Here is a 211,587-nt window from a genome sequence, read left to right as displayed (position 1 = left end):
TGGAGATGGGTCGGTGGTTTAACAAGGACGAAGGGGTCAAAGGGTTCATTTTTTTTGAGGAGAGGGGGTGATGGCAGATTTGAGGGAGGGAGGGGACAGTCTTCTTAGGCAGTCCCTCGGAACCGAGGATGACTTGCTGCCACATTAAAAATGAGTTCACCGGTGACTGATAGAGTCCAATGCGGGACCTACAGTCTCTGTCACAGGTGGGGCAGACGGTGGTTGAAGGGGCAGGTGGTGGGTGGGGTGCTTGGGTTGACGTGCGTTCCTTTGCGCTTGGCTTCTACTTGCTCCCGGCAAAGAGACTCGAGGTGTTCGGTGCCTCTTCTCGGATGCTTCTCCTCCACTTTGTGCAGTCTTGGGCCAGGGATTCCCAGGTGTCAGTGGGAATGTTGCACTTTTTCAAGGAGACTTTGAGGGGGTCCTTTGAAGCGGTTCCTCTGTCCCACCTGGGGGCTCTCTTGCCGTGCCGGAGCTCCGAGTATAGAGCGCTTGTTTTGGGAGTCTCGTATCAGGCATGCGGACGAATGTGACCCATCCATCGGAGCTGAATCGATGCGTGGTCAAAGCTTCGATGCTGGGGATGTTGGCCTTGAAGCGAAGAACACTGACGTTGGTGCGCTCTATCCTGCCAATGACATTTGCAGGATCTTGTGGAGGGCAGCGTTGGTGGTACCTCTCTCCAGTGATTTGAAGGTGCCAGCTGTACATGGTCCATGTCTCTGAGGCATACAGCAGGTGTAGGGCATCACTGCTTGCTCTGTAGACCATGAGCTTAGTGCCTGGGTTTGAGGTCCTGGTCTTCAAACACTCTCTTCCTCAGGCGACCGAAAGGCTGCACTGGCACACTCTGAGGGCGGGTGTTGGGCTTTGTCATCGACGTCCTGCCTTTTGTTAGAGAGTAGGCTCCTGAGGTATGGAAAGTGGTCCACGTTGTCCAAGGCCTTGTCATGGATTTTGATAATCGGATGGGGGGCAGTACTGTGTGGCAGGGGCAGGTTGGTGGAGGACCTTTGTCTTACGGATGTTTAGTGTAAGGTCCATGCACTCGTACGCTTCGGTGAAGGTTGTTGACGATGGTTTGGAGTTCGACCTCACAAGTGAGCGCAGACGCAAGCATCGTCTGCATACTGTAATTCGACGACAGAGGATGGGACAACCTTGGATCTGGACTGGAGGCAACGGAGGTTGAACAGTTTCCCGTTTGTTCTGTAAATTAGCTCCACTCCAGCAGGGAGCTTACTGAGGGTGAGATGGAGCATTGCAGCAAGGAAGATTGAGAAGAGCGTTGGTGCGATGACACAGCCTTGCTTGACCCCGGTTCATACGTGAATTGGGTCTGTGGTGGAACTGTTGGTCAGAATCACGACTTGCATGTCGTCGTGAAGCAGGCGGAGGATGGTGACAAACTTTTGAGGGCAGCCAACTTTTGAGTACCTGAGGAGCAAGAACCGTTAACAACGTCAGCTATCATGGGAGCCAGAAAAGGAAGTTAGGCACATTGAGCCACCAACACCTGTGGGTCACAGCGCCACCTACAGTCCGAGGGACATAACGCCACCTACACCTGTGGGTCACAGCGCCAACTACAGTCCGAGGGGCATAGTGCAACCCACACCTGTGGGTCACAGCACCACCTACAGTCCGAGGGACACAGCACCACCTACACCTGTGGGTCACAGCGCTACCTACAGTCCGAGGGACATAACGCCACCTACACCTGTGGGTCACAGCAACAACTACAGTCCGAGGGACATAACGCCACCTACACCTGTGGGTCACAGCGTCAACTACAGTCAGAGGGGCATAGCGCCACCTACACCTGTGGGTCACAGCGCCAACTACAGTCCGAGGGGCATAGCGCAACCCACACCTGTGGGTCACAGCACCACCTACAGTCCGAGGGACACAGCACCACCTACACCTGTGGGTCACAGCGCTACCTACAGTCCGAGACACAGCGCCACCTACACCTGTGGGTCACAGCACCACCTACAGTCCGAGGGACACAGCGCCACCTACACCTGTGGGTCACAGCGCTACCTACAGTCCGAGGGACACAGCGCCACCTACACCTGTGGGTCACAGCGCTACCTACAGTCCGAGGGACACAGCGCCACCTACACCTGTGGGTCACAGCGCTACCTACAGTCTGAGGGACACAGCGCCACCTACACCTGTAGGTCACAGCACCACCTACAGCCCGATGGCCACTGCACCACTTACAGTCTGAGGGACACAACTCCAATGATCCGGAGCTAGCAAGGCCCGATATTTTCTCAGAGACACATTGGAGCAGGGTGGGGAGGCGGTCCAATATCACGCAGGAAACCTGAAGTAAGTTCAGCACATCTGTTAGTGTCTTTCTAACTGAGCTTGCTCATTAGCATTTTACTTCCGGGTTTGGCATCCAATGCACGGCAGCAGGCTTGATGTGGACCCACATGACGGAATCTCAACTCCAGTATTTAAAGGACCAATCCGAAGATGCAATTTGGAGGGGTTGGGAAGAGAAGTTGTTGTTCAAGAATGGATTTGAGATGGGAAAGGGCTGTGCTACGTTTCAATGGTGTCCCCCCTTGATGCTGGGACTGTGAGGAGCTGGAGAGAGATACTCTTCCCCAGCAATGGGAGGAAAAAACCTGCTGGTGAAACCAAGGTTGGAGGTGGCCCAGGAGATGAGCCACAGGAGCATTGTGCTACGCTCCTGGATTCAGTACAGGAAGCGCTTTAATGACCTAACCAGGTCAGGATAAGTGACTACAGCGGCACATTCACTTACATCCTGCAGTGCAAATCACCTCACCCCCTCACTCTGCCTTTTCAAGCATACTCCATCACATCACTCCTCACATCCTCCTCTTTCTATGCACTTCCCCATCTATCTATCCACCACTGCCACTCACCCTCATCCTTATGCAATATCCTGCCTCTCCTTGATGGTCACCCTCACCAAATGCACTCCATCCATTAGTTGAACACATGCTATTACACTCACTCATATGTCTGTTCTTTCCCTCGTTGCAGGAGACCACAGAACACGAGGGAGAGGGAGAGAACTGGAGGTGAGCCTCCACACATTTCCCAACTCACAAGTGCAGAGGAGGAGATGCTGGAGAAAAGTAGAGTTTTGGCATCCCTGGCCATCAGAGATGGGGACCTCGCAGCTACCTGGTGACACAATTAAATATCAGCGACCCACATGCCATACAACACTCGGTCATGTTGACTTGATTTCAACAGCGAGTGAAATATGATCATCTTCATAATGATAAATTACAACATTCTTACCTTGCCAGGACTAATTCATGTATTTTACCTCCAACCGGGCCTTCATGCGTGCAGCAGAAATCGATGGAAGTCACGGACGATGATTTCTCAGAGGATCTGAATCCTTCTGAGGGCGCACAGTCACAGGACTCCTGCATACCATGCACCAGCTCAGATACTCGCACTTCGGTGGGACCACTTAAACAGATAGTTGGGTTTTCACCTGGTGACTCACACTTCACAAGGGAGCAAGAGCAGATGGTGGTGTCAGGAACAGCTGTGGAGAGTCCACGTTGGAGGGCACAACCCTCTTCAAGCTCTGCTTTCCAACAAACTGATGACTGCAGAGAGAATGGAGAAGTCCGCCTTAAACATGAGTGGGTTGATGTCGCAGGCCATTGCGATGATTTGTTCTTCCATGGATAGAGTGGCCAGCTCCGTGGAACATCAAACGCTCCTATCAAGTGAGTCCATGCGTGACTTGGCCATGGCCGTGCAGACTCTGGATTACAACGTCTGCCACCTTAAATAGGATGACTGATACCTTAGCCTTGGCCTTACAGTGCCCCATTGATCTGTACCAAAGTGCTCTCCAGCAGAATGGTAGCAGTGAAATGCAGCTAGGCCATGAGAAGGATGATGGTGAAAGGGGACATGAAAGTGTCTTCACTCAAAGCGCCTCCACTTCTTACCCATTGCCCCCCCCCCCACTCAGTCAGTACCCGACATGCTGCCTCGTCTCCCAATGGCTGAGTCTGCCCCTGCACGGGTACAGGTGAGGCAGTCTTTGGCAGGGCCCTCACAAGCTCCAAAGCCCAAAGGTAGTCAGCCAAGAGCATCATCAGCAGTCAGCGCGGGGATCTGAGCAGCCTGCCTCTACCTCTGCTGAAGCCACAGGGGTTGCACCACGTAGAAGCAGTCGGAAAAGGAAGAGTAAAGCATTATATTTTCTCATACACCCATATGCATACAAGGGTATACATATGGGTGTATGAGAAAATATAATGTTGTTAAGTTTCTGTTGTTTAGCTAAAGCACATAAATATTACTCTTTTGCACCACTTTCCCATCTTGCTCATTCTTGGTTGCTGGGTGGCAACTGGCAAGTCACCTTTTAGGTTGTTTGTTGATGAATGGAATTGACATGAATTGACAGGGACCAATGGGGGTGTGCTGGTTGTTTTCAGGATTGCTTTGTGTCAGTGGCATTGGTGGAGGGAGGGCGGCGGAAAGCGTGGCTGTTGCATGTGCTTGTAAATGGGTCCACTGGTGCAACCTAAGTGAACCTTGCATTAATAAGGGCATCCCAGACAGCAATGCGAGCAGCTGGTGGTGCCTCATCATCTTCTTCGTCTTCCTCTTCCTCGGAATTGTCTCAAGTGGATCTGAGTTCCGTGCCTTGTTTCTCCTGCAGGTCCAAACCTCGCAGCTGTGCAATGTTGTGCAGCGCGCAGTACACCACAACCAATCTGAAGACCCTGGCGGGTGCATACTAAAGGGCACCTCCATATTTATCCTGGCACTTGAAGCACATCTTCAGCATGCCGATGGCTTGTTCGATCACACATCAGGTAGTTATATAACATTCATTGTAGCGCTGTAAGAAATAGCTGGTAGATTCAAAGATGGGTTTTAATTCTTAGAACAGAGACTGACAACATGCAACCGGGAACAGATAACATAAATTCCAGCAAGGTCGAATATCAAGCATCAAAAGACAAATAGAAGTGATAAGGGAATCGTAAAATGCAAAACATCACACGGTGGTGGGATAATAGACAAAAATGGAGCTGAAAAGTCATAAAATGTCCTTAAAGAAACATAACAAAGCATTCCTCAGAAAGATAAGAGGGAGGCCTTGTCAGTCATGCAGAAAGGGACGGCGAGGGTTGCCTTCCCGCTTCACAATTGGACAATAGGATGGGGATCAAATGATTGACACCAGGTGATTACCAGCCCACCGAAATAACTATAAATATAGACGACCGAGAGAGGAAATCAGGCAGTCAGGATCGAAGGCTTCCCCGAGGTGGCTACGGCCTAACACCTTGGTCAAGTGTAGCCTCTGAGGTGGCTGATGGCCTCACACTTCCAACAGCTTGAGAGATGACCCAACGGAAGTGACCGCTGAAGCAGACTGCAAGAATCCACCCAATCCGAGACCACCGTACTGCCTCCTCGTCTGTCCGGTCGTGGCATTCCGATTCGGGAGTCGTAGATCACTCCGTCACGGGTTGTATGTCTATTATACTCGGCTTAAACCATATGTAATATCTGATTATGCTTTAAAACTGTAGCTCTTTAATAAAAGCCTTACAACTTCTAAAGCCCTGTTGGGTAATCTGTGTGAGCCTGTGATTCCTAATCTTACAGCGCTGTTGGACTTCATTGGTCGGGTTTCTGATGAGTGTCATGAGCCAAGTTTGAAGTGGGTATCCCTTGTCTGCAGGTCCGAAGACATCAGGGAGTTTGGACTGCCACAGGATGAAAGCATCAAGGCAGCTCCCTGGGAATCTTGCGCACATCTACACAAATACCTTTTTGTGGTTGCACACCAGCTGCACATTGATGGAGTGGCAGCCCTTGCGGTTGACGAATACTCCTGGGTGATCAGGGAGTGCCTGGATTGCCATGTGTGTGCAGTCAATACCCTGCACCTGTGGGAAGCCAGTCAGAGCCACAAATCTGAGGGTTCGTTCATTCTGATTGGTGTCATCGCAGGTGAAATTCACATAATTGCCAGCCCTGGCAAGCAAGTCTTCAGTCACCTGTCTTATGTATTTATGGGCCGCTGACTGGGTGATCTTGGATATATCTCCAGCAGAGCCCTGGAAGGATCCGGAGGCAAAAAAGTTGAGGTCTTTGACAGCCACTGGGTTAAAGCGTGGCCACCAGCAGGGAACAGGTCTTCTAGCAGGCTGCAGATGTCTGCCACCAACTGACACAACAACCTGAGCCTTTTGAAACACTGCTTTTTGGACATATTGAGGAAACTCAGCCTCTGCCTGTACGCTCTGTGTCACGGGTAGTTACTCCTACGAGCTGCACCCCTCTGCTGCTCCCCTCCTCTCTGCTACTGCCCTCTCTGCATTCCAGCTACAGGTCTCTCAACAGCAGGCTACTGCTGGTGCTGGTCATATTGGTTCTTGTCCAAGGTCCAATCTAAGGCAGCCAAAGCGCCACCCATCCCGATGTGATTGTGAAAACCTCCGAAGATTGATTCCGCTGCCTCATTTGCTGCTGCGTTCTCGCCTTGCTTTCACTGGCGAGTTTCAGGAAGCCCGGGAAACCCATGGCTGTGCCATTAAATTTAAAAGTCTAGTTGGAAACATTGCTCCATTTGAGCAATTAGCATATGGTAAAAGGCAACCCATCTCTCCCGAGGAGGATGCACGCAAGCAGCCTATCGCACTCCAGTTAAACGCGGAAGTCGGCGGGTTTGAGCCAGCTTCCCAATGTGCTGACATTTTTGTTGGTTTTAACCCCTCCACCCACACCCAAACCCATATCCACGTGCTCCTCCAGGTTAAAAGTCCCCTCTAGGAGTCACAAGCACATGGCTAAATTTCAGATGATACAAAACTAATGAAGGTGGTAGATTCCAAAGCTGAACAGGATAAGCTATAATAAAAACAAAAAATGCTGGGAAGAGTCAGCAGGTCAGGCAGCATCTGTGGAGAGAGAAACAGAATTAACAGTTCAGCTCGATGACCTTTCATTAGAACACAGGCAAACGAAAATCCTGTCTGAGAGAATCCTGCTGCAGTATTTCGCAGTCATTTTATAGGATATATTTATTTGAATCTATTTGGAAATTGGACAGACAGATGGCAGATCCAATTTAATATAGAGAATTGCAAAATGCTTCAAATGGAGATTAAAAAAATCCAGAATGGGACTATTTCTTAAATGCAAAGAACATAATGTGAATGGAAAATGAAAGAGATTTGAGGGTCATGGTTGACAATAAATTGAAGATATCACAACAAATAAGTCAAAGCTAAAGGCACTATATCTGAATGCGCGAAGCATTTGCAACAAAATAGATGAATTAATAGCGCAGATAGAAATTAATAGGTTTGATCTAATAGCCATAACGGAGACGTGGTTGCAAAGTGGCCAAGGTTGGGAACTAAATATTCCAGGATACTTAACTTTTAGAAGAGATAGGCAAAATGGAAAAGGTGGATAATAAAGGATGGGATAAAGACAGTAGAAAGGATCTTAGCTCTGAAAATCAAGAAGTAGAATCAGTTTGGGTGGAGCTAAGAAACAGCAAGGGTCAGAAGACATTGGTGGGAGTTGTTTATAGGCCCCCAAACAGTAGTTGTAATGTAGGGCAGAGTATAAATCAGGAAATTAGAGGCGTATATAACAAGGGTAATACAGTGATCATGGGGGACTTTAATCTACATATAGACTGGGCAAACCAAATTTGCAGTAATAGTGTGGAAGACGAATTCATAGAATGTATGCAAGATAGTTTTCTAGATCAGTATGTTGAGGAACCAATTAGGGAACAGGCTATTTTTGACCTAGTATTGTGCAATGAGAAAGGGTCAAATAATAACCTTGTAGTAAAGGAGCCTTTAGGGAAGAGTGACCATAATATGATAGAATTTTATATTCAGTTTGAAAGTGATTTAGTTAAATCCGAAACTAGTGTCTTAAATCTAAACAACGCAAACTACGTAGGTATGAGGGGTGAGTTGGCTATGGTAGATTGGGGAAACTACATTAAAAGGTATGATGGTAGACAAGCAATGGCTAGCATTTAAAGAATTAATACATAATTTACAACAAATATACATTCCTTTAAGGCACAAAAACCCCACAGGAAAAGTGGTCCAACCATGGCTAACAAGAGAAGTTAAAGATAGTATTAGATCAAAGGAAGAGACTTATAATTTTGCCAAAATGAGTAGTAAGCCGGAGGATGGGGAGGATTTTAGAATTCAGCAAAGGAGGACCAAAACATTGATAAAAAAAGGGAAAATAGAATATGAGAGTAAACTAGCGAGAGACATAAAAACAGAGGTAAAACTTCTATAGGTATGTAAAAAGGAAAAAATTAGCAAAAGTAAATGTGAGTCCCTTACAGGCTGAGACAGGAGAAGTTATAATGGGGAATAAGGAAATGGCAGAGAAATTAAACAAATACTTTGTGTCTGTCTTCATGGAAGAAGATGCAAAAAAAACTCCCGGAAATAGTGGAGAACCAAGGCTCTAGTGAGAATGAGGAACTGAAAGAAATTAATATTAGTAAAAAAATAGTACTGGAGAAATTTATGGGGCTGAAAGCCGATAAATCCCCTGGACCTGATGGCCTACATCCTACGGTTTTGAAAGAGGTGGCTATAGAGATTGTGGATGCATTGGTTGTCATTTTCCAAAATTCCATAGATTCTGGAACGGTTCCCGCAGATTGGAAGGTAGCAAATGTAACCCCACTATTTAAAAAAAGGAGGGAGAGAGAAAACGGGGAACTACAGACCAGTTAGCCTGACATCAGTAGTAGGGAAAATGCTAGAATATATTATTAAGGACGTGGTAACAGGGCACTTAGAAAATTATAATAGGATTGGGCAGAGTCAACACAGATTTATGAAAGGGAAATCGTGTTTGACAAATCTGTTAGAGTTTTTTGAGGTTATAACTAACAGAATAGATAAGGGGAACCAGTGGATGTGGTGTATTTAGATTTTCAGAAGGCATTCTATAAAGTGCCACACAAGAGGTTATTAAACAAAATTAGGGCTCATGGGATTGGGGGTAATATACTAGCATGGATTGAGGATTGGTTAATGGACAGAAAACAGAGAGTAGGAATAAACAGGTCATTTTCGGGTTGGCAGGCTGTAACTAGTGGGGTACCACAAGGATCAGTGCTTGGGCCTCAGCTATTCACAATATATATCAATGATTTGGATGAGATGACCAAATGTAATATATCCAAGTTTGCTGATGATACAAAGCTGGGTGGGATTGTAAGTTGTGAGGAGGATGCAAAGAGGCTTCAAGGGGATATAGACAGGCTAAGTGAGTGGGCAAGAACATGGCAAATGGAATATAATGTGGAGAAATGAGAAGTTATCCACTTTGGTAAGAAAAATAGAAAAGCAGAGTATTTTTTAAATGGGGAGAGATTGGGAAATGTTGGTGTTCAGAGGGACCTGGGTGTCCTTGTACACGAGTCACTGAAAGTTAATATGCAGGTACAGCAAGCAATTAGGAAAGCAAATGGTCTTTATTACAAGAGGATTTGAGTATAAGGGTAAAAACGTCTTACTGCAATTATATAGGGCCCTAGTGAGACCACACCTGGAGTATTGTGTACAGTTTTGGTCTCCTTATCCAAGGAAGGATGTACTTGCCATAGAGGGAGTGCAACGAAGGTTCACCAGACTGGTTCCTGGGATTGGGGGATTGTCCTATGAGGAGAGATTGAGTAACTAGGCCTATATTCTCTAGAGTTTAGAAGAATGAGAGGTGATCTCATTGAAACATACAAAGTTCTTACAGGGATTGACAGGGTAGATGCAGGGAGGATGTTTCCCCTGGCTGGGGAGTCTAGAACCAAAGGTCACAGTCTCAGAATAAGGGGTCGGCCGTTTAGGACTGAGATGAGGGGAAATTTCTTCACTCAGAGGGTGGTGAATCTTTGGAATTCTCTACCCCAGAGGGCTGTGGATGCTCAGTCATTGAGTATATTCAAGACAGGGAGCGATAGATTTTTGAATATTAAGGGATATGGGGACAGTGCAGGAAAGTGGAGATGAGAAAGAGGATCAGCCATGATCTTATTGAATGGCAGAGCAGGCTGGAAGGGCCAAATGGCCTACTCCTGCTCCTATTTCTTATGTTGTTATGTTGGGTGCAATGAGTAAAGAAAATAAGATGTTGGGATATATTAAAAGGTCAATATTGAGCCAAAACAGTGAGTTAATCCTGCCACTTTATAAATCATTGGTGCAAACACACTTAGAATACTGTGTACAATTCTGGTCGCCACAGTACAAAAAGGATACGCCACAGTCAAAAAGGATATCAAAGCTATTAAAAGGATACAGAAGAGAGCAACCAGAATGATTGAGGGATTGGATTATGAGGAACAATTATGTAAATTGGGTATGCTCTCACTGGAAAAGAGAAGGTTGAGAGGTGGTATGATTGCTGTACAACGCCACCTACAGCCCGAGGGACACTGCGGCACCTCGAGCCCGAGGGACACTGCGCCACCTACAGCCCGAGGGACCCTGCGCCACCTGCAGCCCGAGGAACACTGCGCCACTTACAGCCCGAGGGACCCTGCGCCACCTACAGCCCGAGGGACACTGCGCCACCTACAGCCCGAGGGACACTGCGCCACCTACAGCCCGAGGGACCGAGCGCCACCTACAGCCCGAGGGACCCTGTGGCACCTACAGCCTGAGGGACCCGGCGCCATCTACAGCCCGAGGGACCCGGCGCCACTTACAGCCTGAGGGACAGAGCGCCACCTACAGCCTGAGGAACCCATGCCACCTACAGCCCGAGGGACCCTGCGCCACCTACAGCCCAAGGGACAGAGCGCCACCTACAGCCCAAGGAACCCAGCGCCACCTGCAGCCTGAGGGACAGAGCGACACCTACAGCCCGAGTGACACTGCGCCACCTACAGCCCGAGGGACCCTGCGCCACCTACAGCCCGAGGGTCCCGGCGCCACCTACAGCCCGAGGGACCCGGCGCCACCTACAGCCCGAGGGACACAGCGGCACCTACAGCCCGAGTGACACTGCACCACCTACAGCCCGAGGGACCCTGCGGCACCTACAGCCCGAGGGTCCCGGCGCCACCTACAGCCCGAGGGTCCCGGCGCCACCTACAGCCCGAGGGACCCGGCGCCACCTACAGCCCGAGGGACACAGCGGCACCTACAGCCCGAGGGACACTGCACCACCTACAGCCCGAGGGACCCGGCGCCACCTACAGCCCGAGGGACCCGGCGCCACCTACAGCCCGAGGGACCCGGCGCCACCTACAGCCCGAGGGACCCGGCGCCACCTACAGCCGGAGGGACCCGGCGCCACCTACAGCCCGAGGGACCCGGCGCCACCTACAGCCCGAGGGACCCGGCGCCACCTACAGCCCGAGGGACCCGGCGCCACCTACAGCCCGAGGGACCCGGCGCCACCTACAGCCCGAGGGACCCGGCGCCACCTACAGCCCGAGGGACACTGCGCCACCTACAGCCCGAGGGACCCTGCGGCACCTACAGCCCGAGGGTCCCGGCGCCACCTACAGCCCGAGGGACCCGGCGCCACCTACAGCCCGAGGGACACAGCGGCACCTACAGCCCGAGGGACACTGTGCCACCTACAGCCCGAGGGACCCGACGCCACCTACAGCCCGAGGGACCCGGCGCCACCTACAGCCCGAGGGACCCGGCGCCACCTACAGCCGGAGGGACCCGGCGCCACCTACAGCCCGAGGGACCCGGCGCCACCTACAGCCCGAGGGACCCGGCGCCACCTACAGCCCGAGGGACACTGTGCCACCTACAGCCCGAGGGACCCTGCGCCACCTACAGCCCGAGGGACCCGGCGCCACCTACAGCCCGAGGGACCCGGCGCCACCTACAGCCGGAGGGACCCGGCGCCACCTACAGCCCGAGGGACCCGGCGCCACCTACAGCCCGAGGGACCCGGCGCCACCTACAGCCCGAGGGACCCGGCGCCACCTACAGCCCGAGGGACCCGGCGCCACCTACAGCCCGAGGGACAGAGCGCCACCTACAGCCCGAGGGACACGGCGCCACCTACAGCCCGAGGGACCCGGCGCCACCTACAGCCCGAGGGACACGGCGCCACCTACAGCCCGAGGGACCCTGCGCCACCTACAACCCGAGGGACACTGCGCCACCTACAGCCCGAGGGACACAGCGCCACCTACAGCCCGAGGGACACTGTGCCACCTACAGCCCGAGGGACCCAGTGCCACCTACAGCCCGAGGGACCCAGCGCCAACTACAGCCCGAGGGACCCAGCGCCAACTACAGCCCGAGGGGCAGAGCGGCACCTAGAGCCCGAGGGACACTGCACCACAGGGCGTCCTTGTGCACCAGTCACTGAAAGTAAGCATGCAGGTGCAGCAGGCGGTTCAGAAGGCAAATGGTATGTTGGCCTTTGTAGCGAGAGGGTTCGAGTACAGGAACAAGGATGTCTTGCTGCAGTTGTACAGGGCCTTGGTGAGACCACATCTTGAGTATTGTGTGCAGTTTTGGTCGCCTTATCTGAGGAAGGATAGAAACATAGAAGATAGGAGCAGGAGTAGGCCATTCGGCCCTTCGAGCCTGCTCCGCCATTCAATGAGATCATGGCTGATCATCCAAATTCAGTACCCTGTCCCTGCCTTCTCCCCATATCCCTTGATCCCTTTAGCCTTAAGAAATATATCCAACTCTTTCTTGAATATATTTAATGAACTGGCCTCCACCACCCTCTGTGGCAAAGAATTCCACAGGTTCACCACTCTCTGGGTGAAGAAATTCCTCCTCATTTCAGTCCTAAATGGCTTACCCCTTATCCTTAGACTGTAACCCCTGGTTCTGGACTCCCCGGCCATCAGGAACATCCTTCCTGCATCTAGTCTGTCCAGGCCTGACAGAATTTTATAGGTTTCGCTGAGATCCCCTCTCAATCTTCTAAACTCCAGTGAGTATAAGCCCAATCGACACAATCTCTCCTCATACGTCATTCCTGCCATCCCAGGTATCAGCCTGGTGAATCTTCGCTGCACTCCCTCCATGGCAAGTTGGAATAAACGGGTCGTTTTCCGAGTGGCAGGCAGTGACTAGTGGGGTACCGCCAAACACTTAAAATAAAATGTTAGTTTTTTGAAAACTAAATTTAAACACTTTAAAATGTGGCAAAATTCATCTAAACTAATTTTAAATGTATGTGTATGTTTAAATCATTTTTTTAAATGTTATTTTAACTTTTATTTCAACCCTTACACTGGTAAAAGTAGGCCTTACACCTGCTTTTATCAGGCGTAAGGGTTTCATGGGCATTCACTGAGAGTAGTTGAACAAATAGTCTAACTTGCGCCAGCAAAAGTGAATTTGTAGCGGATGCGGTGGATCTGCCCAAGCGAAACTTGCCAGATCGCAAGTTCCAGGTTTTTGCGCATTTGCAGCGCATGCGGAAGCCTGGAACTTACGGGGCCATTCTGAAGCACCATAATTTATGGGTCAGTGACAGCCTTAGAAATTCGTATTTATCAGATTTGATTGGCAGGAGGGGTGGGCACGGGCGAAATCTTCAGGCACCAGTATCATTCTGATTGGTTAAGTGAATATAGAGCGACCTCTTTAAAACTAAGATATAAAAATGGAGGGAGCTGCACCCCTCAGGTTGGTCAGTGTTAGACAATCGGTAGTCAGTAGTAGCAGTCATTCTGTTAGTGCACTTGGGTTCTCTTTGTTCTGTAACTATCAGATTCAGAATGGTGCCTTTACACATACCGCATATTAGGACAAGGAGTAAAACACCAAGTTAGCTTGAGAGGCTGTACCAGCCAATTGCAGGCAAAGAACTTAAGGGGGCGAAATTGGGTGCCTTTGCACCTCCTGTTAGTGCCACCAGGGGGCGCAAACAGGGCACAAATGGTTTTGCGACCAGGCGCAGCACTGACATCGACTCCCGCCATATTCGGTGGAAGTTTTGCGGTGGCGCTACGGCGATGCACTCCCATCCCCTTCACCCGGAGATTGTGACGTCATCGCCGTGCTCATCACCCCGGACCCAAAATTGACCTCCCCGCCGCCACCGCAGCAGCACTGGGTGAAAACACTGACAGCTGCAGGAGGCGTGCATCGAGCGGCTGGCCGCTTTGGGGGCGATGATTAAAGGCGAGCTGGCCGAGGTAAGTAAAAAAAAATTACCTTTTGTGTTCCGCTTTTTTTCGCGGGTTCCTGTCCGCGATTGATCACGACTGCCTTGGTGGTCCAGGTAGGTAATCTTTCTATTGCAGAGCCAGCAGTGATGGCCTTTCCCTTTAAGGGAGGGAAGGAGCCTTTGAACGCAGCAGCGCTGCAGAATTCCCCGCCTCATCTGCTGCCGATTGCGCTCCAAGAAGGAAGTGGCGCGCTTGATTTAGCACACCACTTCCTTCTTGGAGCGCAAAACCGAATTTTTTAAAAGTTTAGAAACTGGCGCTAATTTTCCAAACTTTTAAAATTTAGCGCCCTAAACGGGGCTATAATGAATTCCCACCCCCAATCATTCTTGCATAAAGTGTGTTCAGTCGGAGCCAATTTCCAAGTGGAAACGGATAGCCCCACTGCCGAAAGAGGGCTCATCATCTCAAACACTCCAGAAGCGAACGCCCCAGGGAAGGAAGGAGATTGACGCAACCACACCGCTTGTGAGAATGGGAATTGTGTAAACTCTGAACATCGTTAATCAGACACAGACTTGGTCTATTTAATAGACTGGCTATTCAAAGCTGTTAACTTGTTACCAACTGAAGAATTACACCAATTTATAATCTCAGATTCTGGTCACTGCTATAGTTAATGCTTAGCATTAGTGCTGATTTACAATGATACACTAAATTGCCTGTTGTAACCTTTGCTACTCATTTTGTTAGGTAACTCTGTCCATTAATGATTTGCTGCTCAACTGTTGGATAACTGATTATATTTATGCATGTCGATTAAGCATTTGTGTACCCAACTTTAACTTGAGATTTGTTACCAATAAAGTGTTTAATGCATGATTTCTTCCTTGATGATTTGACAATCACTCACTCAGCAGCTGGAGGGTAACGTAACCGAAGGTTAGTAAATTAAATTAATTTTGATCCCACTGCGTTAAATATAAGACAGGTCAGGTGCCAAGTCAGGTACCATTCATCCCTAGACCAAGCTGGCAGGTACAACCCCAGACAATTCCTTAGTCAGGAGTTAAAGGAGGGAATTAAGAAATTTGTCTGGTTCTTTGGCATCTATTTGTCAGGATATTGAAACCCAGCTTTCTTAGAGTGCACTGGAATGATCAACCTGATTGTTCCATGTTTGATTTACAGGATTCTAGACCAGTAGTAAGACCTCACTCCCCAGACTGCCCTGGGAGATTCAGAATTTGCAACATTATAACCCATGGCATTAGACCTTCAAACTTGGTGCCCAAATTAACATAGGAATCAATGTTAACTCCTCTGCGGGAGCTTGGCCTAGTGAACAGCCAACTCGTCCAAGATCGGCAGCCTGGGCCCATCCGATTCTGATGGCCAGGCCTCATTAATATGCCGGCTGGGAAGTCAACAGGAAACGACAGCTGGACCGTTAAAATCGGGCAGCAGGATGCCATCAGGAACCATAAGTAACAGTCCCTGTCACTGAGATGGGTGGTATGGGGAAGGTCCAGAGGCGATCACGGTCAGGGGAGGGAAGCCCATGAAAGGGGAAGCGCAAGGTTTCCTGGTGGGGTCTGAAGGAACACACCTGCTGCCGCTGGCCCACAAGGAAACTACAAAACAGTTGAGCAAACCTACCTTGAGGCCCCAGCTCCTGATGTAACCAGGACCCAACCTGCATTTTTTTTTAATGACTATGCTGACTTCACGTGGGTATCCTTGGCACCTGCAATTTAAAATTGCAGGCGGCAGGATCAGGACGAGAGACCAATGGATAAGTCTTCCACTGCATTTTTGTCAAAAATTAGGTCTTGCAAATTATATTTTTGATTCAAAATACCCACAACCACAATTTTCTTAAAATTACAAATGGAACAAGGCATATTTCCCAAAATGTAGTTGTGAGTTACTGCAGTTATTTCTTTATAATGCCCCTCACCCTGAGTTTTTTCATTTGCAGTATTATCAAATTACCAGAAAAGGAGCTGAATTTTCTACATGTTATCTAAACTGGTTACTAAGACAATATTTATGCAATTTATGAAAGCACAAATTGTAGTCAATATGACCCAATTATGTATCATCCTGATAGGCTGGAACAATTGAGTTTTTGAAATACTGTAGAGTTTTGTTTTCAACATAGTTTGAAGTCTATATATAAAGTTTCTTCAATCTCTACAGAATGATTTATAAAGATTTACAGTTTATTATTTTAGGACCTGGTGTAAATGCTTTTATGCATAAACCTTTGTTAAGTACAATAAAATAGTTGCATTTATATTTTGACATCAGTGGAGGAAGTTGGGCAGTAGTTGAATCTGCTGTGTCACAATAGGAAGTAGTTAGAAAGAATTGGCATTTTCTTTGAACAAAGCTACACAGAAGCGCTTTCTGGATTGGTAATTAGTGGAGTCTCAGATGAGCCGTGCTTCTGTATTATGCATCCTGTGATGTTTGGGGAAATTCTGCATTTTCCACTTTAGTCCTTTTTGCTTTTCTATCTCACTCTACAACCACCTGTCATTACTTCTTTTTGTGTATATAAAATACATTGTGTGTCCGGCCATTACAAATGTAACTGAGATAATAACCAAGATCCCGAAATGTTGAGGATTAGGTGCAACCATAACCATAATGAAATGAAGCAAATCCATCAAATAGTTCATTGAACTCTGTGCACCATTTACAATTCCTCGCTGGGATTCCAGAATATTCTCCTGTAGAAGTTGAGTTACCGTCAAGTCAAAAGCCCATAGACCTAAAAGAGAAACACAGGTTTGTAATCACGTTCTGGGTAAACTGATTGTTATGAACTAGTAGAACAGATTGGTTGCATGATCCAATATTGCACAACTTGCTGAGTACAATTAATCACATATTTAATCCCATGTTTAGTATACATCAGTTCAACCAAGAACGTGACCCTAATAATTTCACGTTTATTTTTGTCCATGCACTCTTTAGTAGGTAACTGTGAAGCACATAACAGCAGGAAGAATTGCCACTGGTAGCCATGCAGTTTCTCTATAATTCAAACATAATTGAAATACATCATTCAACTTTAACCCCTATCACTAACACAATGCATCTTCCTAAACATTTATCAGTATGGCTTCAACTTCTGGCTGATATAAATTTATGTTTGGTGTTTTATTTTTATTTATTACCGAGACAATCAGGTATTTTTCTTCTTATTTTGTACATGAGTCTGTATTTCAAATGTTCCTTATTCATAGATGTGGAGTTTGAAGAAATTGTACAAATTGAAAGGGGAAAAAACACAATATACATTCAAAATCTGTGTTTGTTCAAAGTCAAGTTAATGTGTACTGAATACATTTTGTTTAAACAAATACATCCATTTATGGCAAAAAATGGGTTAAGCATTCAAACATTAAGAAGCACAATATTTACAGACCACACTTACATTTTCAAAAAGACAAATATATGAAGCGTGATGATTGGCTGAGGGTAATTTTAACTTTTATTGCTGGGCAAAAAACAGTGATAGTGAATTGGCTGCCCATTTTACACTTCACCTGATATTCTTTTCCACTGACTTCATCACATGATCTCCTGTCTCCAACCGCCACCCCCACTACCTTTTTATAATTAATAAACAAGTGTTCAAAAAAAATGAAAAAAGTACCCCATTTATTTTAATGTCCCTACGATTTTTCTCCCGGCTTGTTTACAGCAGTGTCCAAGAGATTAATCTAGAGTTCCTGGAGGGTTGGAAACCTTAGCATTACTGACATGTCGAGCTTTCAGAATGCACAGCCCAGAGAGGCCGAGGGCCAGCAGAATCCCAGCAGGCTGTCAGTGAAATCCTTCAGCCAGAAAGCAGACTTACTCCTTCCAAGGGCAGCTCACTTCGAACGAGTGGTAAATGGGGTGTCACACATCTGAACCAAACCAAACCAACTCGAGCTGCAAACTCGCCAGTTAAATAATAGCAGAAATTAATGCCCTGCACTTGACTTTAATATACTGAGTAATCATTTGTCATTGGTTAAAATATAACAGGAACACAGCATAAGATGGCATCAAGAGGAATGTGTATGAAAATGTATGGCCAAGTGGGTTTCTCCATTTAAGAAATGGTGATTTAATTGATGCATTGCTGGTACTGCTGCCAACTTTGCATTGGTGTTTCCACTCTTATTTTGCCATTGCTTTACCTTCCTGGTCATCACTCCACATGCAGAGGCATCTTTTCAGGATGGAGTTATGCAACACAGAAGAGTTATTCTGGATCCCTGTGATGTTGTACTGCAAGGCTGCCACTGATCAGCCCAGACATGTAAAGCAATGCTTCATTATACTAATGGTGTGTTTGATAAATCTGGTTGTAGAATAAGCTTCAATGTACCTACACGCTACTCTGTTTTAGTGCATGGGTGTCATGAACCACAACTGCATAGGGTAGCCTTGGGCTATCTGGTGCCATCCTTCCACTCTTTGTTCCTCTTTAAATAAGGGTGCCTTAAAATAAAGCATCATATCAGGTGCAGAAAAGCAACCGTTATTCTGTGCTGTTGGTCACATTCCATGTAAAATCCCTTTTGGGTCATATAGGGCACAGTATTGTGCATAGAGGCCCAAAAGGCAGCATAGGTGTAGACAATGACCCTCTGGACTTTAGGAAAGCCAGCAGTTCTGCAGAATTATGTTGCCCTCTTACGTTGCTGCTGCTTTGGTCAGTAACAAAAGTGATGAAGACATTAGCCTCCACGCTAAACCTCAACTGTCTGAAGCACATCACTTTTGTCATTATCAGGTAGCTGTGGCTAGTATGAAAGACTTGTTGTGTAACAAAGTAATGAGACTTGATAGTAAACCCCACGAGCAACCTAGTATCACTGGCAGCCCCTTACTGCTCATGCTGTTTCTCCTTTGCTAAATTTCAGTGCAATGACTGCAGTCTGCATAGTGTACAAAAACCAAGCCTAGGAAAGAAAACAAACAAATTCACCTTTCAAATAATGACTGCAAGAGAGAAATTTTAACTTTTGACAAGTGTAAAACGAGCAATATTTGGATCGGCCACCCCTTTACACTTCACCCAATTTTCTTTCCATTGACTTCACGAGAAGGAAAATTGGGTGAGGTGTATAACAGGCGGCCGATCCAATATTGCCAATAGTTAAAATTATCCCCCAATTTTCTTACTTAAGCCTCTCCAGTAAAGTTTATTATGTGAGACAAAATGCATTCCACCAGAGGTTTCTTACTGCTGCAATATGGAGCACACCCCTCTTATGTACCCAATGTGCCATCAATTGCCTAGCGCACAAATAGAATGAATTAGCATTCACACTTCAATTTTATTAGTGTTGGGAAATCGATGATAAGCGCACTATGCGGCATTCCCGCCATTGCTGGCCTCTATTGCAGACTTGTTGCTGCCATAAAGCTTCATGCTTGAGGCTGTTAACTTATTTCCTCTGACATCCAATAAGTCATTACCAGCCAAAAAATCTTTTAAAACTGTTTTAATACTTACCAAGACCACTTTTCACATCATAGCACATCTCCAAAAAATAGCACTGAATGGAGTTTTCATAGTTAGTATTAATGAACATCATTGTTTTAATGTAGTTCCCTGGGCTGTGAATGTAGGATCACATGATATAGTACAGCATGTTGTACACAATTATATGCGTTTAGAAAATATTTTTAAAATGCCACATTAATCTAAAAATCAATTTGATCCAATTGAAAAGTATTTTTCCTTTTGTTAATCCAATATAATTTATTAAAATTGTTACTGTGAGGAATCTTCAGTATGGATGCATAGCTGCTATTCCCCACAATTCCTGATTTTAGTCAGGCCAAGTAGTGCCAAGATATTTTCCCACAGGGAGAGAAAATCAGACATGGTGTCAATCTCATGCACTTCCCACTGTCCAAAACTAGAGTGCTGTAGCCAGGTAGCAGTGATATGATGCATTAGTGCTATTTCAGTGTACTGTGTCATGGAGTGATAGATATAAATTTGTTCTCTTTCTCTCTCATATCCTCATCTCAGCTATGCTACACTGGAGAGGTATGTAGCAGAGGCAAGGCAACATCAAACAAGGAGGAAAGCAAACTGGAGAGTCATTTCTTATCTGCTCCTGCACACCTCCTTGTGGGAAATGTCTATAGGTCTCATGTAATAAAACAACAGAATTTGATTTTATGTAAATATACTGAATGTTTAGTTATTTGTGACTCTATAGCCTGAGTTGCAGGGCTACTAGGGGTAAAAAAGGCAAATTCTGACTCCTCTCTCTCTCTCTCTATGGTTAAATGTAGTAGATCACCCAGGGCATTGCTCACAGGTAGTCTAGGAGCTGAGCTGCAGTTGCTGATGCTTAATCCTGGTCCTGTGGCAACCTAAATGTAACAACAGTGGGTTTCCCATCTCTGTAATACAGCAAACCTACTGAAGCAATATATCACACACATGGAATGGGGGAAAAAAATACACACGGTACTGATACTGAAAGATCAGTATATCATAGCTATAATATTTGAAATACGATTAGAAAAGTTGCTTAAGATGCAAATAATTGTATTTATTATTTCCTCCTCAAACCTCTTCTTAGTCATTTAAATTATGCATTTTATTTAGGCCTGCCTCCTATGGTGGATTCAGCATTTACAAAATGCAGATACTTTATTTACTTTTGCTTCTCTGCTCCTTCCTCCACCATCTTCCCCCACCACCAGCGCAGCTGGAACCACTTTAAAAAAAAAATTAAGCAACGTCATTGATCCAAATTGCAGCATTTGAGTTGCTTGCTTTTCTGTGAGATCTTTCCTGATCTCTATTTCAGTAAGTCAGTATGGTTAAGTTTTTTACTTAAACAGAAAAGCACAATATGTAATTATTTTCTGTTGTGGACAGAATGTGCTACCCTACACATTTAATGTGTGACATGCCACATGCAAGACTTTTAATTATGTATGCAGTTGCATACAAACAAACATATATACATACACAGAATTATATATATTTAGGGAAAATAAGCATTTGCATAAAATTTTCTGTCTCTCGAAATCAATAACTGACCATGAAGAGGGATTGGCACCAACAAAGCGGTAGGCCAGCAAGGAATCAGCATGGTCAGGGGGTGGTGAAGGCATGCAAGGGGAGAAAATTGGCAAAAAAGATTGGCAGAGCAGCAGGGCATGGTTTTATGACTGCAATTTCCCACAAGGTCAACATTCTAATCTTTTCTAGGCTACCCTAAAAGGAGACAGTGAACACAGACCAGTTATTAATACATAGAGGGGAGGGGAAAATAGACAGACAGTCACACATGGTGGCTCTTGCACACCACACTGTAACCAGTTGTAAAGTGGCATCGGTAGAGGACTGGAAGATTACCAGCCCATTTTTCAGGCCAGAGCAAGGGAACAAAAAAGGAACAGAAAATAAAGTTTAAAAAAAGTGCCAAATGCTTAATTAACAATTGTTATTTCACAATAAACTCACCAATTCTTGCCGATATAACACCAGAAAAAAGTAAACTGATGGAGATGTAGGAATCTGGATAATTCCCAGCTGGTAGACTGTCATACAGCAAGGTGTTATTTGTCCAGTGAATAGAAGAACGATCCGACAGCAATGGCTGATTGAGATTTGTACTAGGGAGGTAGGAATGCAATTGATTCATCTGTGTGTGTGGAATGGTCCGGTTCACGAGTGAAACATTGGTATGTGGAGCTATCAGAATGGTGCTCATATCCAAGGGACTGCCAGGTGCAAAAACAGAAAAAACACAAAGTAACAAACAGCCTAAGTGCAGGCAACTGGATACGACTCCTGTGGAGACCAGGCCATAACATTTTCGTAACAAAATGAACAAAACAGTGCCCATTAGTCCAACGATGGTAGAAATGCCCATGAGGAGGCTAAGAAGTGAGCCACTTATGCCTTGTGTGTAGGCATACCCTGTGGTGATACAGTCAAATCCCAAAACTGTGGTGTACAGAAACGCTAAGCTCATTCCAGCTAGGAAAACCGACTGCTGGTAGTATGCTTTCCAACCGATTTTGCTGATGTACAGCATCCTCTGTATCCTTCGTAGAGCATTATAAAACCCCAGAAAGTTTGGCTGAGCAGGTAACCTGGCATTCTGGTCTGAATCCGATGAGGAGTTTGGGGTTATTTCTGATCTGCTGTTACATCCATGCTTGGAGAACTGCTGAACATCTATGAACAACATAATATTAAACAATTTAATGTACAGTTATGTAGCCAAACTTTCCATTGCTTTCAAGCTGTCTTTCTCTACACAATGTTTTAAAAATTACCAAGACAGAAATATTCTTAATACAATTAAACAGCTATTCTCACAAGATTTCTTTTGAACAATTTTATTCATAACAAAAGACCTATGGCAAACTGCTTGGCAAGTGAATTTAGAGTGGCCCAAAATGCAATGAATATTAATGTGTGCTTAACAGTTAATATTCCCCCAATGACTCAGTTCAGAAGTGTAGTGCCTAGTGTGGAAAAAAACCATACAGACCAACAAAGTTCCAGGTTCAATCCGCAGTAAATCTCCTCGGCGTCTGGGCTAAGGAGGAGAGGCAATTCAGCCAGTGCGGAACGTCCCACTGCAGAATTCTGTAGTGTATGTGCCTTTAAGAGCCCCAGGTGTACTGTAATGCCGGTAATGGCCACTCGGGCTATATAAGCCTGTATATTGTGTTATATCAGTTAGTTCCCCTCCAGACTTTGTTTAGTAAACACCTATGAAACCAACTCCTGTCTTCAGTGTCTCTATCAACACACAGACACAACAGTGGCGACGAATTGGAAACGGACTTACCTGCAATTCGGCAGCACCTCAAGGACATCGATTCCTCTGGCGTCCAAAGTTGAAGAAAAAATCAAGAAAAAGAAAAAGCTGTGGTTTCACCAGCTAGCCAAGCTGGTGGCAGGTACTGCAATAATCCTTCCTGGGCGTCGGGCTGGGGCTCCAGTGGCTGGCTCTACAGCTAGGCCAAGCAGCGAAAGCGGAGGCAAGCAGTAACAGACGGGGAGGGAGCACTCGGGAGACGGCCGGCGCTGCAAGCAGGTCGGCGTTCAGACCTAGAGAGAGAGAGTCCAGCGGGAACGAGTCTCCAAACTGTAAATAAATAAATAAAAAGAACGGAAACCACGGGAAACAGCGTTGTCAGTGGCGGGGAAGCGCGGGAAGCGCCATATCTTTTCTGCAGAAAAGAAAGAAAAGCGCGGGAAGCGCCATTTTATTTCTAGCATGCCTAAGTCTGGCAATATTGATGCTTTTGATAACGAGATAGAGGATTGGACCACATATGTGGAAAGAGTGGAGGTATATTGCACCGCAAATGGAATAGAAGATGAAAAAAAAGCTTCAGTACTGCTAAATCTAATGGGCGCAAAGACATACGGGCTGTTACGAAATGTAATCACTCCAGCCAAACCAAAGGACAAAAATTTTAAAGAAATTGTTGATACCCTACAGGAGCACTTAAACCCAACACCGCTGCTGATAGCGGAACGATTCAAATTCTTCAAGAGAAATCAACACAAGAATGAAAGTAACGCTGATTACCTCACCGAATTAAGAAAGCTATCAAATCACTGCCAATTCGGGGCAGGACTAGCAGATTATCTTCGAGACAAATTCGTCTGCGGTCTCTTAAGTGAAGGAACACAGAAAAGGCTGCTTTCTGAAAAAGATTTAACACTGGACAAGGCTTTCAGTATGGCTGTATCATACGAAGCAGCCGCAAGAGGAGCTGCAGAGATACAACAAAAGACACAGGACTTCGGCACCCATGAAATGACACAGGGTTTCGAGAGATGTTATTGCTGCGGCAGATCCACCCATGACCAGAGGGACTGCTGGTTCAAGGACAAAGCATGCGGGCAATGCGGAAAGATTGGACACATTGCACGGGTATGCCGATCTGGACAAAAAAAATCCACAGACTGGAAAAAAAAAATCAATAAAGAAAAGTACAGAAAGGTACAAATGATGACGGACAGTAGCTCCGAAGACCAGAAGAGCGATAGCGACTCCGAAAACAAGAGACTAAGCTGTCTCAAATTACATAATGTAATTGCCAAAGATGATTACCAGACCATTTGGGTTACCCTCACGATAGCAGGGTCCCCAGTTAAAATGGAGCTAGATACAGGATCAGCTCGGACCATCATAAATCGACGGGATTACGAGCGGCTATTTCCGCATATACCTTTAAAAGACACATCCATTATCTTGAAAACATATACGGGGCAGAAAGTATACCCCAAAGGAAAAATAAGGGTGCCTGTTGTATACAACGGCAAGGAAATACAAAAGTTGTATTTATACATTCTACAAGATGGTGGTCCACCGCTATTGGGACGTGAATGGATCAGGAAAATACATTTAGACTGGCACTCCATTCAGGCACTGACGGTGACCAGTAAGAAAAAAAACGATGATGACGTCATACGTGAACGATTAAAAGACATCTTGGCCAACGCCAAAGAAGTGTTTCAAGAGAAACTAGGAACCTTGAAAGGCATCACCGCCTCAATAAAAGTGGAAGATGCAGCAATTCCCAAGTTTTTTAAGGCAAGACCGGTGCCATACGCAATTCGTCCAGCAGTCGAGGCAGAGCTGGAGAATTTGGAAAAGGCAGGCGTATTATCCAAAATAGATTGGAGCGAGTGGGCAACACCCATCGTTCCAGTCATGAAGAAAGCATTGAATAATGATAAATCTGAAGAACAGAGAAAAATTCGCATCTGTGGAGACTTCAAGGTGACTGTAAACCCGGTCCTTCACACGGTACAGTATCCTCTTCCGAGGATAGAAGATATTTTCGCCTCACTATCCGGAGGGAAACGTTTCACCAAAATTGACTTGGCACAGGCTTATCTACAGATGGAGGTTGAAGAGGCCTCTTTAAAAAAAAAAAAGATCTCACGATAAATACACACAAAGGTCTGTACCAGTACAATCGACTGGTTTTCGGAGTAGCATCCGCTCCAGCTATCTGGCAAAGAGCTATGGAGCAAGTCCTCCAAGGGATTCCGGGGACTCAATGCTACCTAGACGACATCATTGTAACAGGAGAAAACGACAACGAGCACCTTGCCAATTTGGAGCAGGTGCTCACTAGGCTGAGAGAACGGGGCCTACGAGCAAATCGCCCCAAGTGCGAATTTTTCCAAAATCAGATATCATATTGTGGCCACATAATTAATAAGGAAGGGTTGCATAAGTCACCTGAAAAAATTGAAGCGGTCATAAAAGCCCCAGCAACTGAAAATGTTTCACAATTAAGGTCATTCCTGGGATTAATAAATTACTATCATAAATTTTTACCGAACTTATCAACTCTTCTACACCCTCTTAATGAACTGCTACAAACAGGAGTAATTTGGAAATGGAGAGAAGACTGTAAACGTGCCTTCCATAAATGCAAAGACTTAATCACATCCAAAGAAGTTTTGGCTCATTACAACCCATCACTGCCAATCAGACTGGCGTGCGATGCATCCCCTTACGGCGTAGGAGCAGTATTATCGCATAAATTCCCTGATTGCTCGGAACGGCCGATAGCTTTTGCGTCACGCTCATTGAACTCAGCTGAGCGTAACTATGCCCAAATCGACAGGGAAGCACTCAGCCTGGTATGGGGAGTGAAGAAATTCAACCATTACCTACACGGACAAAAATTTACCTTGTTGACTGACCATCAACCCCTCATCTCCATATTCAACCCTAAAAAGGGTGTTCCCATTATGACAGCGCAAAGGCTACAGAGGTGGTCCCTTTTTCTAGGGGCACACCAATACAACATAGAATACAAAGGATCAAAACAGCATGGGAATGCTGACGGGTTATCGCGCCTACCGTTGCCAACGGTAGAAGAAGCACCTACCGTAGACCCAGTGGAGATTTTCCACTCTACCATAGTCGAATGTCTACCCGTAACAAATTCTGCCATTGAAAGGGAAACTAGAAATGACCCGACTCTCTCACGAGTCTACGATTTAACAGTGAAGGGATGGCCAGCACATGGCGAACCACTGTTGCCAGCATTCTCGCAAAGAAGAGAACAGCTGTCAGTGTGCCGAGGAACCTTGATGTGTGGATCCAGAGTGGTGATTCCACCCAAACTCCAGGCTAAAGTTCTAAAGGAGCTTCACGAGGGGCAGCTGGGTGGAGTGAAAATGAAGAACCTAGCCAGGGCGTTTGTATGGTGGCCAGGTATCGATGGAGACATCGAAGAAATGACCAAGAGCTGCCTAGGATGCCAGAAGGTCCAAAACACTCCGCCCCAAGCCCCTCTACATCCATGGGAGTGGCCCTCATCTCCCTGGCAAAGGGTACACATCGACTTTGCTGGTCCATTTATGGACTCAATGTTCTTAATCGCGGTTGATGCACACTCCAAGTGGCCGGAGGTAATAAAGATGTCCTCCACCACCATGGGAAAAAACCATCACAGTATTAAGGACCATATTTGCCAGGAATGGGCTGCCGGAACAGATCTGTTCTGATAATGGACCGCAATTTGTGTCCGAAGAATTCAGGAAGTTCTTAAAAAACAATGGGGTTAAGCACTACACGTCCGCCCCATACCATCCTGCCACCAATGGATTGGCTGAAAGGTTTGTCCAGACCTTCAAGAAGGCCATAAAGGCCATGGGTAATGAAGACATAAAACTTCAGCACAAGGTGGATAACTTCTTGTTCGCATACAGGAATGCAACACATATGGTTACAAACCAAACTCCCGCCATGATGTTCTTCAATAGAAGCCTAAGATGCCGGCTGGATTTGATCAAGCCCAACATCAGAAGGGACGTGGAGAACCGGCAATTTCAAGGCATGAATGAAAGGCCAACTAGAACCTTCCAGATAGGTCAACAAGTTTTGGCCCGGGACTACCGTACCGAGAAATGGCAGCCTGGAACTATCTGCACATGACTAGGACCGCTGATGTATACCGTGGACATCAGAGAAAGCATAAGGCGCCATGCTGACCAAATCATAGAGTCATCCGAAAAGGGACAATCTACACCACAACTCTATACGCCTAACGATGAAGTAGAGATACCCATATCTACCTCCGATCCGGTGATACTGGAACCCGATGAACCCGACACTGGCATGCAAGCCGAATCAGCCTTGCCAAAAGAACCTACTACACCACCAGAAACTACTCCACCACTGAGGCGTTATCCGGACCGAGTCAGGAAGCCTCCAGAGAGACTGACTTATAATTAATTAACTGCAGCAATGTGTAGATTATTTTTCTTGTAACATGTAATTAATAATTACTTAAAATATTATGTACTGGTTGGCTAAAAGGGGAGGAATTGTAGTGTATGTGCCTTTAAGAGCCCCAGGTGTACTGTAATGCCGGTAATGGCCACTCGGGCTATATAAGCCTGTATATTGTGTTGTATCAGTTAGTTCCCCTCCAGACTTTGTTTAGCAAACACCTATGAAACCAACTCCTGTCTTCAGTGTCTCTATCAACACACAGACACAACAAATTCAACTTCGTGGCAACCATTCTGGACACCGAAAATGTGAGACACGCATTGCAATTTCTACCCCATAGTGTTTCTCACGTCTACAACAAGCCAGAACAGATCATTCAAAAAGAAAAGTGGTTCGGATTAATTAATTGATCAAAAAATAAAGAACTTACTTTTCTTTATTGAGCTTTTCACGTCTTCAAGATGTCCCAAAGCACAACAGTCATTGAATTACTTTTGAAGTGCAGTCACAATGGTTTTGTAGACAAACGTAGCAGCCAATTTGCACACAGCAAGGTCACAAACAGCAAATGAGATAAATGACCTTTTTACCTTTTGTGCTTGTAGTCTCTCTCGTTCTTTCGAAATAGTTAAGCTGTTCTTGATACCGTTCTGGTCCAGCCTTAAATGCAAGAGCAGGCACCATTCTGTAAACTCTTGACAGACAAATAAATTCAACCAGCAGTGAAACCAAGGTCCAGCCAAGAATGAAGACACAACCAACTACATTCGATGCTGAAGTCATGATCTGGCCCACAGTCACTGTAGCCAGGACGCTGACAACTTGGTCTATTCTTCTCATAGCAGCATTCACGTCTGTAATGAATATACTAAATTAAGGTAGGATAATAACACTAGCCTTATACTTAGGATACATCAGGTTGCCAAACTAAAATCAACACAATTTACACTCTATGCACTGTGATGGGAAAATCCTCACAGGTTCTAACTTCTACTGGTTCGCATCAGATTTGTCTGCATTCAAATCTTAATTTCAGTCTTTGATAAATCAATAATTTTAAGACGCTCAAGTTCTAATCCAAAAGACAAAGTAAAGCTTGGAATAAATACCCAGCAACATAATGGACTGGATTTTGCTTTCAGCAGCGAGGGAACAGCTTTCACCATTCACCTCGTGTACTGTTGCCTAGAGACTTTTGTCAGCGAGGATTTCCACTAATCTGGCATCAATTTCAGTGCGACACCTTCTACAGGGGATCTGTGAACAGGGCACACAACGGCGAGGCTCTTCAACCAATCAGATTAAAGTAACCATTCCTCAATGAGACACACAGACTGCAAACCAGGAAGTAAAAAACAGGAAATATAAATTACATTTAAAATCACATACAGGAAGCGAAATAAAGAATGTGAAATACAGATGGGATTAAAAGGGAGAGAGATAAAAGAGAAATAGAAAAAGTTAAAAAAAAAGTAACAAAATCTGCAATATTAATTTTCTTCTCAGGAAATGAGACCCCATGCTTGTAAAATTATTTTTTCAGGGCCAGAGAGTTTGTTCAGCAATAATTATCACATATTATGCCAGTAAAAACTCAATTATTCCTAAATGCGCTAACCCTAACTTTTTCAGCCATATTTAGTGTGGAACTAGTGGGCAAGTACCCTAAATTCATGCCATTACAGTGATTTCAGTGCCGAGACTATCGGCAAGGACTACAACACACCCTGTGGAGGAGCAGGGTATCTCTGACAGTAACTTCTGGATTTCTGCATTTAACTGTACATGAGCAGATGTCAGAAGTTGCGGTCAGATTTACCCTGTAATAACAATGAGCGCTAATAGCCTCGCCGTTATTATTACAGCAAAATTCATGCCAATACTTTAATAACTCGTCACAAGCAGTGTTTATTATACTGAGGAAAAACAAATTCAAGCGAAATAAATGATTTTGGGGAGAGTTTTTTCCAGGGACAGACGAAGAAGGAAGAGGGCTGGAAGTAGGTAGAGAGATATGGGTGGTGAGGGATACAATGAAGTGATCAGATATGGCCTTGTCTGTGATCGAGACAATGGGAGTGGTGAGGCCACGCAAGGTGACAAGGTTGACGGGGTGTTGGTGTATATGGGTAAGTGAGTTTAAATGGAGGCAGAGGTTAGGAGAGGACAGAAGGGCAGTGAAATCAGAGGAGAGGGGGAAAGTTGAGTTGAGATGGAGATTGAAATCATTGAGGAGGATCATCTGCTCAATGCAGAGGCTGGAAACAACTGAGGCGATCAGTGAATTGTAGAAAACAAGGATTTTGAAGGAGAAGCAAAATGGAATGGAACAAGATGAGGTGCTTGAAGGAGAAGGTGCCAAAGGAGTTGCGGGGAGGGACCAAGGTGTGATTTGCAGGGCAGGTTGTGAAAAGTATAACCAGACAGGGAGGTTTCTGCAAGAGGTGTATTGCTACCCGTGAGCAAAGTTTCTGACAAAGCCAGGATGTCAATGTAATTATCCACAATATGATTGTGGATGTCAAGATCCTTCTTCCCGAGTTAAGACATCCTGAGCGAGTCAGTGATTATTGATCTGCGGCACAGTCCAAGAGGGAAGCAGTGGGTGGGATGATTGGGAGGGGAAGGAGATTGGGAAGATTAGCTGGATGGGAAGGTCAGTGAGAGAGGAAGATGTGGCAATTGGAGTTGCTGCTCTTAAGAAAGTAGCACCAGGTGTCTCGTGGGGAATGCTGAGAGAGGCATAGGCCTGTCAGCCTGAATTCAAGGGGGATTCAACCCATTAAAATTGAGGTTTAATGTTATTCATTCACACAAAGATTAAAAGATCATGGGAACCTGGTTTTCCATGGACAAAATTCAGAGACATTATTGTCAATGTTGGAAATTTAGCTAAGATCAATTTGAAAGGAAACACTATTCATTTCCAGACAGTTTTATAAAACATACACACATTCTATAATACACAGGATATTTCAAGAACTACATGTTGTTAAGAAATGAATTCACTAATAGCAGCACCTTCATCACAAATGGTCTTTATTATGTACATAATATTAACATAATCATCAAACTAATTACCTGCTATGAATGTGGGAAAGGGGCATAATTATCAGCAGTTAGATATTTTGCATAACAAAATTTCAGATGAAGGAAACATAAGACTATTAGGACTCATCAGCAGATAAACCACAATTATCCACTCACAATAGTATCAGCTACAATTAGACACTTGGGCCGGAATTTTCCCTTTGAAATGAGTGCGGGTTTGCGAGCGAGTGGGCAGTTAAAAGCGCTGAAATTGACAGTGCATCGGGAAGCTGGCTTCATCTCGCTGACATCTGCCTTTAACTCCGGCACGTTTCGCAGTGCGCCAGAGACCCGCTCGGGAGAGACGGGCGACCTAATTCAAGTATTTAATAGCTTGATAACAGACTATTAACAGGCTTTTTAACGTGATGTTGTAGCTTTTACAAGGTGTGCACAGGATTCACAGGCTTCCTGAAACTCGCCTGTCAAAGCAAGGCGAGAGGCGAGTGGCCATTGTGTGAGTTGAACAATTGACAGTTGAAATAATCACATTCACACCGCACACCTGCTTCCTTACCCAAGGGAAAGGCTCTTGCTGACATTGGTGCAGAGATTTAGCTTTCAGGAGTTTGCAGGTGATTTCTGCAACTTCGGAAGCCACTCTTACTACATTGGAGGATTGTGCCTTTGATCTCCACTTTATCTGGCATCTATCAGATCAGCATAGGCGCCACTTATGATGTTTCACCTTAGACCTCAGATTCTGACCAAGATGAGTCCCAGCAGCAACAACACCAGCAGGAGCAGCAGCAGTCTTCTCCTCACTGACCTGCTGCTCCACAGGAGAGAGAGGATGAGCACAGGGGTGCACCTCGCAGGAGGAGATACCCCCAACACAGGGTATATAGGCAAAGGATCAGTTTCCTGAAGATGACTGAACAGCAGTGCCTCAGAAGGCTAAGGCTATCGCATCAGGTCATGGCAGACATTTGTAGCTTACTGGAAGACCTGCTGCCAAGTGGACCTGGTGGACTCGCCTTACCAGTGGCTGTCAATGTCACCACTGCCCTCAACACCTTCACCTCAGGCAACTTCCAGGGATCTGCAGCAGACATTTCCAGGATCTTGCAGTCGGCCGCACACTGATGCATCACTCAGGTGACCGATGCCATGTTTCACAAGCTAGGCACTTCTGTGAACTTTGCCACTGATAAAGCCAGTGTGACTGAGCTGGCGCACGGCTTGGCTTCACACAGGTGCAGGGCATCATCGACTGCGCACACGTGCCCACCATGCATCCCCAGGTCACCCAGGAGTGTTTGTGAACCATAAGGGCTACCACTCCCTCAATGTGCAGCTTGTCTGCAACCACAAAAAGATCATGCATGTGGGTGCCAGATTCCCAGAGAGCTGGCATGACGCTTTAGTGCTGCATCAGTCCACCCTCCATCAGCTCTTCGCACCTCCAAACAAGACTTACCGGCTGGATGCTTGGAGACAAGGGCTATCCACTGAAGACGTGGCTGATGACACCCTTGAGGAGACCAAGCAATGAGGCCGAGGAGTACTATAAACAAAGCCACATCACGACCAGGTGTGTAATAGAGCAAGCAATCGGGACGCTGAAGGTGCGTTTCATATGCCTGGACAGATCTGGAGGAACCTTTCAGTACGCATCAGCCAGAGTCTCCAGAATGATCGTCGTATGCTACGTGCTGCACAACATAGCGCAGCAGCGAGGATTGGAGCTGCAGGAGGAGCAAAGCACAGCGCCTCCTCGGAGGAGAATGAGGAGGAGGAGCAGGTGGAATACGAGGAGGAAGAGGGGGAGGAGGTGGAGGAACCGGAGGTCAAGATTGCACCAGCAGCAGCGCACATTGCTGCCTGGGAGGCTCGGAATGGCCTCATAATGGCCCGATTTAGTTAAGTTGCACCAGTGCACCTATGTGGCACCCAAATGCTCAAACTCCCCCACCCCGCAAAACCACAAAGCTGTCCTAAAATGAACAAACCATTCCTATCACACACACACACACACCCTCATTGCTCGAGGTTAAGTAATGTCTTACAATTCACTCCAAGTGACAAGGCCACTCCCCAGGTAGCAGGCAAAAATGGACAAGACAGGGAAGTGGTGCAAATACATGAAATTATGTGGCTCATAAGTACAACTGAAACTTAACTGTGTAACATTTTGTAACACACCCATGTGCATCTACAATTGTGGCATTTTTCTTCTCCGAGTACTTCTATGAGGTGCAACCCCTGTGGCTTCAGCAGAGGTAGAGGCAGGCTGCTCACTTCCCTGCTGCGACTGCTTCGACACTTTTGGTGGACGTCCTCTGGGTTTTAGGGCCTGTGAGGGCCCTGCCAAAGACCGCTCCTCCTACAACTGTGCAGCGGCAGACTTGGCCATCGGGACTGGAGGCAGCATGTGGGGCTCTGAATGAGTGGGAGAAGTGGGAGCGCTTTGAGCAGAGACCCCACCTTCCACGTCCCCTCTCATTTTCATCCCTCTCGTGAGCCACCCGCACTTCCCTGTTAGCAAGGAGCTGGAGAGCACCTTGCTGCACATCAGTGGGGTGATGAACACCCAAGTCTAGGTTTCTATCCCTCCTAGATATAACTGCAATAAGAGTCTGCAAGGTGTTGTTCACAGCAAGCACGTTCTCATTTGACTGGCACATTAGCTGCTCCACGCAGGTGGTCATCCTTTCCATGGAAGAGCACGTCGTCGCCATCGCCTGCGACATGGTGCTGCTCCTGTTGGAAATGGACTCCTCCATTCTCCCTACAATCACGCACATCACGGCTGGAAAAGTTGCCAAGGCCTCGCGCATTTGTTGCTGCTCCACCAAGATCATCCTCTTTGTCGACGCCCCATAGGTTCTGCATCTGCATCCAGCTGAGCAGAGCTTGGATTGTCCTGCGCCCTCCGGCGAGGATTCTCCGCTGCTGTCCCTGTCTCCACCATCCACTCTTGCTCACTTATGATCTGTGAGACCCCAGGTGACAACACTACTCTCTTTCTTGCTGGACCCACCGAGGTGTGTGTATCTGCGCTGGTGCTGGGTGTGCCTGGGTCTGCTGATGGTGCACTCTCAGAGACTGGAGCTTCCTCTGAGGAGTCATCTTCCTCCTGTGGCTGGACAGTGGCGGGGGCACTGGATGGACCTGTGGGAGAGTAAAGACATGAATTAGAACTATTATGATAAGAATGTTTCAAGTTATTATTATGCAACTGATCATATTTCACTGGCTGCTGACATCAAGTCACCATGAGTGACTGTTGTATGCCATGTGGCTGTATGATATTTAATTCTGTCACCAGGTTGCTGGGAGGTCCCCTTCTCTCCATCTCCCACCGCCAGCAGCTCTGCCACTCCACTTATTTCCAGGGCCTCCTCTTCTGCTATCATTAACGGAGTGGTAATTGGAGGGCCACCTCCGGTTCTCTGCATCTCCCTGGTGGTCTGCGCTCTCTTCTCCTGCAAGGAGGGAAACAAGAGAACTTTGAGTGAGAGTCATGGAATGAGTGTAGGGGATGTACAGGCTACATCTGTATAGGGTGACTGGAAGGGAGTGGCATGACATTGCCTAATGGCTGCCTTCTGTGGCCTTAATTTCTTTGATTCTTTGATTGCATTAGGATGAGGGGGAGTGTCAATGGTGGATAGTCAGATGGGGATCTGAGTGGGTGGATAGACAGTGAGGGATGGGTGCACCTGCAAGGTAGGTTGGTGTGAGCGATGTGCAGGAGTAGGCTTGGGAAGGCAAATGATGGGGTTGGGGAGACACTCACATCAGGATGTAGTTAATGTGACATTGTACTCCCCTTTCCTGACCTCGTGAGGTCATTAAATCTCTTCCTGCATTGAATCCAGGACTTGGTGACAACACTCCTGCTGCTCACTTTGTCGCCGATCTCCAGCCATGCCCTCTGTCTCTGCGGCTGGCCTCTTTCTCCTGTCACCAGGAAGAGGACCACCCTGCGGCCTCCCACTCCAGGGAGGCATCATTGAATTTTGGAGCAGCCTTTTGCCGCTGAGCCTGCATTTTTCTTTATAAATGTTTAAACCTTTAGAATCAAAGCACTTCCTTCCTCTGACACTAACTACTGTCTCCCCCACCAACCTTTCCAGCACCTCCACCAACCTTCAACTGTCATCCTTTAAATAGGGGAGATGAAGTTGAGTCATCCAAGAAGTCATCAGGCCTGCTCCACTTAATTGGCCGGGAAAGCCGCATGACTAATTCAATTGGAGTAGTTTAGTTAAAAACACACTGAAGAGCGCACTAAAAGAAAGTCCGGGATAGCAACCCGCTACACGGCCTCCCCGCATCCAACCCCACAGAAAGGTAAAGATTCCGGCCATGGCTGTAACAATTTTTTTCCCTTAGAGATTATAAAGAAAGTTCGAATCACAATCAAAACTTAAAGGCAGGAAATGATAGATTGTACCACCACTGCATAAGTATGTCCCAAGCACAGTGAATGTACAGTACTACATAGACCAAAATACTTTTGTTCTGCAAATTACAGTATAAAATCTAGTTAGTTGAGCACAGTATAAATGAATAGAAATTAGCACTGAATCTAAAATATGAATCTAAACAAGGCTGAATGGAGTCTCTTCAGAATAGTTTGCAAATATCCAAATATCTGTCCTTTCAAACAGTATGCACATTCTGCAAAGGAAATGTCATTTCAATATCCTACAGAAAGTATCTCTCTTCCATGCACCTACAGAAAGAAATGGACGAGGCCCAGATACATTTCTTCATTAGTACTGCTGTAGCTCAAGCCACAGCAGTAAAATTTTAATTCTAAATTTAAAGGCTAACCCCTGGCAATCTAATGTAGAGAGGATGGTGGCCTCATTGTGAGTATTGTACCATCCTATCCCTGGTAGTTTAATGGGGAAGGTGTCAAATAGTCTCAAATTTCCACACCATCTCCACCCCACCTCAGTCCATTTGCTACTGAAACCCTTACAGGAACATATGAACAGGAGTAGGCCACTCAGCCCCTTGTGCCTGTTTCACCAATCAATTAAATCATGGCTGATCTGTACCTGAACCCAATTTAACCACTTTTCTATATCTAAAAAAAATCAATCTCAGTCTTGAAAGCTTCAATTGACCTAGCATCCACAACTTTTTTGGGGAGACAGTTCAGAGTTATACTACTCTGTGTGAAGAAGTGCTTCCTGATTTCACTCCTGAATGGCCTGGCTCTAATTTTAAGAATTTGCCTTTGTCACTTCCAGACTCAGTTACTTCAATACTTTCTTTGCCAGTCTCCCATCCTCCACTGTCCATAAATTCAGCTTGTCCAAAACTCTTCTGCTTATATCCTATCCCATACTAAGTCCCACTTGCTCATCATCCCCTCCTTTGCTGACCTACACTGGCTCCCAGTCATTCAATGCCTCATAATTAAAATTCCTGTCCTTGTCTTTAAATCCCTCTATGGCCTTGTCCCTTCCTGATCTCTAAACTCCTCCAGCTCTACATCCTCCCCACAAATGCTGCATTCCTCTGATTCCCTCATCATGTGCACCTTCCTCCCCACCTCCTTTCACCCCACCACTGGATACTGTACCTTCAGCTGCTTCCACTCTCTGGACTATCCACCTTTCCATCTCCCTCTCCTCAAAGCTATAAACAGGAGCACTAGATGACAATATTACTCCCAAGTAATGGATGTAGAGCTGGAGGAGTTTAGAGATCAGGAAGGGACAAGGCCATAGAGCGATTTAAAGGGTCCTGAATTTAAATAAAAGGAAACTACGATGGTATAAGGTGCGAGTTGGGTAGGATTGATTGGGGAATGGCACTCAAAGGGTTGACGGTGGATAGGCAATGGCAAACATTCAAAGACCGCATGGATGAACTACAGAATTTGTTCATCCCAGTTTGGCATAAAAATAAACAGAAAATGGTGACTCAACCGTGGCTAACAAGGGGAATTAGGGATAGCATAAGATCCAAGGAGAGGACATATAAATTGGCCAGAAAAAGCAGTAAACCTGAGGATTGGGAGCAGTTTAGGATTCAAAGGAGGACAAAGGGATTAATTAAGAAGGGGAAAATAGAATGAGAGTAAGCTTGCAGGGAACATAAAAACTGACTGTAAAAGCTTTTATAGATATGTGAAGAGAAAAAGATTGGTGAAGTCAAGCGTAGGTCCCCTGCAGTCAGAATCAGGGGAATTTATAATGGGGAACAAAGAAATGGCAGACCAATTAAATACATACTTTGGTTCTGTCTTCACAAGGGAGGACACAAATAACCTCCCAGAGATGTCGGGGAACATAGGGTCTGATGAAAGGGAGGAACTGAAAGAAATCAGTATTTGTAGGGAAATGGTGTTAGGGAAATTGATGGGATTGAAGGCCGATAAATCTCCAGGGCCTGATAATCTACATCCTAGGGTACTTAAGGAAGTGGCCCTAGAAATAGTAGATGCATTGCTGATCATCTTCCAACATTCGATGGAATCAGGAACAGTACCCATGGATTGGAGGGTAGCTAATGTTACCCCACTATTCAAAAAGGTGGTAGAGAGAAAACGGGGAATTACAGACCGGTAAGCCTGACATCGGTAGTGGGGAAAATGGTAGAGTCCATCATAAAATATGTAATAGCACAGCACTGGAAAACAGTGACAGGATCGGAAAAAGTCAACATGGATTTACAAAAGGTAAATCGTGCTCGACTAATCTACTGGAATTTTTTGAGGATGTAACTGTTAAAATAGATAAGGGAGAACCAGTGGATGTGGTGTATTTGGACTTTCAAAAGGCTTTCGAAAAGGTCCCGCATGAGAGATTAGCGTGTAAAGTTAAGGCACATGGGATTGGGGGCAAGGTATTGATTTGGATAGAGAACTGGTTGGCAGACAGAAAGCAGAGAGTAGGAATTAACGGGTCTTTTTCCGAGTGGCAGGCAGTGACTAGTGGGGTACCGCAGGGATCGGTCCTTGGACCCCAGCTATTGACAATATATATTAATGATCTAGACAAGGGAACTAGATCTAATATCTCCAAGTTTGCAGACGACACAAAGCTGGGTGGGCATGTGTGCTGTGAGGAGGATGCCGAGAAACTCCAGGATGATTTGGACAGGTTGGGTGATTGGGCAGAAGCATGGCAGATGCAATATAACGTGGATAAATGCGAGGTTATCCACTTTGGTGTCAAAAACAGGAAGGCAGGTTATTATCTGAATGGCAATAGATTGGGAGATGGGGAAGTGCAACGAGACCTGGGTGTCCTTGTGCACCAGTCGCTGAAGGTAAGCATGCAGGTGCAGCAGGTGGTTAAGAAGGCAAATGGTATGTTGGCCTTCGTAGCGAGAGGGTTTGAGTACAGGAACAAGGATGTCTTGCTGCAGTTGTACAGGGCCTTGGTGAGACCACATCTGGAGTATTGTGTGCAGTTTTGGTCGCCTTATCTGAGGAAGGATGTTCTTGCCATGGAAGGAGTTCAGCGAAGATTCACCAGGCTAATACCTGGGATGGCAGGAATGACGTATGAGGAGAGATTGGGTCTATTGGGCTTATACTCGCTGGAGTTTAGAAGAATGAGAGGGGATCTCATTGAAACTTATAAAATTCTGACAGGACTGGACAGACTAGATGCAGGAAGGATGTTCTCGATGGTCGGGGAGTCCAGAACCAGGGGTCACAGTCTAAGGATAAGGGGTAAGCCATTTAGGACAGAAATGAGGAGGAATTTCTTCACCCAGAGAGAGTGGTGAACCTGTGGAATTCTCTACCACAGAAGGCAGTAGAGGCCAATTCATTAAATATATTCAAGGAGTTGGATATATTTCTTAAGACTAAAGTGATCAAGGGATATGGAGAGAAAGCAGGGACAGGGTACTGAATGTGGATGATCAGCCATGATCGCATTGAATGGCGGAGCAGGCTCGAGGGGCCGAATGGCCTACTCTTGCTCCTATCTTCTATGTTTCTGTGTAAGTGAATTGATCGCTACTTACTATTGCTTTTCACCATTTACTGGCACCGTTGTCTGAAGAACAAAATTTGCTCTCAAGTTATGTTTATCATTTATCAATACAAATTACTTCAAGGATCACATGTGGAGTTTATTTTTTACATAATAATCTACAAACACACATGGTTCTCTGCAGCTGTCTTACCAGCAAGTCCACTCCTGTTGCATCCTGTGATTACAATAATCCAGTCCCTCTGAATGGCAATTGTCAAAGCGGTGCTTGCAAGGTTTGCTGCATCTGCTAGACCGATGACCACCATGTAACAGACCACCTTGTGTGAGTTACATTAAACAAATGGACAATAGATAACAGAAATGCTACATACATTTACACATGCAATAACTAACATTTTTATGGGATTTAAACTTAGCTTTTATCCCTACTTAAAAAAATGATAACTTTTCTAATTGGAGTTCTTAAACATGAAAACATGTATACCAATTTAAAATAGACAGTATGAAAGCTAAACATTCATATTTATTTCTCATTTATTACTGAAGTTTTCTATCAACATCAAAGCAATGTGCTCAACCAGAATAGGTGTTCTGTTTTTTATTGTTTGGTTGCTAACTCTGGGAGTGAATTACTGTTAGCAGAATGTATTTTTCAGTCATCTGCTCATCCAGTGACAAGTCATTCTAGTTAAAGGGATGTGCTCCAAAATATTATTGCTGTTGGCTCCCAATGTATTAATATATAAATACTTTTCAGCTGGTCTGCCAACACGAATTTATAATCTGCTATTTAAAAAAAAATTACATCTGTGGAAAGAATCAGATTTTTTCTTGGGCTCCTTAATGCCACTCTACATAACCAGTTGGGAATCAGTCTCACTTTCTCTGGGCATAGTTTTAAAGTAACCCCATTAATAGCTGCCTTGAAAATGGAACAACTGCAGCACCAAGTTGTCAAATAGTGTAGTTTTATTGCCTATTTGACCCCTCTTCTTCCAACAATTTCCAGAATTTCTATTACTGTCAATGGGAAATGGCTAGAATGTTTTCCTCTGCTTTTGGGGGGAACGTGTTGGGGTCATGCCAGTCTGTTGCTGCTATTAACATTAGTGTAGATTTCAAATGAAACTGCTTTACCATTGTGGCCAAGCATGTAGTGTGTTCTGTGTTGTTTTGTTCATTTTGATGATTTAGCAGAACAAGGTCTGTAGCTCAAGGCCCACTTTCACAAAACAAGCAAGTATTAGTGTGTGACTTTTATTCTTTGATGGTATTTTGCAAAAACAAAACCTCAGGCAACATATTGAGTGAGAACTTCCTCCACTCACACCAAAAGCCTGTTAAAGGTCTTAGGGGAATGTACCTTTTTATAACAATGGCACAGGCATTCAGAACAGTTAGCAAATATTTATTTCTAACTTCAATTCTGGCAAAATTTATATTCTTTGGGTCTTTGTGGTGCTTCAATCCACCATTATCAGTCCTTCCATTTTAGTGGGGCATGTTTTTACTGCAATTAAAATAATAAAAAGGGGGACAATGCAACAGTCCTATTAAAAAAAAACACGTCAGCACTACATAACAAGCTCAATTACAGCAGATCAATTAGGTCATCAAAATACTATTTAATATTAATTACATTTTGAAGTACTAATTTGGTTACATGGGATTAAATGGAAACAATGGTCCTGAAAACCCACAATCGCACGCTGCTACCAAAACAATGGCGGAGCGTGACTTCCAACGCACCCAAGAAAGAAGTCCCCGACCTTGTTGGATTTCTGGGGTGCTTCAGTTTTGGCATTATTAGGGTGCATATTTGGTGGGGGGGTCCAGAAAATGTGGCGGTGGCCCAGCCGTCATGCCTCCATTTATAATGTCAGGTTGCAAGGGTGTATATGCAACAACTATCTGCTCCCAGGAAATTTCAGTTGAAGTTCCAATGGGGTGGAGACCTGGAATCACCAGCTGTCACCCCAATTTCTGCTGTTGAAGGTCTCTGTCCACCCTGAATCCACCAGTAAGTTCACAGATTTTCGTAGCCAATATGTTTTGTGTAGTTTGGTGTTTAAAAAAAAATCCTCAACAGATACTTACAGTTAGCCATCCATCCCAAGTTTGTTCAATCCATTTCTTGTACGAAAATACCAAAATCAGGATGATACTGCAGAGAATGACGGAACCATTCTGAATAAACAGGGATCCATGAGCAACTAAATGTGATTCATAAAGGATACATTAAGTTAACTAATTGTGCAAAAAGGTTTTATCTGAAATATATTAACACAGGTCTCTGATTTCTTGTACTTTTATCATTCCTCGTCCCCCAACAGTTAGCATGAACTTATTGGTGAATATAATGGTTTGCTACCAGAGTTTGGTTTCTACTGATAAAAGTAGAAATTTCAAAAAACAAAGCATTCATATAAATGTTAAACATTTTGACTATAACAATTTTGCAACCTCCAGTCTTCCATCCAATTATAGTTGAATTGTAAACTACAATAGACCAAAAAAGGATTAAAATGTCATCAACTTTTCTGAAATGGAGATTTTAAAAAATCTAATTTCCTTGGTCATTTGCTTCCTCCTCTCTTTTCCAGAAGGCAGTAACTCAGGCACAAGTCTAGTTCCATGGGCAGCAACAGCCCTTCGACCATTCACTCAAGTGACCATGTGTTGTGCGCGAATCCAGGCATTGTGGTGCTGGAGGGACTCTGGCATCTATGGAGTCATAACCCCAGCAGGAGTCAATACCTTCAGGAAAACAGGGGATAAAATTGCAAAAAGAATGCCATCAAGAGAACATATATGCTGGTATAAGCACCAGCAACTTATGTGATCCTGCTCCTGTCATTACATTGTTTAGATCCGATAGCCTGGTCACATCTCAAACATTGTGCAGCATGGATTCTGGGATACAGTAAAGAAATTTAATTCCATTTAATAGTCTTACTGACTTCAAATTTTACTACGCCCTGAAGAGGGTGTTTCTCTGCAACCTGCCAAACAGGTCTGCAACATTCCATCACTGGATGGGTACAGGCTTTGTGGAACACCGATGCTGCCAACTGTATATAACAAGTAGTGCAGACCAAACCAACAAGATGGAAAGTTTTAGTCAAAGGCTTGCATCCTAGACAGAGAGTCACATTTTCATTCACATTTCTCAAAAGAATTATTGATTCTATCAGCACTGAAGATACCACATTTGTAATGCATCTACTTCTACCTATATCTGCCTGTTATGGTTCAGGTGCTTTTCGTCTTTCAAATGGGAAATTAACCACTCTGTAGAGGGTGGTGTCATCACCAAAAGAACATCACTTCTGTTAGTATTCATTAGATTATCCATGAAAAGAGGTTGTGGGGGGGGGGGAAAGAGGACATAAGCACACTTCCCTTAGGAATCCCTCTGCAGGTATTATGTTACAACAATATATGTCCATTTATCATGACTAGGTGGTCCCTCTAAGGAAGTCGCATGATATTTTGTTAGTAGTTTTAATATGGTAGTCAAAGAGAGGCTTTCCCACATTTAACATAGAAGTAGTAGCTACAGCTTATGATTTTGGTAGCTACATCGTAGCAGTTTTTTCCCAGTACAATTTTGGATTCTATAATATGTATAACTATAGATACTGCCATGTTACCTTTAATTCTTGGATTCCTGTCAACCCAGTCTCCAACAAATGCACCAAAAACTAGCACAGATCCCGCTACTACCAAACCAACCACAGCAGTTAATAGCAAATTATGTCCATACAGTTCAATCAAAAAGACAGATATGGCAAAATGCCACATGCGATCTCCCTGAAAGATAAAACGAGAAGAAGTGAAATTATGAACAATTACAGCTGTGAAAGTACTAAACATTACAAAAAAAAACACAAGTGCATACAATACATATTTATTAAAGGAGAAGTATACCTTCATTGATCTTATTGGCAGTAGATTTTTGACTGTGTGATTCTAAAATCAGTCATATATAAAGTAGAGAAAAATCCTGCAATCTTGCCAGGGCTAGCTTTTCAATTGCAGGTGGGATAAGCAGACTGCAGATGCTCATTTTCACCTACTTACTTGTAAGATGATTTAAATTCCCAGATACTACTGGTGGAAACTGAGCGGGTGAGCATTTAAAATGCCCTGTCTGACTTGCCTGCCGATTTCCCGCCCGCTCCACGCCGAATCTGATTTAAACTTGCTCTTCTGAGCAGGTAACAAAGGCACCCACGTGAAGCCTTTAAATATGCAGATTGGGGTCCAATGACATAGAACAGCTCAAGAACCTAGTGGATCACTGGTTTCAGAAGGGTAGTTTGCTTCTGTGCATATGGATCTATTTTAGATTGCAATGAGGAAATATTGCACCAGTGGCGTAGGGATTAATGATACCATGTGCTATTTGTACAAGTGACTGTTGTGCCTTTGCATATAGGGATTTAAAAATAACAATGTAAAAAGCAGTACCATCTGGAGCAACCAAGGTACATTATACACTGATAAAACAAAAGATATACCATTGTTCTAAATTTTCTACAATCACACAAATTACAATTTTAAAAAATGTTCATAAGCTTGGGGCAAGTTTTATAACAGTAGAAATTTTAAAAACCTCAACACCAAAAAGTTACCATATGTCTGTTGTTGCGTTTTCAAATGTAAAACATAAACTCAGATTTAGTCATTTGAGAGATTTTTTTGCTTACCCACATTGACAGCGCACCACTGACATAAATCAGACACCTTGGCGTCTTAATGAAATTCAACACCAGACCTGAGGAAAAAAATATTGAGAGAAACCAGTCTTAAAACACAAGTAACAATTAAAGAAAGGCAATTAACTTCTGGAGATTTAAAATCCTCAATGTACGTTCATCAAACTAATAATCTTCATGTAGCTGTTCTTAAATTATTTGCAAGAAAACCACTCACCAAAAAGCCTCCTTTGTAAGTATTTTTTCTCTCTCCGTTTATCTTCTTGTTCAACGCGGACCCTTTTGCAGTCTGGCATTTTGCAATGTCGTGCAGATTGATCAGTCTCGAACTCCTTGCACTGTGATAACCAAGTGTGACAGCTGGGTGATCTGGGACGCGGATAAAACTGTCTGCTAACCGGAACAATATAACTGGATGTCGGATTTTTGGAAATATATTTGTGCTAAGTATAAAACACATTCCTCTAAGGCAATAAGTGTATAGCTATTTGCTCCTTTTCACCATACATTAAATAGGAAAATATTTTTCCTCTTCTAGCCGAGGAAAAATCCACACAGACATCACCTTACTTGTTTTTTGCACGTTTGCTTCTCCTCGTCTGCGCTTTGTTAACTCGCAACAGTTGCCATAAATTAAGTAACTTAGATGCGATAGACAGGTAGTCAAGTGGCGCAATGTTGCTAAAATTTGCTTTAAAAGCAGAAATGCTGAATTGTTGTCGATGACACGAGGCCAACACACGTGACAGCACCAGGACAATCAGCCGCGCGAGCCCGGGCGGGGGGACAGTGAGGGGGAGCAGCAGGCAGCCCGCGTCAGACGAATCATTATTTGCATTCACCGTTATTTGTTAATACAAAACAAAAGGACAAACCAGGCCATTACCGTGCATAAACAGTAAACGAAGCACGCTAAAAATGCATTCAATTTTATTCTGAGCAGCTATCAGCCTTGCCTGAGTGGCAGCACTCTGGCCTCGGAGTCAGAAGGTTGATGGTTTAAGCCCCACGCCATAGACTTCAACACCTGTCGATGACATAGCTTTCGTGTGGGGCGGAGACTGGGGAGTGCATAGACTGTATTGTGATACACAAGGTGATACTGTATTGTGATGCAGTTGTGTGGGACAGGCTGGACAGTAAGTCGTTTCCTGTCATTATCGCAGGTTTATATGTTATTTAAATTATTCTGCGAGTTTGGTGAAATATTAGCCCAACTTCCCCTTAGCTCCGACAGTTAGATTCCGCGTTTACACAGAACACACACAGAAACCCCACAGTGCAGATAGAGGCCATTTCGGCCCATCGAGCCTGCACCGACACATGTCCCACCCGATCCCCGTAACCCCACGTATTTAATCCCCCTAACACTAAGGGTCAATTTATCATAGCCAATCAACCTAACCCGCACATCTTTGGACTGTGGGAGGAAACCGGAGCACCCGGAGGAAACCCACGCAAACACTAATGCTGGGAAACGTGTTAACAGGATAGGCAAGCTAGAGAAAAAAAAGTTGACATAGTATGGGATAAATTTACAAAATCGGGACACCTGGTGCCTAGTCTTGCCGACCAGAACCATGCATCAGGAATTGGGGTGTGCACCTTTCACCTCCCTCCTCTACCACCACCATTGTCCTTTTATTAAAATTAATGGGTAGAAAATAAGAATATAAGAAATAGGAACAGGAGTAGGCTATTCGGCCCTTTGAGCCTGCGCCACCATTCAATAAGATAATGGCTGATCTACCTCAGTGATTCCCAACCTGTGGTCCGCGAGGGTACTGCAGGTGGTCTGTGAAAAAATGGTCCAATCCCCTAAAATAAACGGGTCTATTGTCTCCACAGATGTTGAATGACCCGCCGTGTGATTCCAGTGTTTTTATTGCTGTTTAAATCTGTGTTTTGGGGATGAGCTGATTGAAATGAAAACCTGTCGTGGATGGAGGGTGGGTTGGTTTTCTGGAAGAAGCAAATAAACTGGGCCGAAAAATCAGCTCCAGACAAATTCACCAAAATATTTTCCACCTCACTACCGCACAATGGCAAGTACTGCTCCGCTCTATCATATAAACCCAACTAGTGCCCCCTCAATTCAACAATCTTCACCAGCATCCCCACTATTATACAACCTCAGGTGTGCATGTACGGAGTGTGGGTCTTTGACAGTGGTTTTTATACAACAGCAGCCGCCAGTCCTCTTGTGTCACACTAAGTAAAACTAGATGTCATAAATATAAGATCCTCAATAATAAATCCAGCAGGGAATTCAGGAAAAAACTTGTTTATGCAAGGAGTATTTGGAATGTTGAACGCGATACCACAGGTACCAGATATCAGTGAGAGGAGCAGAGACATTTCAGCCGTGAGTTGGCTCCGTGGCTTAGCTGGTCAAAGTGCCTGCCTAGTTAGTATAGAAATATAGAAGATAGGGGCAGGAGTAGGCCATTCGGCCCTTCGAGCCTGCTCCGCCATTCAATGAGATCATGGCTGATCATCCAAATTCAGTACCCTGTCCCTGCCTTCTCCCCATATCCCTTGATCCCTTTAGCCTTAAAAAATATATCCAACTCTTGAATATATTTAATGAACTGGCCTCCACCGCCCTCTGTGGCAGAGAATTCCACAGGTTCACCACTCTCTGGGTGAAGAAATTCCTCCTCATTTCAGTCCTAAATGGCTTACCCCTTATCCTTAGACAATGACCCCTGGTTCTTGTAGTGTATGTACCTTTAAGAGAGAACTACTTTTACAGCTCCTGTATACTGTAGTACCGGCAGTGACCACACCTGTATATAAGCCTTGAGCAGGCATCTGTACTGTTAGTCTTTAGACTACCCTCCTCCGGTAAACATCTGTTGATTGTTAATGTACAGCCTCCGTCTAGTTATTGAAAAACACTATACTTTAAGATTCACGGATTCAACAGTGGCGATGAGGTCGATTCGAATCTACCTGCAACTCTGCATTTCCTTCCAAGGATTCGCTCCGGGAGGACGGTGGAAGAAAGTCGAGGCCAGAAGCACGGGTGTCGACCACGAGCAACCGCCCAGTCATCCGGCAGAGAGTGAACATCGCAGGGGAGGCTGTTGAGAGCTGGGCTTGGTTCTCCAGCCACGACGATCCAGCAACAGACTGGCAACAGGTACAGCGCAGACCCTTCCCGGACAGCGGCGGCTGGAGCCGACCGACGGCACAGAAAAGGCCGAGCAGCGTCGACGAGGTAAGAGAGAGGGAAAAGCGCACAGGGCGCAGCCGGGGGTTGAAGACCAAGTGGCGTCGACGGAAAACAGAAAGAGAGGGTAAAGCACAGCCGGGGTTCAGGACCGAGCGGCGGCAACGAGAGAGGTGCACAGGATAACGCGCAGAGCGCAGCCAGGGCTCAAGGGCTGAGCAGCGTCCGCGGGGAAAGAAAGGAAGCGTGGGAGACGCCATTTGAGCCGCGGAGAAGAAGGGAGCACGCGGGAGACGCCATTTTTGAAGCCGCAGCGGAGAAGAAGGGCGAGCGCGGGAAGAAAGGAAAGTGCGGGAGACGCCATTTTGAGCCAGCGGAGAAGAAGGGAGAGCGCGGGAGATGCCATTTTAGACAGTTTAACCACACCCAGGGATGCCGAAGAGTGGCAGTGTCACTGCTTTCAACAATGAAGTCGAAGATTGGGCGACATATGTGGAACGCATTGAGGTGTACTGCAAGGCGAATGAAGTGCCAGATGCTAGGAAAGCACTGGTTTTGTTGAATTCCATGGGTGCAAAAACTTATGGCTTACTGCGAAACCTAATAACCCCAGAGAAGCCAGTGGATAAGGATTTCGAAAGCATAGTGGAAATCCTACAGGACCACTTAAACCCCACACCGCTGCTGATAGCAGAAAGATTTAAGTTCCACAAAAGGAACCAGCATAAAGACGAAAGTGATGCTGAGTATTTAACGGAACTGCGCAAGCTATTGAAACACTGCCAGTCTGGAATGGGACTAGCAGATACGTTAAGGGACAAGTTTGTGTGTGGGCTTCAAAGTGAAGGAACCCAGAAACGGCTTCTATCAGAAAAGGATCTTACGCTGGACAAGGCTTTCAGCATAGCAGTATCACACGAAGCAGCCACACGGGGCGCTGCAGAGATACAACGGAGACCGCAAGAATATGGCACCAATGAAATGTCATATGGAGCAGGGAAGTGTTATCGCTGCGGCAGAACAACACACGACCAGAAGGATTGTTGGTTCAAGGACCAAGTGTGCAGACAGTGTGGAAAAGCAGGACACATAGCAAGAGTCTGCAGGTCAGGGAAGAAAACCAGCAGCAAGAAATCTCCACAGGAGAAGTACAAAAAGGTACATAAGGTGATGGACAGTAGTTCAGACGAACAGAAAAGTGATAGAGACTCCGGAAGCAAGGAGCTGGGTTGTCTGAAACTACATAAGGTAATCAAAATGGAGGATCACCAGACTATCTGGGTCACGCTCAAGATAGACGGAGTCCAAGTGAAAATGGAATTGGACACAGGATCAGCCCTAACAGTCATAAACCGAAGGGACTACAAGCGGCTATTCTCACATATACCCTTGAAAGCTACAGAGATTGTCTTGAAGACGTACACGGGGCAAAAAGTCTACCCCAAAGGAAAAATAAGGGTGAACGTGATATACAAAGGCCAGGAAATACCAAAAATGGACCTATATGTTTTGCCAGATGGAGGACCACCACTACTAGGACGTGAATGGATCCGGAAGATACAATTAAATTGGCATTCCATACAGGCACTGAAGGTTGAGGCCAAAAAGGATGACGACGTCACACCTGGACGACTGTCAAAAATGCTAACTGACGCACAAGAAGTGTTCCAGGAGGGACTTGGAACATTAAAAGGCATAACAGCGACGATTAAAATAGAGGAAAATGCAAGCCCAAAATTTTTTAAGGCCTTATGCGATCCGACCAGCCGTCGAAGCAGAGCTGGAAGGTTTGGAATGTTCAGGAGTACTGTCCAAAGTGGACTGGAGCGAGTGGGCTACACCCATCGTTCCTGTAATGAAGAGGTCGTTGAATAATATGCCTGGGGAACCAAAGAAGGTCCGCATCTGTGGGAATTTTAAGGTGACAGTGAACCCAGTCCTTCACACGGTACAATATCCGCTTCCACGGATTGAGGATATTTTCGCCTCACTATCTGGAGGTAAACACTTCACTAAGATTGATCTGGCCCAGGCGTACCTGCAAATGGAGGTAGAAGAAGCCTCGAAACAATACCTCACGATCAACACTCAAAGGTCTCTACCAATACAACCGGCTGGTGTTCGGGGTAGCATCGGCTCCGGCTATTTGGCAAAGGGCAATGGATCAAGTCCTGCAAGGGATTCCAGGGACCCAGTGTTATTTGGACGACATCCTGGTCACGGGCGAAAATGACAGTGATCACCTCGCCAACCTGGAGAAGGTGCTCACTAGATTAAAGGAATATGGGCTACGAGCTAATCGCCACAAGTGCGAGTTTTTCCAGAAGCAGATCTCGTATTGTGGCCACGTTATTGATGAAGAGGGGTTACATAAGTCCCCTGAAAAGATTGAGGCAGTAGTCAAGGCTCCAGCACCGGAAAATGTGTCACAACTGAGGTCGTTCCTCGGGCTGGTGAACTACTACCATAAGTTCTTACCAAATTTGTCTACAGTATTACACCCACTGAATACCCTACTGCAAACGGGGGGACCATGGAAGTGGAATGACAAATGTAAACGAGCTTTCCAGAAGTGCAAAGAATTGATCACATCAAAAGAGGTGTTGGCCCATTTCAACCCAGCACTACCAATTCGGTTGGCGTGTGATGCATCACCCTATGGTATTGGAGCGGTGCTATCGCACAAATTCCCAGACGGGTTGGAGAGGCCAGTAGCCTTTGCGTCTCGGTCACTAACCTCAGCTGAGCACAACTATGCCCAGATTGACAGGGAGGCCCTCAGCGTAGTATGCGGAGTAAAAAAATTCAACCACTATCTGCATGGGCAGAAGTTCACCTTGCTGACTGACCACCAACCACTTGTCTCCATCTTTAATCCAAAGAAGGGCGTTCCGGTGATGACTGCACAACGGCTACAAAGATGGTCCCTTTTTCTAGGGGCGAACCAATATGAAATAGAGTATAAGGGCACGAAACAGTATGGAAACGCTGATGGGCTATCACGCCTGCCACTGCCTACTGCGGAGGAAGCACCAGCAGTGGACCCTATCGAAATATTTTATTCGTCGATAATTGAACGATTGCCAGTAACTAACGCGGATATAGAGAAGGAGACCCGAAATGATCCGACACTGTCTCGGGTATATGATTTGACGGTGAAGGGATGGCCAACACATGGCGACTCACTGTTGCCAGCATTCTCATCCAGAAGAGAACAGCTGTCAGTATGCCAGGGGACAGTGATGTGTGGATCCCGAGTGGTAATTCCACCCAAGTTAAGGGAGAGAGTGCTCAATGAGCTTCACGAAGGCCATCTGGGAGGGGTGAAAATGAAAAGCCTTGCTAGGGCTTGTGTGGTGGCTGGGGATCGATCAACAAATCGAGGACCTAACAAAGAGCTGCTCAGGATGCCAGAAGGTCCAAAATGCACCACCACATGCCCCTCTACACCCATGGGAGTGGCCCTCCTCTCCATGGCAATGGGTGCATATTGATTTTGCTGGTCCATTCATGGACTCAATGTTCTTAATAGCAGTGAATGCGCACTCGAAATGGCCTGAGGTGATCAAAATGTCCTCCACCACTACGGAGAAAACGATTGCAGTCCTACGGACCATATTTGCCAGGAACGGCTTGCCAGAGCAGATTTGCTCTGATAACGGACCACAGTTTGTGTCCGAAGAGTTTCGGAAATTTATGAGAAGGAATGGGGTAAGGCATTACACATCCGCCCCGTATCATCCAGCCACAAATGGATTGGCTGAGAGGTTTGTACAAACCTTTAAAAAGGCAGTAAGGGCCATGTGCGATGAAGACATTCCACTACAGCATAAGGTGGACAATTTCCTGTTAGCCTACAGAAATGCGACACATGCAGTTACCAACCAGACCCCGGCCATGATGTTCTTTAACTGAAGGTTGAGATCTCGTCTGGATTTGCTCAGACCAAATGTGCGAAGAAATGTTGAGGATAAGCAATTCCAGCACATCAATGAGAAGCCGACAAGGAGCTTCAATGTAGGACAACCAGTCTTGGCCCGCGACTACCAAACAGAGAAATGGCAACCCGGAACGATATGCACGTGGCAGGGGCCACTAATGTACACAGTGGATGTCGGGGAGAACATTGTGAGACGCCATGTCGACCAGATCCTAGCGTCAAAGGAACGAGTCAACCCCATGTCTCGCGTACCTGGGGATGAACCCAACATACCGGTAGCATCTACCCCAGAAACAGTAGCAGCGGAAACTGATGAACTAACCGACGACAGGGGGCCAGAATCGCTGCCGCACCAAGGACAAGACACTCAGGAAAGGCGCTATCCAGAAAGGATCAGGAAGCCGCCCCAAAGACTGAATCTATAAATGGACTATTTCAGTTAAATGTGCATGTTAAAGTGTTAACTGTTATGTGAATGTTGTGGGTACTGTTAATCTAAAAGGGGAGGAATTGTAGTGTATGTACCTTTAAGAGAGAACTACTTTTACAGCTCCTGTATACTGTAGTACCGGCAGTGACCACACCTGTATATAAGCCTTGAGCAGGCATCTGTACTGTTAGTCTTTAGACTACCCTCCTCCACTAAACACCTGTTGATTTTTTAATGTACAGCCTCCGCCTAGTTATTGAAAAACACTATACTTTAAGATTCACAGATTCAACAGTTCTGGACTCCCCGGCCATCAGAAACATCCTTCCTGCATCTAGTCTGTCCAGACCTGACAGAATTTTATAGGTTTCGATGAGATCCCCTCTCAATCTTCTAAACTCCAGCGAGTATAAGCCCAATCGACACAATCTCTCCTCATACGTCATTCCTGCCATCCCAGGTATCAGCCTGGTGAATCTTCGCTGCACTCCTTCTATGGCAAGAACGTCCTTCCTCAGGTAAGGCGACCAAAACTGCACACAATATTAAAGGTGCAGTCTCACCAAGGCCCTGTACAACAGTAGCAAGACATCCTTGTTCCTGTACTCGAACCCTCTTGCTACGAAGGCCAACATACCATTTGCCTTCTTAACCACCTGCTGCACCTGCATGCTTACCTTCAGCGACTAGTGCACAAGAACACCCAGGTCTCTTTGCACTTCCCCTTCTCCCAATCTATTACCATTCAAATAATAATCTGCCTTCCTGTTTTTGCCACCAAAGTGGATAACCTCACATTTATCCACATTATAGTGCATTTGCCATGTTTCTGCCCAATCACGCAACCTGTCCAAATTGTACTGGAGTTTCACGACATCCTCCTCACAGCATACCCTCCCACCCAGCTTTGTGTCGTCTGCAAATTTGGAGATATTACATTCAATTCCCTCGTCCAGATCATTAATATATATTGTGAACAGCTGGGGTCCTAGGACCGATCCTTGCGGTACCCCACTAGTCACTGCCTGCCACTCGGAAAATGACCCGTTTATTCCAACTCTTTGCTTTCTGTCCGCCAACCAGTTCTCTATCCAAGTCAATACCTTGCCCCCAATCCCATGTGCCTTAATTTTGCACGCTAATCTCTTATGTGGGACCTTATCGAAAGTCCAAATACACCACATCCACTGGTTCTCCCTTATCTATTTTACCAGTTACATCCTCAAAAAATTCCAGTAGATTAGTCAAGCATGTTTACCTTTTGTAAATCCATGTTGACTTTGTCTGATCCTGTCACTGCTTTCCAAATGCTCTGCCATTACATCTTTTATAATGGACTCTAGCATTTTCCCCACTACCGATGTCAGGCTGACCGGTCTATAATTCCCCACTTTTTCTCTACCACCTTTTTTGAATAGTGGGGTAACGTTAGCTACCCTCCAATCTATGGATACTGTTCCAGAGTCTATCGAGTTCTGAAAGATGACCAGCAATGCATCTATTATTTCTAGGGCCACTTCCTTAAGTACCCTGGGATGTAGTTTGTCAGGCCCTGGGGATTTTTCAGCCTTCAGTCCCATCAATTTTCCTAACACCATTTCCCTACAAATACTGATTTCTTTCAGTTCCACCCTTTCATCAGACCCTATGTTCCCCGGCATCTCTGGGAGGTTATTTGTGTCCTCCTTTGTGAAGACAGAACCAAAATATGTATTTAGTTGGTCTGCCATTTCTTTGTTCCCCATTATAAATTCCCCTGATTCTGACTGCAAGGGACCTACGCTTGACTTCACCAATCTTTTTCTCTTCCCCTATCTATAAAAGCTTTTACAGTCCGTTTTTATGTTCCCTGAAAGCTTACTCTCATATTCTATTTTCCCTTTCTTAATTAATCCCTTTGTCCTCCTTTGTTGAATCCTAAACTGCTCCCAATCCTCATGTTTACTGCTTTTTCTGGCCAATTTATATGTCCTCTCCTTGGATCTTATGCTATCCCTAATTTCCCTCGTTAGCCACGGTTGAGTCACCTTTTTTGTTTTATTTTTATGCCAAACTGGGATGAACAAATTCTGTAGCTCATCCATTCGGTCTTTGAATGTTTGCCATTGCCTATCTACCGTCAACCCTTTGAGTGCCATTCCCCAATCCTTTATTTAAATTGAGGACCCTAGTCTCTGAGTCAATGACTTCATTCTCCATCTTAATGAAGAATTCGATCATATTATGATTGCTCCGACCCAAGGGGCCTCATACAACAAGATTGCTACTTAATCCTTTCTCGTCTAAGATGGCCTGATCTCTGGTTGGTTCCTCGACATATTGGTCCAGGAAACCATCCCGTAAACACTCCAGGAATTCCTCCTCCACAGTATTGTTACTAATTTGGTTGGCCCAATCTATATGTAGATTAAAGTCACCCATGATGACTGCTGTGCCCTTATTGCACGTTTCTTTAATTTCCCTTTTAATGCCATCCCCAACCTCCGCCTTAATGTTTGGAGGTCTATATACCACTCCCACTAATGTTTTTTTCCCCTTAGTATTTCTCAATTCTATCCATACAGATTCCACATCATCAGAGCTAATATCCTTCATTACAATTGTGTTAATCCCTTCTTTAACCAGTAATGCTACCCCACCTCCCTTTCCTTTTTGCCTATTTTTCCTGAATATCAAATACCCCTGGATGTTGAGTTCCCAGTCTTGGCCATCCTTGAGCCACATTTCCATAATCCCAACCAAATCGTATTCGTTTACCTCTATTTGTGCAGCCAATTCATCCACCTTATTACAAATGCTCCTCGCATTAAGACACAAAGCCTTCAGGCTTGTTTTTTTAACGCTCTTAGACTTATTAGAATTATTATTTACTGTGGCCATGTTTGATTTAAACCGTTGATTTCTCTGATTGCCACTTTTGTTTTTCTCCTTCCTATCTTTTGCTTTTATCCTTGTTTCCCTTTCCTCTGTCTCCCTGCTCAGGTTCCCAACCCCCTGCCATTTTAGTTTAAACCCTCCCCCACAGCACTAGCAAACACTCCCCCTAGGACATCGGTTCCAGCCCTGCCCAGGTGCAAACCGTCCAATTTGAACTGGTCCCACCTCCCCCAGAACCGGTTCCAATGCCCCAGGAACTTGAATCCCTCCCCCTGGCACCATTCCTCTAGCCACGTATTCATCTGAAGTATCCTTCTATTTCTGCTCTGACTAGCACGTGGCACTGGTAGCAATCCTGAGATTACTACCTTTGAGGTCCTGTTTTTAAATTTATCTCCTAACTCCCTATATTCCGCTTTTAGGACCTCATCCCGCTTTTTACCTATATCGTTGGTGCCTATATGCACCACGACAACTGGCTGTTCACCGTCCCCTTCCAAGATGTTCTGCAGCCGCTCGGAGATATCCTTGACCCTTGCACCAGGGAGGCAACACACCATCCTGGAGTCTCGTTTGCGGCCGCAGAAACGCCTATCTATTCCCCTTACAATCGTATCCCCTATTACTATAGCTCTACCCCTCTTTTTCCTCCCATTCTGTGCAGCAGAGCCACCCCTGGTGCCAGGAAGTTGGCTGCTGCTGCCTTCCTCTGATAAACCATCCCCCCAACAGTACCCAAAGTGGTGTATCTGTTGGAGAGGGGGATGGCCACAGGGGACCCCTGCACCACCTGTCTGCGCCTAGTACTCTGCCTGTTGGTCACCCGTTCCCTTTCTTCCTGTCCAACCTCTACCTGCGGTGTGTCCAACTCCGTAAATGTGCTATTCACGATGTCCTGAGCATCGTGAACGCTCCAGTATGCATCCAATCGCAGCTCCAGTGCCGCAATGCGGTCTGTCAGTAGCTGCAGCTGGATGCACTTCTTCCACATGTAGTTTTCAAGGACACAGGAAGTGTCCCTGATTTCCCACATATCGCAGGAGGAGCATATCACGCGGCCCAGCTATCCTGCCATGACTTACCCTTTAATTAATTGAATTTAAATTAAATCAATCAATCCCACTAATTACACTACAGTTAACTGGTTTACCAACAGTCCCCGCTACACCAGAGAGACCTTAGTAACTATAAACCACAGAGTTAAAGTTTAAAAAAGAGAGAAATACCCACCAACCAATCACTTACCTGCTTCCTATATAGGAGAGCCTGGGTTCGATTCCCAGTGCTGCATTTTTTAAAGAACAAAATATTCTCTTATGATCCCACAGAGGTTGGTTGCTTCTTATTTGAAATGCTGCAGTCCTTTGGGATGGGAACAGACAAAGGCACATCACAAATACATATTAAAGTCTGTCATTCAGCCAACATGCTAACATTTCCTCCAGTCTGCAACAGAAAGTTATCGGTTTATTAATGGCAATTAAAACAATTATTCATCGTGACACTGCCTTTAATTATATGTTCGTGTAATTGATTTAATAAACTGCACAACTGTTTTACAAAAATCACACCGGAAATCAACCCCGTGTTCTGGTTGCACTGAATTCCAACCCCTGGCCCACCAAGGAACGCTCCACCCAACAGTTGTGAGAGCTGTAAATAAACTGGGTGCATTCCCGCAAGATACAAATGTATTCCTGACTTGTGTTTGATGTAAACATTTATTATCTCTGCAAGTTACAAGTGTGTCTGTAGATCAATCTGAATTAATTATTCATTTATTGGGACGCATCTGTTTAATTGTGAATTGAGGCAGTGCATTCCAGATCCCAACAAATCGCAGTGTAAAAAAAAAAGGTTCCTAAAGTCGCCTCGGATTCTTCTGCCAATCACTTTCAATCTGTGTCCTCTGGTCACTGACTCTTTAACCACTGGAAAAATGTTTCTCCTCATTTATGATATCAAACCCGTTCATGAATTTAAACACCTCTGTCAAAACCTCTGCTCTAAGGAGAACAACCCCAGCTTCTCCAGTCCCCCACATTCTGAAGTCCCTCATACCTGCTACCATTCCAGTAAATCACTTCTGTTCATTTCTTCCTTCTAATAAATATAGTGAAACACTTATAAGAAAAAGCACAAACAGAATAAAAAGAGGGAGAAATAAATAATGAGCAAAATGGATGTGAATGTTTAAGAACATAAGAAATAGGAGGCGTAGTCCATTCGGCCCTTCGAGCCTGCTCCACCAATCAATGAGATCGTGGCTGATCTTAGAAGTTGAAATAACAGAAGATCTGGGTTTTATGATCGGTCAGTGAGAGGAATCCATCTTTTAATCGGGCTTTGGCCGTTCGATTTCCTGATAAAGACAGACAGAGAGAACTGTTGCCGACAGGACTGGCTAGCTCAGTTGGTAGAACAGGAGACTCTTAATCTCAGGGCCTTGGGTTCGAGCCCCACGTTGGGCGGTTGTTTTTACTGCTGATTTTACAGGCGATCCCCAGCTCTGAATTCCGCGTCAGAGAGTCCAAGGAGTGTTTGATGTAAATGAGATTCAATAACAATATCAGAACATGATTCCATGACTCTTATCTCTCTCTCGTTGAACTTCATATCATTTCACCATCAGTGTGGCTCAGTGGGACTTCCGGCCGGTCTCTCCCTTCACAACGCATTAGTGCCGGGCAAACAACGGGGAATTTTACACACATGTTGTGCTCTGCAACTTCTTATAAAAACTTCAGTATACTTCACTCCGTGTCCAACCCTGTGAGGTCTCCCCTGGTGTGTCAGCTTTAAATGTTTATAAACACGTCAGCAGAACATTAACATAACCATAACATAACCAAATTAGTAACAATACTGTGGAGGAGGAATTCCTGGAGTGTTTACGGGATGGTTTCCTGGACCAATATGTCGAGGAACCAACCAGAGATCAGGCCATCTTAGACTGGGTATTATGTAATGAGAAAGGATTAATTAGCAATCTTGTTGTACGAGGCCACTTGGGTCGGAGTGATCATAATATGATAGAATTCTTCATTAAGATGGCGAATGAAGTAGTTGACTCAGAGACTAGGGTCCTGAATTTAAATAAAGGAAACTACGATGGTATGAGGCGCGAGTTGAGTAGGATTGACTGGGGAATGTCACTCAAAGGGTTGACGGTGGATAGGCAATGGCAAACATTCAATGCATGGATGAACTACAGAATTTGTTCATTCCAGTTTGGCATAAAAATAAAACAAAACAGGTGACTCAACCGTGGCTAATAAGGGAAATTAGGGATAGCATAAGATCCAAGGAGAGGACATATAAATTGGCCAGAAAAAGCAGTAAACCTGAGGATTGGGAGCAGTTTAGGATTCAACAAAGGAGGACAAAGGGATTAATTAAGAGGGGGAAAATAGAGTATGAGAGTAAGCTTGAAGGGAACATAAAAACTGACTGTAAAAGCTTTTATAGATATGTGAAGAGAAAAAGATTGGTGAAGTCAAGCGTAGGTCCCTTGCAGTCAGAATCAGGGGAATTTATAATGGGGAACAAAGCAATGGCAGACCAATTAAATACATATTTTGGTTCTGTCTTCACAAGGGAGGACACAAATAACCTCCCAGAGATGTCGGGGAACATAGGGTCTGATGAAAGGGAGGAACTGAAAGAAATCAGTATTTGTAGGGAAATGGTGTTAGGGAAATTGACGGGATTGAAGGCCGATAAATCCCCAGGGCCTGATAATCCAAATCCTAGGGTACTTAAGGAAGTGGCCCTAGAAATAGTAGATGCATTGCTGATCATCTTCCAACATTCGATGGAATCTGGAACAGTACCCATGGATTGGAGGGTAGCTAATGTTACCCAACTATTCAAAAAGGGCGGTAGAGAGAAAACGGGTAAGCCTGACATCGGTAATGGGGAACATGCTAGAGTCCATTATAAAAGATGTAATAGCAGAGCACTTGGAAAACAGCGACAGGATCGGACAAAGTCAACATAGATTTACAAAAGGTAAATCGTGCTTGACTAATCTACTGGAATTTTTTGAGGATGTAACTGGTAAAATAGATAAGGGAGAACCAGTGGATGTGGTGTATTTGGACTTTCAGAAGGCTTTCGATAAGGTCCCGCATAAGAGATAAGCGTGTAAAGTTAAGGCACATGGGATTGGGGGCAAGGTATTGACTTGGATAGAAAACTGGTTGGCAGACAGAAAGCAAAGAGTTGGAATAAACGGGTCTTTTTCCGAGTGGCAGGCAGTGACTAGTGGGGTACCGCAGGGATCGGTCCTTGGACCCCAGCTATTCACAATATATATTAATGATCTAGACAAGGGAACTAGATCTAATATCTCCAAGTTTGCAGGCGACATAAAGCTCGGTGGGCGTGTGTGCTGTGAGGAGGATGCCGAGAAACTCCAGGATGATTTGGACAGGTTGGGTGATTGGGCAGAAGCATGACAGATGCAATATAATGTGGATAAATGCAAGGTTATCCACTTTGGTGTCAAAAACAGGAAGGCAGATTATTATCTGAATGGCAATAGATTGGGAGAAGGGGAAGTGCAACGAGACCTGGGTGTCCTTGTGCACCAGTCGTTGAAGGTAAGCATGCAGGTGCAGCAGGCGGTTAAGAAGGCAAATGGTATGTTGACCTTCGTAGCGAGAGGGTTTGAGTACAGGAACAAGGATGTCTTGCTGCAGTTGTACAGGGCCTTGGTGAGACCACATCTGGAGTATTGTGTGCAGTTTTGGTCGCCTTATCTGAGGAATGATGTTCTTGCCATGGAAGGAGTTCAGCGAAGATTCACCAGGCTGATACCTGGGATGGCAGGAATGACGTATGAGGAGAGATTGGGTCTATTGGGCTTATACTCGCTGGAGTTTAGAAGAATGAGAGGGGATCTCATTGAAACTTATAAAATTCTGACAGGACTGGACAGACTAGATGCAGGAAGGATGTTCCTGATGGTCGGGGAGTCCAGAACCAGGGGTCATAGTCTAAGGATAAGGGGTAAGCCATTTAGGAGTGAAATGAGGAGGAATTTCTTCACCCAGAGAGTGGTGAACCTGTGGAATTCCCTACCACAGAATGCAGTAGAGGCCAATTCATTAAATATATTCAAGAAGGAGTTGGATATATTTCTTAAGGCTAAAGGGATCAAGGGGTATGGGGAGAAAGCAGGGACAGGGTACTGAATTTGGATGATCAGCCATGATCGCATTGAATGGCGGAGCAGGCTTGAGGGGCCGAATGGCCTACTCCTGCTCCTATCTTCTATGTTTCTGAGCTCCGAGATCTGGCCAGGTCCCATTCGCCCGAAGTGATTAATGAGCAGGAGGGATTAGAGTTTCGTTAAAAGAATGACATGAAAATCACTTTGATGTGAGGCCGAACTAGCTCAGTTGGGATTCGGCGGCTTTTAGATATTTTGTGTCTCTTTCTTTGGGTCCTTTTCTTGAAATTACCAATTTAAACTGAAGTCTTTTAACTGCCACTGAAGGGTTGGGTTTGAATAGAGAGAGACATCAAGGATGGAAACTATTTCTACTGGCTGTATTTAGCTTTTATTTCTCTATGTCCTTCTACCCCTTTCTCTGGTTTTTGTCTCTCTCGGTGCTGGGTGAACATTTGATTTGATGCATTTGTCCTAAACTGATGCCTTTTACACATCTCAGGGCAGTCAGACACGCTCTGTTTGTTACTGCTTGTGACCATTAACGGGAACAGGCCGCGAGTTAAACGTTTATCAGCAAACCGAAGAAAGACAAATAAACAGAAAGATGTGTTGCTCTGCTCAGTGCAAAGGTGAAAATAACTTCCCCCTGACAGTTTGTGTAGATTTTTTGTAAAGTCTGGATTTTCAATGTCAGGAGAAATTGAAAAAGTAAGAAATAAACTGCTGATGACCTGTAGAGGGATTAAACCCGTGCCCTTAGCGATATTAGCACCACGCTCTAAACAACTGTGATAAAAGCTGTCCAGAGTGTTCGAGCCTCACGTTGGGCGGTTTGTGTTTTACTTCTCACACTGGGACACAGAGTTATTGTACAGACAATGAACACACCACGGTATAAAATAATCACTGTTCGATAAAAAACGAGTATGTAAATCGAAAGTAACAGAAAAACATCACTTCATTGTGAAAAAGAATGATTGCACCAACATTGAAGGGAAATCTGCCATTCTAATCCTGTGACTGTGGGAGTTTGGTTCGGGCAGAGGTTTGACTGTGACGACACGAACACCCCCCACCCCACCATCCATGTTAAACCTGAAAAGTGTCTGGCAAAAATTCGGAACAGGTGGGGAGGAAGTAACCCTTCGGAGAGGTTTGTATTTCTGAATCCCTAACTCTTCTGGCTCTTTTTGACATGTCCCCATTCAATATACAGACCCTCTCCTCAGTCTGCCCCTCGAGACCCGTCACCTCACATTTCTCTCCAGCTAATTTCAAAACATGCTTTACACACCCCTCCAGGATTGTCCTGGAGTCTCCAATAATGTGTCAATTGTAGCAGTTTTTGAAAAACTACCCACGTCATGTGTTAGTCAAGAGAGACAGAGGGGAATTAGGCCGACCAAGCGTCGCTGAGCCATTGCTGTAGTGAAACAGGGTTTCGTTTCATGAAACATTGCTACAGCTTTCGGAATAGAGGGAGCTTATAGAGATCTGATGGGTTCCACAGAAACAAAAGGGTTTGAGGTGTTGGCAGGCAGGACAGATAGAATGTGGGGAGTGTTTAAACTAGATGTGGAGGTTGTTGCTGTAGTTGTTCTATGGTGTTCCTTCTAGGAGGTGATTCTGAATGCAATGGATCAACGTGTACCCATGCAAAGCAAAGGTACTGAGCGTCATTACAGTCCAGCATGGTTCAATGGAACTAACAAACAATTCATCCAGAAAAGAAAAAGGGATTTAAGGCCATGACGGTAAATGGCACAGAATTCAGGCAGCTTCAAAACCAGAAGGCAAGACAAGAGTGCAAAAACTGCAACAAAATGATGAAGAACAATTTCACATTGAACATGGCAAGTGAAGAGAAGGGTAATAATAGTGCCAGAGGTAAGTTGTGACATTATTCACAAAATGTTTTAAATGGCTTGCTTACGTTGTGGCACTATTAATGTTTTTAATGATGATGTAGTGGTCCACATAAAGGAAAAGGTTGGGAACCACTGTTCTACCTCAACTCCACCTTCCTGCACTATACCCACATACCTTGATTCCCTTAGTATCCAAAAATCTATCTGTCTTGAATATACTCAACGACTGAGCATCCACAGCCCTCTGGGGTTAAGAATTCCAAAGATTCACAACCCTTTGAATGAGGAAATTTCTCCTCATCTCAGCCCTAAATGGCCGGCCCCTTATCCTGAGACTGTGATCCCTGGTTCTATATGCCCCAGCCAGGGGAAACATCCTCCCAGTTTCTGCCCTGTGAAGCCCTTTAAGAATGTTATATCTTTCATTGAGAACACCTCTCATTCTTCTAAACTCTAGGGAATATAGGCCTAGTCTCCTCATAGGACAATCCCCTCATCTCAGGAATCAATCCAGTGAACCATTGTTGCATTCCCCCTAAGGCAAGTATATCCTTCCTTAGCTAAGGAGTCCAAAACTGTACATAGTACTCCAGGTGTGGTCTCTCCAAGGCCCTGTATAATTGTAGTAAGATTTCTTTACTCATATACTCCAATCCCTTGCAATAACGGCTAACATACCATTTGCTTTCCTAATTGCTTGCTGTACCTGCATGTTAACCTTCTGTAATTTGTGTACAAGGACACCCAGGTCCCTCTAAATACCAACATTTCCCAGTCTCTCATACCATTTAAAAAAATTCTGCTGTTCTAGCTCTGAAATTGCAGTCGGAGGTGTACTTCCAGAGTACGCCTCTGACCCGCGAAACATTTCCGCACCTACCTGCTGTTATCCAAGCTGCGGAGAGTTCCCTTCTCGGGCCTCTGTGTACAGCAGCAGAAAGGCTCACTGATCCCAGTAACGCAGGCGGTTCAGAGGCATCCCTGGGATCATTGTGGGCCTGGTCCTCCAATGAGAAAGAAGAATCCCCAAATGACATGCAATGGAATCCCCAAATAATTAAGCAATTTAGAAAATTCTAATAAATATAAATGTTCTGAATTTCAGTTTTATTCATAACTCCCTTCATTACACCAAATACAATAAAAATTTAACTTTTTGAAAAATAATTTAAACATTTTAATCCGGGCAAATATTTCCATAAACTAATTTTAAGTGTTTGTGCATCATTTTTTATTTTTAAATGTTTAATTAAGATTTATAATAACCCTTACGTTGATGAAAGCAGGCCCTACACCTGCTTTTACCAGCCGTAGGAGTTTCATGGGCAATTGCTGGGCAGTCGTTAGGCAAATAGCCCAACTCTGCGCCAGCGAAACTGATTTTACTTTCGGTTCATATGATCTGTCAAGGCTTCCCTTGAGAGATCGCAAGTCCTGGAAGTTGCGGGGCCTTTCAGAATGATTACGATGGCATACACTGACCGTACACCATCAACAACACCATAATTTCGGGGCCAATATTTTTCCTACCAAATTGGATAACTTCACACTTCTCCACATTATAGTCCATCTGCCATGTTCTTGCCCACTTACTTAACCTGTCTATGCCCCTTTGCAGCCCCTTTGCGTCCTCCTCACAGCTTACATTCCCACTTAACTTTGTATCATCAGCAAACTTGGATACATTACACTCGGTCCCCTCATCTGAGTCATTGATATACATTGTAAATAGCTGAGGCCAAAGCACTGATCCTTGTGCTACCCCACTAGTTACAACATGCCAACATGAAAATGACCCGTTTATTCTTACTCTGTTTTCTATCCATTAACCAATCCTCAGTCCATGCTAATATATTACCCCCAATACCATGAGCCCCGATTTTGTGTAATAGCCTCTTGTGTGGCACCTTTTTTTTATTAATTCATGGGATGTGTGCATCACTGGCAAGGCCAGCATTTATTGTCCATCCCAAAGTGCCCTTGAGAAGGTGGTGGTGAGCCACCTTCTTGAACTGCTGCAGTCCGTGTGATGAAGGTAATCCCATAGTGATGTTTGGGAAGGAGTTCCAGGGTTTTGACCCAGCAACGATGAAGGAACGGCAATATATTTCCAAGTCAGGATGGTGCGAGACTTGGAGGTGATGGTGTTCCCATGCGCTTGCTGTCCTTCTCCGTCTAGGTGGAAGAGGTCACAGGTTGAATGTACGGTAACAGCTGAAATAACAGCACACACTTTAAACAGCCGAACAGCACTTGGGAGAGAAGGGCTGGACAGAAGACTTGTTAATTATATCATTAGTTGGCAAGCAAAGTAAGAATAAATCATGACCATCAGAAGCCACAAATGTCCAGTTCTAAACAGGATTACCGTTTTGGGGGGTCCTAGTATAGCTAGGTTCCAATGCACTAGTAATAACTTAGGCAGTTTTCTCTATTTAATACTGTTGGTCTAAGGGGACTTTTAAATTATTATTTTGTGTCCTGCTGTCTTACCACTGTTCTCCAGCGGTGCAAAATGGTTATTATTTACCCGTGACTCCCAGCTGCGCCATGTGTCTCGATGCCAGGCCTGCCTGGCTGGCTGTGAGATATGATCAAGCTGGAATTCATTGCTAATCTATCTCCTTTACTTGCTTTCCAGCAAACGAAGGAAATTGAATGCTAGTTGAGCTTCAGCCGTGGTTCAGTGCCAACATTCTTGTCTTGCAGGCAGAAGAGGTCATGGGTTCAGGTCCTATTCCAGAGATTTGAGCACACAACCTAGGCAGACACTTCAGCATATTACTGAGGGAGTGCCACACTGTCAGAGGTGCTGTCTTTCAGGTGAGACACTAAACTGATGCCCTGTCTGCTCTTGGGTACATATAAAGATCATGGCACGATTTGAAGAGCAGGGGAAACAGTGTATGTTAACATTTAACTGTTAGTCAACCTCCTTCCTTCACAACAACATGCTTCGAGTAAGCATGAGACATTTGATGGTAAAGTATACGGAACAGAATTTATACATATACAGCATAGATCATACAGCATACAGCCGAATGGCCGACTCCTGCTCCTATCTTCTATGTTTCTATCATTGATCTATCTGTATACGGAGAGTGGCTTTTGGTTCTAACTTTCAAGCCCTCCAAATAACTGTTTAAAACCATGCTCCTTTATACACTTTATTTTGCCCACAGCAAGGGTACATGTCATAGATAAGACTTCCTGATGTATCGGTTCCAGAATCTTTGAAAACAGTCTATTTCTTAACTGTTCTCGAATCCTTTGAAGAGTAGGTTTATTAATCATTATCATTCTATACTATAGTCATTGGATCACTCTACCGCCATTAACCACTAAAGTTATATCTTTAGCACTCACGGTTGGTGTCATTACTGTCCCTTATTTCCTTGCACAAGCAGTTCTAGTACATAACACACAGACACTAAAAGCAGGGGATAAGTTATGCTTTCTTCTCATGGCACTTCAAAGCCATCCTGTTTATCTTCGAAAGCCTGTTGCTCCAAGATACAAAAATTCAATTATTAACCCTCAACTCTCCAAGATGTCCAACAGCATCATGACCTACATTTATCCCTCAACCAACACTGCTAAAACACAGATTATCTGGTCATTTATCTCATTGCCATGTGTGGGACCTTGCTCTGCGCAACTGGCTGCCACGTTTCCCTGCATTACAACATTGAATACATTTCTAAAGTACTGAGGGGGCTTTGTCGTGTCCTGAGATTTGAAAGGCAGTGTAAATACTAATTATTTCTATTCGGAGATAGGATCATCCAAGCTTGCATGCAGTAAGTGAAATGGCCTGACTAAAAAAAATTATTTGTCCTTCAGGGTTTCCATATTTTCTTGTGAGGAAATGTCACTCAGTGACTGCCCACAGTGGAATGATTGATGTCATTACGTGTGGAACGTCAGGCCCTGACCGTTGCTCTATGGTGAAACGTGTTGCAGTGTTGGCTGGAATTGACTATGATTTAAAAACATCTGGGAGAGGGGGGAGGGAGAGGTTAAACTTCACCTTCACCTTTGTCTCAACATTTAAATCAGAAAATTGGTTCATCTAAATCAAATTTGATGTATCTGTGTGATAGGCACTTCATCAATAACAGCCACAAGCTACTTAATGCAAGACTGTAGAGGAGTGGTAAATGGCATTTAACTTTGATAAATGCAGTGTGGTGCATGTAGGTAGGACTAGGGTTGCAAAATTCTGGGAATTTTTAAAAGAGGAAACTTTCCATGGGAATTTTCAGGAATTTTGAGTTTTTTTGCACACTGATGGTTTTTGTCTCTGACCCTTATATTATCTTTGTCGTCAAAATAGACATACTGTTCCATACAAATAAAAACAGGCTTTCAAAACTTTATTTAGGTTATAATTTTGAACTTTATTGAACCCCCACAAAAAAGACCCATCTAAAATAAAATAAAAAGAGCGTCAGCTTATTTAGCCTGTAATTTGTCCTTATTTTGTCCCTTTGAGTCTTCTACTCCTCATTGCTCCTCCTGATTCTCTGACTCTGGCTCGGACGTGTCCATTTCCTCCTCTGTGTCAGTGTCTAGCTGTGTGGTGGACACTTCTGTATCTGGCTCAATAAGTTGTAGGTTCGCCCGGATAGCCACCAGTTTCTCCACTCTCTTGTTAGTCAGCCTGTTGCACACCTTTGTATGCGTATTCCCAAAAAGTGACCAGTTTCGTTCAGAGGCCGCTGATGAAGGTGGGATTTGGAGTATCACCGATGCAATAGGTGACAGGGCCTCAGATGCACAAAGTCCCTTCCACCAGGTATGTGCACTGATATGCTTGCATGATTCCCATATCCCATCCCCATTCCAAAGACCTTGCTTGGTAGAGAACTTTGCCAGACTTCCCAGAACTTTGCCCACATCCAGATTGAGATGGTGTGAGAGGGTAGAAATCACACTGTAAGCGCTGTTGATCTGTTCTCCAGAAAGTATTGGTCTCCCAACATGCTTTGGGTCCAGCATGTATGCTGCAGCATGAATCGGCTTGACACAAAATTCTTGACGCGTCTGTATGAATTGAACAATTGCCTTCTCCTCTGCTTTGAGCAGCAGGGATGTGGGTAGGGCAATGCTGATTTGTTCTTTTAAATCAGTAAAAAGCCTGAGAACATCTGACAAGACAGCGTCATCTCCTTCAATCTAGTGTTGTTGGGCAGCTTCAGTGTGGTGTTCTTGTTCTTTGTCATTTGCTTGGAGTTGTAGGTTGCTGCAACTACCTGTTTTCCCCTGACATACTTAACAACTTGCTTGGCTCTCTTGTACAGTGCTTCCATGGTTCTCAAACCCATGATGTCCTTGAGGAGCAGGTTAAGCCCATGAGCTGCGCACCCAATAGACGTAATATGAGGGTAGGCCTCCTCTACTTGAGCCCAAGCAGCCTTCATATTCACAGCATTGTCAGTAACTACTGCAAAGACCTTTTGTGATCCAAGATCGTTGATGACCGCTTTCAGCTCATCAGCAATGTATGTGCCTGTTGTCCTTCGTGTCTGTGCTCTTGAAGAACACTAGGAGAGGAGTGGAGACGATGTAGTTTATGATGCCTTGTACATTTGACCACCCATCTGAGATAACTGCAACACAGTCTGCCATCGCTATCGTTTCTTTGAGCTTTCCTTGGACTCTGTTATACTCAGCCTCCAGCAAATAAGTAGACAAAGCATGTCTGGTGGGAGGACAGTATGCAGGGTGAATAACATTGAAAAATCTCTTCCAGTACACATTGGCTGTGAGCATGAGGGGTGAGCCTGTTGCATATACAGCTCGAGCAAGGCACTCATCTGCATTCTTCTGGCTATGGTTATCCATTGTATCAAAGAACCTTCCAAGTGGGCCAGGAGTTGCTGATGATAAAGAGCCTGATGCTGAATGAGAACCATCATCTTCTTGAATGGAAGCAGAGGAACTCTGGGCTGACTGCTGTGAGCTTTGAGTGAAGTTGTTGCATTTGGATAAATGCTGCTGCATCTTTGTGGCATTCTTTACATATGGCTTTCTACAGTGTTTGCACATGTACACAGTCTTTCCATCTTTAATGCCTGGGGTAAAATGCTTCCACACATCCGACGGTAAACGTGGCATTGTTCTATGCAGAGAAATAAAGGGCATTCATCTGTGTCGAACTGCGGTCGATCAGCACGATTGCAACAGGGTGAGTACATTTTTGCTGATGCTCCATGTGATGGAAGCATGACCTGTACACACACGACGCTACATCACCAATAGTGTATTATTTTGTATATTTTAAATTGAAGGACAACAGAGTTCAACAAGTAACTGGTTTATTTGGTATAAAGTCTGATTTACTTACTGCATCATCACAACATCAGCAGAAAACAAAATGACTTCCCTCAGGACCCCTAACCTGGATCTTAAAAAAACTATAGCAGTCTTACAGATGCCTGCAGGCCAATCACAATTCGATATGCAAATATTACAAATAGAGGGAGCTAATCGCTCATCCAACCAATCAGGACACATTTGTTCACAGTCACACACAAAACTTGTAATTATTAAAACAAGCCAAGTAAGAAGATAAACATATATTGATTAAGAAATTCCTTAATAATTAAGATTCCATCTCTGTTAGTAATTTTAAGAGAGGACCTGTGGGGAAAAAAAAGAAAGAAATACAAAAAAAACAATATTATGCTAGCATGTGCTTTTTTGGGCAAAATTCCCAAGCTAAACTTCCCGTGGAAAATTTCCAGAAATTTACTGGAAACTTTCCACCCCTTTGCAACCCTAGGTCGGACCAACACAGAATATACTTATTATTCACAGGAACCATACTGAAAGTGGTTGAAGAGAAAAGGAGTTAGGTGTTATTGTGCACAGATCATTCAAGGTTCATGACCAATGCACAGACGCCAAAACCAAAACAAACAGTATTAGGTTTTATTAATAGAACCATTCAATACAAGTCAAAGGACACCATTGTGTCATTATACAGGTCTTTGGTTAGATCACATCTAGTACTGTAACCGGTTTTGGGCCCCTCACATAACAGGTAATATTGTAGCCTTGGAAAAGGTTCAGAAGAGAACTACAAGAATGATTCCTAGCTAAAGAATCTTAGTTGCTCAGTTAGACTAAAAGAGCTGGGTCTATTTACTGTAGAGCAGCATAGACTTAGAGACCAGCTGATAGAGCACTGGTGGGTAAAATATGGCCTGTGGACCGTATCCAGCCCACCAACTAATCCTCGAGCAGCAGCAAAAACTCAATTTTTTGCTTTTGCTGTCTTCAGCTTCGCCACACCTCATTTGATTGGTTGCTGCAGGGACACGTGCATCTTGAACCGGGGGGTCCGCGAGTTTGGTTTCTTCCATCAGTAGTCTCCCAGGAGTTGGTTTTGCCATCAGAAGACTCCCCTATGTATGAGTCTATTGGAAGTCTCAGATACAAAGACTGTGCATGAGCACTGTTGGACTCCATTGGCAATGCATGTTGGGCAGGTTCACTGCTCGAGGAGATTATCTTGGTAAGTTTTTTTTGAAACCTATATGCCAGATGGGGGAAAAATCAGTTTCGCCCTTTATTCATCCTGGTGCCATGATTTTCAGAGCTTGGGGCCCGGCGGTTTTAATAAATCCTTGCACGATCTGCCCCTTTGACTGGGGTCTGTCTCCTCCTGGGATAGTCATATTTTATTCTTTTCCGGGGCAGGCAACCGGGAGGGAGCGGTCTGAGCGCCCGGCCCAAAGGTTGTAGAGCAACCTACGTTGGCCGAGATTGACAGCGACCGGGTTCTTTACCGCTTAACAGCTGTCTGGAGCAGGTGGGGAAGAGAGTCGGTGTCAGTGGCCAGGTCTTCTCTGAAGGGGCAGCCTACGCCTGCTTGAGCCGTTGCGGTGTGCCGCTCAGGACCAGACTAGCGCCGTCTACACCAGTAATTTGAATGTGGTCTTGGGTGTGGGGTGGAAAGAAATAGACTTGCCAGTCTCTGGGCCTGCAGCAAGCCTTTGCCCCCTTCTAGGTTTGTTCCAGTGGCCTTGTGGGAACGTGGGGGTTGAGGATGGGGTTGTAAGGTTCGAAAATTTCCGCAGAACCCCAGAACAGAAGGAAAGTCATTTTAAAGTGATTTTTGGAACATCACAGAAGGAACATGGAAAAGGGGTAAAAGTGTGGTCGGGCCAGAACAGAAGGATTTCAAAGAGTTAATTTAAAGAAGAGATTTTTTGGATTGTTTAAAGAGTTATTGGACAAAAAGGATTTAAAACAAAAATCCCAGGAAGATTTGGCTGGTTTAAAAGACATGTTCAGGCTTGCAAAAGGCTGGAACAGCAGGGAGGTGGGGTGGACCCCTGAGGTTTGGATATTGGACTGTCTGAGGAATGTCCAGGGACGCCCCAGTTTTACATGAGGACAATGAAGCCTGTTTTCCTGCCCAAAAGTCGCAGAGCCAGGTATCAAGTAAACAGGACATGTCCCCAGCCATACAAAAGAAAGAACATCAGCCCTACAGTTACCGTAAACAAACCACAGTCCAAAGTCAATTTAAAAGGATTGACAAACATTTTGCATTTTAAATTGGTTTCAAGGCAATCCCGAAACCAGTTAAAAGCCGATTAAGTTTGGATGGGCCATCCCCGAAGCTCGTTAGAGTTTAAAAAGACATTAAAAATAACGAGCCCGCCAAATTCAACAAAGGAAACCGAGATTTGGCGGTCAGATAAGCTAGGCCCCAAATTAGTATAATTGAAACCTGCTTTTTCAGTGTGTAGAGCAGTACAGACGAGCAGTTGAGACAACAGAGAGCAGTGCAGTCCGAGTTCAAGTTCAGCCAACCAGCTCAAGAGAAAGATCAACGGAGACTCGAAGGAAGAAAGAAGAAACAGAGATCGCGGCAACCAAAGGCCTACAGAAACCAACACCAGCCAATATTACCACCAACCAGGTAATATTGGCCCACCGCGACCAACAAGGAACCAACCGCCGAAAAACTCTCAAACAAAAGACTTGTTTCCACTCTACAGGCTAGTTTAACTTACCCCTGGGTAAGATTTGGACACAAAAAGACTCTAAAACTAGCCCTAACCAAAGAAAATTGGGTACTTACCCGATAGATCTAACAGAGCGACTAACCGCATCAGCGGACCAAACCCAACTGAGGACCCAATGCAGGTGCAGTCTTCTACCACATCCGAGGTATGGCAGGCCCCAACCGCCAGAACTAAAGAGAACCCCGAAATCGTGAACCTCTACAACTGTCAAGTGTCATTTTTGGTGAGCATTTCCTAGTCCTCTGGATTCCAGCCTAGCTAGTGTAGTGGGGTTGGGAGGGAAAGGGATTTTGTACATTGTAATTCTCCCTCACTTATTCCGTGTGTTCCCCACCCTTTTAAAGTGTAAGTTTTTATTGTATTGTATATTTTCCTGTCTCAAAATAAAGATCTGAATTCTTTTGACTAACCCAGGTGTCTGTTGCAAGTTTTATTACGACCCCCAAATAAGTCCAAAGTCTAGAACAAAAGGGAGTGGGAGCGATTCGAACCGCTCAAAGGAGTCAGAGGTGAAGCTGACCACACACACACACGTTTTTGAGAAGGTGAATATCACCAAGAAGTGGGTAACCAGTCTGTTGCGTGCTGGGCGTCCTATAGACGCTGCAGCCAAATGGACTGAGAGCCAGGATCATAAAAAGTCGGTAGAGAAGGCCATCTGGTTGGTCTGTGCTCTACGACAGATCCAGCTTTTAGACCAACAGGTGAAAGCTTTGACAGCAGAGCTGCAGGCGACCAGCCAAACTGTCTCAGGCTAGAGCTGTAGCAGGGGAGGAACTATTGCAGGAATTACAAGCGCAGAATCAAGAGAAATTGCAATTAGTAGAGAAACACAGAAACAGACATGAGTATTTTAGGTGTCAAGTCACCGAAGCAAAGGGAAATGAGCTGGTACTGAAAGAAGAGAACGCTCGCCTAACCAGACAGTTAAGGGAACAGGAGGAGCCGTATAGGAATATAAAGGCAGCTTATCAAGTAGCATGCAGTAGGGAGTTTGAAGCAGGAGATCACGGCCCCTGTCAAAAGCAGATAGACAGTTTAAAACTTGCTCAATCCAGGGCAAAAGGCATGGTATGCCTAGTGAGCCCGGGTGTGGCCCGAGTAAACCTGGAAGTAGAAGCTGTGCAGACATCACCTGTGGCGCCGGGGAGCAACTCGGTTGGGCAGCAGGAGGGACAAGTAATCTGTAGGGAAGACAGGGAGGAGTGCACACCACCGCCACCTGTGGCGCTGGGTTTTGACTCGGTTTGGCAGCAGGGTGAAGTGGGCAAATAATTGCAGGGAAGGTCAGAACCGGGGCCGATGTGCCCGACTCGACAGCAAAAGTTTGGCCCACCGGGGGGAGGTGGGGGCCTGGGGCCCCTTGAATGCCAGTTTGTGATTCCCCATGGGACCCAACAGCTTAGGGCTATGGTAAGCCACTTGAGTAAGCTCACCCACAAGGGAGATCCTTCAGTCCACTTCTTGGAAGTGGAACAAGCAGCAGGCATTAATAAGTGTGACGACTCAGAAATGGCCAAGATGCTCCTGTTCACCTTGGATGGCAAGCTGTACCAGTCCCTCTCTGCTGAGTGCAAGAGAACGCTGCCCTCCGGGATGAAGTTCTGGAGGTGATGGGAATGAATGATGGTAGTCTGTTCTCCCGGGTGGAGAAGACTACCCAGTTATCAGGGGAGATGTGGCCTGTGTACAGGAGTGCCTGTAATGGGGATCTTGACCGGGCTAACTTGAACCAGGATAAACTGGCTCACTGGCTCCGAAGTCTGGTGGCAAACAGCTTGCCACGGATCAGAGCTAAGGCCGAGCTGTGGTTCGACCCAAAGGGCCCCCCAGGTCACTGAGGAGACAGTGGTCAGACAGCTGACTCTGGCTTACCGCAACGGTAGGGGGGCAGACGAACCATAGACAAAAGGGAAAGTGCACGAGTTTAAACCCAGCCAGGGTAAGAAGGAATGGCACCAGGAAGGGGGTAACCCTTCTGACGTGAGGCGTAACTGCTTCGGGTGCGGGAAGAGTGGGCATTGGATAAGGGACTGTAAAAATCCTTGGAAGGATAGTGCAGGAAAGAATGCCCCAGCTCCCACCCCAAAGGCAGAAACACAGGCCTCTACCCCCAAAGTAGATTCGATAGTAGCTGCACTTCAGGTTTTGTTGGCTGGCCCAGGGAAGGTAGCCACAGCCACGGGTGCTTTAACTCCATCTGCCCCCCCAGTTAACACAGACTTATAACTAGAGCCAGCGCAGCCTGTCTATCTGTGTCCCCTTGAGTACGATGTATGGAAAAGACCGCTTGTTAAGATGGAGGTGGAAAAGGTAAAAGGGACCTATCTGTTGGACACGGGAGCTTCAAGCACCAGAGTCTACTCAGATAACCCCGCTACCTCACCTCTAACGGGGTCCCATACAGCTTAGTGGGTTCACAGGTAACAAGCAAGTTGGCTCGTTCTCTGTCCCGCTGTCCATTTATTTAGGAGCACTCCACACCAAGTGGACTTGTGTTCTAATGAAGTGGGAGCAGGAAGGGAAGGGGATCCTGGGGGCTGATTTTATCATAGGCCGCCGGATCCTAGTGGATCTTAGGAACCACTGTCTGTGGGGAGCATGCACCGGCAAGGAGGGTGAAGTGGCAGTTATCCCAGGGAAGCAGGGCAAGGGGACCCTGTGTACCCTAAAACCCAAGGAGGGTTATGACCTCGAGCAAATGGTCAGTAACACTCCAGTGGAGTACCAGGCATTTGTGCGAGCACATCGCGGCGCATTTGCCACTCACAAGCATGATTGTGGGAGGGTGAACGGGGTCAAAGTGAGTGTAGATGGGGACCCCATGACCTGACCACAAAAGCAGTATAATTTCCCAAAAGAGGCAGAGAAGGACATGGAAATGGCCATGACCTCTTTGGTCAAACAGGGGGTATTGAGACCAATAGCCACCCATGTAAACTATCCGTTGTGGCCGGTTAGGAAACCGGACAACTCCTGGAGAGCCACAGTGGACTATCGGGTGCTCAATAGGAACATCCCCGCCTGTGCACCCACGGTAGCAACAGTCGCCGACCTCATAGGAAGTATTCCAGCTTCCGCGACCAGCTTCACGGTGCTGGATATTTCCAATGGGTTTTGGTCCATCCCTCTGAGGAGAGAGGACCAGTACAAGTTCGCCTTTACGTTCAAGGGCCAACAGTACACTTGGAACTGCCTACCACAGGGGTTCCACAACAGCCCCAGCATCTTCCATCAGTGTATGGCAGATTGCTTAAAAGGTTTCAGCCGACCCCGACAGTTAGTCTAGTATGTGGATGACCTGCTCCTATTCACTGATGAAGGAGAGGAACACGGTCCACTACTGGCTAAACTGCTGGAGTTGCTGAAGCAGGAAGGGTTTAAGGTAAACCCCAAGGAGGTACAGATTGGCCAAAAGGAAGTAAAGTTCCTAGGGCTGGCTGTAAGAGGAGAAAGGGCCATAGATAAAGCAAGAAGGGAGGCAGTACAGGAGTTACCAGCCCCCAGTATAGTGACAGGAGTGAGATCCTTTCTAGGGCTAACAGGGTACTGCAGGGATTTTATTGATGATTACGCCGCCACAGCAGCCCCTCTGCTCCGACTCCTACACAAGGGAGTGGAGTGTGTTTGGGATGAGGGTTGCGAGGCAGCATTTGTAAGCCTCAAGAAAAATCTGCAGACCGCACCAGCTCTAGGGGTGATAAATGGGGAGAAAGAGTTTTTCTTGCAGGTAGCAGCCAGCAGGGACAGTCTGAGTGCAGTGCTGCTCCAGGAGCGGCACAGTCAGCTGAGACCAGTGGTTTACTCCTCTAGAATACTCAGAGGTAGAAAAGGGTTATTCCATCTGTGAGAGGCATCTTCTCGCCACTCACTGGGCTGTGAAAAGATAATTGATCTTCACAGGCACCTCGCCCATCACCCTCCTCACCCATCACACGCCCACCCAGATGCTCCTAGATGGGAGAATTAAGGATGGGACAGTGAGCAGCACCCGTATTGTTCGCTGGACCCTGCTTCTCTCCCAGATGGACATAAGGGTAAAAGGTCTCTGCGAGCCCAAGCTCGCAGCCAACATGATCTATCCAGGGACGGCCCACAGGTGTTCTGTTGAAGGGGTATGGGAAGTCGACATAGGTTTTCGGGCCGGGATACACCCCACGGGCCATGAGATCTATGTGGATGGTTCCAGCACAGTATCTGCTGGGAAACAACTCTCGGTGTGGAGTTTATGACCCAGGGGCAGACATTGCCCTGGCAATTAAGCTCCCCTGCACCATGAGCGCCCAGCAGGCTGAACTGTCCGCGGTAGTGTACGTGGTTACACACCCAGAGAAATTCCCGACCCCATACACGATTTGCTCGGACAGCATGTTCACGTGCAATTCGTGTATGGAATACCTGGCCATCTGGTCCTGTCGGGGATACACCTCCGCCGACAGGAGACCACTGGCCATCAAGCCTCTGCTGGAGAAAATCATGACAGCAGTAGGGAACGAAGGGACGGTCTTTATCCACAAGGTTAAGGCCCATTCGAAGACAGAGCCCTTGAGAGAGGGGAATCAAAGGGCAGATGAACTAACCAAGTGGGAGCTAGGGAAGGAGAGTTTTGGGACCCCTATCAGACAGGGTCGGTAGCCGCAATCCGGGACAAGGGAGGCACGCAAGGGGTAGCTTTGGTTCCGGACATAAAGCAGACCCAGGTACGGGATCCCATCCTCAGAGCCGTCCTGGACGTGCTCGCAAAAGGGGAGAAGGTAGAGGGCCCGTACGGTACAGCAGCCATCACCATGAAGGAAGGCATGCTGTTCAGGGGGGAGCAATGGGTCGTGCCGCAGCAGCACAGAAGGGAATTCCTCCAACTGGCCCATGAGGGTCCAGGAGCGGGGCATCCCGGGTCTGAAGCCACCTGGCAGAGGGTGGAACAGGCAAGATGGTGGCCAGGACTGAGGGAACAAGTCCGTGAGTTCGGTGCCGGCTGTCTGGTGTGTGCTGCCAATAACCCTGACCCCCAGAAAAGGAAGGTATCTTTGGGACACACTAGGAGGGTAGAGAGACCACGGCAGTCGATCCAGATCGATTACATCGGGCCCCTAATCACCGCCCAGGGAGGCTACAAGTATTGCCTAGTCCTGGTGGATGTGTTCTTAAAGTGGGTAGAAGCTTTTCCATGCTGCACAGCTACCGCGTTGGGTACAGCCAAGATCCTGGTCAGGGAAGTGTTCTCACGATGGGGACTCCCACAGTATGTGGAGTCTGACCAAGAGAGTCACTTCACCGGACAGGTCATGCAGGAGACCCTCATGGTACTCGGCATTAAAGGAAAATGGCATGTCACCTACAATCCACAGTCATCGGGTCCTGTAGAGCGTTTAAACCGCACCATCAAGGAAAGGCTGAGGAAGGAAACGGGTGACTCACCCAAGAAGTGGGTGGAGGTCTTACCGTTGGTCTTGATGGGGATCCGAGCCAGCCAGTCAAAAAGCACGGGGTATTCCCCACACGAGCTGATGACTGGCAGGGTTATGCTGACCCCCACCCATGTGCTAGGTTGAGTTCAAATCTCACCGTGACAAGTTGTGAAAATCAACTCAATAAAACAGTTATTCGTCCTGAAACGTTAACTGTTTCTCTCTTTACAGACGCTGCCTGACCTGCTGAGTATTTCCAGCATTTTCTGTTTTTATTTCAATAAAGCAGTTGTCAGGACAATTAGGGAATGGCAATAACTCTGGTCACTCCCATCCAGAGAATAAATACGTAAAATGAAAAAAAAATCCTCACATTTTCTTCATTTACAGGGTACTTGGAAAATACTGATTGAGGCAGCTGTAATGTCTGTGCCAGTTTTCTGATGTATCCACGGGTAAATTTGAGCTCACAGCCAAGGCAGTTTGTACACGTGGTTTCATCAAATATAAAAAAGCTACGTATCGATATTAACATCTAAATAAAACAAATTGTAAAATGCCCTGCAGAAAGTTTATGTGGCCTCTCACTCCATACTTATCGATTGGTGGAGTAATTTTAACAGTTCAGAATTGTCTGATACTAATTTAAAGATTATATCAACTGGTAATTGCAGTTCTGCATCTTAATGGAGATATTAAAAAGTCAACTAATGTGAAACAAATTAAACTTCTCAACCAAAAAAAGCAAGACATATTCTTCAATCTTAGTGAAATTGACGAATCAGGACAATAAAACCTATTAGATCTTTTCCCAATTTATATTACTTGTCTAGAACTAAGATAATTATGCAATGCTGATTTTTTTTTTAAATAATGATTTTTAATTTTCTGTAAAGGAAACAGTTATCAATTAGTTACTCAAGTCATCCCTTATTTAAAAGTGTAGAATACTAGTTTGAATTGTAGGCAGCACAATTAAAATGGTTACAAATACATTTCTGAATACTTAAAGCCAGTATTAATACAAAAGTAAACATTTCTAATCAAGGCAAATTTACAAAATCGAGAAAAACAACCAAAGCAGGTGTGCCTATTATCTAACCCTTTGAGAAACACCTACCCGTCAGTTATCTTAAGTTGTTTTCATGTTTTACAGTACATGTCTGAAAATATTTAAGATGGCAGTCACATGTTATAATGAGATATTCAACAGCAGTGTGTAACACTTGGATTCATTCACTTTTTAATCCAGACTTCAATTTTTATAGAATGCATGTGGTCTTTTTAACTGGCACCTCCCACTATTGCATCAAACTCCCAAGGATAAATCTGGATAATAAAGTGCTATATTAGATATTGAGAATATTAAATATCAGACATGGGGTACATAGATAATCAACATTTGAGCAACAGTCAAGCTCTCTAAATGAATACACTAATATATAAAATACAGAGTATCAGCTAATATCAGAGCATAAAACTGCTGAAAAACCATTACATTTCTCAAATCTGTTTATCTATCCAATATAAACATGTAGTGATGACATTTATTAAATCATTTAAATGCTTATGCTATTCCATCATTAAAAGGCATCATGTAGGCATCTGCATGTCTCATTTTATAAAAGTACTCTTGGAACCATTTCATACAGACCAGGAAAGTCTCAGGTTTGACCCCTGGTCTGCACTAAGTTGTCTTATCTTAATCTGGGCATTACAATTTGCCTTGGACCAAGGAAGGGGAAAAAAAACCAGTTGATTTCCTGCTCTTACGGAGTCCCAGTGACCCTACCAAAAAAAACGCATGCGTAGAAGTTGCAATAAAATTGAGTTATGTTACAAAATAACTATATTCCAGTTTTGTACAAAAAAATTACACAAATATAACTGTAAAACAATAATTACATGACTAGCAAGTGTTAATGGGTCAGTAAAATATATAGGCCTAAAAATTCGGTGGGCTGCGCCACCAGTTAGCGCCCAAAGAGGGCACTTAGTGGCTTTAGCGCCACTGGCCACGCCCCCCCGTGAAATTTAGCGGGGCGCTAATGGCGGTGTTAGCCTGTAGCGCTGCGCCGTCACCGATGACATCATCGGTGTGCGCAGCGCCCCGATATTGGGTCGCGCCCCCCGCTGTAACGCCGGTCGCAATCTGCGACGCTAATTAAAGGGGAGGTGCGGGGCGGCCATTTTTTTTGCTGGCCACCTGCCAGCACCTCCTCGCGCCACCGTCCCCGGCCTCCTGAGCCCCCCCCCCCCCCCCGGCAGTGCCGGCTGTGTCCCAAGAGCCCGGCACCTCTCCTCAGTGCTGGGCTCTTTTGCCGGCACTCGCGATCTCTGATCGCGCTGGTGCAGGCCCCTCCCCTTTAAGGAGAGGAAGGCCTGCAGTACCGCAGCGCGCCGTGCCGCAGCGTGTGGCGCAGCGATATTCAGTTTCAGCGCCCCAAGAGGGACGCGGGGCGCCTCGAGCAGTGCCCCGCTTCCGTTTGGGGTGCTGAAACTGAATATCGCACTGGCGCAATCGGCTCCTTCCGGGGCGGAACTTCCGGTGCCCAGGCGAGCTTGGCGCCCCGTTCGAATTTCTAGGCCATAAACTTACAAATCCACTTTAATATGGCTCTTTACTCTTTCAGTAACTACAGTATATTATCACCTGGCACAAAAATAAAAAAGAAATGAATGAAAATCTTCGAGAGAGGTACAGCAATTTGTACAAAGGAAACTAAAATAGATCAGTTATTTTGTACCAAATAATTTTACTCAAATTGATTTTATTCTTCAACATATATTTTAGCAAGGCAGTCGTTTCTAAAACTATAGACCGGCTTCACAATAATTGACCTTTTAAAAATAATAAACTGTCTTAACAGTCTGTAAATGTTGCACTAAAATTAACATTTCTGCTCAAAGTGCGATAATGGCAGCTTGAAACACAATAGGACTGATTTTTGCAAAAACTCAACCAGGTCTATTCTTTGTTCCACAAGTTAGCCTTTTCAATTTCTGGTATATCGAGGTTGACTGGTAACTTCTGTAATAGTTAATGAGAGATCTTAGAATTAGAAACACTTTTACGTTTACTGTTTCAAAGCAGCATTTGTTTATAAAAAATGTCTTTGAAAAAGGGACCAAAGATGTAGATGTGTATATATGTATATGTAATATACACACTACTTAAATGCCTATAAAGCCCAAGATACAAGCTAGCTACAAAATCCAGTTCGACTAAGTTCATATAAAAATTCTACATTATTACCATGAACTCGTACAGCTTCTACACTATAGCAATTTGTCTCCCCTCAAACTACAATTCAATTGAATGTGGTCGAAATTACATAACTGAACTTGTTATTTTGTTAGTTAAGAGCAAAATACAGATCACAACAGAAACAAATTTTGCAAGGCTGTTTCTTCAAGTGAGAAGGTTCTAGGTTATTCACTATTATAAAATAGTTTATTTTTATTCAAACACCATCTTTTGAGAAATTAAGAATGCATATTAATGAAGGGTTCTGAAGAGTTATGCACCATACTTTTCATTGTTGTTCAATGAATACTTTTACAGGCACATTAATGATTTTAAAAAATTGAAGCCTCACACAGTATTTATGCTCCATAAAAATACAGTTTTGCATTTGACAAAATAAATCAAAATTATACCAACTACAAAAAAATATACAAACTTTTCTTTGATGTCCATATTGAAAAGTTACATGTCTGTTGAGAGATGAACATTAAAGCTAGGCAAGCGTTGTTACTTCGGCTGTTGTGTGATGGAAGCTTGAAGGTCTCGATCAGACACAAGTACAAGTCTATCATCTTGAAGGCTGCAAGCTGAGAATCTGTTGGCTTCTGCTGTATTCCTACTTGTGGCACTGGCTGGACTGCTTCCAATAAAGACACCACTAACCTGTTCGAATGATTTACTGAAGAGTGTTGTAGCAGTGTTAGCCAGACTGTGGCTTCCTGGCTTGGGCAGGGACTGGCTGCTAGTCAGAGTCAGTCTTTTCATGGACACGAGCTCCAGATTCTCACTCACGGCTCTTTGAGACTGCTTACGAGCAAGATGTTCCCGGCAGGTCTCGTCTGCCATTTCTCTATCTCTGCCAGGTTTGCTGCCTAATGATTTCCACTGACTTTTCCCAGCAGATGGCTTGTTGCCTGTACTACCGATTATAATGCTTGTGTTTGAAGCCCTGGAACAAAATCCTTCATCTACTTCACAGATGTCCATAAGATCCTCCTGGGCTTTTAAATCAGTTGTTTCTAGAAAAAGACAAAGATGAAAAGATCCAATGTTATTGGATCAAGATTGATTCATTCTCTTCACCTCTCCTTCCTAGCAATAATAGCAGTTCTACATTTTTAACTGGTAGAAGGATTAATTCATTGAAGGTTTCCTCTTTCTACAAGTAGAGGTAGCTTTAAAAATACAATGTACAACTATACATTTTATTTCTACAAAGACACAATTAAAATGTGAAAAATATAATAATTTAACTGTTGGAGCTACTAATAGAATTTTCAGTGTGGGAGGGAAATACTTGAACATACAGTATTTATACCATCATGCTCATTACTTGCAATTTCCCCAATTTTAACCTAATCTGCCCGGTGGGAACAGGGCGGATTCGGGTTGGACGCCCGTTTTGCACCTCATTTTGCCTTCAACTGTGAAATCGGATGGGGTGTAAACCGAACCGTTCCTGCCGGGTATCTTTGTTTATCAGTTTTCTTAATTAGTAGGTGTGACTCAGGCTACAAGGGAGAAGATATTTTCTCACCTTTTCCCTTATTAGCTTCCTTATTCAAAGGGAGGTTGAGCAGGCAAGCCATTCCCACCCAGGTCTCCAAAATCACTCTGAAATCAGTAGTTCTGGAGGATTCCTTCTGCCTTTCTCTCCCTTCCTCCCGGTGGAGAAATCACAAGGTCTCTGGCCTCTCACCGTGCCACAGTGACAGTACAGATTAGATGTGAATCTTCGCTGTTCCTCTGTGGCACAGTAAATTCAAGTTTCAAAGCACCACATTAACACTGCAATGAAAAGGTCTCCACAAAGAAGCATCAACTAACATTGGATTCATGCCAAATTGGCAGCTTGTGTTATGCTCTTCAAAGCAGCATCAGGTGAGCTTCATTTAAAAAATTAAAACGGCAAGGAAGTTTTAGAACATTGTATACAAAATCATTTATCAACATCATGTGAAACAGCTGGAGCACAGTATTTTGCCCCATATTCAACTTCTCTGCATTAGCTCCAGTGGGCTAACACATTAGTAGGCCAGCTATACTGCCATTTTTGTGTAGCTGAAAAGCAATTTCAATTGCACATGAACACAAAACTTGCTGTATAGCTCAAGAGTGTTGGCAACAACCTGACTGTAGGCTGCATTGAAAGCAAGAGCAGTGGAACTACCTTCGGAAGGGAGTTCTGCATAATTTGGTCTTCATACCTAGTTTCAAAACCAGGTGTAAAAGAATTCTGAGGCAGTTCACTCTTTGAACTTCACCTTTAATCACATGGGCCGGACCACGAGGAGGGGGTGGGGTGGGTTATGGGTCAAGTACTTTATATCAGTATTTCCTCTGCACAGAGTCACTTCCTTTAGCTTGGGAAAAAGCTTTATATAATTCCACAAATCCATTATGAACTACTGAAACATGTGCAATATCCAACTAGGCTAATACACAGACAGTAAGATTTATACTCAATTTGAATCAAATTGTTTTATTCAACTAAAATTTTAATTAATTATGGTCAGTTGTACACTGGATTAGCTCATTTATTGCAGTCAAATTAATACAAAAATGCAGGTAGACACAGATTTGGGTGATGCAGTAAATCAAAACTGTACAGACAGCATGTGAACAAAGAAACAAACAAACAGTTGTTAAAGCATACATAACTGGCAAAGTTTTAGTGCTAGCTTCTCACCTTGCTGCAGAGTGAACAAGTGCTAACGGGGTTACTGCTATAGTCCCCTGGGTGAAAATAACTAGGATTCTAGGAAAAAGTGTGCTGAATGCAGAAAGGTTAAAAGCATAATTGAATGTTCAGTAGTAGTATGTGGTGAACAACATCCACTTGCACTTCAATGGTAAACAGTATTTGATCAATCTTGCTTTGCCCAAGTTAGCTTTTGCTGCCACACATCATCATAACCAAGGCCAAAGCCATTCTACAGCAAGGAAGAAAAAAAGGAAAACTCTACAATGCAATTACCTAAATTCTATGGCAAAAAACTCACCTTAAATGGCAAGACTACAAACTTGGGTTAATTAACAATCTATTTTTTGGAATAGGAGAACATGAGAATCACTTTTACTACTTTTTTTTCTCTCACTGGAGCATAACAAAGCTTAGTAGAGGTGAAATAGTCCTGAATATTATCCAAGGTAATTTAATTGGATCCAAATATCAAAACAGCATTGCCAAGAACCATCAGACCAGCTTGACTTGATTGGTAGCACTCATCTTCAACGCAGAAATTTGTGGGGTTATGTACATAATTCTAGGCAGACACTCTAGTGTAGTTCTGAGGGAATGCTGCTTCATTATGGGTGCCATCCTTTGGATGAGACGTTAAACCATCTGCTATTTCAGCTGGAGGTTAAGAATTCTATGGCACTACTTGAACAAAGAATTCTCGCTTCATCCAAGCCACAACTAATACCACCAAGAACAGGTTAACAAGTCATTTCTCTCACTATTGAGACCTTACGTGCAAAATGGCAGCCACATTTGACTATATAACAAAAGTCACTGCAATTCATTGTACGTAAGGCACAAAGGATTTCGGAGACACAAGGTACCTTACTTAAGTGAAAGTCTTTTTCTCGAGTTTTGGGTATGGCAAGCACACTTTTTGCAAATGTGAAGTGGGTTTGTATGGTTTTGTGTGGTTGCATCCACTCAAAAATGATACTTCTTTCACATGAAGGAGTATTATTACACTAGCATTGCATATAAAGTCACTGATGGAACATACTTATTTCTATACCAGTCTCAAATTCCATGGCTAGTCAATTGCAGAGATCGTGATCATAATTATTTACAATTCTTACATCATTCAATGATTGACTTTCTCTGATAACAATTTGTGCTTTCCCAATTCAAAATTTTCCATCATTATTACTGATGCCTCATTGCAGACTTGGCTAAAGATTTACATTTCAGGTGATGAGTATTTGATTTCTACTTCTACAAATAAAATGAACTAACCATATTTTTTCTAAGTGCACTTAAGCAACCATTGATAATGAAAGGAAAGACTTTATAATTTAAGTCATGATCCTGGATTCCTATAGTGGCATATCAGTTTCGAAGGAGAAATACATTTTATGGGAGTATTGCGCGAGAATTCGGTGAACACTTCAATCCAACAATTCTCTTCAATTATTCAAGTTCAAACTTGTGTTGCCATAGTCATAAATCTATTTTTAAGTGGCACGTGATAAAAGGAAATATAAAACTAAATTGTCTAGATATTTAGTGTAAATTTAGCTAGAGAGTTGCATTAGTTATACATTTCCCATCCAGAAGGCTGCAGTACATTTCGGTTGTTGATTTCCAGTTTTAGAATGTACGTGTTATTGTTTTTATGCAGTCGGTATAGACATTCATTTAGTGAGCAATTCTATTCAAGAAACATCAATAGGTTACTGAGCATCACTCAGCCACTCAACACCCTTTAAGTAGCTATTGGAGTGGTAATCAACAACACTGCTGCACACATTGATATTAAACAAAGGTTCTAACGAACAAGTTATCAGTGCAGTTTTTAGATACAAGCAATCTTTATATTAATAGCCAGAATTGTGGATCATGCGCAGTTGGTATTTTACTAATAAGATTATTTTGCATTGCATTTAGCATCAATTCAATTTAAGATTCCCTTTTTGGATTTCCAGAATATAGAAATATGCAATTCTTAACCCCCAACTCCCAGATACCTTTAGATGCTAGCATAGAGCACTCAGCTAGTACTAGACTCTGCTAGAGGAATGTACTCCATCCTCCATCTTTTTCCTCAGAGATTTCTGTCTCTTGATTTCTTTGCCATCTGTCTTAGGATCTGAAGCTGGTTCTTGTATACCCTGATAATCATTCTCTGTTTGTGTTTTGCTTCTCTCCCCATTATCATGTTTATCTTCTGGCACATATGTCACATTAGAGTCTGATAAAGGGAGCTTGTGAGATTCGACTGAGTCAGTATGGTTGGTAGATAAATCTAGATTTGAAGATGACAAGATGTATAATGGCTGAAACACAAAGGAAAAAAACAGAACACCACAAAAACAGTAGAAAAAATACATGGCAAACAAGTTTGATTTTAGGCTAATCGCAGATTAATGAACATTTTCCAAAAATGGATGGAGAGGGAAGTTGTACCTTTATTTAAAATTCGTGCACTCTGACACATTGTAAATTGATACTCATCTCTTTTCCCTCCTACCCTAATAAAGGTAGCATTTCGAACAATCACAACCATGAGAATTTTCAAAAGTCATTTGACTTCTTACTATTTCTTTCCATTAAAAATAGCTTTAATGTTTACAGTTCTACAGCAAAAAAAATTAAATGACAAAATGTTCCAGCCTGGCCAAAGCTTACGAGAACAGCCAAGACTCACAGCGTCACTCAAGACCAAGAGGAGGAAATGCCAAAACTTGTATTCCAATTTTTACCTATTTGTGAAAGTACATTTTCTTGCTCTCACAAATTGACTATTTAAGTTACTGCTGCTTCAACTGCTATTAGCTTAATTAGCACAAATTATCTACTATAATGCATATTACAGAAAAAAATGTATCTGGACCAGTGAACTCCGTGCCACATCATGAATTTGCATTATAGATACACATGAATAAAGGTCTACATTCAATTGCATCATATGATGTCAGTTAAATGAAGCAAACCCCACACTTAGAACTGGGAAATTGTCCGACAGATTGCACCAAAGCATTGCTATAGAATTTACCACAATTTTCTGCAGATTTCTACACATTCTTATCATCTCCCTTTGCATAGATCGTATGAATAAAATAAAATTTAGCAGCAAGAGAATTTATGTACACTATTTAATCTACTTTGCCTTCAAACAATACAAGTGTATTTGAACAATCTTGCATTTATTACAAATTGATAGGGTTCTGCAGTAGCAGCTATTTTTACATGCTGAGAAGACCATTAATCAAGCATTCACAGTTATGTCCTTTTTATCTCCCAGCATTCTGTCCTTAGCTCATCAATTGTCATGTGTTAATGTCCCCTAGGAAGAGTTCTTCAAACTGAAGACTAATTTCTACGCCTTTCAGTATACCAAGGAACAAGATACGTTGTACCCTTTCACCAATTATTTTTTCAGCTTCAAAGTGCAAGCAATTCAATCAGAGTTACAGGGCAGGGTATAAAATTGCACACATTTTAGAGCAAATGCTCCTTTTGTCGGATTCACTTTTATTTTAAACAGTAGTGGCAACTAAATGACTTGAGTGCAAAATAATTTTGATGAAGTCAGTGTTTGTGATTGAGAACAGAGAAAACCCCCAAATTAAGACACAAACAAAAAGAACAAAAACAGATTTCTTCCAGTCAGTTATAGATGTAAAACTTTAGACAAGAAGTAGTACATTTTGCTAAAGCAAATATGATTTGAAGAGAATTTACATTGAAAAATGTTAAGAATAAACTAAGTTTTGCACCTTCAATTTCTAAGTTCGAAACAATTTGCTCCTTTGTGACTTTAGTCGCTGCTATTTTGGTTTGTATACACAATCGGACTCCATGTAGAGGGCATTTTCTTGATTAAAAATCTTGCATCTTCCGTAAAAAGTACCTAATGTTTTTATGTACACATATATACAATCAGCTAAACCACAAAACCAGTGAGGTAATGTTCAAAGTGAAAGTTTCCTTATGGTCCAAGAGAAGACCTTCTCCAACCAGACAGATTAAAATCCTCATTCTATACCACCCACCCAAGCCCCATGCCAAGTTTCTCATGGAGAGATCGTCACTGCTTTCCTCCCTAACCCTCTGCACCGAGCGATTTCTCATTCTGGGTGATTTTAACCCTGATCTCAACTCACCTTGCGCTGTGTCCACCAAGTTCACTGCTCTCCTGTCCTCTCTCAACCTCTCCCTCCATATAAACTCTCCTATCCATTTTCACGGCCACAACCTCGATGTTGCCACCTCACTTGGCCTCTCGATTCCCATCGTCTCAATCACAGATAAGGCCATTTCTGATCATTTCCTTGCATCTCAGCAGTTGACGTGGTGTACATGGATTTGCAAAAGGCGTTCGACAAAGTGCCACTTAATAGGCTTGCCAGCAAAGTTGAAGCCTTCCAACCCCACTTCCTTCTGCATCTGCCCCTGGAAAAAACACTTCCCCAAGTCACTTACAACAGCACTTTCAAATTTTCAACTATCTGGCCTTTGGCCCTCCATTCGCCACAATACTTCTGCAGCTACCTATCTGCTCAATCACACCTTTACCTCCACCTTTGATGCCCTTAGAATCATAGAATGGTTACAGCACGGAAGGCAGCCATTCAGCCCGTCAAACCTGTACCGGCTCTCTGCAAGAGCACTTCAGCTAGTCCCACTCCCCCGCCCTTTCCCCATAGCCTTGCAATTTTTTTTCCTTCAGGTACGTCAAACTCCCTTTTGAAAGCAGTGATCGAGTCTGCCTCCACCACCCTTTCAGGTATTGCATTCCAGATCCTAAACACTGAGTAAAAGCGTTTTTCCTCATGTCACCTTTGGTTCTTCTGCCAATCACCTTAAATCTGTGTCCTCTGGTTCTCGACCCTTCTGCCAATGGGAACAGTTTCTCTTTATCTACTCTGTCCAGACCACCTCTATCAAATCTCCTCTCAATCTTCTCTGCTCCAAGGAGAACAACCCCAGCTTCTCCAGTCTGTCCACGTAACTGAAGTCCCTCATCCCTGGAATCATTCTCATAAATCTTTTCTGCACCCTCTCGAAGGCCTTCACACCCTTCCTAAAGTAAGGTGCCCAGAATTGGACACAATACTCCAGTTGAGGCCGAACCAGTGTTTTATACAGGTTCATCATAATTTCCATGCTTTTTTACTCTATACCTCTATTATTGAAGCCCAGGATCCTGTAAGCTTTTTTTTTTTTTTAAACTGCTTTCTCAACTTGCCCTGCCACCTTCAACAATTTGTGCACATATACCCCCAGGTCTATCTGTTCATGCACCACCTTTAGGATTGTACCATTTAGTTTACATTTCCTCTCCTCATTCTTTCTACCAAAATGTATCACTTCGCACTTTTCTGCGTTAAATTTCATCTGCCATGTGTCCACCCATTCCACCAGCCTGTCTATATCTTCACTATCCTCCTCACTGTTCACTATACTTCCAAGTTTTGTGTCATCTGCAAATCTTGAAATTGTGCCCTGTACACCCACATCCAAGTCATTAATATATATCAAGAAAAGCAGTGGTCCTAGTACCGACCCCTGGGGAACACCACTGTATACCTTCCTCCAGTCTGAAAAACAATCGTTCACCACTACTTTCTGTTTCCTGTCACTTAGCCAATTTTGTATCCATGCTGTCACTGTCCCTTTTATTCCATGGGCTTCAACTTTGCTGGCAAGCCTATTAAGTGGCACTTTGTTGAACACCTTTTGCAAATCCATGTACACCACGTCAACCGCATTGCCCTCATCAACCCTCTCTGTTACCTCATCAAAAAACTCGATCAAATTGGTTAAACACGATTTGCCTTTAACAAATCCGTGCTGGCTTTCCTTAATTAATCCACACTTGTCCAAGTGACTGGTAATTTTGTCCCTGATTATTGTTTCTAAAAGCTTCCCCACTACCGAGGTTAAACTGACTGGCCTGTAGTTGCTGGGTTTATCTTTACACCATTTTTTGGACAAGGGTGTAACATTTGCAATTCTCCAGTCCTCTGGCACCACCCCTGTTTCTAAGGAGGATTGGAAGATTATGGCCAGTATCTCCACGATTTCTTCCTTCACATAACCAGGGAAAGGGTAGGGCCCATTAGGGACCAAAGTGGCAATCTGTGTGTAGAGCCAGATGATGTAGGCGGGGTTTTAAATGAATTTTTTGCATCTGTGTTCACTATGGAGAAAGACGATGCAGACATAGAAATCGGGCAAGGGGGCTGTGACATACTTGAACATATTAGCATCGAGAGGGAGGAGGTGCTAGCGGTTTTAGCAGGCCAAAAAGTGGATAAATCCCCAGGCCCAGACGAGATGTATCCCAGGTTGCTGTGGGAGGCAAAGGAGGAGATTGCAGGGGCTCTGACACAAATTTTCAGAACCTCTCTGGCCACAGGGGATGTACCAGAGGACTGGAGAACAGCTAACGTAGTACCATTATTCAAGAAGGGTAGCAGGGATAAACCAGGGAATTACAGGCCAGTGAGCCTAACATCTGTGGTAGGGAAATTATTGGAAAAAATTCTGAGGGACAAAATTAGTCTCCACTTGGAGAGGCAAGGATTAATCGGGGATAGTCAGCATAGCTTTGTCAAGGGTAAATCATGTCTGACAAATCTGATTGAATTTTTCGAGGGGGTGACTAGGGGGGTGGATGAGGGAAATGCTGTGGATGTGGTTTACATGGACTTCAGTAAAGCTTTTGACAAAGTCCCGCATAGGAGACTGGTCAAGAAGGTAAGAGCCCATGGGATCCAGGGTGCCTTGGCGCGTTGGATCATAAACTGGCTGAGTGGCAGGAGGCAGAGGGTGATGGTCGAAGGTTGCTTTTGTGACTGGAAGCCTGTGTCCAGTGGGGTACCTCAGGGATCGGTGCTGGGTCCCTTGTTGTTTGTGATCTACATAAATGATTTGGATGAGAATGTAAAAGGTATGATCAGTAAGTTCGCAGATGACACGAAAATTGGTGGGGTGGTAAATTGTGAGGAGGAAAGCCTCAGGCTACAGGACGATATAAATGGGTTGGTCAGATGGGCGGAAAAGTGGCAAATGGAATTTAACCCTGAAAAGTGCGAGGTGATGCATTTTGGACGGACAAATAAGGCAAGGGAATACACAATGAGTGGTAGGACCCTAGGAAGTACAGAGGGTCAGAGGGACCTTGGTGTACATGTACATAGATCCCTGAAGGCAGCGGAACAGGTAGATAAGGTGGTTAAAAAGGCATATGGGATACTTGCCTTCATTAGCCGAGGCATAGAATATAAGAGCAGGGAGGTTATGATGGAGCTGTACAAAACGCTGGTGAGGCCACAGCTGGAGTACTGTGTGCAGTTCTGGTCGCCTCACTATAGGAAGGATGTGATTGCTTTGGAGAGGGTGCAGAGAAGATTCACCAGGATGTTACCTGGGATGGAGCGCCTCAGCTATGAAGAGAGGCTGGACAGGCTGGGGTTGTTTTCCTTGGAGCAAAGAAGGCTGAGGGGGGACCTGATTGAGGTGTACAAAATGATGAGGGGCATAGATAGGGTAGACAAAGAGGAACTTTTCCCCTTAGTAGGGGGGTCAATAACAAGGGGGCATAGATTCAGGGTAAGGGGCAGGAGATTTAGAGGGGATTTGAGGAGGAACTTTTTCACCCAGAGGGTGGTTGGAATGTGGAACTCAATGCCTGAAAGGGTGGTAGAGGCAGGAACCCTCACTACATTCAAGAAGCATTTGGATGAGCACTTGAAATGCCATTGCATACAAGGCTATGGACCAAATGCTGGAAAATGGGATTAGACTGGACAGGGATGGATGGGCGGCGCAGACACGATGGGCCGAAGGGCCTCTTTCTGTGCTGTAAAACTCTATGACTCTATGACTTCCCTCAGCATCCTAGGATGCATCCCATCTGATCCTGGTGACTTATCTACTTTAAATACAGCCAGCCTTTCCAATACCTCCTCTTTATCAATTGTTATCCCATCCAGGACCTCCTCTACCTCCTGCTTCACTATGTCTATGGCAGCATCTTCTTCCTTGGTGAAGACAGATGCAAAGTACTCATTTAGCACATCAGCCATACCCTCTGCCCCATGTGTAGGTCTCTTTTTTGGTCCCTAGTCGGTCCCACCCCTCCGCTTACTACTCGTTTACTATTTATATGCCTATAGAAGACTTTTGTATTACCTTTTATGTTAGCTGCCATTCTATTCTCATACCCTCTCTTTGCCCCTCTTATTTTCTTTTTCACTTCTCCTCCCTATCTCCAGTAAAACACTTACTCTCTCCCACCCTGGTTGTTCCCTTTAGCACACACCCTTTTTCGCTTCCTGAAGCCTAAGGAACGGAGATTTGAACGTTGATGGCGCACAACTGGTTTAGTTTTTCATGGCAAGATGTGATTTGACCACATCAAGCACCATCTCTGCCAAAACTGCTTACTACTCCAGGATCATCCTGAAATGCAAAGATAAACCCAACTTCTTTACTCAACTACCAACAGTCTCCTAAAACCCTTCCGCTGCACCCTCCAACAAGTGTGAGGAACTCATGGGCTTCTTTGTCACGAAGGTTCAGATCATCCGTTCAGCTGCCTCTGTTGCATCCCTCCCTTCTTCTAGCCCACCGAGCCAAACTACCCCTAAGATTTCCACCTTCCCCAGACCTGAACCCGCATCTTTCTCTAGTTTCTCTCCCATCTCCCCTCATACACTAGCCAAGCTCATCTTGTCAATGAGACCCACCTCCTGCACCCTCGACCCTATTCCTACCACCCAACTTCCCTTCCTGGCCCCCATGCTAGCTGGCATTGCAAATAGTTCCCTCTCATGTACTGTCCCCCTCCCTTTCAAATCTGTCATTTCCTCCCCCACCCATCTCATAAAAACCCACCCTTGACCCGTCCTTGCAAATTACCGTCCAATCTCCAACCTTCCTTTCCTCTCCAAAGTCCTTGAACTTGTCATCATCTCCCAAATGGTTGCCCATCTTTCTCGCAACCCCTTACATGAACCTCTCCAATCAGGTTTTCGCCTCTGCCACACCACTAAAATGGCCGTAATCAAAATGACAAATTACATCCTATGTGACTATGACCCATGCTGCACTATCCCTCCTTATCCTTCTTGCCCTGTCTGCAGCTTTTTGACATGGTTGACCAAACCATCCACCTCCACCATCCTTCCTTCGATGTCCAGCTGAGTGGGACTGCTGTCACCTGGTTCCACTCTTACCTATCCAGTCGTAGCCAGAGAATCTCCTGCAATAGCTTTTCTTTCCCGTGGTCCCAGCACTGAGCCTTGTGGAACATCACTTCCCACCTTTTGCCAGTCTGAGTAACTACCTTTAACCCCTACTCTGTTTTCTGTTTTGTAGCCAGCTTGCTATCCATTCTGCTACTTGTCCCCCAACTCCACATGTCCTGATCTTAGTCTTGAGTCTACTTTGCGGTACCTTTTCAAAGGCCTTTTGAAAATCCAAATATATTACATCTACTATATATATTGCCCTTGTCTACCCTTTAGAAACATAGAAGATAGGAGCAGGAGTAGGCCATTCGGCCCCTCGAGCCTGCTCCACCATTCAATGCGATCATGGCTGATCATCCAAATTCAGTACCCGGTCCCTGCTTTCTCCCCATACCCCTTGATCCCTTTAGCCTTAAGAAATATATCCAACTCCTTCTTGAATATATTTAATGAACTGGCCTCCACCGCCTTCTGTGGTAGAGCGTTCCACAGGTTCACCACTCTCTGGGTGAAGAAATTCCTCCTCATTTCTGTCCTAAATGGCCTACCCTTTATCCTTAGACTGTGTCCCCTGGTTCTGGACTCCCCGACCATCGGTAACATCCTTCCTGCATCTAGTCTATCCAGTCCTGTCAGAATTTTATAAGTTTCAATGAGATCACCTCTCATTCTTCTAAACTCCAGCGAGTACAAGCCCAATCGACCCAATCTCTCCTCATACGTCATTCCTGCCATCCCAAGTATCAGCCTGGTGAATCTTCGCTGAACTCCTTCCATGGCAAGAACATCCTTCCTCAGATAAGGCGACCAAAACTGCACACAATACTCCAGATGTGGTCTCACCAAGGCCCTGTACAACTGCAGCAAGACATCCTTGTTCCTGTACTCAAACCCTCTCGCTACGAAAGCCAACATACCATTTGCCACCTTAACCGTCTGCTGCACCTGCATGCTAACCTTCAGCACTGGTGCACAAGGACACCCAGGTCTCGTTGCACTTCCCCTTCTCCCAATCTATTGCCATTTAGATAATAATCTGCCTTCCTGTTTTTGCCACCAAAGTGGATAACCTCGCATTTATCCACATTATATTGCATCTGCCATGTTTCTTCCCAATCACCCAACATGTCCAAATCATCCTGGAGTTTCTCGACATCCTCCTCACAGCACACACGCCCACCCAGCTTTATGTCATCTGCAAATTTGGAGATATTACATCTAGTTCCCTTGTGTGGTAAACCACTGTTTGTATTCCACTGTGTACACGCCTGTACATGTCTCGGCTGACTCCTCCCACGAGTCCAGGTATAAAGGTGACTGCTCCACAGTCCCTCTGTATTCTGGACCGGTCGACCACTCGAGGCACACCTTCATTCTCTTGTTAATAAAAGCCCGTTAGTTACTCGCTTAATCTCAGTCTTTTGAGTTATTGATAGCGCATCAATTTTATTAACAAGATTTTTATAATGGAGAAGATCCTCACACCAGCATGCCTAGACTTAGACCATCGGGAGTCGGACGCATCCACCAAGTTTACTCACTGGCTGAGGTGCTTTGAAAAATTCCTGATCGCCTCCGCTGCAACGGTCAAATCGGACGAGGACAAACTGGATGTCCTGACCTCCAAAGTGAACCACCGAGTGTACTCGGTCATCCAGGACGCGACCTTGTACGCAGATGCTATCAAGCTCAAGGACCAGTACACGCGCCCAGTGAACGAAGTGTACACCAGGCACCTTCTGGGGAGTCGTAAACAACAACCTGGGGAATTGACCGAGGAATACCTTCAGGCACTGTCTGTGCTTGGCCGGGCCTGTGGTTGTAAGGATGTAAAGGCCGCAGTGTACACAGAGGAACTTATCCGGGACGCTTTTGTAGCGGGCCACAGGTCCAATTACACCCGACAGCGATTGTTGGAGCAGAGTGACCTCGACCTCAACAAGGCCTCTGAACTCGCACTATCATTGGACGCAGCCTACCGGGGCATGGATGCCTACTCCTCTGCACCGTGGACGCCGCGGGGAACGACAGCCTGGGACACGGTAGGACCGTCTCATAGCGCCGTGTCACCCCAGCCACGGCCCAACTACCGCAGCAGTGCCCCAAGGCCAGAAATGCTACTTGTGGCCAGGCCAAACACCCCAGAGCGCGCTGCTCGGCGAAAAATGCGATCTGCTCAGGCTGCGGGAAGAAGGGACACTACGCCAGCGTCTGCAGGGCCAAAGCCACCCCGAACCCCAGCAGCACCGCGTGTGGGCCGCCATCTTGGGCCTCCCCAGCCATGTGCGAACCACCGGAACAGCAGCCATTTTGGACGCCTCCAGCCACATGGGGATCATGGACGCCGCCATCTTGGACGACAGCCGGGACGCAGCAGGCCCCCAACACCGCCTTATCCGATACCCGCAGCGACACACCGACCCCTACGCTGGCCTCCGTTACGCTGGACCAAGCGAGACCGCACCAGCTGGCCTGGTCCACAATGGACATTAAGGTAAATGGTCACGAAACAATCTGCCTTTTTGACTCTGGGAGCACGGAGAGCTTCATCCACCCCGACACGGTGCGGCGTTGCTCTCTCCCAGTCCTGCCTGCGCACCAGCGGATTTCTATGGCCTCCGAGTCCCAGTCGGCGGACATTGGCGGCTACTGCGTGGTGACACTCGTAGTAGACGGGACTGTGTATGATAATTTTAAACTTCTGGTCCTGCCCCACCTCTGCGCTGCCGTTCTACTGGGGTTAGATTTTCAGTGCCACCTTAAAAGTGTTACGATGGTGTACGGTGGACCCCTCCCCCCACTCACAGTCCGCAGCCAGCAGCTTCCAAATTGCCCGCCGCGCACCAGGTGCAACCTCTCCACACTCAGAGTCACCCCCCCCCCCCCCCCCCACTGTTTGCTAACCTCACCCCCGACTGTAAGCCCATCGCCACAAAGAGCAGGCGATACAATGCCGGGGACAGGGTTTTCATTAAAACCGAAGTGGAGCGGCTCCTGAAGGAAGGGATTATTGAGGGCAGCACCAGCCCCTGGCGAGCCCAGGTTGTGGTCGTTAAGACCGGCGAGAAGCAGCGCCTGGTCATCGACTACAGCCAGACAATAAATCACTACACCCTGCTGGACGCTTACCCACTCCCCCGCATAGCTGATATGGTCAACCAGATCGCGCAGTACCGCGTCTTCTCGACCATTGACCTGAAATCAGCGTACCACCAGCTCCCTATCCGCCCTGAGGACCGCCAGTATACTGCCTTTGAGGCAAATGGCCGCCTCTATCACTTCCTTAGGGTTCCCTTTGGCGTCACCAACGGGGTCTCCGTCTTCCAAAGGGAGATGGACCGGATGGTCGATCAAAATGCGTTGCAGGCCACTTTCCCATATCTGGACAATGTGACCATCTGCGGCCATGACTTGCAGGACCATGACGCAAACCTCGAAAAATTCCTCTGCACCGCCAAACTCCTCAACCTGACGTATAACAAGGAGAAGTGCATATTCCGCACAACCCGCCTCGCCATCCTTGGCTGTGTTGTGGAACACTGAGTCATCGGTCCCGACCCCGACCGGATGCGTCCCCTTATGGAACTCCCACTGCCCCAAGGCCCTGAAGAGGTGCCTAGGGTTTTTCTCTTATTACGCCCAGTGGGTCCCTTACTATGCGGACAAGGCCCGTCCGCTGATCAAGTCCACCTCTTTTCCCGTGACGGCAGAGGCCCGCTTAGCCTTCCACCGTATCAAGGAAGACATTGCCAAAGCCACCATGCACGCAGTGGACGAATCCATCCCCTTCCAGGTGGAAAGCGACGCGTCCGACTTTGCCCTGGCCGCTACCCTCAATCAGGCGGGGAGACCCGTGGCCTTCTTTTCACGAACCCTCCAGGGCCCGGAGACCAGACACTCCGCTGTTGAGAAGGAGGCCCAGGCTATTGTGGAGGCTGTGCGTCATTGGAGGCACTACCTGGCCGGAAAACGATTTACCCTGCTCACTGACCAGCGTTCAGTTGCTTTTATGTTTAACAACAAGCAGAGGGGCAAAATCAAAAACGACAAGATCTTGAGGTGGAGAATCGAACTTTCCACCTACAATTACGAGATCTTGTACCGGCCTGGGAAGCTCAATGAACCCCCGGATGCTCTATCGCGTGGCACCTGCGCCAGCGCACAGATCGATAGACTGCGGGCCCTCCACAATGACCTCTGCCACCCGGGGGTCACCAGGTTCTTCCACTTCATCAAGGCCCGCAACCTGCCTTACTCCATTGAGGTCAGGACCATGACCAGGAACTGTCAAGTCTGCGCTGAGTGCAAACCGCACTTTTATAGACCAGACAGGGCTCACCTGATAAAAGCCACTCGCCCCTTCGAGCGCCGATTTTAAAGGGCCTCTCCCCTCCTCCGACCGCAATGTGTACTTCCTCAACATTATTGATGAGTACTCCCGTTTCCCGTTCGCCATCCCCTGCCCGGACATGACCAGTGCCACGGTCATTAAATGTCTGAACGACCTCTTCACCCTGTTCGGTTTCCCCAGCTATATCCATAGCGACCGGGGCTCATCGTTTATGAGCGACGAACTCCGTCAGTACCTGCTCGCTCGGGGTATTGCCACAAGCAGGACCACCAGTTACAACCCCCGGGGGAACGGACAGGTGGAAAGAGAGAATGCGACAGTTTGGAAGGCCGCCCTGCTAGCCTTAAAGTCTAGGGGCCTTCCGACCTCCCGCTGGCAGGATGTGCTCCCCGATGTGCTCCACTCTATTCGGTCACTGCTCTGCACTGCCACTAACGCCACCCCTCATGAGAAAATGTTTGTCTTCCCAAGGAAGTCCACATCGGGGACATCGCTACCGCCATGGCTGACGTCCCCAGGGCCGGTCCTACTGAGAAGACACGTGAGGACCCATAAAACGGACCCCCTGGTCGAGAGGGTCGACCTCCTCCACGCCAACCCCCAGTATGCTTACATTGCATACCTGGACAGGCGGGAGGACACAGTCTCCATACGAGACCTCGCACCCTCGGGGGCTGCAGTAACCCACTACCCGCTACCACCCCCCCCCACGATCCGATATCCAGCCCCAGCAGACGGCAGGCCTGGGCCCCGCGACCCGCTCGACACCTACGAGGACTACACACCAGTGCCCCAGCCTACGCGGGACTCGACGCCGGAAGCTTCACTACCCCTGCCATCGCCACGTCGATCACAGCGGCAGACAAGACCTCCGGAGAGACTCCAATACACTAACTTTTAATACACTTCACCCCGCCGGACTCAATTTTAAACAAGGGGTGAATGTGGTAAACCACTGTTTGTATTCCACTGTGTACACGCCTGTACCTGTCTCGGCTGACTCCTCCCACGAGTCCAGGTATAAAGGTGACTGCTCCACAGTCCCTCTGTATTCTGGACCGGTCGACCACTCGAGGCACACCTTCATTCTCTTGTTAATAAAAGCCTGTTAGTTACTCGCTTAATCTCAGTCTTTTGAGATATTGATAGCGCATCACCTTGTCCAGATCATTTATATATATTGTGAATAGCTGGGGTCCAAGGACCGATCCCTGCGGTACCCCACTAGTCATTCGGAAAAAGACCCGTTTATTCCAACTCTTTGCTTTCTGTCTGCCAACCAGTTCTCTATCCAAGTCAATACCTTGCCCCCAATCCCATGTGCCTTAACTTTACACGCTAATCTCTTATGCGGGACCTTATCGAAAGGCCTTCTGAAAGTCCAGATACACCACATCCACTGGTTCTCCCGTATCTATTTTACCAGTTACATCCTCAAAAAATTCCAGTAGATTAGTCACTTCTTCAAAGAATTCAATAAGGTTGGTCAAGCATGACCTTCCCTTTTGAAATCTGTGCTGACTATTCTTCATTATACTTTAAGTTTCTAGAAGTTTTTCTATTACATCTTTGAGTAAGGATGCATCATCTTTCCTACTACTGATGTTAAGCTAATTGGTTTATGGTTCCCTGGACTTGTTCTATCTCCCTTTTTAAATATAGGAATCACATTAGCTGTCCATCAGTCCTCTGGCACTATTCACTTTTCTAATGAATTTTAATATATTTAATAGTTCCTCTGCTATCTCTTCCCTAACTTCTTTTAGAATGCGCAGATGCAATCCATCTGGACCAGGGGTCTTATCTTCTCAACAACTTCCCTGCAACCAACATTAAACTAATGGGCCTATAATTGCCAGGTTCCAACTTCTTCCCCTTTCTTAAATAACCACAAGACCATATGAGCCTCCTTCCAATATATTGAAAACAGCCCAGACTTAAATGAGTTGCTTAATATACGAGTCAATGGCTCAGATAAATCTTCCCCATTTCTTTAAGCACTCTGAGGTAAATGGAATTAGGTCCAGAGCTGGGAATCCCACTGTAAATTTATTATCCATTGTACCATACCTATGGCTTGAAATAGTAGGTGACCACCTAGCCAAGGCACAAAAACCCTTCCTAGGTTGTGTTGCTGAAGCATGTGCACAAGATGACTGACAATTTTCCCTTGCTGCCCAATTTGGCTACATAATTCTCCTTTCTGTACTTGCAGATAAAGTTCAATTGGTGTTATTGGGAGGAGACACAATCCTAGCCCCCAATACAATTTGAAACAATGGGCTGGATTTTCATTGAGGCGGGACTACAACTTTTGGGGTTGTAGTCCCGCCTCCATCGTGTTGTAGCCAACCCACGCGATTTTGACTTGATTGACCTTGTTGAGCCCGCCCAGCGGGCTCAGCAGGCCAATTAAGGGCCACCCGGCAACAGGTGACGTCACAGATTGATATTTCATCTGTCAAGACCTTTGGACAGATGAAATATCAGCGTTTCACAGCTGTCTGAAGCCGTCAAACACTGACAATCTGTACTCCAAGTTAATTCCTTCCTCTCAGGATGATTTAAAGATCTCTCCGGATCAGAAAGCTGAATGCTGCAATTTTCGACAGATCACAGCCATTCTGTTTTCTGTGCCGGTGAGATGAGGGACTCCCGAGACCTGAAGGAAGGAAGGCTGAAAAGGTAAGTAAAACTTCTTTAAACACTTTACACACACCAAACACACTTACCTCTGCACTCATGCACCCATCACTCACCTGAACACCGGACATCTCGACCCCCTCCAAGCCCTTCAGCCCGCCTCGCTAACTTGGCGTGGTTTGGAGCCGTTGGGAATCCCACACTTCAAGAATGAAAATAGGGATTAGGCTAAAAACTGCCCGTTAACTACCTGTTAACAGGCAGTTAATTGGCACTAATCCCCTTCCCGCCTTGGGGAGGCGGGTCCCAGTGCAGGTCGGGTACCCGCCTCCTTTGAAACTGGCATGGAGGCGGGTTGGGGCCGGGATGGGTTCGTGCCCCCCCGATTTTGGGATTTTAACTCCCCACACGCCTCCAAAGACCAAAAAAATCCTGCCCAATATGTTTCCACCACTAACAACAGAATAAGTATTACATGTATGGCATAAGGAAGGAGAAATAATAGGGCAACACTACTGCACTCTTCCTAACAAATTAAACTGGCCTCCAGTTCCTATGCATTTTGAGTATATTCAGCACAGTGTCAAATACCACTAAAAAAAAAAATTATAACCCTAGTGTTTAACCATTTTGGGGGGGGGGGGGAAAAGAGAAAGAGGATTTAAAAAAAATATTGACATCCACTCCATGACTCCAATAAGGAGCAGACAAAACAGGAATTCTGACAAGAAAACTTTATTGAGCAGATTTGAGTTCTGAAAATATATCAGACATCAGTTATGCAAGGTTTGCAGTTCTTCAACCACAAAATTAGATTGGTCTGAATTGCCAAACAGTATGCTGCCAATTGTACTTAAATCATAAGGTTTTGGTACTTCACTATATATACACTTCATGGCTACAAATGTACACTTGTAAGGTCCTCTCAGAGAACATCAGTCTACACATCAATTTTGTCTGGGAAAAAAGGATTTACTGAAGCAAACAGGTAATTTCTGCAGCAAACAGAGATTTTTTTTTTAATTTTTTTTATAAAAGTGTAAAACATGCATTTTATATTCAATTAATCATCTGTTTCCTGATAAGTGAATCTTTGAAAATTTAATGTAACAAAATTGTTGCCTCAGCCCTATGATCAATTACACATGCCTTCTAGTCTTTAAAATGTAATTTTCCACCCCTCCACTGTTATAGCAATGCTGAACACTAGGAATGAACAACGTTGGCCTCTAGCATTACTATGGCCAACATGTAATGTCCTACATTACAACAGGGACTACACCTCAAAAGTACTTCAGTAGCTGTAAAGCGCTTTAGCACATCCTGAGGTTGTCAAAGATGCTATATAAATGCAAGATCTTTCTTTCATATTCTTAAATTATATTTTTACTCATGTACATGTTACATTACTTGACAACAAGAGTCAGTTTCCAACTGGGTACAAGTCTTCCTCTGCATAGATGAATAGACATGGAAGTGGCTCCTATAAATCAAATAGTTTCATTTAGGAGCCACTTCCTTGCCTGTGGAAGAATCATATTAAATTCAACTCATTGAATTTTGATTTCTATATGCTGAACAGACATTGTTGATTGTGATAGAGAGAATGTACAATGCACTGATCAAGGCAGGAAGCTAAGTAAATGATTAGTCATCAGGTTCTGTTGGAATCAGTGAATTAAAGGGAAGGGTCATCAATCCTGACAACTGGCAGAGAATATATATTGTTGCCATTCCCCATCCCACTTAAAACAGATAAAATGACATTATCTAACAAAGTGCATTAAGTTGTGAATTATTATAACTATATTAGATAGTGAAACAACAACATGATGGTAAGATAGGTAACTCTTAGCTGGGGGAGGACAAAATTCAGATCATCATACTTCGCCTTCATTTGGCTCTCTCGCTTTTAAAGTTATTCTTTCACTATCTAGATCCTCTATACATCATGCAATCTGTAACTGAGGGGTGAGCAGCCGATCTTCTGGTTATCATTGCCCAAGCCCCTCAAGTTGCTGCTAGAGTGCGCAGGTATCACCTCCCAATTACTTAATCAAATATTTAAATTTACCATAAATATAATTTCTTGTTTCAGTGTGAGTTCAGTATCTTGTGTACCTGAAAGATTAAACTGAACAAGCAACAGATCAATTAGGTTTGATTAACCCAGATAAATGAAAGAACTAAAAGTGTTTTTTAGCATTAATTTTGTTACTGCAAAATCAGAAGGCTCCTGCATCAGAAGATGATCTGAACAAGTGGATCAAATGGCTTACTTTTTGAAAAACAACAGATGAAACATTTTAGGCACAAATTCAATGTACAGAGCTTATTTTTGTCCTTAGAACACAGGTGACACTGCAAGGCAGTATTTATTGCTTTTAGAGCATTAAGAGCCTACAACATAGCGTGGGACTGAAGTCACATGTAGGCCAGATTGAGTAGAAGTGGCAGGTTCCGTTCCCGAAAAGGTCTTTAGTGAACCAGTTAGGCTTTTAGAATTTATGGACAGCTTTTAAAGGTAACATTTCTGTATTTATAAATGTAAGTGAGGGAAAAGAATTCCCACATTTTTCTCCCATTCTCCAGGCCCATCTTCCTTCCTTCCACACAATTCTTTAAGATAGTATCCCAATAACCAACTCCCAGGTCCATGTCAATATCTCAAAGTAACAGGATTCTGGGAAGTACTTGATGAAGAACTCAGATTGACATGCTTTTTGATTTTATATTTCTTGCTATTCAGCACCTTATATTGGAAATCAAACTTTTTCCTTTCCCCAGCTAAAATTTGAAACACCCCTTCCTACAACAAGGGGCAAATGAATTCATGGCAAGGTATGGGGTGGGGAATTTTCGGCAGCGCGTTCAGGCGCTAATGATCCTTCAAGATGGCCAAGATTGGGTCTTGACCCGAAACGCCGGTTTAGAGCAAGACTCCATTTTGGTAAAGGAGTTGAAGCTTCAAATGCTTGCTAATGTTCATCAAACACCCTTGCATGGCACTTCAGTGGCTAGCGCTTGTCCTAACACTCTCTCAACAGCAACCAGCTGTTTGGGAGTAAACACAGCGTCGATGTCAACTTCAAACACTACTTAAAGGGATACTCACCGTTTAATGTTCACTTGCTGAAGTTGTTGTGGTGAAGAAGGAAGAGGAGGAGGGAAGAAGGAAGAAAGAAAGAGGAGGAAAGAAAGAAAGAACCCCCCAAGGCGCTTCACAGGTGTATTATAAGACAAAAAATCTGACACCGAGCCACATAAGGAGAAATTAGGGCAAGTGACCAAAAGCTTAGTCAGAGGTAGGTTTTAAGGAGCATCTTAAAGGAAGAAAGAGAGGTAGAGAGGTTTAGGGAGGGAATTCCAGAGCTTAGGGCCTAGGCAACAGAAGGCACAGCCACCAATGGTTGAGCGATTATAATAAGGGATGCTCAAGAGGGCAGAATTAGAGGAGCACAGATATCTCCGGGGGAGGGGGGGGTGTTGTGAGGCTAAAGGAGATTACAGACATAGGGAGGGGCGAGGCCGTGGAGCAATTTGAAAACAAGAATGAGAATTTTGAAATCAAGGTGTTTCTTAACCGGGAGCCAATGTAGGCCAGCGCGCACAGGGGTGATGGGTGAACGGGACTTGGTGCGAGTTAGGACACAGGCAGCCGAGTTTTGGATCACCTCAAGTTTACATAGGGTAGAATGTTGGAGGCCAGCCAGGAGTGCATTGGAATAGTCAAGTCTAGAAGTAACAAAGGCATGAATGAAGGTGTCAGCAGCAGATGAGCTGAGGCAAGAGCAACTCAAATACACAGGAGACTTTCTGGGACACTTTGTCAAGACTTCAACACTCAAACAAATTCTCTGAGGACTTCACCTAAAAAGAGCAAGTGCTGTGCTACTCCATTCTTATAGGAGTCACCAGGAGAAAGAGAATGCTTGGACATGGGCACTTTGCTCGGGGTCCCACTCAGTCTGGGAGGAGGACATGAGGCCAGGCAGAGCAGCACCAGCTGCTGCAGGAGAGGAACAGGAGGGCGAGGTGGCGTCCTCCCCTCCTGCGGGTACAGGACATCCCTCCTCCTCTGGACCTCCTCCACCAGGACATCCAGTGCTGTGGCTGAGAAACTGTGCATCCTCTTCCCTCGGTCCCTGAGTGTGTGCCAGCCAGCGCACTCCACACCTTCAGTGGAAGAGGGTGCGAGGAGCCCACATATACTGCTCCATGAAAATTGCGTCGATTCAGCATTTGAGTGCTAAACCTGCAGGTGTCTGATTTAGCACCTCCAGTCAAGTTCAAATTATGGTAAACAGCAATTAGGACCAAAATTGTGCGCTAAATCCAGACTTTCAAACAAGCTACTCTTATTAGCACTGCACCCATTTAGCGCCTGTTTTCACCCTTTGGCTAAAATAACTCCCTAAATGTTTATTTAAAGTTATGTTTTTTATGAAGCTTTATTTCATGAAATCTAATGAACTCTATTCACTCTGCTCACACTCATATTTTTCTTACCATTCCTCTTCCATCGATGCCCTCGTATTGATAAACTGGTGACTGCATTTCTTGATATTCTGGAGGATGTTGGCGTTATCTCTACCTGAATACATCGTGGAGCATCTTTAGAAGATTTAAGGGCACCAAAGGGTAATATATTTTTGATTGCATTGCCAACCTACATAAAAAGGATCATATACAAAAAATGAAATGTAAATAGTTAAATTCAGTGTTTTGCCATTTAAAAAAAAATAGAAAGGGCTGCACAAATATACATAAACAAACCTCTTTCTTTTTCAGTTTTAGGAACAAGAGGAAGCCATTTAGCCCCTCGAGCCTGTTCCGCCATTCAATGCTGATCTGTGACCCAACTCCATATACCTGCTTTTGGCCCACATCCCTTAATACCTTTGGTTAACAGAAATCTATCAATCTCAGATTTAAAATTAACAATTGACTCAGCATCAACTGCCATTTCCAGAAGAGTTCCAAACTTCTACCAGCCTTTGAGCGTAGAAATGTTTCCTAACTTCACTCCTGAAAGGCCTGACTCTAATTTTTGGCTATGTCCCCTAGTCCTAGATTCCCCAACTAGCGGAAATAATTTCTCTCCATCTACCCTATCAGTTCCCCTTAATATCTTGAAAACATCCGATCAAATCACCCCTTAAGCTTCTAAATTCCAGGGAACACAACCCTAGTTTGTGTAATCTCTCCTCGTAATTTAATCCTTGGAGTCCAGGTATCATTCCAGTAAACCTACGCTGCACTCCCTCCAAGGCCAACATATCCTTCCTACGGTGTGGTGCCCAGAACTGAACACAGTACTCCAGGTGTGGTCTAACCAGGGCTTTATATAGCTGCAGCATGACTTCTAATCCCATGTATTCTAGTCGCCTGTCCATTATCCCTACACTCTGTCTCCTGCCATTCAACCAGGTCATTTACCCACATTACAAAAATAAGTGAGTTTGTTAAGACCGTTGCTTAGACATCTATTTCGATGTGATGGAAGAATTAGGACAATATGGAAAGAGATGAATGTCTGGACTCTAGCAAAGAGAATGATACCAAGTTTGGGTATAGCAGTAAAGGGATTTTATATTGATTCAAAGTTTTCAGATTGCTGGAAGTGAGTGTGTGTGAACACTGGATGAGGACATAATCAGAGCCATAGTTGTGTCAGCCGTAGGTAATGCTCTCGCCTCCGAGTCAGAAGATTGTGGGTTCAAGTCCCACTCCAGGGACTTGAGCACAAAATCTAATTGCCAGCCATTCATTGAATATATTTTTTTTTAACTAGAAAATATCGTATGGCATTGCTCACGGTGAATTGAAGGATGTGCTGTTTTATGACATGGGCATTATAGCATAATGTAATATTACACAATAACCTGATTTTTCAGATTATGGAAAATATGAGGTTGCGCCTGCCCAACATGCAGGCTCACTTCTGCAGGAGGGGTTGGCTGAATTTTCAGATACGAGTCCCTCCCTCATAATTTGAATAGGTCACAGACTCAGGTAAAGCTTGTCCAGAGAGCTTGGACTGTGGCAGTTGACTGGGGACCAGAAAATCTGCTGATGCAGAAGCTTTAAAGCAATGCAACTAACCATTAAAAGGTAATTTGTAGTAGGGACAGGAAAGTGGATAATTTGATCAAATGACAAGCAGAGACATGTGATACTGAATAGTTAAACGGTCCTGCTGCAGGAGTGGCACCAAAGGAGGGTGTGCTCAAGATCAACCCCCAATAAAAGCACCGGTGCCAGCTGCATTGAGGAAAATTGCCGACAACATCAATGCAACTACTCAAATCCCTTGTACCTGGCTGCAAATGAGTAAGTTTGCTGGTCTCTATTCAAGAAAGGAGGGTGAAAGAAGACAGAACTACAGGCCTGTTAGCCTGACATCAGTTGTCAGGAAAATGCTGGAATCCATTATTAAGGAAGTGGCAACAGAGCATTTAGAAAATCATATGATTAGGCAGAGTCAACATGGTTTTATGAAAGGGAAATTGTGTTTGACAAATTTATTAGAGTTTTTTGGATGTAACTAGTAGGGTAGATAAAGGGAACCAGTGAATGTAGTATATTTGGATTTCCAAAGGGCATTCAATAAGGTGCCACATAAAAGGTTGTTATGTAAAATAAGGGCTTATGGGGTTGGAGGCAATATATTAGCACGGATAGATGATTGGTTAACAGACAGAAAACAGAGTAAGGATAAATGGATCATTTTCAGGTTGGCAGGCTGTAACTAGTGGGGTGTCGCAAGGATCAGTACTTGGGCCTCAGCTATTTACAATTTATATTAATGACTTAGATGAAGGGATAGAGTGTAATGTATCCAAGTTTGTTGATGATACAAAGCTAGGTGGGAAAGTAAGCTGTGAGGACACAAAGAGCCTGCAAAGGGTAATAGACAGGTTAAGTGAGTGGGCAATAAGGTGGTAGATGGAGTATAATGTGGGGAAATGTGAGGTTATTCACTTTGGTAGGCAGAATAGAAAAACAGAATATTTTTTAAATGCTGAGAAACTATTAAATGTTGACGTTCAGAGAGATTTAGGTGTCCTCGTACAGGAAACACAGAGCTAGCATGCAGGTACAGCAAGCAATTAGGTAGGCAAATGGTATATTGGCCTTTATTGCAAGGGGAAGTTAGGAAGTCTTGCTACAATTGTACAGGGCTTTGCTGAGACCACACCTGGAGTACTGTGCACAGTTTGGTCTCCTTATCCGAGGAAGGATATACTTGCCTTAGAGTCAGTGCACCGAAGGTTCACTAGATTGATTCCTGGGATGAGAGGGTTGTCCTATGAGGAGAGATTGGGTAGATTGGGCCTATACTCTCTGGAGTTTATATGAATGAGGGGTGATCTCATTGAAACATACAAGATTCTGAGGAGATAAAAATGCTGGCAATACTTAGCAGGTCAGGCAACATCTGTGGAGAGAGAAACGGAGTTAACGTTTCAGGTCGATGACCTCTCGTCAGAACTGGAAAAAGTTAGAGATGTAACAGATTTTAAGCAAGTGCAGGGGCAGGAAAAGGGGGGGGGTGTGGGAGGAAAGAAAAGGGAAGGTCTGTGATAGGGTGGAAGGCAGGAGTGATTAAATGACAGAGTATGATAGTACAAAGCAAGGAGTGATTAAATGACAAAGAGTATGATAGTACAAAGCAAAAGATCACACAAAGTCAACATGGATTTACAAAAGGTCAATCATGTTTGACTAATTTACTGGAATTTTTTGAGGATGTAACTGGTAGAATACATAAGGGAGAACCAGTGGATGTGATGTATTTGGACTTTCAGAAGGCTTTCGATAAGGTCCCGCATAAGAGATTAGCGTGTAAAGTTAAAGCACATGGGATTGGGGGTAAGGTACTGACTTGGATAGAGAACTGGTTGGCAGTCAGGAAGCAAAGAGTTTAAATAAATGGGTCTTTTTCCTGAGTGGCAGACAGTGACTAGCAGGGTACCGCAGGGATCGGTGCTAGGACCCCAGTTATTCACAATATATATTCATGATCTAGATGAGGGAACTAGATGTAATATCTCCCAAGTTTGCAGATGACACAAAGCTGGGTGGGCATGTGTGCTGTGAGGAGGATGCAGAGAAACTCCAGTATGATTTGGACAGGTTGGGTGATTGGGCAGATGCATTATAGTGTGGATAAATGCGAGGTTATCCACTTTGGATTATCTGAACGGCAATAGATTGGGAAAAGGGGAGGTGCAACGAGACCTGGGTGTCCTTGTGCACCAGTCGCTGAAGGTAAGCATGCAAGTGCAGCAGGCGGTTAAGAAGGCAAATGGTATGTTGGCCTTCATAGCGAGAGGATTCGAGTACAGGAACAAGGATGCCTTGCTGCAGTTGTACAGGGCCTTGGTGAGACCACACCTTGAGTATTGTGTGCAGTTTTGGTCACCTTATCTGAGGAAGGATGTTCTTGCCATGGAGGGAGTGCAGCGAATATTCACCAGACTGATACCTGGGATGGCAGGAATGATGTATGAAGAGAGATTGGGTCGATTAGGCTTATGTTCGCTAGAGTTTAGAAGAATGAGAAGGGATCTCATTGAAACTTATAAAATTCTAACAGGACTAGACAGACTAGATGCAGGAAGGATGTTCCCGATGGCGGGGGAGTCCAGAACCAGGGGTCACAGTCCAAGGATAAGGGGTAAGCCATTTAGGACAGAGGAGGAATTTCTTCAGCCAGAGAATGGTGAACCTGTGGAATTCTCCACCACAGAAGGTAGTTGAGGCCAATTCATTAAATATATTCAAGAAGGAGTTGGATATATTTCTTAAGGCTAAAGGGATCAAAGGATATGGGGAGAAAGCAGGGACAGGGTACTGAATTTGGATGATCAGCCATGATTTCATTAAATGGCGGAACAGGCTCGAGGGGCTGAATGGCCTACTCCTGCTCCGATCTTCTATGTTTCTATGTAATGGGACAAGTAAAGAAACAAAAGATGAGTCTAGAAGAGGTGTAAATGGGAATGGCAGAATTATCAACAGCTGCCATGTGAAGAAATAGGGGCAGAGGTTATGGTCTGAAATTGTTGAACTCGCTGTTGAGTCCAGAAGGCTGTAAAGTGCCTAATCGAAAGGTGCTGTTCCTCGAGCTTAGGTTGAGCTTTGTTGGAACAGTGTAAGAAGCCAAGGACAGAGAGGTCAGAGTAGGAGTGGACAGCGAATTAAAGTGACAGGCAACTGGAAACTCGGGGACACGGAGGTGTTCCACAAAGCGGTCATCCAATCTGCGTTTGGTCTCCCCAGTGTAGAGGAGACCGCATCGTGAGCAACAAATACAGTATAATGAATTGCAAGAAGTACAAGAAAATCATTGTTTCACCTGGAATCCTGAGGGGGATCGACAGGGTAGATGCGGAGAGGCTGTTTCTCCTGGCTGGAGGGTCTAGAACTAGGGGGGTCATAGTCTCAGGATAAGGGGTCAGCCATTTATGACTGAAATGAGGAGGAATTTCTTCACTCAGAGGGTTGTGAATCTTTGGAAATCTCCACCCCCAGTGGGCTGCGGATGCTCAGTCGTTGAGTATATTCAAGGCTGAGATAGATAGATTTTTGGACTCTAGGGGAATGAGGGGATATGGAGATCGTGCAGGTAAGTGGAGTTGAGGTTGAAGATCAGGCATGATCTTACTGAATGGCTGAGGAGGCTTGAAGGGCCATATGGCCTACTCCTGCTCCTAATTCTTATGTTCTTATGTTTCAGGAGGAAGGCAAAGGTAAGCGTTTGTATGTATTCCTTGTGAGGCCCATCAAGCATGGCACAAATCTATATTGGGAATACCCATGCTCTCTGGGAAGGACTATTTCAATTATTATACACAGCCATTGTCCATTTTACCACATTCATTCATTGAACCAAAGCTGGATAGCACACCTTTATTGCAGGAGGAAATGTCAGATACTCAAGCTCCCAGCAGAAGGTCCTCCTTTCCTGTTAGGGTGTTTCTCAGTAAGGAATTCAGTGAAACAACGTATTTAAACAATTATTCATTGGAAATGAGGCCCTCAAAAGGAGAACTAAAGTGGTGAATTAAGTTAGATTGGTAATATTTAAAGATATGTAAAGTTAGATTTCTGGGGGCAGGGAGGCAGAGCAATATTGTAAAAAATTGGAATTTCAGATTTGCTGGTTTAGCAAATTTTGAATGCACCTTAAACATTTGCCTTCTATTCTGTGGCCCGGATTTTGCGGGGCCGATGACAAGCCTTATAAAAGGCCCCGCAAGTGCGAAAACCCAAAACTTGCGATGGGTCAAGGTACGCCTCGACAGATCATACGAACCGACCCAAAAATCACTTTCGCTGGCACAGTGTGGGGCTATTTGCCTAACTACTGCCCAGCAAATACTCACAAAACCCTTACGCCTGGTAAAAGCAGGCATAGGGCCTGCTTTCACCCAGCATAAGGGTTAATATAAATGTTACAGTAAATTAAAAAGAAAAAAAATCATCCAAACATTTAAAATTAGTTTATGCAAATTTTGGCCCAGATTAAATTGTTTAAAATTTTACAAAATTTTTTTAAATTGTAAATGCTTCATTAAAGGGACTTTTATTTAAATTTGAAACATGGGAACATTTATTTTTATTCCAGTTTTATAAATTATTTAATTATTTGGGGATTGTGTTCATGCTTAGGGGGATTCCGTTCATACATGGAATCCTCCTTTCTGATAGGAGGACCTGGCCCACATGATCCCAGGGATGCTTCCAAACCGCCTGCTTCCCTGGGCCTTTACGCAGGCCCAGGACCCGAAGTCTCCGAAGCCCAGGAGCCAACAGCTAGGTTCGGATTTTTTTTCCCCCAGGTCGGAGGCATACTCCGAAGTTATGCCTCCGACCGCAAATTCCGGCCCGGTGTCTTCTTACCTTTTAGACTAATTGCTTATGTGGCATATCAAAAGCCTTGCTGAAATTTAAATGTATCACATTTTCAACAAGATCCAGCATTTCAACAAAGAATTCCTGTAAATGTATTATGCAAGACTATACTTCCAACACCACAGCATTTTCTCAGCACTGCACTGGAGTGCCAGTCTAAATTATGGGCTGAAAAGAAAAAAAGGCATAATTTATTTTTGCGCTGGAGCAATGGCATGGGACAGTAATCCACCTGAAGTTTTGCAGTGACACAGCGGCCCAGAAATTCCAGTTGGAGGCTTCCCGCGGGCATAAGCCCCCGACCTGCACAAGCGAACCGCGCTGACCGTAATGCTCTGGGCCGGCATAGAATTCTGTTGATGTGCCTCCTCAAACTGCTGGTGTGCAGGGCACGCGTATCCCAGGGGCGCAGCTAGTTCGCAGGACTGGACAGACTAGATGTAGGAAGGATGTTCCCGATGGTCGGGAAGTCCAGAACCAGGGGTCACAGTCTAAGGATAAGGGGTAGGCCATTTAGGACAGAAATGAGGAGGAATTTCTTCACCCAGAGAGTGGTGAACCTGTGGAATTCTCTACCACAGAAGGCAGTAGAAGCCAATTCATTAAATATATTCAAGAAGGAGTTGGATATATTTCTTAAGGCTGAAGGGATCCAGGGGTATGGGGAGAAAGCAGAGACCGGGTACTGAAATTGGATGATCAGCCATGATCGCATCGAATAGCGGAGTAGGCTCGAAGGGCCTACTCCTGCTCCTATCTTCTATGTTTCTATGGATCACGTGGGCAATGGGGAGCCAATCGGAGCAGGGAATCTCCATTCATAGATTTGACAGGAAGACCTGTCAAATCTATGAATAGAGATCACCCTCAAAACATAAGTAAAACTTCAAATAATTTTTTTTTTTTTTTTTTTAAATCACATTTTTAAAATGACTATAAATTACATAAATTAATTTTAAACAAAAATTTAAATTTTTGAAAAAATAATTAAAGTTTTTAACGGGGCTAAAAATAAACTTACCTTTCTTTTAAAGTATTTTAAAATGATAAATAAGTGTAACATTTTTTTTCTTTTACTGATATCACCTCTTACCTTGTTAAAAGCAGGCCTTGCGCCTGCTTTTCCAGGCGCAGCTGCTACAGACTTACCCGGACTGCATCAACCTCGAAAAAAAACGGAAGTTCCAGGCGTACGTGCTGCCTCTCCGGTGCAGGCGTTTGACCTGCGAACCCCTTTCTTCAGAGAAAGGAAGTTCCGGTTTCCAGTGCATGCGTGAAACCGGCACTTCCGTTGGCCCTACGGACGAGTACACAGCGCGTACACACCCGTAGGGAACGGAATTTCGGGGCCAGCCTCTTGGGCAGCAGATGGAGTTGGGAAATTGGGTCTGCAGCTGTGCGCACCAATTTATCAAATGGCCACTTCTGGCTCCAAAAATGAAATTGTGTTACTAGCATCCGCTGTTCCCGATCCAGAAATCCAAGGCCCGTATTTTCCGGTTGGAGGCTTCCTGCGTGGAGGCCTCTGATCTGGAAAAATCTACGAACTTACCCGAGGGCTGCCGAGGTGCGTACACTCCCGCTCCTGGCCTCTCCAAACTCGAAATGCGCAGGGCCCACATATCCCAGAGGCGCATGCAGTTCACAAGTGTCCCTGGGATCATGTGGGCCATGGGGAATCTCCCTTCATACACTTGACAGATAGACCTGTCAAATATATGAATGGAGATCACCCCAAAAATACAGTAAATAACATTAAATACATTTTCTTAAAAGAAAATCACGTTTTTAAAATGAGTTGAAATTACAATAAATTAAATATTTTAAACAAAAATTTGATTTTTTGAAAAAAATTGCAGTTTTTTTACAGGGTTAAATTTTTTTTACCTTTTTTAAAAAGTATTTTTAAATTATAAATGAGTGAAATTTAAAAAAAACTTTTTTCAACTCTTATGCTGGTAAAAGCAGGCCTTACGCCTGCTTTTACCAGACGTAAGATTTCTAAGGGTTTTCAGCGGGTGGAGGTTCTCCAGAAAGCGGAACTATCCGCTCGCAGAGGCCCTTCTCTAGGGCAGGCGTCCGATCTGTCAAGAGCATTCCTGACAGATCGGAAATACCGGTTTTCAGCGCATGCACTTGGCATGCCTGAAACCGGCGTTTCCGATGTCCCTACAGATGTGTACACAGCTCGTACACACCTGTAGGCATCGGAATATACGGCCCCAACTTTCATGCTGAGGAATCTGCCCATTAATCTCCTCTGTGAACAGAGAAGAATTCATTTAGAATGTCTGCTTAGTCTTGGTCACTTGATGTCAAGCCACCACCATTGAGAACTTTCAGTGGCCTTACTATTTTCTTAAAAATATATATACATACACACACACTTAATATTTCTTTCAATGTTATGTGCTAATCTAAACTAATTTCCTACTTTAGCTCTAAGCAGTTTCTTATCCTCCTTTTTCTTGATTTTATATTTGTCTCTTCCGCTGTTTAAGTTCCCCTGGCTCGAATAGTAGGTGCACTTTAGCCCTAACTACAAGTTCAAGCTGCAAGTTTAAAGTTACCTGGGCCCCCTGACCATGCCTGCTCTTTGTTTTCATCAGTGAGCACGGGATCTTTGCTCAAATTTTGGCTTCCAAATTCCTGGACTTCTCTGGACATCACTGAAAGACTCAGCTGCTGCCTCTCTAATCTGCTATTCAGTTGCTTAAGTTTTAAGGTAACTTTGTCTAGGTACAGCCCATTCCCCACTGCTGCTGTTACCTGCTGTGCTTTTGACTGTCCTAGTGGTTTTTCAGTTACTGTGTGGTTCTTGGCCAGAAATTTACTCTCCTGGGCAGTAGTCCATTTCTCCACCGCCTCTGGATGTTATGGTGATCTCCAACTTTGCCACGGTTTATCTGCCCCGCGATTGATTCCGCACTCCTCCTGGCTCTTCATTCCCACAGAAATACCTCCAGCAGTACGTCCTCAGATATTCTACCCTTCAAATAACTTCTGAACTTACTTGCTCTCCACACCTGGATATCAGTTCATCGATGCTCCGAACTGAATCCACCCTACCTACGTTAACTTTATCCCACCATGGGACCTCCGACTTTAACTCTGGGTTCCCTCTTATTGGATCCTCTCCATTCCCCGTTTATGACCGGGACATATTTATCCAAATATTGTGACATAACCAGGCCTATGTAACGAGAATAACAACAGAAAATGCTGGAAACACTCAGCAGGCCAGGCAGCATCTGTGGAGAGAGAAACAGAGTTAAAGTTTCAGGTCTGGGACCCTTCATCAGAACCGGAAAAAGCTGGAGATGTAACAGATATTAAGCAGGTGCAGAGACAGGGAGGAAGGAATTGAATGAACATACTGTGCGGAGGCAAGAGGCAGGAAAGATAAAATGTTGCAAAGAGGGTGGCAAAAATCATACAGCATGAAAAATGGGAGCAGGGGTTATAGTTTGAAATTGTTGAACTCAATGTTGAGTCCAGAAGGCTGTAAAGTGCCTAACTGAAAGATGAGGTGCTGTTCCTCAAGCTTATGTTGAGCTCCATTGGAACATTGTAAGAGGCCGAGGACAGAGATATCAGAGTGGGAGTGAAGCGGAGAATTAAAGTGACAGGCGACCGGAAGCTCAGGGTCACCCTTACGGACTGAATGATCACTATTCTAGGATCATCCCGGAATGTCGTCTTAAACCCCTCACCTCCAACAACAAATGCGAGGAGCTCATGGACTTCTTATCACTAAGATTGAGACCACCCGTTCAGCTGCCTCGGCCGCTTCCCTCCCATCCCCTAGCCCTGAACTCGCATCTTTCTCTAATTTCTCTCCTATCGTCTTGTCCATGAAACCCACCTCCTGCTCCCTCGACCCTATTCCTATCAATCTGCTGACCATACAACTTCCCTTCCTGGCCTCCATGTTAACCGATATTGTTAAGGGTTCCCTCTCTTCAGGTACTGTCTCCCTCCCCTTCAAATCTGCTGTCATCACCCACCTCCTCAAAAAACCCACCCTTGACCCCTCTGTCCTTGCAAACTACTGCCCCATCTCCGAGTCCTCTCCAAAGTCCTTGACCATGTTGTCGCCTCCCAAATCCGTGCCCATATTTCCTACAACTCCATGTTTGAATCCCTCTAATCAGGTTTCTGCCCCTGCCACAGTACTGAAATGGCACTCAGTCACAAATGGCATCCTATGTGACTGTGACCGTAAACTATCCCTCTTCATCCTTCTTGACCTATCTGCAGTCTTTGACATGGTTGACCACACCATCCTCCTCCAGTCATCCAGCTGGGAGACTGCCCTCACCTGGTTCCATTCTCATCTATCCAGTCATAACCAGAGATTCACCTGCAATGGCTTATCTTCCTTCTCTCGCACCATTACCTCTGGAGTTCCCCAAAGATCTAACCGTGGCCCATTCCCATTTCTCATCTACATGATGCCCCTTGGCGACATCATCCGAAAACACGTCAGGTTCCACCTGTATGCAGATGACACCCAGCTCTACCTCACCACCACCTCTCTCGACCCCTCCATGGTCTCTGATTTGTCACACTGCTTGTCCGACATCCAGTACTGGATGAGCAGAAATTTCCTCCAACTAAATATTGGGAAGGCCGAAGTCATTGTCTTTGGTTCCTGACACAAACTCCATTCCCTAGCCACCAACTCCATCCCTCTCCCTGGCAACTATCTGAGGCTGAACCGGACTACTGGCAACCTTGGTATCGTATCTGACCTCAAGATGAGCTTCCGACCACAGTTGCTCAATCACCAAGACCGCCTACTTCCGCCTCTGTAACATCGCCAAACTCAGCTCATCTGCTGCTGTATCCCATCCATGCCTTTGTTACCTCTAGACTTGATTATTTCAATGTTCTCCTGGCCAGCCTCCCATTTTCTGCCCTACATAAACTTGAGCTTATCCAAAACTCTGCTGCCCGTATCCTAATTTGCACCAAGTCCCATCCACCCATTACCCCTGAGCTGGCTAGCTGGCCTACATTGGCTCCCGGTCCGACAAGACCCCAATTTAAAAATTCTCATCCGCGTTTTCAAATCCCTCCATGGTCTCACCTCTCCCTATCTCTAACCTCAAGCTCTACAACCCTCCAAAATCTCTGCGCTCCTCTAATTCCGGCCTCTTGTGCATTCCCGATTTTAATTGCGCCACTATTAGCTGCCTGGGCCCTAAGCTCTGGAATTCCCTCCCTAAACCTCTCCGCCTTATTTAAGACACTCCTTAAAATCTACCTCTGACCAAGCTTTTGGCCATCTGTCCCAATATCTCATGTGACTCAATGTCAAATTTTGTTTGATAATGCTCCTGTGATGCACCTTGGGACGTTTTATGACGTTAACGGCGCTATATAAATACAAGTTGTTGTCATCTCAGTCCACCATTCTACCTGCAGCTTTATATTGTAGGAATTTTTTTTGCTCTTATTCCATGCGTTATTTCCGTTGTCGCCCACACAAGTCTTTGTCTTCTATTACTTACCTTTAGGGAAAGTTATCAGTTCTGTATTCGGTGTATAATATTTCTAAATGTAATTTGCCAATCTTCCACCACTTCCCAAATAAGTAAAGGAACACTTGCAAAAGTGGGTGTAAAGGGCATTATAGAACAGCTTGTTGTTAGTTGTAGATGGGGGAGGTGGATGCAACTGAGAAACACGCTTATTAAGTGCATTGCTACAAGCTATGAGTGCCTCCTATTACATTGGCAGCCTTGGACATTTCACTGAACGTCTTTTAGCTTTGGAGTAGCCTTACATATTTCTGGCACTTTATGCCAAAGCTCCTTCCGCTGGACCTAGCTCATACCCTTTGTAATCAAAAATATGTAATTCGTGAGTCTCCTTCCATCAGAAGCAAAAGGGTGGGTCTTCCTTTGCTTGATTACAAAAATTAATGCCTTATCTAAAGAGTCTTTAAAATTAGTGGGGTTGTTAAGAATCACCAGCCTCAGACACTGCACCAAGCCTCAGGCATTGCAGTAAGCCATTTTGATAAGACACAAATTGGCCGGCTTTCCACTTCAGCAGCACTGGATTTTTGTCCAGATGCAGAATGCCTGTGGAGGTCACTAATAGCACCAAAAACCACCATGAATATTAAATGACGATGCACTGAAGAAAATGGGCCTGCTTCTCAGCAGTATAACACTGGCGGATAGAGGTGCAGTTCTGATGCTACTTTGATGGTAAACCAGCCAGGAAAGAAAATATAGAACATTAGGTCTCAAGCTCTGAAGTGGAATCGACCACCTTTCCCTTGTGAAGTCCAAAGATTTTGGCTGCAAAAGCACATAGTAAATAGCAAACGGTCAAGGTAATACAAAGAGCCAGCCATCTTTTGATGAAGATTGTGAGAATCTCTGGCAGTTACTGTATTGAACAGTCATTTGTTATTCTATACTGGTATAGCAAGAAAAAAGAAACCAGTATATTAATTTGTTAATAATAGTATGATTGAAGAACATAAGAAATAGGAGCAGGAATAGGCCACTTGGCCCCTCGAGCCTGCTCCGCCATTCAATAAGATCATGGCTGATCTTGGGCTCAAAGCCACTTCCCCGCCCGCTCCCCATAACCCTTCACTCCCTTATCCTGCAAAAATCTGTCGATCTCCACCTTAAATGTAGTTAATGACCCAGCCTCCACAGCTCTCTGGGGCAGAGAATTCCACAGATGTACGACCCTCTAAGAAGAAAAAATTCCTCATCTCAGTTCTAAAAGGGCAACCCTTTATTCTAAAACTGTGCCCCCGCATTCTTGATTTCCCCACGAGGGGAAACATCCTCTCTGCATCTACCTTGTCGAGCCCCCTCAGTATCTTATATGTTTCAATAAGATCACCTCTCATTCTTTTAAATTCCAATGTGTATAGGCCCAGCCTACTCAACCTTTCCTCATAAGTCAACCCCCTCATCTCTAGAATTAAGCTAGTGAATCGTCTCTGAACTGCCTCCAATGCAAGTATATCCTTCCCTAAATAAGGAGACCAAAACTGTACGCAGTACTCGAGGTGTGGTCTCACCAATACCCTGTACAGTTGTAGGACTTCCCTGCTTTTATACTCCAACCCCTTTAAAATAAAGGCCAACATTCCATTTGCCTTTTTGATTACTTGCTGTACCTGCATGCTAACTTTTTGTGTTTCATGCATAAGGACCCCTAGGTCCCTCTGAACTGTAGCATTTTGTAATTTCTCTCCATTTAAATAATAATTTGCTTTTTTATTTTTCCTGCCAAAGTGTACAACTTCGCACTTTCCCACATTATACTCCATCTGCCAAATGTTTGCCCACTCACTTACCCTGTCTATATCCCTTTGCAGGTCCTTTGAGCCCTCTGCACAACTTGCTTTCCCACCCATCTTTGTATCATCCGCAAACTTGGCTACATTACACTCGGTCCCTTCATCCACGTCATTAATGTAGATTGTAAATAGTTGAGGCCCAAGCACCGATCCCTGTGGCACCCCACTAGTTACCTTTTGTCATCTGGAAAATGACCCATTTATCCCGACTCTCTGCTTTCTGTTAGTTAGCCAATTCTCTATCCATGCTAATATATTACCCCCAATTCCGTGAGCTCTTATCTTATACAGTAACCTTTTATGTGGCACCTTATCGAATGCCTTCTGAAAATCCAAATACACCACATCCACTGGTTCACCTTTGTCCAGCCTGCTCGTTACCTCCTCGAAGAACTCCAGAAAATTTGTTAAACATGATTTTCCTTTCATAAAACTATGCCGACTCTGCTTGACTGCATTATGATTTTCCAAATGCCCTGCGACTGCTTCCTTAAATGAAGGACTCCAGCATTTTCCCAACGACAGATGTTAGGCTAACTGGTCTGTAGTTTCCTGTCTCCCTCCTTTCTTAAATAGGGGTGTTACATTTACTATCTCCGTGCTCATTCCAGTCTATTGGGGTATATTTTCTCACATGAAATACTTTACATATAAATAAAGGCTACTGGAAAATATTGAAAGAGCAGCACTTCCCCCAAAAAAATTTTTTTAAAAAAAATTAAAAAAAATGGGGGGGTGGTGATTGCCACAAACTGCCCCACAGAACTACAGTATACATAGTTCTACAATTATCACTATACAGTTGGTGGTATGAAATACAAGAAAACTAAGGGTAGAATAAGAAAAGCTCATTTGACCCATCAACCCAGTTTCTTCCACTGATTATGAACAATCTGCCCAATTTACTTAAATATTCTGAAGATTCAACATAAATACTCCATGATCCCCAAAGGTGCTCAAGCAAAACACTAGGACATAATCTATAACTATCTGTCTTAAACAAGTTGCTTTCTTTTAAGGTGTCAGTCCTGGTTCAGTGGTAGCACTCTCGCCCGATTCAGAAGGTTGAGGGATTCAATCCCCACTTCAGCGAATCTAGGCTGACACTTCAGTACTGAGGGAGTGCTGCAATGTTGAAGATACCATCTTTCAAATGAGATGTTAAACCGAGGCCCTGCCTGCCTTCTTCAGTAGACATAAAAGATCTTATGGCAATATTTACAGAAAAGTAGAGGAACTTTCCGATATCTTGGCCAACATTCTTCCCTCAACCAACATCTGGCCATTTATCTCATTGCTATTTTTGGGACCTTGCTGTGCGCAAAACTACACCTGCGCTTTCTTATGTTACAAGAAGTTTTTTTTCCTACAAAATATTATTTCTATAGTCCAGCAGTCAGGAACCACATTCTTCCAAAACAGAACTTCTATGCTCACTTGTATAATCTACATTCGTGTTCCTAACCAGCTATTTACATCATGCATTTTATTGAAAAAAAAAGTAATTTACACATTTTTAAACTGCTTTCACTGGGAGTCAGGTCCCAAATCCAGTACTTTGTGAGGGAGGATATACCTTCAGTATAATTTGAGCTGTGTTAATTTTATTCATGCACTCAAATTCCATATTCACATTTTACGTAACATTATCTGTTTACATCTATGTTGTCCAAGACCTGGATTACATTCCTGTACCATTATGCCGAGGATACTTCCATTTTAGGAATGAAAATAAGCCTAAAAGATCCTGATTTGCGCTTTCAGAAAACAAAAGGATCTTGATTAAGGGCTAAGAAAGAAAGACTTGCATTTATATAGTGCCTTTCACGACCACTGGGCATCTCAAAGCGCTTTACAGCCAATGAAGTACTTTTGAAGTGGAGTCACTGTTGTAATGTGGGAAACGTGACAGCCAATTTGTGCACAGCAAGCTCCCACAAACAGTAATGTGATAATGACCAGATAATCTGTTTTTGTTGTGTTGGTTGAGGGATAAATATTGGCCAGGACACCGGGGATAACTCCCCTGCTCTTCTTCAAAATAGTGCCATGGATTCTTTTACGTCCACCTGAGAGAGCAGACGGGGCCTCAGTTTAACGTCTCATCCGAAAGACTGCACCTCGGATAGTACAGCTAATGGAACACATGGGAGAAAGTTTTGGAATAACTGAAAGATAGGTTATCAAAATAAGAGTTACTGAAAAGCAATTTTCAGTAATGTTTAGTAAAAGCACCCTTCAGGTGTAGATAGATAGATGCATTTTAATCAATTTTTTATTGGTCCAATATACATCCATCAATTAAGCTTAATGCCCAATATTTTATGAAAGTTTTATCGCTGCTGGATAGCAACAGCGAAGTGTACAATTAAAATCAGTTTGAGACATTCCATTTTGACGATCTATCCTTCCCATGGAAGAAACGGTTTACAGATATTTCCTCAACTTCTTTGTCCTGAGAGCTCTACAAAAATTGGAGAATCTCAATATTCTATAGCCCATCGCTGGTCAAAAATTGAGATTAGAATAATTTAGAAACCTGCCTTGAGCAGTCAATAAAAGAGCAATTAAGAATCATATAACATTCACAAAGTGGGAGTGTGCTCCAATTCTGTATGGTGCGAAGGGGGAGAGGGAGGAGAAACAGAAGCAGATATTGGAGAGCTTATATGATGATATCTAAAAACTGCTGTACCATGCCAGATGCAGCAAAGCGGAGACAAAAGCAACCGGAAGACATACTCAAAAAGATTTTAGTGGTTCAAAAGCAAAGTTAGCATGACTTGTAAAAGACCAAGTTAAATTTAACAGGGACAGATTATCTGATGGGATTATTTTTCCAAATTCCCTTCACAGAGATCAATGATGTGTTACTCCTCACCCCATGAACCTTTCAAATGGGCAGGTTGACATAGCACAATGATTCATTAAACCATGGTCAATTTGCATGTTGCAGTGGCTCAGATGTATGTTACAGGTCCCATGGAACAATTCAAAGAAGAACAAGGTGTACTCATCATGTCCTGGCCAATATTCCTTCCTCAGCCAACTGTTCATTCAACTCATCGCTGTTTATGAACTGCTGTTAGCACAGAATAGATGCCCTGTTTCCCTACTTAACAATTACTGCACTCCAAAACGTCATTGATTATGGAAGTGCTTTGAGACACACTGAAATTATGATATTATGTAAATACAAGTATTATAATTTATGTATGTGCAGATGTACAAAGCATGGTTTCAAACCTAGATTTGGGAGATACTGGAAATATTCCAAGATCAATGGGATGTGACCTGGACATTAAAGAGCAACTTTCTTTAATATTGTCAACTTAGTTTGCAGAAGCTGTCCAAAGCTGCCCTGATTTGCCAGCTGTGCTAATAAAAAATGCTTGGTCAGGCACATCAGTTTTGAGGTTTTGTTTGTACTTTTTGTTAATTTTCACTACTTTTTCCTTCATCTATTCACTAAAGAGGCCATTATTGGTCAAGATTAGGTCAAATAACTTGGCACAAAGACAGACCAGAAATGCATGGCCAAGATGCCAACTGTTGCAATAAGTAGCAGACAACAAACTCAAGTCAAGAGCTTCCATTATACAATGAAGTAATTAATGTGAAACTCTGACCTAAAGACAGGTGATTAAAAGGCAATTGCACAGCAAAGCTATAAACTGAATCTGAGCTGGCATATCACTATGATAATTCTGCTCATTGAATTCAGTAGCAGGCCATTCCATCATCAGGGTATGGTAGTGTAGTGGTTATGGTATTGGACTAATAATTCAGTAAACACAAGTTCATATCCCACTTTGACAGTTTGATCATTTGAATTCAGTGTAAAAAAATCTGGAAATTGAAAGCTGGAATCAGTAAAAGTGACCATGAAGCTGTCGGATTGTCATAAAAACCCAACTGGTTCACCAACGTCTTTTAGGGAAGGATATCGGACATATCTGGCCTATATGTGACTCCAGTCCCACAGCATTGTGGTTGAACTGTCCTCGAAGTGGCATAGCAAGCCACTCCGTTGTATCAATCTGCTACAAAGAAGGTGGTTCACTATCAGCGACTCTGGACAAGTTTTGAAGAAGGGTTGACCCGAAACGTCAACTCAAATTTCTCTCCACAGATGTTGCCTGACCTGCTGAGTTTTTCCAGCATTTTCTGTTGTTATTAGGGATGGACAATGACTGCTGGCCTTGCCAGCAACACCCACATCGTGAGAATGAATTTAATTTTAAAAGCATGTACATCTTTCTCCATTGGACTCTCTAAGAGAGCCTTGTTTTTGACCTGGAGACAGTTTCTTAATTTGCAACGCACCATTAAACTAACATAGAGCCTGGCAAAAGTTTTACCTAAAGAAAGTCGGTCAGCTTTTGAAACCTAGTTAATGCAGCTCACCATATCCATTGTATAAGACTTGCTTCATCTTGCTATAAATCTAGAACTGTAGTCTGCAAGATAAATGGTATCAGAATCCTGTAAAACTCAAATCAATGGTATCAGTTGCTAAAAGAACATAATTAAAAAGTTACTAAATAATAGGTAATTTCAAGTAGACCCATGTCCACTCACTTCCTCCAAATTAAAGGTGTTGCTATGGGAACCCGCATGGGTCCTAGCTATGCCTGCCTTTTCGTGGGTTATGTGGATCATTCTTTGTTCCAGTCCTACTCAGGTCCCCTCCCTCACCTCTTTTACCGGTACATTGATGACTATCGGTGCTGTTTCCTGCTCTCACCATGAACTAGAAAATTTAATTCATTTTGCTTCCAATTTCCACCCTTCCCTCACCTTCACATGGTCCATCTCCGACTCTTCCCTTCCTTGACTTCTATGTCTCCATCACTGGGGATAGGCTATTGACAAACAGTCACTACAAGCCCAATGACTCCCAGCGCTACAATTCCTCCCACCCCGCTTCCTGTAAGGAGTCTATTCCATTCTCCCAGTTTCTCCGTCTCCGCAGCATCTGCTCAGACGATGCCACTTTCCATACCAGTGCTTCCGACATGTCTTTTTCCTCAACCGAGGATTCCCCTCTACTGTGGTTGACACGGCCCTTGACCATGTCCGTTCTATTTCCCGCACTTCTGCTCTCACCCCATCCCCTCCCTCCCGGAACCACGATAGGATTCCCCTTGTCCTCACCTTTCACCCCACCAGCCTCCACATTCAACGAATCATCCTCCGCCATCTCCAGCGTGATCCCACCACCAAACACATCTTCTCCTCACCTCCCCTTTCAGCATTCCGAAGGGACCGCTCCCTCCGCGACATCCTGGTCTACTCCTCTTCCCTTTCGCCCGGCACCTTCCCGTGCAAGCGCAGGAGATGCAACACATGCCCTTTTACCTCCTCCCTTCCTACTGTCCTGGGCCCCAAACACTCCTTCCAGGTGAAACAGCGATTTACTTGTATTTCTTGCAGTTTAGTATACTGTATTTGCTGCTCACGATGCAGTCTCTACATTGGGGAAACCAAACGCAGATTGCGTGACCGCTTTGCGGAATACCTCCATTCAGTCCGCAAGGGTGACCCTGAGCTTCCGGTCGCCTGTCACTTTAATTCTCCGCTCCACTCAGACCTCACTGTCCTCAGCTTCTTACACTGTTCCAACGTAAGATCGAGGAACAGCACCTCATCTTTCGATTAGGCACTTTACAGCCTTCTGGACTCAACATCGAGTTCAACAATTTCAGACCATAACCTCTGCCCCTATCTTTTTCTTCCATTTATTTTCTCTCTCTCACATGGCAGCTGTCTTTCATTCTGCCATTGCCATTTATATTTCACTAGAGCCATCTTTTGTTTCTTAACTTGTCCCATTACCATCTCCTTTTGCCTTGCACCATCATCTCTTTTGTCTCTTAATCTCTCCTGCCTTCCATCCCATCACAGACCTTCCCTTTTGTTCTTTCCAGCCTCCCCCCTTTTCCCTGCCCCTGCACTTGCTTAAAAACCTGTTCCATCTCCAGCTTTTTCCAGTTCTGACAAAGGGTCATCGACCTGAAACATTAACTGTTTCTCTCTCCACAGATGCTGCCTGCCCTGCTGAGTATTTCCAGCATTTTCTGTTTTTATTTCAGATTTCCAGCATCCACAGTATTTTGCTTTTGTACTAAATAATAGGAGTTCCCTAGGTGTTTCTATCTTAAAACATTTTGTCATTTTGGTGTTAGTTAAAAGTGCTCTCGGTGGGGCCCAACTCTAATGAATGTAGCTTGGCCAGAAAGACCACAATCTTCCTCCTCAGATTTTATTTGAAGGTCTACTTGAAATGAAGATGGAGAAATGCTGTTATTAGCCATGTTCTGATTTTGACACAAACTAACAAATGTACATTCACATAGCAACTGATCATATCTCTCAAGACTTTCAAAGCACTTTACATAAAAGGAATTAATTTGAAGCACTGTTGCTTTGGAGATGAACATGACAGTCTTTTTTTAATTTTTTTAAAACACACTAATGTCCCATAAATAGTAGTAAGACGATCAATTAATCTATTATTGGTGGCGTGGTTGAGGGAGGAATATTGGCTAGGACACCGGAAGGGCTTCTTGTTCTTCATACAGTGTGGATAGCCTATTGTTGATGGGAAACAGACCATACCCTGTTAATTTTTCCATAAAAAATTCATAGTTGAGATGCCTTCTCCTATCACATCTTGTAATTGAAAAAGTCTTATATTGGCAATAACCTTTGCATCAGAAAATTGAAAAAAAACACAGCATCTATAAAACTTCATAGAATACAGCAACTGCCAACAGCAATAACAAATGCACTTGTTTGCAAACAATTTTCTCGCCCTTTTTCAATCATTACATATCATCCCACCCATTTAAGCAGAAAGCATCAGATGACTACCCACCAGTAAAGGTTCTGGAAACATCTCCAACTGTGCTCTATACAACACATCATCCAAAGCTTTGCAGGCCAAGTCCCATTCTCCATTATACCTGAGGAAACCATGAAATAAATTTTAAGTTGAAACGGTATGCAATGTCAAAGCAGCTATTCTGCTCAACTACATTGTAACATCAAATATTAATCTGTACATAATATATGCAAATAGTGTGGAAGTATTGCTAATTATTCAAATACTGACAAGAGGAAAGCATTTTTTCCTGACACACCTTAATGAGGATTCTGAATGAGCGCACCGGAACCCCCGGTCTGTTTGCAGTGCTGAAGAGATCCTAAAAAGACCACTGGAATATACTTTAATATGGTATGTGGACAAAGTAAGCCATCTCTGGAACAATGTTGAGGTTCTAGGGGCGTTTCATACACATCTACTGCAGGTAGTCAGCTGTTCAATCAAGAGCCTATTCTCGCAAAAAGAATCTTAAGCAGCTCATAACATATAAAAGATTGAATACAATAGTTATACTTACATAGCATAATAAACAGCTGTTAACATATGCACCATAAACTCAGGAGAGACAGGTATTCGGTTATTGACATTTTTGTATTTTTTCTGCAACTTCCTTGGATACCCACTAATACATATTCTGTAAGTGAAAAAGAAATAGTTTGTATAATTTTTTTAATGTTATTAATTTAAGAGAGTCCAGAAATACAGTTTTTTTAAATTTATTTTTTATAAACTCTCCCTTCCTCCTCCCCCCTTACAAGTGATATGTTAAGCAAATGATCATAATGGACCGGAATTTGCGATGGGTAACAACAGCAAACAAACCCCTTTGAAACTGACTGCAACTTTAGGATTTAGTGCATGCGCATCCTAACACAGAAATCCTAAAGCTGCGGTCAGTCATTCACTGCTCCGACACTGGCTGCGCTGTGGTCCCCCACCCCGCCACACAGCCGGCAATCAGTGGAACTGATGAAAACTTCGGCTTTTCCACAGTAATATCACTGTTAAATACCCCATTAAAAGTTAGACCCTTTGGGGTTGGGTGTAACTGGGGTTTTAACAGCGTATTGACTGCTAAACAAACGTTATGGCCCTGAAAAACTAATTTTAATTTTGTGGAGTGTCAAATTTATCCATTTTAATAAAAATTACAATTTAAGAAGCTTTAAAAAAAATCTATTTTTTAAAAAAGTTCTCTTTATTTCAGGTTTACCTTTTCCCCATGCGAGAGCCCCAATCTTTGTTTTGCTCTATAACATTTTTAAAAAGTTAGAATAAAAAGGAGCTTATTAACTTCCTGGTTACCGGTCTGTGAGAATTCTTTATTGGGATTGGCTGCTTAGACAGCTTGTTGACACCACAGCAGCTCGTGTTAGGGATTCCCCATTAACTTTCATTGATCTCAACTGAATGTTGGAAAAGCTGAACTTCTCACCAGAGATCACGAGATCTTTGTGGGAAGCTTACTTCGGAGCCAGCGGCAAATGCCTTTGCTTTGCCGCTGACTGCAAATTTCGGGTCAATAAGTCAAAGATAAAATACGCAAATGGCCACGTGTACGTGTGTATTCATCCGAGGCATTGAAAAGCCAATCTGCACCATTTGGAAAGAAGTGAATAAAGCAGTCATGACAATGATGATGCAAATAGATATTTTCCACAGAATTCACTGTACCATCTGTTTACATAAGAAAAAACCTTTGCTGACTCAAATCTTTAGTGACAATGTTCCTCTCTGAAAAATCTGCAGTTTCATATCACTGTTGCATCGTAATTTCGATTTCATCCCTGATTGACAACATTATTTTATCGCCTCTGCACTAATTAAATGGACCATTCACTCTGTCACTGCAGTTATATATTAGGGGCAATGCCACCCTGGGTTCAGTCTATCTAATTATTAACTTATGACACCATGGCAACACAGCAGGGCTTTAAAAATATACAAATGAAAGCTCTGAAGCCAGAAATAGAAGATAAACACAGTAAGTAACTACTCCTGAGCACTTTGGACAAAATGCATCATCCAGAGTGCAAGTAACCTTCAAAAGCTCAATAAACTACACTTTGCGATGAATGCCAAATAAACCTCTCTTATAAAAACAAAGTGTTTTTCAAATCATTACATCATTCTCAATAACCCAGGTTTTGTTGTAGCAGGGCATCTAATGGCATTTGCCATTAGTTAGACTTGCCAGTACAAGTTTAGGTTTTAAAATTTTTGGCGTGGCAAGTTGCTGAAAGTGCGAGCTGATAATGTTGCAGTGAGGGAAACTGGACATCAGGGATTGGAGTGAACAGTGCAAGCAACTGTGTATCTCCTTAACCAATCAGATTGAAGGATTGTGAAATAAACAGTGCAAGGACAGAGAAGGAAATGTAAATTAGAGTGGGTGAATTCAATGTCAAATCAGGTACAGAAAGAAAGAGGGGGAAAGAAAGACTGGATTGAGAGAGGAAAAAAAGGCAGGAAAAGTAAAAAAAAGTTACACTTAAAATCTCCAACAATTAATATCTGAAGGAATGAGACTCCATACTTGTAATAGTTAATTTTCAGTGCCAGAGGTTAATTGGCAGTAATTAACACGGATCACATCATTAAAAGGGTACTTGAAGTGATGAGACTTAACTTTGTGGCGAGTTTACTTCATATCTACAAATACAGCAACTTCATGCACTTCAATGCATTTTAATGGTGAGGCAGACAGGGAGTTGCCATTTTCATGAACTTTTCGATATTTGCGTTTAACTGCGCATCTGGCCCTTGCCTGAAGTTGGTGTACCACTTACGCATAAGTAACGGCAAGCGGCATTAGTCTCACTATTATTTTGCCAGAAAATTCTGGCCCAATTAATTAGTGGTGTGAAGAAAAGATTTAAAATCTCTTCTAATTTACACACTCTAGCAGATTATGAAGGCCCAGAAATTCAGGTGCACCCATTTGGCATCCAGGGGCACAGGATGCATTCCCTGTGCCTGAATGGTGAGGCCCGACAGTCCCCAGAAATTGGGCCTCATTATAATGGAGCCTTTGGAGCCCACTGGTGAAGAGTTGTGCAAAATCAATTCACTGCCAGCATCGCAGCTGCCCTCAGATAAGTGGGTCCGGGGGGGGGGGGGGGGGGGGTGGTCGTCAGAGATCAGGATTGTTGGAGGACGCCAGAGGAGGAGGGGAGAAATCAAGAGCATCTGTGATCAGTTCCTTTAATGTGGGGTCAGGAGGAGCACTTCTGCGCCCCCAGGCCCCATATTCAGGTAAGTAACTTACCTTTGTTGCAGGCGATCCCTGGGGCTGGTTTCCCAGAGTGCAGCCAGCAACGGAGAGTCTTGGAGAGAGGACTTCAAGCAGGCATACTATTTGCATATGCAAAGGGCCTAACACCTGCTTCAGGTGTGAGTAAAGGAGGCTTATGTTTTCCTTTTCCCAATATGGTGCACGTCTGACAGAAATGTACATGTGCTTCCTGCTCACCATATTGGGGGCTTAGTAGGCCATTTAGTGCCCCAAAAACAGGTGCTGTGCGGCCAAATTAACAGGTCGAAGTCTTTTTTTGAAGTATAAGTTGGTACCATTAGCTAACAAATCCATGTGCTGAGTCAGTGACAACGTTAAAACCAGGTAGCTCCTTTTTTAAAAAGAATGGAGCTGGTGGCATGTTAGGGTTACAAGTTATCCTTTCATATCTGTGACCCAAGTTTAAATCTAACTCAGACTAATGGAATAAAGCCTCTTCATTCTGCTGTTGGAAGACTCTTGGGTGAAGAGCGTGTGGACAGCCTCAACACATTCTAATTGGTGTGGGGCCACCTCAAACATACTCATAAGTTGGTAGTCTCACTCACAGCACACAAAATGCCACTGTAAAAAGTTGACACTGGTGTAAAAGGGAGTTTGCACATAGCAGAATACAGTTTTAATCTGCATTTAGCTATGCTATACCTGACCCGAGAATGCTTGATGTAGATAACACCAGGGCCTAGAAATTCCCTACCTTAGTGCCATGAGTTAGCACTACAATCCTGGCAAAAAATGGCAGCCGTCACTAACGCCCTTCTCTGGCGTGGGACTTGTCAGCCATTATTTTGGTGAGGGCCTTAGCGCTGCCAATAGCAGCACTGGTCCTGGAAATGCAAATGTGGAGAGCGTGACGTCAGTCAGCGTGCAACGCCGACTTAATGGCTTGTTGGCATACAGAACTAGGTTAATTCAGCTTCTGAAAGGTGTTCGTGTTTAGTTCATTCAATATAGGGAAAGAAAAGGTGGTTGGCATCATTAGAGAGTGAGAGAGAAAGAAATATAAAGATTTCACTTAGCAACAGTCGGCCTTTGATATGTATAATAGAATGTTTAGATTAGAAATGTTATGGTTATGATAAGAATGTCAAGAGACCAGAAGGGTTATGCTTACCACATGGCCATGACATTTTACGTGCATCTAACGTTGCTGATGTATGTTGAAGAAAATGTAGACTTGTCTCTCTGGACTATGCAGTAGCCATAGACTACCATATTAGGAAATGCCAGTTTGATAAGAAAACAGTGTATAAATATAAGCTTTTTCCTTTGTTCAAGTAGCATGAGAAGGAACTCATATCTACGCTCGCATGCTCTGCGACTATACTCCGCTTGTAAATTGCTTTTTATGCTGAAGGTAAAGAATAAAATGATTATAACCATAAGACTAAATTAGCTACTACTCAAGTGAACAACTGAAGATTGTTTTAAAACAACACGTCTCGCTCTGCGAACTTGGACCTACCTTAGCGCTGAGTTTACTGCTGGGTCCTAAGCTTGCTCTGAAAAGCGAGCCTTCAGCAGACTGACAGAGATGCTGTCAGCATTTCTTAAAGGAACACACACATCTTTCAGGTAAGCTTGCATTTAAGCTTTTGTACTGGATTTTTTTTTATTTTATTGAAGTAGCGGCTTGGTGCAATATATATATATATATATATATAATTAAAAGTTTTTAAAAAAAAGTGTACAGGGAGTGCTGTTGGACGCTTGCAAGGCCCCGGATGGTAAAGGAAGGCCTCTGCGAAGACAGAAAATGCTGGAAATACTTAGGTCAGGCAGCATCCATGGAGAGGTCAGGCAGCATCCATGGAGAGAAAAACAAGAGTTCACATCTCAGATCGAGATGCTGCCTGACCTGAATATTTCCAGCATTTTGTGCTTTTATTTCAGATATACAGCATCTGCTTGCAGAGGGAAAAGGAAGACGCCAAAGAGGAGGAAGCAACCCAGACACCTGCTTTCTGGCCTGGATATCCAGGATGGAATCATCCGCCTACGGTACACCAGTGACCACAACTCCAATTCCCTTTTCAACATTTGCCCCACACCTTACCTTCCCTCTGTCCGTTACTGACCATCACAGCGTCCTCTTGGCCACAATACTAAATAAAAGCCACCACAAAGCAAGCTTTCCAATCCAACTTTATACATCTATCCATCCAATATGACATCAAGAAATCAACTCATCACCCTTATTCATTCCCTTAGTGACTGTCTTGAGTGCCTTTGCCTATCCTACTGATGTTACGCAGTGCTACCCCAGAGGCTGCAGCGGTTGGTGGAAGGCTGCTGACTTTGTGGGGGACACTGCTGGTCGACCTTTTGAGGAGCTGGTGGCTGGGAGTGTGAAATCGAGTGACGGTGTTTCTTCTTCATCATCTTCACTTTTCTCTCCCTCTTCTTGGTCAAACACTGACTGAACAGGCTGTATTTCTTGGATGTGTGAAATGAGGAAGGCACAAGGGTGGAGTTGTGGTGAAGGGAGGGCAGGAAAGCAAAGTGCATGGCAGAAGAAGGATAACGTTTGAGGATACCAGCATCTTGCATCCTTTCAGTCCTACTGCTGGCCAAGGGCTCAGTCATGTCCCAGCCAAGAATGGCCAGCACCATCTCCTCCAAAGGGGTGAGGTGAAGCTAGGAATGGGAGGTGTGCTTCGTGTTTGGAACAGATTGCTGGTAGGCGAGTGACCTGGGGGGGGGGGGGGGGGGAGGAGGCAGGGGTCGTGCATTGAGCAGTGTGTGAGGCTAGTGGTGCAGTTGGTAGGAGACAGCTTTTCAAGTTGCATTCACTGACCTTGACCACTGGTCTGAGGTCATGGGGGGGGGGGGGGGCGCGCAACACTGCTGGAGGTGACGGCTTCGGTGACCTGGTCTCATCATTCTTTCTGGAGGGCCTCCTGTCCCCTGTGGGTAGAGGACCTCTTTTGCAGTGTTGACCCCCTGCACAAAGCTGGAGTGCTGCATGCAAAACCCTGGGTGCCCCTTCCCTGATTTGTGTTAATGCTGAAGCACTTTCAGCATTTTTTTCTCGGTGCAGAAGGCAATTCAGCTTTTAAAGCTGAAGACTCCCATTTGAGAATTCTTTTTAATGTTCATTTTTTTTTTCAGAAGGCACTTGAGCAGTAAGGGCTAAAAACTGCCCATCTTTACATGATTCTTATTTTTTCCATTTCAGAAGACAGTTCCCCTTTAAGGGACCGAACTGCTTTCTGAAATGACAGCCTTGCTTTAAGATGCTGCATCGGGGCCTCCTGTCGGGACTACCACCACCAGAACGGCTTTGGTGAGCTTAGCGCTGGGCTAATGTTAATTAGCCACCAGCGCCAATTTACCGGTCCTGCTAGCACCATCATTTTCAGCCGCTGTTAACACTGGCCCGAAGTGGCACCGGCAGGTTTTTACCGATATCAAATTTCTAGGCCTGGTTATCTAAAATAGAAAGACACAACACTAGCATCCTTCACTTTTGAGTAACATCTTTTGTTCAAGTTTATTTTCCTGCCATCTTTCAACACAGACCTTAAGATCATAAAACAACATAAATCAAGGAAAAGGAATTGATGGGGTTAGGTGAGGAAGGGTGGGAGGAGGCTCGTGTGGAGCATAAACACCAGCATGGGGTATGGTAGCATAGTGGTTATGTTACTGGACTAGTAATCCAGAGGCCTGGACTAATGATTCAGGGACGCAAGTTCAAATCCCACTACGGTTGGGGAATTTAAATTCACAATTAAATAAATCGGAATAAAAAGCTAGTACCATGAAACTACCGGATTGTCATAAAAAGCCATCTGGTTCACTAATGTTTTTTAGGAAAAGAAATCTGCTGTCCTTATCTGGTCTGGCCTATACATGACTTCAGACCCACAGCAATGTGGATGACTCTTAACTGCCCTCTGAAATGGCCTACCAAACCGCTATGGAAAACAAGATTAAGAATAGAACCGGACGGATCACCCAGCATCGACATTGGCACCGGCTTCAGACACGACAAAGGCACACCCCCAGCTGTTAGAAATTAGGGTATCCAAAATATATGGGGTTATGTGAATGAAACTGACGCGAATAAGACTGCATTTATATGACTATTAGAACTTGAGGCAAAAAGTCTCTTCAGACTAGTATTAGAATAATTGGATAGTTGCTTAGAATCTGCTTGTGTTTTTGGTTCTGTGCGGATGTTATAGCATTCCGCATTGTGACGGATATATATAATCTTGTTTCCAAGCTAGCCATCTGCTGTTTGTAAGTTAGGATTTTGACTTTGTTTAACAAAACTGCTTTAAAATGTGTAAGTTAACCAGTGTGTGAGAATAGAATAGAGGATATCTTTGGTAATTTAATGATTCATTCCATGGTACAATAGTTTGATAATAGAATGACAGTTAGCTTTGCACAGCTAAAGTTACATGAACAGCTTGAACATAAATAACTGATAACAAGCAGCTACGAACATCAAAACATTTGAAGGCCAAGAATGGCATGTCTGACTCCAAACTTGGGGCGGATTTTCCTCCGAGAGTTGAGACAAAGAACTCGATGTGCCATTGGGCACCTTGGTTTAGGTAGTCAGATAGTCCTGTCCATATTGTACATCATGCCCACCCCAAAAAAGATAATGGCCCAGTAATTCGGGTCGGTGGCTTGCCGCGCGTGCAAGCCCCGTATATGCACTTACCCGACGCGCTGACATTTCACCTCCAGGGACGCCTGGAATTCGTGTTTGAAAAAGAAGAATCCCGGGCAGCGTCTGACGTCACGCCGCCCAGGAGTGCAGCCAGCGCGAAGCCTGGAGCGCGCTGTGCAAGTGAGACACGCCCCTTGAGGTCTCAGTTTAATAGGACACGCCCCCAATGTTTCTCACAAGCTGCTAAGCATTTTTACATGCAAAGCAGCATTTTAAATAGGTTTTTGGTATTTTTATGAAGCTTTTGGTAACTTTTATAAACTTTTAAAAACGTTTACATTATTTTGAAGAATCTGAAGTAGTTTTAAACAGAATTAAAGCAATTTAAAGACTTTTAAAAGCCCTAAAATAATTTTTTTTATTCCATTTATTTATTTAGCAATGTCGTCGTCATACGTGTCTTCACACTGTTCCCTTTGGGGAACTGTATGAAGTGGTGGAAGGATTTATGGCCGTGATTAACACTCATTCCGTGACCGTAACCATCTTTGAACCAGCCATTAGGGTGGTTAGTCCTATGGCGGGAGGGTTTTACGGGCTCCCACAAGCTATACAAGGAGGGGGGGCCACCCACACCCACGGACGTAAATATCCCACTGGATGTCAACCCAGAATTTAGAGCCGGAGCTCCGACTCCACTTGCCGGGACTGTCGGGAGCGGGGTTCGAAACCCTACCCCGTCTGGCCCAGCGGCGGGGATCCTACCGCTACACCAAAGGCCCAATCCGATTAGCAACGTGAAATGGCTGGAATGAGCACAATTCACGGCATTAAAAGAACTCACAATTGAACTGATGATGACCTCAGCAATCTCCTCAACGAGGTGGAGGCGCAGCGCCTGCTCATCATTGGTAATGAGAAGTCAAAGGCGCTGCAAAAAGGACAGATGATAGCTTGGTCTTTCAAGTGGCAGCATAGGGCTCCAGTCACGGGGAGGGAAAAGGCGCAGGAAACGTATGGGTGTCACCTTTTGCGCAGCGGTAAGCATCCCCGCTGCTGGGCCAGAAGGAGTAGGGTTTCGAACCCCGCTCCAGACAGTCCCGGCAAGTGGAGTCGGAGCTCCAACTATAAATTCTGGGTGGACATCCAGCGGGATACTTGCGTCCGCGGGTGTGGGTGGCCCCCCCCCCCCCCCTCAGATGGGTTGTGGGAGCCCGTAAAACCCTCACGCCATAGGACTAACCACCCTAATGGCTGGTATGAAGATGGTTATGGTCACGGAAGGAGTGTTAACGTGGCCAGAAATCCTTCCACCACTTCATACAGTTCCCGAAAGGGAACAGTGTGAGGATACGTACGACGATGACCTGTTGCGCAATGCACCTCCTTGGACCCTCAGTCGCAGATGCGAGGGGGCAAATCGTGCAATTGTTAAATTTTTCATTTTATTGACATGTAAAATGTTGGCCCAGTAATTCCCTTCCAAACGCGCGAGTACGGTCGGGGTACTTACGCGTCTGTCCGGAGGAAATGCCGGTTTTCAGCATGCACAGCGCATGCGGGGAAAACCGGCATTTCCTGTCCTCTGAACGAAGGGGTTCAGAGGCAGAACGCGTGCGACTGTACAGGCAGCGCGTGCGCAGTAAAATTCGCCGCTTTCATTCATGCTTTCAGTGAGGTCAAGTCCTTACAACTTACACATGAATAAAGCATGAGTACAGTTGCTCCAGAGGCTGCGGTTGTTTGGGAAAGGGATGAAAGTTATTTTAAGAAATGCTGAGTAAGTTTTAAAGTTTATTTTTGTTTTTTAAAACGGGTTTTCAGTACTGTAGGTAGAAGGATCAATTGTGGCTATGTGAATTGAATTTGCTGTGTTTATTAAATGTGAAAATGACTCCAACATTTTTGAGAAAGAAACTTTTCATCAGTAATATATTCTTTTAAGTAATTATGTATGTATGTCTGTATATATTCCTTTGCGTGTATGTATATATTCCTTTACTTATGTGTATGAATGTATGTATTTAATTATGACTTTCAGAGAAAGTAACTTATTGGAAAATCATAATTAAAAACATACATTCATACACATAAGTAAAGGAATATAAAACATACATACATATACGTAAAGGAATATATGCGGACATACATACATAATTACTTATTACTGATGAAAAGTTTCTTTCTTAAAAGTGTTGGAAATGTTACATTGCTCATTTTAGAACACTCATTCTCACATTCAATTCACACAGCCACAATTGCTCCTTCTACCTACCGTACTGAAAACCCGTTTAAAAAAAAAAAAAAATTTAAACTTTAAAACTAACCTCAGCATTTCTTAAAATAATTTTCCTCCCTTTCCCAAACAAAAATATTGCCTTTCAGAAGCTCCACGATAAAATATATCTTCCTCCGCAGCCTTGGAGCAACTTTACACATGCTTTTTTCAAGTGTAACTTGTAAGGACTTACCCTCACTGAATCCATGAATGAAATTGACGAAGTTCACTGCGCACGCGCTGCCTGTGCAGTCGCACGCGCTGTGCCTCTGAACCCCTTCGTTCAGAGGACCGGAAATGCCGGCGTTCTCCGCATGCACGATGTTTCCTGAACGCCGGCATTTCATCCAGCCAGATGCGTGAGTACCCAGACCGTACTCACGCATTTGGACCCGAATTACTGGGCCAATAAAAGCAAGACCCTAAAAGTTCTTAGCACAGACGGTGGAGGGGTGAGCTATACAAAAGCAAGACTGGTCCAACATTCTTCCGGGAGCTGACTCAACCCATTCTTGGAGGTTCTAGACAAGAGGGAAAAAGGCACAAGCCAGAGCACTGTTCGTGCACATCAGCCATCTGTTCGGGACCGGTACCAGCTGCTTCTTATGGTCGTATGTTTTTGCTGTATAACTAGTGTGTTACATTCCGTCTTAAACTATGATTAAACACAATATTCTCACCATATTGGTTTGCAGTCGACCTTGATTATTTGAAAGACTAGAGATAAGCTAATATTAACAAATTGGCTAATCTCAACACAGCCCAGTCGACCCTGCAAAGTCCTTCTCACTAACATCTGGGGACCTGTGCCAAAATTGGGAGAGCTGTCCCACAGATTAGTCAAGCAACAGCCTGACATAGTCATACTCAGAATCATACCTTTCAGCCAGCGTCCCAGACTACTCCATCACCATCCCTGGGTATGTCCTTTCCCACCGACAGACCCACAAGAGAGAAGGTGGCACAGTGGTATACAGTCGGGAGAGAGTGGCCCTGGGAATTCTCAACACTGACTCCGGACGCCACAAAGACTCATGGCTTCAGGTCAAGCATGGGCAAGGAAACCTCCTGCTGATTACCACCTACCGCCATCCCTCAGCTGGTGAATCAGTACTCCTCCATGTTGAACACCACTTGGAAGAAGCACTGAGGGTAGCAAGGGCATAGAATGTACTCTGAGTGGGGGACTTCAATGTCCATCAGCAACAGTGGCTCAGTAGCACCACTATTGACTGAGCCCTAAAGGACATAGCTGCCAGACTGGGCCTGCAGCAGGCAGTGAGAGAAGCAACACGAGGGAAAAACCTACTTGACCTCGTCCTCACCAATCTATCCACCTGTCACAGATGCATCTGTCTATGACAGTATTGGTAGCAGTGACCACCGCACAGTCCTTGTGGAGACGATGTCCCGCCTTTACACTGAGGACACGCTCCATCGTGTTGTGTGGCATTAGCACCGTGCTAAATGGGATAGATTCAGAACATATCTAGCAGCTTAAAACTGGGCAACCATGAGGCACTGTGGGCCATCAGCAGCAGCAGAATTATATTCCACCATGATCTGTAACCTTATGGCCTGGCATATCCCTCACTCTACCATTACCATCAAGCCAGGGGGCCAACCCTGGTTCAATGAGGAGTGTAGAAGAGCATGCCAGGAGCAGCACCAGGCCTACGTAAAAATGAGGTGCTAACCTGGGGATGCTGCAACACAGGACTACATGCATGCTAAACAGCGGAAGCATCATGCTATAGACAGAGCTAAGCGATCCACAACCAACGGATCAGATCAAAGCTCTGCAGTCCTGCTACAACCAGTTGCGAATGGTGGTAGACAATTAAACAACTAACAGATGGAGGAGGCTCCGTGAACATCCCCATCCTCAATGATGGCGGAGCCCAGCAAATGAGTGCAAAAGACAAGGCTGAAACGTTTGCAACCATCTTCAGCCAGAAGTACCAAGTGGATGATCCATCTCTGCTTCCTCCAGAGGTCCCCACCATCACAAAAGCCAGTCTTCAGCCAATTCAATTCACTCCATGCGCCATCAAGAAATGGCTGAGCACACTGGATACAGCAAAGGCTATGGGCCCCGACGACATCCCGGCTGTCGTGCTGAAGACTTGCGTTCCAGAACTTGCCGCGCTTCGAGCCAAGCTGTTCCAGTACAGCTATAACACTGGCATCTACCCAACAATGTGGAAAACTGCCCAGGTATGTACTGTCCACAAAAAGGAGGACAAATCCAATCCGGCCAACTGATTGGTACCCCACCCACCACCTTAAACATTCACGCTCTCCACCAACGGCGCACTGTGGCTGTAGTGTGTACCATCTACAAGATTCTCTGCAGCAACTCGCCAAGGCTTCTTCGACAGCACCTCCCAAACCCATGACCTCTAGCAGCTAGAAGGACAAGGGCAGCAGGCGCAAGGGAACACCATCACCTCTAAGTTCCCCTCCAAGTCACACACCATCCTGACGTGGTATTATATCACCGTTCCTTCATTGTCGCTGGGTCAAAATCCTGGAACTCCCTCCCTAACAGCACTATGGGAGTACCTTCACCTCACGGACTGCAGTAGTTCAAGGCGGCGGCTCACCACCACCTTCTCAATGGCAATTAGGGATGGGCAATAAATGCTGGCCCTGCCAGCAACACCCACATCCCAGGAACGAATGTAAAAAAAAAATGGACTGTTGGGCCGAATGTAAATACTTTGTAACAGATCGGACCAGGAGAGCACCGAGGCAGAGGATAAAAGGAGGAGCGAGGCGAGGCCTGACCAGATTGGACCAGGAGAGCACCGAGGTCAGGTATAAAAGGAGGAGCGAGGTGAGGCCCGGCCAGATTGGACCCGGAGAGCACCGAGGCCGGATATAAAAGGAGGAGCGAGGCGAGGCCCGATCAGATTGGACCAGGAGAGCACCGGGGCAGAGTATAAAAGGAGGAGCGAGGCGAGGCCCGATCAGATCAGACCAGGAGAGCACCGGGGCAGAGTATAAAAGGAGGAGCGAGGCGAGGCCCGATCAGATCAGACCAGGAGAGCACCGAGGTGGAGGATAAAAGGAGCGAGGCGAGGCCCGACCAGATCGGACCAGGAGAACACTGGGGCCGAGTATAAAAGGAGGAGCGAGGCAAGGCCCGACCAGATCGGACCAGGAGAGCACCGGGGCCGAGTATAAAAGGAGCGAGGCGAGGCTTGCCAACTCAGCAGCGGGGAGAGGGGTAAAAAGTAATGAGTGTGACGTCACCAGGGAGCAGGTAAGTGATTGGTTGGTGAGTATTTCTCTTTTTTAAACTTTAACTCTGTGGTTTATAGTTGCTACGGTCTTTCTGGTGTAGCGGGGACTGTTGGTAAACCATACAAGCGCCTTAGAGTTTATCTTTAATTGGTGGTAGTGAATTAATTTAAATTAATTAAAGGGTAAGTCATGTCAGGACAGCCCAGCCCCGTGTTATGCTCCTCTTGCTCTATGTGGGAATTCAGGGACGCTACCTGTGTCCCTGACGACCATGTGTGCCAGAAATGCATCCAGCTGCAGCTACTAGCAGACCGCATTGCGGCGCTGGAGCTGCGGATGGATGGGCTTTAGAGCATTCACGATGCTGAGAGGGTCGTGGATAACACGTTTAGTGAGTTGGTCACACCGCAGGTAAGGGCTGCACAGGCAGAAGGGAAATGGGTGACCATCAGGCAGAGCAGTAGAGGCAGGCAGGTAGTGCAGGGGACCCCTGTGGCCATCCCCCTCTCAAACAGGTATCCCGATTTGGATACTGTTGAGGGGGATGACTTACCAGAGGAAGGCAGCAGCAGCCAACTTCCTGGCACCAGGGGCGCTTCTGCTGCTCAGGAAGGGAGGAAAAAGAGTGGGAGAGCAATAGTGGTAGGGGATTCTATCGTAAGGGGAACAGATAGGCGTTTCTGTGGCCGTAGACGTGACTCCAGGATGGTTTGTTGCCTCCCTGGTGCCAGGGTCAAGGATGTCACTGAACGGCTGCAGGGCATTCTGAAGGGGGAGGGTGAACAGTCAGAGGTCGTGGTTCACATTGGGACCAATGACATGGGTAGGAAGAGGGATGAGGTCCTGCAGCAAGAATTTAGGGAGCTAGGTAGCAGATTAAAGAGCAGGACCTCAAAGGTTGTAATCTCTGGATTACTCCCAGTGCTAGTAAGTATAGGAATAGGAGGATAGAGCAGATGAATAAGTGGCTAAAGAGTTGGTGCAGGAGGGAGGGCTTTAGTTTCCCGGATCACTGGGCCTGCTTCTGGGGAAGGTGGGACTTGTACAAGTCGGACGGGTTGCAACTGAACCAGAACGGGACAAATATCCTTGCGGGGAGGTTTGCTAGCTTTGTTCGGGGGGGTTTAAACTAAAATGGCAGGGGGTTGGGAACCTGAGCAGGGAGACAGAGGAAAGGGAAACAGGGATAAAAGCAAAAGATAGGAAGGAGAAAAACAAAAGTGGCAGTCAGAGAAATCAACGGTTTAAATCAAACGTGGCCACAGTAAATAATAATTCTAATAGGGCTAAGAGCATTAAAAAAACAAGCCTGAAGGCTTTGTGTCTTAATGCGAGGAGCATTTGTAATAAGTTGGACGAATTAGCTGCACAAATAGAGGTAAACGAATATGATTTGGTTGGGATTACGGAAACGTGGCTCAAGGATGGCCAAGACTGGGAACTCAACATCCAGGGGTATTCGATACTCAGGAAAGATAGGCAAAAAGGAAAGGGAGGTGGGGTAGCATTACTGGTTAAAGAAGGGATTAATACAATTGTAATGAAGGATATTAGCTCTGATGATGTGGAATCTGTATGGGTAGAATTGAGAAATACTAAGGGGAAAAAAACATTAGTGGGAGTGGTATATAGACCTCCAAACAGTAAGGCGGAGGTTGGGGATGGCATTAAAAAGGAAATTAAAGAAGCGTGCAATAAGGGCACAGCAGTCATCATGGGTGACTTTAATCTACATATAGATTGGGCCAACCAAATTAGTAACAATACTGTGGAGGAGGAATTCCTGGAGTGTTTACGGGATGGTTTCCTGGACCAATATGTCGAGGAACCAACCAGAGATCAGGCCATCTTAGACTGGGTATTATGTAATGAGAAAGGATTAATTAGCAATCTTGTTGTACGAGGCCCCTTGGGTCGGAGCGATCATAATATGATCGAGTTCTTCATTAAGATGGAGAATGAAGTAGTTGACGCAGAGACTAGGGTCCTCAATTTAAATAAAGGAAACTACGATGGTCTGAGGAGTGAGTTGGGTAGGATTGATTGGGGAATGGCACTCAAAGGGTTGACGGTGGATAGGCAATGGCAAACATTCAAAGACCGAATGGATGAGCTACAGAATCTGTTCATCCCAGTTTGGCATAAAAATAAAACAAAAAAGGTGACTCAACCGTGGCTAACAAGGGAAATTAGGGATAGCATAAGATCCAAAGAGAGGACATACAAATTGGCCAGAAAAAGCAATAATCCTGAGGATTGGGAGCAGTTTAGGATTCAACAAAGGAGGACAAAGGGATTAATTAAGAAAGGGAAAATAGAATATGAGAGTAAGCTAGCAGGGAACATAAAAACTGACTGTGAAAGCTTTTATAGATATGTGAAGAGAAAAAGATTGGTGAAGTCAAGCGTAGGTCCCTTGCAGTCAGAATCAGGGGAATTTATAATGGGAAACAAAGAAATGGCAGACCAACTAAATTCATACTTTGGTTCTGTCTTCACAAAGGACACAAATAACCTCCCAGAGATGCCGGGGAACATAGGGTCTAATGAAAGGGTGGAACTGAAATAAATCAGTATTTGTAGGGAAATGGTGTTAGGAAAATTGATGGGACTGAAGGCCGATAAATCCCCAGGGCCTGATAATCAACATCCCAGGGTACTTAAGGAAGTGGCCCTAGAAATAGTAGATGCATTGCTGGTCATCTTCCAGAACTCGATAGACTCTGGAACAGTACCCATGGATTGGAGGGTAGCTAATGTTACCCCACTATTCAAAAAAGGTGGTAGAGAAAAAGCAGGGAATTATAGACCAGTAAGCCGGACGTCGGTAGTGGGGAAAATGCGAGAGTCTATTATAAAAGATGTAATAGCAGAGCACTTGGAAAGCAGTGACAGGATCGGACAAAGTCAACATGGATTTACAAAAGGTAAATCATGCTTGGCTAATCTACTGGAATTTTTTTTTTTTTTGAGGATGTAACTGTTGAAAGCACGCGACGCAGCATTTAAATCTGGCGACGCGGCGGCTTACAGTGCAGCTAGGACCAACCTAAAAAAGGGTATCAGGACTGCCAAAAGGAAACAGACACTGCGGATAGAGGATCATTTCCACAACAACTCGGACCCCCGGCGCATGTGGCAAGGCATCCAGTCCATCACTGACTACAAGAGCAAAAACACCAGCCCCCCCGGTTAGCGATGCCTCCCTTCCGGAGGAGCTTAACAACTTCTACGCTCGCTTTAATAGGGACAACAGGGAGCCGGCTACCAAAGCCTTGCCACCCCCGGAAGACCAGGTGCTCACTCTGTCGACCTCCGACGTAAGGGGTGTTCGACGCGGAGTGAACACACGAAAGGCTGCTGGACCGGATAGCATCCCTGGACAGGTACTCAAGGAATGTGATCAGCTGGCTGATGTCTTCACTGCCATCTTCAATCTGTCATTGGCCCAGGCAGTAGTCCCTACATGCTTCAAGACCGCTACCATTATTCCTGTGCCAAAACAAACGGCTGTGACGTGCCTGAACGACTATCGACCTGTCGCACTCACACCCATCATAATGAAGTGTTTCGAGAGACTGGTCCTGGCTCGCATCAAAGCCAGTGTTCCCGCCTCTCTTGACCAACACCAGTTTGCCTATCGTGCAAACAGATCAACGGAGGATGCAATCACAACTGCTCTACACTGAATCACTTAGATGGTAAAGAGACCTACATCAGAATGCTGTTCATAGACTACAGCTCAGCATTCAACACTATCGTCCCCAACAAGCTGGCCACCAAACTCCACACTCTTGGCCTGAACACTTCCCTCTGCAACTGGACCCTGGACTTCCTAACAAACAGACCCCAGTCTGTCAAATTAGGTAACCACACCTCTTTCCCCCCCCCCCCCCGACCCTGAACACGGGGGCCCCACAAGGATGTGTGCTGAGCCCCCTCCTCTACTCCCTCTTCACCCATGACTGTGTGGCTGTTCATGGTTCCAACACCATCATCAAGTTTGCGGATGATACCACGGTAGTAGGCCAGATCACCAACAACGATGAGTCAGCCTACAGGGAGGAGGTCCCGCATCTCGTGAAGTGGTGCGCCGATAACAACCTGGCCCTTAACATCAAGAAAACCAAAGAAATCATTGTGGACTTCAGGAAGTCTAAAGGCGGAAGTCACACCCCCATCCACATCAATGGGGCTGTGGCGGAAAGGGTGGACAGCTTTAAGTTCCTCGGAGTCCACATCACGGAAGACCTCTCCTGGTCCCTCAATACCTCCTCTCTGGTGAAGAAGGCCCAGCAGCGCCTATATTTCCTAAGGAGGCTGAAGGGATGTAACCTGTCACCCCTGATCCTCTCTAACTTTTACCGCTGTACAATAGAGAGCATCCTGACAAACTGTATCAGAGTATGGTATGGCAGCTGTAGCTACTATGACTGGAAAGCCCTACAGCGGGTAGTCAAAACTGCCCAACGCATTACCGGCACCCGGCTACCGACCATAGAGCACATATACCAGAAGCGCTGTTTACGGAGGTCACGGTCCATCATCAAAGACCCTACCCACCCCAGCCACAGTCTGTTCGCCCTCCTGCCATCTGGGAGACGCTACAGATGCATTCGCACCCGTACGACCAGATTTAGGAACAGCTTCTTTCCCAGGGCCGTCATCCTACTGAACTCCACAAATAAACTCTAAAGCCTGCACATCTGCCAATGCACTTTATTATGGTTATGTTTATGTTAATGTATTACAAGCCAAATGTATGTTGAATGTTTAAATGTCTTAATCTAAATGTACTCTCTCGGGAGCCGCAAGCCTACATTTCGTTGTACTGCACTTGTGCACTAACAATGACAATAAAAGTTGATTATGATTATGATTAAATAGATAAGGGAGAACCAGTGGATGTGATGTATTTGGACTTTCAGAAGGCTTTCGATAAGGTCCCACATAAGAGATTAGCGTGCAAAATTAAGGCACATGGGATTGGGGGCAAGGTATTGACTTGGATAGAGAACTGGTTGGCAGACAGAAAGCAAAGAGTTGGAATAAACGGGTCGGTATCCGAGTGGCAGGCAGTGACTAGTGGGGTACCGCAAGGATCGGTCCTAGGACCCCAGCTGTTCACAATATATATTAATGAGCTGGACAAGGGAATTGGATGTAATATCTCCAAATTTGCAGACGACACAAAGCTGGGTGGGAGGGTAAGCTGTGAGGAGGATGTCGTGAAACTCCAGTACGATTTGGACAGGTTGGGTGATTGGGCAGAAACATGGCAAATGCACTATAATGTGGATAAATGTGAGGTTATCCACTTTGGTGGCAAAAACAGGAAGGCAGATTATTATTTGAATGGCAATAGATTGGGAGAAGGGGAAGTGCAAAGAGACCTGGGTGTTCTTGTGCACCAGTCGCTGAAGGTAAGCATGCAGGTGCAGCAGGTGGTTAAGAAGGCAAATGGTATGTTGGCCTTCGTAGCAAGAGGGTTTGAGTACAAGAACAAGGATGTCTTGCTGCAGTTGTACAGGGCCTTGGTGAGACCGCACGTTGAGTATTGTGTGCTGTTTTGGTCGCCTTACCTGAGGAAGGACGTTCTTGCCATGGAAGGAGTGCAGCGAGGATTCACCAGGCTGATACCTGGGATGGCAGGAATGACTTATGAGGAGAGATTGTGTCGAACTGGGCTTATACGCACTGGAGTTTAGAAGATTGAGAGGGGATCTCATCGAAACCTATAAAATTCTGTCAGGCCTGGACAAACTAGATGCAGGAAGGATGTTTCTGATGGCCGGGGAGTCCAGAACCAGGGGTCATAGTCTAAGGATAAGGGGTAAGCCATTTAGGACTGAAATGAGGAGGAATTTCTTCACCCAGAGAGTGGTGAACCTGTGGAATTCTCTGCCACAGAGGGCGGTGGAGGCCAGTTCATTAAATATATTCAAGAAGGAATTGGATATATTTTTTTAAGGCTAAAGGGATATGGGGAGAAGGCAGGGACAGGGTACTGAATTTGGATGATCAGCCATGATCTCATTGAATGGCGGAGCAGGCTCGAAGGGCCGAATGGCCTACTCCTGCTCCTATCTTCTATGTTTCTATGTAAACTACACAACAGGTGGATTTTTGAACTTCAACACAATCCAGAGGTTGAATTACTATCTTACACTCACTGCCAAGAATTTGTTATTCTTTATAGCTTTTTCCCACCGAGAAAGCTACTATGCTTCAAATGTGCCGAGTTGGATATATACACAATGGAGAAAGCAACTGCGACACATTAAAAATTCTAATTAGTGACAGCTGAGAGAGATACAAAGACAGACTCCAATGTGTCCAGGAACCAATCACAAAAAATTGAATTTGCAGAGATCTCCTAGAAACGTACAAACCAGTGCAGCTTGACCCAGGACCATCGCCAACTCCCCCCCCCGGCCCCCCCAACTCACGCCAGTGCTACGAGGCCCAGGACCTCCCCAACAACTCACTGCTGGCTGACCCAGGGATCCACCAGTGCGCCAACCCCACATTCCGCTCTCCAGCTGTTAAATCCCAGGTACCCTCTCCACAGTTGTGCCAAACCCCAAGATTTTCCACCCCAGTGCTGATAAAACCTAGGACCGCATCTGCTTGACCACAAATGCCGGAGTAACCTAGTGGTTATAGTGCTGAACGATTAACGGAGGTCATATCCCACCTAACAAATTGTGAAACTGAATTAAATAAATCTAGTCATTTGTAGGCTCGCAGTAGAAAAATGACAGTGAAAGTTGCCAGATTGTTGTAAAAGCCCAACTGGTTCACTAATGTCCATCAGGAAAGGGTATATGTCATCCCTACCCAGTCTGAACTACACACGACTCCATTCCAAGAATCCTGGTTGACTCAATGTCCTCTGAAGTGGACTAGCATGTCACCTAGTTCTAAAACAACTGCCACTAAAAGCAGATCACCATCAACAATGACCCAGGCACAAGATCAGGCAACCCCAACCCAGACCCCCACAAATTCCTACAACCAACATCCAGGGACTGCCCAAGTCGGGAAAGCAGTCTGACATAGTTGTACTTGCAGAGTCATATCTAGCAGCCAAAAGCCCAGACTCCGCCATCACCATGTCCTGTGGACCCCATGAAGCATCATGGCTTCAGATCAAACAAGGGCAAAGAAACATTCTGGCACCTACCTAAGCCCCCCTCCATACTGAAGGAAATACCAAAGAGAAGCAAGAAATATACAGTGGGTGGAGACTGTCCATCAAGTGGCTCAGTAGTACCACCAATGACTGTGCTGGTTGAATCCTGAAGTCATAACTGCCAGACTGGGTCTGGGTCAGGTGGGGAGGGAACCAAAATAAAGAAATAACCTACTTGAGCATCTCCTCACCAACCTACCAATTGCAGACACGTCTGCCCATGATAGCAGTACTAGGAGTGACCACAGCACAGTCCTCGTGTAATGTAGGACAGCCCGAAGCAAACATGAGGCAAGGTACTGTGGGCAAACAACAGCAGAATTGTAGACCACAGTTTGTAACTGCAAGGCCTGACACATCCCTCACTCCTACATCACCATTAACCTTGATTCAATGGTGAGTGTAGAAGGGCATGCCAGGAGTAGGACCAGGCATACCTGACAATGAGGCACCAATCTAGTGAAGTTACAACAAAGTGCAGCAATCTATAAAAAACTAAACAATCCCACAGCTAACAGATCATACCACATCCAGTCAAGCATGATAATAGACAATCAGGAAACTAACCAGTGGTGAAGGCACCATGAACATTCCCATCCTCAACCATGACGGCACACAGCTAGAGACAAAGCTTGTGTTTGCTGCATCTTCAGCCAAAGGTGCCCACATAACACTATTGGCAACAATCCTACTTGCCATCTCCCGAGGTCCCTACCATCAAAGATACCATTATGCAGCCAAATCAGTTCACTCCATTTGACATAAAGAAGTTGAGCAAAGGCTACGGGCCCTGACAACATCCCAATTGTAGCGCTGAAGACCTGTGCACCAGAACTAGCCAGCTCCCTTGCGAAGTTAATCCAGTATGCCATTATATATCAGTGCCCAGATATGTTCAATCCACAAAACGAAGGACAAATCTAACCCGGCCAAATTACTGTCCCATCAGCTAGCCAATCATCAGTGATGAATGAGTCCTCAATACTGCCATGAAGTGACAACTACTCTCCAATAATTCGCTTGTGGATCCTTAGTTTGTTCCTCAGTTTGTGTTCCAACAGAATCATTCGGCTCCAGACCTCGTCATAGCCTTCATCTAGACATGGATGAGAGCTAAATGCCAGAGAAGAGGTGGATATGGCTGCCCTCAACATCAAGGCACCATTCAACCAAGAATGGCATCAAAAAGCCCTCGTAAACAGAGGTTAATGGGAAACTTTTCAGTGGCTGCAGTCATGCTCGACACAAAGGAGGATGGCTGTGGTTGTTGAAGGTCCATCACTGCAGACCCGAACCCATCTGTTCTTGGGGGTTAAAATTACTCTCTGTTTTAGAACTGCTAGGACAGGGCAAACCAAAAGTGCATCTATTATCCTTAAGAAAACTTAAATAAATTGTGATATTTCTCAACTCTCAACAAATTGGTTTTCAAGTTGCGAACTCTCTGAATCTCACCTGGAGCATGTATGGCACAGAGACTGTAGAGAAGGACAAGGCATGTAGATTATGGCCGCATTGTAACAGAGAAATAGGAATGTCAACACTTCAAACCTGTTTAATAAGTAAAGGAAAATTAATCTAACTTAAGAGCATAACAAAGCATAAATGCAAGATTCCAATTTTGCATTTTTTCCATGTCTAATGCAGTTTTCATAGCTGTTTGCTAATATTTAAAAATTAGTACAAACAATTTAATCTGTGACTAACCAAGATCCTGATAATCCCTTCTGTTATGGCTGCGGTAATGAGTGGTTCAAATGTAGCAGTGCTCCAAATAAATTAATAATTACTAATTCCCGACTCCCAAGTAAGTGGGACTGAGTAAGAAAATCTATCAGAACGCGTAGAAATGATCTTATTTATGGTTGAGTTTGTGGGGATGACGTAAAGATAATCAGCTGTGAGATCGACTTCGCTATTGAGAAGACCCAACGTTGCTTTGATTTTAACGGCTGCACAGCGTCAGTTTCAGTTCAACGGCTGAATGGGGTCAGTTTCATTTCTGGATGAAATCGGACTCGGCATCCCTATCAATTTATACTGCATCAATTTATCTTCATAAATCTATGATCAAAGGAATTCAATACTCCAGGATTTGCAATGAAAGTGGGGACTCTATTCAAATCACCCCGAGCCTTTTTTTTTTTAAAGCGGCAGTTGGATCAACGGTCTTTTGAATGGTGTCTTCACACTGAGCCTTTTGATCTACCAGAATTGACAGCGAGAATTATTTAACTTTTCACTCATTCAACTGATTTTTAAATTAACTTATAATTTATTAAAAAATCTTATTTTAATATAATTGATCCTGATTCTCAATTTGACATTTGAAAAATTAAGTTTCTCTACTACGACTTTTAGATTCAACCATGATTCCACAAGAAACTTCTAAACTACTGGAAATTCACACCTTGATGCTCTGTCCATCAAATATCTGGATCAGGACATCATTTGCTGTTGAATTACCCAACTATCACCTTATCAGACTTCTGACTTTTAAATCAACCAGCTGTTCTTTCAACTGCCTGAATCCTAAGCTCTGGAATTCCCTCTACTTCGACTTCTCTTTCCCCCTTTAAGACACTCCTTAAAACCTACCTCCTTGACAAAGTTTTGGTCATCTGCCCCAACATCTCCTTAAATGGCTCGGTGTCAAATTTTGTTTTTGATATCGCTCCTGTAAAGCACCTTGGAACGTTTTACTATGGTAAAGGCACCATATAAATGCAAGTAGTAGTTGTTGTTGCTGCAGAATCATTCAACTAATTATTCTGAATGATGGAACTAGCTGGATGAGCTGAATGCCTCGTCTCATTTCTATTGGAGATTATGCAAAAATTAGGCCATCATTTCCACCAAGCACTTTAGTACTTTGTGAAGATGAAACCACAACTGAGATCAGACAGTGCTGTGAACCCAAAACCAATCCGCAATCCATGCATTCATTTAGTTCTCACAAAAATCAAGTTTACTCAATTTAATTGTTTATCTAATGTGGTATAAATGAAGTGATAAACCAGAGTAAAATCTATACCCCAGTTGTGACACTGACCTTGACCTAACACACAACAATTCATGTGTGATTATAAACTTGAAGTGCCATAACCTACAGGGCTACGAACCAAGAGCTGGAAAGTGGGATTAGGCTGGATAGCTCTTTCAGCCGGCATAGATACGATGGGCCGAATGGCCTCCTTCTGTGCCGTAAATTTCTATGATTCTATGAAATCTCTTCACATGGTTCACGTCTTAGCAATTTAGCCAAACATCAAACATGGTATTGCTCCACAGATTTCAATTTCAAATAATACCTTAAACCCAACTCATTTTTGAGTTGGGAAATACTGTAGTAGACAACTGTTAGTGGTCATTTTAGGGAGGGATAAGTCACCTGAACCTACATGAATTATATTTAGTGAACAATCTTCAAAATGTAGACCTGCAAGAACCTATGTATATTTTGCAATGAGATCAGAGAAAAAAGCTTTTACTATATTCTCCTGAAATATTCTTTTAAAAAATGCACATACTGAATTTTATTTAAAACTGCCAATGATTTTTACAGTTGAATTTTAAAACTATAATACATTATTGATTCAGTTGTTACGGTTAATTACTTGTGCTACTTTACAAACTTTCAAATATCTGCAGCCTAATTAATATCTTACCTGTTTTGTGCTGTAAAGGTTTCCCTTTGAGAGTGAGGTCCAGTATATACAACTCTAGTCAAGCCATGTCGAGATAAAGCGCCTTCTGTAAGTGCCATAGAACCAAAACTAGAAGGCTAAAGCACCATTTGAAAAGGTTAATTAACAAAGTATACATCAAACAACAAAATCTGGAAATGGTGGAGATACAATTCTACTACATTTTTTGAAAAACAACTACGTTGTATGGTAATGTGCATAATGCAGCACATTGTAACATCAAAATATTGTGCCATGGAGTAGTGTTAATGAGAACGCAATCAGTCACCAATGCTGTGGAGAAGGACAACTGAAAAGGGGATCGTCAGTATTGCATAACGTCTCCGAGAGCTAATAAAATTACTTCTCAGTTGCCCTCTACAGTTTACACCACCACCAGATGTTTAGGCTAATTTGGTATTCCAAATACAGGTCTGATGATGCAATATATAGTGTTTGGTTTCTTAAATTACCTAAAATTCAGCTTTTGAAGACCATGTTTGAGCTCCCATTTTAAATATGGAATTAAATATTTTTCTATTTGACACTCATTAACAACATCAAGCAGAGATTTGCCTGGCTTCGCCTGACTGACTAGGTAGAGTAAATACTAATTTCATTTAAGCATCCTTAAACTAGTACCCAATGGGCATTGCCTGAGTGCCCACACACAATACTACCAATAAAAGCACTTACAATTACTAAATAAGGCAAGTGAATAGTTATTGTTCTGATGCACTCCAAAACCAGCATTTTCACTGCTTTGGGATTTCTAGTGCAAATTGATCGACTGTACTTGGACAGCAAATTGTGCTACACACAAATGTAAAAACTCAAAAGGATTTGTTGCTGAAAGTTGCATCACAACAAATCACTTGCTCTATCTCAAAGATGGGAAGAGGTCAATAAAGCACACTTGAGGAAAGCAAGGAATTGATAAATAATACATTTTGGAATCAGAAAAGAAATGGAATCAGAAAAGAAATGGAAAACAGGCGAGCTCTGATTAATATTTTGAGGAGCTTTCGAAATATAGAAGCTCAAGACAGGAGGATGATGAATATGATTCTAATTTTTGAAAATTGAAGGTATCAAGATTTTTGAGACCAGTTATTCTAACATGTGGATTAAAGAACATGCTCAAAAACATTTTATAGATCATTAACGCTGATTTAAAGAGTATCATGGCCTAAGGAATAGCTTCGTTTTAGAAGTTATTGGAGACACTAATTTAACATACTGAGGCCTAGAAATTCAAACGTGTAGGGGTGCAGGGAGGAATCCCTCTGTTTGAATGGATAGACCTGAGGCATACGTAATATTGGGCCTCAGGCTTCATGATCATTGAGCCAGCGAGCTGCAGACACCTAATGAATGTTTTGGGAACTCTTTCTCTCCCCCCCCACACCCCAACATTCTTCCTTACACCCGTCAACCATGTTCACACCCCATGTCCAATCATATGTGCTTTTCAGCAGAGCTTGCTGGATAGCATTCAGGAAGAGGAACCTTGACTGACCTTTAATTCCTCTCTAGTCCACAGATGCAAAGACAAATTGTAGCACCCCAACTGATACTCTGGGAATTGAATCTGGGATCATGTCAGGTTTTTATTTTAAATATTATGGCTTAGTAAGTTGCCATTACTCATTAGCCCATCAGAGGAAGAGTAAGGAAATAAGCTTGATAAGCCAAATAGCCTACTTTAAGGTCTTATGACTGTATTTTTGTGTTCCTCCAACACTGGCCTCTTGTGCATCCCCCAATTCCTTCACCCCACCATTGGCGGCTGTGCCTTCCGCTGTCTAGGCCCTAAGCTCTGGAATTCCTTCCCCCAAGCCCCTTTGTCTCTCCACCTTTCCTCCTTCAAGGCGCTGCTTAAAACCCACATCTCTGACCAAGCGTTTGGACATCTGTCCTATGATAATCTGTCCAAATGTTTCCTCCTTTGGCTCGGTGTCAGTTTTTGTCTGATTACACTCCTGTGAAGTGCCCTGGGATATTTTACTCCTGTGAAGTGCCCTGGGATATTTTACTCCTGTGAAGTGCCCTGGGATATTTTACTCCTGTGAAGTGCCCTGAGATATTTTACTATGTGAAGTGCCCTGGGATATTTTACTCCTGTGAAGTGCCCTGGGATATTTTACTCCTGTGAAGTGCCCTGAGATATTTTACTATGTGAAGTGCCCTGAGATATTTTACTCCTGTGAAGTGCCCTGGGATATTTTACTATGTGAAGTGCCCTGGGATATTTTACTCCTGTGAAGTGCCCTGGGATATTTTACTCCTGTGAAGTGCCCTGGGATATTTTACTCCTGTGAAGTGCCCTGGGATATTTTACTCCTGTGAAGTGCCCTGGGATATTTTACTCCTGTGAAGTGCCCTGAGATATTTTACTATGTGAAGTGCCCTGGGATATTTTACTCCTGTGAAGTGCCCTGGGATATTTTACTCCTGTGAAGTGCCCTGAGATATTTTACTATGTGAAGTGCCCTGAGATATTTTACTCCTGTGAAGTGCCCTGGGATATTTTACTATGTGAAGTGCCCTGGGATATTTTACTCCTGTGAAGTGCCCTGGGATATTTTACTCCTGTGAAGTGCCCTGGGATATTTTACTCCTGTGAAGTGCCCTGGGATATTTTACTCCTGTGAAGTGCCCTGGGATATTTTACTATGTGAAGTGCCCTGGGTTATTTTACTCCTGTGAAGTGCCCTGGGATATTTTACTCCTGTGAAGTGCCCTGGGATATTTTACTCCTGTGAAGTGCCCTGGGATATTTTACTCCTGTGAAGTGCCCTGGGATATTTTACTATGTGAAGTGCCCTGGGATATTTTACTCCTGTGAAGTGCCCTGGGATATTTTACTATGCGAAAAGCGCAGATGAAGGCATGGCCGCCGATGGCGGAACGATTTAAATCAGGGATGCGCAAGAGGACAGAATTGGAGGAGCACAGATATCTCAGTGGTTGTAGGGCTCGAGGAGGATACAGAGATAGGGAGGGGTGAGGCCATGGAGAGATCTGACAAGAAGGATTAAAATTTTTAAATCAAGGCGTTGCTTAACCGGGAGCTAATATAGATCAGCGAGCTCAGGGGTGATGGGTGAACGGGACTTGGTGCAGCCAAGTTTTGAACGACCTTAAGTTTATGAAGGGTGGAAGATGAGAGGCTGGCCAGGAGGGCGTTGGAATAATCAAGTCTAGAGGCAACTAAGGCAGGGTTTCAGCAGCAGATGACCTGAGGCAGGGACTGAGATGGGCACTGTTGCAAAGGTAGTCTTAGTGATGGCACGGATGTGTGGTTGGAAGCTCATTTCGGGGTGTAATATGACACCAAGGTTGCAAACAGTCTGGTTCAGCCTCAGACAGTTGCCAGGGAGAGGGATGGAGTTGGTGGCTAGGGAACAGATTTTGTGGCAGGGACCGAAGACAATGGCCTTGGTCTTCCCAATATTTAGTTGGAGCAAATTTCTGCTCTCAAAGTACTGGATGTAGGACAGGCAGTCTGACAATTTAGAGACAGTGGAGGGGTCAAGAGAGGTGGTGGTGAGGCAGAGCTCAATCAGCATGTTGTCAGCATACATGTGGAACCTGACTGTTTTCGGTGATGTCGCTGAGGGGAAGCATGTAGATGAGAAATTGGAGGGGGCCCAAGGATAGATCCTTGGGGGACACCGGAGGTAACTGTGTGGGAGCAGGAAGAGAAGCCTTTGCAGGTGATTCTCTGGCTCGACTGGATAGGTAACAATGGAACCAGGCGAGCACAGTCCCACACAGCTGGACGACGGAGGAGAGGTGCTGGAGCAGAACTGTGTGGTCAAACGTGTCAAAGACTGCAGACAGGTCGAGAAGGACAAGGAGAGTTAGTTTACTACTGTCACAGTCACATAGGATGCCATTTGTGACTTTGATAAGAACCATTTCAGTACTGTGGCAGGGGCAGAAACCTGATTGGAAGGATTCAAACATGGAGTGCTCATGGAAAGATGAGCACATATTTGGGAGGCAACAGCACATTCAAGAACTTTGGAGAGAAATGGGAGGTTGGAGATGGGGCGCTAGTTTGCAAGGATGGAGGAGTCACGGGTTGGTTTTTTTGAGGAGAGGGGTGATGACGACAGATTGGAAGGAGAGGAGGGACAGTACCTGAGGAGAGAGAGCTGTTAACAATATCAGCTAAAATGGGAGCCAGAAGGTGAAGTTGGGTGGTCAGCAGTTTATTAGGAGGGAGCAGGAAGTAGGTCTCATGGATCAGATGAACTCGGAGAGGGCAGAAGGGGAGATAGGAGAGAAACATGTGAGTTCAGGGCTAGGGCAGGGGGGAACCTTAGGGGAAGTTTGGCCTGGTGGGCTTGGGGAAGGGAGGGAAGCGACAGAGGCAGCTCAACGGATTGGCTCACTCTTAGTGACAAAGAAGTCCATGGCAGTAAACGGGGAAGAGAGGGGAGACAATAGGAGGGAGTCCAGAGTTAAAGTCAGAGATCCAGTGGTGGGATAAAGTTGACGTAGGTACGGCGGAGTCAGCATGTACTGTTTATGACCAATTTGTTTCCATATTTTAGATAAGCTTCTCCATTGAGACACTCATTTACTTATTCCATTTGGTGGCATATGCTTTTGTGCTATATGCCAGAGTTCTTGAAAGGAGGGATATGGTTGGGAGGGCAGGGAAGGGAAATAAATTAGTTCCATTGCTAAGGGGTCCAAGACAGTGCTGCATAGCAATCCTACAGTTGCACCCACTCAAAATAAAATTGACTTGAGTTGCACATTTATTCTAATTTCAGTCTACTTTACAGCTAACCACAAAAAAAAATGGATGGTAGAATAGGGGCATCTATTTATATAGCAACAGAATGGATTTGCATTGCAAAATACTACATAAAAGGCATTTTAAATATAGCTCTTATTTGCAAAAACAATTTACTCAAAACAAAGAGATCCTGTTTAGATGCAAAAAACTCCTCCAGTATTAAAATTAAAAGCACTTTCACCTTTGTGTGTTTCGGCAATCACAAAAATATAATTACAAACAAGACTACTACAAATGGTTGCTGCAGCACCTTAAAGAAAGTAATAAAATAGAATACACTAAAATAGGCCTCTTACCTCATGATACACTGAAGGTTTTGAAAGAGATGGGATTGTAAAAGACTGCACTTTGCTACATCCATCTTTATCTACAATTTCCTGGAAAGCAATTCTAAACTTTAATCTTTGATTTAGACAACAATTTGGTGTTTAAACAAAACAGCAAGTAAATAAACAAACCATTTGTTCAGGGATGTATTTTACCCCCTTAATGAGTGATCTGGTTTAAACATAATGGCCCAGAATTTGCTGCCAAAATAATGACAAGTTTAATGCACACGCCGCTATAAATGTGTAAATCATCCAGCAACTTGTGGGGAGGAAGAGATACCTCATGAATTGTGAATCGCCACAGGTTTCTGGACGAATTGCACCACTCCACCGTTAGCCTTGTGAAAATGGCAGTTCGTCCTTAAACTCCCTGTGAGTTTCATGAAGTTTCTGATTTTGCATATTAAAATGACTATTAAACTCACCACAGAAAGTTAAGTCTAGTAATTAATAGCACAAGCTCCCTTTAAACAATGTGATAATTGTTAATGACTGCCATTCAATGTCTCTGGCCCAGAAAGTGAACAATTTAAACTGTGGAGTCTCATTCTTTCAGGTAGTGGATTTTAAAAATGTTAAATTTTAAAATTTCTCTTACTTTTCCTTTCTCTCTCTCTGTATCCAATCTTTCTTTCCCTCTCTATTTATCCTACTGTACCTGATTTGACATTGATATTGTAGTGTATGTAACCTGTACTACCTTAAGAGGATACCTTCAGGTGATGGACTACTTTTTGATGGCTCCTGTACATTGTAGTACCGGTGGTGACCACACCGGTATATAAACCCTGCGGAGCAAAGTGTACCTCAGTTCCGCCCTGACCCTCAATCACTAAAGACCTGTTTACTTACTTCTGTAGTCTGTGTCCTGTTATTCAGTATAACTGCATTGTAAACACAGACTCAACAGTGGCGACGAGTCTGATCTTACCTAGCGGCAGTTTTGCATCCAAGGAAGCTTCGTCCTCAGAAACGGGCGTCGAAAAAGGGCATCCGCCCTCAACATCCTGCTGAGCACTGCATCGCACGGGAGGCCATCGGGAACCCTGGTTGGTTTTCTGGCCACGAAGTCCAACATCAGTGATCATCCCTTCTACGACAGCGGCGGGTAAGCCCGATCGAGCGGCACGGGGGGGAAGTCGGCCGAGTTGTCAGTGGGAGAAGGGGAGGGAAAACGACGAAAAGGGCGGAGAACACGACCGCAGCCGGTGTCAGGGGCCGGACTGTAATCGGGGCAGAGATGCGCAGCAGCCAGAAAAGCGTTTATGGCCACAAAGACCGTGGGAGCGGCAGGGCAACAAGAGCAGCAGCGCAAGGAAAATAAAGGACCGCTGGGAGGCGTGGACGGCAATAGCGTGGGAATCGCCATCTTGAATCGGCGGGGGAAGACGACAAGCGCGGGAAAAGCCGCCATCTTAAATTTAAAAAAATCATATTAAATAATATCCGAAGGGAAAGGAGAAACTCAGCAAGGATGCCAAAAACAGGTAACATCACTGCTTTTGATAACGATGTGGAAGATTGGGCCACTTATGTGGAATGCATTGAAGTTTACTGTACAACAAATGAGGTACCGGATGATAAGAAAGCACTAACCCTATTAAACTCAATGGGTGCGAAGACGTACGGGTTATTAAGGAACCTTGTAACCCCAGACAAACCGGTAGGGAAGAGTTTTGTGGATATTGTTACTATCCTGCAAGAGCATTTAAACCCCACGCCGCTGCTGATAGCGGAACGATTTAAATTCTACAAAAGAATTCAACTTAAAGAAGAAAGCAACGCTGAATTCCTAACAGAACTGCGCAAGTTATCAAAGTACTGCCAGTTCGGAACAGGACTAGCAGACGTACTGAGAGATAAATTTGTGTGTGGGCTCCTGAGGGAAGGAACCCAGAAGCGACTGCTAGAGGAAAAGGATCTTACGCTGGACAAAGCTTTCAGCATTGCAGCATCCCACGAGGCAGCAGCACGGGGCGCTGCAGAGATACAGCAAAGGCCACTGGAATTCAGCACCAAGGAAATGGCATTGGGCGCAGTAAAGTGCTATCGTTGCGGAAGGACAACGCATGACCAGAACCAGTGCTGGTTCAAAGACAAAGAATGCAGGCAATGTGGCAAACTTGGTCACATAGCGAGAGTATGCCGGTCAGGAAAGAAGACCAGCAGCAAAAAGTCACCGCAGGAGATGTACAAAAAAGTACACAAGGTGACAGAGAACAGTTCGGATGAACAGAAGACGGATTCAGACTCCAGCAGTAAGGAACTGGGTTGTCTGAAAATACATAATGTGGGTAACACAGCAGACCACCAAACTATCTGGGTCATGCTCCGGATAGCAGGAGTCCAAGTGAAGATGGAATTGGACACAGGGTCGGCATTAACGGTCATGAATAAGCAAGATTACAAAAGGTTATTCTCGCACATTCCCCTGAGGGATACGGAGATTGTATTGAAAACATACACGGGGCAAATAGTATACCCCAAAGGAAAGATAAAAGTAAATGTGGTCTACAATGGTAAAGAAAGTCAGAAAATGGACTTGTGTTACCTGATGGAGGTCCGCCACTACTGGGATGGGAATGGATCCGGAGAATAAATGTGGACTGGCATTCCATACAAGCACTGACTGTGGATGCCTGTAAGGAGGACGACGTCAAACCTAAACGACTGTCCAAAATCTTAGACGATGCTAAGGAGGTGTTCCAACAGGGACTTGGAACACTGAAAGGAATTACGGAAACCATCAAGGTTGAAGAACATGCAAACCAAAAATTTTTCAAAGCCAGACCGGTATGCGATACGACCTGTGGAAGCAGAGCTGGAAGGGCTAGAACGTTCAGGGGTACTGTCCAAGGTGGACTGGAACGAATGGGCTACACCCATTGTTCCTGTCATGAAGCGTTCGTTGAGCAACAAGCCGGGGGAACCTGGGAAGGTTCGCATCTGTGGCGATTTCAAGATCACTGTTAATCCAGTTCTTCACACGGTGCAATATCCGCTTCCGCGGATTGAAGATATCTTCGCTTCGCTGTCTGGCGGGAAACACTTCACCAAGATAGACCTGGCGCAGGTGTACCTACAGATGGAAGTTGATGAAGCGTCACGTCAGTATCTCACGATCAACACACATAAGGGCTTATATCGGTATAATAGGCTGGTTTTTGGAGTGGCATCGGCTCCAGCAATTTGGCAAAGGGCCATGGAGCAGGTATTGCAGGGAATCCCAGGCACACAGTGCTACCTGGATGACATCCTGATTACAGGAGATAACGATAAGGATCACCTCGCGAATTTGGAGCAGGTGCTCATCAGATTGAAAGAATATGGGCTAAGAGCTAATCGCCAGAAATGCGAGTTCTTTCAAAAGCGAATCTCGTACTGCGGCCACGTCATTGATCAGGAGGGGCTCCATAAGTCACCTGACAAAATCGAAGCTGTTGTCAAAGCTCCAGCACCGGAAAATGTATCCCAGTTGAGGTCGTTCCTCGGGTTGGTTAACTATTACCACAAGTTTCTTCCAAATTTATCCACGGTGTTACACCCGCTAAACACTCTTTTGCAAATGGGAATACCATGGAAGTGGAGCGATGATTGTAAGCGGGCTTTTCAAAAGAGCAAGGCACTGATCACCTCTAAGGAAGTGTTGGCTCACTTTAACCCAACGCTGCCTATTCGCTTAGCTTGTGATGCTTCTCCATATGGTATCGGGGCAGTGCTCTCACATAAGTTTCCAGATGGCTCGGAAAGGCCAGTCGCTTTCGCATCCAGATCATTGACCTCCGCTGAGCGCAACTATGCTCAGATAGATAGGGAGGCTCTCAGCCTCGTGTGGGGAGTTAAGAAATTTAACCATTACCTGCAATGCCAAAAGTTTACACTGCTGACAGATCACCAGCCGTTGGTTTCCATTTTCAACCCTAAGAAGGGTGTTCCGGTAATGACGGCGCAGAGGCTTCAGAGATGGTCCCTTTTTCTAGGGGCACATCAATATGATACTGAATTCAAAGGTACAAAGCAACATGGTAATGCTGATGGGCTGTCGCGCCTGCCACGACCTACAGCGGAAGAGGCACCGGCAGTTGACCCAGTCGAGATATTTCACTCGACCATCATCGAATGCTTACCAGTCACCAATGCAGGTATTGAGAGACCCGAAATGACCCGACACTGTCTCGGGTCTACGACTTGACAGTGAAGGGATGGCCAGCACATGGCGAACCACTGTTACCAGCATTCTCAGCCAGACGAGAACAGCTGTCCGTATGTCAAGGAACATTGATGTATGGAACAAGGGTGATTATTCCTCCTAAATTAAGGGAGAGAGTTCTAAAAGAATTGCACGAAGGTCATCTGGGGGGAGTCAAGATGAAAAGCCTTGCTAGGGCTTATGTGTGGTGGCCAGGTATCGACAAACAAATAGAGGATCTGACTAAAAGCTGCTCAGGGTGCCAAAAAGTTCAGAACGCACCTCCAATTGCACCGCTGCATCCGTGGGAATGGCCTTATCGACTTTGCAGGTCCATTGATGGATTCCATGTTTTTGATAGCAGTAGACGCACATTCTAAATGGCCAGAAGTGATTAAGATGTCGACCACTACCTCCGAGAAGACGATTGCAGTTCTAAGAACCATATTTGCAAGGAATGGATTGCCGGAGCAAATATGTTCAGACAACGGACCACAGTTCATGTCAGAAGAATTCCAGAAATTCATGAAAAAGAATGGGGTGAAACACTATACATCTGCCCCATATCACCCGGCTACAAATGGGTTGGCCGAGAGATTTGTACAAACGTTCAAAAAGGCGATAAAGGCCATGAGTGAAGATCATATTCCACTACAACACAAGGTGGACAATTTCCTAATGGCGTATCGAAACGCCACGCATGCAGTGACAAATCAAAGCCCTGCCATAATGTTCTATAACAGAAGGTTGCGGTCCCGGTTGGATTTGTTAAAACCCAATGTGCGACAGGAAGTCGAAAACAAGCAATTCCAGCATGTAAATAAAAAGGCCATTCATAGTTTTGAAATAGGACAACCAGTGTTGGCCAGGGACTATAGGGATGATAAATGGCAACCTGGGACAATTCGTGCACGACAAGGACCCTTGATGTACACGGTAGACGCTGGAGAGAACGTAATACGACGTCATGCTGACCAACTTGTGGAATCGAGAACAAGGGTCGACCCCATGTTTACGGCAGAGACACCAGTTGAAGAACTTATTGAGCCTGTAGCATCTACCTCAGACTCGAACGTATTGGATGATGTTAAATCCATAGGAGATCAAGTGGATGAGTCACCCCAGCAATGGGAACCAGAGATCCCTGAAAGGCGTTATCCGGGCCGGATCAGGAGGCCTCCTCAGAGACTGAATCTTTGAACAGTTCTCGTGTGTAAATTGTATATATGTTATCCATGTAGTGTATTAATTTGGGGTGTCCACTGTTAAGCTAAAAGGGGAGGAATTGTAGTGTATGTAACCTGTACTACCTTAAGAGGATACCTTAAGGTGATGGACTACTTTTTGATGGCTCCTGTACATTGTAGTACCGGTGGTGACCACACCGGTATATAAACCCTGCGGAGCAAAGTGTACCTCAGTTCCGCCCTGACCCTCAATCACTAAAGACCTGTTTACTTACTTCTGTAGTCTGTGTCCTGTTATTCAGTATAACTGCATTGTAAACACAGACTCAACAGAATCCACCTGCTCCAATTTACCCTCCTTCTCACTCCTTTCTCTTATTTCTCAATCTTTAACTCTCATTGGTTAAGGAGATACACGGTTGGTCCTGCTGCTCATTAAAGGTCCCAGATGCCCTGGCCACGTTATCAGCTTACACTTCCAGCAATTTACAGGCCAAAAAATTTTGGGCTGAAGGGTGCAGGAAAAAGTCTAACTAACCGGGCAAGTCACGAGATGCCCTGCTCCAGCAAATTCCAGCCGAGTGGCCCGTAAATTGCTGGAAGTGCAAGCTGATAACAGCAGTGAGGTCAACAGGGCATCTAGGACCTTGATGAATGACAGGACCATCAATGTATCTCCTTAACCAATGAACCTTAAGGATAGAAAAAGAAACAGATGAAACAGAGAAATAGGAGAAAATAAAAAGAAAGATTAGATTGAAAGAGAGAAAGAGACAGAGGTAAAGTGAGAAAAAATTTAAACATTTTAAATTTTAAAAACCTCCATGAACAATTTACTAGCTGCAGGAATGAGATTCCACAATTTCAATTGTTCCTTTCTGGGCTGAAGAAGTTGAGTGGCATTTCTGGAACATAAATCGCATCATTAAAAGGGTCCTTACATCATTAAGTACCAGCCCTAACTTTCTGTGGCAAGTTTAATTAATTTTAACAGCGTAAATTGAAACTCATGGGGAGGTTGATGGTGAGTTCCCGTTGTCGCAAAACCAATGGCAAATAGTCTAGTAATTTGTGGTGATTGCAACCCACGGCGTATCTCTTCCTCGCCACAAATTGCTGGTTATTTACATACTAATAATAATGGCATGCGCATTAAACTCACTTATTTTGCTAGCAAATTCTGGCCCAAAATGCAATAGGCAGCGTTAAACATGAACTTTTGGCAACTAAGACTGCAGTTTTATTCCAAGAACTGTGAGTCATAGCATGTTATGATAACCCATGAATTCTGCTTTATTTTGCAGAATAATGTAGAAACACCAGATTTGAGCTACTTCAGTTTTAAAGTCTATCATGTACACTATCTGCTTATTGAAATACTCCCGAAACAAGCGCTCTACTCGGAGCTCTGGCACGGCAAGAGAGCCCAGGTGGGCAGAGGAAACGCTTCAAGGACACCCTCAAAGCCTCCTTGAAAAAGTGTAACATCCCCACCGACACTTGGGAATCCCTGGCCCAAGACCGCACAAAGTGGAGGAGAAGCATCCGGGAAGGCGCCGAACACCTCGAGTCTCTTCGCCGGGAGCAAGCAGAAGCCAAGCGCAGGCAGCGCAAGGAACGCACGTCAACCCAAGCGCCCCACCCACCCACCCCTTCAACCACCGTCTGCCCCACCTGTGACAGAGACTGTAGGTCCCACATTGGACTCATCAGTCACCTGTGAACTCATTTTTAATGTGGAAGCAAGTTATCCTCGGTTCCAAGGGACTGCCTAAGAAGATTGAAATACACAAGTTCACAAATAAACTCAATGAATTGTTTACACATAAAGGCTGATTTTACAAAGGCAGCACTGATGTGGAATTGGATAGCATATTGGCAAATCGTGGGCACGCTACCCACGGTTTTCTGTCCATTAATCATTGCCTGCAATTTTATGACATGTGACTAGCAGTCCAGACTCTGTGCCAGTAACGTCCATGTGTAGAAATTGGCCTATAGTCCCTAGCCATCTTCCCTTCTAGAAGGAATTTGATAACTGTACAGAAGCTGATTTACTTGTCCCTTTCTTCAAAAAAACATATTATGGCAGATTAATAAAAATGCTCCTTTGGATGTCAATCTCTTTTGCATAGATATCATTTACCTCCAATTTTGGATTGCATTGAATTTGGATAGAGAACTTGCAATTATATAGCACCTTTTCAAGATGTCCCAGAGCCAATGAGCTACTATTTTTTTTTTTAGCATAGTCACTGTGTTATATAGGTGAAGTTATTATTAAAAGATATGTCAAACAGAATGCAAAGGACTATGGTGACCCTAAATATATCTAAACAAAGTTGAAATGACTTGTACATTGCCCTGAGCTCTTAAAATAAATTTGGTTACTGAATTACAATTTTATGGCAAACCATTTATTACATACCAAGTTGTAGATGCCCAAGAGGAGTGCCTCAATGCAGCCACTGCTGTGCGTATCTCTTGTTGCTATGACTGAAAGGTAGCTCCATACGAGTTCAGGAAGAAACTGTAATGTGAATCTCTTCAGCGCGACCTCGCCACTGCGATAAAATTCAAACAACTGGTGGCAAACTGGCTCCAGCAACTAAAATTAAAATCAAGATGTGAAAGTGTTGCCAGAAAATATAAATATAATTTTATAAATAAGCTGAAGGAGGACATAAAACATAAAATCTACATCAATGCTATGTTAAAAACTACAAACCTGACTGCTCTCATTCATCTTGCAGAACCTTGGCATCCGCTTACATTGGGAGGCTGTTCTGAGGCCTATCCTGAAAGCTCCACTCGTTAAAAGAGCAGCTGGTGTAGTCTCATGGTGGAGGGGCTATTTACAAGGTTTGGCACCACCATAAAGATCGCCCTAAGTCCTACCTAATTTGCTTATCTCGCAAACATGTTGCGGGACATCCTGACCTTTAAAAGTTTGTTGCGAATGTTTTGGAAAAACAAAAATCGCAATGCGAACCAGATTACTTGTAGCTTAAACCTATTTAGATGTCAAGAGCTGTACAGTTGGGTTCATGTTTCTTCAAGCTAGTTGTCCCACTCTAAGGGAAACAGTCAAATGCCAGAAATGGGAACAAACTGTTATCAAATTCCATACAGCATTCTTTGTTGGAAAACATCATCTTGGATTGTTAGCTACATCCTGTTGGAGCTAGACTTAATGGGATGCATGTTAATGAATAGGTTTAGACGCAGTATATTCATGTAGGGCTTTGCATCACACACTACAAAAATGGCCCCTGATGTCCTGGTGATAAATTAGAGGATAGGGAAAAAAACAATGAGAGAGAGCCCAAAGTTAAAGTCTGAGGTTTAGTGATGGGGTGAAGTTGTCCTGCATAACTTGCATTTATTTAATACCTTTAATGTAGAAAAACATCCCAAACTGCTTCAGAGGCACATGAGCAACAATGAATGTCAAGTCAGAAGAGGAAAGATTAAGAAGGGTGACCAGAAGCTTGGTCAAAGATGTGGCTTTTAAGGAGGGTCTTAAAGGAGACAGAAGTGAAGAGGCTGAAGGATTTAGGGAATGAAATCCAGAGCATGGGGCCTAGGTAACTGAAGAATTAAGCAGAATTGGATCCGAAGTGAGCTCCATTATACTTTTATTCCTACCTCACTATGTGGGTCACAGATGACGGTGTATAATTCCGAAACCAGAGTACTCTTGCCTTTTAAATTTGAAGCATAGCTGGATACAGAGGTCTCAGGCAGTGTCTGAATTAAAAATAAAAAAGTGAATACATTTTAAAACTACAATATAAATTGCCCCACATTTTAAAATATACATCCATTACCACTTGTAATTTTCAAAAATTAAAAATCCATTTGAATATTTTTCTTTCAACAGTAAGGGTTCTTGACAGAATGGCCTTGGAGGATTTACTTATGCCCCATTTATAGTCACATCCTGTTGTGGCAGATCTAAAACAAAATCTGGTTTCATCACGATTCCACCCAAAGCAGACCACCAGTAAGAGCAAGTTTGCTGGAGGCTGCTCTTGTTTGCTACCAGGAAACTTGGTAGTATCTTTACTTACAACTTACATCTAGACAGTGGGAAAAATTTAGTCATTGTAAACATTGCATTATACTGATAATGATTTGCATCATGCACTAGCATACAATCAAAGAAATCAAAACAATTTAAAATTACTTAAATTGCTTCTGGATTAATGGCCATATCTGAAATTTCGCACATTGAGGGGACTCATTAATTCCTTCAATTAAGTTTGCTTAACCAAATGATGAACGTTGAGGATATAAAAGAGTCAAAAAATGAACATTGCTATTGGTAACTTTTTTTTATAAATGGAGGGAAAAAGCAGTGTGATGCCCCAACCTTCCAAACAACATGTTTTTTTAAATTTATTCATTCATGGGATGTGGGCATCACTGGCAAGGCCAGTATTTATTGCCCATCTCGAATTGTCCTCGAGAAGGTGGTGGTGAACCACCTTCTTGAATGGCTACCGTCCATGTGGTGAAGGTGATCCCACAGTACTGTTAGGTAGGGAGCTCCAGAGTTTTGACCCAGTGACAATGAAGGAACAGCGATACATTTCCAAGTCAGGATGATGTGTGACTTGGAGGGGAACTTGGGAGGTGGTAGTGTTCCCATGATTGGCCTGCTGCACTTGTCCTTCTGGGTGGTAGAGGTCGCGGGTTTGGGAGGTGCTGCAGAAGAAGCCTCGGCAAGTTGCTGCAGTGCACTTGTAGATGGTACACATTGCAGACATGGTGGCCGGTGGAGGAGGAAGTGAATGTTTAAGGTGGTGGATGGGGTGCCAATCAAGCAGGCTGCTTTGTCCTGGACAGTGTCAAGCTTCTTGAGTGTTGTTGGAGCTGCACTCATCTGGGCAGGTGGAGAGCATTTCATCACACTCCTGACTTATGCCTTGTAGATGGTGGAAAGGCTTTGGGGGTGTCAAGAGGTGAGGCACTCTCCACAGAATACTCAGCTTCTGGCCTGCTCTTGTAGTCACAGTATTTATGTGGCTTGTCCAGTTAGGTTTCGGGTCAATGGTGACCCCCAGGATACTGATGGTGGGGGATTAGACGATGGTAATGTCAACATGATTCTAGTTAAAATGGAAGGTAGCCCAAACTGAAAAAAATGATGTACTCCGATGTTTTAGGATCTAGTCCATGTTTCTGAGCAACTGACAAAAGCAAGTAACTACACCAACATCAATCAAGTCATCTCCCAAACAAAGAGCAATTGTGGAGAGGCACAAGAACATCATGCACAATCAGCTAAACCAAAATAGGGTGATGCACTGCGACTTTAATCCACTCCCAACTGCAGGTCACAGACTGCACCTCCACTGCTCTAGCTGCAGACCTTGGGCCACAATATGCTCCCTCCCAGCCCACTCCCCAGCCTCATACCTCGGGACCTCATCACTCCTTCTCCTTCCTCATTTAGTGTTAAAGCAGTTCGCAAATGTGCCAATGCTGATCAGAACCGTGGGTCTAGATCCACAACATCATCAGGAAGATCATCCCGTGCAGGATAAGGGCACCTCCCAGGGCAGCCCTTGGCCCTTGACCCTACCCCATTCCCATCACATCTCCATACTTTATTTCCTGACCCAATTCTGGCCAATTTCTCATGTATGTATTACAAGAGCAGTCGGACAGCCTCTCCACCCGACTCCAGTAAACACCTCTCACCCAGTTGGCTGCCATTTCAATTCATGCCCTGTACTTGAAAAAAGGTTAAAAAGATACAAATTCAGTAAATCATCAAAAGAAACATATAGGGGAGGCGTACAGAGACAGTGGGAACTATACAGAGGTGAGACAAAGGAAACAAGAGACTTACAAAAAAGAGAGGGGGGGGGAGAGAGGGAAAGAAGAGAGGGAGGGTGGTGGAAAGGAGATAGGGTGGTATACAAACAAATGAGGGAACAAGCATCTGCACATGCGAGAGAGAAGCAAAGACAGAAACTGTGTGAAAACCAGAGAAAGAGAGAATGAAAAACAGAAGGTGACACAGAAAAGTAGAAAGTGAGAGATACTAAAGAAATTTCTGTAGTGTATCCTGCTTCTTAACTTTAGTAAAATCTTGGTGGTCAATCCAGCTAATCAATGGCATCTTTTTTTCTCTTCCTCCAATGAGATGACTGCAGCAGCATCATGCCCAACCATAGTTGAGCCAGCTCCCAAGCAATGTAGGAGTAACAGATTTGCCAATCTACTTGACACAGAAATAAGATTAACTGGTTTAAAATAAACTTTAAAACAAGGAACTTTGAGAGTAATAAGGAAACTTTTTTAAAAAATTACTTTAAAAATTCTGGATTTATCAAAAAGGCAAAAAATACTAAAACTGTAGAATACTTACATGACGTGTCAGCCTTGGCTCACTGGTACATAAGAACAAATGATTTTTTAGATGAAAAAAGACCAATGACCATCTGGTTCATCTTCAACCATCCCGATAATCGCATGATACAACAATAATGAAGTTGTTAACTAATCATAGCAATCAATTTCTATCAACTAGTCTACAAAGACCCAGACATGAGGTGAGGAAAACCCCAGCTGTGGTAAGCTTTGGGAACCATAGGTGCAAAGTCATCTGTTCCTCCCATCCTTACTATAGATCATGTCTCAAATTACTTGTACATTATTTCAAAAAATGATGTGGTGAAAGAAATCTAATTTGCATTTGAACGAATTAATACCATTTACTTCCACCGTCTCCCAAAGAAGTCTTCCATATAATGACCACTCGTTTACTGAAACAATGTTTCTGCAGATTTGTTTTGAACTTACCCCCCTTCAAGCACATGCTGTGTCCTCTGGTTCTACTGTTCTGGACAAGGTGAAACAGTTCATCATGGTCTACATTATCTAATTCCTTTAGAATCCTAAAAATAGCAATCATATAATCTTCTCTTTTCCAGTGAGAACATGCCCAATTTACATAATCGCTCTTCTATTACTGGATATATCCTTTTTACTCAGGAACTTGTCAAGTTCCCTATTAAAAGAACTGTTACTAATACATACACAACGCACGTTTAGGTAATACTTCCTGCCCAACTCTGGCTACAAGTTTTTTACGCCGACCTTCTTGTCTTAACCATCTTAAATAACCTATCTAATTCACCATTTAAAAAACCTCAATTACATCCCCTCTTAGCCTGTACTTCTCGAACATAACTTTTCAAGCATACCCGCATAACTAAAAGCCCGTCGGCTATGCATTATTCTATTGACTCTCCTCTGCACCTTCTCTAGAGCCTCGATATCCTTCGTCACTTAATGGACCAAAACTGGACATAATGCTCCAAGTGCAGAATCAAAGTCTTGTATAGCCTAAGTGTATACTCAATGGCCCTAGCAATCCAACATAAAATCATATTTACTTTCCCTAGAGCACCTCACACTGCTTGCGCCCCTTTAATGAGTGATCTACTATTACCTCAAGGACTCGTTCTTGATCCATTACCCTCAACGCGTACCACTGCATGGTGTAAACCTAGCTGGGATTTCCTATCACCAAAAGCAGGAAACTGTATTTGTCCACATTAAAAGGACATGTTGCACAAACAGGCCCATTTGCCTAATTTATCTAAATTGGCCTACAACCTATTGATTTGTTCTAAATTACTCATCCTCATGGTTTCACATTAAAAAAAAAAGTTGTAAGTGTCAGCTTGGCTCAGCGGTAGGTTGTGGGTCACTACAGACTGGAGCACATAATCTAAACTGACAATTCAATGCAGTACTGAGGGTGTGCAGAGATTTTGTCTTTCAGATGAGAATCTAAACAGAGGTCTCATCAGCCTGCTCTGGCAGGACATAAAAGATCCCATGGTAGCAATGTTCCTATTAAGCTGCACGGTGCAGCAGTCTGAAGGTCCTGCACGATAATTTGAATGGGCCGTGCACCGAAATTTTTTTTGCAGGAACATTGCATGGCAGTTTTCATAGAAAAGCAGGGGCGTTCTCCCAGTGTCCTGGCCAACATTTATCCCTCAAACAATAAAACAGATTAACTGGCCGTTTATCTCATGTGCTATTGTGGGATCTTGTTGTGCAAATTGGCTGCAGCTCATTTTTTGCTCTCATCTAAATGAACGAAAATGAACAACAGGCCTAGTGGAGCTCCAGATCCAATTCTGAACAACTCCCATTAATGACAACATTCTGCAAAAGTCCGATCACCTCAGAGAATGGAGTAATGGACTGCAACAGTTGTGCTCCTTTTGGCATTTCCATTGGGCTGTTTTACACACGATAACAACTAGAAATTAAATCTTAGCAAGATAAAATTTGGATCTATTGACATCTTAAACATGCTGCTCTGTAACTAAGCTATCTTTAGCTCAACTAATTACTAATCAAAAGTAATTCCTCCCTTCCTCTTAGGCCGTTTCCCATTCTGTATCTAGTAAAGAAAGCAGCCTCCATTTCAAGTTCAAGTTACTTGATACTACACAAAGACAGAATTCCTATTATTTTTGCAAGTATGTATATTCTTCAGAATGGCCCATTGAGAAAAACATGAGACAGCCGCTGCAGAGATGATATGGGTTTCAACCCTAGATTCTGGAGAATCTACAGATATAGCAGTACTTTAGAATCATAGAAACTTACAGCGTAGGAGGCCGCCATTCGGCCCGTCGTGCCTATGCTGGCTCTTTGAAAGAACAGTCATGCTTAGCCCCACACTCAAGCTTTTTGTCCGCCACCACCACAACTATTTATATAGCTTCTTTAACATAGTAAATGTCCCAAGGCGCGGCCTAGGAGCGTTAGAAAGCAAAATTTGACACTGAGCACATAAGGAAATATTAGGGCAGATGACCAAAAGCTTGGTCAAAGAGGTAGGAGCATCTTGAAGGAGGAGAGGTAGAGAGGTTTAGGGAGGGAATTCCAGAGCTTAGGGCATTGGTAGTTGAAGGCACGGCCACCAATGGTGGAGTGATTAAAATCGGAGATGATCAGGGGCCAGAATTGGAGGAGCGCAGATTTCTCAGAGGTTTGTAGTGCTGGAGGAGATTAGAGAGATAGGGAGGGGCGAGGCCATGGAGGGATTTGAAAACAAGGATTAGAATTTTAAAATCGAGGTATTGCTTAACCGGGAGCCAATGTAAGTCAGCGAGCACAGGAATGATGGGTGAGCAGGAATTGGTGCGAGTTAGGACACGGGAAGCAGAGTTTTGAATGACCTCAAGTTTGCAGAGGGAAGCAAGTGGGAGGCTGGCCAGGAGTGTATTTGAATAATATAGTCCAGAGGTAATAAAGGCATGGATGAGGGTTTCAGTAGATGAGTGGAGTCAGGCGATGTTATGGAGGTGGAAATAAGCGGGCTTAGAGATGGCAGGGATATGTGGTCGGAAGCCCAAGAATTCAACCAACTTAGACACTATAGAATCATAGAAAGTTACAGCACGGAAGGAGGCCATTTCGGCCCATTGTGTCCGCGCCGGCCAACAAAGAGCTATCCAGTCTAATCCCACTTCCCAGCTCTTGGTCCATAGCCCTGCAGGTTAGAGCATCCCAAGTGCACATCCAAGTACTTTTTAAATGTGGTTAGGGTTTCTGCCTCTACCACCCTTTCAGGCAGAGAGTTCCAGACCCCCCACAACCCTCTGGGTGAAGAAATTTCCCCTCAAATCCCCTCTAAACTTTCCCCCAATTACTTTAAATCAGTTCCCCCTGGTTTTTGATCCCTCTTCTAAGGGAAATTGGTTCTTTCTAGCCACTTTATCTATGCCCCTCAATTTTATACACCTCAATAAGGACTCCCCTTAACCTCCTTTGTTCCAAAGAAAACAGACCCAGTCTATCCAGTCTTTCCTCGTAGCTAAGATTCTCTACTCCCGGCAACATCCTTGTAAATCTCCTCTGTACCCTCTCTAGTGCAATCACATCTTTCCTGTAATGTGGTGACCAGGACTGCACGCAGTACTCTAGCTGAGGCCTAACTAGTGTTTTATACAGTTGAAGCATAACCCCCTGCTCTTGTATTCTATGCCATGTCTAATAAAAGCAAGCATTCTGTATGCCTTCTTAACCACCTTATCTACTTGGCCTGCTACCTTCAGGGATCTGTGGACATGCACTCCAAGGTCCCTTTGTTCCTCTACACTACTCCGTGTCCTACCATTTAATGTGTATTCCCTTTCCTTGTTAGCCCTCCCCAAATGCATTACCTCACACTTCTCCGGGTTGAATTCCATTTGCCACTGTTCTGCCCACCTGACCAATTTATTGATATCTTCCTGCAGTCTACAGCTTCCTTCTTCAGTATCAACCACACAGCCGATTTTAGTATCATCTGCAAACTTCTTAATCATACCCCCTATATTCAAGTCAAGATCGTTTATATACCATAAAAAGCAAGGGACCTCTAATAAATCCACACTGGCTCTCCTTGATTAATCCATGCCTTTCCAAATGAAAGTTTATTTTGTCCCAGATAATGGTTTCCAATAACTTTCCCACCACCGATGTTAGGCTGACTGACCTGTAGATTCCTGGTTTATCCCTCTCGCCTTTCTTGAATAGTGGTATAACATTAGCAACCATCTAGTCCCCGGGCACTACTCCTGTATTCAATGTGGATTGAAAGGTTGCGACCAATGCCTCTGTTATTTCTACCTTTGCTTCTTTCAGCAACCTAGGATGCATTCCGTCTGGACCAGGTGACTTACCAACTTTCAGTAATGCTAATCTTTTTAGTACGTCTTCTTTACCTATTACTATCCTGTCCATAACTACCCTCTCCTCTTTTAGTGTAAACTTCACATCGACTGCTTCCTTTGTGAAGACAGATACAAAGCACTCATTTAACACTTCAGTCAAGGCCTCGGTCTCTACACGAAGCTTCCTTTTGGGTTCTTAATAGACCCAACCTTTTCCCTAGCTAACCGCTTACACTTTATAGGTTTATAAAATATTTTAGGATTCAATTTAATGTTGCCAGCTAATCTTTTCTCGTAACCTCTCTTTGCCTCCCGTTTTAACTTTTTCCAATTCCCTCTTGTACTTTCCATAACCTTCCGTGTTATTAACTGAATCTTGCTCCTGACATTTGTCATACACCTCCTTTCTTTGTTTTATTTCAACTTTTATTTCCTTTGTCATCAGGGTGCATTAGCTTTGGATGCTCTACCTTTTCCCTTCCAAGGAATATGCCTAATTTGTACCTGAACTATTTTTCCTGAATGCCCTCCATTGCTCAGTTACTGCTTTACCCAGCAATTGCCTTTTCCAATCTACCTGTGCTAGGTCCTTTCTTAAATCATTGAAATTAACTCTTCCCCAGTTGAGCATTTTTACTTTTGATGTTTTCTGGTCTCTTTCCATAATTACTTTAAACCAAATTATATTATAAAATAAAGATGTTCATCCTGTGAAGAAAGCATCAGTATTTAAATCCGTCTAATTATGTGCCTTTTGACTAGTGGGTATGCAAAAGAACTAATTGTGTTTCTCGTATGAGAAAACAACTAATTGATAGACGGTAGTACTTCACCCCGCCCCCGCCCCCCCCCCCATTACTTTGTAATTCAGCATAATATATTGGGAAATCAACGTAATTCAGCATAATATATTGGGAAATCAACGTGTTAAAAACAGTACATTCTAAACTTGTAGACGTCAACAGATTACGCAAATGAATGTTATTTCAGGTAACAAAATGCAACCAAAGACAACTACAGGAAACTCCCTTTTAACCGGCACCTAAATATCCAGAAATCTCTCTTAACCGGCAAAATTCAGGAATAGGTTCAGGTAAGTTTTACTATATATTAGTGGCCGTGCAACCGGGGCTCCTGCACCTGTGGCCGTGTAACCGGGGCTCTCGTACCTTGGTAAGTATACCTCTCTGAAATCCGGACTTTTTGGATCAACCGGCACCACACCGGTCCCGGATAAAAAAAAGTTTCCTGTATATACAGCTAGATGTTTCACAAAGATATCCCACTGGGAACAATGAAAGACTTGGAGAAATTGTACTGTGATTTCAGCAGGCAAATTTGTTGTAGCCCAGGTCTGCCACCAGAAAAACAAAAATCATACTTGCATGGACTGGTGGATTATGATTATATGTGATGGATCACAGTATACACAATTTCAAATGTTCTCAGTGCGCAGGGGTGTAGTGGGGCTGGAGGAGATTACAGAGATAGGGAGGGGCAAGGCCATGGAGAGATTCGAAAACAAGGTTGGAGAATTTTAAAATCGAGGCGTTGCTTAACCAGGAGCCAATATAGGTCAGTGAGCATAGGGTGATGGGTGAACGGGACTTGGTGCGAGTTAGCACACAGGCAGCCAAGTTTTGGTTGACCTCAAGTTTACGGAGGGTAGAACGTGGGAGGCCAGCCAGGAGTGCATTGCAATAGTCAAGTCTACAGGTAACAAGGGCATCGATGAGGGTTTCAGCAGTAAATGAGCCGAGGCACGGGCGGAGACAGGCAATGGTACGGAGGTGGAAATAGGCGGTCTTAGTTATGGCGCGGATGTGCGGTCGGAAGCTCATTTCAGGGTCAAGGTTGACACCAAGGTTGCGAAGAGTCTGGCTCAGCCTCAGACAGATGCTGGCGAGAGAGTGTTTGTGGCAGGTACCGCAGAAATCGGTCTTCCCAATAGTTAACTGGAGGAAATTTCTGCCCATCCAGTACTGGATGTCGGACAAGCAGTCTGATAGTTTAGAGACCGTGGAGGGGTTGAGAGAAGTGGTAGTGAGATAGAGCTGGGTGTCGTCAGCGTACATGTGGAAACTGACGCTGTGTTTTCGGATGATGTCGCCAAGTGGCAACATGTAGATGAGAAATAGGAGGGGGCCAAGGATAGATCCTTGGGGGACACAAGAGGTAATAATGTGGGAGCCGGAAGAGGAGCCATTGCAGGTGATTCACTGGCTACGATTCGATAGATAAGAATGGAACCAGGCGAGTGCAGTCCCACCCAGCTGGACGACCATGGAGAGGCGTTGCAGGAGGATGGAGTGGTCAACTGTGTCAAAGGCTGCAGACAGGTCGAGAAGGACGAGGAGGGATAGTTTACCTTAGTCACAGTCATAGGATGTCATTTGTGACTTTAATAATAGCCATTTCAGTACTATGGCGGGGGCGGAAACCAGATTGGAGGGATTCAAACGTAGAATTCCGATAAAGGTGGGCACGAATTTGGAAGGCGACAACACATTCAAGGACTTTGGAGGAAAGGGAGGTTGGAGATAGGGCGGTAGTTTGCAAAGACAAGGGTTTTTTTTTTTTTTTTTTGAGAAGGGTGATGATGGCAGATTTGAAGGAGAGGGGGACAGTACCTGAGGAGAACCCTTAACAATATCAGCTAACATGGGAGTCAGAAAAGGAAGATGGATGGTCAGCATTTAATGGGTATAGGGTTGATGGAGCAGGAAGTGGGTCTCATCGACAAGATGAGCGTGGATAGGTCATGAGGGGATAGAAACTGGAGAGGTCAGGGCTAGGGTGGGTGGGAACCTTAGAGGAAGTTTGGTCCGGTGGGTTACGGGAAGGAAGGAAAGTGGCAAAGGCAACTGAACAAATGGTCTCAACCTTCGGGAAAAAAGTCCATGAGCTCCTCACACTTGTTGGAGATGAAGGTGGCGGAGACAGGGGAGAGGGGTTTAAGAAGACTGTTTGCAGTAGAAAAGAAGCTGGGGGTTATCTTTGCATTCCAGAATGATCCTGGAATAGTGAGCTATTTTGGCAGACGAGAGCAGTACCCGATAATGCTTTATGTGGTCAAGCCAGATCTGGCGGTAAATAGCTAAACCAGTTGTCCGCCATATCTGTTCAAGTCTGCATCCCTTAGACTTAAGGGAGCGAAGATGAGGGTCGTACTAGGGGAACGGCCAGGGTGAGAGTAACGGTTTTAATGGGGACTAGGGCATCAAAGGTGATGGTGAGGGTGTGGTTGAGCAGAAATGTCATGGTGAATGGAGGGCCAAAGGCTGGACAGTTGGGATTTCTTAAGTGCAGTTTTAAGTGAGTTGGGAGAGATTATTTTCCAGGGGCAGACACAGAAGGAAGTAGGGCTGCGGTGGGGGGGGGGGATTGTTGGTGGAGAGCAATATAAGGAAGTGGTCAGAGATGGCCTTATCTGTGATTGACACGATGGGACTAGTAAGGCCACGAGAGAAGGCAAGATCATGGGGGTGGCTGTGAATATGGGTTGGGAAGTTTACATGGAGGGAGAGATTAAGGGAGGATAGGAAGGTAGTGAACTCAGAGGAGAGCACGATGAATAGAGATGGAGGTTGAAATCACCAAGGATGAGAAGTCACTCGGTGTAGAGTGAGGAAAGCAGTGAAGATATCTCGGTGATAACATTTTTATGGTACTTGGGTGGGTGGTACAGATCAAGAATTTTAAATGAGAGGTGTGGAACAAGGTGAAGTGCTCAAAGGAGGAGAAAGTGCCAGAGGAGTAGGGGCACAGACCAAGATGTGATTTGATGATGATAGGCACATCGCCACTGCAGCGGTCTGGGCGGGGCAAGTGGTGGAAAGTATAGCCAGGCGGGGAGGCTTCATTTAGGGGTAAGGTGCCATTACCCCTCAGCCAGGTTTCTGTCAAGGCCATGATGTCGATGCTATCATCCACGATAAGCTCACAGAGGGCAAGGGGCTTGTTAAGTGAACTAAGCTAAGACGTCTTACACAATATTCTCCAGTTGCATGCAAAGCATGACCGGTTACTTTCTGTGTGAGTAAATGAAGGGAACTGAATATGTTTAATTGAAAACTGCTGCCGATATATAAACTCTTGAGATATAATTACAGGAAACTTTGTGCTATCCGGAGGTGAGCTATCCGGCAATCTGGAGCCACCGGCAAAAATCAGCAGCCGTTTTTTATTCTTTTTTTTTGCTTTGTTTGAACAGTCAAGCTGATCAAGGTCTGCAGCTATAGCAACAGCTTCAGCTACAGAGCTTTAGGGCCACACCCGAGTGTTTAGAAGCTGTTGCTAAGCAACAGTGTTTGTTGTCAAATACGGAGATAAGAATCTCCGTATCTCTCAACATTAACTCTGGAGAGTACGGCACTTTTTAGGCAACGGCAGCAGCTCGGTCCCGTGGGTGCCGGATAGCACAAAGTTTCCTGTATTTAAATTGGGAAGTACCGAAAGTGAATGTGGCTTTTGGATATCAACTTAACTGAAGCTTGAAGTCATGCATGTCGATCATTGTGTTGTTCAAAATTTCTTCAAACGCCTTCAGTATTAGCGGACACCACTTAGGTGATTAAGTATAAAAGGTAATTGCACCTTAACGAGGTACAAACTACTCACTGAACACCTATTTCTGCCTATAATAGTCAGCGCGCTGAACATGCTTTCAGTGACGATTTAGTAATCAACAGTAACGGTAATGGCAAATGGTTTACGCCATTTGCTCAATTTAAACACGGACAATTTAAATGGTGAAAACTGTACCTTAAATTCTGACAGCCATTCCTCCACTACCCCTTTGTCTGTAGCCAACATCTTTGCCCATTTGTTGCACTTGGCTCAACCTTTAAAAAAGGAAAGAGAAAGCCAAAATTAGAATTATGACATCTAAAAGAATTACATCAATCTAATTTTTAAATATACAGAAAAATAATTTTGGGCGCTCCTCATATTCTGTGACAACTGGGATACTTTCAAAGAAATAAGATTCCATGAAACAACTAAACCACCGCCTACAATTAATAAAATGGAAGTTAAATAAACCAGTTACTTATTAACTACCAGTTTTCTCCAAGATCAAAGCAAGTTACTGGATAGAAGACCATCTCAACTACAGAATTAGAACACCTGCAAATATTAACGGAGAAGCTCACCCAAAATAAATGAAAAGCAGCTCTAATGTGCATTTTCCTTACCACAGCATCAAAAATCCCTGCTGTATATTAGTACTCTATGTTTTGATTTTTAGTTGTGTTATTTCAAACCTAAAAACTGAGGCTATTACCACCATATACCCATGCCCAGTAGCTATTAGAACATAAAGAGCTGCAAAAGAAAACAAAGGCTGCTATTAGATCAAAAAAAGGCTAATGTAAAAAAGGATTGTAGACAACTGTGGAAGTAACAGGAAAAGCTTTTTCAGTTATGCGAAGAGTCAGAGAATTGTCAAAGACTATATTGGGCCATTGAAGAATGCTCAAGGACAGGTTACAAAGGACTCACTGGGTATGGTGAAAATATTAAATCAATACTTTGCAACAGTCTTCACCCTTGAAGATAATGCGCAACTATTAGAATTTAATAATGTTACTAACAAAACTAGTAATATTAACATAAATGAACAATTTGTTTTAGAAAAAAATTAAGAACTTGAAAATAGATAGAGCAGCCAGGACAGATGATACCCACCTGAGGGTCCTCAGGGAGATGGGACATATGCTGTGCCCTAGCCTGTATTTTTAACAGCTCATTGCACTCTGGAATGGTTCATGAATGAAAAATTAACAAACCATTCATTCAACTTCTGATCTTTAAATTAATTTAACACTATTTAGGAAACTATCAATCTTGTTTCACTATAACAATTCTGATTCTCAGTTTGACAGTTGGATAAATGGAATTTCATTACTGCAACTTTCAGATTCCTGGGGGATCCATCCATAAGCACCAGAGACTGACTTATCTCCATGTGGAAAAATTTGGAATAACAGAAAATGCTGGAAAAACTCAGCAGGGCAGGCAACATCCGTGGAGAGAAATTAGAGTCAACGTTTCGGGTCAAGACCCTTTGTCAAGACTAAAGGGGCACAGGGAATGAAATAGATTAAGAGGCCAGGCTGGAGAGAACAAAAAAGAGAAGAGACATTAAGAGGTATTCAAAACGAGACAAGATGGTGATAGGACTAGTGGAGACAAAAGACAGCTCAATTTTTGGGTTCTAAATAGTTCCAATACTGCCACAGGAAACATTTAAATTATTGGAAATTCACACCTCAATGCTCTGCCTGTCAAATAGCCCATGTCTCACTCGCTTGTCTCAGCACCTGAACATCAATTTGTCGCTGATTCACCCAACCATCAACTTTATCAGACCTCTGACTTTAAATCCAGTTTTTTTTTTAACATGCTGTCTCCTCTCTGCTCCCTGTGCTCTTGAATTAGCATGTAACCACGACTATGTAATTTAGTTTCCCAGTATCCATTCGCATGCACGTTTTGGCTGTCACTCCAAACCTGAGCCCATCATTTCTATTTCCCCTTTTCTTCCTCTTTTTTCCACTTTACCCCTCCTGACATCATGCTTCCTTTCTTTTCTCCACCCTTGGGTACTCTACCCTCACAAACCCCGATTCTTTAGTACTCGGGCTCGAATTTCATCGGGCCGTTGAGGCGGGATTGGAGGCGTGTGGGGGGTTAAAATCGCGAAATCGGGGGGCACGAACCCAACCCGCCCCCATGCCCGTTTCACAGGAGGCGGGTACCCGACCTGTGCTGGGAGCCGCCTCCCCGAGGCGGGAAGGGGATTAGTGCCAATTAACTGCCTGTTAACAGGTAGTTAACAGGCAGTTTTTAGCCTAATCCCTATTTTTATCCCTGAAGTGTGGGCTTCCCGACGGCTCCAAACCACGCCAAGTTAGCGAGGTGGACCGTCGGGCTGAAGGACTTGGAGGATTCGAGATGTCCAGTGTTCAGTTGAGTGATGGGTGCACGAGTGCAGCGGTAATTGTGCTTGGTGTGTTTAAATAAGTTTTACTTACCTTTACAGGCTTCCTTCCTTCAGGTCTCGGGAGTCCCTCATCTCACCGGCACAGAAAGCAGAATGGCCGCGAGCTGTCAAAATCTGCAGCATTCTGCTTTCTGTTCTGGAGAGATCTCTAAATCAGCCTGAGAGGAAGGAATTAACTTAGAATACAGATTGTCAGTGTTTGACAGCTTCAAAGAGCTGTCAAACACTGATATTTCATCTGTCAAAAGCTCTTGACAGATGAAATGTCAATCTGTGATGTCACCTGTTGCCGGGTGGCCCTTAATTGGCCTGCTGAGCCCGCTGGACGGGCTCAACAAGAACAATCAAGTGAAAATCGAGTGGGTTGGCCACAACTCGATGGAGGCGGGACTACAACCCCAAAAGTTGCAGTCCAACCTCCTACACGCCTCCATGGATAAAATCCAGACCTATGTCTTTCCCACTTCCCTGCCGCCATCCCAGGCTCGATTCCCTCTTAAATAATCCTACAGTTTCCCTCTGTGCCTCCCATGGTATCTTCCAAAAGGCCCACTGAGGCACTCGTCACTGTCTCTTAACGAGTAGCAACCCCAATTCCCCATCCTATTCTCTCTCCGCCCTTCCCGCCTGCCAAGGGGGCAAATCTTGCCAACCTCCTTCCAGTCCCATCCAGCTCTGACCCTACCATAGATCGGCTATCATCACCCCTCTCCCTTTAAAATGTGCATTCACTTGTGAATAAGGGCCTTGCCATCCATGAGCTTATTGTGGATGATTACATTCACATCATGGCCTTGACTGAGACATGGTTGAGGGGTGATGACACCTTTCCCCTTAAATGAAGCTTCCCCACCTGGCTATACTTTCCACCATTTGGCCCACTCAAACCGCCACGGTGGTGGTGTAGCCCTTGCCTCTAAGTCGCACCTTGATCTGTCTCTCTACTCCTCTGGCAACTTCTCCTCCTTTGAGCATCTCACCTTGTTCCACCCCTCATGTCTCCCTTTTAAAATCCTTGTTCTATATTGCCCACCCAAGTTTCAGAACAAGTTTCTCATATCTTCTCTGCTTTCCTCCCTCTGCAACGTGTGACTCCTCAGTGATTTCAACCTCCACCTCAACTCTTACTGTTCTCTCTCCCGAGTTCACTGCCCTCCTATCCTCCCTAAATCTCTCCTTCCATATAAACTCTCCTACCCATTTACACAGCTACCCCCTCGAGCTTGTCATCTCACATGGCCTCGTTATTCCCATCATAACGATCAATGAGAAGGCAAGCTCTCATCATTTTCTTATATCGCTGTTTACCCATATTCCCCTTAACCCTCCCAACCCCACTTCTTTCTGCGTCCATCCCTGGAGAAAACTCTCCCTCAAGTCCCTTACCACTGCACTTGCTAATTCCCAACTATCTAGCCTTTGGCCTACAATTCATGACATTTCTGCAGCTACTGATTTGCTAAATCACACCCTCGACACCAGCTTTGATGCCCTTGTCCCCATTAAAACTATTACACTCTCTCACCCTAATCGTTCCCCCAGTGTAGCCCTCAGCTCCACTCCCTCAAGTCCAAGGAAGGCAGATTTGAACATCTTTGGCGGACAACTGGTTTAACCATCCATCCCCAGGTCTGGCTGGATCTCACAGCATTATTGGGTCCTGCTCTCCATCGCTAAAATTGTCCACTATTCGAAGATCATCCAGGAAGGCAAAGAAAACACCCGGCTTCTCTTCACCACAAACCATCTTCTCAAACCACCCTCCCCCTGCCTCCTCCATCACTTCCAACAATAAATGCGAAGAGCTCACACCTTTTTTGTTACAAAGATAGAGGTCATCCATTCAGCTGCCTCTGCTGCTACCCTCGCATCCCCTAACCCACCGGACCTGACTTTCTCCAAGGTTCCCCCCTGCCCTAACCTGGAATTTACACATTTCTCTAGCTTCTTCCATCTCCCCTTATGCCACCTCAAAGCTCATCTTGTCGATTAAACCCGCTTCCTGCTCTCTTGACCCTATTCCCACTAAACTGCTGACCACCCAACTTCCCTTCCTGGCTCCCATGTTAGCTGATATTGTAAACAGTTCGCTCTCCACTGATACTGTCCCCCCCCCCCCCCCCCCCACAAAAACAACCCTTGATCCCTCCATCTTTGCAAACTATCATAGAAACATAGAAGATAGGAGGAGTAGGCCATTCGGCCCCTTGAGCCTGCTCCGCCATTCAATGCGATCATGGCTGATCATCCAAATTCAGTACTCCCCATACCCCTTGATCCCTTTAGCCTTAAGAAATATATCCAACTCCTTCTTGAATATATTTAATGATCTGGCCTCTACTGCCTTCTGTGGTAGAGAGTTCCACAGGTTCACCACTCTCTGGGTGAAGAAATTCCTCCTCCTTTCTGTCCTAAATGGCCTACCCTTTATCCTTAGACTGTGACCCTTGGTTCTGGACTCCCTGACCATCAGGAACATCCTCCCTGCATCTAGTCTGTCCAGTCCTGCCAGAATTTTATAAGTTTCAATGAGATCACCTCTCATTCTTCTAAACTCTAGCAAGTACAAGCCCAATCTCTCCTCATACGTCATTTCTGCCATCCCAGGTATCAGCCTGGTGAATCTTCGCTGAACTCCTCCCATGGCAAGAACATCCTTCCTCAGATAAGGCGACCAAAACTGCACACAATACTCCAGATGTGGTCTCACCAAGGCCCCATCTCCAACCTCCCTTTCCTCTCCAAAGTACTTGAACGTGTTGTCACCTCCAAAATCCGCGCCCAACTTTCCCAGAATTCCATGTTTGAATTCCTTCAATCAGGTTTCCGCCCCCGCCACAGTACCAAAATGGATCTTACCAAAGTCACAAATGACATCCTAGTTGACTGTGACAAAGGTAAACTATCCCTCCTCGTCCTGTCTGCAGCCTTTGACACTCTTAACGACACACTTCTGCTCTAACACCTCTCCACAGTCATCCAGCTGGGTGGGACTGCTCTCGCCTGGTTCCATTCTTATCTATCTAGTCATAGCCAGAGAATCACCTGCAATGACTTCTCTTCCGGCTCCCGCACCATAACCGCTGGTGTCCAAGGATCCATCCTTGGTCCCCTCTTAGTTCTCATCTACATGCTGCCCCTTGTCGACATCATCCAATGACACAGCATCAGTTTCCACACATAGGCTGACAATACCCAGCTCTACCTCACCTCCACCCCTCTCGACTCCTCCACAGTCTCTAAACGGTCAGACTGTTTGTCCGACATCCAGTGCTAAATGAGCAGAAATTTCCTCCAATTAAATACCGAGAAGACCGAAGCCATTGTCTTCAGTCCCCGCCACAAATTCTATTCCCTTGCGACCAACTCCACCCCTCTCCCTGGTAACTGTCTGAAGTTGAACCAGACTCTTCGCAACCTTGGTGTTATATTTGACCCCGAAATGAGCTACCTACCTTATATCTGCACCACCACCAAGATTACCTATTTCCACCTCTGTAAAATCGCCCGTCTCTGCCCTTGCCTTAGATTATCCGCTGCTGAAACCCTCATCTGTGCCTTTGTTATCTCCAGACTGACTATTCCAGCGCACTCCTGGCCGACCTCCCTAGTTCTGCCCTCCATAAACTTGGTCATCCAAAATTCTGCTGCCTGTGTCCTAACATGCACCAAGCCCTGCTCACCAATCTCCCGTGCTCACTAACCTACATTTTGTATCTTTAAAACCAAACATGAAAATATTGGTAAGGACTAAGAAAAAAAATTGCATTTATTGCCCGTTTTACCTCCACTTAAGTTGCAAGGTTAGATATATTGGTATTTTGCTTGGTTATGGGGAAAAAGAACAAACTTTAGACAAATATAAGAGAATGGTCTGTAGAGTACTGAAAGGGAAAACAGTACATGATGTCCTTTTCTCATTCCATACTTTGTTATTTAGTCGTTCTGAATTGTAACATTTCCTCACCACCCCTTACGCCTCTGTGAAGTGTACAAGGGCATTATTTTATGTCGGAAGCGTTGTATAAATGCAAGCTGTTCTTGGGTGTACTGTCACGTGCTACACATGAAAATATATTGGGGCAGAATTTTCTCCCAGAGTACACTGTCATATCACCTTTGAAATTGACCGCAAGTTCAAGTTCTTAGTCTAAATCCCAAACTTGCGATCGGACAGATTTTGACTTGACAGATCATCTGCTGCAACTGTCAAATCCTCATTGCTGGCACAAATTTGGGCTAATTGCCCACCAACTGCCCAGCAATTACACAGGAAAATTTTACAGCTGGTGCAAACAGGCACAGGAGCCTACTTGCACAGCGTTAGGGAGGGGGGATATGCAATATTAGGTGAAGCATCAAACAGTAGCTTGAAATATACACCAGTTATTTTCATAATGATAAAAATGCCATGGAAAATTATCTTCAAAATAAATATCTATATCAACTAACTAATATCTCCTCTTTCTAATGATCACAACTGATTCCAACACAACTCACGGAGACAAATAGGGAAAGGGTGGAAACAAACTACTAAAGCACCGACATCCTTTTGATCCCAACACAACTCACGGAGACAAATAGGGAAAGGGTGAAAACAAATTACTAAAGCACCGATGTCCTTTTCATTTCAGAGCAAAATTACAAGAATGTATTTATTTGAAAAAGATGTCCCTGTGCAGTGGCTGCGATGCATTTCACAAAACTGGCTCACCCACAGGGGGAAAAAAAGGAAGAGAAATGTCTAATGTTTTCAGTTAACTGTTTGAAATGCCGATGACATAGCTGACTATTCCCTGAGACTTTCCATGATTTGAACCAATTTAACAAACTATTAATGAAATGCAATTTCCCTGCAGTGAAACTTTTGCACACAAGAAACCTAGACACATAAGTAGGATATTTACATCGCCTCCGCTAAAATTAAGCATTAAAAAATCATGAATGGGCATCGGAGATTTCAGTTTCCTGATTGGCGCATCGCCCGTGATCCCAGGTACGCTTACGCACATGGCGCACCCCTGGGATCCGTGGGCCACTATGCTTTGCGCAAATTGACTGCCACATTTCCTACATTACAACAGTAACTACACTTCAAAAGTACATAATTGGCTGTAAAGTGCTTCGAGACGTCGTGAAAGGCGCTATATAAATGCAAGTTCTTTCTTTCATGAAAATGGTTCTAGGAAATTTACAATTTCAACTCGAGTCAAATACGATGTCTTGGATTAAATGAACAGAGATCAAACCTTCAGCATCTCCCACCTCAAATATAGGAAGAAACTTTCATACTTTAGTTATTTATTGTTAACTTAATCTCCTTCCTTGTTTACAAATTGCAGGCTGCTTCCTATTGGTTACCACAAGGAGACATCCCACCAGAAAAAAAATAAAAGTGTGACCTTTGCAGTTAAGTTTATTAATATTTGATTAGAGAGTGTACACATTGGGGTTGATTTTCAGTGTGCCGTGAGGCGGGCTTGTAGGCGTGCGGGGGGCTAAAATCCCCAATTCAGGGGTCCCGACACCATCCCGCCTCCATGTAAGTTTCAAAAGAGGCGGGTACCCGCCCCGCACTGGGACCCGCCGACCTGAGGCGGGAAGGGATTAGTGCCAATTAACTGCCTGTGAACAGGTAGTTAACGGGCAGTTTTTAGCCTAATCCCTATTTTGAAGGGTGTCGTGTGGGATTCCCGACGGCTCCAAACCACGCCAAGTTAGAGTCGTCGGGCCGTCGGGTTGAAGGACTTGGAGGGGTCGAGATGTTGGTGCTCAGGTGAGTGATGGGTGCATGAGTGCAAAGGTAAGTGTGTTTGGTGTGTCTAAAGTGTGTAAAGAAGTTTAAATTACCTGTACTTACCTTTACAGCCTTCCTCTAGGCTTCGGGAGTCCATCATTCAGCCGGCACAGAAAGCAGAATGGCAGCGATCTGTCAAAAGTGACAGCCTGCAGCTTTCAGTGGCGGTGAGATTTCTAACTGAGTCTGCGTAGAAGGACTCAGGTTAGTAGTAAGACTGTCAGTGTTTGACAGCTTCAAACAGCTGTGAAACACTGATATTTCATCTGTCAACACGTCTTGACAGATGAAATTTCAGTCTGTGACGTCAGCTGTTGCTGGGTGGCCCTTAATTGGCCCGCTGAGCGGGCTCAACAAGGTCAATCAAGTTAAAATCGCATGGATTGCCCGCATCTCGATGGAGGCAGGACTACAACCCGAAAGTTGTAGTCCCGCCTCCTTCCCAACTTCTGAATGAAAATCCAGCCCATTGTGTGGCTGTCTGCAGTGGCAGGTTCACAGCGTGGTTTCTACACGCATATCAACATTGTGTTCCATATTCTCTCTCGCTACTATTTTGCATCAATGCAGTTCTTCAGCAATTACACACACCGTCACCAGACACAAACATGCCAAACTCCTCCTCCTCTGGCTGCATATGCTTGTAACACAAATCTCCAGCTTCCCCTGCTGTCACAGGCAGTACTGTCAAAAAAGGATGTTAGTGCTGAAGGGGGAGATTATGCAACTCGCTCTCCCCAACTTGTACAGCCCATTCAAGTCAGTTCTGGTTCATCTTCTGGCTTGATGTCAGACAGCACTGTAACAGGCAAGGAGTCAAGGGCAGTGTGGAAAAGCTGGATGTTACACATATGGAAACTGACTTAAATATAGAAACATAGAAGATCGGAGCAGGAGTAGGCCTTTCGGCCCCTCGAGCCTGCTCCGCCATTCAATGCGATCATGGCTGATCATCCAAGTTCAGTACCCGGTCCCTGCTTTCTCCCCATACCCCTGGATTCTTTTAGCCTTAAGAAATATATCCAATTCCTTCTTGAATATATTTAATGAATTGGCCTCTACTGCCTTCTGTGGTAGAGAATTCCACAGGTTCACCACTCTCTGGGTGAAGAAATTCCTCCTCATTTCTGTCCTAAATGGCCTACCCCTTATCCTTAGAATGTGGCCCCTGGTTCTGGATTCCCCGACCATCGGGAACATCCGCCCTGCATCTAGTCTGTCCAGTCCTGCCAGAATTTTATAAGTTTCAATGAGATCCCCTCTCATTCTTCTAAACTCCAGCGAGTACAAGCCCAATCGACCCAATCTCTCCTCATACGTCATTCCTGCCATCCCAGGTATCAGCCTGGTGAATCTTCGCTGAACTCCTTCCATGGCAAGAATATCCTTCCTCAGATAAGGCGACCAAAACTGCACACAATACTCAAGATGTGGTCTCACCAAGGCCTTGTACAACTGCAGCAAGACATCCTTGTTCCTGTACTCAGACCCTCTGCTATGAAGGCCAACATACCATTTGCCTTCTTAACCGTCTGCTGCACCTGCATGCTTACCTTCAGTGACTGGTGCACAAGGACACCCAGGTCTCGTTGCACTTCCCCTTCTCCCAATCTATTGCCATTCAGATAATAATCTGCCTTCCTGTTTTTGACACCAAAGTGGATAACCTCACATTTATCCACGTTATATTGCATCTGCCATGCTTCTGCCCAATCACCCAACCTGTCCAAATCATCCTGGAGCTTCTCGGCATCCTCCTCACAGCACACACGCCCACCCAGCTTTGTGTCGTCTGCAAATTGGGAGATATTACATCTAGTTCCCTTGTCTAGATCATTAATATATATTGTGAATAGCTGGGGTCCTAGGACCGATCCCTGCGGTACCCCACTAGTCACTGCCTGCCTCTCGGAAAAAGACCCGTTTATTCCAACTCTTTGCTTTCTATCTGCCAACCAGTTCTCTATCCAAGTCAATACCTTGCCCCCAATCCCATGTGCCTTAACTTTACACGCTAATCTCTTATGTGGGACCTTATCGAAAGCCTTCTGAAAGTCCAAATACACCATAGAAACATAGAAGATAGGAGCAGGAGCAGGCCATTCGGCCCCTCGAGCCTGCTCCACCATTCAACGAGATCATGGCTGATCATCCAAACCCTAGCACCCAGTCCCTACACCGACAGCCATCCCACCCAAGCCCTATCCCCATAACCCCACGTATTTAATCCCCCTAACACTAAGGGCCAATTTTTTATCATGGCCAATCAACCTAACCCGCACATCTTTGGACTGTGGGAGGAAACCGGAGCACCCGGAGGAAACCCACGCAAACACGGGGAGAATGTGCAAACTCCACCACATCCACTGGTTCTCCCTTATCTATTTTACTAGTTACATCCTCAAAAAATTCCAGTAGATTAGTCAAGCATGATTTACCTTTTGTAAATCCATGTTGACTTTGTCCGATCCTGTCACTGTTTTCCAAGTGCTCTGCTATTACATCTTTTATAATGGACTCCAGCATTTTCCCCATTACCGATGTCAGGCTTACCGGTCTGTAATTCCCCGTTTTCTCTCTACCACCTTTTTTGAATAGTGGGGTAACATTAGCTACCCTCCAATCCATGGGTACTGTTCCAGATTCCATCGAATGTTGGAAGATGATCAGCAATGCATCTACTATTTCTAGGGCCACTTCCTTAAGTACCCTAGGATGTAGATTATCAGGCCCTGGGGATTTATCGGCCTTCAATCCCATCAATTTCCTTAACACCATTTCCCTACAAATACTGATTTCTTTCAATTCCTCCCTTTCATCAGACCCTATGTTGCTCGACATTTCTGGGAGGTTATTTGTGTCCTCCTTTGTGAAGACAGAACCAAAATATGTATTTAATTGGTCTGCCATTTCTTTGTTCCCCATTATAAATTCCCCTGATTCTGACTGCAAGGGACATACGCTTGACTTCACCAATCTTTTTCTCTTCACATATCTATAAAAGCTTTTACAGTCAGTTTTTATGTTCCAAATGACTTAGTCATTTGTGTATGTCACCAAGAGGCAGCATGTAAAATGAAAAATTAAAGGGGGCCAAATGTAGAACCTTGTGACACATCAGAGGTGCAAGCTCAGGATGCGATGCCACTGCAAGAGATAGACTGTAATATACTGACTCCATTCCTACCTGCCTCAAAGTAGCCATGAAAGGGCAGCGCCAGAGGTTTACAACTTACACAATCTTCAAATTTATGTCCAAAGCATCCAAATATATTTCCCGTGCCAGCGCAGGAGATACAACACCTGCCCTTTTACCTCCTCCCTTCCCACTGTCCAGGGCCCCAAACACCCCTTCCACGTGAAACAGCGATTTACTTGTACTTCTTGCAATCTAGTATACTGTATTCGCTGCTCATGATGCAGTCTCCTCTACATTGGGGAAACCAAACGCAGATTGGACGACCGCTTTGCAGAACACCTCCGTTCAGTCCGTAAGGATGACCCTGAGCTTTAATTCTCCACTCCACTCCCACTCTGACCTCGGCCTCTTACACTGTTCCAATGTAGCTCACGTAAGCTCGAGGAACAGCACCTCATCGTTCGATTAGGCATTTTACAGCCTTCTGGACTCATTGAGTTCAACAATTTCAACTATAACCCCTGCCCCCATTTTTCAGGCGGCTGTTGAAGATTCTGCCATCCCCATTTAACCACTCCTGCCTCCTACCCTAGCACAGACTGTTCCTTCAATTCCTTCCTCCCCTTCCCGCCCCCCTTTCCCTGTCTCTGCACCTGCTTAAAATCTGTTACATCTCTAACCTTTTCCAGTTCTGATGAAGGGTCCCAGACCTGAAACGTTAACTGTTTCTCTCTCCACGGATGCTGCCTGGCCTGCTGAGTACTTCCAGCATTTTCTGTTGTTATTTCAGATTTTCAGCAGCCGCAGTATTTTGCTATTGTATATTTTATGATTAATGTTTTGCTTATTTCAAGTTTCTTTCATATTGCATCATTTCTAAACCTCAGGAATGTAGAACTCCCTTGAATGTGGTCCAGATAAGTCATGTCTGCCACTAATGAGCTTTGTTATATTTATTAGTTTCAGGAAGCCATTCTGCTTTCAATAATATTTTCGGTGAATCTCAGGTTATGTTACTAGCAAGATCTTGAAAATTGCATAAAATATTATATTGAATCGTAAAAAACACAGCCTGGTCTTACTTTCCCCACAGTATTACACCACTTAACTTATTTTTTTTTTTAACTTGTGCAATAGTTTTAATGACTACAAAAAAGATGCTAAGAGAAATGTTATTGTTTTTAAATGCTACACACTAATTTAAATAATCCTAAAATATCCCATATTATATATTATAATCTTGGTAATCAATTGCAGGTAAACCTCATGTGTGATCATCATGTATGAAATGTATGTACATAATAGCCAACAGTACAAACATACAATTCTCTCCTTTCCCCTTCACCCCACAAAATTTTAGAAACAGATTAGATACATACCAGCGAGTGATTTCAAAACTGTAATATAATCGTCAGATGCAGATTGCAGTTCTAAAACCACCCAGCTTTTCTCTCCGCGTTTAGGATCTCAACTTAATCTGATTAGATAATTGCTACCTTGTAATCACTCTCGAACATTTATTATTCTACATCATACATCTTAGAATAGAGAGAATATGCTGTTCAGATTCATTCAGTTCAATCCATTTGATTCAGTTATCTTCAGTCATTCTGCTAAGAAAGAGAATACATTTTTACTTTAATTACAGAATACTTTTTTTTTTAAACTACAATACTGGAAAAGTTGGACTTTCCTCAGTATTCCACACGGGGATAGAATGTTATTGTATTTCCAGTTCCAGACAAGTCAAAGTAGTGCGGCATATTAATACAGTTGTTAAATGGCAATAGTTAGCTACCCTAAAATGTTAGGGATATAAAGAAAAAAAAGCTCAGTATACTGGAAACGCGAAATACAAACAGAAAACGCTGCAATTATACAACAGGCTCGCAGCACCCAGAAAGAAAAAAAACAGGACAATGAGAATTAATGATGTGCTTACTGCAGGTTTACCAACTCAAAGAGCTGCCACCCATCCGTGGGCCACTACGCTATGCTCAGCTCTGTAACGAAACAACGCAAGTTTTCAAAGGGGGTCTCGCACCCGTTAAGAGTAGATTTCTTTCGGAGGTCGGCGGCGACGCCTTAGTTACGCCGCCAACCGCAACTTCAGGGCCAACATTTCTGGTTGATGACCTTTCATTAGAACTGGAAGTTATGCAACAATTTTTAAGCAAGTACAGAGGCAGGGTAAGGTGGTGGGGAGTGGAGGGCGGGTGTGGGTGGGAAGGGAAGGAGCAGGGGAGAAACAACAAAAGGGAAGGTCTGTATTCGGGTGGAAAGCAGGAATGATTAAATGACAAAAGGGATGATGGTGCAAGGCAAAAGGGGGTGGTAACTGCATAAATAAAGAAACATAGATGGGTCTAGAGGAGCTGTAAATGGCAAAAGCAGAACCATTACCAGCACCTGCCGTCCAAAAAAGTAAGGGCCGTGCTTATGATCTGAAGTTATGGAAATCAATGTTGAGTCCAGAAGGCTTTAAAGTGTCTAATCGAGCTGATGTTCCTCAAGCTTGAGCCTGGGTGGAACAGTGTAGGAGGCCTAGGACAGAGAGGTCAGAGTAGGACAGAGTATTAAAATGGCAAGCGACCAGAAGCTCAGCATCATGCCTGCAGACTGAGCGGAGGTGCTCAGCAAAGCAATCACCCAATCTGCGTTTGGTATCCCCAATGTAGAGGCGACCTCATCATGAGCAGCTTAATTGAAAGTACAAGCAAATTGCGGTTTCACCTGGAAGGAGTGTGAGGCGCCCTGGACGGTGGGATGGGAGGCGGTGAAAGGGCAGATGTTGCATCTCCTGCGCTTGCAAGAGAAGGGGTGCGCGTGTTGGAGGTAATGGAAGAGTGGACGGGGGATTGGAAACGGCAGAGGATGATCTGTTGAATATTGAGGGTGACCCTATTGTGGTCCTGGAAGGCAGGAGATACAAGTAGCAGTTAACGTTGTTTTAGAAGCAATAGGTCATGCTTGACTCAGTGGTTGAACTCTCATTGCTCAGTCAGAATCTTGTGGGTTCAAACCCCACTCTTGGACTTCAGCACATAATCTAGGCTAACACTTCAGTGGTGTTCTGTGGAAATGCTGCATTGTTGGAGTTGCCATCTTTCAGATGCAACTTTAATAACAGAGACCCGTAAGCACCACTTAATGTCAATGTAAAATATCAAATGAAATGCAAACTGTCCGTGCCCTGGCCAATATTTATCCATCAGCCAAAACCAAAGATAGATTAACTGGCCACTGCTGTTTGTAGAACCCTACCGTGTCCAAATTGGCTGCTGAATTTGCCTACATAACAATGATAACATTTCAAAGGTAATTATATATACACATTAATGAGCTGGACTTGGGTATACAGGGCATAATTTCAAAGTTTGCAGATAACACACAACTTGGAAATGTAGTAAATAGTGAGGAGGATAGTAGCAGACTTCAGGACTGGTGAAATGGGCAGACACATGGCAGATGAATTTAATGGTTAGAAAAGTGAAGTGACACATTTTGGAAGGAAGATTGAGGAGAGGTAATATAAACTAAATGGTATCATTTTAAAGGGGTGCAGGAAAAGAGACCTGGGGGTTCACATACACAAATCTTTGAAGGTGGCAGGACAAGTTGATATGGCTGTTAAAAAAGCCTATGCGATCCTGGGCTTTATAAATAGAGAGGGAGTACAAAAGCAAAGAAGTTATGCTAAACCTTTATAAATCACTGGTTAGCCCTCAGCGCGCGTATTGTCTCCAATTCTGTATACCCCTTTAGGAAGGACGTCAAGGCCTTGGAGAGGGTGCGGAGATTTACTAGGATGATACCAGGGATGAAGGACTTCAGATTTACGGAGAGATTGGAGAAGCTGGGAGTGTTCTCTTTAGAGCAGAGAAGGCTATGGTGAGATTTAATAGAGGTGTTCAAAATTTTGAGGGGTTTTGATAAAGAGTACATAAGGAGAAAGAGTTTCCACTAGCAGGAGGGTCGATAACAAAAGGACACAGATGTAAGGTAATTGGCAAAACAACCAGAGAGGAGAGTATAATTACACAGCGAGTTATGATGATCTGGAATGCTTTGCTAGAAAGGGTGGTGGAAGCAGATTCTTTCAAGAGGGAATTAGATAAATAATTGAAGGGGAGAAATTTGCAGGGCTATGGGGAAAGAGCAGGAGTGGGACTAATTGGATAGTTCTTTCAAAGAGCCAGCATCGGCACGATGGGTCAAATGATCTCCTTCTGTGCTGTATGATTCATGAATTAATTGATTGTGAAGCATCTTAAGATTTCGTGAAGATAGGAAAGGCATTATATAAATGCACATTCAGTCTTTCTTACCGGAATTCTTTCAGGAGTAACCAAATCAATAGATGAAAGCTGTTTAATGGACAAAATGTTTTGGATTTTCAAGAAACGTGCAGAACTTCTGAAACACAAGGGGGGGGGGGGATTTTAACCCACCAAAAAATGGGCGGGTTTGGGTCAGGTGAGATGTTAAAATGTTAAAAATCTGAATCCCGACTCCAACCTACCCACTTTCAGTTTCAACGGAGGCGAGATAGGCAACCAACCCGCTCCCAGCAGGCGGGTTGACAATTCAAATATTATAATGAGACTGCATACCTCATAGTTAACCACCATTTAAAATTTAACCCTGACCGACTGGGTTTCCGGGCCTCAGGAAATGGGGGAAAGGACTACTGGATCCAGGAGTTAAGTGCCTTTCCACTGACCTGCTGGATCCAGTTTACCTGCTTCCCCCACCCCCATTTTAAAATCAACCCTCGCCGGCCAAGGGTGCCTGATCCAGGCCTTGGGGAAACCCGGATCAGGCACCCTCCGCCCCTTCCAATCGGACACCGCCCAACCCTTCTGATCTCCCCCCACCACACCGCAGCCCCACCCCCCCCATCCCCGTCCCCACCCTTTCCGATCAACAGTTAACCTAAGCAGCCTTAGTTTCCTCTCCTAAATCCAAGTCCCGCTGTTGCTGGAAGTGCACGTCTGTGGATTTGGGCAAGAATATCTTTAAGCGTGGATGTCATGCCTCCCATGCCAGCTGGATCAGGTACTAGAGGGTGACCATAGGAACAGGAGTAGACCACCACCAGTGGAACCATAATTCATCAAGGAATCAATGCTTTATGGAAAGGAAAGGCAGAGAATTGGAGAGTGAAAAAATATACACCTTCTCTACAGATTGTGTACACTCTGGTATTCCTAGTTGCACAAACTATCAAATTTGAGATTTGGAATGTCATATCATGGACCACATTCACCTGCTTAAATTGGAAACTTATACAATGTGTCAAATCATGTAGAAGGTTGTATGTGAATACATATTAAGACAGGGCAAGGCTACATGGATAACAAAATCTATTGAAATTGTATCTCTCAGCAATATTCACAAGTGACTGCAAGAAATCAATGGCACGCTGTGAAAAGACCAGGGAGAAAAGGGATATTAATTAAGTACGGAATGTAACTATCTCAAGAAATCAAAGCTTTTCATACACCAAAAAGTTACTACGGGTGCATTTATACGAGAGCAGCAGCTGCAGAATCAGTTTGAGACCGAGTGGTAGCGTGATGGTAATGTCGCTGGGCTAGTAATCTAGAGGCCTGGACTAATGATCCAGAGACGCGAGTTCAAATCCCACCATGGCAGCTGGGGAATTTAAATTCAATTAATTAAATAAATCTGGAATAAAAAGCTAGTATCAGTAATGGTAACCATGAAACTATCAGATTGTCATAAAAACCCATCTGGTTCACTAATGTCCTTTAGGGAAGGAAGTCTGCCGTCCTTACCTGGTCTGGCCTATATGTGACTCCAGACCCACAGCAATGTGGTTGACTCTTAACTACTCTCTGAAATGGCCTAGCAAGCTACTCAGTTGTAACAAAACCGCTATGAAACAAAATAATAAGAATGAAACCAGATGGACCACCCGGCATTGACCTCGGCACCGGCTACGGACACAGCAACGGCACACCCAGCCCAGTCAACCCTGCAAAGTCCTCCTCACCAACATCTGGGGACTTGTGCCAAAATTGGGAGAGCTGTCCCACAGACTAATCAAGCAACAGCCTGACATAGTCATACTCACAGAATCATACCCTTCAGCCAATGTCCCAAACTCCTCCATCACAATCTCTGGGTATGTCCTGTCCTACCGGGGTGGTGGCACAGTGGTATACAGTCGGGAAGGAGTGGCCCTGGAGTCCTCAACATTGACTCCGGAGTCTCATGACTTCAGGTCCTGATTATTACCACCTACCGCCCTCCCTCAGCTGATGAATCAGTACTCAGTCATGTTGAACACCACTTGGAAGAAGCACTGAGAGTAGCATGGTCACAAAATGTACTCTGGAAGGGAGACTTCAATGTCCATGACCAACAGTGGCTCGGTAGCACCACCACTGACTGAGCTGGCCGAGTCCTGAAGGACACAGCTGCCAGTCTGGGCCTGCAACAGGTGGCGAGAGGACCAACACGAGGGAAAAACCTACTTGACCTCGTCCTCACCAATCTACCTGTCGCAGGTGCATCTGTCCATGACAATATTGGTAGTAGTGACCACCGCATAGTCATTGTGGAGACGAAGTCCCGTCTTCACACTGAGGACACTCTCCATCGTGTTGTGTGGCATACCACCGTGCTAAATGGGATAGATTCAGAACAAATCTAGCAGCTCAAAACTGGGCATCCATGAGGCGCTGGGGGCCATCAGCAGCAGCAGAATTGTATTTCACCACAATCTGTAAACTCATGGCCTGGCATATCCCTCACTCTACCATTGCCATCAAGCCAGGGGGCCAATCCTGGTTCAATAAGGAGTGTAGAAGAGCATGCCAGGAGCAGCACCAGGCGTACCTAAAAATGAGGTGCCATCCTGGGGAAGTTACAACACAGGACTACATGCATGCTAAAAACAGGGCTAAGCGATCCCACATTCAACAGACCAGATCAAAGCTCTGCAGTCTTGCCACATCCAGTGGTGAATGGTGGTGGACCATTAAACAACTAACGGGAGGAGGAGGCTCCATGAATATCCCCATCCTCAATGATGGTGGAGTTCAGCACGTGAGTGCAAAAGACAAGGCTGAAGCATTTGCAACCATCTTCAGCCAGAAGTGCCGAGTGGATGATCCATATTGGCCTCCTCCTGAGGTCCCCACCATCACAGAAGCCAGTCATATACAGCACAGAAAGAGGCCCTTCGGCCCATCGTGTCCCCGCCGGCCATCAAGCCCCGTCTACTCTAATCCCATTTTCCAGCACTTGGTCCGTAGCCTTGTATGCTATGGCGTTTCAAGTGCTCATCTAAATGCTTCTTGAATGTTGAGGGTTCCTGCCACTATCACCCTTTCAGGCAGTGAGTTCCAGATTCCAACCACCCTCTGGGTGAAAAAGTTTTTCCTCAAATCCCCTCTAAACCTCCTGCCCCTAACCTCGAAACTATGCCCCCTGGTTATTTGACCCCTCTACTAAGGGGAAAAGTTCCTTTATCTATCCTATCTATGCCCCTCATAATTTTGTACACCTCAATCAGGACCCCCCTTAGCCTTCTCTGCTCGAAGGAAAACAACCCCAGCCTGTCCAGTCTCTCTTCAAAGCTGAAGCGCTCCAGCCCAGGTTAACATCCTGGTGAATCTCCTCTACACCCTCTCCAATGCAATCACATCCCTCCTAGTGTTGTGACCAGAACTGCACACAGTATTCCAGCTGTGGCCTAACTAACGTTTTGTACAGCTCCATCATAACCTCCCTGCTCTTATATTCTATACCTCGGCTAATGAAGGCAAGTATCCCATATGCCTTTTTAACCACCTTATCTACCTGTCCTGCTGCCTTCAGGGATCTATGTACATGCACACCAAGGTCCCTCTGATCCTCTGTCCTTCCTAGGATCCTACCATTCATTGTGTATTCCCTTGACTTGTTTGTCCTCCCAAAATGCATCATCTCACACTTTTCAGGGTTAAATTCCATTTGCCACTGTTCTGCCCATCTAACCATCCCATCTATATCGTCCTGTAGCCGGAGGCTTCCCTCCTCGCTATTTACCACTCCACCAATATTCATGTCATCTGCGAACTTACTGATCATACCTCCTACATTCATATCTAAATCATTAATGTACACTACAAACAGCAAAGGAACCAGCAACGATCCCTGCAGTACACCACTGGACACAGGCTTCCAGTTACAAAAACAACCTTCAACCATCACTGTTAAGTCTGTGTGTTCTAGTTATTGTTAATAAGAATCACTGCACACAGACCACAAGAATAAATTCAACAGGTCTTTACTAGTCGAAGGTCAGGCTGAACTGCCCAATAAATCATTACACAGCACTTATATACCGGTGTGGTCACCACCGGTATTACAGTATACAGCAGCCAAGATAAAGTAGTGCATCTCTTAAAATAGTTCTCTTAAAGGTGGAACGGTTACATACACCACAATCCTCCCTTTTTAGCTTAACAGTATATATTCCCCATTAAACATAACATAATAACATATATACACAACTTCATGTAAAAACAGTTCACAGATTCAGTCTCTGAGGAGGCCTCCTGATCCGAGACGGATAACGCCTTTCAGGGGTCTCTGGTTCTCGTTGCTGGGGTGACTCATCTAGTTGATCCCCTATGGATAGGACATCATCATCAGGTATATTCACTTCTGAGGTAGATGCTTCAGGTTCACTAACTTCCTCCACGGTTGTCTCTGTCGTAACCATGGGCTCGACCCTTGTTCTCGATCCCACCAGTTGGTCAGCATGACGTCGCATTACTTTTCACCAACATCTACCGTGTGCATCAGGGGTCCTTGTCTGGCCCGAATTGTTCCAGATTGCCATTTCTCGTTTTTATAGTCCCTGGCTAACACCAGTTGTCCTATTTCAAAACTCCGAGTGGGCTTGTTATTGATATGCTGGAACTGTTTGTTTTCGACTTCCCTCCGCACATTTGGTTTTAACAAGTCCAACCTGGACCGCAACCTCCTGTTATAGAACATCATGGCAGGACTTTGGTTTGTTGTTGCATGGGTGGCGTTTCGATATGCCAGTAGGAAATTGTCCACCTTGTGTTGCAGTGGAATCTGATCTTCGCTCATGGCCTTTATTGCCTTTTTGAACGTCTGTACAAACCTCTCGGCCAGCCCATTCGTAGCTGGATGATATGGGGCAGAGGTATAATGTTTCACCCCATTCTTCTTCAGGAATTTCTGGAATTCCTCTGACACGAACTGTGGTCCGTTGTCTGAACATATTTGCTCTGGCAATCCATTTCTTGCAAATATCGTTCTTAGCACCGCGGTCGTCTTCTCCGAGGTAGTGGTAGTCATTTTAATCACTTCTGGCCATTTAGAATGTGCGTCCACCGCAATTAAAAACATGGAATCCATGAATGGACCAGCAAAGTCAATATGTACACGTTGCCATGGGGTTGAAGGCCATTCCCATGGATGCAGCGGTGCAATTGGAGGTGCATTTTGGACTTTTTGGCACCCTGAACAGCTTTTCGTCAGATCCTCTATCTGTTGGTCGATACCCGGCCACCACACATAAGCCCCAGCAAGGCTTTTCATCTTGGCTCCCCCCAGACAACCTTCATGTAGTTCTTTTAGAACTCTCTCTCTTAACTTGGGAGGGATAATCACCCTTGTTCCATACATCAATGTTCCCTGACAGATGGACAGCTGTTCTCGTCTTGCTGAGAATGCCGGTAACAGTGGATCACCGTGGGCTGGCCATCCCTTTGTCAATTCGTAGACCCGGGACAGTGTCGGGTCATTCCTAGTCTCCCTTTCAATATTTGCATTGGTGACAGGTAAACATTCGATGATGGTCGAGTGAAATAACTCCACCGGGTCAACCGTCGGTGCCGCCTCCTCAGTAGGTAGTGGCAGGCGCGACAGCCCATCAGCATTACCATGCTGCTTTGTACCTTTGAATTCTATCTGATATTGATGTGCCCCTAGGAAAAGGGACCATCTCTGGAGCCTCTGTGCTGTCATCACCGAAACACCCTTCTTAGGGTTAAAAATGGATACCAACGGCTGGTGGTCTGTCAGCAGTGTAAACTTCTGGCCCTGCAGGTAATGATTAAACTTCTTTACTCCCCACACAAGGCTGAGAGCCTCCCTATCTATCTGAGCATAGTTGCGCTCAGCGGAGGTCAATGATCTGGATGCAAATGCGACTGGCCTTTCCAAGCCATTTGGCAACTTGTGTGAGAGTACTGCTCCAATACCATAAGGAGAAGCATCACAAGCTAAACGGGCGGCACGGTGGCATAGTGGTTAGCACTGTTGCCTTACAGCGCCAGGGACCCGGGTTCGAATCCGGCATCGGGTGACTGTCTGTGTGGAGTTTGCACATTCTCCCCGTGTTTGCGTGGGTTTCCTCCGGGTGCTCCGGTTTCCTCCCACAGTCCAAAGATGTGCAGGTTAAGTTGATTGGCTATGATAAATTGACCCTTAGTGTTAGGGGGATTAAATACGTGGGGTTACGGGGATAGGGTGGGATATGTGTTGGTGCAGGGGTTACGGGGATCGGGTGGGATATGTGTCGGTGCAGGCTCGATAGGCCGAAATGGCCTCTAACTGCACTGTGGGGTTTCTGTGATTCTGTGTGAATAGGTAGTGTTGGGTTGAAGTGAGCCAACACTTCCTGAGGTGATCAATGCCTTGCTTTTGCGAAAGGCCTTCTTACAGTCCTCGCTCCACTTCCATGGTACTTCTTTCTGCAAAAGAGCGTTCAGCGGGTGCAGCACCGTGGATAGATTTGGCAGAAACTTATGGTAATAGTTAATCAACCCTAGGAACGACCTCAACTGGGATACATTTTCCGGAGCGGGAGCCTTCACAACAGCTTCGATCTTGTCAGGTGACTTGTGCAGCCCCTCCTGGTCAATGACATGACCACAGTACGAGATCCGTTTCTGAAAGAACTCACATTTCTGGCGATTAACTCGAAGTCCATATTCCTTCAATCTGGTGAGCACCAGTTTCAAATTTGCAAGGTGTTCCTCATCGTCATCTCCTGTAATCAGGATATCGTCCAAGTAACATTGAGTGCTTGGAATTCCCTGTAATACCTGCTCCATGGCCCTCTGCCAAATTGCTGGAGCCGAAGCCACTCCAAAAACCAGTCTATTATATCGATACAAGCCTCTATGCGTGTTGATTGTGAGATACTGGCGCGACTCTTCCTCAACTTCCATCTGTAAGTACGCTTGCGCCAGGTCTATCTTGGTGAAGTGTTTCCCGCCAGACAATGAAGCAAAGATAGCCTCAATCCGCGGAAGCGGATATTGCACCGTGTGAAGCACCGGATTAACCGTGATCTTGAAGTCTCCACAGATGCGGACCTTCCCCGGTTCCCCTGGCTTGTTACTCGATGAACGCTTCATGACGGGAACAATGGGCGTGGCCCACTCACTCCAGTCCACCTTAGACAGTACTCCTGAACGTTCTAGCCCTTCCAGCTCAGCTTCCACAGCAGGTCGTATCGCATAAGGCTTTGAAAAATTTTGGGTTTGCATGTTCTGCAATCTTGATTTTTGCCGTAATTCCTCTCCGTGTTCCCAGTCCCTGTTGGAACACCTCTTTAGCCTCATCCAATATTCTGGACAATCGTGCAGGTTTGACATCTTTTTTTCCGGAATCTACCGTTATTGCTTTTAGGGAGTGCCAGTCCATATTTATTTTCCTGATCCACTCCCGTCCCAGAAGTGGTGGACCTCCCTCAGGTAGTACATACAAGTCCATTCCTTGGTGTTCTTTGCCCTTGTGTACCACCTTGACTTTTATCTTTCCGATGGGGTATACTCTCTGCCCCGTGTATGTCTGCAATACTATCTCCGTATCCCGTAGGGGAATATGTGTGAATAACCTTTTGTAATCTTGCTTATTCATGACCGTCAACGCCGATCCGGTGTCCAATTCCATCTTCACTTGGACTCCTGCTATCTGAAGTGTGACCCAGATAGTTTGTAGGTCAGCTTCCTTACTCACATTGTGAATTCTCAGACTACCCAGTTCCTTGCTGTTGGAGTCTGAATCCGAATTCTGTTCATCCGAACTCTTCTCAGCCACCTTATGTACCTTTCTGCACTTTTCCTGCGGTGACTTTTTGTTGCTGGTCTTCTTTCCTGACCGGCATACTTTAGCTATGTGACCAAGCTTGCCACATTTTCTACATTCCTGATTTTTAAACCAGCATTGGTTCTGATCGTGTGTTGTCTTTCCACAACGATAACATTTCGCTGTACCCAAAGCCATTTGATCTACGCTGAGTACCGCTGCCTTCAGCTGCATTTCCGCAGTGCCTCTCGCAGCGGCTTCGTGCGATGCTGCAATAGTGACAGCCTTATCAAGTGTAAGATCATTCTCTTCAAGCAGCCGCTTGTGTTCCTTCTTTCGACAATCCACACGAATTTGTCTCTCAGTGCCTCTGTCAGTCTTTCCCCAAACTGACAGTATTTCGCTAGCTTACGCAGTTCAATTAAATACTCCGCGTTGCTTTCCTCTTTCAGTTGCGTTCTCGCATAAAATTTAAATCGTTCCGCTAACATCAGCGGTGTGGGGTCCAAATGATTTCTCAGGACAGCAACAATGTTAGCGAAAGCCTGATCCGCCGGTTTAGCTGGTGATAGAAGATGCTTCAATAGCCCGTATGTCTTCGCACCCATTGAGTTTAGTAAGGTTAGTGCTTTATCTTCATCTGATATTTTATTTGCCTTACAATAAATCTCTATGCGTTCTACATATGTGGCCCAATCTTCAACATTGGCATCGAAATCATTGATGTTACCACGCTTAGGCATCCTCGCAATCTTCTTGAGAAACAAAAAGACATTTTTCTTTTTTTTTTTTAAATGGCGGTTTCCCGCGCTTGTCTTCTGCCCCCGCCTACGAAAATGGCGGCTTCCCGCGTTTGCCTTTCTCCCCCGCTGGCTGTAATGGCGATTGCCGTATTGCTGCGTTCGCCCTCCCCAGCGGTTCTCAAATCGTGCCTCCCAGCCCCTCTTGCAGTCCGGTCCTTTCCCCCGGCTGCGGCTGAGTTCTCCGCGGTTTTTTAAATTTTTTTTATTTTCTCCCGCACCTCACGGCCTCGGTAGCTGCCCGGCCTTTTTCCCCCCGGTCGCGGTCGAGCTCTCTCTCGACGCTGTTGCGTCTCCCAGCCCGGTCTTTTACACCGGCTGCGTTTGCATTCACCGCGGCTCCCGTGCCTTACACTGCCCCAGTCTCAGCGCCTCTGGCCCCGACTTCTGTCCGGCTCTTTTCCCCGGCTGTGGTCGAGTTCTCCGCCCTTATATCCTCCGTTTTTCCCTCCCCTACTTCACAGCCAACGTGGCCGACTTGCTGCTCGTCGCTGATCGGCTTACCCACCACCGTGATAGAAGGGATGATCACTGCCTGTTGCTGATGGAAGGCTTCGTGTCAGGATTCTTCCTTGCTCTTCAGGCCCGAGTCTTTTCTCAGCAGGATGATGAGGGCGGATGCCTCTTCTCGACGCCCGTTAAACTGCCTTGGATATATCTCTGCCGCAGGGTAAGATCGTCATCGTCGCCACTGTTAAGTCTGTGTGTTCTAGTTATTGTTAATAAGAATCACTGCACACAGACCACAAGAATAAATTCAACAGGTCTTTACTAGTCGAAGGTCAGGCTGAACTGCCCAATAAATCATTACACAGCACTTATATACCGGTGTGGTCACCACCGGTATTACAGTATACAGCAGCCAAGATAAAGTAGTGCATCTCTTAAAATAGTTCTCTTAAAGGTGGAACGGTTACATACACCACAATCACCCTCTGCCTCCTGCCACTAAGCCAATTTTGGATCCAATGTGCCAAATTGCCCTGGATCCCATGGGCTATTACCTTCTTGACCAGTCTCCCATGTGGGACTTTGTCAAAAGCCTTACTGAACTCCATGTAGATTACATCAACTGCACTACCCTCATCCACAGACCTAGTCACCCCCTCGAAAAATTCAATGAAATTGGTTAGACATGATCTCCCCCTGACACAGCCATGCTGACTATCCCTGATTAATCCTCGACTCTCCAAGTGGAGACTAATTCTGTCCCTCAGAATTTTTTCCAATAATTTCCCCACCACTGATGTTAGGCTCACTGGCCTGCAATTCCCTGGTTTATCCCCACTACCCTTCTTGAATAATGGTACTACGTTAGCTGTCCTCCAGTCCTCTGGCACCTCCCCTGTGACCAGAGAGGTTCTGAAAATTTGTGTCAGATCCCCTGCAATCTCCTCCCTTGACTCACACAGCAGCCTGGGATACATCCCGTCAGGGCCTGGGGATTTATCCACTTTTAAGCCCGCTAAAACCGCTAGTACCTCCTCCCTCTCAGTACTAATTTGTTCAAGTATATCACAATCCCCCTGCCTGATTTCTATGCCTACATCGTCCTTCTCCATAGTGAACACAGATGCAAAATATTCATTTAAAACCTCACCTACATCTTCCGGCTCTACACACAGATTGCCACTTTGGTCCCTAAGCCTCCCTTTTTTCCCTAACCCATTCTTGTATATCTCTTGACATCCAGGGTTCCATGGGCTTGTTGGTCCCACCCTTGACCTTTACGGGAACATGTTGGCGTTGAACTCTCTCTATTTCCTTTCTGAAAGACTCCCACTGCTCTGATGTGGATTTTCCTTCAAGTAGCTGATCCCAGTCCACTTTGGCCAGATCCTGCCTTATCATATTAAAATCGGCCTTCCCCCAATTTAGAACCTTTATTTCCGGTCCATCTGTCTTTTTCCATGACTACCTTAAATCTCAGCAAATTATGGTCACTGACACCAAAATGCTCTCCTACTGACACTTCTACCACATGCCCAGCTACATTCCCTAGAATTAGGTCCAGTACCGCCCCCTCTCTTGTAGGACTTTCTACATGCTGACTCAAAAAGCTCTCCTGGATGCACTTTAAGAATTCCGCACCCTCTAAGCCTTTCACACTTTGACTATCCCAGATAATATTGGAGAAGTTGAAATCCCCTATTATTTCTACACTTCTGAGATTTGCCTACATATCTGTTCCACTATCTCACCCTGACTCTTTGGGGGCCTATAGTACACTCCCAGCAAAGTGCTTGCCCCCTTTTTGTTTTTATGTTCTACCCATATGGCCTCATTAGAGGAACCTGCTAAGAGATCATCCCTCCTTACAGCACTAATTGACTCCTTGATTAATATTGCGACACCCCCCTCTGTCTCGCCTGAAGATTCTATACCCCGGAATATTGAGCTGCCAGTCCTGCCCCTCCCTCAACCATGTCTCTGTGATAGCAACAATATCATACTCCCATGTGTTCATCAACACCTTCAATTCATCTGCCTTACTCGCAAGACTCCTTGCATTAAAATAAATGCCATCCAGCCTTGCCATACTCACTTGTGCCATTACATATTTGCTCTGCCTTCCAGGCTGACTTGTTTTTTCCTCTATATTTGGTTGTGCATCACCCCCTACTATAGCTCCACTCAGTATCCCATCCCCCTGCCAAGTTAGTTTAAACCCCCCCCCCCCCCAACAGTACTAGCAAACCTCCCTGCAAGGATGTTGGTCCCACATGGCAGACTGGTCAGAAAAGTAAAAGTTAATGGGATCCAAGGGAAAGTAGCAAGTTGGCTCCAAAATTGGCTCAGTGGCAGGACACAAAGGGTAATGGTCAAAGAGTGTTTTTGTGACTGGAAAGTGATTTCCAGTGGGGTTCTGCAAGGCTCAGTACTAGGTCCCTTGCTTTTTGTGGTATTTATCAATGATTTAGACTTCAATGTAGGGGGTATGATTAAGAAATTTGCAGATAATACAAAAATTGGCCGTGTGGTTGACTGTAAGGAAGAAAGCTATAGGCTGCAGGAAGATGTCAATGGACTGGTGAGGTGGGCAGAAACGTGGCAAATGGAATTCAATCCAGAGAAGTGAGGTAATGCATTTGGAGGGCTAACAAGGTAAGGGAATACACAATAAATGGTAGGATACTGAGAAGTGTACAAGAACAGAGAGACCTTGGAGTGCATGTCCACAGATCCCTGAAGGTAGCAGCACAGGTAGATAAAGTGGTTAAGGAGGCATATGGGATACTTGCCTTTATTAGCCGAGGCATAGCATATAAGAGCAGGGAGGTTGTGCTAGAACTGTATAAAACACTAGTTAGGCCACAGCTAGAGTACTGCGTACAGTTCTGGTCACCACATTAGAGGAAGGATGTGATTGCACTAGAGGGTACAGAGGAGATTTACGAGAATGTTGCCAGGACTGGAGAATTTTAGTGATGAGGAAAGATTGGACAGGCTGGGTTGTTTTCTTTGGAACAGTTGAGGCTATGGGGAGTTTTAATTGAGGTGTATAAAATGATGAGGGGCCTAGATATAGAGTGGATAGGAAGAACATATTTCCCTTAGCAGAGAGGTCAAAACACAGGGGGCATAGGTAGAAGGATTAGAGGGGAGTTGAGGAGAACTTTTTTCACCCAGAGGGTAGTGGGGGTCTGGAATGCACTGCCTGAAAGGGTGGTAGAAGCAGAAACCCTCATCGCATTTAAAAAGTACTTGGATATGCACTTGGAACGTAGCCTTGCAGGTTACGGCACTTCAAGAGCTGGAAAGTGGGATCAGGCTAGATAACTCTTTTGGTCGGTACAGACATGATGGGCCAAATGGCCTCCTTCTTTGCCGTATGATTCATTTTTTTCTGGACTTTATGATCAACTTAAACCCTTTTTATTTAAGTTCAGACAGCAGATTTTATTACCATAATAAAAAGGATATATTACACTGGCCAGGAAGTGTACATTATGTTGAGGTGTAGGAACAGCTATATACAGGACAACTTATTCAGACTCTGCAATGATAACTGACTGGTAATAATAGATATTTAGGCAAAAATATAACATTAAAAAAGTAAAGTTTACTCAGTCCATCAAGTCCACTGCATATAGGAGTTACTCGATCATGCACTTTCCACCCACACCACCCCTTATTCTTCCATTTGAAAAAGACTCAAGTTCCATCCCCCGTCTCTCTTGACTGAGCATGTCTATGAAAAAAAATTCAAGCAGTGGTATTAATTAATATCTTTATAACCTTTAATCACCATCACAACAGATATATACGCAGCTCACTTTTATAGGTGTCAATCGACTGAATCAATTACCTACTCTGGGAGTCTGTTCCCTATGTTCACTATCCTGTGGGTACGTTTCCTTTTGAATCTTAGCCTTATTTGAGGTTTCTGGATTTTGTTTATGCGTCCTCTCATCCGATGATTACTCACCAAGTTAAAATAGTTTGCTTACTTGAACTTTATTTATATGTGACACTAATTTTAATTGCAAAACCTTCAACTGCTAACAAAAGAATTTCTAGCCAAGCTTTTGTAAAATATTTTCAAGAATAGATTTCCTTATTTAGTAATAACTTAAAGAACATTACCTATTATGGCTTGAAAATTTGTTGTGGCATGTTCTGTACTTCAAACTTATGCAGTGAGTCAACAGAAAGAAATTTTGCACTCAAAAGATATGATCAAAGAATAACATTTTAACAATCATTGCCCTCATCCTTGCAAGAAGGCAAGTACATTTAATTTCATAGTTCATAATGAATCACTAAAAAAAATTGTAAACCCAGCTCTGTCAAATTGGTGTAGAATCTTTTAATCCATCATAATTAATCACAAATTTCTTTCTACCCTTAATGGACTTGGCTGAATTCAGCTACATCACTTTCTTTCAACCACCTCCTGCAAAAAAAGTTACAGGCTACAAGTTTCAACTCTCACAACTCAAGGGCAGAACAAGCTTGAGGGGCTGAATGACCTACTCCTGTTCCTATGTTAAGTTACCTGAATTTATGCAGATAAAATTTGTACAGCACATTTTATTCATTATACTTAATGTCAAACTTCAGTTTCACTTTCCTATCTGCACATTTTGCATCACACTTCAGTCCGGACTGTCTCAAATTTAATTTCAGAAAAAGCAAATCACAGGAAGCAAGATAGACAATGTGCCAAACATGGGAAAGTGGGTAAATAAACACCCAATGAGAGAGTACTAAGGACATATGAAAGCCACTAATCCAGCATGAGTCAGCAAAAGCCAACTAAAAAACCTAATGAAATTGCTCAAAATATTTTTCAAAAACTTTTCAGCAGCCATCTTTGTTTCTAAGCTAAAGTTATACCACTGGAAAGAAGATTTGTGACATAAAAACACATTCAATAATTTACAGGAAAATGATCAAACTTACCTATGCAATTGGATTTTCAGCATGTAAAACATCTCAAAGTTTTGCCATCAGAAGTCTGTGGTTATTTGGAAAGCTGGAGTTCACAGGGGGTTCCCAGAGCAAACACGTACAGCTGAAGAGACTCAGTAAAGTAATAGTCTACAGCTCACAGAAAGCACGTGACAAGGCCCAGGACATTTTTTTAATGATTGACAGTAACACTAGTCATATCAAAGTTGGCTAGGCATTGCTGTTGATGAACCCCAACCCTGATATCCATTAGTTGAGAAGGACTGGCAACTATAGCCTCCAGGGAAGCCATTATTGAAAGTAGTTCGGATTTTATAAACTAAAACAAATGTAAGGTATCTATTTCGGAATTGTAACTGAAGTAATTTTCTATGAAAGTAAGTTACTACATTCAAGTGAATGACCTTTCATCAGAACTCTGATTTACATGTATTTTAAGCAGTTGGAACAGCTGCATTTATTCTATTTGAGAGAAAACGAAAAATTACAGTGAAAAGGGGGGCAATTTCTCGAAGGAAGTACCATTATTCAATTCCAGAGGGAGGTTCTGACTAAGCCTGGAATTTAAACATTTATTTAAGCAGAACCTTTTGCTAGTATAAAGTATAGTGCCAGAAATATTTGGTAAAGAAAATAGACACAATTTGTTTGATCTCTTCAGGGAAGCTTGCAATAATGTAACCTCCAAGACATTGAACAAAGCCATAGGAGGGCTGTAATATTTAGTTATATACAGCACATCTATTTTCTTTGTGTCAGAGATGTGTAATTAGCTCAACTTCAGGTTTCGAATGTACCCAGCAAGGTATACTGCAGGCACATTTGATTATTTCTATTCTGGTGACAGAGCAGTGCACAATGGTTAGCCTTTTTTCCCCTTCTCCTCCGAGAAGTACAATAGCATTTGCTTCGTATTAAGTATCCATCAAATAAGGAATTGAAGGAGCATTCTTGTAGCCTTTCACTATATGGTACAGTGCACTATGCACAAGACACCAACACTTTTGGGGCTTTTTTTTTTAAATGTAAAACTCTGTCTTTTCTTCTCCTTGCTCACTCTGTGTGTCCCCAGTTGCCTCAGAATCACTCAGGACAATAGTTTTGGAAGAGCACACATTTGTAAATATGAATTTAAATTATTTTCATCCATTATAATCCCCCCCTTCTTGGATTACTGTTTTATACCCAGAAAAGATTTAATTGCGAGTCTGAGCTGGACACAAACTCAGGTCCCAGAGGTTTAAGGTACATTATAGTAACACACAATATCAACCATATCCACTTTTGTCTCTTTTGGGCATTTCACAGATCCCATCTACATAATGGCTTAAAAATTCTCAACTTCACTTACCATTTTTATCTTCGTGTATCTAAAGTCTTCAACTAAATATACCTTCTTGTCACAGTGGTCAAATCAGTATTTACACTTTTCTACTACAATTTCCCAAACAAATTTCAACTAAAATTTGTAAGGATCAAAGGGAGACTAATAACAGTTTTCAGCGCAGCCTTCTCTCTCAGCAATCTAGCAGCAGTTTCTGCAAATGGACCTTTGTACCCTATAAACTGGAAGCTTTTCTTGTGCTGCCTTACAGGTCTCGAAATGCGTGATAGAGCAGCCAACAATGATCTCATTTGCAGTAATCTGTTTTCCATAACACTTTCAAATTCTCCTTGAAATGGCATAGATCACTGCACGAACCAGAGACAAAAAAAGCAAGGAAGTGGCTCTATATAGCAGGAGCTTGTTATTTTTTAATATTTCAGAAGGCCACTTCTGACCTAAGGCTTCAGGTAGACACTGGACCACTGTAAGTCTTCTCTGACTTACAGCTCACTATTGTATCTCCCTAGATACATGGAGCCATATTTTGTGACCCCTTCGGGTGTGTACGAGCCCGTAGGGGCCGTGCAAGTTCCGGGTTTAGGCATGTGAAGATGGGCCTCTGCGGGTAGAGAGGCGTATGGCCTGCTTTTACCAGCATAAGAGTTTTAAAAAATAGAAAAATAAAATTTTATCACTCATTTATAAATGTAAAACTCTTCAATTAGGTAAGTTTATTTTTAGCCCCCTAAAAAAAAATTTTTTCAAAAAATTAAATTTGTTTAAAATATTTAATTAAATGGTATTTTAATTAATTTTAAATGTGTAATTTAAAAAATCATGTGTTGGTGTATTTTTTAAGTGATTCCCATTCATACTTATTGGAGATCCGTACGTACGGAACTCCAGTAAGTATGAATGGGGATTTCCTTCTTTATTGGTTGGCCTGGCCCACATGATCCCAGGGGCGCCTACGAACTGCCTGCATCCCTGGAATACGGTGACTTCTGCCCGCGCGGACCCAGAGGCGCACAGGATCGCAAGCCTCTGTATCTCCCGGGCCACCAGGTACATTCGTAGAAGCCTCCGATTGCAAATGTTGGCCCATGGTGCCATACAGTGTCTGCACGGGTCATCACACACTGGAAAACAGTCCAATGCAACAGAGGATGGTGCTTCACCACCTGACTTGGGCTGTTTTTGCAAGTGTGCATTTCATTTTGTATACCATTGAGCTTTAGGCACAGACCAAAGTATGACCTTAATATTATCACAGGCTTTTAACATGGCTCATCAAGGTCAGACTGGTTAGGTGCACAGCAGGAAGATTCTAATTATGCCCTCTTATGAGGTGATCTCCTGCCTTCAGCCTTCACTAGTTTCCTCAATATTTTCTCTTGCAGTCCTGTTCCTCCCTTCAGGTTTCCTTTTGTCTCCATGGAACCATGGTTCTGCAGCCAACGCATTTTACTTTGGTCTTAGACATTATGGATTTTACAGCCTTGTTAATTTGGGTTTGGGAAAGAGGACTGTATACTAGCCCTTCTTCACTACATCTCTCTCCCCCATCACCAATTTCCCTCCACACACATAAGGCAAGTTGCATTTGGTTCTGTTGCCTGATATTTTTTTGGCAAGCTGCTAACTGAATTATACTGTCATTATACTTGGTAAAGAATTTCCCGCGACCCCTCCATAATGTCCCAGGTTCAATCCCCAGTTTGTACTGAATTAGCTGAGCTCAACCAGGACAATTGTTGAGCGTTATAATTAGCCTCAGCAGCCTTTGGCTAGAAAAAGGGAAAGTTCCTACTCCTGACTGGTATCCAGTATTTACTGTGTACAATTCTGGTTGCAATATCATAAAAAGGATATAGAGGCACTGGAGAGGGTGCAAAAACGATTTACATGGATGATACCAGAAATGTAAGGTTATACCAATTAGGAAAGAATGGACAGGCTGGGTCTCTATTCTCTTGAAAAGGGAAGGCTGAGGGGTGACCTAATAGAGAGCTTTAAAATTATGAAAGATTTTGATAGAGTAGACAGAGAGTGTTTCCACTTGTGGGGAAGAGCAATACTAAAGGCCATCAATACAAGATAGTCACCAAGAAATCCAAGTCACCAAGAAATCCAACAGGGAATTCAGAAGAAACTTCTATACCCAAAGAGTGGTGAGAATGTGGAACTTGCTACCACGGAGTGGTTGAAGTGAATAGTACAGATGCATTTAAGGGGAGGTTCGATAAGCATATGAGGGAGAAGGGAATAGAGGGTTATGCTGATAAGAGTTAAATGAGGAAAAAGGGGAAGGCGTCTCGAGTGAAGCATAAATGCCGCATGGACTGGTTGGGCTGAATGGCCTGTGTCTGTGCTGTGTATCCTATGCAATCCTATGTAGACTCCTGCTGGAAAGTGTGCATGTGGGCAAGGACAGGATCAAGCATGATCATTATACTTCCATCCCAACTGAAAATACAAAAAGCTTGCAGACACTTGACCACCAAACCTCATGCTTGAAGAATAGCCACTTGCGCCAAGTTGCCAGATGGCTACTGGCACCCATAGTATCATATCCCAGCACAAGTCAGCATCTGCAGGAGAGGAGAGCTAGACAAATTTTGGATCTAGCTTCAGGTGGGCAGGAAAACAACTGCAGTCTGCTCAACTTTTTAAAATTACCATTTTATCTGATAGACTGGCTGGTAGAATCTCAAATACTCTGTATTGCAATTATACCTGCAGCAAAGGAGAGTACCTCGCATTTAAGAGGTGGAATCCAAACATCTTATTCTGAAGCACAGACTGCTGGAATCCACATTTAGAAGTAGCTGGTACATACCTCTCAGTTGTTCTGGTCATAAAATGATGTTCGGAGATAGTACACCACTGTAGAGCAACATTGATTTTTCAGCAAATTTCTCCTTCCCCCATTTAAAAAAAATGAACCAGCAAGCAAAACTATTCCTTTTAAAATCAATCACCAACCTTTGCAAAAAAAAATTTTAAATTTAAAACAAGCAATGGTTTGATTTTATTTCCGCCACCCTCAATGAGTTATTCTCTCCCACCTCCTCAGACTCCATCACACACAATCCCCATTGTTGTACTATTCTCAGGTCTACACCGATTACATTTTATGCTTGTGCAGTTTCACACGTAATTACAATGTCCCCTACCAGCAATACTCGGCAAAAAAACAGTTCAAGTTGTATAGATAAAATTGTCCATATGTTGCTCTTGAGGGCATCATCTAAAAATTACACTAATCCTTGTACAAAACTGTCACTTTTAGTGCAATATCCCATGTTTGTTCAATGAAATTGCTAGACTGCAATGACAGCTTCATCTCTATATTGTGCTTTTTCATGTCTCAAAAAGATTTACAAAGTGGAAGCATGGCCTATTAAATGACACTTAATGGACCTCACATTTAGCAAACAACGGCAAGGTTTTTAAAATTCGTTCCTGGGATGTGGGCGTCACTGGCAAGGCCAGCATTTACTGCCCATCCCTAATTGCCCTCGAGAAGGTGGTGGTGAGCTGCCTTCTTAAATTGCTGCAGTCCGTGTGGTGAAGGGACTCCCACAGTGCGGTTAGGAAGTTCCAGGATTTTGACCCAGTGACGTTGAAGGAACGGCGATATATTTCCACGTCAGGATGGTGTGTAACATGGAGGTGTACCCATGCGCCTGCTGCCCTTGTCCTACTAGGTTGTTGAGGTCGTGGGTTTGGGAGGTGCTGCCTAAGAAGCCTTGGCGAGTTGCTAGTGTATCTTATATATGGTACACACTGCAACCACGGTGTACCGGTGGTGCAAGGAGTGAATGTTTAAGGTGGTGCATGGGGTGCCAATCAAGCAGGCTGCTTTGTCCTGGATGGTGTCGAGCTTCATGAGTGTTGTTGGAGCTGCACTCATCCAGGCAAGTGGAGAGTATTCCATCACACTCCTGACTTATGCCTTGTAGATGGTAGAAAGGCTTTGGGGAGTCAGGTGAGACATACGCTGCAGAATACCCAGCCTCTGACCTGCTCTTGTAGCCACAGTATTTATGTGGCTGATACAGTTAAGTTTCTGGTCAATGGTAACCCCCAGGATATTGATGGTGGTGGATTTGGCGATGGTAATGCTGTTGAATATCAAGGAGCAGTGGTAAGACTCTCGCTTGTTGGAGATAGTCATTGCCCGGCACTTTTGTGGCACAAATATTACTTACCACTTAACAGCCCAAGCCTGAATGTCATCCAGGTCTTTCTGCATTTGGGCATGGACTGCTTAATTATCTGGAGGAGTTGTGAATGGAACTGAACACTGTGCAAATCATCATCAAACATCCCCACCTCTGACCTGATGATGAAGGGAAGGTCATTGATGAAGCAGCTGAAGATGGTTGGGCCTAGGACAGAAAACAGCGAGTTGTGGTAAATGGCTGTTTTTCAGACTGGAGGATGGTAGACAATGGTGTTCCCCAAGGGTCAGTGCTGGAAAGTTTCCGGTAAATTTCCGGAAATTTTCCACGGGAAGTTTAGCTTGGGAATTTTGCCCAAAAACGCACATGCTAGCATAATATTGTTTTTTTTGTATTTCTTTCTTTTTTTTCCCCCCACAGGTCCTCTCTTAAAATTACTAACAGAGATGGAATCTTAATTATTAAGGAATTTCTTAATCAATATATGTTTATCTTCTTACTTGGCTTGTTTTAATAATTACAAGTTTTGTGTGTGACTGTGAACAAATGTGTCCTGATTGGTTGGATGAGTGGATGAGCGATTAGCTCCCTCTATTTGTAATATTTGCATATCGAATTGTGATTGGCCTGCAGGCATCTGTAAGACTGCTATAGTTTTTTTTAAGATCCAGGTTAGGGGTCCTGAGGGAAGTCATTTTGTTTTCTGCTGATGTTGTGATGATGCAGTAAGTAAATCAGACTTTATACCAAATAAACCAGTTACTTGTTGAACTCTGTTGTCCTTCAATTTAAAATAAACAAAATAATATACTATTGGTGATGTAGCGTCGTGTGTGTACAGGTCATGCTTCCATCACATGGAGCATCAGCAAAAATGTACTCACCCTGTTGCAATCGTGCTGATCGACCGCAGTTCGACACAGAGATGAATGCCCTTTATTTCTCTGCATAGAACAATGCCACGTTTACCGTCAGATGTGTGGAAGCATTTTACCCCAGGCATTAAAGATGGAAAGACTGTGTACATGTGCAAACACTGTAGAAAGCCATATGTAAAGAATGCCACAAAGATGCAGCAGCATTTATCCAAATGCAACAACTTCACTCAAAGCTCACAGCAGTCAGCCCAGAGTTCCTCTGCTTCCATTCAAGATGATGATGGTTCTCATTCAGCATCAGGCTCTTTATCATCAGCAACTCCTGGCCCACTTGGAAGGTTCTTTGATACAATGGATAACCATAGCCAGAAGAATGCAGATGAGTGCCTTGCTCGAGCTGTATATGCAACAGGCTCACCCCTCATGCTCACAGCCAATGTGTACTGGAAGAGATTTTTCAATGTTATTCACCCTGCATACTGTCCTCCCACCAGACATGCTTTGTCTACTTATTTGCTGGAGGCTGAGTATAACAGAGTCCAAGGAAAGCTCAAAGAAACGATAGCGATGGCAGACTGTGTTGCAGCGGTCATCAACGATCTTGGATCACAAAAGGTCTTTGCAGTAGTTACTGACAATGCTGCGAATATGAAGGCTGCTTGGGCTCAAGTGGAGGAGGCCTACCCTCATATTACGTCTATTGGGTGCGCAGCTCATGGGCTTAACCTGCTCAAGGACATCATGGGTTTGAGAACCATGGAAGCACTGTACAAGAGAGCCAAGCAAGTTGTTAAGTATGTCAGGGGAAAACAGGTAGTTGCAGCAACCTACAACTCCAAGCAAATGACAAAGAACAAGAACACCACACTGAAGCTGCCCAACAACACTAGATTGAAGGAGATGACGCTGTCTTGTCAGATGTTCTCAGGCTTTTTACTGATTTAAAAGAACAAATCAGCATTGCCCTACCCACATCCCTGCTGCTCAAAGCAGAGGAGAAGGCAATTGTTCAATTCATACAGACGCGTCAAGAATTTTGTGTCAAGCCGATTCATGCTGCAGCATACATGCTGGACCCAAAGCATGTTGGGAGACCAATACTTTCTGGAGAACAGATCAACAGCGCTTACAGTGTGATTTCTACCCTCTCACACCATCTCAATCTGGATGTGGGCAAAGTTCTGGGAAGTCTGGCAAAGTTCTCTACCAAGCAAGGTCTTTGGAATGGGGATGGGATATGGGAATCATGCAAGCATATCAGTGCACATACCTGGTGGAAGGGACTTTGTGCATCTGAGGCCCTGTCACCTATTGCATCGGTGATACTCCAAATCCCACCTTCATCAGCGGCCTCTGAACGAAACTGGTCATTTTTTGGGAATACGCATACAAAGGTGCGCAACAGGCTGACTAACAAGAGAGTGGAGAAACTGGTGGCTATCCGGGCGAACCTACAACTTATTGAGCCAGATACAGAAGTGTCCACCACACAGCTAGACACTGACACAGAGGAGGAAATGGACACGTCCGAGCCAGAGTCAGAGAATCAGGAGGAGCAATGAGGAGCAGAAGACTCAAAGGGACAAAATAAGGACAAATTACAGGCTAAATAAGCTGACGCTCTTTTTATTTTATTTTAGATGGGTCTTTTTTGTGGGGGTTCAATAAAGTTCAAAATTATAACCTAAATAAAGTTTTGAAAGCCTGTTTTTATTTGTATGGAACAGTATGTCTATTTTGACGACAAAGATAATATAAGGGTCAGAGGCAAAAAACATCAGTGTGCAAAAAAACTCAAAATTCCTGAAAATTGCCATGGAAAGTTTCCTCTTTTAAAAATTCCCAGAATTTTGCAACCCTAGCTGGGGCCATTGCATTTTTTTTGATATATATAGATGACCTGAAATTGGAATACAAAGTAGAATTTCTAAATTTGCCGATGACACCAAACTTGGGGGTGTGGCAAACAGTGAGGATGATACCAATCGACTGCAGCAGGACATAGAAAGACTAGCAGAATGGGCAGACAAGTGGCAGATGGAATTTAATACAGAGAAGTGTGAGGTGATGCATTTTGGCAGAAGGAACAGGGAGGGGCAATATACACTTAATGGCACAGTTTTAAAGAGTATGCAGGGACAGAGGGACCTGGGAGTTAATGAAAATAGGTCCCTGAAAGTGGCAGGGCATATTTAGAGAGTGGTTAGCAAAGCATTTGGGATCTTGGGCTTCATTAATGGAGGTATTGAGTACAAAAGTAGAGAAGTTATGCTGAACCTTTATAAAGCACTGGTTAGGCCACAACTGAAGTATTGTGTCCAGTTCTGGTCACCACACTTTCGGAAGGATGTGAAGGCCCGAGAGGGTGCAGAGGAGATTTACCAGAATGGTTCCGGGGATGGGGAATCTTAGCTACAAGGACAGGTTGGAGAAGCTGGATTTGTTTTCAAAAGAGCAAAGGAGGTTGATGGGTGATTTGATAGAGGTGTACAAGATTATGACGGGTTTGGATAGGCTAGACGGGGAAAGGCTATTCCCACTAGTTACATAGAAACATAGAAGATAGGAGGAGTAGGCCATTCGGCCCCTTGAGCCTGCTCCGCCATTCAATGAGATCATGGCTGATCATCCAAACTCAGTACCCTGACCCTGCCTTCTCCCCATATCCCTTTAGCCTTAAGAAATATATCTAACTCCTCCTTAAATATATTTAACTAGCTGGAGTGCCCGGCGGTGCTAAGGGTTTTTTTTTTTTTTTTTGAGGGCATGTTGTTGTTGGAAGAGAGAGAGAGAGAGACCGACCGGGGGGGGGAGAAGAGAGAGAGACTTGGGGGGTGGAGGAGAGAGAGAGACTGGGGGAAGAGAGAGAGAGAGAATTAGCAGACATGCTGGAGCAAAGCGAGTCACCAGGTCTCCGTCTCCTAGATGGAGAAGTGAAATCCCTGTTCTATGCGGACGACCTGGTTCTGCTGTCTCCCACAG

The 211,587-nt window shown here is 44.5% G+C and overlaps 2 protein-coding genes and 1 long non-coding RNA gene across 5 annotated transcripts; 1 reads left to right on the top strand and 2 right to left on the bottom strand.

The window, feature by feature from the left end:
• Positions 1-16,380: 16,380 nt before the first annotated feature.
• Positions 16,381-43,893, bottom strand: LOC147081638 (ferroportin). Its single transcript, XM_085980758.1, has 8 exons — positions 43,374-43,893; positions 43,148-43,215; positions 42,089-42,248; positions 40,533-40,648; positions 38,626-38,752; positions 28,017-28,280; positions 21,657-22,376; positions 16,381-16,928 (listed from the first exon to the last, which is right to left on the bottom strand). Exons 1-8 carry the CDS (start codon positions 43,450-43,452, stop codon positions 16,678-16,680), a joined length of 1,785 nt encoding a protein of 594 aa, XP_085836884.1. The 5' UTR covers positions 43,453-43,893; the 3' UTR covers positions 16,381-16,677.
• Positions 43,894-75,935: 32,042 nt separating this feature from the next.
• hycc1 (hyccin PI4KA lipid kinase complex subunit 1) lies at positions 75,936-203,776 on the bottom strand. 3 transcript variants are annotated; one of them, XM_085980753.1, is made up of 11 exons: positions 203,565-203,768; positions 172,731-172,810; positions 160,915-161,016; positions 159,695-159,874; positions 151,858-151,938; positions 146,728-146,843; positions 144,515-144,610; positions 122,930-123,046; positions 122,404-122,491; positions 101,771-101,930; positions 75,936-79,343 (listed from the first exon to the last, which is right to left on the bottom strand). In XM_085980753.1, exons 2-11 carry the CDS (start codon positions 172,779-172,781, stop codon positions 78,832-78,834), a joined length of 1,503 nt encoding a protein of 500 aa, XP_085836879.1. In that variant the 5' UTR covers positions 172,782-172,810; positions 203,565-203,768; the 3' UTR covers positions 75,936-78,831. The 3 variants fall into 3 exon arrangements, with proteins under 3 accessions (XP_085836879.1, XP_085836882.1, XP_085836883.1); XM_085980757.1 differs by lacking the exon at positions 75,936-79,343 and adding an exon at positions 83,032-83,309 and having other exon boundaries at positions 203,565-203,776; XM_085980756.1 differs by lacking the exon at positions 160,915-161,016 and having other exon boundaries at positions 203,565-203,769.
• On the top strand, positions 127,004-159,661 carry LOC147081637 (uncharacterized). Its single transcript, XR_015076528.1, has 2 exons — positions 127,004-127,282; positions 158,571-159,661. It is a non-coding gene; the product is annotated as an uncharacterized LOC147081637 (long non-coding RNA).
• Positions 203,777-211,587: the final 7,811 nt, after the last annotated feature.

The sequence above is a fragment of the Somniosus microcephalus genome, unplaced genomic scaffold (genome assembly GCF_052327205.1).
Source record: "Somniosus microcephalus isolate GS21.2 unplaced genomic scaffold, FLI_Smic_1.0 scaffold498, whole genome shotgun sequence".
Lineage (NCBI taxonomy): Eukaryota > Metazoa > Chordata > Chondrichthyes > Squaliformes > Somniosidae > Somniosus > Somniosus microcephalus.
This window is presented reverse-complemented; position numbering and strand designations above follow the sequence as displayed.

What these genes read in the sequence shown, in the direction of transcription:
- LOC147081638 (XM_085980758.1), bottom strand. Translation starts at nt 43,452, where the DNA reads ATGCCAGACTGCAAAAGGGTCCGCGTTGAACAAGAAGATAAACGGAGA. An exon ending in CAACAGGAGTGGACTTGCTG is followed by an intron (nt 28,281 to 38,625) that starts GTAAGACAGCTG and finishes TATTCATTACAG; the next exon opens with ACGTGAATGCTGCTATGAGA. An exon ending in AGAGACTACAAGCACAAAAG is followed by an intron (nt 22,377 to 28,016) that starts GTAAAAAGGTCA and finishes TGTTGTTCATAG; the next exon opens with ATGTTCAGCAGTTCTCCAAG.
- hycc1 (XM_085980753.1), bottom strand. Translation starts at nt 172,781, where the DNA reads ATGTTGGCTACAGACAAAGGGGTAGTGGAGGAATGGCTGTCAGAATTT. An exon ending in AATGGCTGTCAGAATTTAAG is followed by an intron (nt 161,017 to 172,730) that starts GTACAGTTTTCA and finishes TTTTTAATTCAG; the next exon opens with ACACTGCCTGAGACCTCTGT. An exon ending in ACAGCTGTTTATTATGCTAT is followed by an intron (nt 122,492 to 122,929) that starts GTAAGTATAACT and finishes TGGTTTCCTCAG; the next exon opens with GTATAATGGAGAATGGGACT.